Source organism: Urtica dioica, chromosome 5 (assembly GCF_054948205.1).
Source record: "Urtica dioica subsp. dioica isolate 48M chromosome 5, U.dioica_male_clone48M_v1_H2, whole genome shotgun sequence".
Classification (NCBI taxonomy): Eukaryota; Viridiplantae; Streptophyta; class Magnoliopsida; order Rosales; family Urticaceae; genus Urtica; species Urtica dioica.
In genome coordinates, this window is record NC_142760.1 from 34,172,602 (window position 1) to 34,392,150 (window position 219,549).

The 219,549-nt window shown below is 40.4% G+C and overlaps 7 protein-coding genes, 3 long non-coding RNA genes and 3 pseudogenes across 13 annotated transcripts; 4 read left to right on the top strand and 9 right to left on the bottom strand.

The window, feature by feature from the left end:
* Positions 1 to 9,509: 9,509 nt before the first annotated feature.
* LOC149398038 (disease resistance protein RPM1-like) lies at positions 9,510 to 12,241 on the bottom strand. The gene is made up of 4 exons (XM_089614434.1): positions 11,326 to 12,241; positions 10,625 to 11,202; positions 10,382 to 10,525; positions 9,510 to 10,280 (listed from the first exon to the last, which is right to left on the bottom strand). The coding sequence occupies exons 1-4, from the start codon at positions 12,239 to 12,241 to the stop codon at positions 9,510 to 9,512; spliced, it is 2,409 nt and encodes an 802-aa protein (XP_089470560.1).
* Positions 12,242 to 16,000: 3,759 nt separating this feature from the next.
* Positions 16,001 to 18,053, bottom strand: LOC149398039 (uncharacterized). The gene is made up of 3 exons (XR_016297177.1): positions 17,761 to 18,053; positions 16,681 to 16,780; positions 16,001 to 16,284 (listed from the first exon to the last, which is right to left on the bottom strand). It is a non-coding gene; the product is annotated as an uncharacterized LOC149398039 (long non-coding RNA).
* A 10,073-nt stretch (positions 18,054 to 28,126) lies between these two features.
* LOC149398040 (protein NRT1/ PTR FAMILY 6.2 pseudogene) lies at positions 28,127 to 30,641 on the bottom strand (annotated as a pseudogene). The gene is made up of 3 exons (XR_016296972.1): positions 30,595 to 30,641; positions 29,413 to 29,756; positions 28,127 to 28,923 (listed from the first exon to the last, which is right to left on the bottom strand). The product of XR_016296972.1 is annotated as a protein NRT1/ PTR FAMILY 6.2 pseudogene (transcript).
* LOC149398041 (putative sugar phosphate/phosphate translocator At4g32390) lies at positions 30,524 to 128,658 on the top strand. Its single transcript, XM_089615629.1, has 3 exons — positions 30,524 to 30,999; positions 127,989 to 128,002; positions 128,096 to 128,658. The coding sequence occupies exons 1-3, from the start codon at positions 30,715 to 30,717 to the stop codon at positions 128,349 to 128,351; spliced, it is 555 nt and encodes a 184-aa protein (XP_089471755.1). The 5' UTR covers positions 30,524 to 30,714; the 3' UTR covers positions 128,352 to 128,658.
* LOC149398042 (disease resistance protein RPM1-like) lies at positions 34,997 to 45,893 on the bottom strand. The gene is made up of 4 exons (XM_089615254.1): positions 44,300 to 45,893; positions 43,215 to 44,261; positions 37,088 to 37,329; positions 34,997 to 36,826 (listed from the first exon to the last, which is right to left on the bottom strand). Exons 1-4 carry the CDS (start codon positions 45,810 to 45,812, stop codon positions 34,997 to 34,999), a joined length of 4,632 nt encoding a protein of 1,543 aa, XP_089471380.1. The 5' UTR covers positions 45,813 to 45,893.
* LOC149398043 (uncharacterized) lies at positions 81,308 to 84,025 on the bottom strand. The gene is made up of 3 exons (XR_016297160.1): positions 83,693 to 84,025; positions 82,630 to 82,823; positions 81,308 to 81,631 (listed from the first exon to the last, which is right to left on the bottom strand). It is a non-coding gene; the product is annotated as an uncharacterized LOC149398043 (long non-coding RNA).
* Positions 106,735 to 132,259, bottom strand: LOC149398044 (disease resistance protein RPM1-like). Of its 3 annotated transcripts, XR_016297159.1 has the most exons (4): positions 129,404 to 132,259; positions 129,285 to 129,321; positions 128,955 to 128,994; positions 128,737 to 128,893 (listed from the first exon to the last, which is right to left on the bottom strand). XR_016297159.1 is itself a non-coding variant. In XM_089615627.1 (3 exons), exon 1 carries the CDS (start codon positions 132,189 to 132,191, stop codon positions 129,405 to 129,407), a length of 2,787 nt encoding a protein of 928 aa, XP_089471753.1. In that variant the 5' UTR covers positions 132,192 to 132,259; the 3' UTR covers positions 128,737 to 128,994; positions 129,285 to 129,321; position 129,404. The 3 variants fall into 3 exon arrangements, 2 of the variants coding, with proteins under 2 accessions (XP_089471754.1, XP_089471753.1); XM_089615627.1 differs by having other exon boundaries at positions 128,737 to 128,994; XM_089615628.1 differs by lacking the exons at positions 128,737 to 128,893; positions 128,955 to 128,994; positions 129,285 to 129,321 and adding an exon at positions 106,735 to 106,843.
* Positions 132,260 to 159,552: 27,293 nt separating this feature from the next.
* LOC149398045 (uncharacterized) lies at positions 159,553 to 160,692 on the bottom strand (annotated as a pseudogene).
* Positions 160,693 to 162,697: 2,005 nt separating this feature from the next.
* On the bottom strand, positions 162,698 to 164,284 carry LOC149398046 (disease resistance protein RPM1-like). The gene is made up of 2 exons (XM_089614435.1): positions 163,855 to 164,284; positions 162,698 to 163,518 (listed from the first exon to the last, which is right to left on the bottom strand). The coding sequence occupies exons 1-2, from the start codon at positions 164,282 to 164,284 to the stop codon at positions 162,698 to 162,700; spliced, it is 1,251 nt and encodes a 416-aa protein (XP_089470561.1).
* A 6,140-nt stretch (positions 164,285 to 170,424) lies between these two features.
* LOC149398047 (uncharacterized) lies at positions 170,425 to 171,914 on the top strand. The gene is made up of 2 exons (XM_089614436.1): positions 170,425 to 171,005; positions 171,077 to 171,914. The coding sequence occupies exons 1-2, from the start codon at positions 170,425 to 170,427 to the stop codon at positions 171,912 to 171,914; spliced, it is 1,419 nt and encodes a 472-aa protein (XP_089470562.1).
* Positions 171,915 to 171,920: 6 nt separating this feature from the next.
* LOC149398048 (uncharacterized) lies at positions 171,921 to 175,103 on the top strand. The gene is made up of 4 exons (XM_089614437.1): positions 171,921 to 172,072; positions 172,211 to 172,325; positions 173,342 to 173,992; positions 174,570 to 175,103. Exons 1-4 carry the CDS (start codon positions 171,921 to 171,923, stop codon positions 175,101 to 175,103), a joined length of 1,452 nt encoding a protein of 483 aa, XP_089470563.1.
* Positions 175,104 to 184,260: 9,157 nt separating this feature from the next.
* Positions 184,261 to 185,727, top strand: LOC149398049 (uncharacterized). Its single transcript, XR_016296916.1, has 2 exons — positions 184,261 to 184,664; positions 185,516 to 185,727. It is a non-coding gene; the product is annotated as an uncharacterized LOC149398049 (long non-coding RNA).
* A 25,562-nt stretch (positions 185,728 to 211,289) lies between these two features.
* Positions 211,290 to 216,394, bottom strand: LOC149398050 (uncharacterized; annotated as a pseudogene).
* Positions 216,395 to 219,549: the final 3,155 nt, after the last annotated feature.

Genomic DNA, 219,549 nt, shown 5'->3' on the forward strand with positions numbered 1-219,549 from the left:
AATCCCTAGATCTAATACCACCTCAGTTCAACCCTAAATCTTAATAGAGAACGACTAAACATATGTAATTAACATTTCAATCTAACAAAAGGTTGTGAAACACAATGTTTTTTTCATTTTCGTTCAAACGTCTCAGATCCATCGACATCAGTCGCGCTTCGTCGGAAGTTGTCGCTGCACCGCCATGACTCGTCACTTGCCGTCAACAACTGTCTCTAGCCATCGCCAACCATCTCCAACTGTCGCGCTCCGTCTCCAGGCGTCGCAAAGAATTTTCTATGAGAGAGAGAGATATATATGTGTGTGTGTGAGAGAGAGAGAGAGAGAGAGAGAGAGAGAGAGAGAGAGAGAAATATGAGAAAGATGAGAGAAATGAGTTTTAGTTATATTTAATGGTATTTTTGTTTGAAAATAGACCAGAAGTTCAATTTAAGATTATTATGAAGATATGTGATACAGTTAAAATATTTTGAAAATTTATAAGTTTAGAAATAAATTTCGCTATTAATGTATATAAACTTTGTTACGCCCCATCTTAGTTTCGGAAACTCCATTGCCATTCACCGAATTTCGGCACAAGTTTGACCAAACCGATCTCATGTTCTCAACGCGGGTCCCAGATTTTGAGCAAATGAGAGCGGAATTCGGGTTCGACGTATGAATATAATCAGAACTAGCTTTTCTTTGCTCTGATTAACAAAACATTAACAAAGAAATATGATTCCATTTAAATGGCGAAAAAGAAAGAGAGAAGCTTTGTAAAAGGTTATGGCTCGTCTGACCCGTTTGGCTTTGACGGTGTGTCGGAGTAATGACATGGCCGCAGTGGTGGGTTCGGTTTTCACAACTTTATCGTGTGTGAATTCAAAGGCTCGTCATTTTTTTTTATTATAACAGAAAGTACTTGGAGTTTGTTCCTAAATAAAAAAAGATATTAAACTTGACCGGCTGTGTTTATGACATTGTTCATATACCTACTTAGCCCGAAAATTTAACAAATTTATTATGGTTTTTAAGCAAATAAAAAGTATTCCATGCTTATATGTTGTATCCTTTATTTTTTAAGCAAAACTATAATCCTTTTCATAACATAATGGAGAATCCGCGGAAATTACATGGATAATGTATGAAGGACATTCAAGAATCCATCTAAATTGGTACGATGTATAAAGGCTTCGCGAGCTAAGAGGTGAGCACTTTATTCCCTCCGTGAGTGTGAATGTATATGAGCTGACATGTACACCATTACAGTCCTGTGGTGTGTCGATGACGTGGACAATGGTTAAGTTAGTTACACCACTTGCAAGTGGTTGTATTAATGTATATAAACTCTGTTACGCCCCCATCTAAGTTAGAATTAATGACATTTTTTCTTTTGAAGTACGGCCATATTAACAATCGTTTCTCGAAACTTTAAAAACTGCCGTTTCACTCTTTAACCTTAGATTTCAAAACAAAAAACTTTGTCATGTAGTTTTCAATTAAAAAAGTAAAAAAAAAATGACCATGTGCATGTCTCGTGATGACTAAATTAGAGGAAATTATAATAATATCATTTCCCATTAAAAAGTCGATATTAAATTAATACCCATTATAAAAAAAAAAAAAACAAAAAAAATTATCTTTCTCTCGCTCTCTCTCCTTTTTACAATTAGTCTTTGAATCTGTCAGACATTTAAGCACAATTTATGTTGAATTTTATGCAACACCATTACAATCCGTTACGAAGAGCCTTCGAGCCTTCAATGAATTCTGGGCCTTTCATGTTCTTCGTTTGGACGAAGCGATCGGGTTTCAATTCGTTACTATAGATGCTATTATCGAGATATAGGAGTTAGTTTACTGCTGCTGTGTTAGTTTACTTGTTTTTAACGCTATATGTTTTATTTTCTTTGTTTTAAGTAGTTGTCGTTTTTATCTTGAAACGACTTGTAGTTTTCCTCAGTCTGATTGCCTACATGGATGTTATATCAGCTGAGAAGGATATAAGTACTGTTTGTTCGTTTTTGTTTCAGATCAATCAAATCAATAATTTTTTTTTCAAATCTTCTTCCTATTGTTCTTTGCTTTCTCGATCAAGAACTCAGGAATGCGATATGGTATCAGAGCAAATTATCTCCGCTGATTGATCACTCTTTTTCTCTTACCTCTCCGATCCAGATCGTCTTCAACAACGACCATGGAATCGAATCAAGAACACTCAGGGATCGTCGCGAAAACAGAGCAAATCGCTGTTCTCGTTTCGCAATTACTCGCCGGCGACAACTATCCTGGTTGGAGTAGAGCGATGTTGATAGCTCTCAGCGTCTAGAACAAGTTGGGCTTCGTCGATGGAACACATCAGAAACCTCCACCAGAAGACGCAAGATTCAACGCGTGGAATAGGTGCAATAATATCGTTGTCTCGTGGATCCTCAACTCCGTGACTAAAGAAATATCTTCGAGCATCCAATTTGGGGATTCCGCGGCTGCCATCTGGAAAGATCTTCAAGAACGCTTCGAACCTCGCAACGGACCAAGGATCTTCAAGACGCTTCGCGAATTGGTCAATATCGTGCAAGATTCGAGATCAGTCACGGCTCACTTCACTCGCATCAATGCATTGTGGGAGGAATTTCAAAATTTCAAGCCAAGCTGCTCTTGTGGAAAATGTACATGCGGAGCAACCAAGAACCTTGCCATTTTCAATAAAAATGTCTATGTCATGATCTTCCTCATGGGGTTGAATGACACCTACGCCAACACCAGAACCCAAGTGCTCCTCATGGATCCCATTCCACCAATGAACAAGGTGTTTTCGCTCATCACACAAGAGGAGAATCATCGAGAGGTCGGAATGAATTCACAGCACACAGATCAGTTCAACATGATGGCCATGGCTGTGAAAGATGACTCCAACCCGAAGAAATTTAACAAGAAAGATATCCCCTACTGCACGCACTGTAAGATTCTTGGACACACCATGGACAAGTGCTTTAAGATTCATGGATATCCACCAGGGTACACACCGAAGTCCAAGAGCCAATCTAGCACGGGGGAGATCAAATCAGACAATCGAAGTGGCTCCATTAATGCCCTGACAGATGATCAATGTCACCAGCTTATTGAGCTGCTCTCAAACAAGCTCATCAATTCCACCAGCTCATCTCCACATGAAAGATCCAGTGCAGAGGCAAATCTCGCCTCATTCAATACAGGTTTTTGTTGTTCTGTTGAAACATTGAATTCCTCTAGCGTTTTCAGTAGAACATGGGTGTTAGACTCAGGTGCCACAAAGCACATCTGTAGTCAAAGATCCATGTTCAAATCACTAACCTATACAGCTAGATCGTCAGTCACTCTACGAACAACAGTATCATTCATGTCCATTTCTTTGGAGACGTTGAAGTAAACTCTAACCTTGTCTTGCGCCAAGTCTTATTTGTTCCAAAATTTAGATTTAATTTGTTGTCAGTAAGTGCTCTAACTGAAGACAGCAACCTATTTGTATCCATTAATGACAAAGGCTTTGTTATACAGGATTCTTTCAAGAGGAAGATGATTGGCAGGGGTGAGAAGGTGAAGGACCTGTATGTGCTGACTAATGAGCAAGAAGGTGTTGAAGCACAAGTCAATACAGTCTCGGCCAAAGTCTGGCACAACCGCCTGGGTCACCCATCACTCAAGAAGATCATCTTGCTTAAAGATGTCCTCCGGTTCAATTCTCTACCCTCTATATCTGATCCCTGTAATGTTTGTCCTTTGGCAAAACAACATAGATTGCCTTTCTCTATTTCTAAACACAAAAGCAACAATGTGCTTGATCTCATTCATGTTGATGTATGGGGACCTTTTCATACCATTTCTCATAATGGACATAGGTTCTTTCTCACCATTGTTGATGATCTCAGTCGCTTTACTTGGGTGTTTTTGTTGAAAGCTAAGTCTGATGTTACCAGGATTATTCCAAATTTTATTGCTATGGTTGAAAAACAATTTGGTAATCCTGTGAAATGTTTTAGGTCTGATAATGCAAAAGAATTGTTGTTTGTTGATCTTTTTGCATCAAAAGGTATTGTGCACCAGTTTTCTTGTGTTGAGACACCACAACAAAATGCGGTGGTGGAGAGAAAACACCAACATCTTCTCAATGTTGCTCGGGCTCTTTTATTCCAGTCCAAATTACCTGTTGATTATTGGTCTGAGTGTATTCTCACTGCAGCCTATCTAATCAATAGAACGCCTGCTTCGAACTTGGACAACAAGGCACCATATTCTATTTTGGCTTTTGCCTCTACCCTTAAAGGCCACAGATCAAAATTTGAGCCTAGAGCTCGGAAATGTGTTTTCATTGGATATCCCAATGGAATCAAAGGTTACAAACTTCTCGATCTCAACACACATGAAATTTTTCTCTCTAGAGATGTTATTTTTCATGAGTTGGTTTTTCCTTACCATGATGCAAGTACTGACCATGACAGCTCCAACCTTGATGCCTTCAACAATGTTGTCCCTTCTAATCTTAGTTCATCTACTGACAATCATCTTGATGATGTCATGCCTATTCAAACTAACCATAATAGGGAAGACTCCACTCATGATCCAAAGGATTTGGAGTTGCAAACACAAGAGTTAGACGATATTCAAGAGTCAGATGACACAGATACTCAGTCACAACACTTTGAGATAGACCACACAAATGTTGAACTCAGACGATCAACAAGGCTATCTAAAACGCCTTCATACCTCCGAGACTATCACTGTGCCCTTATTGATGCAGTGACCGACTGCCCTCACACTAACATCACTTCACCTCATCCTCTCAGTCACGTTTTAACCTATGACAATTTAAGTCCCTCTTTTAGAACCTTTGCTTTGACTATTTCTACATGTTTTGAACCAGAATATTACCATCAGGCAGTCAAACATAAAGAGTGGAGGGCTGCTATGGATGAGGAGCTGGATGCTATGCGAGCTAACAACACGTGGACCTTGGTGCCCCTACCTTCGGACAAGAAAGCCATTGGCTGCAGATGGCTGTACAAAAACAAGTTCCATTCTGATGGGACTCTTGCTCGGAGAAAAGCACGTTTAGTAGCTAAGGGATATACCCAACAAGAGAGCCTGGACTACACCGAGACCTTTTCTCCAGTGGCCAAGCTTATAACAGTCAAAACTCTATTGGCCGTAGCAGCTTCACAACAATGGCACCTAGCACAAATGGATGTCAACAATGCGTTCCTCAATGGTGATTTGGAGGAAGAAGTCTACATGGCTTTACCACCTGGCCTTTCTACTCAGGGGGAGTCTAGCAACCTTGTTTGCCGCCTCCATAAGTCTATCTACGGCCTCAAACAAGCTTCAAAACAGTGGAACCTGAAATTTACTGAAGTCTTGCTCGCCTTTGGATTCTCTCAATCAAAAGCTGATTATTCCCTTTTCACAAGAGGCAGTGGTAACGACTTTGTGGTCATTGTCCTATATGTTGACGATATAGTCATTGCTGTCCCAGTCACAGCATGATTGACTTGGTCATAGATCACCTCCGGGCCAACTTCAAGAATAATGACCTATGGGTACTCAGATACTTCCTAGGATTGGAAGTGGCTAGGTCAAAACAAGGGATACTGATCACTAAGAGACAATATGCACTCAACATCCTCAATGATGAGGGTCTCTTGCAGTGCAAGCCTGCTAAGACTCCCATGGATCCCAGAACTGTCCTCAACAGTTTTGATGGTGACTTACTGGATGATGTCACTGCTTACAGGCGCATGGTAGGTCGACTGCTCTATTTGACCATCACTAGGCCTGACATCACAACTGCTCTATAGGAGTTAGTTTACTGCTGCTGTGTTAGTTTACTTGTTTTTAACGCTATCTGTTTTATTTTCTTTGTTTTAAGTTGTTGTCATTTTTATCTTGAAACGACTTGTAGTTTTCCTCAGTCTGATTGCCTACGTGGATGTTATATCAGCTGAGAAGGATATAAGTACTGTTTGTTCGTTTTTGTTTCAGATCAATCAAATCAATTAGTTTTTTTTTCAAATCTTCTTCCTATTGTTCTTTGCTTCCTCGATCAAGAACTCGGGAATGCGATAGCTATCGAGGAGGAATCAGAATCGGACTCGTCTTCGCCAGAAAATATATCCTCCACCAGCGAATAGTTCCCACAAGTCATCAATCGCGATTGGTGAGGGTTCCGAAGAGGAGGTATGTCATGCCGATCGCGAACGCCGCTATAAAACAATCCGATGTGGTGTCTGTCACTTTGGCTCTTAGTAACCTCGTCACAACTTTTTTTAATTTTATTTTATTTTATTTAAAAGAGTCTACTAAAATACCTTTTTTTTAGATTTGTAACTAACTAGGCCACTTTAAACATGTGATTTTGGATCTAGCCTATGTTTGACAATTTTTAGGGATATAGCCAAATGGTTTATGTGGCAATAATTAAGGTCTGATTTGCCCTTATTTATTAACAAATTCGTCAATTTTTTTCTCCTATTTTTTTGCATCAAAACTTCAAAAATTCGTATATTTCTCATACGAACTCAAAATTGAGTGATTTCAGATCCTACAAATTCGTGGCATCGAGATCTTCAAAATTAGACCCATTGTGTTTGATGAAAAATTATATTTATGTCGATAATTTCAAAAAAAATTCAGTTATTTCCATATTTAAGGTAGTAACGTGATTTTTCTACATCTATGGTATTAAACATGATTTTTCATCAAATACAATGGATCTATTTTTGAAGATCTCGACGTCACGAAACCGTAGGATTTGGAATCACTCAATTTCGAGTTCATATGAGATATATATGGTTTTTTGAAGTTTTTATGTAAAAAAAGTGTAGGAAAAAAGTAGGAGAGAGAAAATTACGAATTTGTTAATAAATAAGGGTAAATCATACCTTAATTATTGTCACATAAACATGTTGGCTATTTCCCTAAAAGTTGTGAAACATAGGCTAAAAATAAATTTTATAGTTTTATTCTGGCTATTTTTCTATACTGCCCTTTTTTTTTATCAATAAACACTTGTCATTTTCCGGCTTTTTTTTTACGAATAATTTTACGGAAGGACCAAAAGAAATCTAAGATCGCCATAGTGGAGAAAAAATGTCATTTTTTTCATAGAATTATATACTGATTGAAGTCTGTTAACTTTTTTATATATATATTTTTCTTGTCGGTCATGATGTTGATTTATGTCTCTAATTATGGCCAGTTTTTAGATTTACAGTATTTACGAGCGAGTGAATTAGAGATCATTACTGTGAACTTTAGTACTATGATATATGAATGAATTAGAAGATTTATGTTTCCGTTGCTTTTCTTCAAGTCTTTTTTATGGTCTTTTGGTTCTGAAATGTTACTGAAGAACTTGTAGAACAATGGTAGCTCTATGTGTGGCGTTATTACTCGAGTATAAAAGTTACATCACATAGTTCTATCAATCTACGTTACATTTGTCTTTAAACTTGTAATTTACGTTCCTCTTTACTTGCAATCAATTTCTGGCTTTCGAATCCTTGTCCACAAAGTTAGTCCTCAGATGGAAACACATGGTAATGGCTTACTCTGCTCCATAAATTTCTCTTAGATCCATGAGTTACGGACTCTTACTCTTATTATTATTATTATTATTATTATTATTTTTGCATTGCTCTGATGATTTCTAAATTGATTTATTCATTAAATATTTATTGACTAGAGTTTGCAATATGGTGTGGTCGTGGTATTATTTTTGAAACATCATGTACACCTTGGGAATTTCCTTCATGTGACTCTGGCGACTTTGTTCTATAGTAAGTCTTTTCTTTTGTTTTTATGGTTGGGATCAATTTTTTTCCTTTTAACTTCACTCAACTTCATCTAATTATTTGGGGTGTGTGTGCTTATCACCGAACTAGTTTTACTTATTCTTTGCCTCAAGTTGTTAAAATTGATGTAGCAAGAAAAAAAAAAACGAAACCGAGTGGAAATAGAGGAAACCGGTCACCGGTGTCACGTTTGTATTAACCAGAATGTGTAAATGTACTTTTTTATAAGTATTCAAAAATCCTTTATCTTTCAGTATTTAAAAAAAAAAAAAAAAACCTTGATCCTTTGCCTTTAGTCTTTTTTCACTTCATCTTCTTAGCATGCAACATGATTAGACCATAAAACCTTCTGAAATTATAATTAATTATGCGCCACTTGATGAAATCTCACCAATGTAGTAGTCAAACACGAGCGTCTCGGTTAGGTTGCTTAACCGATAACCAAGGTACACGATTAATGGTCAACTATTAACCGTGTGTCTTATTTGCTATTAAATTGGTTAACATAGACGCATTTAGTAAGAACTTATTAAGAGAAATTTCATAAGGAATATGCAATGTTGCATGAAATTATTTTTTGAGTCGATTGTGTTGAATTTCGATTTCAATATGTATCTTTATTAACTAGGACAAATATCGAATACACATCGATTTCAATTCGGAAAACGACGGGGACAAATGCAGTGAGGCATCGGCGAACTGCAAAACCCCAATTATTACAACGAAAAGATCCAAAAAATATAAAACACAAAAACTTCATGCAATAAAATATAAATGACGTAAAACTAACTTACATGATGTCTATTTTTCGGGGTATGAAGACTGATCAATTTTTAAACTCTTTCAAACATATATGTTATGATCTATAATTTCTAGAAACATTTGAAGAGTTATCTGTCATTTCTTCACAAACATCATATCTATTTTTGTAACATCTCATCTCATCTCTCAGAATATATATACTCGAGTTCTGCTTATTGTTAATGATGAGAAACTTGAATGAAAAAGCACACAAGTACAAATTATAATTATGAACTTCGTATAACATTTTTTTTTTACCAAGTATATATATTATGGTGCACTATTGACATAGTTAAAAAAGAAAAAGAAAAAAAAAGAACAATTCTGTGAGCTTCAGAGGAACATATATAATATCTAATGCTTTCCTTCCAAGCGAAATGGTATACGACTGAAGCTTTAATCCAGACATATATCAATATGAGAGAAACCAATTTGCAAGTAATCTCCATTTTTTCATGTTGATTTATATCTGTATATTTGTGTATTTTTCAACTCTTAAAACCCAAGTAGAATGAGTAGAAAACAAAAACATTTAAAAATAAAAGTCTCATTAAAACCTCTCAAGATCAAACCCAATGGGAAAATCTCGATAGAGCTTTGAGTACCTTGAAATATCATTACTTAAAATTACTTAATCTTCGAGTTCATCTTGGCATCACAAAGAACAGTGATAAATACCATCTCAAGCTACAACAGCGATAAAATAAATAAAACACACATTGTTTCAAGCTGAGAATAAATAATCAAACACGCATTGAGAATAAATAAAACACACATTGTTTCAAGCTGAGAATAAATAATCAAACACGCATTGAGAATAAATAAAACACACATTGTTTCAAGCTGAGACTAAATAATCAAACACGCCCTAACGTACATCATTCCATCATTGTTGTTCCTCTAGAAGTTTGCATAATCAAACCCTTTGCCTTTGCAGTACCAAAAAATGACTGAAGATATGTGCTGAATCTTGCAGTACTCAGAGCCTCCGTCGGGTTGTAGAGCCTTCACAAATTCCTTTGGCATATCATTAACTTCAAGGGATTTAAGTTTTGTTAGGTGTTGAAGACTGCCTGGAATTTCCTTCATCAGTGGGAGAGGTCCGATGTTTAACTTCTCGAGAAGAGGAAGTGCTCCTCTTTCAAACTTAATCACCTTTAGCCCTTTTAAACTCCTTAAAATAAGTGTCTTCAGCTTTGGAAACCCGCCTTCCTCAAACAGCAATTCCTCTCCGTCGTATGCCTTATACATACCAAGGTATTCCAAATTGCGCAAACCTTTGAGGCATTTCAGCGGCTCGTCGACTAACCTCGAGAAACCTAACACAAGACCCTGCAAATTCTGAAGCTCAGAAATCCAAGTCGGCAGTTGCTGTAGTTGACATCTCAAACGGAGAGTTCGCAAACAAAGAGGAGTAGACGAAATGCAATTCAAATTTAACACCTCTTTATTGTTGATTGAGATTAGATATAACTCTTCAAGATCTTTCATTCTTTCAATAGACTCCCAAAGGACTTTACACATCTCTGCACCCACTTTTGTAATGCCAAAAACTTTCAGTTTACTCAGCCTTTGTAGCTCTTTCATGAAACCAACATCAGCTTCCACTCTAGATAGTGTTTGTAACTCTTCCAAATTTCCAATCCCTTCATGCGTCCTCACGTGGTGACACTATATTTTATTTCTTCATTAAAATTGCCACAATAAAGGTGACGCAATTTATGCAGTTTGTTGATCTCACGTGGCAGCTCCCGCACTAAAGTATCAAAGACATTCAGTGTTTGCAGATTATGTAGCTTTCCGATGGACTTCGGGAGAGTCTTGACTTTTGAGCCTTTCAGATTTAGGTATTTAAGGTGTAACAAATACCCTATATCTGACACATTATCAACTGGAGCATCTTCAAAATCAACAACCTTCAACAATTTACATTTTTTGAATAGACCAACTACAAAAGAATCTGATACGTCACTAGTGTTAACAAGAACAGCCGAGCGAATCTTCATATCACAAACATTTTCCAAAACATTCTCTGTAGTGTTGTGAATTATCAAGCGCCGACCCTTCTTTTCAAAACTCGTCTTATTTTTGTCGAATAATTGATAAAAACCCAAATCACTAGCTCTCTTTTGGATTACGTCTCGTATCAAATCATGCACTTTGCAGACTCTATCAGATCCAAATCGCAACTCAAATGAAACCAAGTTTCTACTGATAAGCTCTGTCATGTACTCACCAGCGATTTGTTCCAACGATTTGTCTTTTCTCGACTCAATGAAGCCTTCAGAAACCCAAATTCTACATAATCTTTCTTCCTCAATGAAAAAGTCTTCTGGGAAAACACCAAAGTACAAGAAGCACAATTTAAGATAGTATGGCAAATCATGATAGCTGAGCGAGAGAACTTTTGAAACACTTGAGAGCTCATGTTGTTCTTCAAATGCACAACTGAGATTGTCGAGTACTCTTTTCCATTCTACTTTGCAAAGCTTCTTTTTTGACAACAAACCAGCGATGGCAACAACAGCAAGTGGCAATCCTTGGCATTTACTTAATACTTCAAGAGACAAATTTTCCAACTCAGGTGGACAACCTGAAAGTGGAAATGCTTTTCTACAAAATAGTTCCTATGCTTGCTCTATAGACCAAGTCTTCATTGCTTTGACAAACATTTCCCATGACTCTGACTTAAAGGAATCTACGACTCTAGAATTACGAGTCGTGACGAGAATCCTACTACCATTGCTAGTACAAGGAAAAGCATGCTTTAGGACACTCCAGAAATCAGTTTGCCAAACATCGTAAAAAACGATCACGTACCTCTTCGCCGCTAGCGAGCTTCTCAAGAGAGTGAGCGCTTGTTCAACGCTGGCCATTTCTCTCCCAGATGAGCAGATCTCAGCCATTAGCATCTTGAGAGTCTTGTCGATGTCGTAGGATTGGGACACAGTGACCCAAACATGAATGTCAAAGCATCCTTTTTCTTTAACATCGTTGCATACTTTCTTGGCGAGAGTAGTTTTTCCGATCCCACCTTCTCCCACAAATGAAACCACCGTACGCTCAGACGAACCTTCCACCAAAGTACTCACCAGCTCTGCCGACACAGATCCAATGCCAACAAGCTCATTGTCTTCAAGAAAGAGCGAACCGATGCGAGGGTCGACGCGTGAATTCCCTTCCCCGCCACTTGATCCGCCTTGCTCGAAGGGTCTCAGCCCGTACTTCTGACCACTGTCTTTGATTTTTTGCAATGAATCATCAATTTCTTGAATCTCAGAGGCTAAGTGATGCCGTGTTTTCAAGGTCTTGACGATGTGAGCTGGCTTGCGCAGAGAGCCGATGAAACCGACTTCACTTTGACGGTGCTGCTCAGCGTAATAAGTGTATTCGTCGACGACGTCTTCGATGCGCTCGGCTTCGTCTCTGAGCTGTCTAAGCCACTCATTCGTGGCGTCGCTGAGCTCTCCTTTGGCAGACTTGGCTTCGGCGTCACGCAGAAAAGGCTGGAGGATCTTCAACTCCTTTTGAAGACTGTTGAATTTCTTGTGAACTTCTTTCAAAGACTTGGCTTCATCGATCAGAAGATCAAGCAGTTTCTTAATTACAGGACTCAGAAACGTCTCTGCCATTGTTAACCCTAAACTGATACAGATATTATCTGATCTACGTAAACCTTTCAAAGTTTAGAGAGTTTTTTTGTGTTTTTTTTTTTGTTATGGTCGTTTAGAGAGAGAGTGGGTATATGATCAATGCTACACATCTCTTTGATACTATCAGCAGATAGCAAACGAGTGATAGCAAACGAGTGGTAAAGAAAGATGGAATCTTTCGGAGAAAGTTGCTAAGTGATCAATACTTAGCAAATTCCAGTAATCGTTGATACATGCCTCTACATATATAAGTAACTCAATTTACTAGCTACTTTTGTATTTTTAGGCGAATTTCCACCACAATTGACAACATAGAGTTTTCTTTAGGAAAAACATTGATTAATAAAATAGTCAAGGTTTTAAGTTTTTAGCAAAATAGTCAAAATTACACAATTTTTATTTCTCTTTGTTTGTTAATATCTTCGCTTCATTTATTCATTTTCATGGGCTACGTGACATGGAATAACTTTTGAAGACAGAATAAGTAACATTATCACCAGATTGAGTCCCTGCCCTGCCCTCCATTGCTTTTAGTCGGCGTTGCATATTAATACATTCAATTTCAAACCATAAAACGATTTGAAGTTGATGAGATAAAAGGAAAGAACTATCTAAATCCAAGAATAGATTAGCAATTCATTCTTCGGTAATTATGATTTGAAGTGTTGGCAACCATAAAACGTCCATTGTTAACATAGAAAGCCAATGTAGAAATGCATATAGACAGTACGAACTACCAGATATGCTACAAAAAGGCATAAAAAGCTGAGACCATAACAAAAAATAGAGCTAAATCTCACTCGACCTATTCAGGGACGACGGAATTGAGGTAATACTGTCAATGACACAACCATAGACCAATCCCATAAACAACGAATAAACGTAAGAACATGGTTATTGGCAATGAGAAACTTTCAGAATAGTGACGAACTTCGGAAACTGTTTATCAGATACAATGTAAACATAAGAACATAGTTATTGTATTCAAACCTATTTTATTGACACGGCTAAAATACAATGTAATAAAAACAAATTACAATTTTTTGTTTATCAGATGCTGTAAGAAAATAAATAAACGGAATATAGCGCAACAAGAGAAGCCGATAAAAAAAATCATTGAAACTCCAAATGGAATTTGGACTTACCTACTATTCTGTGAAAAAAAAAAAAAAAAAAAAAATTTCTTAGACCTGAGATCTCTTATACTAAAAAGAGTTGATAGTGTTCTATTAAACGGCCAATTTCACCTTTTATGTTCAAGATTGCTCTTCTTGCAGAGGCCTAACATGACTCCCCATCAAAATTGAGGCTTGAGGGATTCCAGGCTGAGAGCATTATATGAATGTCATTCTCTTAAACCACTTCAGTTCTTCAACAACCCGACGCCAGAGAACTAATCATCTTTGACATTCCAGTCGGAGACGATAGCTTTATACTCCTCATGCCTCTCAAAGATCACCATAGACACGAAATTATAACTCTTCACTTCAAATGGCCAAGTCGAGCCATCTTCTCGTGTTCGAAAGCGGGACTAGCATTGAGAAATCCGATTAAGAGAGACTCTTTGAGACTCCTTCTCAAGCCTCGGAACATACCATAGAGCTATAACAAACGCTGTTTCTCCCGAGCATTTCGTCGAACATTTTGTGTGCTTTGCCGATGAGTCTATTTTTATCGACAGTAGGCGAAAATTTTCCACGTGGCCGAACGTGGAGTATCATTTGTAGAGGTCCTCTGAGAGTTAGTTTCGGAAACTCCATTGACATTCACCGAATTTCGGCCCAAATTTGACCAAACCGATCTCATGTTCTCAACGCCAGGCCAGATTTTGAGCGAATGAGAGCCGAATTCGTGTTTGAATTGCGAATATCAGCAAAACTAGCTCTTCTCTGCACTGATTAAAAAAAATTAACCAAGAAATCGGAATCCATTGAAATAGCGAAAAAGAAGAAAGAGAGAAGCTTTGAAAAGGTTAGGGTTTGTCTGACCCGTTTGGCTTTGACGGTGCGTCCGCAGTGGTGGGTGGGTTCGGTTTCACGGCTTCATCGTGTGTGAATTCAAAGGCTCGGTTTTTTTTTTTAATTTGTTTTTTACAAACAGTACTTTTGGAGTTAGTTCCTAAATAAATAAAAAAAGAGGTGGTTAAACTTTCACGGCCGCCCGTGTTTGTGACTTTGTTCATAAAGCTACCGGCGATATAACAAATTTATTATTTTTTAGGTTGAAGTAGCTAAATAATTAATTTAATGTTATGAATTTGTAAAATAGTCAAAGTTTGTTTTAATTTAGTGAAATAGTCGAAATGTATAATAATCTTATTTCAAAAAAAAATTTGACACCAAGATTAATTTTTTTAAAATTAATAAATTGCTTACAGTAATCATAAAAAATTTTAATCGTAACTGTCAAAAAAAATTTGAAAACGTAAATTTGGCTACTTTGTTGAAAAGTTGGAACTTTGGATATTTTGCTAATCAATAAATTACATATGACTATTTTGTACGATTTTTCCTATTTTTATGTATATAAAAAATGAGATAATGGAAGAATAAATATTTAATATTTTCGGAACACATACATTGTAGGAAAAATGATAATTTTGTCTATCAATTTTGTCACCAATAACAAGTTGGTCCCCGAACAAAAAACACTGCATTTTCACCCTTTTTTCATACTCACAATGTCTCATCTGGTCCTTCTGTTACTTATATCGTCAAAATAAACGAGATTTGGCTATGTGACTGTCATGTATTGACAATCCCCCACTGAAGAAATCCATTCGATGATGAGCCCAAAAAAAATGAAAATTAAAACGAGATATTTCATTTCAAAATTATCTCATAAATTCAAAAACTATTAGTTGTCGAGTCAAAACTTTTCAAGACCTCAAAACTTATGTCACTACCGACCTCAACCCCATAGCCCATAGGTCAAGGCAATACGTGCTCGGTCTCGGTCTTCGATCTCGTTTCCCACTTACAAACTTTTCCCTTATCTACATTATCAAAGGTCATAAAACTATGAGTCGATTGACTCAGTAAGTGGGAGTCTAACTTAGGAAAAGAAAAACTAATGCCATGTGACGTGCAAACAAACACATAAAAATGCAGAATGCAGATGCATATGATTCAAGAGCATGCCTAACGCGGGGCCTCGCTCTACGCTATCACTTGTCATTCCACAAGGTTATACAACATCCACTGCTATAACCCTTGGAATGACAAGAAGCCAACCTCAGACTTCGAGCAATAATCATCAGTGGCTTAGTGTTTTAAGACTGTCTGGGATCCACTAGTGGTACCATCTTCATCAGGCGCCGGCGCTACGTGCCGTCATGACACAGCAAATGGGTTCGCCGGGGCGACCTTTCCCATTGCTAGGACGGGGTGCTCTCAGCAGCGCCCGTGGAGTACTCAGCGCCATCAGGACCGTCTTAGTCCTCAACACGAGTCGGAACACGTGGGTACCACCGACAACATTATTTATTATTTGGATACTCTAGCTTATAGAGTACAACTAATTACAAACAAGAGAGCGTCTCGGGATAAATCCCGAAAGAATTATGGTTTCCCTTTCATGCTCGTTAAGTGTTTTAGATTGAAGACTCAGGACGTGACTCCCGGTACTTCTACCCTCGGTTCGAATTCGAGAGTCCAACATGCTCTCATGTCACCTCAGATCTAACCAAACTCTATGGTTAGCAAAAGGATTTACCTACAACAAACTAGCAACGTGGCTGGTTCAAGTTAGTATTTGAACCTATGGGTATAAACCCAACTAAATTTTCCATAAAGAGTGGCCGAAGCCTTAATCTTTGGTGTTTGTGTCTTTTAAGGCTTTTCCTACTCTTTATTATTATTAACACGTAAATGCACGTAAACATGATTATTCCCTTCGTAAGTAGTTGACTTACGTCTCCACACTTACCTGAAATAGTTCGACAGAAAGCTCGATGACTTCCGGCGATGTCTTGCTTTTCACGTTTTCCGAAATACTTGACACTTGTCGAAACGTCGAAAGAACTAGCATTCGAGGTTGGAAGTCCGTTAGTTATTGGATTCAAGATTACTTGAAAAAGATAGGGTTCGTTGTCGGGATTAGGTTCGAGTCGGTTCGAAATTCGAGAATTTAATTTATTATTCTTCGGTTTTTTGGAAGTTAAACTTATTTAAGACCCATGACTTTCGTATCGCAAATGATACGAAATAAAATTCAACGACATCAGTCTTAAATAAATTAATTAATCCGAATCAAAATAACCGAGAATTCCAAAACGAATAATTAAATTAAATTCTTAAATGGTTTTTAAATAAATAATCTTAAATTATTTATTTAAATAAAGGAAATAACTACATAATGGAATTCACGATTTAATTTCGAGAATATTTAAACGCTATAAGCGATTTAAAAAAACTCACGAGTTAATCGAGCTTTAACTTCGATAACTCTTTTCTTGAAAACTTCAAAATCCAGCTTCGTCACCTTTGACTCGTCCGGTTCCCGCTCGTCCGTCCAAATCTGTCATCAAACCGCGGAATCCGATAACGAGCTAATTCCTTAAATCCAAACTCTTATCAATTTCCAAAATTCCAAATCCGACATCTCGACTCAAAAACCCGAGCCCAACCAAGTCAACAACCAAACACGAATCCAAACTAACTTGTCACAAAATTCATAACCTTGTCATTAAATCCACATTTCAAATTCAATTCTCAAATTCATAACCAACCAAATCATATTCCTTCCCGAAATAATTCCAAATTCTCAAATCAAACAAATACACAAATCACCCACTCAAATCCATTTTCAAATTAATTCCAAATCCAAATCACAACCTCAACAAATCACAAATTTCAACTCGAGGCTCAAAATCACATCACGAAGCACAACGGCCCAAAAAAACTTCACACGGCCAAAACATCCAATTCCAAACCAAACAATTTCAACATCCAAGCTTCAGAATTTCCAGCTTTAATACCCTGTTTTCAAAAATTCATAACTCACTCAATTCTCAACGGATTTACAAGTTCTTAGTCATTTTAGAAACCTCATAACGTCTATTACCCAGGAAAAATATCAACATATCCAAATTAAATCGGTACCGAACAATCCACGTCAATTTACAGAGGCTGTTCACAGCGAGCTCAAAATCCTCAAATAATTCAAAATCAACTCAATTACACAAATCCAAGCTAGGAACATCATTAATCAAGTCCAACAACCAAATAAAACCCATCAATTCCACTGATTTTGACCCGAAATCAAAAAGCCCCAAATCAATCATACTCATGAACCCTAAAATGTGAAATTCGGCCAAAATCAATCCAAAACCAAGAAATTCGTTTTCAATCTTCAATTTCATCTCATAAACATCAATAATCAAGCTCAATGAACATCACAACCAAGCGAAAACCTCAGATTTCACTCGGAATTCAAAACCCCCAAATTGAGCTATGAACCCTAGATTTCAACCAAACCAAGGAGATGAAATTTCTCACCGAATCAGCGAAATACCATTCACCCACTGCTTCCTCGTCCTCTTCCCGGTGATCTCCCCTTGCTCCGACGTCCCGGTGGTCCACGGCGGCCTCGCTCTTCCTCTCGGTGGCGCGCGCGCGGTGGAGAGCTCGGCTGGACGAGCGCAAGCAAGGAAGAAGAGAGATGCAAGGGTGGTGCTGGGGTTGATCGGCCGAGAGAGCTAGCTTGGAGGAGATTAGATTTTTTTTTCTTTGTTACTCTTTGCAGGTACAGCGCGTGAGGATGGAGGAAGAAGAAGATAAGGACGTGAAGAAGAAAGAAAGAGAAGAGCGAGAAGGTGAGGTGGCCGAATGGGAGTGGAGAAAAAGAAGGGATAAGAACGCCACGTGGTATCATCTCATTGAGCCACACGTCTCCTGAAACCACCCTCAAAAATCTTTTTCTTTCACTCTCGTCCCTCAATTTGTTGCACGGAAGTCCTTTCCAAATAAATCCTCTCAAACTCGTCCTTAATTAATAAAAAAATTATCTTGAAAAATAACCGAGAATTTCTTATTAATTCCCGTTATCTTAAATATATTTAAGGGATTTCGGAATTTATTTTTACTCTTGAGATTCTAAGTCTCCGAGTACGTTCCGAGTAAATTTATTCGGAAAAATAATATCGAGTTTACTCGAATATCCTTATTCCGAAATTTCATCAACCTTAAATATATTTGTTATTATTATTATTTTTTTCCAAGATATTTAAAAAAAATAAAGACTTCTCATGTGCAACAAGAATTTGATTTAAAATAAAACTCGTTTATTTTATTCAAATTCACAAGTGGAGCGATACAAAAGTTTGTATATTACACGCTTCTCAACGTCATTCCAGTCCTTGCTGTCCTTGATGAGTGCTGCAATGTTGTCCCGTGTGGCAAGTGCCCCTTGCTTGAAGGTTTCAACAAATAGACCCCCGGTTGCAATCTCGTCGTACTCGTTGGTCGTCGCCTTGTTGGAATCATCTACTTGCAGGCCTGTGATAAGGCTGAAATCTTCCCTAGTGAACTCCCTAGGGATGCCGCCAATCTCTATACATAATTTGTCCTTTGCTTTGGGAAGTCCGTCATAGTAACCCGTCCTCAGCATAAGATTACTGAGGATCTTAGAGGAGCGGGTTATCGAGGGCATCTCGAAAAAATACCCAAAGCAGGACTCTCTAAACAGGGTCTGATTCCTATTTCGACATGGCAACTTCTTCAACGAATGAAATGATGTTCCCTTGGAAGTTGAAGTTGAACTGCCCCACAAAATCCTCTGCCACGTATCTGGTCTAACCTATACATAAAAAAAAACATTAACATAACTAAATTACTTACATTTAACATATTATAGTGGTTACATACTTTGTCAAAAACTTCTCACTATTAAAGGCATATAAGTTACATATTGGTAACTAAATGATGTATTCTAGTTACATGTTTGTAACTAATACACATAATTTAGTTACATATTGGTAACTAAATTCCGTGTAATAGCTTCAACCATGGGTAGAGTTTGTTAAGATATACCAAATCAATTTCAACACTATCATATATACCAAATCAATTTCAACCGTATACATTAAAACAAACAGTAGCATGACTAAATTAGTGACATTTAATATATGTGCTTGTAAAACCTCTGTCCCTAATTCAACCATGGGTCTTCGAAATCAAACTTCTAGTCACAAACAAATTGGTTAGTAATGAAAAATTAGGAGTAAATTAGCCTATACCAAACAAATTTCAACATCATTACAACCGATCCAACACATGCACCCAAACAAGTTTTGCAAAAATGACCTAAACTCACCGGAATTAGGTTTTCCTGTCTCTGATTCACGCCGCAATAGGAATCAGACTCCTCGCCGTCGTTCGCTCTCCGACGCTTTGAATTTGGGGTTCTATTTGCCGAACTTTTTTCTTGGACCTAGACGATTCAGCCTCAGTCTTTCGCTTGGACCTAGGCGATTCAGCCTCAGTTTTCTTCTCTGCCTTTTTCTTCATGGGTGACGAACCGACCCTAACACTCCGCCGCGGTGGAGTTTGATCGGAAAGTTTGGATTTTGAGTTTTTTTGGGAGTTTGCATGGCCTTTTACAAGCTTTCTTTTCGTCATTTTTTGGGTAATCTGTAAATGGTACGGGGTTCGGACAATGGTAATGGTGGTTGAACTTGAATGGAGGGAACTTGGGTTTGCGACTTGGGATTTGGGGTTCGCGATTTGGAGGTTTGCAATTTAGGGGTAAATTATTTAGGGTTAGGTATCAACGCATCCATAAAAGAAGAGATCGTGGGAGAAATAGGAAATCATATATGGAGGTGAATATGAAGGTGAAGGAAAGAGAGGATGACGGTGAAGGAATCGGCGGCGGTTTCAGTAGGCATTCGAGAGGTAGAATGACTCGGTGGAGAAGGAAATTAATAGTCGCGGGAGAAAGGGGTTTTATATAAGGAATGTTTATATGAAAAGAGGGAAATAATTATGACAAAGGCATATTTGTAAATGTACACCTCATACTCAAATTACTACTCCTAGATGTGTCATTTTTTCAAAAAATGATAGTAATGTGAAAAGTGGCCATAATTTACTCCTAGTTGTGGCAATTTCTAATCAATAAAACCATAGAGTTCCTTAAAAAAAATTAAAAAAAAAAAAACCCAAAGAGTCAACGGAAGGCAGGCCCGGCTGGAGGGGAGGACAAATGGGGCCCCAAAGCCCCCACTCCAAAAAGGCCCCTTTTTAATTTTAAATTATTTTTTTCCTTCTAAATAAATACATGTAAATTCTTATTAGTTTGTAGAAAATATGAATGGTTTTCTATTGTAAAACAATTTCGATAATGTGGTTGTCAATTTTTTTCATTTTAACCTATAAGATATTTCATAGGGTATTGAATATTGTATTACATAATAAATGTATAGACTGATGCTTGTTATACTAGTACAATTTGTCTGTTTTATGCATGCCTAAACTAAAATATAGTATTATAATTATGATTGTGCTTCTATTGACTATTATACAATATATACTCTGTGTTGTGTGGGATTTTTCCCCATCCAAAAAACATCAAGGCACAACTCAACCAAGGGTGCATGGCGACCCCGGCCCGAAGAGTAGAGCCCGGGATTAAGACAAGTCGAGCTCACCACAGGGGACCTCGACCTCCAGGCGAGCTCGACCTCGGCCTCGTGAGTTCGGCCTCGGCCTCAGCTCGACCTCGGCCCCATGAGTTCGGCCTCGGCCTCAGCCCGACCTCGGCCTCAGCTCGACCTCGGCCTCATCTCGACCTCGACCCCATGAGTTCGGCCTCGGCCTCATGAGTTCGGCCTCGGCCTCAGCTCGACCTCGACCTCGTCAGCTCGGCCTAAGCTCGACCTCGGCGTCAGCTTGACCTCGTCAGTTCGACCTCGGCCTCATGGGTTCGGCCTCAACCTCGGCCTCAGCTCGACCTATGAGCTCGACCTCGCGAGCTCGGTCTCAGCTCGGCCTAAGCTCGATCTCGTCAGTTCGACCTATGAGCTCGACCTCGTCAGCTCGACCTCGTCAGTTCGACCTCGGCAGCTCGGCCTTAGCTCGACCTCGTCAGCTCGGCCTCGTCAGTTCGACCTCGTCAGCTCGGCCTCGTCAGTTCGACCTCGGCAGTTCGGCCACGGTAGCTCGGCCTCGGCAGCTCGACCTCCAAGCGAGCTCGACCTCCGGGCGAGCTCGATATCCGGGGCGAGCTCGACCTCAAGGCGAGCTCGACCCCCAGGCGAGCTCGACCTCCGGGCGAGCTCGATATCCAGACGAGTTCGACCTCCAGACGAGCTCGACCTCGCCAGCTCGGCCTCAGCTCGACCTCGTCAGCTAGACCTCGTCAGCTCGACCTCGGCAGCTCGGCCTCAGTTCGACCTCGTCAGGTCTCGTCAGTTCGACCTCGGCAGCTCGGCCTCAGCTCGACCTCGTCAGTTCGACCTCGGCAGCTCGGCCTCAGTTCGACCTCGTCAGCTTGACCCCGTCAGCTCGACCTCGTCAGTTCGACCTCGGCAGCTCGGCCTCGGCAGCTCGGCCTCAGCTCGGCCTCGTCAGCTCGACCTCGTCAGTTCGACCTCGGCAGCTCGGCCTCAGTTCGACCTTGTCAACTTGACCTCGTCAGGTCGACCTCAGCAGCTCGACCTCGGCAGCTCGGCCTCAGCTCGACCTATGAGCTCGACCTCGGCTTCGTGAGCTCGACCTCGGCCTCAGCTCGACCTCGGCTTCGTGAGCTCGACCTCGGCCTCAGCTCGACCTCGGCGTCAGCTCGGCCTCAGCTCGGCCTCCAGGAGGAAGTCCAACCCAAAAGTTGTGAAGGCAATCCCAGCCCTGGTAAAACTCACAAAACCTGAGGTTCCTTCCGGTAAAGCTCACAAAACCTGAGGTTCCCTCCGGTAAAGCTCACAAAACCTGAGGATCCCTCAGGTAAAGCTCACAAAACCTGAGGATCCTTCCTGTAAAGCTCACAAAACCTGAGGATCCTTCCGGTAAAGCTCACAAAACCTGAGGATCCTTCCGGTAAAGCTCTCAAAACCTGAGGATCCTTCCGGTAAAGCTCACAAAACCTGAGTATCCCTCCGGTAATGCTTACAAAACCGGAGGATCCCTCCGACCAAGTTTCCATAACTCTTCACATTCAAAATCCTATAAATACCTCCATTTTTTCCATTTGGAGGTAAGTTGGCTCACACTCACAAAAACCTCTGCTTTTCTCTCTAGAACTCAAAACACGACACCTAGACTAATGTTGAGCGTCGGAGTGCCCGTCGGAGGAAACCCCTCCGCGGTCCTTTAGTTCACTTTTCTCTCTCTTCTCAGGTGACGAGCCGTCGGAAATCCTTTTCCGGCACGGCGGAGGTACGGGTATTGGGACAGCTTCCCCGTTCGACCACCGCGCGGTCATAGGGTCTGGCCCTAGACCGAACCGCGGACCGGTTCTCGTGTTGATCTATTTTCATGCATTAACAAAGCTCATAAAACCGGAGGATCCCTCCGACCAAGTCCCTCAACACACAACCTCCAACTACTATAAATACCCCCTCTCATTGAAGGGAAAAGACAGGCCCATTCCTTCTGAGAAAAAACTCGAGACTTCTCTCTGCTTCCCTTGATGCCATCCTTGGCCTGAAGTGAATTCTCCTCGATTTCTCACTCTCAGAGATTCCGAAGCCACGAACGCAGCCGACCCGGCGCTCGCGATCCAGCCTCGACCCCCGCCGGCGTCACAGGCCTGTTCGGCCCCGGCGCGCGTAGGCCGACTCGGGTGCTCGCCGAAGCTTTCATCCCGACCGACGTCGCAGATCCAGCCGACCCGACGCTCGCGACCCAGCCTCGACGCCCGACGAAGCCTCGACCCCCGCCGGCGTTACAGACCTGTTCGCCCCCGGCGCGCGTAGGCCGACTCGGGTGCTCGCCGGAACTTTCATCTCAACCGACGCTGCAGACCCGTTCGGCCCCGGCGCGCATGGGCCGACTCTGGTGCTCGCCGAAGCTTTCATCTCAACCGACGCTGCAGATCCAGCCGACCCGGCACTCGCCATCCAGCCACGATACTCGCCCCTGAACTACGTCATGACCTGATCCCGACTAAAGGGTACGTAGGCAGCCAACCTTTGGCGCGGTCACACCCCCCATTCACCCTACTCGCTCATTTTCCGGCACGGCGGAGGTACGGGTGTTGGGACAACTTCTCCGTTCGACCACCGCGCGGTCATAGGGTCCGGCCCTAGACCGAACCGCGGACCGGTTCTCGTGTTGATCCATTTTCAGGCATTAACACTCTGTATATTTATGTTTAATACTTCCTATATTTGTAATTATAGAAATATAATTCAAATGTTATATATCTGATATCTATTATTAGTTTATATATTTTTTTAAAATACTATTAATTTATATGACATATTACAAATATTATTAAAATATAGAAATTAAATATCTTCAAATTAATTCAATTATACCATTTAAAAATAAATAAAAATCAACCAACTATTTAAATAACTAAAGGCCTATTTTTTTTTATCGCCCAAGGCCCCCGAATCACTTGAGCCGGCTCTGATGGAAGGTACTTAAAAACCGAAAAATAAATGATTGAAAATGTCAAAAAGTGTATTCTCAAATTTGATTGCCCATAAAGAACGTTGGACAAAATTACCTCATAACAAATAACAAAACCAATTATTGAGAGAGAGATATAATCTCTGATTCCAACTATCCATGCAGCATTGTTCATCATGATGAATAATAGACTTTTTTTTTTCTTATTTAGTTTTAATTAAAATTGCATGATATGAAGTACAATTTTATGTAACCAAAAACAATGTCACTAAGGTGGGATGTTCAAACTTATAGTACCAAAAAAGGAAATAATCTTATATTCAAATGTATTCATTCACCCTTTCGAGAAAAAAAAAAAAAAGACACGTCATAAACACTAATTAATTTTGCGAATCAAAGCTTAGAGGTCGTGATAGTGGGTATGGTTCTCCATAGAATTGTTATGAATTTCTTTACATATAGAGCTTCAAATATTAATATGAAATATTATATCAAAATTTGAATACCTGGGTTTAGCTTGTTTTCTTCTCGCTTCTCATTTTCGAAATCTAATTTTTTAATGTTTAGAACATATATATGAGTATGGAGTTTTTTTCTTGGATACTCATGGTTTTGTATAGGTTCGAAGCCTCTAATAGAAAGACCACGTCACCTCACCCTAGTTATAGGTAGTAGCGCTAGCCTGTAAGTGTAACCAAGCGTGGCTTTAGGCTGTTGGCTAAGGTTGTGACGTTGACTAATTAAGTCAATGGATTTGGGTCTTGTGCTGGACTTACATGACAATCAATGCACTCACGTTAGCTTAAGAAGAGAAATACTAAGCCCTCCCCCTCAAACAATCTCTTTTTAATTCACGAACTCCTTTGTGAAAAAGCCTGAAACAGTGAGTCGAAGGGCAATGAGCGCTTCTCTAATCGCCGGAGGACTTCTCGCGCTAAACCTCGTCTCCTCCGATGCACCGCCGAAGACAAACGGGTCACTCAAAACCTTTACAAAGCTTCTTTCTTTCTATTTGGCCATTTTAATTGAATCCCGTTTCTTGGTTGTTTTTAATTAGAGTTTTGGCTCAATTAATGGTCCCTAACCTTTTACACTTAAAACCATTTTAATCCTCATACTTCTTTTAGAAGCAAAATCATCCCTAGCCTTTTGGTTTTTAGCACAAGTAGTCCTGTAAAGTTAATCAACAGAATTCGCACATGCCTTGCATGTGAGGGTATTTTTGAAAGAAAAAACATTTTAATGGTAATTTCTTGAATTAACCAAAATTTATTTTTTTAGATCAATATTCATAACTATGAATATTGATCTAAAATAAATAAATTTTTCAACTAGGCAGTTAGTTATTACAATTGGCTATTTTTTAAACTTTTTCAAAACGTTGGCTACATTAAAATTTCAATGTTTTATTTTAATTAGTTTTCTAGAGTGCTCAAATAAAAATAGGCACCACGCATCGTAGCTACGTCTATGCATTGTAGAATTCAAAGAAAATCACAGCACTGTGTCAAAACTGTTAATGAATTTAATGGAATTATGATCATAACTCATAATTTCCCTGTGACCGGAACAAATATACCATTACTTTATCTTTTCAGATGAAACAATATGGACCATCAAAAGGGAAAAAGAAAGGGAGAAATCTTAAACATGAAATATAATGGAAAGAAAAGGAAGAATGTGAAGACTTTATATAAGCAAATTCCGAAAGCAAAGGAAGATGATTGGTTTTAACTTTTAAGGCCATCTTGGTATATATATGCGTATTGTTAATCTAGAACAGTAATAATAATGATAGCGAGAGTTCATATTTTTTTGGAAAAAGTAGATTTAAAACGCTGGTGGGATGGGATTTCATGACCATATGCTATTTAAATTTATTCACTCATTTATTTATTTATTCAAGACTCTAAAACAATGGTCCTAATTCAGTGTTGAGAATTAGGCAGCCATACATAATATGTGATTGATTCTACAGGTTTTGATGTGTGAGTTTTGTTGTTGTCACAATTTGGCTCTTCAGTGACCCAAGGATCAAAAACTAACGTAACCAAATATGGTTAGGATAAGCAACTAAACAGTTCGGATATAGATTGATCATTGATAGGTCATATTATTTTGGGTTTAAAACTTTAAATGATATAGTTCGCGGTCTTGTATTCTATGTATTATACCAAATGTAGCTGATTTCTTTAAGTCGATCTTCATTCCACTTTTAGTAGCAACTCATAGACATCGAAATTTATCGAGGGATTTTATTAAAAAGAATGAAATCTGTTTATGGTGAGATGTGTTGATCAATAGACTTTGGGAACAATTAGTTGGACGTAAAATTATTATTATTTGCTAGATCACACACATATAATAATGAGTTGTACGTGGTAGTTAGTTTGGTCTAGCGGTAATCCCACACACACCTCGACGGAGAGGTCATGGGTTCAAGCTCCCATGGGATGCAGAAATGCATGCCCCCTATGATTTATTCTAATAAGTATGTAATCTTGGTCAATAGTGCCACCTACTATGTAATCTCTGGCCGATAGTGCCACCTGCACTTTGCACTGCTAATATATCATGTAATCCCTGACCGATAGTGCCTCTACTAAAAAAAATAATGAGTTGTACAAAGGTAGATATTCAGGATGAGAAGTCCTATATTCACTATAAGAAGCGGGTCTTTATTGGTATCAAAATAATCAGCTCGGCATATATTTTGTATAGAATCCGTTTATTAAAAGAGTAATCTAGCAACATAATCAATTTCAAACATGGTTTTAAGGATTTAGCCAACGTTTGATAAATTTTGTAATCTATCCATCGATCTATAGAAATATACGGTTAGAAAATATCGGAAATATCTTTATATAACATAAATCATAGAAACCAACTAAGTCAATGTTCTAGTCAACCAAAATTTATCGCGTGTAAAATAAACGAAAATTAACTGAAATTAACCCAAGAAAACTTGTAGCCAAAACTTATCGCGTATAAAATAAATGGAAATTAATTGAAATTAACTCAAGAAAACTTCCCTTACATTATGGAGTACGCAAATTAGAATGCTCTTTTCAAATCAACTAATTAAACTATAATATATATATATATATATATATATATATATATATATATATATATATATATATATTATGAACTATTAAAAGTTTGACATGTATTCTTTTTTTTAATGAAAAATTGACGTGTATTAAAATATTAGCTACATGTTGATGTTAGCCGATTTTAATAGAGAATAATCTAGTAATTTATTAAATTAATAATAAAGTCATGTCATCATATGTGGTTAGATTTGAAACTTAAGTGAAACGTTGACTAAATTATAATACCAGCGTTTCAAGTGTGACTTAATCCCACTAATTTTTCTTATTAAAAATAGTGGTCTACGTAATGAACATTTTGTTAGACTTGGATACAAGAGAGGAAATATATTTATTTAATCAATAAAAAAAAATTGGTCTATAACTTAAATCATGTATCCAAATCTACTGTTAATTTATTTGTGATTGCTTGAAGCATTTAAAAGCTCTATCATGCCATGTTATATTTATTCAGCAAGCAAAATAATAAATAAATAAATAAAAATCATAGAAACCTGCCGCGGACCTTGCGCCATGGACTCCGCCTTGCGGAGGAAATTCTTCTTGGTGCGGACTCAAAAAGCCAAAAACTCAATTTCCTCTTGGGCCCAAGTTGCTTTCAAGACTCATCATAGTCCTTCAAATTCTCTCACTAAAAATATTCTCACTCTCTCTAACTCTGGAAACGAGATGAGATCTCCTCCCCACCTCACAATTATCGAAAAGATTAATGTTGAACGTAAAAAAAGCGCGTCGGGCCCGGGGAAAATTCATTCGCTTCGGGAGAAGACTGGTTAGAAAATCAACCACCATTCGACACATGTACAATTATAGAGTCTAGATCGAACTAAATGGGTTCGAAGCATTGATCCATATTCAATTTTTACAATATTTATATATATATATATATATATATATATGTATATATACTTTACATGTAATATCTGTTTAATTTACTAGCTAGTGGAGCTCGGTTATTAGTCTTTGTAGAATATTAAATGATCTAGAATCTAGATCTTTTGGCCTTTATTTTTTCTCTATTTCTGTCCTGCTATAATGATGATGTTCTATACATAATTATTAATATTTTTTTGCCATATTAATTGATAAAATTTTCTTAATACTAGTGGTTAATTAGAATATGACGTTACGACCACAAACTAGTGGAGCGAAAACAGACAATTAAAGAAACGGAGGGCATATAGACAAAGATGAACATGATTTCATTGCAGAGATTACAGCTCATGAGATCATAGAGCTTCCAAAAAAAAAAAAAAACACACCAAAACGACTGATTGTTGTACATGCATTATAGGCTACAAAAAAGAAAAAAGAAAAAAAAAATTACACAATATTACAAAAACCCCAAAGACGTACTTAACCCAATCAGCAGTTTTACAAGATTCCACTTCTTAATTATACATGTCTAAAAAATAAACCCTTGACTAGCATTTTTCGTAATTATCATTTCCATTCTCATTCTCATTACTGATCATTTGCAAGGCAGGTTTGGGCTTAGGGTTATTGGCTCTGTACCACTTAGCACAAACCACATAGGCCACGAAGTTGACGAGGCCCAGTACGGTGAGAAGGGCGTAGAAGCAATCGAGCCGGCCGTGGTTGATGTCATCGGCGAGCCAGCCTTGGCCGTCGTGGCTTCCCGTGACCCTCTTCACCACCGAAACCAAGAAGCTGCTCACGAAGAAGCCGAGAGAGAGCGTCGTGAGGAACAAACCCGTGCTCATTGTCTTCATTCCCTTCGGGGACTGAGTTATGAAGAAGTCGAGCTGACCCGTGTATATGAACGCCTCGCCCGACCCAACCAAAAAGAATTGTGGGATCAAGAGGAACACGCTTATCGGGAGCGTCGCTCCGGCTGATGAGGAGGCCGTGGATTTTGCCACCGAGAGCCTCTTCATCTCTGTCACCGCCGCGGCTGCCATTCCTAGGGTTGATAAGACGAGGCCTATCTCGATTCTTTGTAGGTTTGTGAAGCCTATAGGAAATTAAAAAATAAGAAAGAAAATATAATTATAAAAGATTTAGTAGATTAGCTAGAACTACGTGACAAGTTTTCATTGCATTCTCATAGAGTAATTTGATATAAAAAAATCATTTTAATTTTTAAACTAGTCACATATTTCATATAAAAAATAGGACATCTTCCTAATTGAGCTAACTGGATGAGAATTTTAACTTTAGACTATAGTTGCTAATCATGTCAATCAATAAACCTAATATGCATATAATACAAATTAGTTATCCAGGTCAAGAACTAGCTAGAATTCGTTATTTTAGAATCTCAATTAATAAAGACTATGGTAGTTAACCACGTTCAATCATGACCTAATAATAAGTTGTGCAAATAGAATTGCTTTGTAAGTAAGGTGGAGTTTACTAGACCATGCATCCATGTTGTGATTGATTTATATAATATATGCACGAACATCTACACTAAATCATAAATGTTTATATATGAACATACCTTGTTTGCCAGTCCATTTCTTGGAGAGAGGCATGATGACACGGTCGTAGACAGCAATGGTGATCATAATGGCGGCGACAAAGAAGACAGTGAGAGAGCCGGCCGGGATTTGGAAGGACCCGACGGAGCGTTCCATGGTGGAAGCTTGTTCGACGGAGAAAGTGATCATCTGAGCGTAAGTGGTCCAGAACAGAATGGTGGTCGCCCATATCGGAAGCAACCTTATCATCATCTTCACTTCCTCCACTTTCGTCACCGAGCAAAGCTTCCATGGATTCCGAGTCGACACATTCCCGTTCACCTCAAAGTCTCCTTGTTCCACTATTGATGCCTTGTCCAAGAACCTACAAGGCCAAAAATCAATATTTATATATTCATTTCCATACACTACTAAAGAATTTGAATTTTTGTGATAATTTTTGTTGCAACAATTCTAAATTTCTAATACTAAAAATACTATGTTTATTCACGTCCAAATGACCAAACAAAATACTTTTTTCACAATTATTTTTTCCTTCACAAAAGTTGTAGATTTAGCTAATAAACTATACATTCCCCCACCATAAATTAATCCATCGTAACAGAAAATATTTGTAGCAAAAAAATAAATCATCACTAATTAATAATGATAGTTTATTAGTTTCATGAATAACTTTTTTTCTTATAGATGCCTTGTCCAAGAACCTACAATGCCTGAATAAATTTAGAAATTATGACGCAACTTTCGAGCGTCACGGGAAAGCTTTCGATCAGATTGGCGGTGAAGATCTCGTAATATTTTTCATATTTTTAGAGAATTATTTTAATCTATCAATGGAAGAGTTATTTATTATAATGTTTTTCATTTATTTATTTTATTTTATTTTTGTTAATAATATATATTTGGTAACTGTTTATTTTAATGAAAAGTATTTTTATTTAATTAAATTAATTAATGTAGTTTATTGACTAATTCGTAAAATAAACTAAATATTGACTAGTTTGTCAAAATTAATTTTTTTATTAGCTATTTTACTCAAGCGACCATCTAATACATGTATATAAACTCTGTTACGCCCAGAAGAAAACAAGAAGTTTTTTTTGGTTTTTTTATTTATTTATTTTTTTTATATCAAAAAGGAAACAAGAAGTTCAGGTTTGTTTTATGTGTTATAACTTATAACATCGATGATTGTGTGCAACCAAATCGGGAGAAGTGTAACGATGCAATTGAAAGCAGATGTACACATTTCAAATCACAAAAATAAATCCCCAAATCCTAGGGCTAGGGTTTAACTCTGCGAATCTCGCCGGAGAAAAGCGATGGGCCACGGCGGAGCAATGTCGGAATCGGTGGCGAAGAAGGTTCTCCACTCCTACGCCTACGTCGGAATCTGGATCTTCCTCTCCTTCACAGTCATCGTCTACAACAAGTACATCCTCGATCCCAAGCTCTTCAACTGGCCATTCCCAATCTCTCTCACCATGATCCACATGGCGTTCTGCTCAACCCTAGCTTACCTCATCATCAACGTCTTCAAGCTCGTCGAGCCTGTTTCCATGTCGCGCGAGCTTTTTCAATTCCTGGGGAGTGTTTCTCCAATTGATGGCTGTCGCTTTCGAAGCCACGAGTCTTGTTCTGATTCAGATCCTCTTGAACGCTAAAGGAATCAGAACAAGACTGGTTCGTTTGGTTGCCTCGCTTTCCTGACCGTCTTGTGGCTCTTTGTTGAGCTTCCACATCGACTGGTTCATCTTCGGCACGAATTCTCTGTGCGCCTTTGGTGCTCAACCTTGCTGTGTTCCTCCTCGTCGGAAAGACCTCGGCTTTGACGATGAACGTCGCCGGAGTCGTGAAATCCTTGATCCTTTGCCTTTAGTCTTTTTTCACTTCATCTTCTTAGCATGCAACATGATTAGACCATAAAACCTTCTGAAATTATAATTAATTATGCGCCGCTTGATGAAATCTCACCAATGTAGTAGTTAAACACGAGCGTCTCGGTTAGCTTGCTTAACCGATAACCAAGGTACATGATTAATGGTATGGTCGTGGTATTATTTTAGACACTTCATGTACACCTCGAAAATTTCCTTCATGTGACTCTAGCGACATTGTTCTAATTATTTGGGGTGTGTGTGCTTATCACCGAACTAGTTTTACTTATTCTTTGCCTCAAGATGTTAAAATTGATGTAAAAGAAAACGAAACTGAGTGGGAATAGAGGAAACCGGTGTCACATTTGTATTAACCAGAATGTCTCAATGTGCTTTTTTTTTTTATAAGTATTCAAAAATCATTGATCTTTCATTATTTAAAAAAAAAAAAAAACCTTGATCCTTTGCCTTTAGTCTTTTTTCACTTCATCTTCTTAGCATGCAACATGATTAGACCATAAAACCTTCTGAAATTATAATTAATTATGCGTCACTTGATGAAAACTCACCAATGTAGTAGTTAAACATGAGCGTCTCAGTTAGCTTGCTTAATCGATAACCAAGGTACACGATTAATGGTCAACTATTAACCGTGTGTCTTATTTGCTATTAAATTGGTTAACAGAGACGCATTTAGTAAGAACTTATTAAGAGAAATTTCATAAGGAATATGCAATATTGCATGAAATTATTTTTTGAGTCGATTGTGTTGAATTTCGATTTCAATATGTATCTTTATTGACTAGGACAAATATGCTCTCAATATACACATTGATTTCAATAGGGAAAACGACGGGGACAAATGCAGTGAGGCATCGGCGAACTGCAAAACCCCAATTATTACAACGAAAAGATCCAAAAAATATAAAACACAAAAACTTCATGCAATAAAATATAAATGACGTCAAACTAACTTACATGATGTCTATTTTTCGGGGTACGGAGACTCTATCAATTTTTTAACTCTTTCAAACATATATGTTATGATCTATAATTTCTAGAAACATTTGAAGAGTTATCTGTCATTTCTTCACAAACATCATATCTATTTTTTTAATTTCTCATCTCATCTCTCAGAATATATAGACTCAAGTTCTGCTTACTGTTAATGATGAGAAACTTGAATGAAAAAGCACACAAGTACAAATTATTATGAACTTCGTATAACATTTTTTTTTACCAAGTATATATATTATGGTGCACTATGGACATAGTTAAAAAAGAAAAAAGAAAAAAAAGAACAATTCTATGAGCTTCAGAGGAACATATAATATCTAATGCTTTACTTCCGAGCTAAATGGTATACGGCTGAAGCTTTAATCCAGACATATATCAATATGAGAGAAACCAATTTGCAAGTAATCTCCATTTTTTCATGTTGATTTATATCTGTATATTTGTATATTTTTCAACTCTTAAAACTCAAGTAGAATGAGTAGAAAAAAAAAACATTAAAAAAAAAAGTCTCATTAAAACCTCTCAAGATCAAACCCAATGGGAAAATCTCGATAGAGCTTTGAGTACCTTGAAATATCATTACTTAATCTTCGAGTTCATCTTGGCATCACAAAGAACAGTGATAAATACCATCTCAAGATACAACAGCGATAAAATAAATAAAACACACATTGTTTCAAGCTGAGAATAAATAATCAAACACGTATTGAGAATAAATAAAACACACATTGTTTCAAGCTGAGAATAAATAATCAAACACGCATTGAGAATAAATAAAACACACATTGTTTCAAGCTGAGAATAAATAATCAAACACGCCCTCCCGTACATCATTCCATGCTCCCTGGTGAAAAAAAATTTGAGGAAAATTAAAAACAAGTTCCAAAAAGAAGTAGTGTCAAGTGAAAGAATCTTTTGCAACGAAAAATTGAGTATGAAATTAACTTAATAACGTAGCTGAATAAATATTTACAAGAGAAGAAACAAATACAAATGAAAGCAGTGTTAAATGCTAATTCTTTTTGTTGGGGTGTTGAAACTGGCTTTTATTCGCTCTGTTATCATGCAAGTGCTCTAATCGTGAAATGTAAATAATTAAGACACACATGAGGTTGAGGAAAAATAATTTGGATACCTCATAACGCTATGATCTCAAATGACGTCCAATTTCCCTGAAAAAATTAAAATAAATTGAATATAACATCAAGTTCATTTCAAGCAAATTGAAATTTCAATATATTGAAACGTTGCTTACATCATTGTTGTTCTTGTAGAAGTTGCATAAGCTCTGTGCTACCAAGTTTGTAAGAATAATAATCTAACCATTTGCCTTTGTAGTAACAAAACTCGATCGAAGATATGTGCTGAATCTTGGAGTACTGAGAGCCTCCGTCGGGTTGTAGCAGATACCTTTGGCATATCATAAACTCTAAGGGATTTAAGTTTTTGAAATTCTGATTAGTTGCAATGGCAAGATGTCGCACACAATGTGTTGACAATGTGTCCGACAACTTGCTTGAACACAGATATGGATAAACAACAAAAAGTGCAGTAAACAAAGTACACAGGATATGGTTACCCAGTTCGGTGAAACACACCTACATCTGGGGGCACGCTGCCAGTGGAAAGGATTTTCACTATCTTGTAGTCAATAGTACACACAAGGTTATATCTGATTACAATCAACAAATCAATAAAACCTAGAGACTATTACTACCAGTGATCACCTAGACAGGGACTCCCCCTGAATTTGAGCTCCGTCTCAATTCCACCCTTCGAGCAACCTTCTGGCTCGGATGACTCTCAGTCTTCAGTTGTACGTGAACCTTCAATCACGAAAAGCACAAGAACCCAACTCTCACATACACTCAATCTGTAGAATAGTGTTTGAGAGAATACACCACTTAAAACCAAAACACACAGCCTCCCAGTCCGCCGGTGTTGCACGTCTAAGAGCTCTGAGTGTTTGATCAAAAGTGTCAAGGCTGCTAAGGGAGAGCACACGGCTTTTATAGCAGCTGGACAATCCTGGAAGATATCTCGGGTTTCCTTACCCGGCCTCATGCGAATATCACAAAGTAAAGACTCCATCAAAGTGAATATTCGTGCAATGAAGATAGCAGCGGAGGATATCTTGCAATGAAGGCTCCAGCGAGGCAGATATCTTGTAATGAAGACAGCAGCGAGGCAATAACTCAGCAATAAGTCGCCAGCGAAGCAAACAGACGAAACTGGAAACTTGCCTGAAATACTGTCTGCACACATGAGGAAAGATGTCAATCCAGAAGATGAAACATAACACCCGACATCTTTCCATACCACTTGCACTAAAATATAAAGCCAACAAAACAACGTAACAACAATCTCCCCCTTTGGCTATTTTTTAGGCAAGCATTTCCAGGACCAGTTCTCATACAAGCGTCAAAACCAGAAAGAGAGTCAAAATAAATGACCTCATGACGCCTCTCCCCCTGATTGCCTCAAAAAGATACCAAAGGCAAGGATCGACCAACACAGAGGGAGGAACAAAAGCCTGAAAAGGGAATGAGAACTAGGAAAACAGCATATCATTCAGCAGAAAGAGTACGATAGAGCTGTCTTACAAACCATCCAAAAACAAACCATATCAGTCTGAAGCACAGAAGCATGCCAAGAAACCAACATAAAGGTGTCTAAAAAGAGGTTAGATGTTACAGACCAAAAAAAAACATTAACCAGAGGGATTAGAGACATCGTTGGCAAGAGAACTTTGAGAGTCGCTGCTGACAGCATCTTCTGAGTCTTGTTCATCAGGACACGTAGAGGGACTCGGTTGAGAAGTGGAAGCACCATCCATGGCAGAAGGGAGAGTCATGACAGAGATAAGACGCTCACACGCAGTCTTTCTACGAGAAGAGATTGCAATGACTTCCTTAAGAGCAGCAACTTCTTCCAACAAACCCTTGAGGATATCGCTCTTGGCATTTTCTGACAAAGGAGCCACTTTGATGGTACCACCAACCGGGACAGATGTTGCGACAGAAGGCATGACAAGGTCCCTGGCATGTTTCCCTTCAAACAACTTAGGACTGAAAGAGAGTTCACTGGGAGGTTTACCTGCAACATCGTCAGCCCTGAGCAGATCCTTCTTCTGAGCAACCAGCAAGCCAGACAGGAGCGAAGGGAAGCCAATAGGAAGCTTTACTGCATAGGACTTAGCATGCTTCGCCAGGTGGCTGAAAACAAACTCCCCAAAGTCGAAGGACGCCCGAGTACCAATCTGGAAAATGAGGCATGCCAGGTCGGAGTTGATACTGGAGCCGTGAGAGGAAGGGGCCCAATTTGCAATCCCAATTCTGTACAGAACAGAATACTTCGCCGAGAGATCTGAGGAAGGCAGGGAACCCTTGGTGGGCCAAGTCTTCTTATCATCGTTAGTGAGCTCTTTGGCAACCTCATCCAAGGAAGGAAGCCGATCAGCAGTGACAATTTTTCCTCTACCCAGAAACTCGTTGATGGCAGTGGATGATATATCAAAGCAATGGCCACGAACATAGACTTTCCCAAACTCAGGGTGATGGGGCTGATCAATCTCAGAGGACAGATTCACAATGCACTCTTTCACCAGTCTGGGATAATAAGGACCGATCCCAGTGACAGTTTTCCCAAGTTGAGCGTCGGACAAGAGTTCCATGATCACATCAATCTTCAGAGCCTCTTTAGACAATTCTTTTTCCGGAAAAATGGATCTGTGATAGACATACCTCCATTTTCTGACACGATCTTCCTCATGGAAGGAGACATTGTCCAGAGGAGCGGCGGGGACATCCTTGGGAAGCTTTTGGCCTCCGACAGATTTCCTGGAGATGAGAGACACCCCTTCAGGACGGGCAACATCTTCTTCCTCTTCCAAGTCTTTCAGGACATCTGGAATTGTCTCTTCAACAGACTTTCCCTTCAGCCTTTTCTTGTTCAAACCCATCTTCACCGGTTTCTTCATCTTCTTTTTAGCCGGGATGGTAGTGGGAGCAGCTTCTTCCACCAGCTTTCTTTTCTTCTTTTTCTTCTCTGAGAGAAGAGTGGCTAGACACACATCATCATCTTTCTGAATTTTCTTTTTCAGAGAGGCAAGGATATCCTCTCCAACATCCTGGATAGGTTCAGACGTTCTTTCTTGCCTCTGAGAAGATGTAGGCACATCTTGCGAAACATCTTTACTTAAGCCTAACATGCCCCCAATGGCATCTTCAAGAGTAGGCTCTTGAGGCAGCGAAACCCTATCAATAGGAGAGGCAGAGACAGTAGGATTACCTATCACAACCTTGTGAGGGCTTTCGACGGGGGAAACACCGGATGGGGTTTCTTCTTCAGGATCATCAACACTTCTTCTTTCTTCCTCAGACGAGCTGCTGGAACTAGCTTCTCCTGTGATGTCAGTGATGGAGAGAGCAGCTTTCTTCAGAATTGTGCGTCTGGCGGCAGATAGAGATGGATTCTCAGGTGGGACTGATGACCCAGCGATCGCACCTCCGGCCTGACCATCGGCGCGTATGCTGGGTTTCTAACCACGAACCCTAACTCCATGCATGTTGCTCTCAGCACTGGGCTTTCTTGTCCCGACATTTTTCTTCCTCATTGTGGCTTTGACTTTTCCAGAGGGAGTAGAGGTACTGATCCCGCTTCTTGTACCCACCATTTTGGAAAAAGAAATAAGGAAACTGCCACAAGGAAAACTGTCAAAATGGGTAAGAAAGCATATTTGGGAAACAAATCTTAAGAGCGAAGAAGTATAAGAAATTTCGAAATTCAAACAGGAAATAACTTCCCCTTCTTTTTCGGAAGAGTAACCGTCTGCATGAGTGAGAGCATGGCAAGAAAAACGACGTCGCAACTTCAAGTGGGCCTTGAACGTTCCTAGGCCCTGAGAGACAACACTTGGCATTATAGCCCGGCAAATCAGTCGAATGGGCCAACCAGAAACATGGGCCCATGAGAGAAATAACACACCAGTAACACGAACAAGAGTCAGCGAAGGATTAGCGCAAAAGTTAAGACCAAACAATCCTTCGATAAACAATAATTGCTATTGATCAATAACACATAACCCAAGAGAAGATCTGAGATTTTCAAACCGGTTAGCATCCAAAGCCTTGGTGAAAATGTCTGCAAGCTGTTTCTCGGTGTGAATGTATTCGAGTTTGATCTTCTTTTCTTCCACAAGATCTCGAATAAAATGATGTCTGATCTCAATATGCTTGGTCTTACTGTGTTGAACAGGATTCTTTGAGATGTTGATGGCGCTAATGTTGTCGCAGAATAATGTCATGACATCTTGTCCAACATCATACTCAGCGAGCATCTGCTTCATCCAGAGAAGCTGAGTGCAACTACTTCCAGCAGCGATGTATTCAGCCTCAGCTGTGGACAAGGAAACACAGTTTTGCTTCTTGCTGAACCAAGAGATGAGATTGTTTCCAAGGTAGAAACATCCACCAGAAGTACTCTTTCTATCAACCGTGCTACCTGCCCAGTCAGCATCACAGTATCCCACAAGCGTAGAAGAAGTATCATAGGTATATAGTAAACCGAAATCAGCAGTACCTGAGATGTACCTTATGATTCGCTTAGCTTGAGCCAGATGGCTAGCTTTGGGATTGGCTTGATAGCGCGCACAAACACCTACTGAGTAGGCTATGTCTGGTCGGCTGGCAGTGAGATAAAGAAGACTGCCAATGATGCTCCTGTAGAGACTTTGATCAACAAATTCTCCATGCTCATCCTTAGTGAGTTTGATGTGAGTAGCGGCCGGGGTCCGCTTGTGAGAGGATTTCTCCAGGCCAAACTTTTTCACCAAGTTTTTGGCATACTTACTTTGGGAAAGGAAGATACCATCATTCATTTGTTTGATCTGAAAGCCCAGAAAGTAGTTTAATTCGCCGACCATACTCATCTCAAATTCTGACTGCATTTGTCGAACAAAAAGATCCACCATCTTGCTTGACATTCCTCCAAAGACGATGTCGTCAACATAAATCTGAGCTATCATGAGATTGCCATTCTCCTTTTTCACGAACAAAGTCTTGTCAACGCCACCTCGAGTATACCCATTCTGCACAAGAAATTGGGTCAGTCTTTCATACCAGGCACGAGGGGCCTGCTTAAGGCCGTAGAGAGCTTTTCTGAGTTTGTAGACATGTTGTGGAGAGCTGGGATCTGTAAACCCTTTTGGTTGAGCTACATAAACTTCATCATTCAGGTACCCATTGAGGAAAGCACTCTTAACATCCATCTGATAGAGCTTGAATTGCAGGTGACACGAGATGCCAAGCAAAAGTCTGATAGCTTCTAGTCTCGCAACAGGGGCAAAGGTTTCATCAAAATCAACGCCTTCCACCTGTGAATAGCCCTGCGCCACAAGTCTAGCTTTGTTCCGAGTTATATTACCATGTTCATCAGATTTATTCTTAAAAATCCATTTAGTCCCAATGACATTTACATTGTCAGGCTTGGGGACCAGCTCCCAGACTTGGTTTCTTTCAAACTGAACCAGTTCTTCTTGCATAGCATTAACCCAGTATTCATCATCAATAGCCTCGTTAACATTTTTTGGTTCAATCTTAGAGACGAAGCAGAGATTACCAATCATTTCTCGGTAGTTAACATGAGGTTTTGGACGAGTCTTTATTCCTTCACTGATTTCGCCAATCACCTCATGAGCAGGATGATTTTTCTGAATTCTTCGAGAGGGGACTCTCTGTTTAGTCTCAGGAGGGGAGCCTTCATCTGGAACAATGTCGCTAACTTTGTCATCAGCATCAGTCCTGACATTTGGATTTCCAGTGGAGATGTCGTCCAAGGGGTTATCAGCATCTGTCCTGACATCTGGGTTACTGGGAAAAACTTCATCTTCATCATTAGGACTGTTAGTAGCATCATGATCATCATCATTTATCACCACATTTATTGATTCCATTATAGTCTTAGTGCGTTTGTTAAAAATACGGTATGCACGACTATTTCTAGAGTATCCAAGGAATATACCTTCATCACTTTTCGGGTCAAATTTACGCCGTGGATCCCTGTCAGCAAGAATATAACACACCGAACCAAAGACATGGAAGTATTTCACATTTGGCTTTCTCCCCCTCCATATTTCATAATGAGTGCTGGAAGTACCTGGACGAATAGTAACTCGATTGTGAATATGGCAGGCAGTATTGAGAGCTTCAGCCCAGAAATGTGGTGGAATATTCTTGGCCAACATCATTACTCTAGCCATCTCCTGAAGTGTTCGATTTTTCCTTTCAACAATTCCATTTTGTTGAGGTGTGATAGGAGCTGAGAACTCATGTGCTATCCCTTCTTCAGTACAAAACTTAGCAAAGCTCATGTTCTCAAATTCCCTCCCATGATCACTCCGAATTCTGATCACTTTGCCTATGCTCTCTCCTTTTTCTCTCTGAACCTTCTTACAAAGAGCTTCAAAAACAGCAAAAGTGTCAGATTTTTCACGAATAAAATCAACCCAAGTGTACCTGGAGTAGTCATCCACACAGACAAACACATATCTCTTCCCTCCAAGGCTCTAGACCTGCATCGGTCCCATCAGGTCCATGTGGAGAAGTTCCAGAACCCGAGATGTGGTAAGATGTTGCACCATCTTGTGGGACTTCTTGACCTGTTTCCCAATCTGGCACTCACCACAAATTTTACCTTCGACAATCTTCAGGTTTGGGACACCGATGATAGCATTCTCAGAGACAATTTTCTGCATACTTCTGAGATTTAGATGACCAAGCTTTTGATGCCACAGCTTGGTTTCATCAGCTTTGGTCAAGAGACACTTGCTAGTTGGTACGGGGTTCCACATATAACAGTTGTCACGAGATCTGTTTCCTCGCATAAGTTCATCCTGATCTTCATTAATCACCACACACTTATCACGAGTAAAGTTGACATGCAAATTCAGATCACAAAGTTGACTAATACTAATGAGATTAGCAGTGAGTCCTTCTACCAACAAAGCCTCAGTCAAACAAGACATACCAAGATAATTTAATTGACCTTTACCCACAATTTTGGCTTTGACTCCATCTCCAAAGGTAACATGGCAGTTGGAGTAAGGTTTTACGTTGGTCAGGAAGATGTGATCCCCAGTCATGTGACGAGAACAGCCACTGTCGAAGTACCAGTCATTCCCGGTGGAAGCACTCAGAGAGGTGTAGGCAATATTGGCACGATAAGAGGTATTTTTCACTCTCCATTCCAGCCGAGTAGCAGGTTGTTGATGAGAAGAGACATTTCTGTGGATGGACCTGTGTTGACGGACATTTCTCCCATACAAACGATAGCAGAAAGGACGGATATGTCCCTTTCTTCCACAATAATGGCATACCCAGCGAGGTCTGTTGACAGGAGACCTGTTTGGTCTAGATTGATGATATCGAGAAATGTCATGAAATTTGTTGTTACCAGATGGTTGAGGCAAGTTTCGTGACATCTGGCTAGTCTGCTTTTGAGGAACGAACGTAGTCTGGGATGATGAAGCTCCATGGGTATATCCAAGTCCCTTCATGTTCTTCGCGGGTTTGCCGATGGTGAGGATTTTGTCAAGACTGTCAGTCCCAGAATTCAGCATTCTAACAGTTTTCGTCATGTGCTCGAGTTCGCCATTCAGACGACTGACTTCCTTCTTTAGATCCACAATAGTCTCCAGAAGTCTTGCCTTATCTTCAGTCAGGGTAAGGATGAGAGCACCCTGTTTGTCTAGAATCTGAGATTCCTCAACCCATTTGGTATGAAGGGTATTGTAGGCTTCATTCATAGCATCGTCAGATAGTTCATCATCAAGAACATATTTCTGAGAGCATTCACCAAATTCATTAGTAGACTCATGAGTATGAACAGAAGTAGTAAAGGCTACAAAGTTACTTATCTGATCTGAGTCGCTCTCTTCATCTTCTTCATCCGAAAGAGTAGCGTTGTATCCCTTTTTCTGTTTCTTGAGGAAGTTGGGACACTCCTTCTGAATATGTCCAAATCCTTCACACTCGTGGCACTGAATGCCTTTGCCTTTCCCAGATCGTTCACCACTTTTACTATTCCTGTGAGGATAAGTATTTTTCTGGAAACGTTGTTGGAAGTTGTCCTTGACATCTTGTGAGACATTTTTCCCATTCATCTGATTGAGTCTTTTCATGACCCTGCCATAGTTTTTTGCAAGCATAGCAATAGTATCATCAATATCATTGTCAGAGTCTGAATATACCTGATCCCTTGGTTCATGAACAGAACTTTTGAGGGCCATCCCTCTTTGTTTCTTTTCCACCTTAGGGAGAGAGAGTTCAAATGTCATGAGAGACCCCATTAGCTCGTCGAATTTCAACGTCTTTAGGTCATGAACTTCCTCAATGGCCGTGATTTTCATCTTGAATCTGGAGCTCAAAGCTCTCAGGGTTTTTCGAACAAGATCTTCATCTGTCATGGGTTTTCCGAGAGAATATGATTCATTGGCGAGATCACGAATGCGAACGTTGAACTCAGCGACAGTTTCGTCCTCGAGCATCGTGAGAGCTTCAAAATTGGTTGTGAGGTACTGAAGTTTTTGTTCCCGGACCTTTGTAGTTCCCTCATAGGCAACAGCGAGGATTTCCCAGGCCTCTTTGGCAGTAGTGCAAGTATTTATCAACCTGAAAACATCTTTATCAACACCATTAAATATAGCATTGAGAGCACGGGAGTTACCAAGGGCCGCCTCATCCTCAGTGGGGGTCCAGTCTTTTTCCGGCTTGGTTCCAGTACGGGCTCCTTTGTCATCAGTAGTCACAGGAGCTTCCCACCCATGTATCACAGCTTTCCATGTTCGACTATCCAGGGACCTCAAGAAGGCGGTCATGCGTGCCTTCCAATATCCATAGTTGGTTCCGTCGAGTACTGGAGGGCGATTGACAGAACCTCCTTCTCGGGAACTATCCATAGTAGGCAATCAGAAAGAAAATACAGGAAACCACCTAAGAGATCAAGGTGCCTGCTCTGATACCAATTGAAATTCTGATTAGTTGCAATGGCAAGATGTCGCACACAATGTGTTGACAATGTGTCCGACAACTTGCTTGAACACAGATATGGATAAACAACAAAAAGTGCAGTAAACAAAGTACACAGGATATGGTTACCCAGTTCGGTGAAACACACCTACATCTGGGGGCACGCTGCCAGTGGAAAGGATTTTCACTATCTTGTAGTCAATAGTACACACAAGGTTATATCTGATTATAATCAACAAATCAATAAAACCTAGAGACTATTACTACCAGTGATCACCTAGACAGGGACTCCCCCTGAATTTGAGCTCCGTCTCAATTCCACCCTTCGAGCAACCTCCTGGCTCGGATGACTCTCAGTCTTCAGTTGTACGTGAACCTTCAATCACGAAAAGCACAAGAACCCAACTCTCACATACACTCAATCTGTAGAATAGTGTTTGAGAGAATACACCACTTAAAACCAAAACACACAGCCTCCCAGTCCGCCGGTCTTGCACGTCTAAGAGCTCTGAGTGTTTGATCAAAAGTGTCAAGGCTGCTAAGGGAGAGCACACGGCTTTTATAGCAGCTGGACAATCCTGGAAGATATCTCGGGTTTCCTTACCCGGCCTCATGCGAATATCACAAAGTAAAGACTCCATCAAAGTGAATATTCGTGCAATGAAGATAGCAGCGGAGGATATCTTGCAATGAAGGCTCCAGCGAGGCAGATATCTTGTAATGAAGACAGCAGCGAGACAATAACTCAGCAATAAGTCGCCAGCGAAGCAAACAGACGAAACTGGAAACTTGCCTGAAATACTGTCTGCACACATGAGGAAAGATGTCAATCCAGAAGATGAAACATAACACCCGACATCTTTCCATACCACTTGCACTAAAAAATAAAGCCAACAAAACAACGTAACAACAGTTTTGTTAGGTGTTGAAGACTTCCTGGAATTTCCTTCATCAGTGGGTAAGGTCCGATGCTTAACTCCTCGAGAAGAGGAAGTGCTCCTCTTTCAAACTTAATCACCTTTATCCTTTTTAAACTCCTTAACTTAAGTGTCTTCAGCTTTGGAAAACCGCCTTCCTCAAACAGCAATTCCTGTCCATCGTATGTCTTATACATATGAAGGTATTCCAAATAGGGCAAACCTTTGAGGCATTTCAGCGGCTCGTCGACTAACCTCGAGAAATGTAACACAAGACCCTGCAAATTCTGAAGCTCAGAAATCCAAGTCGGCAGTTGCTGTAGTCGACAACTCAGGTGGAGAGATCGCAAACGAAGAGGAGGAGACGAAATGCAATTCAAATTTAACACCTCTTTATTGTTGATTGAGAATAGAAATAACTCTTCAAGGTCTTTCATTTTTTCAATAGACTCCCAAAGGACTTTACACATCTCTGCACCCACTTTTGTAATGCCAAAAACTTTCAGTTTACTCAGCCTTCGTAGCTCTTTCATGAAACCAACATCACCTTCCACTGTAGCTAGTGTTTGTAACTCTTCCAAATTTCCAATCCCTTCATGCATCCTCACACCAATAAATGATTTGACACTATATTTTATTTCTCCGTCAAATGAGCCACAATAAAGATGACGCAATTTATGCAGTTTGTTGATCTCACGTGGCAGCTCCGGCACTAAAGTACCAACAACACTCAGTGTTTCCAGATTATGTAGCTTTTCGATGGAATTCGGGAGAGTCTTGACTTTTGAGCGCATCAGATTTAGGTACTTGAGGTGTAACAAATACCCTATATCTGACACATTATCAACTGGAGTATCTTGAAAATCAACAACCTTCAACAATTTACATTTTTTGAATAGACCAACTACAAAAGAATCTGATACGTCACTAGTGTTAACAAGAACAACCGAGCGAATCTTCATATCACAAACACTTTCCAAAACATTCTCTGTAGTGTTGTGAATTATCAAGCGCCGACCCTTCTTTTCAAAACTCGTATTATTTTTGTCGAATGATAAAAACCCAAATCACTAGCTCTCTTTTGGATTACATCTCGTATCAAATCATGCACTTTGCAGTATCTAACAGATCCATATCGCAACTCAAATGAAACCAAGTTTCTACTGATAAGCTCTGTCATGTACTCACCAGCGATTTGTTCGAACGATTTGTCTTTTCTCGACTCAATGAAGCCTTCAGAAACCCAAATTCTACATAATCTTTCTTCCTCAATGAAAAAGTCTTCTGGGAAAACACCAAAGTACAAGAAGCACAATTTAAGGTGGTACGGCAAATCATGATAGCTAAGCGAGAGAACTTTTGAAACACTTGGGAGCTCACGTTGTTCTTCAAATTCACAACTGAGATTGTCGAGTACTCTTTTCCATTCTTCTTTGCAAAGCTTCTTTTTCGACAACAAACCAGCGACAGCAACAATAGCAAGTGGCAATCCTTGGCATTTACTTAATATTTCAAGAGACAAATTTACCAACTCGGGTGGACAATCTGAGAGTGGAAATGCTTTTTTACAAAACAATTCCCATGCTTGCTGTGTAGACCAAGTCTTTATCTCTTTGACAATTATTTCCCATGACTGCGACTTGAAGGAATCTACGACTTTTGAATTACGAGTCGTGATGAGAATCCTACTACTATTGCTAGTACAAGGAAAAGCATGCTTTATGACACTCCAGAAATCAGTTTGCCAAACATCGTCAAATACGATCACGTACCTCTTTGCCTCTAGAGAGCTTCTCAAGAGAGTGAGCGCTTGTGCAACGCTGGCCATTTCTCCCCCAATTGAGCAGATCTCAGCCATTAGCATCTTGAGAATCTTGTTGATGTCGTAGGATTGGGACACAGTGACCCAAACATGAATGACAAAGCATCCTTTTTCTTTAACATCGTTGTATACTTTCTTGGCGAGAGTAGTTTTTCCGATCCCACCTTGTCCCACAAATGAAACCACCGTACGCTCAGACGAACCTTCCACCAAAGTAGTGACCAGCTCCGTCGACACCGATCCAATGCCAACAAGCTCATTGTCTTCAAGAAAGAGCGAACCGATGCGAGGGTCGACGCGTGAATTCCCTTCCCCGCCACTTGATCCGCCTTGCTCGAAGGGTCTCAGCCCGTACTTGAGACCACTGTCTTTGATTTTTTGCAATGAATCTTCAATTTCTTGAATCTCAGAGGCTAAGTGATGCCGTGTTTTCAGGGTCTTAAAGATGTGAGCTGGCTTGCGCAGAGAGCCGATGAAACCGACTTCACTTTGACGGCGGTGCTCGGCGTAATAAGTGTATTCGTCGACGACGTCTTCGATGCGCTCGGCTTCGTCTCTGAGCTGTCTAAGCCACTCATTCGTGGCGTCGCTGAGCTCTCCTTTGGCAGACTTGGCTTCGGCGTCACGGAGAAGAGGCTGGAGGATCTTCAACTCCTTTTGAAGACTGTTGACTTGCTTGTGAACTTCTTTCAAAGACTTGGCTTCATCGATCAGAAGATCAAGCAGTTTCTTAATTACAGGACTCAGAAACGTCTCTGCCATTTTAACCCTAAACTGATACAGATTTTATCTGATCTACATAAAACCTTTCAACGTTTAGAGAGTTTTTTTTTTTTTTTTTTTTTTTTTAGACAGTATCATATCGGGTGCGACAACGTCGCACCGGATAGCACTAATCATCAGCGAAATTTTTAGTCGCTTGGAAGACTATCTGGTGCGACATGTCGCACCGAATATGTGCTTAGGTGCGACTTGTCGCACCTAATACCCTTACGCACCTAATATGTTAATTTGTAGTAGTGTATACCTCTTTATTCATTATTGCTGTGTGTGTTTATAATATGGAAAAATGGTATGAACTAGCCAATCCCAAACTATGGCTTTTGCAAAATAGTCATAGTTTCATTTGTTTGGTAAAATAGCCATTTCTCAAAAACACGTTAGGAATATGCGATTAAATTTAGTTCTATTCTGTCTTTAACATGCGAATGTCGAGGAAACCTCCTTCGACGGCGAGTAACAGCGGGGACTCTCCGGCGAGGTTTCGAAGGCAGAGCTGATCGTCCATGTGGCGCCCAAGAAGCAGCTCAGCCACGGCGGAGAAGCCGTGCCGGACCGCCACGTGCAGTGCCGTGTCGCGTGCGTCAGCATCGCAGGCCCGCAGCATCGCCCCGCTGTCCTCCACGTCATCGCTCGCCACCAGGATGAGCCCGACCATCTCGGCTTCGCCGGTCCTCGCAGCCGCGTGCAGAGGCGTTTCGCCGCCGGAGTTGGGCTTGGTTACAAGCTTCGGGCAGTGACCGATGACCTCAAATCCTCGTTTCGGTTCTGCTTCAGATTTGTTGGATTTCCAGATTGTCATTAAATTTAATCATGCCTCGATTAATTTTAATCCAGCCATCATAAACCTTACATTCTGTCTTTATAGTTCGTTGGGATTAAATTTAATCCAACCTAGATTAAGTTGGCTAGTTTGCTTATAGTTGACAAACTATGGCTATTTTGCAAAAGCTTAAGTTCTATTTGGCTATATAGCCGCTTCACCCTTATAATATATATAATGTGGGGTCAGAAATTATTGTCTCAAGTGGTTCGGTTTTTTCCTTAAGCCGTATTTCAACGACCATTTCCAACCCGGGTTTTCTATACATCATTAGTATGTATACTTGTAACAAAGTATTATATATTCGTCTCGGCAGTACTTTAATTGAATTGATATTCAACAACATTATTAATTCGCTTCATCAGCTTCTTTGATCATCATAAATAACATAATAAATAGAAGAGGGGATGAAGAAAGTTACAGTGGTGAGATGAGAGACAATAGAACATGATATATAATTAAATTAAATTAAATTCCAGGATCATGAGGTCAATAGAACATGGACAATAACAGAAGTTAGAAAAATAATTCCAATAATTAAATTCCAAATTAATTTAATTATGCTAACTTGATATATAAATAAACATCTGCTGCCACTAGTTGTTTCAATCCAATTTTTTTTTTCCTCTTTCTATTTCAAGTTGTTTCTCAACCCACACGCGCTATTACGGACTTTGAGACAACTCCCACAAGAAAGTGTATTAATTCAAGGGATTATTCCTATTCTATGACTTGTATAAAGATTTTGGACCAAAATTTACTAAACCCAAATAAATCCTAAACTATGACTGTTAACGCCGATTTTGGGTCAACACTTAGAACCGTCCGTGGTTCGGTCTAGGGCCGGACCCTATGACCGCACGTAGGTTGGGTGTGGTGAAATCTACTCTTCTCGTCGTCTTTGCCTCGCCGAAAAGAGATTCTCGGTTTCTCGTGACTTCGTAATTAGTTCGCTTTCGTGTTCGTTGAGTTCATCGGGTTCTACGCGATCTTCGGATTTGTCGAGTTCTTCGCGTTCTTCGTGTTAGACGAGTCCTTCGAATCCGTCGTGTCCTTCGGGTTCTTCACGATCTTCGCGTTCTTCGGGTTCAACGAGTCATTCTAGTCCGTCGTGTTCTTCAGGTTCTTCACGATCTTCGGGTTCTTCACGTTTTTCGTGTTCGTCGTGTTCTTCGCCTGAAAAGACAAGAAACGTGAACTAGAGGGACGCGGAGGGGTTTCCCCTGGCGCGTGCTCCGACGCTCAACATTAGTCGAGGTGGGGGCTTATCCCTCGTCTCGAGTGTCGAGAGAGAAAAATATAGTGAGTCGGGAGTGAAACAGAGATTTTCTCAGTCGAGAAAGACTTCCCTTGAGAGTGGATGAAGAGGGGGTATTTATAGTTTTTCATATTGGAGTTTGAGTTGGTTTTGGAGGCAATTGAGCCTTGGAGGTCGTTTTTGACCGTGGTGTTCCTTGGATGCCGATAGTTCCACGCCGATAGTTTCATGACGATAGTCTCGGCCATGAAGCTCGCCGATAGTTTCATGCCGATAGTCTCGGCCATGAAGCTCACCGATGGTCTAAGGCCGATGGTTTTGTGTCGATAGTCTCGGTCATAAGTTCGCCGATGGTATGGCCGCCGATAGTTCAACGATTCTTCTCTTTGCCGATAGTCTTGCTTTGTCAAAGGCTTTAGGACGCCGATGGTTTGCATGACGATGGTTTCAACATGTCGATAGTTAGTTCTTGAACTTTGTCAATTCTTGTCCTTTTTGCTCTCGGGGTATCATTTTTATCTTGTGAAAATGACGGCATAACAATGACTACCTATTTTCACTAAATACAAAAATACCCTTACTTTTAATAACATTTGATTTTCTTTCTTATTTAATTATTTGACTTTCTTTTTTTATTTTTGGATTAATGGGATGGGTTATTCACGTCCCTCTCTTTTCCTGCGTATTTCATGTTTATGTGTCTTCTCTCACGTCTCACGTTTCTGGGTTTTCGTTGAAGATTTATTGACATTGATGTCAATAAATATGCATTTTTATTGACATTAATGTCAATAAATCTTCAACGATTCTGGGAAATTCCTTTGAAGATTTATTGACATTGATGTCAATAAATATGCATTTTTATTGACATCAATGTCAATAAATATCAATGTCAATAAATCTTCAACGATTCTGGGAAATTCCTTTGAAGATTTATTGACATTAATGTCAATAAAAATGCATATTTATTGACATCAATGTCAATAAATCTTCAACGAAAACCTATAAATTTTCAGAGTTGATCTCAGGCCTCTCAAACGACGTCGCCGAGCTATGCCTCCTCCGACCACCGCTGTCGTGCCCTCGACCCCGGCCCACCTCAGCTCCTCCCACCTCGCCGTCGACGGCACTGAAACCCTCTTCGCCCATGCCCAACCAAAAGAGTCGAGAGCGACGGCGAGTTTCGAATCCCGCCAGGCGTGACGGAGCAACGAACGCGCTGGAGCTCGACGACCGTCTCCGTCGAGCTGGTTTTCGCTCGATTCGGAAGCCGAGCCGCACCGCTTCCTCGCTCCGTGTTGTCCGTTGACTCCACCTTGTTGTGGACGTCGTTGATAAGCTTCTTCAAGTAGTACCAGCTTTCTCCAGCGAAGATTTGGGTTTTGATTTTAGGGTTTGGCCACAGATTGAAGAACACACATAAAAAAGAAGAAGATAGAATCATTGTAGCAGAGAGAGAGAGAGAGAGAGAGAGAGAGAGAGAGAGAGAGAGAGAGAGAGAGTGTGTGTGACAAATGAGTGGAGAGTAAAAAAAGGGTAAAAGAGTAAGTTAAACAAAATGAAAGTATATATTTGGATTAATTTAGACATATTGGATTTTGGTAAAAAAATAGTGTAGAGGTAATAGTTTAGGAATAATCCCTTAATTCAAAGGCTGTTTTTGACGGAACTTGTACGTAGGCCTTCCCTAAACAATTAATACATCGCTGGACTCTGCAAACTTTCATGTACCGAAATTATGTAGCAAAATCCCAAACCTATTTTATTAACACGGCTAAACTACAATGTATTAAAAAATATAATTTTTTTTATCACATTTCGTAAGAAAATAGAAACACGGAATATAGCGGAGCAAGAGAAGCCGATAAAAAAAAATCGAAACTCCAAATGGAATTTGGACTTACTTACTATTCTGTAAAAAAAAAAAAAAAATAGACCCTGTGTTCTCTTATACTAAAAAGAGTTGATAGTGTCCTATTAAACGGCCAATTTCACCTTTATCTTCAAGATTGCTCTTCTTGCAGAGGCCTAACATGACTCCTCATCAAAATTGAGGCTTGATGGATTCCAGGCCGAGAACATTATATGAATGTCATTCTCTTAAACCACTTCAGTTCTTCAACAACCCGACGCCAGAGAACTAATCATCTTTGACATTCCAGTCGGAGACGATAGCTTTATACTCCTCGTGCCTCTCAAAGATCACCATACACACCAACTTATAACTCTTCACTTCAAATGGCCAAGTCGAGCCATTTTCTCGTGTTCGAAAGCGCGACTAGCATTGAGAAATCCAATTAAGAGAGACTCTTTGAGACTTCTAAAGCCTCGGAACATACCATACAGCTATAACAAACACCATTTCTCTCGGGCATTTCGTCGAACATTTTCTGTGCTTTACCGACGAGTCTATTTTTATCGACAGTGGGCAAAAAAATTTGACCGAATTTCGGAAAATCCATTGCCATTCACCGAATTTCGACCAAAATTTGACCAAACCGATCTCATGTTCTCAACTCGAGGCCCATTTTTAGCAAATGAGAGCGGAATTCGTGTTTGAATTACGAATATCAACAAAACTAGCTCTTCTCTGCACTGATTATAAAAACATCAACCAAGAAACAGGATTCCGTTGAAAGAGCGAAAAATGAAAGAGAGAAGCTTTGTAAAGGTTAGGGCTTCGTTTGACCCGTTTGGCTTTGATGGTGCGTCCGATTAATGCCACCGCCGCAGTGGTTCGGTTTCACGGCTTTATCGTGTGTGAATTCAAACGCTAGTTTCTTTTTTTCCCTTTAATTTTAAGCAAAACAATAATCCTTCTCATTAACATAACGGAGAATCCGCGGAAATTTACATGGATAATGTATGAAGGACATTCAAGAATCCAACTATAATTGGTACGATGCATAAAGGCTTTGTGAGGTAAGAGGTGAGCCGTTTTATTCCCTCCGCGAGTGTGAACTGTGAATGTTACCTTTGGTCATATAAACCTCACTCTCTCTTCAACCTCTTTCATTTTAACTATCCAATCTTCCCTATTTAAGTAAATTTCATGGAATCACTGATAAATTTACTTACTTAGTCATTTTAAATAAGTTTTTATTGAATAATATAGAATGTAGGGTATTATAGACGTTCACATCAGAATTACATAAGAAAAAATATGGGTTTTAATATTTTTTTGTACGATGGAATATGATAAAATAGGATGAGATTTAACTTGTTTGTACGATGAAATTTAAACAAAATTCTTGATGGTGTACGATGCCATACGATAGTGTACGATATGATACGTACGATAGGATATGATGTCTTTGGTGTACGATGATTTATTATGTCATACGATGGTGTACGATGTCGTACAATTGTATACGATACAGATAATAATTTTACTTAGTTTGGCTGTTTTTGCAGTTTTTATCTTGTTTAACGACACTTGGGAGAAGAAAGAACACTTATGGATGTTCACCAATGCCGTTACACATGCTTTAGATGTTTCGAAAGAGATAACTTAATCAGAGTTAGTGGAATGCAGACAGATTCACATTCGACTAAAAACTCAATTGACATTCATCGAATTTCGGCTCAAATTTGACCAAACCGATCTCATGTTCTCAACGCGAGGCCCAGATTTTGAGCAAACGAGAGCGGAATCCATGTTTGAATTACGAATATCAATAAAACTAGCTCTTCTCTGCACTAATTAAAAAAACATCAACCAAGAAACGGGATTCCATTGAAATAGTGAAAAAAGAAAGAGAGAAGCTTTGTAAAGGTTAGGGCTTCGTCCGACCCGTTTGGCTTTGACGGTGCGTCTGACTAATGCCACGGCCGCAGTGGTGGATGGGTTCGATTTCACAGCTTCATCGTGCGTGAATTCAAAGGCTCTTTTTTTTAACAAACAGAATTTTGGAGTTCATTCTTAAATAAAAGAGGTTGTTAAACTTTCACGGTCATGTTTGTGACTTTGTTCATATAGCTACTTATAGCCCGGCAATATAACAAATTTATTATTTTTTTATGTATATAAAAAAATGAGTAAATGGCGGAATAAATTCTTAATATTTTCGGAAACATACATTTAAGAAAAAATGATATTTTTGTCTCTCAATTTTTTCACCAATAACAAATTGGTCCCCGAACAAAAAACACTACATTTTTACCCTTTCGTCATAGTCACAATCTCTCATTTGGTCCCCTTGTTATTTATATCGTCAAAATAAACGAGATTTGGCTATGTGACTGTCACGTATTGACAGTTACTTGCCGAGTCAAAAAATTTCGAGGACCTCAAAACTTCTGTCACTACCGACGACAAAGCCATGGCCATCGGAGATTATCAATATACCCTTTTTTCCAACACATGACAGTCACATGGCCAAATCCCGTTTGTTTTGATAACATAAATAACAGAAGAATTAAATGGGAAACTGTGACTATGACGAATGGGTAATAACACAATTTTTTTTGTTCGAGGACCAACTTGTTACTGGTGATAAAGTTGAGGGGACAAAAAATACCATTTTCCTATATTTAAATACTCATTCTTTATTTTTGCGGCAAAGATACTTAATATTGAGTTTTAGTTAACCATTAAACAAAATACATTAAGTTCGACGGATATACACATGCCAGCTTTTTTCATATATATATATATATATATATATCATTTTTTAAATTTATTAAACATTAATAATATCATTTATATATATATATATATATATATATATATATATATAAAAGGAAAAACTACTTTTACATTATAATTAAACATCGTTGATATTATAAAAATGTTTTTGAAATTTATTTCTTAAAATTAATCAAACATTAATAATATCTTTTTTAGAAAATACTTAATTAATTTTTATTATAAAAATAATATTATTGAAAATCATTTAATATTTATTTATTTATTTCATTTAATATTTTAATATCAATTTTTTTTAATTAAGTCTTTTTTAATTATTTTTTGTTATAATAATGATATTATTAATATTTTAATAATTTAACGAGAAAAAATAATAAATCGTTTTTAATATGAGGTTACCACATGCATTTCCGTCAAACTTAGAGAATTTCATTTAACAATGCAATTGAAACTTAACATTAGGTATATATGTTAGAACTATTGCCCACTTAATATAATAAAATAAACATGTATGATTACTGAATATAATAGGAAGTTTATTTTTATTAATATTATTGATTAGTGGGTTGTTTACTAGTTAGAATCAATAACTATCGTCCATAGTCTCCGTATTAAACTGAATTACATGCTGGAGATCTAAGTTTGGTCGGTGAGCTATAACATGGTCGGTGATTGATCCATGCATGAATAGCTGTATCTAAAATCACATATGTGGAACACAAGTGAAAGGTTAATCACTTGGGGGAGCATTCTATACACTTGGTTTGTGTACTACCTGGACACACTTTGGTTGTTGATATATCGTTTAAACATCGTTACGGCACACTAATCGGGGTTGCTATGATGGACACAATGTGACTTGATCTAAATCCTGAAGCGGTCACTGACTTTTAGGCTATATTAGCGGGCACGACATTGGTAAACGTATCATGGATGTTGTTGAGAAGAACAAGGGGCAAGCCAGGTATTGTCACTCAACACAAGTTGGTAATGGTAAGTTCCAAGTGATTGTTCGTGAAACTGAATCATTTGTTGTGGACTTACGAGCTAGGACATGAACGTGTAGAGGTTTTGGGTTAAGTGGCATACCATGTGGATGGCCTTGACTTGTATTTTTGGTCCTCAGAATTAGATGTTGTGTGCTTCATCGATGATTGGTACAAGAGAGAGGCCTATATGGCAGCATATAGTGGGATAATTGAGCCCATAACTAGTCCAGACAAATGGCCTGAAGCAGGACTGCACCCTATCCTCCCACCACCCGATCAAACTCTCCCTGGACTGCACCCAATATCGAAAGCTATATGTCAAAATTCAGTACAAAATCCAGTACTACAGACTCTACTTACACAACAAAAAATACAACAGCTACAAATCATTAATCCTTTATTTGACAATCACATAAATTACAAACAGAATAGTCAACAATCTAAGCATAAAAGCAGCCACAAATAATCTCCATATTTATCTTTTGGCAGTTCGAACATCGTCGGTCTTCAACACCGCATCTGAGTTTTTCATTCTCGAATTCCAAAGTGTCCAATCTTCGCAAAACGACACTTGTCATTTTCCGGCTTTTTTGACGAACAATTTTAAAAAACGATAAAAAGAAATCTGAGGTCTAATATGAAGGGGTGAAACAATAGCTTTTAGAGTTTCGAGAGATGAATGTTAAAATCGCCATAGTTGAGGGTGACAATTCACTACTACAAATGTTGGATTATACAATCCACTTTCTACAACGCTTAAAATAAGTGTTGTAAAAACTAGGGATTCTACAACGCTTAACATAAGCGTTGTAGAAACTTGGTGTTTCTACAACGTTTATGGCTAAGCGTTGTAGAATCTAGGTGTTTCTACAACGCTTATGGCTAAGCGTTGTAGAAACTTGGTGTTTCTACAACGCTTGTGGTTAAGCATTGTAGAATTTAATATACTTGAGATTTCCCACAACGCTTAGAATATCCGTTGTAGAATCCTCACCGCGGCGCCACACGATTCATGCCGCGGCGAGAAATTTCTACAACGCTATGTCAAAGCGTTGTAGAAGGATGGACCTCGCCGCGGCGAGACCTTCTACAACGCTTAAAAGAAGCGTTGTAGAAGACCTTTGCCGCGGCTAAGTTCAATTGTCGCCGCGGCGAGATAATCTCGCCTTGGCTAGAAATATCCCCCGCCACGGCAAGATGGATACCGTGGCCAAGCAATTTTTCAAGAAAAGGCATTTCCGCGGCGATGAAGGATTCTCGCCGCGGCGAGGTTATCCTAAAACTGTTATAAAGTCCGTTGTAGGAGCGTCTCGCCGCAGAAAAGAATCATTCTCGCCGCGGCGACTCGTTTTTAGGGTTTCACTATAGAATGTCGTTTTCAGTTTTTTTCCTCATTTTTTTTATAACCCACACGCGAGACAACCATTTGCGGCATATTTTGTCCAGATTTTCCCTTCCAAAAACCGTCGCCACTTCCTCGCCGCCCTAAAACTCGTCGTCGCCTTGTTCTCGCCGCCATCTCTCTCTAGCCACGTGCTCGCTGCCCCTCTCTCTCGTCGTCTCTCTCACTCTCGCCGCCTCTCTCTCTTTTCTTCATTTTAAGGTATGATTTTCTAAGTTTTTTAAAGTGGTTATTGCTTTAATTTCATGTTGTTGATATGGATTTCATGTTGTTTACCCGAATTGCATGTTGTTTGATTTTCTTAATTCACAAATTTAGGGTTTTGTTTGATTTTCTTTGTTTAGAACACGAAATTAGGATTTTGTTTGACATATTATGAATGAATTTGTGTTAGAATGAATTTGAGTGAGAACTTGAGTTAGATTGAAATATCCGGATTGTGTTTGACATATTGTGACATAGTTTAGTGGTTAAAATGGTTATGTTGATTAATGTTGAGATTGAATTGTTTATGAATTTGTGATTGTTGGAATTGTTTATGAATTTGTGATTGTTGGAATAGTTTATGCATCTGTGATTTTTGGAATCGTTTATGAATTTGTGATTTTTGGAATTGTTTATGAATTTGAGATTGTCATGTTTAAATGTAGTTGGAATTGATATAGAATTTGTTATAGGTGTGACATGGTTAGTATTTAAAATGGTTATGTTAATTGTAGAATTGTCTATGATTATGTTTTGTAGGAGCTTGAAAATACGTCGAACCAAAGACACGGCAGGCTCCACGGCTCCGAGCTCTTCCAGATGTTAGAGTAAAGGAAAAAGTAAGCGATCTCGTCAACAGTCTCCTGAAGAGGGATACAACTCGAGTATCTTTACTAGCAAGGTCGAGGAGGAACGCTACGATAAAATCTTGTCGCGTAACGTGATCATTGAGAGAGGATTCAATGTGAGCAATACGTCGGATATAGGAAAGCTAATTTGCAATAGGATAGTTGGTCATGACTGGGGGAGGTACTGTGCCGTACCCAAGTTTGATGCGAACGTAAATTTCGTGAAGGAATTCTACGCAAACTTGCCGGACTCCAAACGTGATGTTGTGATGGTCTGTGGGACACTGGTCGATATGAGTGTCGAAGCTATCAACAATTTTCTTAGGACCCCAGACGTGGCTTTCGAGAACGAGGGCTATTGGGAGTGGATAAGAAGTGGCAGCCAAAAGGAGATGTCACGGGTGTTGTGCATTCCGGGAGAGGATTGGGTCACTGAAAAATGAAAAAAGGTACTCAAGCGTGACCAACTCACCAGGATCGCTAAAGCGTAGATTTACTTTGTTTGCACTCGTCTCTATCCGATCAAGTACTTCACCACTCTCGATGAGGATCGTATCCAGGTGTTGTTCTGTATTGTTAAAGGCTATTCTATTAACGTTGGTCGATTCATTTATACTTAAATGAAAAAACTCAACTATACTAATGAACGACACAGTTTTCCATATCCGTCGATCATTACCGGCCTTTGTACAAATGCGGGGGTACCACACTCGAAAAGGGATACGATCAAGAGTCCAATGAGGCCTATTACCGATTCCATTATCGATCGGTACAAGATTAGGGAGGAACCACAAGCGGAGGAAGCGGAGGAAAAAGGGGAAGAGGAACCACCACTCAACGAGCCCCGATTGCGCTTACCAGTACCTCCGGTAGTCGACCCCGCCACCATCGACTACATTTCTCATTGCTCTAACTATCTCGTCGGTGGGTTTCGCACCAACAACCGGAGTATGGCGCCTCTCACATCAATCAATTAAACGATCTCTACTCTCGGTGGGACGTCAACCAGGAGAATCAGGTGTTATTTCCTCTATATCCTCAGTACTTCAATTATCCGTATCCACCACCACAGTGGCCACCGCATAGGGCACCTCCTCACTATCCGGTGCACTCATCACCACCACCACCACCACCGAATGACAATAAAATCTTAAGATAAGTTTGTTTGATTTAAGTTGATTTGTTTTAAGTTTAAGACAAGTATGGTTTGTTTAAGTTAATGTTTAAGACTCGTTTGGTTTGTTTTATTTAATGTGTGTTTGAAAGTTGATTTTATGTTTGAGACTCGTTTGGTGTGTTTTATTTCATGTGTGTTTGAAACTTGATATTATGTTTAAGAGTCATTTGGTTTGTTTCATTGATTGTAGAAATTTTATTTGAATGGTCATTTTTAGTTGGAGAACAAGTTTAATATGACAGGAGAAACCAAGGAGCCAAAGGTAGAAGAGGCGGGCTACAAGCAATGGCGATCAGAGAACTCCCTCGTCAAGCCTCATATGTTTATGAAGACGGCCAAGGAGGTTTGGGACTCTGTTCGTGAGACTTACTCTGATCTTGACAATTGTTCACAGATTTTTGAGTTGAAGACCCGACTATGGCAATCGAAGCAAGGGGATCGAGATGTTACAAGCTACTACAACGAGATGGTGACGTGGTGGCAAGAACTAGATCAATGCCATGATGACGTATGTGAGAGCCAAGCTGATCTACTCCGACAAAAGAAACGTGAAGACAACGATCGTGTATTCATGTTACTTGCAGGAATCCAGCACAGCCTAGACGATGTGAAGGGCAGAATCCTCGGCCGTCGCCCACTCCCATCCATTCGTGAAGTATTCTCGGAGATTCGATTGGAGGAAAGTCGCCGGAAAATCATGTCTAGCAACGAATCATCCTCAGGTTCGGGCTCCGACACATCTGCACTCTTTATCAAGGGAGCTGAGACGAGCGGTGGCAAGACAAAGAAGCCGTGGTGTGACTTCTGTTGGAATCGATCTAGGGTTTAAGAAAAAGTTTAACGCTTCGGTAAGCGGCGGAATTTTAAAAAATTTCTTTTACAAGTAAAACAGTTTTTACTAACCTAGACAAAGTGCAAGAACATGTAAATAAAAACTATTATGAGCATAGAAGTTTACTAACCTTTTTAGAAGCATGAACGTTGAGAAGCTTTGGAAAAAGGTTGCAACGTTCGTCTCCCCTCGCAGCACGTCTCTCTTCCTTCTCTGGCAACTCGAGCCACGAAAGTTTCTATCACTAAATCACTCGAGAAAAAAGGAATTAGTGAGTGGGCACTTTTAAACACTACGACTTAAGAACGAGTCTTGAAGTCGCAGAGCTAAACACTAGGTCAAATGAGGGCCTAGGTGCCAAAACAATAAAACGAAATTGAATAGAGAGAGAGAGGAGTGGGGCGGCCAAGTCTAGAGAGAGAAGCTCTCAATCTATAAAACTTTGGATGAATGAAATGTGTGGAATGAGGCTCCTATTTATAGTAGAGGTTTTACCTTCAATAAGGTAGTTTCCTCTTCTATAGAATATCACATATTCATGAGCAAATATTGCCTCCTTCCCACTTAAGTCACACGGCCAAGGCAGCCTTCTAGAAGGCTTGGATTTGTTTCCTTTTTTGTTCCTTGCCTTGCCTTGACTCTACTTGGCCGAAATACTTGTTTCCTCATAGAGGAAATTTGTTTCCTCTTTTTCTTTTGGCAAGTATCTTCATACATTAATGCACAAAAGGAACTCTCTTTCTCTTGAGTATTTGGGCGCCTATTTCATTCTAGAATGAGCTTCTCGAAGCTTCTTCATTTGTTCATAACAACATGAGAAATGCCCATTAAGAATTTTCAATAAAATTCTTATGAAATGAAATTAATTCACAAGGCCCAATGATCAAGTCATGGCCGAGTATTATTGAGTCATCAAATGACCATGTCAAAAAATTTATTGACATTCATTTCATCCTATGTCTCAAAAGACAAAAATACCCTTTTGACAATTTTCGTTCTTGTTTTGACTTAGCTTCCAGTTTAACTATTCCTACTCGATGTGATTCGTGATAGTGACCTCATGGATCCAAATGAACAAAGCTTGAGCTAAATACTTGGACTCAAAAGTTCACAAACCTTTTTCAAGTTTAGCTTAATGTCAACTGACTCCACTAAAGAGTTGACACTGAAAATCTCTAGGTTCAAATGAATTTATTTTCTACTCAAGAATTCAACCTAATTGTAATGAGTGGATCCACAGAATATTATCAGTGTTTACCCTTCATGAATATCATCAGCTAGTCGGGATTTACAAAATTACCATTTTACCCTTCTAGCTGTTATTTCCTCAACTCCTTTGTCGCTTGTGAATAAGTTAGAAACAATGTATTGACGAGGAGCTAACAAGTCACATTGTTTCATCCAAAAGAGTCAGGACTCAATTTGGACACTGGCCAGTTCATTTATTCACATTCCAAGGAACAAAGCATGAGGTGATATACATTGCATTTCAGCAATCTTGTACATGAATTTCATATATATGAGAACTTCACAAAGTTACTCATGACATTCTCACAACTTAGTACTTCACCAATAGGCCCTGTTCGGAATCACATAGTGAGTCCGAACTCTGACTTTCTCAAATGAGAATACGTAAGGTGTGAAATGGCATGTCTCATTTCAGGATTAAGGTAAGCACGATGCAATTCATACGTAGTGACTTCGAGACATAAGAGGTTAAATGGTTTGTTCTTATCTTGTCTCTAGAAGTGCACTGATCAATTCAGTACCTTCGGAAGATACCTAGAAGAACTATAGAGTCTCCAACTCTCAATGTCTCATACCCAGACATCATAGATTCTTCTAACAATCATACTGAGCTCAATAGTCCTTTGACCCTTAGATTGCGAATGTAATGTTTTAAGCAAACTACGTAGAGTTTGTTCATGCAAATCTACATTTATCTGTTCGTAAGTTGTTAGGTTTGTTTATGGACTAAAGACTAATGTTTTATCATTAAGCTTCAAACATACAAGAAAGAATTAATGAACGTTTCAACTTTATTAATGAATAAGCAATTACAAGCAAGAGTCTTCGTGAGACTTTATTACATCAAATGTATAAAATAAAGACTACAAATCTTCTTGTGGGCACCATTGACAACAAACTCCCACTTGACTCAAAGAAGATGTGTGTAGTCCTTCATGCCTAATCCCTCTCGATATTGGTCGAAGACCTTGTTCGCTAGGGCCTTTGTGAATGGATCTGCTAGGTTGTCGACCGTTGAGATCTTCTTCACTTCCATGTCTCTGCGCTGCACGATCTCTCGAATCAAATGGTATTTCCTCTCAATATGTTTAGAGCGCTTATGGCTTCGAGGTTCCTTTGAGTTAGCGACAGCTCCACTATTATCACAATAAAGGGTCATGGGCTCGTCGACGTTTGGAACAACTTCCAAATACTTAAGGAATTTTCTAAGCCATACAGCCTCTTTGGATGCTTCACAAGCAGCCACATATTCTGCTTCCATTGTGGAGTCAGCAATGTAAGATTGCTTAATACTCCTCCACACAACAGCTCCACCATTAAGGATGAACACAGATCCCGAAGTGGATTTCCTGGAATCCTTATCCGCTTGAAAATCAGAGTCGGTATATCCCGTCATAGTCAGGTCAGTACCTGAGTATGTAAGCATCAAGTTCCTAGTTCTTCGAAGATACTTCAGAACATGCTTAACAGCAATCCAGTGCTCGGGTCCAGGGTTGGATTGGAAACGGCTAACTACGCCAACGACGAAACATATATCAGGTCTAGTGCAAAGCATAGCATACATGACGCTTCCTACGGCAGAGGCGTAAGGGATTTTCCTCATGTCTTCAATCTCTTGTGCAGTCTTGGGAGACTGGTCCTTAGAGAGTGAGACTCCATGCCTAAAGGGTGTTTGGCCCTTCTTGGAGTCTTGCATCGAGAAGCGATCCATCACCTTATCAATATAAGATGCTTGAGAGAGCGACAGAGTCCGGTTTTTCCTATCTCGAAAGATTTGGATCCCCAGAATGTACGCGGCTTCTCCTAGATCCTTCATATCGAATTGCTTTGCTAGCCAGACCTGAACCTCAGATAATTTACCCACATCGTTACCTATGAGTAATATATCATCGACATATAATACCAGAAACACAACTTTACCTTCGTGTATTAACTTGTATACACAAGGCTCATCTATTGACTGTTCAAAGCCGAAGCTTTTCACAGTTTCATCGAATCTAATATTCCATGACCTAGATGCTTGCTTAAGTCCATAAATGGACTTAAGTAAGTCACAAACCTTGGTCTCTTGACCTTCTTCCACGAAACCGTCTGGTTGAGCCATGTAAATGCGCTCGTCAAGATTGCCATTCAGGAAGGCTGTCTTGACATCCATTTGCCAGATCTCATAGTCGAGAGCTGCAGCTATGGATAGGAGTATGGGGATGGATTTAAGCATCGCGACTGTCGAGAAGGTTTCTTCATAGTCAATCCCTTCTTGTTGGGTATAACCCTTCGTCACAAGTTGTGCTTTGAACGTCTCGACGTTCCCATCAGGACCTACGGGTTTAATCCCTTCAGGAAGGTCTACAAGTTTCCAGACTTTGTTGACATACATCGAGTGCATCTCAACTTTCATGGCGTCAAGCCAAAGGTTTGATTCAGAACAAGCCATTGCTTGGCTATAGGAAACAAGATCATCCATGTCAGAGATGGCTACGAGAGAGTCTCCGTAGGACATGTACCTCTCAGGCTTTTGAGTAGCCCTCCCACTATGTCGAAGTACTACTTGACGAGATTCTGATGAGTTAGTTTGTGTTTCAGTTGGGGTAAGAACAGTTCTTACAGATGAGGTAGAAGCTTCCTCACCCAACTTTTCTTCAAGCACAATTTTGCTTCTAGGTTTGGCATCCTTCATAAAAAACTCCTCAAGGAAATGAGCATTCGTACTAACGAAAGTCTTATCGTCCTCGGGACTATAGAATGTGAAACATTTGGTTTCCTTTGGATATCCAACGAACAGACACAATTCTGACCCACTAGCCAACTTGCTAGTCTTTTGCCTTAGCACGTGTGCAGGGCAACCCCATATTTTGATGCGGCCAAGATTCACTTTGCGGCCAGTCCATCGTTCATAAGGAGTACCAGGAACCGTTTTGGACGGAACTTGGTTCAGAATATAAGCGGTTGTTTCGAGGGCATATCCCCAAAAGGAAAGAGGGAGTGATGAGTAACTCATCATTGATCTAACCATTTCCATAAGAGTTCGGTTCATTCTCTCTGACACTTCGTTTTGTTGAGGTGTGCCAGGTACGGTAAGCTGAGAAGCGATACCTTCTTCTTTAAGAAAGTCGTCGAACTCTCCAGACATATACTCACCACCTTGATCAGATCGAAGGGTTTTGATCACTTTGCCAGTTTGCTTTTCCACTAAAGCCCTAAAGACTTTAAATACGTTAAAGGTCTCGGATTTGTGTTTGAGCAAATAGACAAAACCATATCGTGAGTAATCATCGGTGAAGGTAACGAAGTATTCGTATCCTCCACGTGCATGTTTGGTTGAGCGGACCACATACATCAGAATGTACTAGTTCCAACAACTCAGTGGCTCTTCGACCCTTATCGGAGAAAGGTCGCTTAGTCATTTTTCCTTCTATGCAGGATTCACAAGTAGGTAGTGAACCTATTGCAGAGGCTTGGAGTGGACCATCCCTCACAAGTCTCTTAATCCTATCTAGACTGATATGACCAAGTCTTAAGTGCCAGAGGTATGTTGATTTTATTAGATCGGAGGATTCAGAAAGTTTGATCCTCTTTGGCTCCCTAATTAGATCGTCATCTATTTCGGTGTCTAAAAGAGAAGGTTGAGTGGGATAGATGTAGAAAAGAGCATTCTTCATACATGCATCAGTGACAAAAGAATTATCAGGAAACGAAATACGAATTCCATTCTTAATGAACTTTAAACAATAATCTTGCTCAAGAAGACGAGCAACGGATATTAAGTTCTACCCAAAGGTAGGAACAAAATAAACATTATTCAAGTTTAAAGTGTGGTCTTCAAAAGACAGCGTCACGGATCCCACAGCCTTCACAGACACCAGGCTCTCATCACCCCATTTGAAATAGAACTCGGCTTCCTCTAAGCTTTTGGTTTTCTTGAAACCATTCAAGGAAAAACAAATATGGTTAGTAGCAGCGGAGTCAAGAATCCACGTTGATACATTATCAGCTACTAAGCATGCTTCGGTAACTAGTACAATACTTTGTTCCTTTGCTTTGAGATAGGCAGGACAGTTCTTTTTATCGGCCTTGTTAGGTCTCTTCTTAGATCCAGAGGAGGAGGCAGTAGCATGTAGCTCTCCTTGATTCCTCTTTCTCTTAGTGAGACCTTCAGCAGTGTGAAGCTCCTTCATAAGCTTGGTAACAGTGTACTCTAGCTTGTTCATGGAGTGGTTCAACTTGAAGGTATCAAGAGATGCGGGGAGAGTTTCTAAGATCATATCTATGACATTCTTCCCATCAATCTCAGATCCTAGGATTTCCATTTTATTTAGAAAACTAATGATCAGTATCATAAAGTCTCCAACATGAGTCCTAGCCTTCATATGACAGTTCATAAACTGTCGGACTGCTTGTTGTCTTGCTTGATGCCTTTGCCCTCCAAACATCTCATGGAGATTGTTGAGCATGTCGGCGGCAGTCTCGATGTCACGATGTTGTTGTTGGAACACATTGTTCATTGATGCTAAGATATAGCACCTCACAATCTCATCGGAGCAGAGCCAGGCCGCCAAGGCGTCTTTGTCCTCTTGAGTCGAACCGTCATTCGTCAGAGGAGGACGCGGGGTGGTGAGTACCCATTTGTGCTTGTTAAAGGTAGGTATTATGTCGAGGTTATGTTTCCAATTAACGTAGTTCTTGGTTTCGAGTTTGTTCGAGGAAAGGATGATCGAGAGAGTGTTGAGAGACATGTTGCTTAATTAAGTTGAAACAAGTTTATGATTTAGTCTTTGGTTTATGATTTGAGTTTGTTTAAGACTTGATAAAATCCAAAGGTGTTATAAACCAAACGATAATTTACTCCCTCAAGAGAAGGCCGCAAAAAATCTCCATTTATAAGTAAATGACACATCATTAATGCTTAGCCAAGATGTCAATACACCAATTTTGACTAGCCACCTTTTAAATTGGTTTGATCACTCACATCCTTTCGCAGAGCCTCAAGGGAGGATTACTAGGGATTGAGCCTAAGTGTGCAACCAACCACTTAGTCCAAAAAGTCAACTTTGAAAAACAATCCCCCAAGGGGAGGCCTTGTCATCATTGTATCACTCTCGGACGTAGCTCATTGAGCAATGATCGAAGCAAAATCGCCTTGGAGTACTCCAATTTAAGAGAGGGTCGCAAGAGTGGCTCTTAGTCCCACGTTAATTGCTTCTTTCATTAGTTTTGGGGATCGTGGCTTACAAACAACGAATATAACCCTCCCACTTAGTTTTTGGAGTTGGTACATCGACTCTTATAAGTTCAGAAACGGATTTCCTAGTTAGAGAGCGGCAGAGCGGACAACTAGAAGAGAATCCTAGATTTTCATGTTCAGAGCAGTGTTAGTGCATAAAGGCACAAGGGACATACTCGGATCTTTTTCCTATTTTCCATTCGGGAAAGTGCATGACGGAAGTGTGAACTTCAACTCACTCGAACACTTGAAAGTTTGAGATTACACATCTTTTTATTTTTCGGCTTTGTCTACGAAGAGACCTCCCACTCAAATTTTCAAGAGCATATAGATTGTAGATATGTGATATAGATATAGTTTTGAAAACATTTTGAAAACTTATTTGATTTGGATGACAAAATATTTTCAAGTTTGAAGATGAAAACAGTTTTTCAAAATTCAAACTAGTTTTGTAAAAATTCAATTTCAAGTAATCTTTCAAAAATCAAAACATTTTAATCTTACACATAATGTTTATAATCTTATGAAAAACATTTTTGCTCAAGAAAAATTTCTTATTAGAGTTCTATAACTCATGGTAGTGGGGCTGAAAATCCGGATTTCTAAAAAACTGGACTTTCGGAACAGCCGCGCACCATGGAGTAAAATCGTCATAACTGGCGGCTCCGATCTCCTTTTGACCCGAAACCGGTGGCATTGGACAGAGGACAGAAGGGATTTAATTTTGATTCAAGAATCATTAAATTTCTATTTCTGAGAAGAGAGTTATGCCACTTTTACTGCGGGTTTTACTCCAGCTCGAAGAAAAAGAAATAATTAAAGCTTGGTCCTTTTTAGGTGCGAAAGAGAATCGAGTGTAACGGAACGTTTTAGGATGTTGTTTAAAGCTTTTATTTGTGTTTTATTAGAAAGGTAATAACATGATATAAAAGAAAAAACAACAAGCATAAAACGATTCAAGTAAAAATAAGAAACTAGTAAGAAAAGAAAACTAGTCACAAAATTTTACTCGAAATTTCTCAAACCTTTAAAATACGTTTTTCAATATAAAAAATTAAAAACTTTTAGAACTGATTTTAATGTGTTTTAATATCATCCCAAACTCATAGAAAATCAACATGATTTTTAATTTAAAGGCAAGAGCAATAAATTAAAAAAAAATCTAAGAAAACAATTCTAACTTGTCACAAAATTAGTAAACTTTCGAAAACGATTTTCAAGCTCATATTTTTAAATACATGTACATGCATATCTTTGACCATAGCTCTGATACCATTTGTTGGAATCGATCTAGGGTTTAAGAAAAAGTTTAACGCTTCGGTAAGCGGCGGAATTTTAAAAAATTTCTTTTACAAGTAAAACAGTTTTTACTAACCTAGACAAAGTGCAAGCACATGTAAATAAAAACTATTATGAGCATAGAAGTTTACTAACTTTTTTAGAAGCTTGAACATTGAGAAGCTTTTGGAAAAAGGTTGCAACGTTCGTCTCCCCTCGCAGCACGTCTCTCTTCCTTCCTCGGCAACTCGAGCAACCACGAAAGTTTCTATCACTAAATCACTTGAGAAAAAAGGAATTAGTGAGTGGGCACTTTTAAACACTACGACTTAAGAACGAGTCTTGAAGTCGCAGAGCTAAACACTAGGTCAAATGAGGGCCTAGGTGCCAAAACAATAAAACGAAATTGAATAGAGAGAGAGAGGAGTGGGGCGGCCAAGTCTAGAGAGAGAAGCTCTCAATCTATAAAACTTTGGATGAATGAAATGTGTGGAATGAGGCTCCTATTTATAGTAGAGGTTTTACCTTCAATAAGGTAGTTTCCTCTTCTATAGAATATCACATATTCATGAGCAAATATTGCCTCCTTCCCACTTAAGTCACACGGCCAAGGCAGCCTTCTAGAAGGCTTGGATTTGTTTCCTTTTTTGTTCCTTGCCTTGCCTTGACTCTACTTGGCCGAAATACTTGTTTCCTCATAGAGGAAATTTGTTTCCTCTTTTTCTTTTGGCAAGTATCTTCATACATTAATGCACGAAAGGAACTCTCTTTCTCTTGAGTATTTGGGCGCCTATTTCATTCTAGAATGAGCTTCTAGAAGCTTCTTCATTTGTTCATAACAACATGAGAAAGACCCATTAAGAATTTTCAATAAAATTCTTATGAAATGAAATTAATTCACAAGGCCCAATGATCAAGTCATGGCCGAGTATTATTGATTCATCAAATGACCATGTCAAAAAATTTATTGACATTTATTTCATCCTATGTCTCAAAAGACAAAAATACAATTTTGACAATTTTCGTTCTTGTTTTGACTTAGCTTCCAGTTTAACTATTCCTACTCGATGTGATTCGTGATAGTGACCTCATGGATCCAAATGAACAAAGCTTGAGCTAAATACTTGGACTCAAAAGTTCACAAACCTTTTCCAAGTTTAGCTTAATGTCAACTGACTCCACTAAATAGTTGACACTGAAAATCTCTCGGTTCAAATGAATTTATTTTCTACTCAAGAATTCAACATGTTGTCGCACGAAAATGAACAACTATTTAAAACCTCGGGCGGTTCGATCCAAGGCCGGACCAAGTGATCGCACCCGCGCCAAGAGTGTGAACTCGATAGTCTCGAGCTAGGGTTCTCTCCGATCAACCCGCCTCTCGGAAGAGGTAGGGGGTGAGGAGGGGGAGTGACCGTGCCTTGGTTGTCGGCTGCCTACGTACCCGTGTGTGGGATCAGGTCAAAACGTAGTTCAAGCGTGTAGGACGCTGTATGAGGCGTAGAACCTTGGTGGAGAAGCGTACTCGACGAAGGAGATGGTGCGCGGAGGAGTCCTCGGCGACGTCTCGGAACTTCGGAGATCGCGGGCGCGAGAGAGAATGTGTGTTTTCTCTCTTTTGGAGACGTGGAAGACTCTAAGTCAAGAGTTCCTTGTTGTGGCGGAGATTCCGGACGCGTAGGCGATTCCTAGTCGGAAATGCCGGACGCGTAGATCGCGCGCGCGTCTAGCGTGTTAGACACGCGAGGGGAACTCTAGTCGAGAACCCTGGGGGCGTGCTTGAGCGCCGGAGAACGTTCGGTCAGAGGGAGCGACGTCCGGGAAGTCCCCGAGAGTGCTTCGGAACCTCTGAGAACGAGGATGAGAGAAGAGAGACTGCTTCAGGCCAAATATGGCATCCAGAGAAGCAGAGAAGATCGAGCGTGTCGATAAAAGATAAAGGAATTTTTGGATGACTTCCCCCTCAGTGAGAGGGGGTTTATATAGGTGTTTGAGGGCCTTAGGAGGCTTCTTTCTCGTCCATGTGGGACTAGGAACGCGCGCGGCATCAATTGGATGCGCACGGAGCGCGCGGCGCAGGGGGCGCGGCGCGCGATGCGCGGCGCAGGACGCGCGGCGCAGGATGCGCGGCGCATGGACCGCGCGGCGCGCGCCTGCCTGGCGCGGCGCGCTGCTTGCTGCACGGTTGGCTGGCGCAGTGTGCTGTGCGCGCGGTGAATGGCTCGTCTTGCCGGCCTCTTGTGTGGCCCTTATGGGTCTTTGGACACCGTTCTTGACATGCAGAATATGAAGGTCTCTACTTGATGAGAGTGACTCGACTCGAGGAGCAAGGCTCAACTCTACGAGAGTGACTAGTGGCTTGACTCGAGGAGCGACTCGAGAACGGCCCGAGGCTCGACTCGAGGAACAACTCAAGGCTCGACTCGAAGAACGACCCGAGGCTCGATTCGAGGAATGACTCGAGGCTCGACTCGAGGAGAACGACTTGAGGCTCGACTCGAGGAGCGAAGCTCGACTCGAGGAGACTGACTCAAGGCTCGACTCGAGGAGCGAAGCTCGACTCGAGGAGACTGACTCAAGGCTCAATTCGAGGAGCGAAGCTCGACTCGAGGAGACTGTATGAAGTCTCAACTCGAGGAGCGAGGCTCAACTCGGGGAGCCGACTAAAGTCTCAACTCGAGGGGCTAGGCTCGACTCAAGGAGTCAAGAGTTTTGGCAAGGGCTTGAAGACTTGCCGCTCTTCAGGACCTCCGGCCTGACCATCGGCCCTTTGAGCGATGTGCCTTCTTGGCGTCTCGGGTTTTCCGAAAACGATCGACAACATTAGCCCCCCAAGTTCATTGCTCGGGAGGCCCCGGGCGGTGAACTTTTAGTTTTTTCCGCCGGGTGTTTGAGGAAAATAGACTTCCCAGAGCTTCACTGTTGCAAAGCCTTTGTGATTGTAAAGAATACTCTCACAATTGTAAGTGTTCTTTCTCGCTTTTCCGCCTTTCTCGACACGAGTGTGTGATTGACACGTGGAGGAGGATCCAAGCGGATAGGAGGCGTAGCTCAACGTGGGCGAGGCGAACGCGCTTGCGTCCGTCGCTCTAGCCCCGGAGCAAAGGGGATATGCACGCTCAAGTAGGGCGTGCATTTGTGCAGAGGCGTACCAGCGTGTCGCGGTCTGTTGGTCTTTCGGTGAAGTCACGTTTTGTTTAAGGATATTTTCAAGCGGAGTCCGTGGGACTCGATGGTGAATAACAGGGCGACGATCGTGTAAACGTGACCAATTAGGGGAAGATCATGGCGCCCATCTCGGCCAGCTTGGAAGGCGACTGTACTTTTGCATTTTGCAAAGGCGTGCTCATTCTGAGGTCTCGGAGACGAAGGCTGATGCTGTGGGCCGATGCTTCGAGAAGACGGAGTGGTACCTGGCGGAAGGCTCTGCCGCACCGGAGGGCTTCGACTTGCTCGGGGATTAATGCTAAAAGTTTGACCGCGCACCAAGCATAAGCCGGTCTCACGGGGCATCCGCCATTCCAGCCATGGCGGCGCTTCTCTGTCTGCGTTCGGAAAATCGGCCCTTATTCCCTAGGCTCGACTGCGGGTCTCTGCTTTGGCTAACCTGTTCTTCAGGTCGCTCCAGGTGCTTGCTCGAGGAGCGGGACTCGACTCGAGGAGACTGACTCAAGGCTCGACTCGAGGAGCGAAGCTCGACTCGAGGAGACTGAATCAAGTCTCAACTCGAGGAGCGAAGCTCAACTCGGGGAGCCGACTCAAGTCTCAACTCGAGGGGCTAGGCTCGACTCGGGGAGCCGACTCAAGTCCAAACTCGAGGGGCTAGGCTCGACTCAAGGAGATTGGCTGAACTTTAAGAAATATGACTCTACTCGAGGGGCGATGCTCGACTCGAGGAGTATGACTCAATTCGAGGAGCAAGACTCAACTCGGCGAGAATGACTTGATGAGTGATGCTCGACTCGAGGGGGACGACTCGAGGAGGGTGACTCGACTCGACGAGCATGGCTCGGCTCGAGGAGGGTAATTCGACTCGAGGAGTGTGACTCGACTTGAGGAGCAAGGCTCGACTCGAGGAGGATGACTCGACTCGAGGAGGATGACTCGCCTCGAGGAGAATGACTCGACTCGAGAGGTGTGACTCGATTCGAGGAGCAAGGCTCGACTCGAAGAGAATGATTTGACTCGAGGAGGATGACTCAACTCGAGGAGTATGAATTGACTCGAGGAGCAATGCTCGACTCAAGGAGAGTGACTCGACTCGAGGAGCGATGCTCGACTCAAGGAGAATGACTCGATTTGAGGAGCAAAGCTCGACCCGAGGAGGATGACTCGCTTCAAGGAGTGAGATTCGACTCGAGGAGAATGACTCGACTCGAGGAGGTTCTTCACGACCTCGTTCGTCGCCCGGGACTCTTCCAGGAGGAGCTTGCTCGAGCGAAGTCTCAGCTAGCTCAGGCCGAGCGAAGTTTTCGCTCAGAGGCGGAGTTCGCGAGTCTTTGCGAGAAGCTTCGATTAGCTCGCATGGAATGGAGAGTCTCCCGAGGCGGGTGTGATCGTGCTCAGTCGGCGGTGGCGAAGATGGCATGAGCTGCGCCTAGTGTGGCGGTTCAGGCGCGCCTTATGGGGGCTTCTATTGCTTTGCGATTAGTCATCGTACGCAGCGCCTTGTGGTGACTCGAAGCGCGTCGTTAGAGACGGCTCTGTGCGTTATTTTAGGCATCATAGGCACGTCGTGAGGGATGGCCTAGATGCGGCATGTAGGTTACTTAGGTGTGTTGCGAGGGACGACTTGGTTGCGCCATGTGGGCGTCTTAAGTGCGCCATGTAGGCGTCTTAGGTGCGCCTAAGTAGGCGTCTTATGTGCGCCATGTAGGCGTCTTAGGTGCGTCGCGAGGGACGACTTGGTTGCGCCATGTAGGCGTCTTACGTGCGCCATGTAGGCGTCTTAGGTTGCGCCATGTAGGCGTCTTACAGGTTGCGCCTTTACGCGTCTTACGTGCGCCATGTAGGCGTCTTAGGTTGCGCCATGTAGGCGTCTTACAGGTTGCGCCTTTATGCGTCTTACGTGCGCCATGTAGGCGTCTTAGGTTGCGCCATGTAGGCGTCTTACGGGCTGCGCCTTTACGCGTCTTACGTGCGCCATGTAGGCGTCTTAGGTTGCGCCATGTAGGTGTCTTACGGGCTGCGCCTTTACGCGTCTTACGTGCGCCATGTAGGCGTCTTTGGTGTGTCGCGAGGGACGGCTTTAGCCTGCATCTCTGGGATGTCTCTTGGGCGCGCCGCGGAGGCGTCTTTAGCCTGCATCTCGGGGATGTCTCTTGGGCGCGCCGCAGAGGCGTCTTTAGCCTACATCTCGGGGATGTCTCTTGGGCGCGCCGCGGAGGCGTCTTTAGCCTGCATCTCGGGGATGTCTCTTGGGCGCGCCGCGGAGGCGTCTTTAGCCTGCATCTCGGGGATGTCTCTTGGGCGCGCCGCGGGGGCGTCTTTAGCCTGCATCTCTGGGATGTCTCTGGGGCGCGCCGCGGAGGCGTCTTTAGCCTGCATCTCTGGGATGTCTCTTGGGCGCGCCGCGGAGGCGTCTTTAGCCTGCATCTCGGGGATGTCTCTTGGGCGCGCCGCGGAGGCGTCTTTCGTGCACGCTTGTTCCCGTTTTATGTTCGGGTGTTTTGTTTTGGTGGAGCGTGCTTTCTTTTTTGTGGAGCGTACTTTCTTGAGGATTTTGAGCGTACTTACCATTGCCTATGTCACTAGCCCCCCCGAGTTTTGGGTTTACAAGTGTAATCTTTGATGATTGAAAATCTTTGATAAAGTGGATTTTGAAAGAAAAACCTCGAACTTTATTAACATTGCAAAAATTTGAAATCGTAAAACATGGCTCGTAGGCCTTATTGAATGTTTAGAAAGCAAAGAAATAAAATGGGGGGAGTGCTGGCTAGTGGTAGTACTTTCTCAAGTGTTCTGCATTCCACAGGCGATAGATCGGTGTCTCGTCCATGTATGACCTAGTAGACTCTGTGGGGTCCCTCCCTGTTTGGGATGAAGACGCCGGCGCCTTGCACTTGAGTGTCATGCAGAGGTCTTTGTGGACTTCGTGGAGGACCTTGGTCGACTCGACGCTATCTCTGAATTTTGAGATCGTGTTAACCGTCTTTCTAGCGGTCTTTCCATCGATTCCTTGGATGTAGCATACTCTGGCTTGGGATTGGTCTCCAGCCATGATGCCGATTCCATCCTCGGTGGAGAACTTCACCAGTAGGTGGTATGTTGAAGTAATGGCCCTTAGTCGGTTCAGTGTGGGTCGCCCAATGATGACATTATATGGCGACTCCTGATCAACCACTAGGAATGGGATCATGTGAACGACTTCAATGCCTCCGGGAGTTCCGAAGGTGACCGGCAGATCGATGATGACTTCGGTCATGACTCTCTTCCCAGTGAACCCGAATAGAGGCGTTTGGGCCGGAGTTGGGCGTAGCCCCCCGAGCTTCATGCGCTCTAAGGTGGACTTGAAAATTATGTCGGCAGCACTGCCGTTGTCGATGAGAACTCTTTTCACCAAGTTATTAGCTACTTGGGCTTTTAGCACAATCGCGTCATTGTGCGGATGCACAACTCGCTTGGCCTCTTTGTTGGTGAAATGCATCGTCTCGTGAGGCACGGACGGAGGTTCTTCATAGGTAAGGTTTAAGGCTCGACTCGAGGAGCGAAGCCCGATTCGAGGAGAGTGACTCGTCTCGAGAAGCATGGCTCGACTCGAGGAGAACGACTCGACTCGAGGAGCGAGGCTCAACTTGAGGAGAATGACTCGACTCGAGGGGCGAAGCTCGACTCGAAGAGAATGACTCGTCTCGAGGAGCAAGGCTCGACTCGAGGAGAATGACTCGACTCGAGGAGCGAGGCTCGACTTCGAGGAGAATGACTCGACTCGTGGAGCAAGGCTCGACTCGAGGAGGATGACTCGACTCGAGGAGCGAAGCTCGATTCGAGGAGAATGACTCGTCTCAAGGAGCAAGGCTCGACTCGAGGAGTGTGACGCGTCTAGAAGAGCATGGCTCGGCTCGAGGAGTATGACTCGGTTCGAGGAGCGAAGCTCGATTCGAGGAGAATGACTCGACTCGAGGAGCAAGGCTCGACTCGAGGAGGGTGACTTGTCTCGAGGAGCGAAGCTCGACTCGAGGAGAATGACTCGTCTCAAGGAGCAAGGCTCGACTCGAGGAGTGTGACTCGACTCGGAGAGCAAGGCTCGACTCGAGGAGAATGACTCGACTCGAGGCGCGATGCTCGACTCGACTTCGCAGCCAGTCAGTTGCGGTACCTCGCGTTCTTTGCCTTTAGTTGGCGGATACTCTCCTCCAACTCCGTGATGTGGTCGTCCCTGCAATCAGGAGATGGAGATGGTGAGCGGGTCGAGCTCTCTTCGTGGAGCGACTCTTCGTCACCATGCGCTTGGGAGCGCAAGAAGTATTTCTTGGTCCCAGTGACGTTATCGGGGTTGTTAACGCCCTCAGAACGTACGGGTGGTTGGCTACTCATTGTTTCTCATGTTCGAGAAAGTTGAGTTCGCAGAAGAAAAGAAGAAGATGAACAGAAGGGATTTCGGCTGAACAGGTCGGGAAGTCCCCTCCTTCTAGCGCCAAAATGTTGTCGCACGAAAATGAACAACTATTTAAAACCTCGGGCGGTTCGATCCAAGGCCAGACCAAGTGATCGCACCCGGGCCAAGAGTGTGAACTCGATAGTCTCGAGCTAGGGTTCTCTCCGATCAACCCGCCTCTCGGAAGAGGTAGGGGTGAGGAGGGGGGGTGACCGTGCCTTGGTTGTCGGCTGCCTACGTACCCGTGTGTGGGATCAGGTCAGAACGTAGTTCAAGCGTGTAGGACGCTGTATGAGGCGTAGAACCTTGGTGGAGAAGCGTACTCGACGAAGGAGATGGTGCGCGGAGGAGTCCTCGGCGACGTCTCAGAACTTCGGAGATCGCGGGCGAGAGAGAGAATGTGTGTTTTCTCTCTTTTGGAGACGTGGAAGACTCTAAGTCAAGAGTTCCTTGTTGTGGCGGAGATTCCGGACGCGTAGGCGATTCCTAGTCGGAAATGCCGGACGCGTAGATAGCGCGCGCGTCTAGCGTGTTAGACGCGCGAGGGGAACTCTAGTCGAGAACCCTGGGGGCGTGCTTGAGCGTCGGAGAACATTCGGTCAGAGGGAGCGACGTCCGGGAAGTCCCCGAGAGTGCTTCGGAACATCTGAGAACGAGGGAGAGAGAAGAGAGACTGCTTCAGGCCAAATATGGCATCCAGAGAAGCAGAGAAGATCGAGCGTGTCGATAAAAGATGAAGGAATTTTTGGATGACTTCCCCCTCAGTGAGAGGGGGTTTATATAGGTGTTTGAGGGCCTTAGGAGGCTTCTTTCTCGTCCATGTGGGACTAGGAACACGCGCGGCATCAATTGGAGGCGCACGGAGCGCGCGGCGCAGGACGCGCGGCACACAAAGTGCGGCGCAGAACGCACGGCACGGGCGTGTCTTGGCGCGGCGCGCGCCTGCCTGGCGCGGCGCGCTGCTTGCTGCACGGCTGGCTGGCGCAGTGTGCTGTGCGCGCGGTGAATGGCTCGTCTTGCCGGCCTCTTGTGTGGGCCTTATGGGTCTTTGGACACCGTGCTTGACATGCAGAATATGAAGGTCTCTACTTGATGAGAGTGACTCGACTCGAGGAGCAAGGCTCAACTCGACGAGAGTGACTAGTGGCTTGACTCGAGGAGCGACTCGAGAACGGCCCGAGGCTCGACTCGAGGAACAACTCAAGGCTCGACTCGAGGAGCGACCCGAGGTTCGATTCGAGGAATGACTCGAGGCTCGACTCGAGGAGAACGACTCGAGGCTCGACTCGAGGAGAACGACTCGAGGCTCGACTCGAGGAGCGAAGCTCGACTCGAGGAGACTGACTCAAGGCTCGACTCGAGGAGACTGACTCAAGGCTCGACTCGAGGAGCGAAGCTCGACTCGAGGAGACTGACTCAAGGCTCAATTCGAGGAGCGAAGCTCGACTCGAGGAGACTGTATGAAGTCTCAACTCGAGGAGCGAGGCTCAACTCGGGGAGCCGACTAAAGTCTCAACTCGAGGGGCTAGGCTCGACTCAAGGAGTCAAGAGTTTGGGCGAGGGCTTGAAGACTTGCCGCTCTTCAGGACCTCCGGCCTGACCATCGGTCCTTTGAGCGACGTGCCTTCTTGGCGTCTCGGGTTTTCCGAAAACGACCGACAACACAACCTAATTGTAATGAGTGGATCCACAGAATATTATCAGTATTTACCCTTCATGAATATCATCAGCTAGTCGGGATTTACAAAATTACCATTTTACCCTTCTAGCTGTTATTTCCTCAACTCATTTGTCGCTTGTGAATAAGTTAGAAACAATGTATTGACGAGGAGCTAACAAGTCACATTGTTTCATCCAAAGAGTCATGACTCAATTTGGACACTGGCCAGTTCATTTATTCACATTCCAAGGAACAAAGCATGAGGTGATATACATTGCATTTCAGCAATCTTGTACATGAATTTCATATCTATGAGAACTTCACAAAGTTACTCATGACATTCTCACAACTTAGTACTTCACCAATAGGCCCTGTTCGGAATCACATAGTGAGTCCGAACTCTGACTTTCTCAAATGAGAATACGTAAGGTGTGAAATGGCATGTCTCATTTCAGGATTAAGGTAAGCACGATGCAATTCATACGTAGTGACTTCGAGACATAAGAGGTTAAATGGTTTGTTCTTATCTTGTCTCTAGAAGTGCACTGGTCAATTCAGTACCTTCGGAAGATACCTAGAAGAACTATAGAGTCTCCAACTCTCAATGTCTCATAACCAGACATCATAGATTCTTCTAACAATCATACTGAGGTCAATAGTCTTTTGACCCTTAGATTGCGAATGTATTGTTTTAAGCAAACTACGAAGAGTTTGTTCATGCAAATCTACATTTGTCTCTTCGTAAGTTGTTAGGTTTGTTTATGGACTAAAGACTAATGTTTTATCATAAAGCTTCAAACAGAAAAGAAAGAATGAATGAACGTTTCAACTTTATTAATGAATAAGCAATTACAAGCAAGAGTCTTCATGAGACTTTATTACATCAAATGTATAAAATAAAGACTACAACTCTTCTTGTGGGCACCATTGACAACAAGTTCTGCAAAAAATTCTGGCATACCGAGAGACCTGCTGGAAAATACATGGAAGACCACCTGATAGGAAGCCATCTCGTCTTGAAAATGCACTCCAAACTGTGGCTGAAGCGTCTAAAAAAGCACAAGTCAATTCTGGACAATCTCCCTTCACGAAGGAACAAATAGAGCAAATTCTGAATCTGTTACAGTCATCTCAAAATCAGCCCTCGTGTTTATTTGTCCAAAACGGTAACCAAAATTCCTCTCAATCATTTACATATTCCCAACCTAAGCCCACATGGATTATTGATTCAGGGGCATCCGACAATATGACTAGTCGTTCTAGTTTTTTCCTCTCTTATAAACCATGTGCTGGAAATCGTCGAGTCCGCACTGCAGATGGTTCTTTCTCTGCAATTGTGGGCATAGGCGATGTAAAACTCTCACCACAAATAACCTTGTCCAATGTTCTTCATGTGCCAAAATTATCTTGTAATCTTGTTTCTATCAGTAAGCTAACATCCACCCTTAATTGCTCGGCCAAATTTTTTCCCTCTTACTGTGAATTTCAGGATCTGGCCTCGGGGACGATGATTGGCAGTGCTAGGGAGTATGATGGTCTTTACCTGCTGAATGAGGGGATGTACTCGAATAAAGAGGCCTGCCAGAATACTTGCTTCCAGACCACTTCTAATTTTAGTGATGATGAGATTTATTTATGGCATTTTAGATTAGGACATGCCAACTTTCAGTACCTAAAACATTTATTTCCAATTTTGTTTCGAAATAAAAACCCATCTTCATTTCCGTGTGAAATTTTTGTTTTATCGAAACATCATCGCAATTCATATCCTCCACGTATTTACACTCCTTCCAAACCATTTGCACTTGTTCATAGTGATATTTGGGGTCCTTCACGTATATCCACGTGTCATGGGAAGCGATGGTTTATTACGTTCATAGATGATCATACTAGAGTAAGTTGGGTCTACTTGTTAAAAGAAAAGGCAGAAGTGGAAACAGTTTTTAAATTTTTTTATCACATGGTTCAAAATCAATTTAACGCTACTATACAGATTCTAAGAAGTGACAATGGTCGTGAATACTTTGCCCAAGTCCTAGGGAACTTTTTCAAAGAGAAGGGAATTATTCAACAAAGTTCGTGTAATGACACTCCTCAACAGAACGGCATCGCCGAGAGGAAGAACAAACATCTTCTTGAGATAAGTCGTGCCCTACTCTTTTCTACTAAGGTCCCTAAATATCTCTGGGGTGAGGCTGTTTTACATGGTATATATTTGATGAATAGATTACCATCTAGGATATTAAAATATCAAACACCTATCGATGTCCTTCAAAAGTCTTTCCCAAAATCTAAACTGTTTACTAACATGTCCCTAAAAATTTTTGGTTGCACTGTTTTCAAAAAGAATCCAAATAGGAATGCTAGTAAACTCGATCCTAAGGCTCAAAAGTGTGTGTTTATGGGAATTGCTCCAAATCAAAAGGGGTACAAGTGTTTTGAACCAAATCTGAAAAAAAATGTTTGTTTCCATGGATGTTAAATTCTTTGAAAATATCCCTTATTTCAATCCAAATCTTCAAGGGGAGAATGTGTCTAAAGATTTGACAAACTTAGGAATATCTATTAACCATTTTAATCCTCATCACAATCTCAAAAATATTGCAAATCATAAGTATGATACTTTTTTAGATCAAGAGTTAGATTTTTTAAATTCTGATCCTGATAAAGTAAGCAGCGAGATAGAGCAATTAGATGAGATTAATATGAGTGGAAATTTGGATGTAGTTCTTCCTGACCCTGATAATATAGGAAACACACATAGCGAAAGCCCCACAGATTGTGAAAACAATATTGAGCTAGAAAGCACTGATCCTAAAATACCTCATGACATAAATGGAACTCATCAAACACTAGAAAAAGAAATGGCCGACAGGTTTGGAAAACGGTTCAGGCAAATATATGAAAGGAAACTCCTTCATTCAGGAATTGAAGTCATTACAAACCTGCCCTGTCAAGAATCGCAACCAAGGCTGGAAAATGATTCAAGTAAGTCTTCTGAACCTATTCCATCTCTTTCAGACACCAACACCAACCTTGAGTATGATCTACCTAGAGCTCTAAGAAAAGAAAAGCGGTCTTGGGCAAAATACCCGATGTCTAACTATATGTCCTACTCAAAACTCTCATCCTCATTTGCTACCTTCACAACCAATGTTTCCACTGTTCAGATTCCAAATAACATACAGGAAGATCTAAATGTTCCGGAGTGGAGAAAGGCTGTTTTAGAAGAGATGAGTGCTCTTGAGCGCAATCAGACATGTAAACTTGAAGATGTTCCAAAGGACACACCCACGGTCGGTTGCAAATGGGTATCCACGCCTAAGTTCAACAGGGATGGGACGCTTGAGAGACACAAAGCTCGATTGGTGGCCAAGGGGTTTACACAAACCTATGGTATTGACTACACGGAAACCTTTGCTCCGGTAGCCAAACTTAACACCGTTCGAATTTTGTTGTCTATCGCAGTTAATCTAGATTGGCCCTTGCGACAATTCGATGTGAAGAACGCGTTCTTGAATGGAAGACTAGAGGAGGAAGTCTATATGTTGCCACCACCAGGTTTCGAACACCAATTCGGGTCGAAGATTTGCAAGTTGGAGAATGCGTTGTATGGTCTCAAACAATCACCACGGGCGTGGTTTGAAAGGTTTACTCAAGTGGTGAAGAAACAGGGTTATGCTCAAGCCCAATCTGATCATACGATGTTCACTCACCACTCGAGCAGCGGGAAGATTGCAGTCGTAATCGTCTACGTTGACGATATACTCCTCACTGGAGATGATCACAAAGAGCCGGACAGAATGAAGGATGAACTCTCCAAAGAGTTTGAAATAAAAGATTTAGGCAAAAAGAAGTATTTCTTGGCTATGGAGGTCGCTCGTTCGAAGAAGGGAATTGTGATCTCTCAACGGAAGTATATCTTGGATCTACTTAAAGATTCAGGAATGAGTGGATGTCGCCTGATTGATACCCCGATCGATCCGAACAAGAAACTTGGAGATATAGAGCAAGGAACCCCTGTAGATATCCAACAATATCAGCGACTTCTTGTTAGGCTTATTTATTTATCTCACACACGACCTGACATTGCATTCGCTGTGAGTATGGTAAGCCAGTTCATGCATCGACCTTATGAAGAGCATCTAGAGGCTGCCTATCGAATTTTGAGGTATCTAAAGAACAGTCCAGGTCGAGGTCTCTTATTTAGCAAGGGGGATGACAGGAGCGTAGCAGCCTTTACAGACGCAGATTGGGCTGGCTCTACTACGAACAGAATGTCGACTTCTGGATATTGCACTTATGTGTGGGGAAACTTGGTAACGTGGCGTAGTAAAAAACAAAGTGTGGTGTCTCGGAGCAGTGCAGAGGCAGAGTACAGAGCAATGGCGAATGAGGTATGCGAAATTCTGTGGATTCAACATGTCCTCAAAGAGTTGAGAGTGGAAATCAACCTACATATGAAGTTGTTTTGTGACAACAAGGTTGCGATAAGCATCGCACATAATCCTGTACAGCATGACAGGACTAAGCACATAGAAGTTGATCGACATTTCATAAAGGAGAAACTCGAGACAGGAATCATTTGTATCCCCTTCGTCAAATCCGAAGATCAAACTGCAGATATCTTGACTAAGGGCTTGTTCAAGCCTACTTTTGATTTTCTTGTAAACAAGTTGGGAATGTTCAACATTTATGCACCAACTTGAGGGGGGCTATAGATTATTAGATAATATCACGTGTAATACTAGTCAGAGTTGTTTCCTTTTATTTAGCTATTGGTTAGATCAGTAGTTAGTTCCTATTATTTAGCTAGTTGGTTAATATTTTGTAGCTAGTTATTGTGTACGTACTGTGTATCTATATATAGCCTATTTTGGCTAATAATGAATTTAAGCCATTCTATTCTCTAAAACTACAATAATGTATGAAGGACATTCAAGAATCCATCTAAATTGGTACGCTGTATAAAGGCTTTGCGAGCTAATAGGTGAGCCACTTTATTCCCTCCGTGAGTGTGAATGTATATGAGCTGACATGTACACCATTACAGTCCAGTGGTGTGTCGATGACGTGGACGAATGGTTAAGTTAGTTACACCACTTGCAAGTGGTTGTATTAATGTATATAAACTCTGTTACGCCCCCATCGATCTAAGAAGAAGAACAATTGCAAAAGATGAAAAGTATTTTATTTTGCCAAGTGCTGCACTGTTAAATAGAATTAGAATTAATGACAATTTGTCTTTTGAAGTATATGGCGATTTTAACAACCTTTCCCGAAACTTTAAAAATTGTGTTTTACTCTTTAAGCTTAGATTTCAAGACAAAAAAATTTGTCCTTATATAAAGTTTTCGGTTAAAAAAGTAAAACAAAAATGACCATGTGCATGTCACGTGATGACTAAATTAGAGGAAATTATAATTATATCATTTCTCATTAAAAAGTCGATATTAAATTAATACCCATTATAAAAAAAAATTAAAAATCTATCTTTCTCTCGCTCTCTCTCCTTTTTACAATTAGTCTCTGAATCTGTAAGACATTTAAGCACAATTTATGTTGAATTTTAAGCAACAACATTACAATCCAACAACAACGAAGAGCCTTCGAGACTTCAATGAATTCCGGGCTTTTTATGTTCTTTGTTTGGACCAAGCGATCTGGTTTCAATTTGTTACTATAGATGCTATCGAGGAGGAATCAAAATCGGACTCGTCTTCGCCAGAAAATAAATCCTCTACCAGCGAACAGTTCCCACAAGTCATCAATCGTGATTGGTGAGGGTTCTGAAGTCGGAGACAAAAAAATCCGACGATGTCGGTGCATCTAGAGCAGAGTAGCTGTTGTAGCTGTTGTCGATCGCAAACGCCGCTATAAAACAATCCGACGTGGCGTCCGTCACTTTGGCTCCTAGAAACCTTGTCACAACTTTTTTTTAATTTTTTTATTTTGTTTTATTTAAAAAAGAACTAAAATACCTTTGTATCAATAAACAACTGTCATTTTCCGGCTTTTTTGACGAATAATTTTACGGAAGGACCAAAAGAAATCTGAGGTCTTTAAGCTGAAAAGGGAGAATGACATTTTTTAGATTTTCGAGATACGGATGTTAAAATCGCTATAGTTAGAGGGAGTCTTTATAGAAATAACCTTATAGATTTTTTTTTTACATCATTAGCCTCATAGGTAAAGAATTTGCAAGGCTAACTCTCCCCTTTAATGAAATAAATCAAATGCCTATCATACATTTTTCTAAAAAAAATGTAAAATAAAAATAGCAATCAGATCTCTTTATTATATTATATTTATATTAAAAAACGAATTTGACTTAAAAAAATATTTTTTTCATAAGCATTTCATCCTCTCTAATGGAAACTACTCACCTTAGTCAAATCCAACTTTTTTTTCATTAGTCTTTCATCTTCTTTAATTGAAATCTCACCCTAATCATCATTTCCAACTTCAAAATTCGTGAGAAAGAACTCAAGATTTCCATTGTTGAGCTCAACAAGTTGAAATCAAACACTTGTAAGTGTCACGACCCGCGAGCGACAGCTCGCCCACGAGCCGCGACCGATCGACTCCAATATCATACATATTAAACAATAGATCATAATAATTTTATATATTAAAATAATTTGCGAAAATCCGGGGAAATTTTTCGCTTTTATAACTTAGAGTCTTATAGCAACTCCTATACAAATACATTCCGGAATGTTTTAACAAAAGATACTAACCCCCGGTTAAGAAACCCCATAGCCCATAGGTCAAGGCAATACGCGCTCGGTCTCGATCTTCGATCTCGTTTTCTGCTTACAAGCTTTTCCCTTATCTACATTACCAAGGGTCATAAAGCTATGAGTCGATTGACTCAGTAAGCAGGAGTCTAACCTATGAAAGAAAACATCTAATGCAGAGCCATGTGACGTGGAAACAATCACATAAGAATGCAGGATGTCATTGCCGCTAATTCTCTAGCATGCATAATGTGTGATCACATCCTAACTAACACTTGTCACTCCACAAGGTTATACATTTCTCTGTTCTAACCTCCGGAATGGCAAGAGACCAACTTCAGACTTCGAGCAGCCGTCTTCCGCTGGCCTAGAGTTTTCGTTTTGTCTGGGATCCACTAGTGGTACCATTTCCTTTTCATTATAAAGTCAACGCATATTGGGCTCTTGGCGGCAATGAGCTCGCGAATCGCGACCTTCACCCATTCCACCGTACGGTGCCTGCATCAGCTACCGTCAAGTCTCCAGTCCCGCAATGAGCTCGCGAATCGCGACCTTCACCCATTGCGTAAAGAGTACTCAGCGCACGGATTTTTAAATCCGCTTCATACAAGTCATTGACTTGTAGGTACCACCGACAACGTTTTTAATCTTTGGGTACTCTAGCGTATAGAGTACACGACTAAGCATATACAGGAGAGCGTCTCGAGTTAAATCCCGAAAGAATTATTGTTTCCCTTTCATGCTCGTTAAGTGTTTTAGATTGAAGACTCAGGACGTGACTCTTGGTACTTCTACCCTCGGCTCGAATCCGAGAGTCCAACCTGCTCTCCTGTCACACCTCAAATCTAGCCAAAGTCTATGGTTAGCAGAGGGATCTAACTACAACAAGGTAGCAACGTGGCTGGTTCAAGTTAGCGTTTGAACCTCTAGGTAAAAACCTAACTAAGATTTTCCATAAAGAGTGGCCGAAGCCTTAATCTTCGGTGTTTGTGTCTTTTAAGGCTTTTCCTACTCTTTATTATTATTAACACGTAAATGCACGTAAACATGATTATTCCCTTGGTAAGTAGTTGACTTATGTCTCCACGCTTACCTGGAACAGCTCGACAGAAAGTTCGACAACTTCCAGCGATGTCTTGCTTTTCACGTTCTCCGGAATACTTGACACCTGTCGAAACGTCAAAGGAAGAGTTAATCGAGTTTTAACATCGATAACACTTTCCTCGAAACTTCAAATTCCTGCTTCGTTGCCTTTGACTCTGTCGGTTCCCGCTCGTCCGTCTAAATCTGTAATCCCTTTCGCGGAATCCGATAACTAGTCAATTCCTCAAATTCCTAACTCTTATGAATTCCGAAATCAAAATCCGACATCCCGACCTAAAACCCGAACTCAAACAAATCAAGCAACCCAACACGAATCTCAAATCCAAACATAACTTGTCACAAAATTTTCAAACATGTCAATAAACCCTTAGACATGTCAATAAAAACGAGCCAACATGCCCATAAACCCATCTCGGCCAACAAAATCATTTCCGTATTCAAACCGAGCTAACAAAAACAAGTCGATTCTCAAATCAAACAAACCAATCACGACGTAACAATATTTCCAGAATCGACACTCGGCAAAGAACGTGTCATAACTTCCGCTACACAACTCGAAATCCAACGATTCCAATTTCATAACCAAACTAACATCCATACCTTTCTAACAAGATATTACAAGCCAATTTCGGACTTAGGCAACTAACTCAAAAGCATCCCACAAATTCGGTTTACAAATTCGGTATTCCAAGTTTTTCCAGTTTTGAAACACTAATTTCAAAAATTCATAACTCACTCAATACCCAATGGATTTACATGTTCTTGGTCATTTTAGAAAACCCATAACGTCTACTTTCCAGGAAAAATATCAACAAAAATAATCTCAGAACACATTGGACTGTCCACGTCCGTTTCTACAGGCTGTGCAAAGCAGTAAAAACCAACAATTCCAAACCAACTCCAAAATCAAACCAATTCACAACTTAAACAAGCACCAAAACGAGCTTAAAGCCACATCTAAACCATGAAATCAAGCTGGGAGAAGAACGCCCCAAATTCAAATCCACAAACCCTAACCTTTAAAATCAATTCCAGAGAGATGGATTCCTCACCTCAATCCACGAAATCAACCCTCCCCGGTGAGTTCTCACCTCTTCCCCGTCGTTCCTTCCCCGGTCGGCGTCCACGGCGGCTCGCGGCGAACGTGCGCGACAGCGTTCGGTCTCGGGAATAGGTGGCGCGCGAGGAAGAGAGGCGAGATAGAAGAAGGAATAAAGATGGAGGAGGTGAAGGAGATGAAGATGGCTGTGAGGTGGTTGGCCGGAGAGTTGCTTGTGGTGGTTTTTTTTTTTGTTCTTTTTTTTTTTTTTCTTCTTCTCTCCTTTCTTCTTTCTTTCTTCTTCCCTTTTCTTTTCCTGGTTACGCGCTAAGCTGCCGAGTGATATATATCACTCAGAAAATAAATTCAGCCTATGACGATGTGGCAAGGTTAAGCATATCCTCTTATTTACACTCTAACCTCTTTTTCTCATTTTCTTTCAAATGGGTCCTAAATTTTCCATTACAACTATACTCGTTGCGACTAAGTTTTTTAATTAAATCAGTGACCGATCGGATTTTAATTAAATAATTAGACCGAGAATTTTCACGTTCGTTCTCGATTGATTTAAATATATTCAAAATTTCTCGGAAATAATTCTCGTCCTTGAGAATTTATTTTCATAAATTATATTCCGGAATATTTCCTCGGAAAATAATTTATTATTCGAGACGAACTCGATAAACCCTTTATTTATTCCGAGATTTTCCATTACCTTAAAATAATTTAAATTAACTCGATAAACTTCAACGTCCATAATTCACTCAATCAAATAATTGTAACAAACGGAAGCTCGTTAATTTCTTTAGAAATTTACCATCAAGTTATACAAAATCCATACTTTACAATCCCTACCCCCTTAAAAGAGTTTCTTCCTCGAAACATAGAACAGAGCAGGGTACTTCTATTGTATTTCACAGCTTACGTATTATCATTTGAGAAAGTCAGAATTCGGACTCACTATGTGATTCTGAACAAGACCTATTGGTGAAGTACTAAGTTGTGAAGATGTCATGAGTAACTTTGTGAAGTTCTCATAGATATGGAATTCATGTACAAGATTGCTGAAATGCAATGTATATCACCTCATGCTTTGTTACTTGGAATGTGAATAAATGAACTGGCCAGTGTCCAAATTGAGTCTTGACTCTTTTGGATGAAACAATGTGACTTGTTAGCTCATCGTCAATACATTGTTTCTAACTTATTCACAAGCGATAAAGGAGTTGAGGAAATAACAGCTAGAATGGTAAAATGGTAATTTTGTAAATCCCGACTAGCTGATGATATTCATGAAGGGTAAACATAGATAATATTCAGTGGATCCACTCATCACAATTAAGTTGAATTCTTGAGTAGAAAATAAATTCATTTGAACCGAGAGATTCTCAGTGTCAACTCTTTAGTGAAGTCAGTTGACATTAAGCTAAACTTGGAAAAGGTTTGTGAACTTTTGAGTCCAAGTACGTTAGCTCAAGCTTTGTTCATTTGGATCCATGAGGTCACTGTCACAAATCATATCGAGTAGGAATAGTTAAACTAGAAGCTAAGTCAAAACAAGAACGAGACAAGTTTTACGAAAATTGTCAAAATGGTAATTTTGTCTTTTTGGACATAAGATGAAATGAATGTCAATAAATTTTTTGACAATGTCATATGATGACATATTAATACCAGGCCATGATAAGTTTATTGGGCCTTGTGGATTAATTTCATTTCATAGAATTTTCCTTGAAAATTCTTAATGGACTTTTCTTATGTTGTCATGAACAAGTGATGAAAAATCTAGAAACATCTTCTACAAGGCCTTCTTGGCCGCCCAACCCATAGTGTGAAAGAGAGTTTATTTTGTGCATTAATGTATGAAGATACTTACCAAAAGAAAAAGAGGAAACAAATTTCCTCTATGAGGAAGATATGGAATTCGGCCAAACAAGCAAGGAGAGAGCAAATAATAAAAGAGGAAAGAAATATTTGCTCATGATTATGTGATATTCTATAGAAGAGGAAACTACCTTATTGAAGGTAAAACCTCTCCTATAAATAGAGCCCTCATTCCTCTCATTTTATTCATTCCACATAAGTTAGAGATTGAGAGCTTCTCTCTCTAGACCTTGTGGTGGCCGCCCCTTCCCCCCCTCTCTCTCTCTAAGTTTTCTTTCGTTTTTGTTTTGGCACCTAGGTCCACATTTGACCTAGTGTTTTTAGCTCTTCGACTTTGAGACTTGTTCTCGAGTCGTCGTGTTTAAAAGTGCCCACACACTAATTCCTTTCTTTCTCAAGTGATTTTAGTGATAGAAACTTTCGTGGTTGCTCGAGTTCCCGAGGAAAGAAGAGAGACGTGCTGCGAGGGGAGACGAACGTTTCAACCTTCCGAAGGCTTCTCAACGTTCAAGCTTCTCAAAGGTTAGTAAATATATAATGCTCATTAATGTTTTAATTTATATGTACTTGCTCTTTGTCTAGGTTAGTAAAAACGTTTTACTTGTTTTAAAGAAAATTTTTAACTTCCGCCGCTTGCTCGAAGCGTTAAACTTTTTCTTAACCCTAGATCAATTCCAACAAATGGTATCAGAGCTATGGTCAAAGATATGCATGTACATGTAATTAAAATTATGAGCTTAAAAATCGTTTTCGAAAGTTTACTAATTTTGTGACAAGTTAGAATTGTTTTCTTAGATTTTTTTTTAATTTATTGCTCGTGCCTTTAAATTAAAAATCATGTTGATTTTCTATGAGTTTGGGATGTTATTAAAACACATTAGAATCAGTTCTAAATTTTTTCAATTTTTTATAATGAAAAACGTGTTTTTAAAGTTTGAGAAATTTCGGTAAATTTTTGTGACTAGTAATCTTGTCTGACTAGTTTCTTTTATTTACTTGATCCGTTTTATGCTTGTTGTTATTTCTTTTATACCATATTATTACCTTGTTAATAAAACGCATATAAAAGCCTTAACAACTTCCTAAAACGTTCCGTTACACTTGATTCTTTTTACGCACCCAAAAGTCCGAACTTTATTTATGTCCAGTTTTCTCCGAGCACGAGAAAACCCGCAGTAAAAGTGGCATAACTCTAAGCTTATAATTCAAAATTTAATGATTCTTGAATCAAATTAAAGGTATGTTGGTCCTCTTTCTAATGCAATCGGTTTTACATCGGAGCCGTCAGTTATGGTGATTTTACTCCGAGGTGCGCGGCTGTTCCGAAAGTCCAATTTTTTAGAATTCCGGATTTTCAGCCCCACTACCATGAGTTTAAAACTCTAATGAGAAACATTTCTTGAGAAAAATTGTTTTTCATAAGATTATAAACATGATGTGAAAGATTAAAATGTTTTGATTTTTGAAAGTTTAATTGAAATTGAATTTTTTACAAAACTAGTTTGAATTTTGAAAAACCGTTTTCGTTTTCAAACTTGAAAATATTTTGTCATCCAAATCAAATAAGTTTTTAAAATATTTTCAAAACTATATCTATATCACATATGTTCAAAATCTATATGCTCTTGAAAATTTGAGTGGGAGGTCTCCTTGTAGACAAGCCGAAAAATAAAGATGTGTAATCTCAAACTTTCAAAGTGTTTGAGTGAGGTGAAGTTCACACTTCCCTCATGCACTTTCCCGAATAGAAATAGGAAAAATCCGAGTATGTAGCTTGTGCCTTTATGCACTAACACTGCTCTGAACATGAAGATCTAGGATTCCTTTCTAGTTGTCCACTATATCGCTCTATAACTAGGAAATCCGTTTCCAAACTTATAAGAGTCGATGTACCAACTCCAAAAACTAAGTGGGATGGTTATACTTGTTGTTTGTAACCCACGATCCCTAACACTAATGAAAGAAGAAATTAACGTGAGACTAAAAGTCACTCTTGTGGCCCTCTCTTCAATGGGAGTACTCTATGATGTTTTTGCTTCGATCATTGCTCAATGAGCTACATCCGAGAGTGAGACGATGAAGACAAGGCCTCCTCTTGGGGGATTGTTTTTCAAAGTTGATCTTTTGGACTAAGTGGTTGGTTGCACACATAGCCTCAATCCCTAGTAATCCTCCCTTGAGGCTCTGCGAAAGGATATGAGTGATCAAGACAATTTAAAAGGTGGCTAGTCAAAATTGGTGTATTGACATCTTGGCTAAGCATTAATGATGTGTCATTTACTTATAAATGGAGATTTTTTGCGGCCTTCTCTTGAGGGAGTAAATTATCGTTTGGTTTATAACACCTTTGGATTTTATCAAATGTTAAAAACTTAAATCCTAAACCAAAGACTAATCATAAACTTGTTTCAACTCTTATAGACAAAATGTCTCTCAACCCTCTCTCAACCATTCTTTCCTCGAATAAACTCGAAGGTGACAATTACGTCGCCTGGAAACGTAACCTCGACATAGTCCTTACTGTCGACAAGCATAAATGGGTTCTCACCACCCTCTGTCCTCAAACGAATGAAGATTCGACGCAAGAGGAAATAGACGCCCTGGCGGCCTGGCTCCGATCCGATGAGATTGCGAGGTGCTATATTTTAGCATCAATGTACAATGTGTTGCAACAACAACATCGTGACATCGAGACTGCGGCTGATATGCTTTACAATCTCCATGAGATGTTTGGAGGGCAAGGACTTCAAGCTAGGAAACAAGCGGTCCGACAGTTTATGAATTGTCGCATGAAGGCTGGAACTCCCGTTAGAGATCATATGATGCTGATCATTGGCTATCTAAACGAAATGGAGATCCTTGGATCTGAGATTAATGGGGAGACTAAAATAGACATGATCTTGGAAACTCTCCCCGAGTCTTTTGATACCTTCAAGCTGAACTACTCCATGAACAAGCTAGAGTACACTGTTACCGAGCTTATGAAGGAGCTTCACACCGCTGAGGGACTCACTAAAAAAAAGAGGGCTCAAGGAGAGGTACATGCTACAGCCTCCACCTCTGGATCTAAGAAGAGACCTCGCAAGGCCGAGAAGAAGAACCAACCTAAGGTTCAAAAGAAGAAGAAGACGCCAAAGGCTGCTAAGGTGGACAAGTATAACGACAAGTGCCACCACTGCAATGAGCCTGGTCACTAGCGTATGAACTGTCCTGCCTACCTCAAAACCAAAGAAAAAGGTATTGTACTTGTTACTGAAGAAGAGAGGTACATGCTACAGCCTCCACCTCTGGATCTAAGAAGAGACCTCGCAAGGCCGAGAAGAAGAACCAACCTAAGGTTCAAAAGAAGAAGAAGACGCCAAAGGCTGCTAAGGTGGACAAGTATAACGACAAGTGCCACCACTGCAATGAGCCTGGTCACTAGCGTATGAACTGTCCTGCCTACCTCAAAACCAAAGAAAAAGGTATTGTACTTGTTACTGAAGCTTGCTTAATAGCTGATAATGTATCATCGTGGATTATTGACTCCGCTGCTACTAACCATATTTGCTGCTCCTTGACTGGTTTTAGGAAAAGCAAAAGCTTAGAGGATGGCGACTTCTGCTTCAAGTGGGGCGATGGGTGTTGGAATCGATCTAGGGTTTAAGAAAAAGTTTAACGCTTCGTTAAGCGGCGGAATTTTAAAAATTTTCTTTTATAAGTAAAACAGTTTTTACTAACCTAGACAAAGAAGCAAGTACATGTAATTAAAAACCAATATGAGCTAAGAGTTTACTAACCTTTCTTGAATCTTGAACTTTGAAGAAGCTTTTGGAAAGTTTGCAACGCTCGTCTCCCCTCGCATCACGTCTCTCTTCCTTTCCTCGGCACCTCGAGCAACCACGAAAGTTTCTATCACTAAATCACTCGAAATAAAGGAATTAGTGAGTGGGCACTTTTAAACACTACGACTTAAGAACAAGTCTTGAAGTCGCAGAGCTAAACACTAGGTCGAGTGAGGACCTAGGTGCCAAGACAAGAAAAAATCAAAAATAAACTAGAGAGAGAGAGAGGATTTTCGGCCAAAGTTCTAGAGAGAGAGTCTCTCAAATCTCTTAAACTTGGATGAATGAATTGTGAGGAAATGAGGCTCCTATTTATAGGAGAGGTCTCACCTTCAATAAGGTAGTTTCCTCTTCTATAGAATATCACATATTCATGAGCCAATTTCCTCTTTTTCCCTTTGAGACACTCGGCCAACACAAGGCTTCTAGAAGTCTTGATTTGTTTCCTATTTTGTTCAAGGCCTTGCCTTGTCTCTCACTTGGCCGCCTACCTCTTCTTTCCCTTAGAGGAAATTTGTATCCTCTTTTTCTTTTGGCAAGTATTTCATACATTTATGCACAAAATATTCTCTCTATCTCTTGGGTATGTTGGGCGCCTATCTCACTAGAAAAGGCTTCTAGAATTTTCTTCACTTGTTCATGACAACATAAGAAAAGGCCCATTAAGAATTTTCAATAAAATTCTTATGAAATGAAATTAATTCACAAGCCTCAATGATCAACTCATGGCCGAGTGACATTAAGTCATCAAATGAACTTGTCAAAAAATTTATTGACATTCATTTCATCCTTTGTCTCAAAAGACAAAAATACCCTTTTGACTATTTTCGTTCTTGTTTTGACTTAGCTTCCAGTTTAACTATTCCTATCGATGTGATTCGTGACAGTGACCTCATGGACCCAAATGAACAAAGCTTTAGCTAAACACTTGGACTCAAAAGTTCACAAACCTTTTCCAAGTTTAGCTTAATGCCAACTGACTCCACTAAAGAGCTGACACTGAAAATCTCTCGGTTCAAATGAATTTATTTTCTACTCAAGAATTCACCTAATTATAATGAGCGGATCCACTGAATATTATCTATGTTACCCTTCATGAATGTCATCAGCTAGTCGGGATTTACTAAATTACCATTTTACCCTTCTAGCTGTTATTTCCTCAACTCCTTTGTCGCTTGTGAATAAGTTAGAAACAATGTATTGACGAGGAGCTAACAAGTCACATTGTTTAATCCAAAAGAGTCAGGACTCAATTTGGACACTGGCCAGTTCATTTATTCACACTCCAAGGAACAAAGCATGAGGTGACATACATTGCATTTCAGCAATCTTGTACATGAATTCCATATCTATGAGAACTTTACAAAGTTACTAATAACATACTCACAACTTAGTACTTCACCAATAGGCCCTGTTCGAAATCACATAGTGAGTCCGAACTCTGACTTTCTCAAATGAGAATACTAAGCTGTGAAATGGCATGTCTTATTTCAGGATTAAGGAAAGCAGGATGCAATTCATACATAGTGACTTCGAGACATAAGAGGTTAATTAAATGGTTTGTTCTTATCTTGTCTCTAGAAGTGCACTGGTCAATTCAGTACCTTGGGAAGATACCTAGAAGAACTATAGAGTCCCCAACTCTCAATGCCTCGTAACCAAACATCATAGATTCTTCTAACAATCATACTGAGGTCAATAGTCCTTTGACCCTAAGATTGCGAATATATCGTTTTAAGCAAACTACGAAGAGTTTGTTCATGCAAATCTACATTTGTCTCTTCGTAAGTTGTTAAGTTTGTTTATGGACTAAAAGACTAAGGTTTTATCATAAAGCTTCAAACAAAGAAAGAATGAATGAACGTTTCAACTTTATTAATGAATAGGCAATTACAAGCAAGAGTCTTCATGAGACCATCAAATGTAAAAAATAAAGACTATAACTCTTCTTGTGGGCATCATTGACAACAAACTCCCACTTGACTCAAAGAAGATGTGTGTAGTCCTTCATGCCTAATCCCTCACGATGTTGGTCGAAGACCTTGTTCGCTAGGGCCTTGGTGAATGGATATTCGAGGTTGTCCACCGTTGAGATCTTCTTCACTTCCACGTCTCCGCGCTGCACGAACTCTCGAATCAAATGGTATTTCCTCTCAATATGCTTAGAGTGCTTATGGCTTCTAGGTTCCTTTGAGTTAGCGACAGCCCCACTATTATCACAATAAAGGGTCATGGGCTCGTCGACGTTTGGAACAACTTCCAAATACTTAAGGAATTTCTTAAGCCATACAGCCTCTTTGGATTATTCACAAGCAGCCACATATTCTGCTTCCATTGTGGAGTCAGCAATGCAAGATTGCTTAATACTCCTCCACACGACAGCTCCACCAGTGCTCGGGTCCAGGGTTGGATTGGAAACGGCTAACTACGCCAACGGCGAAACATATATCAGGTTGAGTGCAAAGCATAGCATACATGAGGCTTCCTACGGCAGAGGCGTAAGGAATTTTCCTCATGTCTTCAATCTCTTGTGCAATCTTGGGAGACTGGTCCTTAGAGAGTGAAACTCTATGCCTAAAGGGTGTTTGGCCCTTCTTGGCGTCTTGCATCGAGAAGCGATCCATCACCTTATCAATATAAGATGCTTGAAAGAGCGACAGAGTCCGGTTCTTCCTATCTCGAAAGATTTTGATCCCCAGAATGTACGCGGCTTCTCCTAGATCCTTCATGTCGAATTGCTTTGCTAACCAGACCTTAACCTAAGATAACTTACCCACGTCATTACCAATGAGTAATATATCATCGAATATAGTACCAGAAACACAACTTTGCCTTCGTGTATTAACTTGTAAACACAAGGCTCATCTATTGACTGTTCAAAGCCGAAGCTCTTTACAGTTTCATCGAATCTAATATTCCATGACCTAGATGCTTGCTTTAGTCCATAAATGGACTTCAGCAACTCAAAAACCTTGGTCTCTGGACCTTTATCCACGAAACCGTCTGGTTGAGCCATGTAAATGCGCTCGTCAAGATTGCCATTCAGAAAGGCTGTCTTGACATCCATTTGCCAGATCTCATAGTCGAGAGCTGCAGTTATGGATAGGAGTATGCGGATGGATTTAAGCATCGCGACTGGCGAGAAGGTTTCTTCATAGTCAATCCCTTCTTGTTGGGTATAACCCTTTGCCACAAGTCATGCTTTGAACGTCTCAACGTTCCCATCAGGACCAATTTTCTTCTTGTATATCCACTTACACCCTACGGGTTTAATCCCTTCAGGAAGGTCTACAAGTTTCCAGACTTTGTTGACATACATCGAGTACATTTCAACTTTCATGGCGTCAAGCCAAAGGTTTGATTCAGAACAAGCCATCGCTTGGCTATAGGAAACAGGGTCATCCATGTCGGAGACGGCTACGAGAGAGTCTCCATAAGACATGTACCTGTCAGGCTTTTGAACAGCCCTCCCACTACGTCGAAGTACTACTTGACGAGATTCTGATGAGTTAGGTTGTGTTTCAGTTGGGGTAAGAACAGTTCTTACAGATGAGGTAGAAGCTTCCTCACCCAACTTTTCTTCAAGCACAATTTTGCTTCTAGATTTTGCATCCTTCATAAAGTCCTCCTCAAGGAAACGAGCATTCGTGCTAACGAAAGTCTTATCGTCCTCGGGACTATAGAAAGTAAAACCTTTGGTTTCCTTTGGATATCCCACAAACAGGCACAATTCTGACTAGCCAACTTGCTAGTCTTTTGCCTCAGCACGTGTGCAGGGCAAGCCCAAATTCGGATGCGGCCCAAACTAACTTTACGGCCAGTCCATCTTTCATAAGGAGTACCAGGAACCGTTTTGGACGGAACTTGGTTCAGAATGTAGGCGGCTGTTTCGAGGGCATATCCCCAAAAGGAAGGAGGGAGTGATGAGTAACTCATCATTGATCTAACCATCTCCATTAGAGTTCGGTTCCTTCTCTTTGACACTCCGTTTTGTTGAGGTGTGCCAGGTGCGGTAAGCTGAGAAGCGATACCTTCTTCTTTAAGAAAGTCATCGAACTCTCCAGACATATACTCACCACCTCGATCGGATCGAAGGGTTTTGATCACTTTGCCAGTTTGCTTTTCCACTAAAGCCCTAAAGACCTTAAATACGTTAAAGGTCTCGGATTTGTGTTTGAGCAAATAGATAAACCCATATCTTGAGTAATCATCCGTGAAGGTAACGAAATATTCGTATCCTCCACGTGCCTGTTGGTTGAGTGGACCACATACATCAGAATGTACTAGTTCCAGCAACTCAGTGGCTCTTCGACCCTTATCAGGGAAAGGTCGCTTAGTCATTTTTCCTTCTATGCAGGATTCACAAGTAGGTAGTGAACCTATTGCAGAGGCTTGGAGTGGACCATCCCTCACAAGTCTCTTAATCCTATCTAGACTGATATGACCAAGTCTTAAGTGTCAGAGGTATGTTGATTTTGTTAGATCGGAGGATTCAGAAAGTTTGATCCTCTTTGGCTCCCTAATTAGATCATTATCTATTTCGGTGTCTAAAAGAGAAGGTTTAGTGGGATAGATGTAGAAAAGAGCATTCTTCATACATGCATCAGTGACAAAAGAATTATCAGGAAACGAAATACGAATTCCATTCTTAATGAACTTTAAACAATAATCTTGCTCAAGAAGACGAGCAACGGATATTAAGTTCTTCCCAAAGGTAGGAACAAAATAAACATTATTCAAGTTTAAAGTGCGGTCTTCAAAAGACAGCGTCACGGATCCCACAGCCTTCGCAGACACCGGGCTCCCATCATCCCATTTGAAACAGAACTCGCCTTCCTCTAAGCTTTTGGTTTTCTTGAAACCATTCAAGGAACAACAAATATGGTTAGTAGTAGCGGAGTCAAGAATCCACGTTGATACATTATCAGCTACTAAGCATGCTTCGGTAACTAGTACAATACTATGTTCCTTTGCTTTGAGATAGGCGGGACAGTTCTTTTTATCGGCTTTGTGAGGTCTCTTCTTAGTTCCAGAGGCGGAGGCTTTTTGCTCAGTAGCATGTGCCTCTCCTTGATTCCTCTTTCTCTTAATGAGACCTTCAGTAGTGTGAAGCTCCTTCATAAGCTCGGTAACAGTGTACTTTAGCTTTGTAATGGAGTAGTTCAGTATGAAGGTATCAAGAGACTTGGGGAGAGTTTCTAAGATCATATCTATGATATTCTTCCCATCAATCTCAGATCCTAGGATTTCCATTTCATTTAGGTAACTAATGATCAGCATCATATGGTCCCTAACATGAGTCCTAGCCTTCATGCGACAGTTCATAAACTGTCGGACTGCTTGTAGCCTTGTTTGACGCCTTTGCCCTCCAAAAATCTCAAGGAGATTGTAGAGCATGTCGGCGGCAATCTCGATGTCACGATGTTGCTCTTTCAGCATATTGTTCATAGATGCCAAGATATAGCACCTCACAATCTCATCGGATCGAAGCCAGGCCGCCAAGACGTCTATGTCCTCTTGAGTTGAATCATCATTCGTCAGAGGAGGACACGGGGTGGTGAGTACCCTATTTGTGCTTGTTAAAGGTAGGTATTATGTCGAGGTTACGTTTCCAGTCGACGTAATTGTCGCCTTCGAGTTTATTCGAGGAAATAAAGATTGAGAGATGTTTGCGAGACATATTGCCTATAGAAGTTGAAACAAGTTTATGATTTAGTCTTTGGTTTAGGATTTAAGTTTTATTAAGACTTTTATAAAATCCAAAGGTGTTATAAACCAAACGATAATTTACTCCCTCAAGAGAAGGCCGCAAAAAATCTCCATTTATAAGTAAATGACACATCATTAATGCTTAGCCAAGATGTCAATACATCAGCTTTGACTAGCCACCTTGTAAATTGGTTTGATCACTCACATCCTTTCGCAGAGCCTCAAGGGAGGATTACTAGGGATTGAGCCTAAGTGTGCAACCAACCACTTAGTCCAAAAGATCAGCTTTGAAAAACAATCCCCCAAGGGGAGGCCTTGTCATCATTGCATCACTCTCGGACGTAGCTCATTGAGCAATGATCGAAGCAATAACGTCTTGGAGTACTCACATTTAAGTGAGGGTCGCAAGAGCGGCTCTTAGTCCCACGTTAATTGCATCTTTCATTAGTGTTGGGGATCGTGGGTTACAAACAACGAATATAACCCTCCCACTTAGTTTTTGGAGTTGGTTCATCGACTCTTTTAAGTTCGGAAACAGATTTCCTAGTTAAAGAGTGACAGAGCGGACAACTAGAAGAGAATCCTAGATCGACATGTTCAGAGCAGTATTAGTGCATAAAGGCACAAGGTACATACTCCATCTTTTCCTATTTTCTATTTCGGGAAAGTGCGTGAGGGAAGTGTGAACTTCAACTCACTCGAACACTTGAAGGTTTGAGATTACACATCTTTTTATTTTTCGGCTTTGTCTACAAAAGAGACCTCCCACTCAAATTTTCAAGAGCATACAGATTTTGAACATATGTGATATAGATATAGTTTTGAAAACATTTTGAAAATTTATTTGATTTGGATGACAAAATATTTTCAAGTTTGAAAGTGAAAACGGTTTTTCAAAATTCAAACTAGTTTTGTAAAAATTCAATTTCAAATAAACTTTCAAAAATCAAAACATTTTAATCTTACACATCATGTTTATAATCATATGAAAAAAAAATTTGCTCAAGAAAATTTTCTCATTAGAGTTCTATAACTCATGGTAGTGAGTTTGAAAATCCGGAATTCTAAACAACTGGAGTTTCAGACAGCCGCGCACCTCGGAGTAAAATCGCCATAATTGGACAGAAGACAGACAGAGCTTTAATTTGATTCAAGAATCATTAAATTTCGATTTCTGAGCAGAGAGTTATGCCGCTTTTAATGCGGGTTTACATTCCAACTCGAAGAAAAAGAAATAATTAAAGCTTGGTCCTTTTTAGGTGTGAAAAAGAATCGTGTGTAACGGAATGTTTTATGAAGGTTGTTAAAGCTTTTATTTGTGTTTTATTAGCAAGGTAATAACAAGGCATAAAAGAAATAACAACAAGCATAAAACGATTCAAGAAAAAATAAGAAACTAGCAAGACAATATAACTAGTCACAAAATTTTACTCGAAATTTCTCAAACCTTTAAAACACGTTTTTCAATATAAAAAATTAAAAACTTTTAGAACTGATTCTAATGTGTTTTAACATCATCCCAAACTCATAGAAAATCAACATGCTTTTTAATTTAAAGGCAAGAGCAATAAATTAAAAAAAATCTAAAATAACAATTCTAACTTGTCACAAAATTAGTAAACTTTCGAAAACGATTTTCAAGCTCATAATTTTAAAAACATGCACATGCATTCCTTTGACCATAGCTCTGATACCATTTGTTGGAATCGATCAAGGGTTTAAGAAAAAGTTTAACGCTTCGTTAAGCGGCGGAATTTTAAAAAATTTCTTTTATAAGTAAAACAGTTTTTACTAACCTAGACAAAGAAGCAAGTACATATGTAATTAAAAAACCAATATGAGCTAAGAGTTTACTAACCTTTCTTGAAGCTTGAACTTTGAAGAAGCTTTTGGAAAGTTTGCAACGCTCGTCTCCCCTCGCATCACGTCTCTCTTCCTTTCCTCGGCACCTCGAGCAACCACGAAAGTTTCTATCACTAAATCACTCGAAATAAAGGAATTAGTGAGTGGGCACTTTTAAACACTACGACTTAAGAACAAGTCTTGAAGTCGCATAGCTAAACACTAGGTCGAGTGAGGACCTAGGTGCCAAGACAAGAAAAAATCGAAAATAAACTAGAGAGAGAGAGATGATTTTCGGCCAAAGTTCTAGAGAGAGAGTCTCTCAAATCTCTTAAACTTGGATGAATGAATTGTGAGGAAATGAGGCTCCTATTTATAGGAGAGGTCTCACCTTCAATAAAGTAGTTTGCTCTTCTATAGAATATCACATATTCATGAGCCAATTTCCTCTTTTTCCCTTTGAGACACTCGGCCAACACAAGGCTTCTAGAAGCCTTGATTTGTTTCCTATTTTGTTCAAGGCCTTGCCTTGTCTCTCACTTGGCCGCCTACCTCTTCTTTCCCTTAGAGGAAATTTGTTTCATCTTTTTCTTTTGGCAAGTATTTCATACATTTATGCACAAAATATTCTCTCTATCTCTTGGGTATGTTGGGCGCCTATCTCACTAGAAAAGGCTTCTAGAATTTTCTTCACTTGTTCATGACAACATAAGAAAAGGCCCATTAAGAATTTTTAATAAAATTCTTATGAAATGAAATTAATTCACAAGGCCCAATGATCAACTCATGGCCGAGTGACATTAAGTCATCAAATGAACTTGTCAAAAAATTTATTGACATTCATTTCATCCTTTGTCTCAAAAGACAAAAATACCCTTTTGACTATTTTCGTTCTTGTTTTGACTTAGCTTCCAGTTTAACTATTCCTATCGATGTGATTCGTGACAGTGACCTCATGGACCCAAATGAACAAAGCTTTAGCTAAACACTTGGACTCAAAAGTTCACAAACATTTTCCAAGTTTAGCTTAATGCCAACTAACTCCACTAAAGAGCTGACACTGAAAATCTCTCGGTTCAAATGAATTTATTTTCTACTCAAGAATTCACCTAATTATAATGAGCGGATCCACTGAATATTATATATGCTACCCTTCATGAATGTCATCAGCTAGTCGGGATTTACTAAATTACCATTTTACCCTTCTAGCTGTTATTTCCTCAACTCCTTTGTCGCTTGTGAATAAGTTAGAAACAATGTATTGACGAGGAGCTAACAAGTCACATTGTTTCATCCAAAAGAGTCAGGACTCAATTTGGACACTGGCCAGTTCATTTATTCACACTCCAAGGAACAAAGCATGAGGTGACATACATTGCATTTCAGCAATCTTGTACATGAATTCCATATCTATGAGAACTTCACAAAGTTACTCATGACATACTCACAACTTAGTACTTCACCAATAGGCCCTGTTCGGAATCACATAGTGAGTCCGAACTCTGACTTTCTCAAATGAGAATACTAAGGTGTGAAATGGCATGTCTCATTTCAGGATTAAGGTAAGCATGATGCAATTCATACATAGTGACTTCGAGACATAAGAGGTTAAATGGTTTGTTCTTATCTTGTCTCTAGAAGTGCACTGGTCAATTCAGTACCTTCGGAAGATACCTAGAAGAACTATAGAGTCCCCAACTCTCAATGCCTCATAACCAAACATCATAGATTCTTCTAACAATCATACTGAGGTCAATAGTCCTTTGACCCTAAGATTGCGAATATATCGTTTTAAGCAAACTACGAAGAGTTTGTTCATGCAAATCTACATTTGTCTCTTCGTAAGTTGTTAAGTTTGTTTATGGACTAAAAGACTAAGGTTTTATCATAAAGCTTCAAACAAAGAAAGAATGAATGAACGTTTCAACTTTATTAATGAATAGGCAATTACAAGCAAGAGTCTTCATGAGACTTTATTACATCAAATGTACAAAATAAAGACTACAACTCTTCTTGTGGGCATCATTGACAACAATGGGAGCGTGGTGTCTGCGAAGGCTGTAGGATCCGTGACGTTGTCTTTTGAAGACCGCATTTTAAATTTGAATAATGTTTATTATGTTCCTTCCTTTGGGAAAAAACTAATATCTGTTGCTCAACTTTTCGAGCAAGATTATTATTTAAAGTTTATAAAGAATGGAATTCGTATTTCTTTTTCAAATTCTTTTGTCACTGATGCATGTATGAAGAATGGTATTTTTTACATTTATCCCACTCAACCTTTTCTTTTAGACACCGAAATAGATAATGATCTAATTAGGGAGCCAAAGAGGATCAAACTTTCTGAATCCTCCGATCTAATAAAATCAACATATCTCTGGCACTTAAGACTTGGTCATATTAGTCTAGACAGGATTAAGAGACTTGTGAGGGACGGTCCACTCCAAGCCTCTGCAATAGGTTCACTACCTACTTGTGAATCTTGCATAGAAGAAAAAATGACTAAGCGACCTTTAGGGTCGAAGAGCCACTGAGTTGCTGGAACCAGTACATTCTGATGTATGTGGTCCGCTCAGTCAACAGGCACACGTGGTGGATACGAATACTTCGTTACCTTCACTGATGATTACTCAAGATACGATTTTGTCTATTTGCACAAACACAAATCCGAGACCTTTAACGTATTTAAGGTCTTTAAGGCCTTAGTGGAAAAGAAAACTAGAAAAGTGATCAAAACCCTTTGATCTGATCGAGGTGGCGAGTATATGTCTGGAGAGTTCGATGACTTTCTTAAAGAAGAAGGTATCGCTTCTCAGCTTACCGCACCTGGCACACCTCAACAAAACGGAGTGTCAGAGAGAAGAAACCGAACTCTTATGTAGATGGTTAGATCAATGATGAGTTACTCATCACTCCCTCTTTCCTTTTGGGGATATGCCCTCGAAACAGCCGCTTATATTCTGAACCAAGTTCCGTCCAAAACGGTTCCTGGTACTCCTTATGAACGATGGACTGGCCGTAAAGTGAATCTTGGCCGCATCAAAATTTGGGGTTGCCCCGCACACGTGCCGAGGCAAAAGACTAGCAAGTTGGCTAGTAGGTCAGAATTATGTATATTCGTTGGATATCCAAAGGAAACTAAGGGTTTTACTTTCTATAGTCCCGAGGACGATAAGACTTTCGTTAGCACGAATGCTCGTTTCCTTGAGGAGGACTTTATGAAGGATGCAAAACTTAGAAGCAAAATTGTGCTTGAAGAAAAGTTGGGTGAGGAAGCTTCTACCTCATCTGTAAGAACTGTTCCTACCCCAACTGAAACACAACCTAATTCTTCAGAATCTCGTCAAGTAGTACTTCGACGTAGTGGGATGGCTACTCAAAAGCCTCACAGGTACATGTCCTATGGAGACTCTCTCGTAGCCGTCTTTGACATGGATGATCCTGTTTCCTATAGCCAAGCAATGGCTTGTTCTGAATCAAACCTTTGGCTTGACGCCATGAAAGTTGAGAAGCACTCGATGTATGTCAACAAAGTCTGGAAACTTGTAGACCTTCCTGAAGGGATTAAACCTGTAGGGTGTAAGTGGATATACAAGAAGAAAATGGGTCCTGATGGGAACGTCGAGACGTTCAAAGCACGACTTGTGGCGAAGGGTTATACCCAACAAGAAGGGATTGACTATGAAGAAACCTTCTCGCCAGTCGCGATGCTTAAATCCATCCGCATACTCCTATCCATAGCTACAGCTCTCGACTATGAGATCTGGCAAATGGATGTCAAGACAGCCTTCCTGAATGGCAATCTTGACGAGCGCATTTACATGGCTCAACCAGACGGTTTCGAGGAAGAAGGTCAAGAGACCAAGGTTTGTGAGTTGCTCAAGTCCATTTATGGATTAAAGGAAGCATCTAGGTCATGGAATATTAGATTCGATGAAACTGTAAAGAGCTTCGGCTTTGAACAGTCAATAGATGAGCCTTGTGTTTACAAGTTAATACACGAAGGCAAAGTTGTGTTTCTGGTACTATATGTCGATGATATATTACTCATTGGTAATGACGTGGGTAAATTATCTGAGGGTAAGGTCTGGCTGGCAAAGCAATTCGATATGGAGAATCTAGGAGAAGCCGCGTACATTATGGGGATCCAAATCTTTCGAGATCGGAAAAATCGGACCCTGTCGCTCTCTCAAGCATCTTATATTGATAAGGTGATGGATCGCTTCTCGATGCAAGACTCCAAGAAGGGCCAACCACCCTTTAGGCATGGAATTTCACTCTCTAAGGACTTGTCTCCCAAGACTGCACAAGAGATTAAAGACATGAGGAAAATTCCTTACGCCTCTGCCGTAGGAAGCCTCATGTATGCTATGCTTTGCACTAGACCTGATATATGTTTCGCCGTTGGCGTAGTTAGCCGTTTCCAATCCAACCCTGGACCCGAGCACTGGATTGCTGTTAAGCATGTTCTTAAGTATCTTCGAAGAACTAGGAACTTGATGCTTACATACTCAGGTACTGACCTGACTATGACGGGATACACCGACTCCGATTTTCAAGCGGATAAGGATTCCAGGAAATCCACTTCGGGATCTGTGTTCATCCTTAGCGGTGGAGCTGTAGTGTGGAGTAGTATTAAGCAATCTTGTATTGCTGACTCCACAATGGAAGCAGAATATGTGGCTGCTTGTGAAGCATTCAAAGAGGTTGTATGGCTTAGAAAATTCCTTAAGTATTTTGAAGTTGTTCCAAACGTCGACGAGCCCATGACCCTTTATTGTGATAATAGTGAGGCTGTCGCTAACTCAAAGGAACCTCGAAGCCATAAGCGCTCTAAACATATTGAGAGGAAATACCATTTGATTCGAGAGATCGTGCAGCGCGGAGACGTGGAAGTGAAGAAGATCTCAACGGTGGACAAACTAGCAGATCCATTCACAAAGGCCCTAGCGAACAAGGTCTTCGACCAACATCGAGAGGGATTAGGCATAAAGGACTACACACATCTTCTTTGAGTCAAGCGGGAGTTTGTTGTCAATGGTGCCCACAAGAAGAGTTGTAATCTTTATATTGTACATTCGATGTAATAAAGTCTCATGACGACTCTTGCTTGTAATTGCTTATTCATTAATAAAAGTTGAAACGTTCATTCATTCTTCCGTGCTTGTCTGAAGCTTTATGAGAAAACATTAGTCTTTAGTCCATAAACAAACTAAACAACTTACGAAGAGACAAATGTAGATTTGCATGAACAAACTCTTCGTAGTTTGCTTAAAACGATATATTGGCAATCTAAGGGTCAAAGGACTATTGACCTCAGTATGATTGTTAGGAGAATCTATGATGTCTGGTTATGGGGCATTGAGAGTTGGAGACTCTATAGTTCTTCTAGGTATCTTCCGAAGGTACTGAATTGACCAGTGCACTTCTAGAGACAAAATAAGAACAAACCCTTTAACCTCTTATGTCTCGAAGTCACTACGTATGAATTGCATCGTGCTTACCTTAATCCTGAAATGAGACATACCATTTCACAGCTTACGTATTCGCATTTGAGAAAGTCAGAGTTCGGACTCACTATGTGATTCCGAACAGGGCCTATTGGTGAAGTACTAAGTTATGAGAATGTCATGAGTAACTTTGTGAAGTTCTCGTTGATATGGAATTCATGTACAAGATTGCTGAAATGCAATGTATATCACCTCATGCTTTGTTCCTTGGAGTGTGAATAAATGAACTGGCCAGTGTCCAAATTGAGTCTTGACACTTTTGGATGAAACAATGTGACTTGTTAGCTCCTCGTCAATACATTGTTTCTAACTTATTCACAAGCGACAAAGGAGTTGAGGAAATAACAGCTAGAAGGGTAAAATGGTAATTTTGTAAATCCCGACTAGCTGATGATATTCATGAAGGGTAAACACTGATAATATTATGTGGAGTTACAATTAGGTTGAATTCTTGAGTAGAAAATAAGTTCATTTGAACCGAGAGATTTTCAGTGTCAACTCTTTAGTGGAGTCAGTTGACATTAAGCTAAACTTGGAAAAGGTTTTGTGAACTTTTGAGTCCAAGTGTTTAGCTCAAGCTTTGTTCATTTGGATCCATGAGGTCACTGTCACGAATCGCATCGAGTAGGAATAGTTAAACTGGAAGCTAAGTCAAAACAAGAACGAAAATTGTCAAAATGGTATTTTTGTCTTTTGAGACATAGCATGAAATGAATGTCAATAAATTTTTTGACAAGGTCATTTGATGACTTAATGTCACTCGGCCAAATTAGATTAATTGGGCCTTGTTGATTAATTTCATTTCATAAGAATTTTATTGAAAATTCTTAATGGGCCTTTCTCATGTTGTCATGAACAAATGAAGAAGCTTCTAGAAGCTTCTTCTAGAGTGATGTTGGGCGCCTACTACCCAAGAGAAAAGAGAGAATATTTTGTGCATAAATGTATCAAGATACTTGCCAAAAGAAAAAGAGGAAACAAATTTCCCACACATGCATGAAGGGAATCGGCCAAGTAGACAAAAGGCAAGGCAAGGAACAAAAAAGGAAACAAATCCAAGCCTTCTAGAAGGCTGCCTTGGCTGAGTATGTCATAAAGGAAAAGAGGAAATAGGCTCATGAATATGTGATATTCTATAGAAGAGGAAACTACCTCATTGAAGGTGAGACCTCTCCTATAAATAGGAGCCTCATTCTTCACATTTCATTCATCTCAAGTTCTAGAGATTTGAGAGCTTCTCTCTATAGCTTGGCCGATCCTCTCTCTCTCTCTCTAGTTAATTTTCGTTTTATTGTTTTGGCACCTAGGTCCTCATTTGACCTAGAGTTTAGCTCTGCGACTTCAAGACTTGTTCTTAAGTCGTAGTGTTTAAAAGTGCCCACTCACTAATTCCTTTTCTCTCAAGTGATTTAGTGATAGAAACTTTCGTGGTTGCTCGAGGTGCCGAGGAAAAAAAGAGAGACGTGCTGTGAGGGAGACGAACGTTTTCAACCTTCCAAAGGCTCATCAACGTTCAAGCTTCTAAAGAGGTTAGTAAATTTATTATGCTCATATTAGTTTTTATTTACATGTGCTTGCTCTTTGTCTAGGTTAGTAAAAACTGTTTTACTTGGAAAAGAAAATTTTTAAAATTCCGCCGCTTAACGAAGCGTTAAACTTTTTCTTAAACCCTAGATCAATTCCAACATATTAAGCAATCTTGCATTGCTGACTCCACAATGGAAGCAGAATATGTGGCTGCTTGTGAAGCATCCAAAGAGACTATATGGCTTAGAAAATTCCTTAAGTATTTGGAAGTCGTTCCAAACGTCGACGAGCTCATGACCTTTTTATTGTGATAATAGTGGGGTTGTCGCTAACTCAAAGGAACCTCGAAGCCATTAACGCTCTAAACATATTGAGAGGAAATACCATTTGATTCGAGAGATCGTGCAGCACGGAGACGTGGAAGTGAAGAAGATCTCAATGGTGGACAACCTGGCAAATCCATTCACCAAGGCCCTAGCGAACAAGGTCTTCGACCAACATCGAGAGGGATTAGGCATGAAGGACTACTAACATCTTCTTTGAGTCAAGTGGGAGTTTGTTGTCAATGGTGCCCACAAGAAGAGTAGTAGTATCTATTTATGTACATTTGATGTAATAAAGTCTCACGAAGACTCTTGCTTGTAATTGCTTATTCATTAATAAAAAGTTGAAACGTTCATTCATTATTCCTTGTATGTTTGAAGCTTTATGATAAAACCTTAGTCTGTAGTCCATAAACAAACTTAACAACTTGCGAAGAGACAAATGTAGATTTGCATGAACAAACTCTTCGTAGTTTTCTTAAAACGATATATTCGCAATCTAATGGTCAAAGGACTATTGACCTCAGTACTATTGTTAGGAGAATCTATGATGTCTGGTTATGGGACATTGAGAGTTGGAGACTCTATAGTTCTTCTAGGTATCTTCTGAAAGTACTGAATTGACCAGTGCACTTCTAGAGACAAAATAAAACAAACCATTTAACCTCTTATGTCTCAAAGTCACTACGTATGAATTGCATCATGCTTACCTTAATCCTGAAATGAGACATGCCATTTCACAGCTTACGTATTCTCATTTGAGAAAGTCAGAGTTCGGACTCACTATGTGATTCTGAACAGGACCTATTGGTGAAGTACTACGTTGTGAAGATGTCATGAGTAACTTTGTGAAGTTCTCATAGATATGGAATTCATGTACAAGATTGCTGAAATGCAATGTATATCATCTCATGCTTTGTTCCTTGGAATGTGAATATATGAACTGGCCAGTGTCCAAATTGAGTCTTGACTCTTTTGGATGAAACAATGTGACTTGTTAGCTCATCGTCAATACATTGTTTCTAATTTATTCACAAGCGACAAATGAGTTGAGGAAATAACAGCTAGAAGGGTAAAATGGTAATTTTGTAAATCCCGACTAGCTGATGATATTCATGAAGGGTAAACATAGATAATATTCAGTGGATCCACTCATCACAATTAAGTTGAATTCTTGAGTAGAAAATAAATTCATTTGAACCGAGAGATTCCCAGTGTCAACTCTTTAGTGGAGTCAGTTGACATTAAGCTAAACTTGGAAAAGGTTTGTGAACTTTTGAGTCCAAGTACGTTAGCTCAAGCTTTGTTCATTTGGATCCATGAGGTCACTGTCACAAATCATATCGAGTAGGAATAGTTAAACTAGAAGCTAAGTCAAAACAAGAACGAGACAAGTTTTACGAAAATTGTCAAAATGGTAATTTTGTCTTTTTGGACATAAGATGAAATGAATGTCAATAAATTTTTTGACAATGTCATATGATGACATATTAATACTCGGCCATGATAAGTTTATTGGGCCATGATACTCGAACTGCAAAACCCCAATTTTTACAACGAAAAGATCCAAAAAATATAAAACACAAAAACTTCATGCAATAAAAAATAAATAACGTAAAACTAACTTACATGACGCCTATTTTTCGGGGTATGAAGACTCGATCAATATTTAAACTCATTCAAACATATATGTTATGATCTATAAACATTTGAAGAGGTATCTACTATTCTAATCTCATCTCTTATTTCTTCACAAACATCAAATCTATTTTTTAACGTCTCATCTCATCTCTCAGAATATATGTACTCAAGTTCTGTTTATTCTTAATGAGAAACTTGAATGAAAAAGCACACAAGAAGAACAAATTATTATGAACTTCATATAACATATTTTTTTTTACCAAGTATATATATTCTGGTACAAATATAGAATGAGAAGGAAAAAAAAACATTTTTTTTTAAAAGAGGTCTCGTTAAAACCTCTCAAGAGCAAACCTCAATGGGAAAATCTCGAGAGAGGAAAGAGTACCTTGAAATATCATTACTGAAAAATTACTTAATCTTCAAGTTCATCTTGGAATAACAAAAAACATAGACAAATACATCTCAAGCTACAAACACTGGTAGAATAAATAATCAAACACACATTGTTTGAATTTGAGAATAATTAATCAAACACGCATTGATCAGAAATGCCCTAACGTTCAGCATTCCATGCTCCCTGGTGAAAAAAGTTTGAGGAAAATTAAAAACAAGTTCCAAAAAGAAGTAGTGTCAAGTGAAAGAATATATTAAAACGAAAAAGTGAGTATGAAATTAACTTAATCACGCAGCTGTCTAAATATTTACAAGAAAAGAAACTAATACAAATGAGAGCAGTGTCAAATGTTAACTCTTTTCATTGGGTTGAAACTGGCTTTTATTCGATCTGTTATTATGCAAGTGCTTGAATCGTGAAATGTAAAGAATTAAGGCATACATGAAGTTGAGGAAAAATAATTTGGATACCTCATAACGCTGCGATCTGCGATGACGTCCAATTTCCCTGAAAAAATTAAATAAATTGAATATAACATCAAGTTCATTTCAAGCAAATTGAAATTGCAGTATATTGAAACATTGCTTACATCATTGTTCTTCCTCTAGAAGTTGTAAAAGCTCTGTGCTACCAAGTTTGTAAGAATCATAATCAAACCCTTTGCCTTTGTAGTAACAAAAAGTGACGGAAGATATGTGCTGAATCTTGCAGTACTCAGAGCCTCCATCGGGTTGTAGAGCCTTCACAAATTCCTTTGCCATATCAAAAACTCTAAGGGATTTAAGTTTTGTTAGGCGTTGGAGACTGCCTGGAATTTCCTTCATCTGTGGGTGAGGTCCGATGTCTAACTTCTCGAGGAGAGGAAGTGCTCCTCTTTCAAACTTAATCACCTTTATCCCTTTTAAACTCCTTAACTTAAGTGTCTTCAGCTTTTGAAAACCGCCTTCCTCAAACAGCAATTCCTCTCCATCGTATGTCAGAGAGACGGCGACGGAGAAGGTAATCTCGATTTTTAATTTCTCTTCCTCTATGGTTCGGATTTGAGGAAAAATGAAATTAGGGTTTTGAATTGGGATTTTCTGATTTCGTGGGTATGAGTTTGAGAGTTTGATTTCGCAGAAGACATAAATGAGTTTTTGATTTATGTTCGTGTTTGATGCCTTGTTTATTGGTTGGGCTCGGATTCTATTTGGTTCTGAAATTGTTTCTTCTGGCCGAGTGTAATTTTGGCATTTTGACGTTGTTGATGTTCTGGTTGTTTATCATGGTTAAGGAAATTCCTTTGGAAGATGTCTGAGAATCACGTGATAGGTTTGAGTCTGGAAATTTATTTGGACGAGTTTGGGTTTGATTTTTGGGTCTTGGCCGTGTGATGATAGATTTAATTGTGATGTTGAATTGTTGATGATTCGAGACTGTTGGTGCTGTGTATTGGCTGAAATTGTTAAGCGTTTATTGTGCTTTGGACTGAAATGATGTGAAGCTGTTTTGTGATGATGGTTAGAATCTGAGAATTTTGTTTACTAGGAGTTAATGGTTGTTTTCCAGGGTGTCACGAAGTGAATCCTGTTCGTGACACAGTGTCACGAACTGGATTCACTTCGTGACACTAGTGTCACGAACTGGATTCACTTCGTGACACTAGTGTCACGAACTGGATGTTTTTCCATGTTAATAACTGTCTTTTAATACTCATTTCTAATACTGAGTGAACGTATACAGGTATGGCGGAAATATGTTTATATGCTAAGCATAGCGGGAAGTGGGTAAAACCGGGCGTATATCAAGAGGGTGGTACTCTTACGCTTTTACTTCCTACCAAATTGAATTACCAAAGTTTGATGCAAACATTGTATGCTCGGTTGAACGTGACCCCTGCAACGCATTCAATCAACGTCAAACATGAAGCTGACGGGCTCGTACCGCCAACCATAGACGACGACGAAAGTTTGCGATGTTATTTGTACTTGAGGAAGAACGAACCGAACCGGACGAAGTTGAATCTTGTACTTGAGATTAGTCCGGAGGCATGTCAGGATAAAAAAGCGGATGACGCGTCTTCTCCACGGGTTGGATCCACTCCAACAGCAAACACAAGCGAGAGTGGATTTGGTTGCAATCGAAGCAGGATCATTCCAAACATGCCGAGTCCTATATCCGAGGCACGTGAATGGGACGTACCAAGTCCGGAGGCTTTCGACAATGATACTGTTGGGTTGGATGACGTGAATACTGTTAGCCAGGCAACACCCCAACTCAGAAGGTCTCCACCACTAGTTATTTTGTCGATAGAGGCTCCACCACAGACTCAACACCAGGAAGAGCCTCCTCTTCCACCACAGCCGCCAACTCGATCACAAAGAAAAGAGAATGTATCGAGCCAAGAGAATGGGGGGGGGTGTTCGGTTACGGCTCCCGAATCAAATACATGTGTCGAGAGTAACGATATTGAGGTGTTGGACATTTTATCTCCGGTAAGTGTAAAAAAAAGGATTATATGCAAACAAAGCGGCGTTGTTGAAGCATTTGCGGATGGATGCAATCAATAATCATTATCGGTTCAAAACGAAGAACTCATCTCCGCTCAAACTTCATGTCATTTGTGCGGGTAAAAATTGTGATTGGGCGGTCCGGGCAGTGAAGCTAAAGAACACGGATTGTTTTGAAATTAGAAGGTAAAATTTCACGACCTAAAAACTGATTTTATTTGAAATTTCATTTCTCTTCATAGATGAATCAGTCCATGACAGATCTATCACGAAGTGAATCCACTCCTGACACGAGTGGATGTACTTCGTGACAGATATGTCAGGAAATGTATGCCCTTTTATTTTTAAAATGTTGTTTATCGTGTGTCTGTGTTTATGGTTCAAGATATGATCCAAAGCACACTTGTTCTGTGGAGGAAAGACAAAAAGGGCAACCGCAAGCTACTGCAGAGTTGGTTGGAGAGAGGGTGAAACACAAATTTATTGATCCAACTGTACATAGTTGTACCGCAAAGGAGATTCAGAGTTACATGCGAACAGAGGTTGGAGTCAATATTTCATACAGAAAAGCATGGAGGGCAAAAGAATGTGCAATACAATCCTTGTATGGGACGGGTGATGAGTCATATGCCTCTCTTGCAAAATACAAGTACATGTTAGAGCAAAAGAATCCAGGTTCTCTCATCGACCTAAAAACTGACCGTCATAAATATTTCATGTACTTTTTCGTTTCTTTGGCTCCGTTCAGAGAGGGATGGAAGTATTGTCGGCCTGTTGTAATTGTTGATGCAACCTTCCTGACAAACTATCACAAGGGCAGCATGTTTACGGCTTCCGCGATGGACGTAAATGAGCAAATATTCCCGCTTGCCTATGGTATTGGTGAGTCCGAAACTTCCAAGTCCTGGTTTTATTTCTTCAAAAAACGTAATGAAGCATTGGGGGAGAGGGATAACATGGTCATCGTATCCGACCGAAACACCGGAATCATTAACGCCGCGAAGAAAGTTTTTCCAAGAGCAGAACATGGTTTTTGCGCATACCACGTGAAGAATAACGTCAAGGCGAAATTCAAAAAACTTGGCAAGGAATTCAATTGGAAGTTCTACGGTGCAGCAAAAGCGTATACTATATTTGACTATCAAAAGTTTATGCGCATGTTGGACAAGGAAGACCCGTTGATACGTCCGTACCTTGTCAACGAAGTAGGAAATGAGAAGTGGGCACGTTGTTTTTTCAAGACATCAAGGTAAACGATCGTAACTTCAAACAACGTAGAGTCTTTGAATGCGTTAACTATTAAAGCAAGATCATTTCCAATAGTGAAGTGCCTTGATTGGTTGACGGAGAGAATGCAAGTTTGGTTCTACGAACGACGAGAAAAGGCGGCATCAACTCAAAGTGTGTTGTCAATGAAATATCATACCGAAATGTTACAAAAACTTGCTGTCTCGGCAAATATGCAGGTTATAGTGTGTTTTTAATTTTTAAATTCTGTCACGAAGTGACCCGAGTCCGTGACACTTGTGTCACAGAGTGACTTCAGTCCGTGACACATGTGTCACGGAGTGAATCCATTTCGTGACACAAGTGTCACGGACTCGGGTCATTTCGTGACACATGTGTCACGGACTGAGTGGTTATGTTTAAACTTTTTTTTGCTTATGTTTTAGGTCCGGCCTTCTGCAGTATACGAATTCGAGGTTTTAGACACAGAAGGAACACCATGGGCAGTGAACTTGATTGATAAGACGTGCTCGTGTCGAGAATTTCAAACTGATCTATTTGTATGTGTCCATGCCATTGCGGCTTGTCGCTTACGCAACCTACCAGTTGAGAGCTATTGTGCAGAGTACTACACGACCGAGTATTGGAAATTGGCGTATGCAGGGGTTATTCATCCTCAAGGAAGTGAATCGTCATGGACTTTTCCCGACGAAATCAAGCAGATCAAAGTAAATCCGCCTAACTTCTTAGGTCGTCCGGCGGGTAGACCTAAGAAGAGAAGGATTCCCTCTCTTGGAGAATCTGATGCCCCGCTTCGTAAATGTTCCCGTTGTGGAGGTGTAGGTCACAATAGAGCTACGTGTCGCAACCCAATTCCACCGGAAATTAGGGCTCCGGGGATGGGACATTGGTTTGGTTTGTAATTCGACACGTTTTATCATTGAATATCTAGAACTTCCTTGGTGTTTTGCTATGTATTACATTTGGAATGTTTTGAACTTTATTGGTATTGAGTGTATTGTTAAGAATGGTTTATGAAACAATGTTATTGTTAAGACGTGAACACAGTCCGTGACACATGTGTCACGAAGTGATCTCATTCCGTGACACATCTGTCACGAAATGAGGTCAGTTTGTGATACATAAATTGATTTCGAAACAATACATACACTTTTAAACTAAGAAATTGAAGTTCTAAGAATACATATATAAAGTTATAAACAATACATACACTTTTAAACTAAGGAATTGAAGTTCTAAGAATACATATATAAAGTTATAAACACATGCGTACAATCATAAACACATAATTTCAAGTTGCCTCAACATTGACATTTCCACGCGTGTGTAGTTTTAGCGCTCCGTGTCGGTATAATTCGGTGGTCATTTTCTGTCGATACATGATCATGTCCTCCTGTTTCAAATCAGACAATGGAAGGTCGTGCGCCAAAAACTCGGCAGTCTTGATCATAAACATGCCACAATCATTTCTGAAGGAACAAAAAACGCATGCTTTAATTGATATGTGTCATTAAGAATGTAAAATTAAGAATTAAAATATTTACCCATTGTCTTGTTGTGGCATTTGATCGTAGTGGACGACCTTGAATATTTCTTCATTGGAGAGTAGAACGCCGGCGACATGCAGAACATATGGCAAGATGGTGGCCAAGTTTCTGACTTCAGTGTCCACGAGCGTTTGGTGTCCACCGGTGGAACTCATGGAGTCGTACACCGTTATACACCTTGAACGCACGTTGACAACAAGAAGATACCAGTGTCCGCCATGTATTACAGGGATGAAGACATCATCGACCCCGTCCCATGGGTCCACCAAATGCTCCGCTCCAGACTCTCCGGTAATGTGGTCGACGACACATTTTTTCAGTTTCTTCTTTAAGAATACACCCGGATCTTGACTAGCATTGAACTGAGTGTAACTATCTCGGAGATACTTAAAGAAGACCGTGGACATGATGGTGAAGGAGTGACGTAACAAACCCGCCTTTTTCTTCTTCCGGAGGTAGTACATCGCGACGTCCACATGATGCACGACAAAAGATAAACATAAGCACTAAATACCTAAGTCCGTGACACAAGTGTCACGGAGTGACTTTAGTCCGTGTCAAATGTGTCACGGAGTGGATTCACTCCGTGACAGATGTGTCACGGAGTGGATTCACTTCGTGACAGATGTGTCACGGAGTCAATTCACTTCGTGACACATCTGTCACGGAGTGGATTCACTCCGTGACACATCTGTCACGGAGTGAATCCACTCCGTGACACATCTATCACGAAGTGAATCCACTCCGTGACACATCTGTCACGAAGTGAATTGACTCCGTGACACATCTGTCACGAAGTGAATTGACTCCGTGACACACTCCGTGACGCATCTGTCAAGAAGTGAGCTGTAAAACAAGACATATTTTAAACATTACTGACACACATTAATACCTGATCAGACAACCAACCGTCCTCGTGCCACATGTTGTAGAAGAAGGTCTTCTGGTTGATAGCCATCTGTCCAAGTTCCATAGAAGGCGCTATGGTTTCTTCCTCCGGCTTATATTTTGGTTTGCCCTGAGATATGTTCTTGTGGCCCCTCTTCAAGCCGACTTGGAACCACAACTTCATGACGTCAACGTCATCCTGGTCCGGTCGTTTGGTTACCTCCGACAGCGGCAGTTCATCAGGAAGCACGTCCGGAGCATTCGTGAACCTCAAAAAAGGCAACGGCTTTTTGGAAGGAGTAAACCTATCGGGGCTGCGTCGTTGCCGGGTCAAATGTTTCTTGATAGGTGAGTCTTCAATAAGGATATGGGGATTCGGTGTGTTCATGTCATATATCTATCCAACAAGAGAAATAGAGTTCAAGTTTATTGTTGAGTTCAACCATAAAATAATATTTCATAATAATTATATGCTTATTTGAGTTCAAGTTTATTGTTGAGTTCAAGTTTATTGTTGAGTTCAACCATAACAATTATATGCTTCTAAACAAGTCAAGAATTAAGTTCAACCATCAAATTAATGGAGGTACCTCTTGAACCCCATGTGTCCCTAACAACTCATACTCTTCCATTGCCTCTGCATTCATTTGGGCTTCTAGACTGAGAGGCAAATCTTCATCACCCCAAGATTGTTGACCTTGTGTGTTTACGACATCACTTTCGTCCTCCTGACCATTCAAAATCATTTAGTTCAACATGAGTGTAATCAAAATAACGAAATTCAGCGACTCTGTGACACTGTGTCACGCACTAAGTACACTCCGTGACACATCTGTCACGGAGTGAATCCACTCATCTCCGCATTTAAGATTTTAAACAACAAAATAATATGTCTATTGCATATCTTGTACCTCTTGTTGACTGGTTTGCTTCTTTTTCCCTTTCTCGACTTCGTTTTTCTTCTTCTTTTGGTTGCCATCCTTCTCCTCCGGTTTCTTGCTCTTCTTGGCGCCATCGTCCTTCTTATTCTTGTTGTCTTTGTCCTGCTTATTTTTCTTGTCCCCGTCATCGTCCTTTTTCTTCTTGTCCTCGATGTCTTTCTTCTTCTTCTCGTCTTCGTCGTTTTTCTTCTTCTTCTTCTCTTCTTCGTCTTTCTTCTTCTTCTCCTCGTCTTTCTCTTTCTTCTTCTTCTCCTCTTCTTCTTTCTTCTTATTCTCTTCTTCTTCTCTCTGCTTCTTCTCTTCTTCTTCCTGCATTTTCTCCTCTTCTTCCTGCATTTTCTTCAGCTTCTCAACATATTCTTCTACCTCTTTTTTTTTCTTTTCTTTTTCCGCTCTCTTCTTCGCCATCTCTTCTTCCCATTTCTTCAATTTGGCCGCTTTCTCTTCGGCATTCTTCTCCCTGCGCTTCTTTTCTAACCGCAACTCGTTTCTCCAATCGTAGTACTGATCTAGTTCATCAAGAGCCACTCTGTAGCTCTTCACCGCATCCAAAATATCTGTTTTGAATTTCCTGTAGTCGTCTTGCATATAGCGGAAACGCTCGTGGAGATTTCCAACTGAGTTTTCGAGAGAGTCGAGCTGGGACTGTCCATGACCAAAATAACAAAGTAAGCTGGCTGACGAGTAAATCCACTACGTGACACATCTATCACGGAGTGAATCCACTCCGTGACACATCTGTCACGAAATATGGTAATTTAAATTAAAATAGAAACCCAAAATTGTGTTACCTCAACTGTTTGTGCTTGTGAATGGGACGGTTGTTGTAGTGGTTGTGGTGGTGGTGCTTCTGGTTGTGGGGCGTCTTTTTTGGGTTTCTTCTCCGGGCGTTTGTCCACCCCCGCTGCCGTCGTAGAAGGGGTTGCAACGCTTGAAGAAGTGTCGCCGATTCCATGAAATTCAACCTATACATGGGACAAGTTAACAAATGAGTGTGATCAATATTAAGTATGAATTAACCTACAAATTTATTACCTCATTGAAGTTGATTCCTCTCATGGCGGCATCCTGAACAAGTCCGATAGACTTCCACCGACGCATTATTGGCCGAGCTGTGGTGGAGACTTTCTCACAAACCCCCATGTTCGTCAGGAAAGGAAGACACTTGTACCCCCAAACCTGAAGCGGCTCGACGAATCCGGGGAGATGGAGCTTCCTTTTTTTTTACCTTGCTCCATTGGCTCGCCACCCTTCTCCACAAACTTCCGGACTTCGCCGAGAAGGTAGTTCCACACCACGTTGCCCCATGGATGGCGACCGAATGTGTCCGTGTCCTCCACCGCCTTAATGAGCTCTAAGCACGGTGTCCTGTTCTTCGCATCGTCCGCCAGGTGGCCATTCAAGACGAAGTAAATTTTCAGGTAATTTACCTGAACTTCTGTCGGCCAATCTACGCTCGCCTCCAAGAATTGGTTGACCAAGTTCCGACTCAAATACTTCCCCGGGAAGAATTTTTTGAAGAGGCTGTCATTAGAAACAACCCCCTCGAACTTGAATTCCTCGTAGTCATCGAATACTTTGAGGAATGTGATCTCCTGGAAGTCTCTCTTCGTGAACTCCCGGACTTGGCCTCCAATCTCAATTAGAAGCCCGTCAGTAGTTTCTCCGTCGAAGCTCCCGGCCCTCAACACCAAGTGGCTTATAATTGCCGATGACCACATTATTTTAGGTTGCCCCACGAACTGCCCAAAACAAGATTGGGCGAAACCAGCTTGCGTTTCGGCGCTGCGGCCGAGTAAGAGAGCCAGGAAATTTTCCAATCCCCCGTGGAAGTTAAAGGAAAATCCTTCAACGTTGGACTCCGGTATAAACCGTCTCCACTCCTACACATATGTGTCAATGACATTATTAGTGAAACCATTATGCTTGAGTTCGTGACAGATGTGTCACAGACTCACCCACTTCGTGACAGATGTGTCACGGACTCGATGACTTCGTGACACATTGGTCACGAAGTCATCGAGTCCGTGACACATCTATCACAAACCACGATCAAAATGAGTTTCTGACACTCACCTTTCGGGAAATTACAGTGGTAGGACTCTCCAAGGCGGTCGCAACGCCCGAGGACTCAGCCTTGTTTTTTGGCTATATCAAACACAAAACAAAATCAAATAGCTGCACATACATCTAATTAAGTCACTTCATTTTTATTGTATACCTTCTTTATCTTTGTTGGTGCGACGATGAACGCGTCGTCATCGTTGGAACGCTTGGACGGCGAAATTATTTTCCTTTTCGAAGCCGTCCTAGAACTTCTTCGAACGTTTGAGGCCTCCTCGACCTTGGTTCCTTTAGACTTCGTCATTGAATATAAAACCTGAAACAAATCAAGTCACCAATTTCCAACAACTTCAAGACCAAATACGCACACACACACTCGTCAAACCCTAACATTGTTCAATCAAATATATACACGAGCACGAAACACACACAAACACACACTCGCCCAAACACAAATACACACAAACACTCAAAGACAACACATTCTCGGCCAAACACAAATACACTCAAACACCCAAACACAAATACACTTAAACACCCAAACCCAAATACAATCAAACACCCAAATACAACACATTCTCGGCCAAACACAACAAACACTCGCCCAAACACCAAATACACTAAAACACCCCAAAAAAATTTGAGCCAAAAACCCTAAATCAACAAACACTCGGCCGATTTACCTTGATATGAAGATGAACACAATCTTTTCTTCTTCTTCACCGATTAACGTCAAAGCTAAAACACAAAGTTTGAATAGGGGTCAGTTAATACATGCATTTGTTATGAATAAGCCGGCGGCCATGGGTATCGGAGTTCTAGCTTTCAAAATTGCATAAGTAATACCCATACCTTTTTTTGTTATGCCTTGCGACCTGGAACGACGATGGAGGATCACTGTTTCGCTAGAGAACGTGTGAGGGAGAGAGAGAGAGAATGTGTGGCCGATTTCTTTGAGCGAGAAAAAAAATGGGGGGATCGTGCGAGAGAGAGAGAGAGAGAGAGAGAGAGAGAGAGAGAGAGAGAGAGAGAGAGAGAAGAATACCCGGGAATGGCCGATTTTTTTGAGCTTGAAAAAAATGGAGGGATCGTGCGAGAGAGAGAGAGAGAAGATGAGGGGGTTTTTTTTTTTGGGAAAAAGATGAAGAATACCCGGGAATGGCCGATGTTTTTGAGCTTGAAAAAAATGGAGGGATCGTGCGAGAGAGAGAGAGAGAGAAGATGAGGGGTTTTTTTTTTGGGAAAAAGATGAAGAATACCCGGGAATGGATTTGCATGCGTTTAAAAGATTTCTGAGGGTATAATAGTCTTTACACAATGGCTTAGGTATTACATGTGTCAATTTTTTCATTTTGGGCTATATTTGGTAAGGGACATTCAATTGGTATTATCTGTGTCAATTTCCCTACAAATTATTGTGACTCAACTACTTTATTTGGGCCCATATTTGGTACCCTTTCCTTAGTGGTGTCAGTAGGGAATTTTTACAATTTATAATGGAACATTTTTATTTAATAAAAACAATGGGGCATTTTTTTTTTAATAAATACAATGGGGAATTTTTCTAAGAATTACTGGGTAAGTAGTTAAGTAGGACGATCAATAATAGTACTGTTGACAGAATTAGTCTATTTAATGATACTTTTAGACAAATTGGATAAACAAAAAATTAATTTGAATCGCCACAAGTTTTAATTTTGCAATATTTATTTATTTTTCTTTCTTAATAAGTCGCCACAGCTGGCCGCATTTTTTTGGCAGTCAGCTGGGGCAATGCGGTGACAAACTGCAACAAATTTCAGTTTGTTGTTAATAACAACGCACTGAAATTCAGTTGTTATCCAATAGTTTTTTAAAAAGAAAATCTTAAATTGTGTCATACATAATAACTAAAAACATATTGAATGAAAAAAAAAAAAACAAAACTTGGTAACAGTTATCTCAAACATAGCATTAAATAATACATGAATTTGTTGCAACTAGCCATTTCTCTGACTCCTTTTAAGATTTTAGTTCAAATTTTATTTCAGAAAGTTAGAAAAACAATCAATTTAAACGTTTGACATTGTTAAATAGCCAATGTTTGGTAAATTTTAAGTAAACAGCCACTTTCAGACGTAAATGATAAGTAAATAGTCAACATTTGGTATATGAAAGTGGCTATTTACTTAAAATTTATGATTGAAAGTGACTATTTACCTAAAATTTATCAAACGTTGACTATTTAACAATGTCAAACGTTTAAGTTTGCTATTTTCCTAATGGACCTATTTTATTTTACAAAAAATTGGCTACGTAAGCCACCTAAACTATATGAGTTATAAATTAGCCAACCTTTGGTAAATAATTTGTAAATAGCCAACTTGCATACGTGGCAGCCTATTAACTACCTAAAATATATGTTTGGTTGCGTTAAATAAGGCTTTTATTAATTTGTTAATAAGTTTACTTGGTTATTTACAAGAAATAAACCAAATGTGGGCTATATCTCAATCAACTATATCCGTGTGGCTATATAACTAAATAACCCTTTATTTTATTAATTAAATTAACTAAAGATTTAATTAAATTAACTCTCTTTAATTAGTTAATTTAATTTAACTCGGACTACTTTTTAAAAGAATGATGGGCTATTATAAACGTCATATAACATTTTTTTTTTACCAAAAGTATACATATTCTGGTAATAATAACAATAAAAAAAAAAAAAAAAAGAAGAAGAATTTTGTGAGCTTCATAGAAACATAAAATATATAATGCTTTCCTTTCGAGCGAAATGGTATACATATACGACTAAAGTTTTAATCCAGACAAATATCAATACGATCCCCATTTTTTCATGTTGATTTATAACTGTATATGTGTATATTTTCAGGTCCTAATGAGAACGAAAAAAAAAGTATCGTTAAAACCTCTCAAGAGCAAACCCAATGGAAAATATCATCGAGAGAGGAAAGAGTACCTTGAAATATCATTTCTGAAAAATTACTTAATCTTCAAGTTCATCTTGGCATCAGAAAAAAAAACATAGACATATACCATGTCAAGCTACAACGGTGATAGAATAAATAATCAAACACACATTGTTTAAATTTGAGAATAAATAATCAAACACATTGATCAGAAACGCCCTAAGGTTCAGCATTCCATGCTTCCCTAGTGAAAAAGGTTGAGGAAAATTAAAAACAAGTTCCAAAAAGAGTAGTGTCAAGTGAAAGCATCTATTAAAAAAAACAAAACACAAATTTAATGAGGCGAACCCTAGTGTTGAGACCACAAATGATTTCCCTCGTGACCCCACAAATAATACCCAGTGCAATTATGATCACAACAAAAGCCAATTCCCGGATTCTCTCACTAATATACCATCACTAAAACCCATTTTGCCCCAATACCCGCCCACCCCAGACTCACCCAATCTTATCCAAAGCCCAAATTTGAATTCTCACCATCTTAACCATATCCATTCAGATTTTTCGACACCACCAATAAGCGGCCTTTATTCCTTCTCATCTGGTACCGACCCCACCTTCCTAAAAAGAAAATCTAAGCTGCCACCACAGTCACGTGACCACCTATCCAAAAGCTCAAAAATTGCAAAAAAGACATCCGATCACACCCCAAGGAAGACACTCTCCCTCAAACAAAAAGCCAGGAATAACCACAAGCCATTCATCTCGACCGGAGTAGTGTCTCCTGACGAGGACTCTTCAAAAGCTGGGGCTGGCCTTCTCCACTGTTTGGGGACGTCAGAGGAGGAGGCAAACAAGAGTGAGCATACCCAGAAGACACAACAAGAGGATGGAGAAGGAGGAGAAAATGCGAGAGGTGATAATCTCCCGGGATCGGCGGGGACTGGCGAGGGAAGCCAGACCCGCCGGTCACAATGAGTCTTTTGTGCTGGAATGCCCGGGGATTAGGCAACCCCGGTGCATTCCGTGACCTTCAAAGGCTTGTCCGGGACGAGTCGCCTGAAATTTTGTTCCTCTAAAAAACAAGGCTCTCTGCTAAGCAATGCGTCACATGGGGATCGCTGCTTGGTATGAGAGGGCAATTTGTGGTCAGTAGTGAAGGAAAAAGCGGAGGCTTGCTGCTTTTATGGTCGGACAAGGTTTCTATCACTGTGCACTCGTCATCCCAGGGGCACATTGATACGATTGTTCATCGAAAGGGGCTGGTGTGGAGGTTTACTGGTTTCTACAGGAACCCGAGAACAGAACAGCGGAAATTCTCTTGGGATCTCCTAAGGAAACTCGCCAACTCTCACGGGAGAAGGTGCATTCTGTGGCTCGTCGGTGGAGATTGGAATGAAATCTTGTTCGACGGAGAGAAAGATGGGGGGCCCCGTCGGAGTTGGAGTCGTATGGTGGAGTTCCAAGAAGCGCTGGAGGATGCAGACCTGGAAGATTTGGGATACAGGGGTGAGAAATTCACGTGGGCCAACGGCTGGGCTCCCCCGGGCTTCGTTCAAGAACGTCTCGACAGGTTTTGCGCTAACGGGGACTGGCTGAGGATGTTTCCCGACTTCGAAGCCTACAACCTGGAGTACAACCGGTCGGACCACCGTCCCATTAGCGTTCGTTTCGAGGCGGACTCGGACGTACCCACTAGGAGGCCGAAAAGGCGCTTCCACTTTGAGGAGAAATGGATCCACGAGGAAGATTTTATGGACAAAGTCAAGGAGGACTGGATCCAGCAAGGTAGCGGCAATTCCGAGGAAGTTTCTCGCGATCTTCGGAGAATTGAAAGAAAGCTCACTACATGGGGTCGTGACCGGTTTTGGAAACTTCCACAACAAATATCGGATTTAAGGAAGGAAATAGAGGGAATGAAGAGGGATTTTTCCCATGGATCGAGTGTCTCGCGTATTGCGTCTCTCAATGCGAGACTTGAGAAGCTTCTCTCAGCGGAGGAGATTCATTGGAAGCAGCGGGCCAAGGTGAACTGGCTGACACACGGTGATAGAAATACGAAACTCTTTCACGCCTCCGCCAATCAACGAAGGAAGACTAATTTCATATCGGCCATTGTTACTGACTCGGGAGCAAAAATCACCAAGATACACGACATCCTCGGCGTCTTTGTGGGCCACTACAACAACCTCTTCTCCTCGACCTCTCCGACCGCCACGGTGCTTGAGGCAAGCATTCCTGCCACGGTCCCGAACCTCCCGACTCGACTTCGCCTGCGACTTGAGGAGGACTTCAGTAGAAAGGAGGTGGAGACAGCCCTTTTTGGCATGCACCCGACAAAAGCCCCTGGTCCCGACGGGTGGTCGGCGTGTTTCTTCCAGAGGTGCTGGGATGTGGTGGGGGATAGAGTCGCTGCCAGCTGCCTGGAGGTTCTAAACGGCGGTAGCAGTGTTGCGAGCTGGAATAGTACTCTCATATCTCTCATACCAAAAGTGGACAAGGCCTCGACACTCTCCGAATTCCGGCCAATCTCTCTCTGCAACACCCTATATAAAATCGTGGCGAAGGCTATTGCAAATCGACTAAAAGAGGCCCTTGGAAGTGTCATTGACGATAACCAGAGCGCATTCATAGCCGGCAGGAATATTGGTGATAACGTTATGGTGGGCTTCGAATGTAATCATTGGCTACGGTGTCGTACACGGGGTCGGACGGGCTACGCAGCTTTGAAGTTGGATATGAGTAAAGCGTATGACAGGATTGAATGGTCTTATGTACGAAGAATCATGGAAGTTATGGGGTCCGGTCCGGTGTGTATCGCTCGTATCATGGATTGCATCTCCACAACCAACTTTTCCGTTCTCGCTAATGGCTTCGTCTCCAAGTCCTTCACCGCGTCTCGAGGACTTCGCCAAGGTGACCCCTTGTCTCCATACTTGTTTCTTTTATGTGCCCAAGGCTTCTCTTCCTTGATCCACCAGCAAGTTCAGCTTGAGCACATCCATGGGATACAAATCTCGAAGCGAAGCCCGGTGGTGTCTCACCTTTTCTTCGCAGATGACAGTCTCGTGTTCTTCAAGGCGGATGCTGCCGAATGTCATGCTCTTCGCTGTTGTATTGATGATTACTCACGAGCTTCGGGTCAACTAGTCAATTTCGAGAAGTCGGCGATCTCTTTTTCTCCTAATACACAACCGAGCAAAATCAGAGAAATCAAGGACATCCTGGGAGCTAGACTTACAGATGGGTTCGACGTGTACCTTGGTCTACCTACTTTCTCGATGCGTTCAAAAATTGTTCAGTTCGGTTATCTCCGGTCTCGGGCAGTTAGGAGGATCAGCGGATGGAGCCACAAAATGCTATCGATGGGTGGGAAAGAGACTCTCATTAAGTCAGTTATTCAGTCTATTCCTACCTACCCGATGAGTTCGTTCAAAATCCCGGCGGGGGTGTGTGAGGAAATAGAGAAGGCTTGTGCAGATTATTGGTGGGGCGAAGACGGTGGGAGGAAAAGATTTCACTGGCAGAGTTGGGACCGTCTTTGCAAGCCCAAAAGTGAAGGGGGTCTCGGCTTTAGAAGTCTACAAGATTTTAACCAAGCCCTCTTGGCTAAGCAGGTTTGGAGATTAGCGAGAGCACCTCATACCTTAGCAGCGAGAGTCATGGCCGGTAAGTACCATCCTCACTTGTCGATTATGGAGGGGAATGTGAAATCTGGTTGTTCATATGTATGGCGGAGCTTGCTTTGGGGCATCGAGTTAATTAAAAAAGGATGGCGGTGGCGAGTGGGTCACGGACAGAATATCAAGGTGTACGGTGACAGGTGGATTCCTTCTCCTTCGAGCTTCATGCTGCAATCCCCTGCCCGACTTCACCCGTCGGCGACCGTTGACGAATTAATCATGGACTCCGGAGGTTGGAACTCCAGGCTGATCCGGCAGGTCTTCCTACCTTTTGAAGCCGAGAAGATTCTTGCCATGGCTCGGCCGACTGGTAAGAAGCAAAACTCTATAGCATGGCACTTTGGAAAGAGGGGCGTCTACACGGTTCGGAGTGGTTATTATGTTGCTAGGGAAGCTAGGAAGGCTGGGGAGACCTCCGGCACCTCTTATAGAAGACGAGACAAATTGTGGAAGATTATTTGGGACATGGACACTCCTCCCAAAATAAGGACGTTCTTATGGAGAGCTTGCAAGGACTATATTCCGACACGAGGTAATTTAGCAAATCGATCTATCCCGGTGGCCCCGGTCTGCCTTCAATGTGGTTGTTCGTACGAGTCTTCCGCTCATGCCCTCATTTTTTTGCCCGTTGGTGGAGGAGGCATGGACCAACTCGCCTTTTGAGGCTATTAAAGAAGCAAGTCAGAGCTGGAAGCTTAGAGACATCCTCATGGGAGCTGCGACAACCATGTCTAAGCAGGAATTTTCTTCTCTTGGAATCTTCTTGTGGGATATTTGGAATCAGAGAAATAAGCACCTCCACGAGTCCCGCAGCGATTTCCGCCACGCTTTTTCTCGAGCTGAAATTTTGCAAATGGAGACGAGGCGATGTAGTATCCAAAAAAGGCAGGTCCCTCAGGCGGAGAGTTGGGTCTCGTGGGAACCTCCGGCGAAGCACAGGTGGAAGATAAATGTTGACGCGGCGTACCCCACCAGCGGGGCTCAGATGGGGCTGGGCGGATGTATTCGAGATGCCCAGGGCCGGTTTGTTGCAGGCTTCAGTAGGTCCAGACCCAAGGCGATATCGTCCCTGGAGGCGGAGATGGAAGCGCTACGGGAAGGGGTCTCCTTCGCGACGAGCTGGGGCTATATTCCATGTGAAATGGAATCTGACTCCAAGGAGGCTATCACCATGCTCAAGACAAGGACGCCAGCTGCAGATGAATCCGGATTCCTCATCGATGACCTCAGCGACTTGGCGAAGCAAACCAATTCCAGCTTTAGTTTTATTAAGAGAGAGGGCAATTCTGTGGCCCACACTCTCGAGCAATTTAGTTTGAAGGATTGCAACCCTGCTACTTGGATTCATTATCCTCCTGATTGTATTTCAAACACTATTTCGGCGGAATCCGCTGCCCTCTTCCAGAGGTCTTAATAAAGCTGGTGTTTTCCTAAAAAAAAAGTGAAAGCATCTGTTACAACGAAAAATTGAGTATGGAATTAACTTAATCACACAGCTCAATAAATATTTCTTGAACAAATACAAATGAAAACAGTGTCGAATATTTATTCTTTTTGTTGGGGTCTTGAATCTGACTTTTATTTGCTCTTTTATTATGCAAGTGTTGAAATCGTGAAATGTAAATAATTAAGACATACATGAAGTTGAGGACAAATAATTGGATACCTCTTAATGCTGTGATCTGTGATGACGGCCAATTTTTCCCTTAAAAATTTTAAATAAATTGAACAACATCAAGTTCATTTCAAGAAAATTGAAATTGTAGTATATTGAAACATTGCTTACATCATTGCAGCTCCTCTAGAAGTTGCAAAAGCTTTGTGCTACCAAATTTGTAAGAATCATAATCAGATGTCTAACTCCTCGAGAAGAGAAAGTGCTCCTATTTCAATCTTAATCACCTTTAGCCGTTTTAAACACCTTTAATTCCTGCATTTCTAATCTAATTTAAACACCTTTAAACAAAGTGTCTTCAAATTTGGAAAACTGCATTCCTCAAACTTTAATTCCTCTCCATCGTATGCCTTATACATGTTAAGATACTTCAAATTGGGCAAACCTTTGTGGCATTTCAGCGGCTAGTCGACTAACCTCGAGAAATAAAACTCAAGGCAGATGTTGTAGTCGACAACTCAGTTGGAAATATCGCAAGATATTTCATTTTTGCTTGATGCTAGACAAAGCTCTTCAAGATATTTCATTTTTTCAATAGACTCCCAAAGGACTTTACACGTCTCGGCACTCGCTTTTGAAATTCCAAAATTTTTCAATTTAGTCAGCCTTTGTAGCTCTTTCATGAAACGAACATCACCTGAATGTGCTTCCACTGTAGCTAGTGTTTGTAACTCTTCCAAATCTCCAATCCCTTCATCCTCACACCAATATATGATTCGACACTATGTTTTCTTTCTTTATCAAAATTGGTACATGAAATGTGACGCAGTTTCTTCAGTTTGTTGATCTCACGTGGCAACTCCCGTAATTATGTAGCTTTCCGATGGACTTCGGGAGAGTCTCGAGTTTTGAGCCATTCAGATTATATGTAACTTCAAAGAAGCCAAAATTTCACGGCTCTAGCCCCACAATACAAAAGGCCTTTAGATTTATTTTTATGTGTTATTTCAGGGTGGCTTCGCAAGGGTTTTATTTTTATTTTTTTGGGTGAACAAATATATGGCTTCTCAAATGTCATGAATTTCAATTTCAGACATTTGCATGCCGATGACCCAAAGTAGCAAGTAGATTTTTTTATTTTTATCATTAATCTTATTTCCTAGTAGATGAAAGAAGCTTGTAATTAAATTTAAGGATACCAATTTCAACATCAAACGTCTGACCTCTTTTAAATAAACTAAAATCCTAAAGTTAATACCTTCATGGCTTTCACCTAACTAAGAGCCGCAAAGTTTAGCCCTTATCAGCTATATCATAATAATAATAAAAAAAAATTAAAAAAAAAAACCATCAGTACCGAAAAATCAAATAGAAGAAGAAAAATCACAAAAAAGACAGGACACAAACCAGAGTTCCTTGACCTTGTTCTTTGCACATATAGCATAATGGAAATAAGCTAAAAAGACAAGACAGACTCTTCTACTTGAAATCCCAACCCAAGGAGTTTCACTGAGACACACAACTCTCTCGGTCTTTGTTTATCTCATTATCTCTCTCAACAAATTACGGAGATGAGTGAGGATAAAAAATTCTGGAACTTCAGAAATCAAACAAATAACCCAATAGAAATATATCTTATCTAGAACACAATATCAACACATATTCAACTTCAACCAATAAACAGTTCTAACTCACTAATTTGGTGAAGAAAGTCAGTTTGAGCAGAAAAATAAGTAGACAAAATGATTAGTGAAACTAATACGCTCAGACTTTGCAGTTCTATTGAGACAATTCGTCAAACATAACACAAGCTATGAACAATGTGGGGTTTCATTTTCATCATATAAAAAAAATGAAATTGAAAAAAACCGTAACAAATAGGAATACAAAGAGGAAGATAATCTCAAAGGTGATTTTCAAACATTCCCATTTCTCGAGTACCTGGGAAACAAACAAAGCCTGAAATCCGAAAGCCTCGAATTTAAAAATAATGCATCATAAATTAGCACATGAACATATCGAAATTAAAATCAAACAAACGAGAACGAAGCTTTTAAAATGAATTTAGAGAAGAAGGAAGGTTGTGATTTGTGAATATTAAGAATTTAAGACTGCCAACGACACGACTATTAAGACTAATATTGTAAAAATAGAGAAAAGGAGGGAATTGCAACTTTGAACAAATGACTTGAATTGTATTGATTTACTCGTTTACACAGTATGTATAGGTAAATTAATCACTAACTGTCCAACCAATACGATGTAACAATTTGGACTAGTTGACTGCACACGTTGACTTGCTGACTAGGCATTACATAATAATAGCAAACAACATGATTATTATCAAACTACACAGGCTTTTAAAAGGCTTTTTTTTTTTGTTAATTATAATGCTTCTACATTTTTGTTTTCCCCTCTTAAGTTTAGTAAATGGATAACATAGTTACAAAAATACTATAAATTAATTTGACTTGAATGTAAATAGTTTCGTGCTTTTATTAATTAACTCATCTTGATTCGTCATGATTTTCTTGCCCATTCAGTACCACCCTTAATATTTCAATATTATTAATAATAACAAGGGATTTTGACATCTATGATAGCAAGAGTAAGTCTCCTTCCTAAATTAAACCCAAAACCCAAACCCAAACCCAAACCCAAAATCAGACGTTTCTTTTAGCAAATAAGTGCGTGAAAATAATTTTGTTACAAAATTGTCCTTAACTATTTTCCCTCCTGTTTTTTCATTGTTTCCTTCTTAAAAAAAAAATTGTTTTCTTTTATTTATTTCTTCACGGTTTGTTCTCTCTCTCTCTCTCTCTCAGATTATTACGAAGAATTTCTCGGTTCATATCGTGGTCATTCGCTGCACGTCGCAAAACACAGAGTTCCTGCTTCTCATTGTTTGGCCGTCCTCTCTCTTATGTCGCCGTTAACCCAGCTTATGGCTCACGTATTTCAGGTGTAGGTCAAAATATGATGTGTAAAAATTAGGTAATAAAATATCTTTATTTGGGACTCCAAATTCCGATAGCGTTGGTGTATGTTACTCTGGTTCTACTTCAGCATGGGTCAATAACCATCAACATGGGTCAAAATATGTTCGTGTTTCAGCCCGAGGGTGGCTGCAATTTTATCGGTGGACTGAACCTGAAATTTGCGAGAAGTCGAAGCAAATATACCGATTCGAGTTCGAATTTGAAATGAATGTACTTATAACGATTCGAGTTCAGAAAACTCAAGGTGGTGGCGTTTGTGCTTGTTGTACTTGGTGTTGACTTATTTGTAATATTGCTTCTGTAATTACCTACCGTGCATTGAATTTTGTGTAATACTGCTTCAGTAGTGACTGTTTTTATTTTTATTTTTTTTTTATTTTTAAATACGTTCTTTATGTTGTGGATTTTTTTTGTTTGTGTTTTGAAATTCCGTGTTTCGTGATAGATTTTTCACAAAATCCTGTGTAATATTGCTTCAGTAGTGACTTTTTTTTTTTTTTTTTTAATTGCGTTCTTTATGTTGTGAATTTTTTTGTTTGTGTTTTGAAATTCTGTGTTTCGTGATAGATTTTTGACAAAATCCTGTGTTTTTCACAAGCTCGCCAATAACCAAATTTATCAAGGTTTTCACTACGTATGAGACCGATACCCAATCTCTGCTAGTCATCTTCGTGGTTCCCTAACCATTCGTGAAACGGAAGAGGCCATCACTATTATCGATCGTTTGACTGTTGTTAGTCTCTTGGAAGTGATTGCAAGATTCTCCACAAAATCTATAATCACAAATCTTGCTCCTTACGGTTCTGAACCTGAACCTATAATTTCAGGCGTGCAGATACATTCCAGAGCTAATTCAGGTTCTAAATATATTACGTCATCAATCTATCAAATTGTTGTTTCTTTTATGACAAACTCACAATTACTTTGAAGTTCCTGTATTTCGGCTCCTGTGTTCAAATATTATTGCTTCGGGTTTGGGTTTGTAATGCCTTTGAAGCCTACAAAGAGGCCAAATTTATTGGTTTCATAGAGGCTGAAAAAGTATATCTACTGTTTAGGCAAAAAGTATATCTCCATCGCAGCCTACCGAGAGGCAAAATTCAATTCCTGATTCAGATCCTCGCTTTCGAAGCCACGAGGCTCGTTATGATTCAGATCCTCTTGAACACCAAAGGAATCAGCTTGAATCCGATCACGTCTCTCTACTACGTGGCTCCGTGCTGCCTCGCGTTCCTGACCGTCCCGTGGCTCTTCATCGAAGCTCCGGTGCTGAGAGCGACCTCGAGCTTCAACATCGACTGGTTTGTCTTCGGCACGAATTCTCTGTGCACGTTCGCGCTCAATCTTGCTGTGTTCCTCCTCGTCGGAAAGACCTCGGCTTTGACGATGAACGTCGCCGGAGTCGTGAAAGACTGGCTTCTCATAGCCTTCTCGTGGTCGGTGATCATGGACACAGTCACGGCGATGAACTTGTTTGGCTACGGCTTGGCTTTCATCGGAGTCGGGTATTACAACCACTTGAAGCTCAAGAGCTTGAAGGCTCAGAAGAAGGAGCAGAACGATGAGGAAGAAGAAGCAGGAAAGTTGCTCGAGGAACGCGACGCTGAGAAGAGTGAGACCCAAGATTGATCAATTCTGTTATCCCCGTTGTTTTAATTATTATTATTAACTTTTGATTTTTTGATTTTTTGATTTTTTTTTTTATTTTTTATATTTCTTGTTGGTCATGATGTTGATTTGTGTCTGTTATTATGGCCAGTCTTTACATTTACAGTATTTACGAGCGAGTGAATTAGAGATCATTACTGTGAACTTTAGTACTATGATATATGAATGCATTAGAAGATTTATGTTTCCGTTGCTTTCTTCAAGTCTTTTTTATGGTCTTTTGGTTCTGAAATGTTACTGAAGAACTTGTAGAACAATGGTAGCTCTATGTGTGGCGTTATATCGGTATATTTTTCAGGTCTTAAAACCAATATAGAATGAGAAGGAAAAAAAACATTTATTTTTAAAAGAGGTCTCGTTAAAACCTCTCAAGAGCAAACCGCAATGGGAAAATCGAGAGAGGAAAGAGTACCTTGAAATATCATTACTGAAAAATTACTTAATCTTCAAGTTCATCTTGGCATCACAAAAAAAATAGACAAATACCATCTCAACCTACAACACTGATAGAATAAATAATCAAATACACATTGTTTGAATTTGAGAATAAATAATCAAACGCACATTGATCAGAAATGCCCTAACGTTCAGCATTCCATGCTCCCTGGTGAAAAAAGTTTGAGGAAAATTAAAAACAAGTTCCAAAAAGAAGTAGTGTCAAGTGAAAGAATCTATTAAAACGAAAAATTGAGTATGAAATTAACTTAATCAGGCAGCTGTCTAAATATTTACAAGAAAAGAAACAAATACAAATGAGAGCATTGTTAAATGTTAATTCTTTTCGTTGGGGTGCTGAAACTGGCTTTTATTCGATCTGTTATTATGCAAGTGCTTGAATCGTGAAATGTTAATGATTAAGACATACATGAAGCTGAGGAAAAATAATTTGGATACCTCATAACGCTGTGATATGCAATGACGTCCAATTTCCCTGAAAAAATTAAATAAATTGAATAAAACATCAAGTTCATTTCAAGCAAATTGAAATTTAAATTTATTGAAACGTTGCTTACATCATTGTTGTTCCTCTAGAAGTTGCAAAAGCTCTGTGCTACCAAGTTTGTAAGAACGATACTTGAACCCTTTGCCTTTGTCGTACGAAAAAGTGACGGAAGATATGTGCTGAATCTTGCAGTTCTCAGAGCCTCTGTCGGGTTGTAGAGCCTTCACAAATTCCTTTGGCATATCAACAACTCTAAGGGATTTAAGTTTTGTTATGTGTTGAAGACCGCCTGGAATTTCCTTCATCAGTGGGGAAGGTCCGATGTCTAACTCCTCGAGAAGAGGAAGTGCTCCTCTTTCAAACTTAATCACCTTTATCCCTTTTAAACTCATTAAACGAAGTGTCTTCAGCTTTTGAAAACCGCCTTCCTCAAACAGCAATTCCTCTCCATCGTATGTCTTATACATATAAAGGTATTCCAAATTGGGCAAACCTTTGAGGCATTTCAGCGGCTCGTCGACTAACCTCGAGAAACATAACTGAAGACCGTGCAAATTCTGAAGCTCAGGAATCCAAGTCGGCAGTTGCTGTAGTCGACAATTCAGTTCGAGAAATCGCAAACGAAGAGGAGGAGACGAAATGAAATTCAAATTTAACACCTCTTTATTGTTGATTGAGGTTAGCAATAACTCTTCAAGATCTTTCATTTTTTCAATAGACTCCCAAAGGACTTTACACATCTCTGCACCCACTTTTGAAATGCCAAAATGTTTCAGTTTACTCAGCCTTTGTAGCTCTTTCATGAAACCAACATCACCTTCCACTCTAGATAGTGTTTGTAACTCTTCCAAATTTCCAATCCCTTCATGCATCCTCACACCAATAGCTGATTTGACACTATATTTCATTTCTCTATCCAAAAAGCCACAATAAAGATGACGCAATTTATGCAGTTTGTTGATCTCACGTGGCAGCTCCTGCACTAAAGTTTCAGCGACATCCAGCATTTGCAGATTATGTAGCTTTCCGATGGACTTCGGGAGAGTCTTGACTTTTGAGCGACTCAGATTTAGGTACTTGAGGTGTAACAAATACCCTATATCTGACACATTATCAACTGGAGTATCTTCAAAATCAACAACCTTCAACAATTTACATTTTTTGAATAGACCAACTACAAAAGAATCTGATACGTCACTAGTGTTAACAAGAACAGCCGAGCGAATCTTCATATCACAAACACTTTCCCAAATATTCTTTGTAGTGTTGTGAATTATCAAGCGCCGAGCCTTCTTTTCAAAACTCGGCTTATCTTTGTCAAATAATTGATAAAAACCCAAATCAGTAGCTCTCTTTTGGATTACGTCTCGTATCAAATCATGCACTTTGCAGTATCTAACAGATCCATATCGCAACTCAAATGAAACCAAGTTTCTACCGATAAGCTCTGACATGTACTCGCTAGCGATTTGTTCCAACGATTTGTCTTTTCTCAGCTCAATGAAGCCTTCAGCAACCCAAATTCTACAAAATCTTTTTTCCTCAATGATAAAGTCTTCCGGGAAAACACCAAAGTACAAGAAGCACAATTTAAGATGGTACGGCAAATCATGATAGCTGAGCGAAAGAACTTTTGAAACACTTGAGAGCGCACGTTGTTCTTCAAATTCACAATTGAGATTGTCAAGTACTCGTTTCCATTCTACTTTGCAAAGATTCTTTGTCGACAACAAACCAGCGACGGCAACAACAGCAAGTGGCAATCCTTGGCATTTACTTAATATTTCAAGAGACAAATTTTCCAATTCGGGTGGACAACCTGAGAGTGGAAATGCTTTTCTACAAAATAGTTCCCATGCTTGTTCTGCAGACCAAGTCTTCATCGCTTTGACAAACATTTCCCATGATTCTGACTTAAAGGAATCTACGACTTTAGAATTACGAGTCGTGACGAGAATCCTACTACCATTGCTATTACAAGGGAAAGCATGCTTTATGACACTCCAGAAATCAGTTTGCCAAACATCGTCAAATACGATCACATACCTCTTCACCGCTAGCGAGCTTCTCAAGAGAGTGAGCGGTTGTTCAATGCGGACCATTTCTCCCACAGATGAGCAGATCTCAGCCATTAGCATCTTGAGAATCTTGTCGATGTCGTAGGATTGGGACACAGTGACCCAAACATGAATGTCAAAGCATCCTTTTTCTTTAACATCGTTGTATACTTTCTTGGCGAGAGTAGTTTTTCCGATCCCACCTTCTCCCACTAATGAAACCACCGTACGCTCAGACGAACCTTCCACCAAAGTACTCACCAGCTCTGCCGACACAGATCCAATGCCAACAAGCTCATTGTCTTCAAGAAAGAGCGAACCGATGCGAGGGTCGACGCGTGAATTCCATTCCCTGCCACTTGATCCGCCTTGCTCGAAGGGTCTCAGCCCGTACTTCAGACCATTGTCTTTGATTTCTTGCAACGACTCTTTGACTTCTTGAATCTCAGAGGCTAAGTGATGCCGTGTTTTCAGGGTCATAACGACGTGAGCTGGCTTGCGCAGAGAGCCGATGAAACCGACTTCACTTTGACGGCGGTGCTCGGCGTAATAAGTGTATTCGTCGACGACGTCTTCGATGCGCTCGGCTTCGTCTCTGAGCTGTCTAAGCCACTCATTCGTGGCGTCGCTGAGCTCTCCTTTGGCAGACTTGGCTTCGGCGTCACGGAGAAGAGGCTGGAGGATCTTCAACTCCTTTTGAAGACTGTTGACTTGCTTGTGAACTTCTTTCAAAGACTTGGCTTCATCGATCAGAAGATCAAGCAGTTTCTTAATTACAGGACTCAGAAACGTCTCTGCCATTGTTAACCCTAAACTGATACAGATTTTATCTGATCTACATAAAACCTTTTAACGTTTAGAGAGTTTTTTTTGTGCCGTGTGTGTGTGTGTGTTTTTTTTTTTTTTTTTTTTTTTTTTATGGTCTTCTAGACAGAAAGTGGGTATATACCTCTTTACTCATTATTGCTGTGTGTGTGTTTATAATATATATAATGTGGGGTCAGAATTATTGTCTCAAGTGGTTCGGTTTTTTCCTTAAGCCGTATTTCAACGACCATTTCCAACCCGAGTTTTCTATACATCATTAGTATGTATACTTGTAACAAAGTATTATATATTCGTCTCGGCAGTACTTTTATTGAATTGATATTCAACAACATTATTAATTCGCTTCATCAACTTCTTTGATCATCATAAATAACATAATAAATAGAAGAGGGGATGAAGAAAGTTACAGTGGTGAGATGAGAGACAATAGAACATGATATATAATTAAATTAAATTCCAGGATCATGAGGTCAATAGAACATGGGCAATAAAAGCAGTTAGAAAAATAATTCCAATAATTAAATTCCAAATTAATTTAACAAATAATTGACTGCTTAAGCCACGGAATGTGTAGCAATTTAAAATTGGCCAACCTTTCGTTAATATGCTATAAATAGTCATATTGCTTACGTGGCAACTTATTAATTAAATTAGATTTACACTTTTGCCCTTATTTAATTCGCAGAAACCGAATAGGGAAGTTTTCAAATTTGAAATTTGAAATTTCCTGCAGATTTTGAAAATTAATAGACCATTTATTGTTATGTTTTTGGAAGTTTTTTAGCGTTGACTTTAGGTAATTAGTATCTATTTTCGTGGTTAAACTCTGTAAATATATTATTCATTTATTGATATTATTTTGTCTTCCATATATTCATAATTTCCAGAATTTCCGTGCTCAAAATATTTCCAGAATTTTTTTTCAGTTCAATTATACTGTAAATATGCTTCTTATTTACAATGAATATACTGTAAATATGTTTTGTATTTACAATGAATATACTGTAAATATGCTTCTTATTTACACGAATATACTGTAAATATGTTTTCTATGAACAACAACCAAAAAAAAAAAAAAAACTGTTCTTCGCGGTGTCGCAGATCGGGACCTTGGACGCAGATCGCGGAGAGGAGGACGAAGTGACGCTTTAACGGCGGTGGTGACGTGGTGGTGGTCGTAATTATTAGTGGTGGTCGATATTATTAGTGGTGGCGGCGGCCTGAAGGCGGTGCTGCCTCTCGCACGCACGGGGAGAACCATTTCACACGCACGTACGCCCAGAACCATTTATGGCTGTGAAATCAACTCTCCGGTGCTCTCTGCGTCGTTTCCCGGTGTCTCCTCTCGGTCCGGCATCCTCGGCGGCTCGTGGCTGTCCTCGTTTTCTCGGCTGAAACACGCGCGAGTTGTGCTCGGTCTCGGCCATTGATGGCGCGCAAGGAATGAAAAAGAAGATAGGAGAAGGAGATGAAGGAGACGATGACGATGAGAGAGAGAGGATGGGGTGCTCGGGCTCGGCCATTGATGGCAGCCAAATCTCTCTCTTTTTTTTTTTTCTTTTTTTTTTTCTGAAGAGCAGTAAAAATAGCGACCAAATTTGTGGTGTGTGATGTTTAAATTCGTTTGTTAATGCATTTATGGAGTTTTAAATGCTCCCTTGATTTTTGCAAGGTAGTTATGGTCGAATTTTTTCTTTCCATTTTAATTATTTCGCTGAAAATAATGTGCGGGAATAACAAAGGGCAATCCCGTCCAAATTTGACTGTTAATAAATGACACTGGCTATTTACAGCTTATTAACGAAAGGTGGGCTAAAAATAAATTGTCTATTTTCAGGAGGCTATATATAGCTTAATTACCCTTAATTTAATTATGCTAACTTGATATATAAATAAACATCTGCTGCCACTAGTTGTTTCAATCCAATTTTTTTTTCCTCTTTCTATTTCAAGTTGTTTCTCAACCCACACGCGCTATTACGGACTTTGAGACAACTCCCACAAGAAAGTGTATTAATTCAAAGGCTGTATTTGACGGAACTTGTACGTAGGCCTTCCCTAAACAATTAATACATCGCTGGACTCTGCAAACTTTCATGTACCGAAATTATGTAGCAAAATCCCAAACCTATTTTATTAACACGGCTAAACTACAATGTATTAAAAAATACAATTTTTTTTTTATCACATGTCGTAAGAAAATAAAAACACGGAATATAGCGCAGCAAGAGAAGCCGATAAAAAAAATAAACGAAACTCCAAATGGAATTTGGACTTACTATTCTGTAAAAAAAAAAAAAAAAAAATTAGACCATGTGTTCTCTTATACTAAAAAGAGTTGATAGTGTCCTATTAAACGGCCAATTTCAGCTTTATCTTCAAGATTGCTCTTCTTGCAGAGGCCTAACATGACTCCCCATCAAAATTGAGGCTTGAGGGATTCCAGGCCGAGAACATTATATGAATGTCATTCTCTTAAACCACTTCAGTTCTTCAACAACCCGACGCCAGAGAACTAATCATCTTTGACATTCCAGTCGGAGACGATAGCTTTATACTCCTCGTGCCTCTCAAAGATCACCATACACACGAACTTGTAACTCTTCACTTCAAATGGCCAAGTCGAGCCATTTTCCCGTGTTCGAAAGCAGCATTAGCATTGAGAAATCTGATTAAGAGAGACTCTTTGAGACTCCTTCTCAAGCCTCGGAACATACCATACAGCTATAACAAACACCATTTCTCTCGGGCATTTCGTCGAACATTTTCCGTGCTTTATCGACGAGTCTATTTTTATCGACAGTAGGCAAAAAAAATTGACCGAATTTCGGAAACTCCATTGCCATTCACCGAATTTCGGCCAAAATTTGACCAAACCGATCTCGTGTTCTCAACGCGAGGCCCATTTTTAGCAAATGAGAGCGGAATTCGTGTTTGAATTACGAATATCAACAAAACTAGCTCTTCTCTGCACTGATTATAAAAACAGCAACCAAGAAACAGGATTCCGTTGAAAGAGCGAAAATGAAAGAGAGAAGCTTTGTAAAGGTTAGGGCTTCGTCTGACCCGTTTGGCTTTGACGGTGCGTCCGACTAATGCCACGGCCGCAGTGGTTCGGTTTCACGGCTTTATTGTGTGTGAATTCAAACGCTAGTTTCTTTTTTTTCCCTTTAATTTTAAGCAAAACAATAATCCTTCTCATTAACATAATGAAGAATCCGCGGAAATTTACATGGATAATGTATGAAGGACATTCAAGAATCCAACTATAATTGGTACGATGCATAAAGGCTTTGTGAGGTAAGAGGTGAGCCGCTTTATTCCCTCCGCGAGTGTGAACTGTGAATGTTACCTTTGGTCATATAAACCTCACTCTCTCTTCAACCTCTTTCATTTTAACTATCCAATCTTCCCTATTTAAGTAAATTTCACGGAATCACTGATAAATTTACTTACTTAGTCATTTTAAATAAGTTTTTATTGAATAATATAGTATGTAGGGTATTATAGACGTTCACATCAGAATTACATAAGAAAAAATATAGGTTTAAATATTTTTTGTACGATGGAATACGATAAAATAGGATGAGATTTAACTTGTTTGTACGATGAAATTTACACAAAATTCTTGATGGTGTACGATGCCATACGATAGTGTACGATATGATACGTACGATAGGATACGATGGCTTTGGTGTACGATGATTTATTGTGTCATACGATGATGTACGATGTCGTACAATGGTATACGATATAGATCATAATTTTACTTAGTTTGGCTGTTTTTGCAGTTTTTATCTTGTTTAACGGCACTTGGGAGAAGAAAGAACACATATGGATGTTCACCAATGCCGTTACACATGCTTTAGATGTTTCGAAAGAGATAACTTAATCAGAGTTAGTGGATTTGATATACGAGAAGATCGATGCAGACAGATCCACATTTGACTTAAAACTCAATTGACATTCATCGAATTTCGGCTCAAATTTGACCAAACCGATCTCATGTTCTCAACGCAAGGCCCAGATTTTGAGCAAACGAGAGCGGAATCCATGTCTGAATTACGAATATCAACAAAACTAGCTCTTCTCTGCACTAATTAAAAAAAAACATTAACCAAGAAACGGGATTCCATTGAAATAGCGAAAAAAGAAAGAGAGAAGCTTTGTAAAGGTTAGGGCTTCGTCCGACCCGTTTGGCTTTGACGGTGCGTCTGACTAATGCCACGGCCGCAGTGGTGGATGGGTTCGATTTCACGGCTTCATCGTGCGTGAATTCAAAGGCTCGGTTTTTTTTTTTTTAACAAACAGTACTTTTGGAGTTCATTCCTAAATAAAAGAGGCTGTTAAACTTTCACGGTCGTGTTTGTGACTTTGTTCATATAGCTACTTATAGCCCGACAATATAACAAATTTATTATTTTTTATGTATATAAAAAAATGAGTAAATGGCGGAATAAATTCTTAATATTTTCGGAAAACATACATTTAAGAAAAAAAATACATTTAAGAAAAAAATGATATTTTTGTCTCTCAATTTTTTCACCAATAACAAATTGGTCCCCGAACAAAAAACACTACATTTTTACCCTTTCGTCATAGTCACAATCTCTCATTTGGTCCCCTTGTTAATTATATCGTCAAAATAAACGAGATTTGTCTATGTGACTGTCATGTATTGATAGTTACTTGCCGAGTCAAAAAATTTCGAGGACCTCAAAACTTCTGTCACTACCGACGACAAAGCCATGGCCATCGGAGATTATCAATATACCCTTTTTTTCCAACACATGCAGTCACATGGCCAAATCCCGTTTGTTTTGATAGCATAAATAACAGAGGAATCAAATGGGAAACTGTGACTCTGACGAATGGGTAATAACGCAATTTTTTTTGTTCGAGGACCAACTTGTTATTGGTGATAAAGTTGAGGGGACAAAAAATACCATTTTTCCTATATTTAAATACTCATTCTTTATTTTTGCGGCAAAGATACTTAATATTGAGTTTTAGTTACACCATTAAACAAAATACATTAAGTTCGACGGATATACACATGACAGCTTTTATTAATATATATATATTTTAAATTTATTAAACATTAATAATATCATTTTTATAAATATATATATATATATATATATAAGGAAAAACTAATTTTACATTATAATTAAACATCGTTGATATTATAAAAATGTTTTTGAAATTTATTTCTTAAAATTAATCAAACATTAATAATATCTTTTTTAGAAAATACTTAATTAATTTTTATTATAAAAATAATATTATTGAAAATCATTTAATATTTATTTCTTTATTTCATTTAATATTTTAATATCAAATTTTTTTAATTAAGTCTTTTTAATTATTTTTTGTTATAATAATGATATTATTAATATTTTATTAATTTAACAAGAAAAAATAATAAATCGTTTTTAATATGAGGTTGCCACGTGCATTTCTGTCAAACTTAGAGAATTTCATTTAACAATGCAATTGAAACTTAACATTAGGTATATTTGTTAGAACTATTGCCCACTGAATATTATTGGGCATTGTAGCGAAATAGCTAAAATAAAACTATGAAATTTGTTTTTAGCATATGTTTCACAATTTTTAGGGAAATAGCCAACATGATTATGTATCAATAATTAAGGTCTTATTTACCCTTATTTATTAATAAATTCGTCATTTTCTCTCTCCTATTTTTTTCCTACACTTTTTTTACATAAAAACTTCAAAAAACTATATATATCTCATATGAACTCGAAATTGAGTGATTCCAAATCCTACGGATTCGTGACGCCGAGATCTTCAAAAATAGATCCATTGTGTTTGATGAAAAATAATGTTTAATACCATAGATGTAGAAAAATCTAACTTAAATATGGAAATAATGGAAATTTTTTGAAATTATAAAAAAAATGAAAATGTAAATATGATGCATTAAACATAATTTTTCATCAAACACATTGGGTCTATTTTTGAAGATCTCGACGCCACGAATTTTTAGGATTTGAAATCACTCAAGTTCGAGTTCGTATGAGAAAGATACGAATTTTTGAAGTTTTGATGCAAAAAAAATTATTTGAAAAAAAATAGAAGAGAAAAAGTGACGAATTTATTAATACATAAGGGCAAATCAGACCTTAATTATTGTCACATAAGCCATTTGGCTATATCCCTAAAAATTGTCAAACATAGGCTAGATCCAAAATCACATGTTTAAAGTGGCGTTGTTAGTTACAAATCTCTAAAATAAACATGTATGATTACTGAATATAATAGCAAGTTTATTTTTTTTAATATTATTGATTAGTGGGTTGTTTACTAGTTAGAATCAATAACTGTCGTCCATAGTCTCCGTATTAAACTGAATTACATGCTGGAGATCTAAGTTTGGGCGGTGAGCTATAACATGGTCGGTGATTGATCCATGCATGAATAGCTGTATCTAAAATCACATATGTGGAACACAAGTGAAAGGTTAATCACTTGGGGGAGCATTCTATACACTTGGTATGTGTACTACCTGGACACACTTTGGTTGTTGATGTATCGTTTAAACATCGTTACGGCACACTAATCGGGGTTGCTATGGTGGACACAATGTGACTTGATCTAAATCCTGAAGCGGTCACTGACTTTTAGGCTATATTAGCGGGCACGACATTGGTAAACGTATCATGGATGTTGTTGAGAAGAACAAGGGGCAAGCCAGGTATTGTCACTCAACACAAGTTGGTAATGGTAAGTTCCAAGTGATTGTTCGTGAAACTGAATCATTTGTTGTGCACTTACGAGCTAGGACATGTACGTGTAGAGGTTTTGAGTTACGTGGCATACCATGTGGATGGCCTTGACTTGTATTTTTGGTCCTCGTGATTAGATGGTGTGTGCTTCATCGATGATTGGTACAAGAGAGAGGCCTATATGGCAGCATATAGTGGGATAATTGAGCCCATAACTAGTCCAGACAAATGGCCTGAAGCAGGACTGCACCCTATCCTCCCACCACCCGATCAAACTCCCCCTGGACTGCACCCAATATCGAAAGCTATATGTCAAAATTCAGTACAAAATCCAGTACTACAGACTCTACTTACACAACAAAAAATACAACAACTACAAATCATTAATCCTTTATTAGACAATCACATAAATTACAAACAAAATAGTCAACAATCTAAGCATAAAAGCAGCCACAAATAATCTCCAATTTATCCTTTGGCAGTTCGAACATCGTCGTTCTTCAACACCGCATCTGAGTTTTTCATTTTTGAATTCCAAAGTGTCCAATCTTCGCAAAACGACACTTGTCATTTTTCGGCTTTTTTGACGAACAATTTTACAAAACGACCAAAAGAAATCTGAGGTCTAATATGAAGGGGTGAAACAATAGCTTTTAGAGTTTCGAGAGACGAATGTTAAAATCGCCATAGTTGAGGGTGACAATTCACTACTACAAATGTTGGATTATACAATCCACTTTCTACAACGCTTAAAATAAGTGTTGTAAAAACTAGGGATTCTACAACGCTTAACATAAGCGTTGTATAAACTTGGTGTTTCTACAACGTTTATGGCTAAGCGTTGTAGAATCTAGGTGTTTCTACAACGCTTATGGCTACGCGTTGTAGAAACTTGGTGTTTCTACAACGCTTGTGGTTAAACATTGTAGAATTTAATAGATTTGAGATTTCCCACAACGCTTAGAATATCCGTTGTAGAATCCTCACCGCGGCGCCACACGATTCATACCGCGGCGAGAAATTTCTACAACGCTTTGTCAAAGCGTTGTAGAAGGATGGACCTCGCCGCGGCGAGACCTTCTACAACGCTTAAAAGAAGCGTTGCAGAAGACCTTTGCCGCGGCTACGTTCAATTGTCGCCGCGGCGAGATAATCTCACCTTGGCTAGAAATATCCCCCGCCACGGCAAGATGGATACCATGGCCAAGCAGTTTTTCAAGAAAAGGCATTTCCGCGGCGATGAAGAATTCTCGCCGCAGTGAGGTTATCCTAAAACTGTTATAAAGTCCGTTGTTGGAGCGTCTCGCCGCATAAAAGAATCATTCTCGCCGCGGCGACTCGTTTTTAGGGTTTCACTATAAAAGGCCGTTTTCAGTTTTTTTTTCTCATTTTTTTCATAACCCACACGCGATACAACCATTTGCGACCTATTTTGTCCAGATTTTCCCTTCCAAAAACCGTCGCCACTTCCTCGCCGTCCTAAAACTCGTCGTCGCCTTGTTCTCGCCGCTATCTCTCTCTCGCCACGTGCTCGCTGCCCCTCTCGCTCGTCGTCTCTCTCACTCTCGCCGCCTCTCTCTCTTTTCTTCATTTTAAGGTATGATTTTCTAAGTTTTTTAAAGTGGTTATTGCTTTAATTTCATGTTGTTGATATGAATTTCATGTTGTTTACCCGAATTGCATGTTGTTTGATTTTCTTAATTCACAAATTTAGGGTTTTGTTTGATTTTCTTTGTTTAGAACACGAAATTAGGATTTTGTTTGACATATTATGAATGAATTTGTGTTAGAATGAATTTGAGTAAGAATTTGAGTTAGATTGAAATATCCGGATTGTGTTTGACATATTGTGACATAGGTTAGTGGTTTAAATGGTTATGTTGATTAATGTTGAGATTGAATTGTTTATGAATTTGTGATTGTTGGAATTGTTTATGAATTTGTGATTGTTGGAATTGTTTATGAATTTGTGATTTTTTGGAATTGTTTATGAATTTGAGATTGTCATGTTTAAATATAGTTGGAATTTATATAGAATTTGTTATAGGTGTGACATAGTTAGTATTTAAAATGGTTATGTTAATTGTAGAATTGTCTATGATTATGTTTTGTAGGAGCTTGAAAATACGTCGAACCAAAGACACGGCAGGCTCCACGGCCCCGAGCTCTTCCAGATGTTAGAGTAAAGGAAAAAGTAAGCGATCTCGTCAACAGTCTCCTGAAGAGGGATACAACTCGAGTATCTTTACTAGCAAGGTCGAGGAGGAACGCTGCGATAAAATCTTGTCACGTAACGTGATCATTGAGAGAGGATTCAATGTGAGCAATACGTCGGATATAGGAAAGCTAATTTGCAACAGCATAGTTGGTCATATGACTGGGGGATGTACTGTGCCGTACCCAAGTTTGATGCGAACGTAAACATCGTGTACGAATTCTACGCAAACTTGCCGGACTCCAAACGTGATGTTGTGATGGTCTGTGGGACACTGGTCGATATGAGTATCGATGCTATCAACAATTTTCTTGGGACCCCAGACGTGGCTTTCGAGAACGAGGGCTATCGGGAGTGGATAAGAAGTGGCAGCCAAGAGGAGATGTCGCGGGTGTTGTGCATTCCGGGAGAGGATTGGGTCACTGAAAAATGAAAAAGGGTACTCAAGCGTGACAAATCACCAGGATCGCTAAAGCGTAGATTTACTTTGTTTGCACTCGTCTCTATCCGATCAAGTACTTCACCACTCTCGACGAGGATCGTATCCAGGTGTTTTTTTGTATTGTTAAAGGCTATTCTATTAACGTTGCCACGTGTCATGGGAAGCGATGGTTTATTACGTTCATAGATGATCATACTAGAGTAAGTTGGGTCTACTTGTTAAAAGAAAAGGCAGAAGTGGAAACAGTTTTTAAATTTTTTTATCACATGGTTCAAAATCAATTAAACACTACTATACAGATTCTAAGAAGTGACAATGGTCGTGAATACTTTGACCAAGTCCTAGGGAACTTTTTCAAAGAGAAGGAAATTATTATTCAAAGTTCGTGTAATGACACTCCTCAACATAACGGCATCGCCGAGAGGAAGAACAGACATCTTCTTGAGATAAGTCGTGCCCTACTCTTTTCTACTAAGGTCCCTAAATATCTCTGGGGTGAGGCTGTTTTACATGGTACATATTTGATGAATAGATTACCATCTAGGATATTAAAATATCAAACACCTACACTACAAGAAATACGATATTTAGCTACGAAACTATTAGCGACGACTTAATCGTCGCTAATATATCGTCGCTAAACATGCTTTTAGCGATGATATTATCGTCGCTAATTATTTGGTGCGAAAACTTTTAAAGTTTGGCGGCAAAGATAATTAGCGACGATATTATCGTCGCTAATTATTTCTTGTCGTCGCTAAGTTCGCGCGATAATATTTAGCGACGATATTATCTTTGCTAAAGTGTTTTGAATACATTTAGCGACGATATTATCGTCGCTAATAATTTCAAATTAATTTAGAATTTTAAAGAGGGAAAAATCCCTCCAATTTAATTAAAACGAAATGATTTAGCGACGATAATATCGTCGCTAAATCATTTTAAATTTTGACGAATTTTGAAGAGGGAAAAATCCCTCCAATGTAATTAAAGCGAAATGATTTAGCAATGATTAAATCGTCGCTAAATATCTAAGAAAACTATTAGCGACGATTTAATCGTCGTTAAATGCCTGGTTATGAACTGAAAATGTAAGTTTATTTAGCTACGAAATTTAATCATTTAAATCGTCGATAAATGTCTTTAAATACCAGGTATCAGTTTCCCTCATTTTCATTTTCACGACCTAATCGGCCGAAATCTCCTCCATTTCAACCTCTCCCGCCGTCCACCGAATTCTCGCCCATTTCCTCCTCTCCCGCCGTCCGCTGTGTGCCGTCCTCCGCCGTGTGCCGTCCTCCGCCTTATACCGCCGACGCCGTCCTCGTCCTCCCCAGTTAGTCTCTCTCTCCTCACATCTCTCTCTCTCCTCACTTTTCTCTCTCTCTCCTCACTTTTCTCTCTCTCCTGCCTGCAGCGTCTCCGCCGTTCCTCCGTCGCTCCGCCGCCGACGCCGTCTCGTCCTCGTCCTCCCCGGTCCGGCTCTTCCTCCCTCACGGTAAGTTTATATATATATATATATATATATATATATATATATATATATATATATATATATATATATATATATTAGTTATAAATATAAATGAATTAGTTATATTTACATAATTTAGTATAAATATTTATATTTACATAATTAGTTATATATTAGTTATAAATATTTATATATTAGGTATAAATATTTAAATTAGTTTTGTTTACATAAATATTTAAATTAGTTATAAATTTTTCTATTAGGTATAAATATTTAAATTAGTTATAAATATTTATATTACGTAAATTTATGTAAAAACGATTAGGTAGTTTATGTGAAATTAATGGAATTGTATTTAATTTTTGTTACAAATGATTAAAAATGTGAAATTAATTAGTTGGTATGGATTATGTATTTTAATAATCGAACCATTGAGGTTGGATTTATTGTTAGTTTTAGGATGTTTCTATGCAGGTTTTAAAGTTAAAGGCTTGAGAGCTTGTTTGCGAACTACAAGCGCCAACATCAGTCCGACAAGTCCGAATGGCTGACTCCTGAAGCCTCCGCACGTTATGTAAGTTTACATTTATTTTGTCTTATTTTTCGATTAATATATACTAACTAGTTAATTATATCAGGATCGATTGGTCGATAGGTTCAACACGTTGCGAGCGGAGGCTGAGCAACAAGGAGCAGACGTTGATATTTTCGTCCTAGAGCAGCAGGCAATCCACGATATTATGGGTTCGCAGACTGATCACTTGACCGGCGTCGGACGTTTGGTGCCACAGGGAGCACGGATGGCGGCTGAAATCGCCGAAGTCTACGGTTCGGAGGCTGGGATGTCGCAACCAGGATATATCTCGCAAGAGGTGTTCATGTCGACCCTCGTCTCGTTCGCCGAGGCAATACAGAGTCAGGTGCCCGGCCTCAACCTCAGATCGTTTATGCCCCAATTTCCGCAGAGTTCGCAGCAGGCTCCGTCGACCCACAGCCAGCAGACTCCGACGGCCGACGTCCACACTCCGACGAGCGGCCAGCAGAGGACTCCCGACGCTAGCCAGCAGACGACGCCCGGCGGTCCAAGTCAGTCTACTGATGAGCACATTGTTCAGCCGCAGCTTGCAGAGTTTCAGCGCCAACAGAATAGCGTTTCACGTCGCAGAGGGGGAAAACGAGCGGCGGGACCACGAAGCAAAGGTCGCGACTAGTGTTTTATTAGATATTTTGTGTATAGTAGATTATTATTTACATATTTTTCGATAATCGAAATCGTAACCGGATTTTATATATAAGTTGATTTCGATAATATAATTTGGTTTTTATTTGATTTTTCATTTTAGAATTTCATAAACGAAAAAAATAAAAAATTAATAATTAACGACGAAAAAATTAATAATTTCAAAAACGAAAAAAAATAAAAAATTATTAATTAGCGACGACAACGTCGTCGCTAATTATTAAAAAAAAGTGAGGTTATTAGCGACGACTTTATCGTCGCTAATTCGCCCGCGAAATTTTCCCGCTCGAATTAGCGACGATAAAATCGTCCCTAAATATATTTCATAAAATTAAAAAAAACTCTTCGTTTAAACATTTATGGACGACATTATCGTCGCTAATCTCGTCCGTAAATATTTAGCGACGACTATTTCGTCGGTAAATATATTTAGACACGGACATTTAGCTACGATAATATTCGTCGCTAAATAGATTTAGTGATGATTATGGGGTTATTACCGACGACAAAAATCGTCGGTAATGGTTCTATTTGTTGTAGTGCTATCGATGTCCTTCAAAAGTCTTTCCCAAAATCTAAACTGTTTACTAACATGTCCGTAAAAATTTTTGGTTGCACTGTTTTCATCAAGAATCCAAGTAGAACTGCTAGTAAACTCGATCCTAAGGCTCAAAAGTGTGTGTTTATGGGAATTGCTCCAAATCAAAAGGGATACAAGTGTTTTAAACCAAATCTGAAAAAAAAAATGTTTGTTTCCATGGATGTTAAATTCTTTGAAAATATCCCTTATTTCAATCCAAATCTTCAAGGGTCTATGTGTCTAAAGATTTGACAAACTTAGGAATATCTATTAACCATTTTAATCCTCATCACAATCTAAAAAATATTGCAAATCATAAGTATGATACTTTTTTAGATCAAGCGTTAGATTTTTTTAACTTCTGATCCTGATAAAGTAAGCAGCGAGATAGAGCAATTAGATGAGATTAATATGAGTGGAAATTTGGATGTAGTTCTTCCTGACCCTGATAATCTAGGAAACACACATAGCGAAAGCCCCACAGATTGTGAAAACAATATTGAGCTAGAAAGCACTGATCCTAAAATACCTCATGACATAAATGGAACTCATCAAACACTAGAAAAAGAAATGGTCGACAGGTTTGGAAAACGGTTCAGGCAAATATATGAAAGGAAACTCCCTCATTCAGGAATTGAAGTCACTACAAACTTGCCCTGTCAAGAATCGCAACCAAGGCTGGAAAATTATTCAAGTAAGTCTTCTGAACCTATTCCATCTCTTTCAGACTCCAACACCAACCTTGAGTATGATCTACCTATAGCTCTAAGAAAAGAAAAGCGGTCTTGCACAAAATACCCGATGTCTAACTATATGTCCTACTCAAAACTCTCATCCTCATTTGCTACCTTCACAACCAATGTTTCCACTGTTCAGATTCCAAATAACATACAGGAAGCTCTAAATGTTCCGGAGTGGAGAAAGGTTGTTTTAGAAGATATGAGTGCTCTTGAGCGCAATCAGACATGGAAAATTGAAGATGTTCCAAAGAACACACCCACGGTCGGTTGCAAATGGGTATTCACGCCTAAGTTCAACAAGGATGGCACGCTTGAGAGACACAAAGCTCGATTGGTGGCCAAGGGGTTTACACAAACCTTTGGTATCGACTACACGGAAACCTTTGCTCCGGTAGCCAAACTTAACACCGTTCGAATTTTGTTGTCTATCGCAGTTAATCTAGATTGTCCATTGCGACAATTCGATGTGAAGAACGCGTTCTTGAATGGAAGACTAGAGGAGCAAGTCTATATGTTGCCACCACCAGGTTTCGAACACCAATTCGGGTCGAAGATTTGCAAGTTGGAGAAGGCGTTCTATGGTCTCAAACAATCACCACGGGCGTGGTTTGAAAGGTTTACTCAAGTGGTGAAGAAACAGGGTTATGCTCAAGCCCAATCTGACCATACGCTGTTCACTCACCACTCGAGCAGAGGGAAGATTGCTGTCCTAATCGTCTACGTTGACGATATACTCCTCACTGGAGATGGTCACAAAGAGCTGGAGAGAATGAAGGACGAACTCTCCAAAGAGTTTGAAATAAAAGATTTAGGCGAAATAAAGTATTTCTTGGCTATGGAGGTCGCTCGTTCGAAGAAGGGAATTGTGATCTCTCAACGGAAGTATATCTTGGATCTGCTTAATGATTCAGGAATGAGTGGATGTCGCCCGATTGATACCCCGATTGATCCGAACAAGAAACTTGGAGATATAGAGCAAGGAACCCCTGTAGATATCCAACAATATAAGCGACTTGTTGGAAGGCTTATTTATTTATCTCACACACGACCTGACATTGCATTCGCTGTGAGTATGGTAAGCCAGTTCATGCATCGACCTTATGAAGAGCATCTAGAGGCTGCCTATCGAATTTTGAGGTATCTAAAGAACATTTCGGGTCGAGGTCTCTTATCTAAAGAGCAAGGGGGATGACAGGAGCGTAGCAGCCTTTACAGACGCAGATTGGGCTGGCTCTACTACGAACAGAAGGTCGGCTTCTGGATATTGCACTTATGTGTGGGGAAACTATTGGAATCGATCTAGGGTTTAAGAAAAGTTTAAGGCTTCGGTAAGCGGCGGAATTTTAAAAATTTTCTTTTGACAAATAAAACGATTTTACTAACCTAGACAAAGAGCAAGCACATGTAAATAAAAACAATTATGAGCATAATAAATTTACTAACCTATTTAGAAGCTTGAACGTTGATGAGCCTTCGAAAGATTGAAAACGTTCGTCTCCTGTTGCAGCACGTCTCTCTTATTTCCTCGGAAACTCGAGCAACCACGAAAGTTTCTATCACATGAATCACTCGAGAAAGAAAGGGATTAGTGTGTTGGCACTTTTAAACACGACGACTCGAGAACAAGTCTCAAAGTCGAAGAGCTAAAACCACTAGGTCAAATGAGGACCTAGGTGCCAAAACAAAAACGAAAAATAACTAGAGAGAGAGAGAGGAGAAATCGGCCATAAGGTCTAGAGAGAGAGTCTCTCAATCTCTAACTTATGTGGAATGAATGAAATGTGAAGAATGAGGCTCCTATTTATAGGAGAGGTCTCACCTTCAATAAGGTAGTTTCCTCTTCTATATTGAATATCACATATTCATGAACAAATCCCTTGTTTCCCTTTTTCTTTTTGGGCGTGTAAGGCATTACTCATGCCACATGGATTTGTTTCCTCATTTATCCTCTCCCTCTTTGGCCGAAATTCTCTATGCCATGCATAGGAAATTTGTTTCCTCTTTTTCTTTTGGCAAGTATCTTGATACATTTATGAACAAAATATTCTCTCTTGGGTGGTGGGCACCTAATACATGCTAGAAAGGCCTTCTAGAAACTTTTCAATTTGTTCATGACAACATGAAAAAGGCCCATTAAGAATTTTCAATAAAATTTTTCACAAGGCCCGATAAGACTAATATTGGCTGAGTGATACATGTCATTAAATGACCTTGTCAAAAAATTTATTGACATTCATTTCATCCTATGTCTCAAAAGACAAAAATATCATTTTGACAATTTTCGTAAAACTTGTCTCGTTCTTGTTTTGACTTAGCTTCCAGTTTAACTATTCCTTCTCGACGTGATTCATGACAGTGACCTCATGGATCCAAATGAACAAAGCTTGAGCTAAATACTTGGACTCAAAAGTTCACAAACCTTTTCCAAGTTTAGCTTAATGTCAACTGACTCCACTAAAGAGTTGACACTGAAAATCTCTCGGTTCAAATGAATTTATTTTCTACTCAAGAATTAAACCTAATTGTAATGAGTGGATCCACAGAATATTATTAGTGTTTACCCTTCATGAATATCATCAGCTGGTCGGGATTTACAAAAATACCATTTTACCCTTCTAGCCGTTATTTCCTCAACTCCTTTGTATCTTGTGAATAAGTTAGAAACAATGTATTGACGAGGAGCCAACAAGTCACATTGTTTCATCCAAAAGAGTCAAGACTCAATTTGGACACTGTCCAGTTCATTTATTCACATTCCAAGGAACAAAGCATGAGGTGATATACATTGCATTTCAGCAATCTTGTACATGAATTCCATATCTATGAGAACTTCACAAAGTTTTCATGACATTCTCACAACTTAGTATTTCACCAATAGGCCTTGTTCGGAATCACATAGTGAGTCCGAACTCTGACTTTCTCAAATGAGAATACGTAAGGTGTGAAATGGCATGTCTCATTTCAGGATTAAGGTAAGCACGATGCAATTCATAGGTGGTGACTTCGAGACATAAGAGGTTAAATGGTTTGTTCTTATCTTGTCTCTAGAAGTGCACTGGTCAATTCAGTACCTTCGGAAGATACCTAGAAGAACTATAGAGTCTCCAACTCTCAATGCCCCATAACCAGACATCATAGATTCCCCTAACAATCATATTGAGGTCAATAGTCCTCTGACCCTTAGATTGTGAATATATCGTTTTAAGCAAACTACGAAGAGTTTGTTCATGCAAATCTACATTTGTCTCTTCGTAAGTTGTTAAGTTTGTTTATGGACTAAAGACTAATGTTTTATCATAAAGCTTCAAACAGACAAGTAAGAATGAATGAACGTTTCAACTTTTTATTAATGAATAAGCAATTACAAGCAAGAGTCTTCATGAGACTTTATTACATCAAATGTACAATATAAAGACTACAACTCTTCTTGTGGGCACCATTGACAACAAAATCCCACTTGACTCAAAGAAGATGTGTCTCCTTCATGCCTAATCTCTCTCGATGTTGGTCGAAGACCTTGTTCGCTAAGGCCTTGGTCAATGGATCTGCTAGGTTGTCCACTGTTGAGATCTTCTTCACTTCCACGTCTCCGTGCTGCACGATCTCTCTAATCAAATGGTATTTCCTCTCAATATTCTTAGAGCGTTTATGGCTTCGAGGTTCCTTTGAGTTAGCGACAGCCCCACTATTATCACAATAAAGGGTCATGGGCTCGTCGACGTTTGGAACAACTTCCAAATACTTAAGGAATTTTTTAAGCCATACAGCCTCTTTGGATGCTTCACAAGCAACCACATATTCTGCTTCCATTGTGGAGTCAGCAATGCAAGATTGCTTAATACTCCTCCACACAAGTACAGCTCCACCATTAAGGATGACCACAGATCCCGAAGTAGATTTCCTGGAATCCTTATCCGCTTGAAAATCGGAGTCGGTATATCCCGTCATAGTCAGGTCAGTACCTGAGTATGTAAGCATTAAGTTCCTAGTTCCTCGAAGATACTAAAGAACATGCTTAACATCAATCCAGTGCTCGGGTCCAGGGTTGGATTGGAAACGGCTAACTACGCCAACGGCGAAACAGATGTCAGGTCTAGTGCAAAGCATAGCATACATGAAGCTTCCTATGGCAGAGGCGTAAGGAATCTTCCTCATATCTTCAATCTCTTGTGCAGTCTTGGGAGACTGGTCCTTAGAGAGTGATACTTCATGCCTAAAGGGTGTTTGACCCTTCTTGGAGTCTTGCATCGAGAAACGAACCATCACCTTATCAATATAAGATGCTTGAGAGAGCGACAGAGTCCGGTTTTTCCTATCTCGAAAGATTTGGATCCCCAGAATGTATGCGGCTTCTCCTAGATCCTTCATATCGAATTGCTTTGCTAGCCAGACCTTAACCTCAGATAACTTACCCACGTCATTACCTATGAGTAATATATCATCGACATATAGTACCGGAAACACAACTTTGCCTTCGTGTATTAACTTGTAAACACAAGGCTCATCTATTGACTGTTCAAAGCCGAAGCTTTTCACAGTTTCATCGAATCTAATATTCCATGACCTAGATGCTTGCTTTAGTCCATAAATGGATTTAAGCAACTCACAAACCTTGGTCTCTTGACCTTCTTCCACGAAACCGTCTGGTTGAGCCATGTAAATGCGCTCGTCAAGATTGCCATTCAGGAAGGCTGTCTTGACATCCATTTGCCAGATCTCATAGTCGAGAGTTGCAGCTATGGATAAGAGTATGCGGATGGATCTAAGTATCGCAACCGGCGAGAAGGTTTCTTCATAGTCAATCCCTTCTTGTTGGGTATAACCCTTCGCCACGAGCCGTGCTTTGAACGTCTCGGCGTTCCCATCCGGACCCCTTTTCTTCTTGTATATCCACTTACACCCTACGGGTTTAATCCCTTCAGGAAGGTCTACAAGTTTCCAGACTTTGTTGACATACATCGAGTGCTTCTCAACTTTCATGGCATCATGCCAAAGGTTTGATTCAGAACAAGCCATCGCTTGGCTATAGGAAACAGGATCATCCATGCCAGAGACGGCTACGAGAGAGTCTCCATATGACATGTACCTGTTAGGCTTTTGAGTAGCCCTCTGACTACGTCGAAGTAATACTTGACGAGATTCTGAAGAGTTAAGTTATGTTTCAGTTGGGGTAAGAACAGTTCTTACAGATGAGGTAGAAGCTTCCTCACCCAACTTTTCTTCAAGCACAATTTTGCTTCTAGGTTTTGCATCATTCATAAAGTCCTCCTCAAGGAAACGAGCATTCGTGCTAACGAAAGTCTTATCATCCTCGGGACTATAGAAAGTAAAACCTTTGGTTTCCTTCGGATATCCAACGAACAGACACAATTCTGACCTACTAGCCAACTTGCTAGTCTTTTGCCTTAGCACATGTGCGGGGCAACCCCAAATTTTGATGTGGCCAAGATTCACTTTACGGCCGGTCCATCGTTCATAAGGAGTACCAGGAACCGTCTTGGACGGAACTTCATTCAGAATATAAGCGGCTGTTTCGAGGGCATATCCCCAAAAGGAAAGAGGGAGTGATGAGTAATTCATCATTGATCTAACCATCCCCATAAGAGTTCGATTTCTTCTCTCTGACACTCCGTTTTGTTGAGGTGTGCCAGGTGCGGTAAGCTGAGAAGCGATACCTTCTTCTTTAAGAAAGTCATCGAACTGTCCAGACATATACTCACCACCTCGATCACATCGAAAGGTTTTGATCACTTTGCCAGTTTGCTTTTCCACTAAAGCCCTAAAGACCTTAAATACATTAAAGGTCTCAGATTTGTGTTTAAGCAAATAGACAAAACCATATCGCGAGTAATCATCGGTGAAGGTAACGAAGTATTCGTATCCTCTACGTGCCTGTTGGCTGAGCGGACCACATACATCAGAATGTACTAGCTCCAGTAACTCAGTGGCTCTTCGACCCTTATCGGAGAAAGGTCGCTTAGTCATTTTACCTTCTATGCAGGATTCACAAGTAGGTAGTGAACCTATTGCAGAGGCTTGGAGTGGACCGTCCCTCACAAGTCTCTTAATCCTATCTAGACGGATATGACCAAGTCTTAAGTGCCATAGGTATGTTGATTTTGTTAGATCGGAGGATTCAGAAAGTTTAATCCTCTTTGGCTCCCTAATTAGATCATTATCTATTGCGGTGTCTAAAAGGGAAAGTTGAGTGGGATAGATGTAGAAAAGAGCATTCTTCATACATGCATCAGTGACAAAAGAATTATCAGGAAACAAAATACGAATTACATTCTTAATGAACTTTAAACAATAATCTTGCTCAAGAAGACGAGCAACGGATATTAAGTTCTTTCCAAAGGTAGGAACAAAATAAATTATTCAAGTTTAAAGTGCGGTCTTCAAAAGATAGCATCACGGATCCCACAGCCTTCGCAGACACCAGGCTCCCATCACCCCATTTGAAACAGAACTCGCCTTCCTCTAAGCTTTTGGTTTTCTTGAAACCAGTCAAGGAACAACAAATATGGTTAGTAGCAGCGGAGTCAAGAATCCACGTTGATACATTATCAGCTACTAAACATGCTTCGGTAACTAGTACAATACTATGTTCCTTTGCTTTGAGATAGGCAGGACAGTTCTTTTTATCGGCCTTATAAGGTCTCTTCTCAGTTCTAGAGGTGGAGGCTTTTTGCTCAGTAGCATGTGCATCTCCTTGATTCCTCTTTCTCTTAGTGAGACCTACAGCATTGTGAAGCTCCTTCATAAGCTTGGTAACAGTGTACTCTAGCTTATCTATGGAGTAGTTCATCTTGGAGGTATCAAAAGATGCGGGGAGAGTTTCTAAGATCATATCTATGACAATCTTCCCTTTAATCTCAGATCCTAGGATTTCCATTTTATTTAGATAACTAATGATCAGTATCATAAAGTCTCCAACATGAGTCCTAGCCTTCATGTGACAGTTCATAAACTGTCGGACTGTTTGTTGCCTTGCTTGACGCCTTTGCCCTCCAAACATCTCAAGGAGATTGTAGAGCATATCGGCGACAGTCTCGATGTCACGATGTTGCTCTTTCATCATATTGTTCATAGATGCTAAGATACAGCACCTCACAATCTCATCGGATCGAAGCCAGGCCGCTAAGGCGTCTTTTTCCTCTTGAGTCAAATCATCATTCGTCAGAGGAGGACACGGGGTGGTGAGTACCCATTTGTGCTTGTTAACGGTAAGGATGATATCGAGGTTATGTTTCGAATCTACGTAGTCTTGGTTTTCGAGTTTGTTCGAGGAAAGGATGAACGAGAGAAGGTTGAGAGACATATTGCCTAATAAAGTTGAAACAGGTTTATGATTAGTCTTTTGGTTTAGGATTTAAGTTTCTTTAAGACTTGATAAAATCCAAAGGTGTTATAAACCAAACGATAATTTACTCCCTCAAGAGAAGGCCGCAAAAATCTCCATTTATAAGTAAATGACACATCATTAATGCTTAGCCAAGATGTCAATACACCAATTTTGACTAGCCACCTTTTAAATTGGTTTGATCACTCACATCCTTTCGCAGATCCTCAAGGGAGGATTACTAGGGATTGAGCCTAAGTGTGCAACCAACCACTTAGTCCAAAAGGTCAACTTTGAAAAACAATCCCCCAAGGAGAGGCCTTGCCTTCATTGTATCACTCTCGCACGTAGCTCATTGAGCAATGATCGAAGCAAAAACGCCTTAGAGTACTCCCATTTAAGAGAGGGTCGCAAGAACGGCTCTTAGTCCCACGCTAATTGCTTCTTTCACTAGTGTTGGGGATCATGGGTTACAAACAACAAATATAACCCTCCCACTTAGTTTTTGGAGTTGGTACATCGACTCTTATAAGTCCGGAAACGGATTTCCTAGTTAGAGAGCGACAGAGCGGACAACTAGAAGAGAATCCTAGATTTTCATGTTCAGAGCAGTGTTAGTGCATAAAGGCACAAGGGACATACTCGGATCTTTTCCTATTTTCTATTTCGGGAAAGTGCATGAGGGAAGTGTGAACTTCAACTCACTCGAACACTTGAAAGTTTGAGATTACACATCCTTTTATTTTTCGGCTTGTCTACAAGGAGACCTCCCACTGAAATTTTCAAGAGCATATAGATTTTGAACATATGTGATATAGATATAGTTTTGAAAACATTTTGAAAATTTATTTGATTTGGATGACAAAATATTTTCAAGTTTGAAAATGAAAACGGCTTTTCAAGATTCAAACTAGTTTTTTAAAATTCAATTTCAATTAAACTCTCAAAAATCAAAAAATTTTAATCTTTCACATCATTATATAATCTTATAAAAAAACATTTTTGCTCAAGAAAATTTTCTCATAAGACTTCTATAACTCATGGTAGTGGGGCTGAAAATCCGGATTTCTAAAAAACTGGACTTTCGGAACAGCCACGCACCTCGGAGTAAAATCGCCATAACTGGTGGCTCCTATGTCCTTTTGACCTAAAACCGGTGGCATTGGAAAGAGGACAGACAGATCTTTAATTTAATTCAAGAATCATTAAATTTCGATTTCAGAGCAGAGAGTTATGCTACTTTTACTGCGGGCTTTACTCCAGCTCGAAGAAAGAGAAATAATTAAAGTTCGGTCTTTTTAGGTGCGAAAAAAGAATTGAGTGTAACGGAACGTTTTAGGGAGTTGTTAAAGCTTTTATTTGTTTTTTATTAGCAAGGTAATAACATGGTATAAAAGAAATAACAACAAGCATAAAACGATTCAAGTAAATATAAGAAACTAGTAAGACAAGAAAACTAGTCACAAAATTAATCGAAATTTTCTCAAACTTAAAAATACATTTTTTAATATAAAAATTAAAAACTTTTAGAACTGATTCTAATGTGTTTTAATAACATCCCAAACTCATAGAAAATCAACATGATTTTTAATTTAAAGGCAAGAGCAATAAATTAAAAAAAAACAATCTAAGAAAACAATTCTAACTTGTCACAAAATTAGTAAACTTTTGAAAACGATTTTCAAGCTCATAATTTTAAATACATGTACATGCATATCTTTGACCATAGCTCTGATACCATTTGTTGGAATCGATCTAGGGTTTAAGAAAAAGTTTAACGCTTCGGTAAGTGGCGGAATTTTAAAAATTTTCTTTTGACAAGTAAAACGATTTTACTAACCTAGACAAAGAGCAAGCACATGTAAATAAAAACAATTATGAGCATAATAAATTTGCTAACCACTTTAGAAGCTTGAACGTTGATGAGCCTTCGGAAGGTTGAAAACGTTCGTCTCCCCTTGCAGCACGTCTCTCTTATTTCCTGGGGAACTCAAGCAACCACGAAAGTTTCTATCACATGAATCATTCGAGAAAGAAAGGAATTAGTGTGTTGGCACTTTTAAACACGACGACTCGAGAACAAGTCTCAAATTCGAAGAGCTAAAACCACAAAACAAAAACGAAAAATAACTAGAGAGAGAGAGAGAGGAGAAATCGGCCACAAGGTCTAGAGAGAGAGTCTCTCAATCTCTAACTTATGTGGAATGAATGAAATGTGAAGAATGAGGCTCCTATTTATAGGAGAGGTCTCACCTTCAATAAGGTAGTTTCCTCTTCTATATTGAATATCACATATTCATGAACAAATCCCTTGTTTCCCTTTTTCTTTTTGGGCGTGTAAGGCATTACTCATGCCACATGGATTTGTTTCCTCATTTATCCTCTCCCTCTTTGGCCGAAATTCTGTATGCCATGCATAGGAAATTTGTTTCCTCTTTTTCTTTTGGCAAGTATCTTGATACATTTATGCACAAAATATTTCTCTTGGGTGGTGGGCGCCTAATACATGCTAGAAAGGCCTTCTAGAAGCTTTTCCATTTGTTCATGACAACATGAAAAATGCCCATTAAGAATTTTCAATAAAATTCTTATGAAATGAAATTAATCCACAAGGCCCAATAAGACTAATGTTGGCCGAGTGATACATGTCATTAAATGACCTTGTCAAAAAATTTATTGACATTCATTTCATCCTATGTCTCAAAAGACAAAAATATCATTTTGACAATTTTCGTAAAACTTGTCTCGTTCTTGTTTTGACTTAGCTTCCAGTTTAACTATTCCTTCTCGACGTGATTCATGACAGTGACCTCATGGATCCAAATGAACAAAGCTTGAGCTAAATACTTGGACTCAAAAGTTCACAAACATTTTCCAAGTTTAGCTTAATGTAAACTGACTCCACTAAAGAGTTGACACTGAAAATCTCTCGTTTCAAATGAATTTATTTTCTACTCAAGAATTAAACCTAATTGTAATGAGTGGATCCACAGAATATTATCAGTGTTTACCCTTCATGAATATCATCAGCTGGTCGGGATTTACAAAAATACCATTTTACCCTTCTAGCCGTTATTTCCTCAACTCCTTTGTATCTTGTGAATAAGTTAGAAACAATGTATTGACGAGGAGCTAACAAGTCACATTGTTTCATCCAAAAGAGTCAAGACTCAATTTGGACACTGTCCAGTTCATTTATTCACATTCCAAGGAACAAAGCATGAGGTGATATACATTGCATTTCAGCAATCTTGTACATGAATTCCATATCTATGAGAACTTCACAAAGTTACTCATGACATTCTCACAACTTAGTATTTCACCAATAGGCCTTGTTCGGAACACATAGTGAGTCCGAACTCTGACTTTCTAAAATGAGAATACGTAAGGTGTGAAATGGCATGTCTCATTTCAGGATTAAGGTAAGCACGATGCAATTCATACGTAGTGACTTCGAGACATAAGAGGTTAAATGGTTTGTTCTTATCTTGTCTCTAGAAGTGCACTAGTCAATTCAGTACCTTCGGAAGATACCTAGAAGAACTATAGAGTCTCCAACTCTCAATGCCCCATAACCAGACATCATAGATTCTCCTAACAATCATACTGAGGTCAATAGTCATTTGACCCTTAGATTGCGAATATATCGTTTTAAGCAAACTACGAAGAGTTTGTTCATGCAAATCTACATTTGTCTCTTCGTAAGTTGTTAAGTTTGTTTATGGACTAAAGACTAATGTTTTATCATAAAGCTTCAAATAAACAAGTAAGAATGAATGAACGTTTCAACTTTTTATTAATGAATAAGCAATTACAAGCAAGAGTCTTCATGTGACTTTATTACATCAAATGTACAATATAAAGACTACAACTCTTCTTGTGGGCACCATTGACAACAGAAACTTGGTAACGTGGCGTAGTAAAAAACAAAGTGTGGTGTCTCAAAGCAGTGCAGAGGCAGAGTACCGAGCAATGGCGATTGGGGTATGCGAAATTCTGTGGATTCAACGTGTCCTCAAAGAGTTGAGAGTGGAAATCAACCTACCTATGAAGCTGTTTTGTGACAACAAGGTTGTGATAAGCATCACACATAATCCTGTACAGCATGACAGGACTAAGCACATAGAAGTTGATCGACATTTCATAAAGGATAAACTCGAGGCAGGAATCATTTGTATCCCCTTCGTCAAATCCGAAGATCAAACTGTAGATATCTTGATTAAGGGCTTGTTCAAGCCTACTTTTGATTTTCTTGTAAACAAGTTGAGCATGTTCAATATTTATGCACCAACTTGAGGGGGGTTGTAGATTATTAGATAATATCACGTGCAATACTAGTCAGAGTTGTTTCCTTTTATTTAGCTATTAGTTAGATCAGTAGTTAGTTCCTATTGTTTAGCTAGTTGGTTAATATTTTGTAGCTAGTTGTTGTGTATAGCCTATTTTAGCTAATAATGAATTTAAACCATTCTATTCTCTAAAACTACAATAATGTATGAAGGACATTCAAGAATCCATCTAAATTGGTACGCTGTATAAAGGCTTTGCGACCTAATACGTGAGCCACTTTATTCCCTCCGTAAGTGTGAATGTATATGAGCTGACATGTACACCATTACAGTCCAGTGGTGTGTCGATGACGTGGACGAATGGTTAAGTTAGTTACACCACTTGCAAGTGGTTGTATTAATGTATATAAACTCTGTTACGCCCCCATCTAAGAAGAAGAACAATTGCAAAAGATGAAAAGTATTTAATTTTGCCAAGTGCTGTACTGTTAAATAGAATTAGAATTAATGACAATTTTTCCTTTGAAGTATATGGCGATTTTAACAACCTTTCCCGAAACTTTAAAAATTGTGGTTTCACTCTGTAAGCTTAGATTTCAAAACAAACAAATTTGTCCTTATATAAACTATAAAGTTTTCGGTTAAAAAAGTAAAAAAAAAAAAAAAAAAAAAAAAAAAAAAGACCATGTGCATGTCAAGAGGAAATTATATCATTTCTCATTAAAAAAGTCGATATTAAATTAATACCCATTATAAAAAAAAAAAAATTAAAAATCCAACAACAACGAAGAGCCTTCGAGCCTTCAATGAATTCAGGGCTTTTTATGTTCTTCGTTTAGAGTCCCAAGCGATCTGGTTTCAATTTGTTACTATAGATGCTATCGTGGAGGAATAAAAATCGGACTCGTCTTCGCCAGAAAATAAATCCTCCACCAGCGAACAGTTCCCACAAGTCATCAATCGTGATTGGTGAGGGTTCTGAAGTCGGAGACAAAAAAAAATCCGACGATGTCGGTGCATCTGGAGCAGAGTAGCTGTCGTAGGTGAAATCGAGCTGCATAGAGAAGGCCAGGTATGTCATGCCGATCGCAAACGCCGCTATAGTTAGAGAGAGTCTTTTAGAAATAACCGGATTTTTTTTTTACATCATTCGTCTCATAGGTAAACAATTTGCAAGGCTAACTCTCATTTTTAATGAAATAAATCAAATGCCTATCATACATTTTTCTAAAAAAAATGTAAAATAAAAATAGCAATCAGATCTCTTTATTATATTATATTTATATTTTAAAAAAAACGAATTTGACCTAAAAAAAATATTTTTTTCATAAGCATTTCATCTTCTCTGATGGAAACTACTCACCCTAGTCAAATCCAACTTTTTTTCATTAGTCTTTCGTCTTCTTTAATTGAAATCTCACCCTAATCATCCTTTACAACTTCAAAATTCGTGAGAAAGAACTCAAGGTTTCCATTGTTGAGCTGAACAAGTTGAAATCAAACACTTGTAAGTTAATCTCAAATTTCTTGCTTTAAATCTCTTATTTATGGAATATTTATATTACTAAGTAAGTATTCTGTAGTTGAAAGTTTAAGAGTACAAAAAAGAGATTTGTAACCAAGTAGCCAATTTGAATGGAGGCAATTAAAATAGTGGAATTTGCTGTTGAAATCACAATAACATCACATAATTTCATTTGTATCACAAATTAGTCTAAATTGCATTCGTGTCTTTTTTTTTTTGCATATTTGTCACCTATACAATGTCTTAATTACCATTTTATTTTATATTCAACAAGAATTCATATCCACACCCAAACCCTAATCTCTCATCAAATTCACTCACAAACCCTAATCTCTCTAGCTTAAGCTCCGACTACCGCGCCGATCGCCGCTCCGACGAGTCCACCGCCGCCGTAACCCTCGCCGGAGCTCTCGCCGGAATCACAGATTCAGCCTTCTAGTTTACTTTTGTTTTGTAAATATTTAACTGTGGTTCTACTTTCTTCTTCTAGTCTACTTTTGTTTTATAAATATTTAACTGTGGTTCTACTTTCTTCTTCTAATCTACTTTTGTTTTATAAATATTTAACTATGTTTCTACTTTAAGGGTATTTTGGTCTAATAATAAATAAGAGTGACTTACTTGCAACACGTTTTTTTGTGGTGACATAGATGCAATTTTGTTCATAAGAAGTGACTTTAGTGCAAATCTCTCATTAAAATAATAGCCAAACTATTAGTTTTATTAAGAGAATGGCCCACATTATTTTAGATTCCAAAATTACCCTTTCTAGCCCAACGCTTTCTATTCTCGCCTCGCCACAGATCATTTTGCCTCTGAGAGCCGATCTCAATGATCTCGACCAGGACTAGAATTTCGTCATCTTCAACCAGAGCCGCCTTGGCTTCCGGCACCGAAACCACCACGCTCAGGACGTACGCCGATTTATCTACCATGTTTGATCCCGAATCCCCCATTAGCTCGAGCAGAGGCTTCATGATCCCGGCTTAAACGGATCTGATCTTGTTCTCCTTCACAGAGCACAGAGAGAACAACGCTGTCGAGGCGTCTTTCTTTCCCCGGAATCCGTCGCCGACGAGGAGGTCCACCAGCGCCGGAATCGCTCCTGATCGTCCGATCACGACTTTGTTCTCTTCCTTCTGAGACATCCGGAGAAGCGCGCAGACCGCATTCTCCTTCGTCGTCGAAGTTCCCAATCGTAGCGCACGAATGAGCGGCTTGATTGCTCCGGCATCCGCGATTCCGTCTTTATTTTCGACGCAGAGCGAGAGGTTGAGAATCGCCGTCACGCCGTACTCTTGGAGCTGGAGATCAGGCGACGAGAGGAGCGCCACCATAGGCTTCACCGCGCCGGCGTTCATAATCTTCAGACGATTCTCCGGTTTGTTCTTCGCGAGAAGCCTGATCTCCATCGCCGCTTGCTTCTGATCCTTGACGGAGCCTGATTCCAGGTCCGCGACCAGTTGCATAATTAGTTCATCGTAGTTATCAGCGGCGCAGGCGAGAAGGAGCCTCCGATTCTGGTTCGTCGCCGGTGAAAACTCGCCAGATCTATTGTGTTGCAGTCGCTGGAGATGGAGGAAGATGAATCTCTGCCGCAGAGGCCGCTCAAATCGCTGAAGTTCCTCTCCATATGGGTGAACCTCGAGGGATTGATATTCTTCGTCGCCATATAGGTGAAATCCCTCGTTTGCTTTTCCTTTTCTTTTCTTTCAATCTATAGAAGTACCAAGAAACCTAGTGGAACTAGAGCATCGGAAATCAGATGAAATCAACGTTATTTTGAAGCTCTGACTCGAGTTTTTAGAAGGAAGAGAAAAATAGAATCAATTTATATAAAGCCTGAGAGTCTCTTTCGCTACACTAGTATAGAACAAACAAATCGGACCGATCAGAGGATAGCATAAGATCTGGCCACGATCTAGAAAATCCAAATAGCATTATAAAAAAAAAAAATAATAATAACATGCAAAATATAGGTAGCCAGAAAACAACATTTCTCGTAGACAGAGCGATTGACTGACAACAGTAGTAATAAGATTTTTTGTTGATCTTGTTACGATTAATAAGATTTATTATTGTTCTTGTTACGGTAAATAAGATTTACTATTGTTCTTGTTACGGTAAATAAGATTTACTATTGTTCTTGTTACGGTAAATAAGATTCATTATTTTTCTTGTTACGGTAAATAAGATTTACTTTTGTTCATGTTACGGTAAATAAGATTTACTGTTGTTCTTGTTACGGTAGATAAGATTTACTATTGTTCTTGTTACGGTAAATAAGATTTACTTTTGTTCTTATTACGGTAAATAAGATTTATTGTTGTTCTTTTTACGGTAAATAAGATTTAATGTTGTTCTTGTTACAGTAAATAAGATTTATTGTTTTCTTATTACGGTAAATAAAATTTACTATTGTTCTTGTTACGGTAAATAAGATTTACAATTATTATTGTTATGACAAATAAGATTTACTGTAGTTTTTGTTATTGTTAATTAGATTTATTAATTTTTTTGGTATGGATGATATTATTTACTATGATAGTTAATAATATTAACCTAAGTGTATAATTGGAATATTGGAATGTTGTCACGATAAATTGGCTATTCTCCTAAATATGTCAATAGTTGGGCTATAATTTTAAAGTAGGGGTGTTGTTTTAGCTAGTTGTTTAGTCGACCCTACAAAAAATGTATCAAGTGTGTGATTTATAATTTTTTTTGGACTGAAAATTTCGGAAATTTTTTTGGAAAAACGAAGATGTACGACCAAGTCAACTATTCTGGAAAATTTCGAACTCGGCTTGGTGGACTTGGTTGAACCAGTTGATTTGGTCGATCTAGTCGATCCAAGAACTCATATTGTGCATTTTTTTTTATTTGTAAAATCCATAAATTTTTTTATTGATCTTGTTGATATTTTTTGTAATCGGGTAGTGAAATTTTATATAGTTTCTAATAATTTTTGTTTTTTAAGGTTATGGCGGAGAGTGTAGTGTATTTTCAATATGATGGTGAATGGAGAAAGAAAGATGGAGAGTCATACGAATGGAGTTCAATGAATGAAGACTTAAAAAGTATGATACTAGACGACGTGAATAATGTTACATTCTCTTGTTTTGTTAAAAGAATATGTGAAAGACTTTTTGTGAATACATCAACAAGAGGTTGAAGTTGAGCTATATATCTTTGATTTCAAAACCTCCGAGACCTAAGTATATTTTGGATGATATTGACGTCAAGTGTTATCTTTTAGATTGTTGCCGTGTCTCATTGTCGAAGTGTGTTATATGTCGAGCTTATTGAAGAGAGCGAACGTAACGAGGATGAAACGAATGAAACGCACGAGAAGGAAATAGGAGAAGAAATTCGAGATGACATTTTTTCATAGAATTATATACTGATTGAAGTCTGTTAACTTTTTTTTTTTTTTTTTTTTTTTTTTACGAGTTACTTAAAATAAGAAAACAAGAAGTTCAGGTTTGTTTTACATGTAATAATAACATTCTCTATGTAGAGGAGCTCCGGTCGGCCGACGATAGCCATTTGGGTGAAGACTAACGATGTAACTGAAAGCAGATGTACACATTTCAAATCACAAAAATAAACCCCAAATCATAGATCTAAGGTTTAACTCTGCGAATATCGCCGAAAAAAGCAATGGGCCACGGCGGAGCAATGTCGGAATTGGTGGCGAAGAAGGTTCTCATCTCATACGCCTACGTCAGACTCTGGATCTTCCTTTTCTTCACAGTCATCGTCTACAACAAGTACATCCTCGATCCCTAGCTCTTCAACTGGCAATTCCCAATCTCTCTCCCCATGATCCACATGGCGTTCTCTCTCTCCCTCTGGTTCTCGAAAACTCTTAAGGGATTTAAGTTTTGTTAGGTGTTGAAGACCACCTGGAATTTCCTTCATCAGTGGGGAAGCTCCGATGTATAACTTCTCTTTCAAACTTCATCACCTTTAGCCCTTTTAAACTCCTTAAAATAAGTGTCTTCAGCTTTGGAAACCAGCCTTCCTCAAACAGCAATCCCTCTCCGTCGTATGCCTTATACATATTAAGGTATTCCAAATTGGGCAAACCTTTGAGGCATTTCAGCGGCTCGTCGACTAACCTCGAGAAATGTAACACAAGACCCTGCAAACTCTGAAGCTCAGAAATGTAACTCAGTTGAAGAGATCGCAAATGAAGAGGAGGAGACGAAATGCAGTTTAAATTTAACACCTCTTTATTGTTGATTGAGGTTAGAAATAACTCTTTAAGATCTTTCATTTTTTCAATAGACTCCCAAAGGTCTTTACACATCTCTGCACCCACTTTTGAAATGCTAAAAAATTTCAGTTTACTCAGCCTCAGTAGCTCTTTCATGAAACCAACATCAGCTTCCACTGTAGATAGTGTTTGTAACTCTTCCAAATTTCCAATCCCTTCATGCATCCTCACACCAACATATGATTTGACACTCTTTTTTATTTCACTGTCCAAAAAGCCACAATTAAGATGACGCAATTTATGCAGTTTGTTGATCTCACGTGGCAGCTCCCGCACTAAAGTATCATAGACATCCAGTGTTTGCAGATTATGTAGCTTTCCGATGGACTTCGGGAGAGTCTTGACTTTTGAGCCATGCAGATTTAGGTATTTAAGGTGTAACAAATACCCTATATCTGACACATTATCAACTGGAGCACCTTGAAAATCAACAACCTTCAACAATTTACATTTTTTGAATAGACCAACTACAAAAGAATCTGATACGTCACTAGTGTTAAAAAGAACAGCCGAGCGAATCTTCATATCACAAACACTTTCTAAAACATTCTCTGTAGTGTTGTGAATTATCAAATGCCGACCCTTCTTTTCAAAACTCGGCTTATTTTTGTCAAATAATTGATAAAAACCCAAATCAGTAGCTCTCTTTTGGATTACGTCTCGGATCAAATCATGCACTTTGCAATATCTAACAGATCCAAATCGCAACTCAAATGAAACCAAGTTTCTACTGATAAGCTCTAGCATGTACTCACCAGCGATTTGTTCCAACGATTTGTCTTTTCTCGACTCAATGAAGCCTTCGGCAATCCAAATTATGCATAATCTTTTTTCCTCAATGAAAAAGTCTTCCGGGAAAACACCAAAGTACAAGAAGCACAATTTAATATGGTATGGCAAATCATGATAGCTGAGCGAGAGAACTTTTGAAACACTTGAGAGCTCACGTTGTTCTTCAAATTCACAACTGAGATTGTCGAGTACTCTTTTCCATTCTACTTTGCAAAGATTCTTTGTCGACAACAAACCAGCGACGGCAACAACAGCAAGTGGCAATCCTTGGCATTTACTTAATATTTTAAGAGACAAATTTTCCAACTCGGGTGGACAACCTGAGAGTCGAAATGCTTTTCTACAAAATAGCTCCCACGATGGACAATCATCGTTTTGACAAACATTTCCCATGATTCTGACTTAAAGGAGTCTACGACTTTAGAATTACGAGTCGTGACGAGAATCCTACTACCATTGCTAGTACAAGGAAATGCATGCTTTATGACACTCCAGAAATCAGTTTGCCAAACATCGTCAAATACGATAACGTACCTCTTTTCTTCTAGAGCGCTTCTCAAGAGAATGAGCAGATCGGAGCCATTAGCATCTTGAGAATCGTGTCGATGTCGTAGGATTGGGACACAGTGACCCAAACATGAATGTCAAAGCATCCTTTTTCTTTAACATCGTTGTACACTTTCCTGGCGAGAGTAGTTTTTCCGATGAAACCGACTTCACTTTGACGGCGCTGCTCGGCGTAATAAGTGTATTCGTCGACGACGTCTTCGATGCGCTCGGCTTCGTCTCTGAGCTGTCTAAGCCACTCATTCGTGGCGTCGCTGAGCTCTCCTTTGGCAGACTTGGCTTCGGCGTCACGGAGAAGAGGCTGGAGGATCTTCAACTCCTTTTGAAGACTGTTGACTTTCTTGTGAACTTCTTTCAAAGACTTGGCTTCATCGATCAGAAGATCAAGCAGTTTCTCAATTACAGGACTCAGAAACGTCTCTGCCATTGTTAACCCTAAACTGATACAGATTTTATCTGATCTACATAAAACCTTTCAAAGTTTAGAGATTTGTGTGTGTGTGTGTTTTTTTTTTTTTTTTTTTTTTTTTTAAATGGTATTCTAGAGAGAAAGTGGGTATATGATCAATGGGACGCGTTGATATTATCAGCAGATAGCAAGCGAGTGGTTGTTTGTGACTTTGTATACACCTCTTTATTCATTATTGCAGTGTCGGCATGTTTGTTTATAATTATATATAACGACCATTTCAACGACCATTTCCAACCCGACTTTTCTAAACATCATTAGTATGTATACTTGTAACAAAGTATTATCTATTTGTCTCGGCAGTATTATAAAGTTTAATTGAATTGATATTCAACAACATTATTAATTCTCTTCATCAGCTTCTTTGATCATCATAAATAACATAATAAATAGTAGAGGGAATGAAGAAAGTTACAGTGGTGAGAGACACAACTCATTACTTCTGATTTTCTGTAATTTCCAGGATCATGAGGTCAATGGAACATGTGCAATAAAAGAAGTTAGAAAAATAATTCCAATAATTAAATTCCAAATTAATTTAAATATGCTAACTTGATATATAAATAAACATCTGCTGCCACTAGTTGTTTCAATCCATTTTTTTTTCCTCTTTCTATTTCAAGTTGTTTCTCAACCCACACGTTATAACGGACTTTGAGATAACTCCCACAAGAAAGTGTATTAATTCAAAGGCTGTTTTTGACGGAACTCAAAGGCTGTTTTTGACGGAACTTATACGTAGGCCTTCCCTAAACAATTAATACACCGCTGGACTCTGCGAACTTTCATGTACCGAAATTATGTAGCAAAATCCCAAACCTATTTTATTAACACGGCTAAACTACAATGTATTAAAAAATACATTTTTTTTTATCACATGTCGTAAGAAAATAAATAAACGGAATATAGCGCAACAAGAGAAGCCGATAAAAAAAAAACATCATGGAAACTCCAAATGGAATTTGGGCTTACCAACTATTCTGTAAAAAAAAATAATAATAAAAAATAAAAAAAAATCTTGAGACCCTGTGTTCTCTTATACTAAAAAGAGTTGATAGTGTTCTATTAAACGGCCATTTTCACCTTTATCTTCAAGATTGCTCTTCTTGCAAAGCCTAACATGACTCCCCATCAAAATTGAGGCTTGAGGGATTCCAGGCTGAGAACATTATATGAACGTCATTCTCTTAAACCACTTCAGTTCTTCAACAACCCCACGCCAGATAAAATCTTTGACATTCCAGTCGGAGACGATAGCTTTATACTCCTCGTGCCTCTCAAAGATCATCATAGACACGAAATTATAACTCTTCACTTCAAATGGCCAAGTCGAGCCCGCTTCCCGCGTTCGAAAGGGGGACTAGCATTGAGAAATCCGATTAAGAGAGACTCTTTGAGACTCCTTCTCAAGCCTCGGAACATACCATAGAGCTATAACAAACGCCGTTTCTCTCGGGCATTTCGTCGAACATTTTGCGTGCTTTGCCGATGAGTCTATTTTTATCGACAGTAGGCGAAAAATTTCCACGTGGCCGAACGTGGAGTATCAGTTGTAGAGGTCCTCTGAGAGTTAATTTCGGAAACTCCATTGACATTCACCGAATTTCGGCCCAAATTTGACCAAACCGATCTCATGTTCTCAACGCGAGGCCAGATTTTGAGCGAATGAGAGCCGAATTCGTGTTTGAATTGCGAATATCAACAAAACTAGCTCTTCTCTGCATTGATTAAAAAAATTAACCAAGAAATCGGAATCCATTGAAATAGCGAAAAAAAAGAAAGAGAGAAGCTTTGAAAAGGTTAGGGTTTGTCTGACCCGTTTGGCTTTGACGGTGCGTCGGAGTAATGCCATGGCCAAAGTGGTGGGTTCGGTTTCACGGCTTTATCGTGTGTGAATTCGAAGGCTCGGTTTATGTATGTATTTATTTACTTATTCACAAACAGTACTTTTGGAGTTCGTTCCTAAATTTAAAAAAAAAAAAAAAAAAAAAAAAAAAGGAGGTTGTTAAACTTTAACGGCCGTGTTTGTGACTTTGTTCATATAGCTACTTAGCCCTGCAATATAACAAATTTATTGTGTTTTTAAGTATATAAAAAAAATGAGAAAATGGCGAAATAAATACTAAATATTTTTGGACACATATGTTTAAATATATATTTTTTTTGTTTTGCAATAAAAATACTTAATGTTGAGTTTTAGTTCTATCGTTTCGTTAAATTTGACGAAATACACATGACAGTTTCAAATTAAACATAATTTAGATTTTAAATTTTATTAAGCATTAATTATATTATTTTAATAGAAAAATATAATAAAAAACAACTTTTTTATTATAATTAAGAATCAATGATAATATAAAAAACGTTTCAAAATTTATGTTTTTAAAATTAATCAAGCATTAATGATATCTTTTTTTAATACTTAATTAATTTTTATTATAAAAATAATATTATTGAAAATCATTTATTATTTATTTCTTTATTTCATTTAATATTAAAAAAAATATAAAATCATTTTTAATCTGAGACTGCCACGTGCATTTTCGTAAAACTTAATGGATTTATTTATCATTATTTATTGCAACTAGCCAATCCTCTTTTTAAGGATCAAGCCAAAATTTATTTTATTAGGAAAATAACTCATCAAACCGAAGTAAATTAAATTAACCTAACTAGTTAATTAATTTACTTAGGCCTGATGAGCTATTTTGCTAATAAAATAAAATTTTGGCTATTTTTTAAAAGGATGGATGGTTATTAGGCTACTGACTTAATTGCTCATTTTGATCTAATGCTGCTAGGGGTGAAATCGGTTCGGTTCGGTTCGGTTTTGGACCAATTTGAAAACCGAAACCGAATTTTCGGTTTTGAAAATTTTGGACCAATGACCGAACCGAATTGGTCCAAAACCGAAAATCGGTTAACCGAATTTTCGGTTAACCGGTTTTGTAAAACCGATAACCAGTTTTATAACCGTTTTAAAACTGGTTAACCAGTTTTGAAACCGGTTAACCGAAAAAATCGGTTAACCGATTTCAAAACTGGTTAACCAGTTTTAAAGATGTTACAATTATCCAAATCGGTTATCCGGTTCAAATCGGTTAACCGATTAAAATCGGTTATCCGGTTTTAAAACTGGTTATCCAGTTTCAAAACCGGATAAAAAAAATCAGTTAAATAACCGATAACCGATTTTTTGGATTTTCAAAACCGATAACCGAACCGATTCTTAAATTCGGTTTCGGTTAACCGAACCGAATTTTCGGTTTGATGACGTGGCACCGAATTTCGGTTTCGGATCGGTTCGGTTATCGGTTTAACCAATTTTCGGTTAATTTTTGTACACCCCTAAATGCTGCAACTGAAACTTAATATAAGGTATTTTTACCACGAAAAAAATGAATAGATATTTAAGTGTATGTTTCTGTAACATTACGTATTTATGCCGCAATTTCTTATAAAAAAATATTCCAAGCTCATATGTTGTATCGTTTATTTTTAAAGCAAAACAATAATCTTTCTCATTAACATAATGGAGCTTCCGCGGAAATTACATGGATAATGTATGAAGGACATTCAAGAGCCTAACTAAAATTTTGGTATGACGCATAAAGGTTTTGCCAGCTAAGAGGTGAGCCGCTATATTCCCTCCGCGAGTGTGAATGTACATGAGCTGACGTGTACATCATTACAATCCAGTGTACATCAACGAAACTTGGTGTGTCGATGACGTGGACAAGTGGTTAAATTAGTTACACCACTGCCAAGGGGTTGCATTAATGGATAAATTTCATTTTCTAGACTTAAAAACCTTTAAAATATCGTAATTGGATTTCTTATGTTTATAATATATGAAATTGGAATTTTGTCCATTTTTCGGACAAAAGTACTCTTAAATGAAGTTTAAAGATCATAAAAATGAGTAAGTTCCCTTGTTTTAATGTTAAATAGTCTGAAAATTTTCTGGACTTTTAGATGGTTTGTAATAGTAGAGATGAAAATTTTGATTTTTCGCTACAATATTGATAGACGGGTGTGGGGGTATAAAAATTCAAATATTTAATATTATTTCGAATGGGCTTTGACCCGACTAAAGCCCGTAATCAGTTTGAAGATCAGTCCATGAAATCAATTACGGGCCCAATTCACTCTCGGCAGATCGGCCCAAGCCCAGCAACATTTCCCGGCTCGGTGAAGGACGCCAGTTCGACCACGTCTTCTTGATCCGAAGGATCAGTCAAAGAGTAGACCGCGCCGCGAAGACCGGATCTCGGACGACTACAACCTCGGTGAGGAAAGTGGATCGAGGAACACGTGTCTTCGGCCAGAAGGTTCCGTCTCGCCTATAAATAGAATAGGAGAGGACGATTTTGGCACACGCAATCTCTCATTCTCAGTTTCCAACTAATTCTATATTGTATTCTTACATTTACGGCCTTGAGCTCGACATGTTGAGTTCGTCACCCCGTCCATTTGTAACTCTTCTAAATCAATAAAATTAATTAATATTCGTATATTGTTATTATTTACTGTCATAAAATTTTTTCTTATACGATGCCTTTCTGAACCCCTTCAAAACACTTCGTTATTTCAGTTTCTATTTTCTATGTGATTGTTGATCGATCTGAAAATCGACATCAACAATTTGGCGCCGTCTGTGGGAAAATTCAGAAAGACCAATCTCGGAAGAAGCAGTTCGTAGAAAGAAATTTTTTTATCATGTCTTCCACTCCGACTCATTACGAATCCGGAGAAGAGATCCCTCAGGGGATCAGGGCAATCCTGGATATGCTGACCAAAAAGATAGATGAGCAAGTCGAGACCAACCGTGCTCTCAATGACCGGTTGAATACTCTCTCGACTCCTCAAAACACCCCGGATCCTCAAGTGGGATCCGAAGATATGACCGCCTCTGAGTCAGCTCGCCAAGCAACCTCGGTTGCGCAAACAAGTCGAGCTATCCCTCCCGGAGTCCATCTGGATTTCTCTGGGATACAGGTCGCCCGAGGAACAGACCAGTCTCCCATCACAAGCTTTCAGCTTGGGGGTGCTGCTGGCGAGATCGCGACAGAAGTCACGATCGATCCTTCCGGACTCCCTCAGCCTCCGCTCGGGGGAGCACCGTCCGGACCTTTCCCGACCGATTCGGGACCTTGCCCTCCAGCGATCTACCAAACATTCACCCCCCAGCGTTTTGGCGGGATGAATCAGACCCGTCAGGGCCCGGCAAGTGCAACCGCGGTCAGTCCGGCACAATCGGGACCTCGCCTCTTTCGTAGTGGCGAACCCAGTATGACCGAACTAGACAGGTTCAAGGAATCTATAACGACCGAGCTGAGAGCTGTTCGAGATAGATCGTCTCGTTGAAGAAACGAGGCGAACTCCTTTCGCCAGAAACATCACTGAAGTGCAACTATGAGATACCGGAAAGGTTCGCCTTCCACGGTACAATGGCACCTCAAGTCCGAAAGCTTTCATATTGTCCTTCAGAGTCGCAATGGGACGGGTTATGCTCTCTGAGAGAGAATTGGAGGCGGGATACTGCCAACTATTCACTGAAAGCTTGTTCGGACCTGCCTTGGAATGGTTCTCCAAACTCGAACCAAACTCCATTGATGGTTTCAATAAGCTATCGGCTGCATTCCTGAAACATTATTCGATGTTCGTGGAGGACGATCTGACCATAGCAGACTTATGGGGAATCCAACAGAGAGAGAACGAATCTTTGAAGGATTTCATGATCCGTTACAAGGACGTACTCTCGAAAATCTCTAACGTATGCCACGAGTCTGCCATAACCTCTCTGAGGAACGGATTAAGGCACGACTCAAAGCTGAAACTGGAGATGACTGTTAACCGCCCCCTCACACTAGAGGATGCAATTCATAAGGCCGCGAATTACGCAAAGGCCGAAGAAGAATTTGCTTCCTACGAGAGGCAACCCGCGGCCGAAAAGAAACCATCCTCCAATACTTGGGTGAGGACCGTAAACACTGGGAATAACCCTCGCAGGACTAATCCCCACGCGCCGTACCTCACGCCAAAAAGCAACACGCCCCTCCTAATTATATGCTCAATGTCAGTGATGACGTTAAGGAGGGAGGCCCCCAGGCTAAGAAATGGACACGGGACCCCAATGCGTATTGCAGTTTCCACAAGGCTAACGGCCACGACAAGGTTAACTGCGAAACCATGCGTAAGGCTTTAGCCGAGAAATATGCGAATGGGGAACTAAAAGATGTTGATCTAGGACCCCCGCCAAAGAAGAAAGTCTTCAATAGCAACAACAGGGGAATGGGCAACCCCTCCCCCAAGAGAGCGAGACCTGAGGAGGAAGGGGAACCAAACTCCCCGCCGACTGTCGCAAAACACAGAGTTGACTTCATAATGGGCGGCTCAAAGTTTTGCAACGAAACGGTTAACTCCATCAAAACACATCAACGACGATTGAGTAACCAAACGACCAAAATCAGATTAGAACAAGATGTTCAAATTTCGTTCTCCGAAAAAGAAGCAATTGGGACAACCGAACCACACGACGACGCACTCGTGATCACGATCGACGTGTCTAACTGTGAGGTTGCGAGAGTTCTAATCGATGGTGGCAGCTCTGTAGATCTTATTTTCAAGGATACCCTGGCAAGGATGGGAATCGATGAAGACGAGATTGAAAGAGAACGAACACATTTAACAGGTTTCAATGGGTCCACTACTCCATCCTTGGGAACAATCAGGTTGCCCGTAAAAACACATGGAATCAACAAAATAGTAGAGTTTCAAGTACTAGACTGTCTCTCCCCCTACAGCATTATCTTGGGAAGACCATGGATACATATGATGAGGGTTGTGCCTTCAACATTTCATCAATGTATTCGTTTTCCTGCGCCTGAGGGAATAGGAGAGATCCGAGGTAATCAGACAACCTCCCGCAGTTGCTATCTCACTAGCCACAAACATTGTGCCAAGACAATTAAAGAAAAGCAATAGCAACTAATGAACGTGGAGTCGGCCGAGAGCGTTTCCGCACTAGAGGACCCCGACTCCCTTGATGCACCAAGCACTGAGTTAACGGTCCAAGTACAGCTCGATGGCTCCGATCCTTCCAAGTGTGTAGGAATCGGAACTAAGCTTAAAGGTGGCATCAGGCGAGAACTGATCTGTTTCTTAAAACGAAACAAATCCACCTTCGCCTAGTCAACCGAAGATATGCCAGGAATAAGCATCGACGTCACGTCTCACCAACTTAACGTCGATCCCAGTTTTAAACCGATAAAACAAAAAAGACAAAAGCTCGGTTCCGACAGGGCACGGATAGTCAACGACGAAGTTGAAAGACTGTTCAGTGCAGATTCAATCCGCGAAGTGAAATACCCGGATTGGCTGGCAAACACTGTTGTCGTAAAGAAAAAAAAATGGGAAATGGAGGGTATGCGTCGATTTCACCGATCTAAATAAAGCATGCCCCAAAGACAGCTTCCCGTTGCCTCACATCAACCAGCTAGTCGAAGTGACCGCGGGGCATAAAATACTCTCATTCATGGACGCATTCTCAGGATATAACCAAATCCTGATGCATCCGGATGACCAAGAAAAAATAGCTTTCATCACCGACCGAGGCACGTATTGCTATAAGGTCATGCTCTTTGGACTAAAGAACGCTGGCGCCACCTATCAAAGGTTAGTCAACGAAATGTTCAAGGAAAAGATAGGGAAGACGATGGAAGTATATATCGACGATATGCTAGTAAAATCCCTAAGGGAGAACGACCACATAGGGCATTTAAAGAAATGTTTCAAGGTACTGAATAAATATAAAATGAAACTCAATCACACCAAATGTTCGTTCGGAGTATCATCCGGTAAGTTCCTGGGGTATTTAGTTACCCAATGAGGAATTGAGGCTAACCCGGATCAATTACACGCCTTGCGAGAGATGCCTTCACCCCGTAACAGGCGTGAAGTTCAAAGGTTGACGGGACGCATCGCTGCCCTCAGCCGCTTTATCTCTCGATCTACAGATAAATGTCTTCCTTTCTATCGGCTCCTTAAAGGAAACAAGAAGCTCGAATGGGACGACAAATGCGAAGAGGCGTTCAAAAAATTGAAAGAGTATCTATCGACACCCCCAATCTTGGCAAAACCCGTTGCAGGGGAGCCACTCTATCTATACGTCGCAGTATCTCAAGCGGCAGTTAGTGGAGTACTCATCAGAGAAGAGCAAGGGGACCAACGACCAATCTTTTATACAAGCAAGTCGTTAGTCGATGCTGAAACTCGATATCCTATTATGGAGAAACTGACCTTGGCCGTCGTTTTCGCCGCGCGAAAACTTCGACCATACTTCCAATCTCACACCATAATAGTAATGACCTCACATCCACTCAGAAGTTTCCTACATAGCCCTAATCAATCAGGAAGATTACAAGTGGGCCGTGGAACTGAGTGAATACGATATTGAGTACCGAGTGAAGACATCCGCTAAATCGCAAGTTTTAGCGGATTTCATCATCGAACTCCCGAGGGAAAGTCCCACCGTGACCGAAGTCGAAGGTACCTGGACACTTAAAGTGGACGGGGCATCATCGAAGCAGGAGGCAGAAGTAGGAATACACCTGACCTCCCCTCACGGTGAGACTATAGAACAATCATTTAGGCTCGACTTCATCGCATCAAACAATGAAGCCGAGTACGAAGCACTAGTCGCCGGACTCAGGTTGGCCACTGCAGTTGGATCAAAGAAAGTGGCAGCTTTCTGCGACTCCCAACTCGTAGCAAACCAATACTCCGGGGAATACGAAACTGGGGATGAGCGAATGGAAGCTTACCTAAAAGTCGTAAAAGAACTAACAAAAAGCTTCGAAGAATTCTCCCTGACAAGGATCCCTCGAGGCGAGAATACTTCGGCCGACGCATTGACTGCCCTGGCATCTACCTCGGATCCGGACCTCAAAATGGTCATACCAGTCAAGACAATCAAACAACCTTCTATCGCCACGACCATCGCCGCGGTCATAACAATAGAAGGGGGGATTGGAGAGATGAAATACTACATTACATCACGACTGGTACGGTCCCTTCCGATAAGATGGCAAAACGTAAGCTCGTGCTGAGAAGCGCGAGATTTTGCATCATAGATGGAAGCCTGTTTAAAAGAAGCTTCGCAGGACCCTACCTCAAGTGCGTCGGGATGGAGGATTCTAAACGAATCCTGGAAGACGTGCATGAAGGAGAATGCGGAAATCACGCAGGTGGACGAGCGCTTGCCATCAAAATAAAGAGGCAATGCTACTTTTGGCCGACCATGCTGGCAGACTGTGAGGCGCACTCGCGCCGCTGCGATTAGTGTCAACGCCATGCCCCCAACATAAAAAGACCCGCGGAAGAATTGTCATCTATCTCGGCGCCATACCCATTCATGAAATGGTCTATGGACATTGTGGGACCAATGCCGGCCGCCCCTGGCGGGTTAAGATTTCTATTAATCTTAACAGATTATTTTTCAAAATGGGTGGAAGCTGGCGCCTTCGTCTTGATAAAGGACGTCGACATCACAGCATTCATCTGAAAAAAAATATAATTTGTCGACATGGAACTCCCCACGAGATCATAACAGACAACGGATCACAATTCATATCGAAAAAGTTTAGAAAGTTTTGCTTCCATACCAACATTGAAGTCAGAATATCAACACCACGATATCCTCAAGGAAATGGGCACGCGGAAGCAACAAATAAGACCATAGTTGACTCCATAAGGAAAATGCTCGATGCCGAGAAAGGGCGGTGGGCAGAAGAACTGCCAGGCGTGCTATGGGCATACCGAACCAGCCCGCGGAGGCCGACAGGGGAAACTCCATTTTCCCTCGTCCATGGAGTCGAATCTGTCATCCCAATTGAGCATCAGGAGCAAACCCTTAGGGTAAAATACGCACCTGAGGATGAGCCAAAAAATGACGAGGCTCTATATGATGCCTTAGACCTAGTGGAGGAAAAGCAAGATTCAGCCCTATCACGGTTAGCCCGTTATAGGCAATCCATCGCTAGATTCTACAACAAAGATGTTAATACAAGAAGATTCGATGTAGGAGACTTGGTCCTCCGAAAAATCTTCCAAAACACTGCTGAGCCGGAAAACTCGGGGCAAAATGGGAAGGCCCCTATAGGGTCACCAGAGTAACCTATCCCGGCGTTTATGAACTTGAAACACTCAACGAAATCCCGGTTTTAAGATCATGGAACTTCTCGAACCTCAAAAAATACTACTGTTGAAACCAGTAAGAATTGAACTACGTCCGACTTGATCCTTGCATAAGGGTACGTAGGCAGCCTCCTACCACAAAGGCACAGTCCCCCTACCCTCTTGAGCCACGAAGCTCGCACCTCGGCCAATGACCCCGACCTCGGACTAGGCTAGCAGTACAAACACCTCACGACGACTTTGGCGAGAGCCGACACCTCGCAGCGTCATCAGAGATCACACCCGCAAGGGTCGACCTCGTCCGAAAATATTAAGGGGAACTTTTTAGGTCTCCGACGATCTAAAAGACTTAAAATTCTAACCAAATTTATTTGTGGACTTCGGCTTCAGATCTAAAGGGAAACACTTCGGACAGGCGATAGTCCGAACGACTTAACAGATTTTGAACGACGAACCAATTCAAAACCTCAGCCTAAGGGAAATTTTTTAGTTCTTTGACGATCTAAATAACTTAGCAAAATCATCTGAAACTTTTAAGGGAAACATTTTAGGCCGAATACAAGCGACCTAAAAGACTTTACAGATTATACTAATCCGAGCTGTCTCAGGAACAAACAAAATAATGATATTCAGATCGGCCGGACGGACTGAATAAAAGAATAAACATCCATGCATTCATAATAGATTTTGGCGAGCTAAAAAAACTTGGCAAAATTAAAAATCGAAATTGCATAAAATAATAACATAAATTCAAATAAAAAAGGGGTACCGAAGCCCTTCATAATCGTATCAAAAGCAATAAAAACTTCGCCCAAAACACACGGGCCCCATAAACCACTTATTTAAAAAAAAACGAGAACGGGACGAGGAGATTCAAGCTTGGTCACGGGGTTCGGCCTCGACATCTCGATGCTCTGGAGTAGGAGTAAACGCCGCCGCCTCTTCGTTCCCCTCAGGGATGGAGTTGAGGACCTCGTCGGCACGGCCAAGCATTGAGCCGTGCTCGTTGATGGTAGAAGTCTCTCCATCGGCCGCTGACGCATCGACGGGAGATTGGTCCGAGTACGGAGTGAACGGGACGTCTTCGGCCTCAGGAATAACGACGGCCTCGTAATCGGCTTCGTACTGGGCGATGTCGTCCTCAGTATCCTTCATCTCGGCCGCCCAGTCTGAGATCTCGCCTTTCAAAGCCTCCGAAATCAACTCCTTATTCCCCCGACACTGCTCGAGCTTCTTGAGAATAAGGACGGCCTCGTCCATCTTCTCTTTCTGCGCGCGATGCTTGAGTATCTGCTCCTGATACTTCAACGAAATCGCATTCCTCACCGCGCGCACCGCCCGATCTCGCTCCGCCTTCTCCGTTCTTTTCATCCGGGCGATCTCCTTCAGAGCATCCTTCAGCTCTTTGTCCCGCGCCTCAAGATCAGCCGCCAGCTTGTTCCTTTCTTTCTCGAAGCCGCTGGAACGAGCTGCCCAACCTTTGACCTTCTCCTTCTTATCGTCGAGGTCGACGGACAAGTATTGAACTTGGCCATTGAGGCGTTCAATCTTGCTGTACGACTTCTCCAATAAGGCATCCTTGGCTTGGAGATCGTCATGAAGGGTGGCGATCTTGTCGTTCATCCCCTGGAGTTCGGCCTGCAGCAACTCCGTCCCCTTCTGAACCTCAGCAAGCTTCTCCTGCTCGACCTTGGCGTCACGAAGGTGCTTTTCATAGCAAAAAACACCTCGGTTCAGTTGGGTGGACAGCTGAAATCAACCCAACTCTCATCAGTTCGATCATAACATAAAATAATAACGAGTATAACATATCGGCTATGCCACAAAAAAAAAAAAAAACTCACCCCAGTTATGGTCGATGCCATCATCCTGTACCAGTCCTCTTCGGCGAGCTCGGGAACCTTCGGAAGATCCATCCTAGAACACGTCACCTGACGAAGAAGCCCCGCCGAGGAGTAAAGATCGTCACACAGCAGATGATCCCGCGCATAATGGAAGTTGATGACGTGTTTCTTCTTCCGGGACGCGGGTGGGGCGGAATCATCTCGACCCCCAGACCTCGACTTCGAGGAAGACTTGCTTCCTTCAGCTGCGGCTTTGCCTTTGTCCGCCCTGGTCACCGCGGTCACAAGAGTCTCAGGGACGAGCCATTCCCCGTCCCGGCCGGCGAGCTCGAAAGCCGGCTCTTTCCTCTTCTTCTTCTTCTTCTTCTCTCCGGGAGCACCCCCATCGGGGGCTCGGTTCGCCGGCGCCTTCCTTTTCTTGGTCGTGCCCGCGACTTCGGCCTTCTCGAGGACTCGAACTCGCTCGGCCCCCTCAGTGGAGTCTTCGATCCCGGGGGTCTGGTCTTCCTCGACCTCAGGAACCCCGTCCCCCTGGACGCCTAGGGGAGCATCCTCGGCCATCTCAGGTACCCCGTCAGAAGGCACCAAGACGACCGGGATCTTGGATACTAGGCGAACCCCGGTCACTTCGACCTCAGGAGTATCCACAGGAGGCCGAAGTCAAGGCGGCACCCCCTTTCCTCTGCTTCCTCGCATCCCGGGCACTGATATGAGTGTTCATATTGTCTCCGACTAAAAAGGAAAATAATGAATAATGATCAAAATTAATAAGAGAAGAGGATAATGTCGAAATCGTCGAACTAACCTTCCTTTAGGTGTTCTGATATACTTGGTGGAAAAGGTCAAACTTTGGCCGAAATGAATCTGAAAGGAGTAAAGCTCGACCACTCTACTTCGCCCAACTGCAGTAATGATAATTTCTCGGCGAACTCAACTCCTTGGGATGGCGCTTTGATTTTTTCTAAAAAAAAATGATGAGTAAATGTCATTGTAAAGAATATAAATACGGGCGAACTAAATTTTATGCATACTCGGCGAGCTCGCCCATTTTGACGAGAAAGAACGAGCTCGATCCCCGAGTGAATGCTAGTTCACAACAAAGTAAAAATATCGCATCCCCCAAAATTTGTCCTTCGAAGGAAGGCCCGAGATCACACCCTTGCCCGCGGCTTTCGAGAGGTAGAAACACTTCGGATCGTGTTTCGAGTTCGCCTTGACCACACAAAGACGGACTAAATCCATCAAAGAGAGTTTGATCTTTTTCCTCGTAGGCCACAACTATTAGACCCATTACCATCCTAACAAAATTCGGACACATTTGGGGAATGGTCAACCCTAGAGTCTGGGCGAAGTCGAATAGGAGAGGGTGAACGGGAAATCTTAAACCACATTTCTCCCGCCATATTTCATATATACAGCAATAACCCTCCAGTACGGTGTCGGCTGTAGCCCCAGGAGGAGGAAGAAGGATATTAATTTCTGGGGGAATCTGATACTTTTCACGGATTCTCCTAAGGCCGGTCGAGGTCACGGCAGAAGGTAACAGTATGTCTTCGTTCCCTAAAGGTTGAGACCCTGATGGACGAAGTCCTGAGCCCGACATTCTAAAACTATGGTTTTTAGGGGCGAAGTGTTTAAAGTTATGAACTTTCTTGAGTTGGCTCGTCGAACTAAGAATAAAAAGTGGTCGAAGTCTAACCAAAAATGAAGAACTTAGAGAGAGAGTTTAAGGGGTAGAGAGAGAAACTCAGAAGAGAAAGTTACCTTTTAACCACGGACGACGAGAATATAAGTGAGAAGAAGTGACTCTTCGGCACTCTTATTTATATGTTTCATTATTACCCGAAATTCCGAAAAAATATAATGATTTCGGAAATCAAATCAAATCAAATCTAAGATATTTCCCTCGATATCTGCAAAGATAATAGATTCTCCGACTCTTCGACTTCGACCTACGAAATACGGTTATATCAAGACACGTGTGAAGAGGTTGGGCTCTCATACGATGCCACGTGGTTCCAAATCTTCGATCTCCCCCTTTCTATTCGGAATAGTTTAAATTCTCTGCGTTAAATATTTTCAAAATATTCGAAATATTTTCAAAATATTTGGGGGCTAATTGTGGGGGTATAAAAATTCAAATATTTAATATTATTTCGGATGGGCTTTGACCCGACTAAAGCCCGTAATAAGCTTGAAGATCAGTCCACGAAATCAATTACGGGCCCAATTCACTCTTGGCAGATCGGCCTAAGCCCAGCAACATTTCCCGGCTCGGTGAAGGATGCCAGTTCGACCACGTCTTCCTTATCCGAAGGATCAGTCAAAGAGTAGACCGCGCCGCGAAGACCGGATCTCGGACGACTACGACCTCGGCGAGGAAAGTGGATCGAGGAACACGTGTCTTCGGCCAGAAGGTTCCGTCTCGCCTATAAATAGAATATGAGAGGACGATTTTGGCACACGCAATCTCTCATTCTCAGTTTCCAACTAATTCTATATTGTATTCTTACATTTACGGCCTTGAGCTCGACCTGTTGAGTTCGTCACCCCGTCCATTTGTAACTCTCTTCTAAATCAATAAAATTAATTAATATTCATATATTGTTATTATTTATTGTCATAAAATTGTTTCTTATACGACGCCTTTCTGAACCCCTTCAAAACACTTCGTTATTTCATTTTCTATTTTCTATGTGATTGTTGATCGATCTGAAAATCGACATCAACAACGGGTTACGACGGTTTGAGATAGTTTGAGACAATTTTAGAGATACCTTGCGACGGGTAGAGATGGCGTAGAGACAATTTGCGATTAGACTCTTAGATAATGATGGGTAGAGATTGGTTGGGACGAATTGCTACAGATTGAGATGATTTGTGACGGATTGAGATACTTTGCAATGAATGGAGATGCTTAAGAGGATTTTTTTTTAAATTTTTGTGATCAATAATATCATTTTCTTGTTTTTTTGTACTGTTTGTCTTATAAGATCAAAAGTGGTTGTTTACAGATGTTGTGACCTTCGCGTTTTATGTTTCCAAACATATTAGCTACGTGCACTTGGTGGATATGCTGTACGAGTTGATTGACTTCGAAAGATTTACGGTTGACATGAAGATTGAAGTTCCTTATGCCATGGGGGCTATTCCAATGGCTTCTACCATAGTCAAGAACGACGCTCATGTTGCCTACTATATGAAGCACAAACATCAAAACTTTTTCCATGTGTGTAAGCTTGGTGAAGAAAGATATTGCAGCCTTAAGAGTTTCATATCATAATGCACATAGATGATGTGACGATTATCGCCGCGTTGGGTTTTAACCCAAGTGCAACTAAAGAGAACAAAAGAATGATCGAAGAATTGACTCGTTTGGAGCACAACTACGATTAACATGATGATGTGCACAATTAATGGAAACAGAAATGATAGACAAGATGTTTAACATGAGATGTTCACATTGGGGACGGAAATGACAGACAAGATGATGAATCTGACAAAGTGAACAATAGTGACGAAGATGGCGGACACATTGGTGATCAGCAATACGACTTTGTTAGAACCGATGACTATGAAGAATGCGTGGAAAACTTTATAGATGTCAACCGTCATACTTGCCACGTCGGAGAGCACCATCAGTAGATTTCATGCCTTATTCATGGAAGGCTCCAGATTTCATTGTTATACTGAATGATATTATATTTTCAATCGTATTTAATTAACATTCAAAAATATAGGTGCTCTGAATATGTTTATCTTGGAAATATGTTTGCTGGAGAGAAAGTGATGAAGAATGAGCGCCACGATGCTCTGAAATTTCGAATTCAAGGGAGTGAAGCTTGAGCGGCAGATTCACTACTACAAACATGGCCTTTAGATGCAAAAAATGTCGCATCTAAAGGAAAAAAAAATGTTGCTTCTAATTGATCTTTAGAAGCGACTATGTCGCTTCAAAAGTTTAGTCGCTTCTAATAGTATAAACGAAATCTTTAGAAGAGACATGTCCCCTCCAGAGTCGCTTCTAAGTATACTTTCTGGTGCTGAAAATGGCTCGTGCAAAATGGCGGAAATAGTATAGAAGCAACATTAGAAGCGTATTGTCGTTCTATTTGTTTCCCTCAATTTCGCGAGAAATATTTAGAAGCGGATTATCGCTTCTAATGCCAATGTTTATTATTCTTTTTTTAATATAATATATTTTTCGGATTCTAATTAAAATTTTCATATTTCATTTAATTTAATTTTCAAAGACGTAAAATCAAAAAGTTTGTTTATAACAAAATACATAGTAATAAGTCTAATCAAAAGCGTAAACAAAATTAAAACGAAATAAAAATAATCTGAACGTAATAAAAAAAACTAAATAAAAAGACTAATCATAACTACGATCAACGTCATCTGCCTGATGTGCGTACTCCAGCTCGTCCATATTCGGGCTCATCAGAATTAGGGCCACGACGTCCTCTATTAGCATGAACCGATAAAGACAGAGGATCCTCAGGTGAATGTCGTCGTCCCTCAGGGGTGCGATTGGATGAACGCGGGGAGCTCGTTGATGGCTACTCGTTACAGCTCGCAATCTGGCTCAACCTCGACGCATGCTCCGGGTCAAACGTTCCCCTAGATAATTCGCTCGACAGTCCTGCATCTTGGTCGATAGCCCAGGGCCTCGCTCGTCATTTCCGCGAGCTCGCTCGACAACCCAGTGCCTCGCCTGAAAGCCCCATGCCTCTCTGCGCTTCAGTTTCGTGTTGCGTCAAGCTCCACGTAGTTCACTCTACGTTGTAGCTCCACGTCGCGCCGCAGCCTTGCCTGCTTCCTGGCGCCCTTCGAACACGTCTACGAGACCTAAGGTTATTGATGTTTTCTTAAGTTAGTTTGCAATTAATTTAGTAATTATTTAAGTTAATTAGTTAATATGTTAAATTAATTTTTTAATTTGTTACATTAGTTTCTGTTTTTGTGTTAGTTAGATTATTATGTTGAATAATATGTTGAATTTGATGTAGTTGTTTAGTTTTCCTATTAAATTGAATTTAATGAATTTGTGAAGTTTTTTAAAGTGTATTTATTTTATAGTAAGTTAGATATGAAATTTTATGTTAATTTAACGAGTTACTAATGAGTTAAATAATTTAATTGTTTACTTTTGTTATATATAAAACTGTTCTTGTTAAGTTAATTAATGTATTTGATTTAGTTTATTCTATTATTTTTTAATTGTTAAATTGTTGTGTCTAAGTCACTGAGGCTCGATTTAAGGTTTAGTTAATCAGTATGTTTTTACATGAAAGTGTAGGTTTTTGGTTTGTCGATAGTATATGAGACACTCTGCCTTAAGGATGAGAAAGAGAAAGAAGGCGGTCATGGTCTTTGATCCTGCTCTCAACAGTTTTATCCGCCCAAGAAGAGGGCACAGTGCGAGAAGGTCAAGAAGAGTGAAAGGTTGGCACATTTGCCAAGAGTTTGGGGGGCCTAGTTCGAGCGAACATTCCTCCTCACATTCCATCGTGGAATGAAGTTACGCCACAACAACAAGCGGTAATTCTGTGTAATATACAAACTTTTGTATCGCTCCACTTGTGAATTTGAATAAAATAAACGAGTTTTATTTTAAATCAAATTCTTGTTGCACATGATACGTCCTAATTTTTAAATATCTTGTAAAAAAATAATAATAACAAATATATTTAAGGTTGATGAAATTTTGGAATAAGGATATTCGAGTGAACTCGAGATTATTTTCCGAATAAATTTATTCGGAACGTACTCGGAGACTTAGAATCTCAAGAGTGAAAATAAATTCTGAAATCCCTTAAATATATTTAAGATAACGGGGATTCATAAGAAATTCTCGGTTATTTTTCAAGATTATTTTTTTATTAATTAAGGACGAGTTTGAGAGGATTTATTTGGAAAGGACTTAAGTGCAACAAATTGAGGGACGAGAGTGAAAGAAAAAGATGTGGTTTCAGGTGACGTGTGGCTCAATGAGAAGATGCCACGTGGCATTCTTATCCCCTTCTTTTTCTCCACTCCCATTCGGCCACCTCACCTTCTCTCTCTTCTCTTTCTTTCTTTTTCACGTCCTTATCTTCTTCTTCCTCCATCCTCACGCGCTGTACTTGCAATGAGTAACCTTCCGGTAGTTGAGCTCTCGTCCAACAACAGCTACCAAGCAACAATTGGTATGGCACCGTATGAGGCTTTGTATGGGCGGAAGTTTCGCTCTCCAGTTCATTGGGATGAAGCTGGTGAAAGCAAATTTATTGGATATGAGATGTTAGAGCAGACCACAGAAGCGATTAAGAGAACCAAGCTCGAATGAAGACGTCTCAGAGTCGTCAGAAGAGCTACGCAGACAAGCGTAGAAGGCCGTTAGAGTTTGAGGCAGGAGAGAAAGTCTTTTTGAAAGTCTCTCCGATGCGTGGTGTCATGAGATTCGGAAAGAAAGGAAAGCTCAGCCCGAGATTTGTTGGACCTTTTGAGATTCTGGATCGAGTAGGCAAGGCAGCGTATCGCCTAGCCCTACCGCCGTCTATGTCAAATCTCCATGATGTGTTTCACGTATCGATGTTGCGGAAATACTTGTCTGATCCTTCACATGTACTGCAAGATCAAGAGGTTGAGATTTCTCCTGACGTCAGATATGAAGAACCAGCTGCTGCAATCTTAGATCGCAAGGAGAAAGTCTTGAGGAATAAGACTATACCTCTAGTAAAATAACTATGGAAGAAACACTCCGCGGAAGAAGCTACTTGGGAGCTTGACAGCGAAATGCAAAAGAAATACCCTACCTTGTTCTAAGTTTCGAGGACGAAACTCTTCTAAGGGGGTAGAGATTGTAATATACAAACTTTTGTATCTCTCCACTTGTGAATTTGAATAAAATAAACGAGTTTTATTTTGAATCAAATTCTTGTTGCACATGATATGTCCTTAATTTTTAAATATCTTGGAAAAAAAATAATAATAACAAATATATTTAAGGTTGATGAAATTTCGGAATAAGGATATTCGAGTAAACTCGATATTATTTTCCGAATAAATTTATTCGGAACGTACTCGGATACTTAGAATCTCAAGAGTGAAAATAAATTCCGAAATCCCTTAAATATATTTAAGATAACGGGGATTCATAAGAAATTCTAGTTTATTTTTCAAGATTATTTTTTTTATTAATTAAGGAAGAGTTTGAGAGGATTTATTTGGAAAGGACTTATGTGCAACAAATTGAGGGACGATAGTGAAAGAAAAAGATTTTTGAGGGGTGGTTCAGGAGACGTGTGGCTCAATGAGAAGATGCCACGTGGCGTTCTTATCCCCTTCTTTTTCTCCACTCCCATTCGGCCACCTCACCTTCTCTCTCTTCTCTTTCTTTCTTCTTCACGTCCTTATCTTCTTCTTCCTCCATCCTCACGCGCTGTACCTGCAAAGAGTAACAAAGGAAAAAAACAAAAAAATCTAATCTCCTTCAAGCTATCTCTCTCGGCCGATCAACCCCAGCACCACCCTTGCATCTCTCTTCTTCCTTGCTTGCGCTCGTCCAGCCGCCTCCAGCCGAGCTCTCCACCACGCGCGCGCCACCGAGAGGAAGAGCGAGGCCGCCGTGGACCACCGGGACGTCGGAGCAAGGGGAGATCACCGGGAAGAGGACGAGGAAGCAGTGGGTGAATGGTATTTCGCTGATTCGGTGAGAAATTTCATCTCCTTGGTTTGATTGAAATCTAGGGTTCATAGCTCAATTTGGGGGTTTTGAATTCCGAGTGAAATCTGAGGTTTTGGCTTGGTTGTGATGTTCATTGAGCTTGATTATTGATGTTTATGAGATGAATTTGAGGATTGAGCACGAAATTCTTGGTTGGATTGGATTTTTGGCTTAAAATCTTTTTTTTAGGGTTCATGGAAGTAAAATTTTTGGGGCTTTTTGATTCTGAAGGGTTGTTGATGAATTTGAGACTTTTGTAAACATGTTTGATGGTTGGATATTGATTGAAAATGGCTGGTTGGATTTATGAGAAATTTTGGACGAATTTTGGTTGTTTGATTTATCTTGGCCGTGTGAAAATTGTTGAGGGTTTGATGTGAATTGAATTTCAGTTGATGATGAGGCCGTGATGATGTTGGTAATTCTGGATGTTTTGAATTTGAGACTTGGTTGTTGTTCTTGGCCGAGGAATTGTCTTGACCGGGTTGTGTTCTTGAATCTGAGCCTCGGGCCATTTTTGTGTTGTGCTAAGGATTCGCTTGGTTGAGTTGATGAAATGCGATATGTGTTTTTTGTTTGTTCGGGCTTGGGTTTTTTAAATTTGAATTTTATGACGAGTCTAAAATTTTTATGACAAGTCTAGAAAATTTTGTGACAAGTCTAAATTTTTTTTATGACGAGTCTCGAAATTTTATGACAAGTCTAAAGGTTTGGTGACAAGTTGGTTGGATTCGTGTTTGGTTGTGTGACTTGTTTGGGTTCGGGTTTTTGAGTCGAGATGTTGGAATTGGATTTAAGGAATTAACTCGTGATCGGATTTCGCGGTTTGATGACAGATTTGGTCGGACGAGCAGGAACCGGACGAGTCAAAGGCGACGAAGCCGTATTTTGGAGTTTTCAAGAAAAGAGTTATCGAAATTAAAGCTCGATTAACTCGTGAGTTTTTTAAATCGCTTATAGCGTTTAAATACTCTTAGTTGGTTATTTCCATGTATTTCATTTATTTAAATAAATAATTTATGATTATTTATTTAATAACGTTCGAGAATTTAATTTAATTATTCATTTTGGAATTCTCGGTTATTTTAATTTCGGATTAATTAACTTATTTAAGACTCATAATTATTATTTAATTTTATTTCGTATCATTCTCGATACGAAAGTATACGAGTCTTGAATAAGTTTAACTTTCGAAAAACCGGAGAATAATAAATTAAATTCTCGAATATCGAACCGACTCAAACCTAATCTCGACAACGAACCCTATCTTTTTCAAGTAATCTCGAATCCAATAACTAACGGACTTTCAACCTCGTATGCTAGTTCTTTTGACCTTCGACAAGTGTAAAGTATTCCTGAGAACGTGAAAAGCAAGACATCGCTGGAAGTTGTCGAACCTTCTGTCGAGCTATTCCAGGTAAGCATGGAGACATAAGTCAACTACTTACCAATGGAATAATCCTGTTTACGTGCATTTACGTGTTAATAATAACAAAGAGTAGGAAAAGCCTTAAAAGACACAAACACTGAAGATTAAGGCTTCGACCACTCTTTATGTAAAATTTTAGTTGGATTTTTATTCATAGGTTCAAACGCTAACTTGAACCAGTCACGTTGCTACTTTGTTGTAGTTAGATTCCTCTACTAACCATAGACTTTGGCTAGATTTGAGGTGACATGAGAGCAGGTTGGACTCTCGGATTCGAGCCGAGAGTAGAAGTACCAGGAGTCACGTCATGAGTCTTCAATCTAAAACACTTAACGAGCATGAAAGGGAAACAATAATTCTTTCGGGATTAAACCCAATGCGCTCTCCTGTATATGCTTAGTTGTGTACTCTATACGCTAGAGTACCCAAAGATTAAAAACGTTGTCGGTGGTACCTACAAGTCAATGACTTGTATGAAGCGGATTTAAATATCCGTGCGCTGAGTACTCTTTACGCAATGGGTGAAGGTCGCGATTCGCGAGCTCATTGCGGGACTGGAGGCTCGACGGTAGCTGATGCAGGCACCGTATGGCGGAATGGGTGAAGGTCGCGATTCGCGAGCTCATTGCCGTCAGAGCCCAGTATGCGCTGACGTCATAATGAAAAGGAAATGGTACCACTAGTGGATCCCAGACAAAACGAAAACTCTAGGCCAGCGGAAGACGGCTGCTCGAAGTCTGAAGTTGGTCTCTTGTCATTATGGAGGTTAGAACAGAGAAATGTATAACCTTGCGGAGTGACAAGTGTTAGCTAGGATGTGATCACACATTAACGACGACACTGATGAACAGATCGAAACTTCGGTCGACGGGATCCACCACCACCGAGAGCTGCCCCCCAGCGGCGGCCATAGGACACAAGATCCGCACTCCCTGGGACGTCGTCGTTCCCAGAGAACTCCTAAGAGGGAGGAGCATGATAACGAGGTCGCCGGTTCCCGCCAAAACGTCGCAGCCTCCTCCGACGAGGGTTGATCTCACAGTCGGAGTCCACACGAAGAGAATAAAATCCCAATCGAACTAATACCTGTTTGACGATGTAACCCTCGCCGACATTTGCCCCCTTCTCATGAAATAGCGCCTCTTCTCTCTCTGACCCCGAGAAATGTCTATTCCAATGAATTTCCAATGAGATAATAATTAAAGTACCCTCAGAACTCATTGAAAAAAAATACATTAATTATGAGGTTCTCCTAGCGATTGAAACATTTTTATGTTTGTTAGTTCTTATGATGTGTATGTTATTTGTCAATTTAGTCATTAGTTAAAGTAATCTCAGAGTGCTTTGTTAGAATTATTAGCCTAACACTGTTCCTAGGTTAATTTAGCGGTAATTTCACATCACCATTAGATTGAGATCGTTGGTTCAAATTTATTGGGTCCCCTAAAAAAATTATCAGTGTAACTACTACGTGGATTCTTTAAATTATTTATTAATTTATATCACGTAGGTCTAGTGCAAATTCTGTAGAATTGAAAGACATCAATGATAAATACATTCCCTATATGCATTAGGGAAGACTAGGAGGAAACCAATCCCCGTGTCATAAGGACTACGAGGCGTTAAATGCGACGTGTGATATGCTACTAATATGTCTACCAAGTCGTCTTTAGTGAAAAATAGACAGGAAAATCTTGTATCACTAATCCCAAACTGAGACTTGAGAGATCATCGTCGTCATATTGTATATTTTCATATGTATTCATTGGAAAAAACATTTCTTTTGGAATGATGCAAAATTAGGTGCTGTGGACTTTGTTGATCATTATTCTACTATTTTCCGTACGTTACTTTTATACAATTCCCATTATTAGGACAGCTAAAAATTGACCACAGAGCGGATGCGAGCGATTAACAGCATTTATTCCACCTAATAAATAAAAATAAATTAATGTACCATATAATTTTTTTCTTATCTTATTTTCACACACCTTTAATATATTGGTTATGCTTATTCTTCTATATTGGGATATATACTCTGTATTTAAGGAATATCTCGAGTTTAACTTTTAATTTTCACAAATGTCGAGTTTGTACTTTTTATTTAATTAAAATAACAAAATTTTACCATAAAATACATGTAAACCCCATTTTAACCTTATTCACTTACATAAAATATAATATATAATAACCAAAAATCATTAAACCTACACTTTTTGAACCGAAACAACAAAAAAAACTTACAAACCTCTTTGTGTTTCAATGAGAGACTTTGTATTCAAGCAAATTTTTTACGGCTTCCTCTCTGTTTTTTTTTTTTTTTTTTTTGAGGGGATGAAGAATAAGGGTAAAATGAAGTTTACATAAATATCATAATCAACATCAATGAAAAGTCAATAAAAATAATATTTGTGATACAATTATTTATTTTAGGGTATAATTTAAAATGCCCCGAGAGTGAAATTCGTCGGCTTGAGATAGACTTGGAGATGGGAGGCCGTCTGAAGAGTCTCGTCTTTTATTGGTTACTATTATTATTATGGAGATGACGACTTTTGGCGTGAGAAGGAAGAATGTTTTTGTGTCGCGGAAGATTTTAGGTCAAAGATCTAAAGCTCTGATACCATATAATAATTTAGAGAGAAAAATATGGAGACTTATTTTCTTCTCATTCATCTCTGAATTTAAATAGTTATAACCAAGTTTTTTATAACACAATAAAAACTATCCTAATATATATAAGATACCCTAATTTGTCAGGAATTAAATAAATATATCTTTGACTTACTCTATTTACAGTTTTGTTCGCACTCTATTCTCCTAATATATCCGACAATTATAATAAAGTATGAACACTTTCGTAGAAAAAATAATTACATTAATAAATGTGTAACCCAAAATTCTCTTAGAATTAATAAATAAAAAACACTTAAACATTTGGGTTTTAGGAAAAAAAAATATCAACCTCATTTTCTTCTCAAAAAAGGGAAGGAGAAGGATCTCGTATTCCGTGTGTTTAATCGAAATGCGTGATTTCTCTATTCGGTTTTCAGAAATATCAGACATCTCTTGTTAGTTTAATATAAATGACAAATACTTTCCATAAAAATACGTTATATCGCAAATACCACCATTTTTATATATTGTTTTAAAAAAATTGAACTCCCCATCTATTTACTATTTTATTAAGAAAAAAATCAAAACATCTCTTTATAAAAAAATCCTTAATTTATTATAAAAATGATTTAAATTTTTTTATATATAAAATAGAAAATAAAGAGATATTTCAATAAGAGTATTTTATGGAGTTCAATTTTTTTTTATTATAAAATAAATGAAAATGACGGCATTTGCAATATAACATATTTTTAGGTGAATTATGTGTCATTTATATTAAACTGAAAATAGGTGTTTGATTTTTTGAAACGAAAGGAATAAACTGCGCATTTCAATTAAACACATGATATATTGTTGATATTTTCTATTTTTTATTTGTTATTTATAGTACCTATTTTTTTTTTTTTTTTTTTGTAAGAAATCGTTTCTTATAGAGAATATATTATAAATCCCGATGGCATATATATATATATATATATTTGTATATATAATTATAACTATAGTAATAATTTTAAACAGATGTCAAGATATTTATAAACTATAACTTATTTATACTTGTATCATTTTTAACAAATAACATACATATTTTTATCCATTATTTATTTATTTGGGTAAAATCTTACCTGTAACGAGTGGAATCTTGCGAGTACATGTGTAAAATTACCATTTTAATATTAATATTGATATTATCGGTATATTAATTTCAATGATTGAAACTTTCGGTTGACCATAGAAGTCTTGTTACATTAATCACATGTTTGTATGCTAGTTATTTTGCTTTGTGTGTTTGGGGTCTTGTAGTGTAAATCTTATTTGTTAATTTAGTCGCGTGTTGATGTAATCTTAATACAATTATTACCGCGTTGGATTTCTTTGATTTATAAGATATATATATATATATATATATATATATATATATATATATATATATATATATATATATCTGAAGTGCAAATTCCATAGAATTGAAAAAAAATCAATGAGCTATATAAATATATGATACAGCCATACGGGCATTAAATTGCGACGCGTGAAATGTTAGTAATATATCTACGGAGTCTCTGCTTTAGTGAAAAATAGACGATGAAAATCTTGTACGTACCACTACTCCTAAACTGACTTATTGATGATATTATATCTTTTCATATTAATTTATCGAAAACCATTCTTTAGGAATGATGTTTAATATATGTCGTGTGGATTTTTTTAGCATCATTAATTCTACTATTTGCGTTGTTTTTTTTTCGCTCGAAATTAATTATACTATTTGCCCTACACTATCTTTATCCAATTCCTATTATTAGGGCAGCTAAAAATTGACCGCAAAGCTAATTCGATAGAGATTAACAACAGTTATTCCACCTAATAAATAAAAATAAATTAATGTGTCATAGACTTTGTTCCTCCTATTTCTACACACCGTTAACATCTTGGCTATATGGGTTTACCAATTCATTAAGATTGTAAAGTACTGTCTGAATTATTTAATAAGGAAGAGAGAAAGAAACGTAGAAACAAGAACGGGTTGGTCAAAGTTAAAACAAATAATGATCCCTCGGAAATAAAATGGCTCTCACAATATATACATGTTTTGTTTATATAAAAAGAAAAGAAAAAAAAAGGCAAAAAAACAAACTGAACAACTTGCTTATAAAGAGTCTCTTTTGTTGTCGAATGCCCAATGAACGCTCTAATTAATTGAAGTAATTCAGAAATCATCTTGCGTTGTCTTCTTTAAAGATAAAACTAAATTAAGAATATTTTAAAGAGACTAGATGTTAAATAACTTGTTTTTTGGGGGTTTACAAATTGGATACGTTCTTACTGTGCATATCTTACAACAGCCAAGTGCGGCTAAATGTCAAATGATCATATATAATGTTTATAATCAAGATGGCTAAAAAAAACCATGGGCAATATTTTTATTGTTGAAATAAAGTTAATAAATTTTATTTATTAACATGTGGTTGGCTGATTTGTGGCAACAATTCCACTCATCAGAATTGGATATTTGTTTGCCAAAATCGGACCCAAGGTGAATGAGAAAGTGACAAGCTGCGAGGTCGAGCTGGACGAAGTGACTAAGTCATTTCAGCTCGACTGGACGAACTCGACTGGCGAGCTCGACTGGGTAGCTCGACTGGCGAGCTCAACTGAGTAGCTCGACTGGGTAGGTCGACTGGACGAAGTGACTAAGTCATTCCAGTTCGACCAGGCTAGGTCAACTGGACGAAGTGACGAAGTCATTCCATCTCGACAGGGCGAGGCCAACGTACTCGAAGTGACGACGTTATTCTGGACGAGCTCGACTGGGGCGAGCTCGACCAGACAAACTGGACGAGCTCGACCAGGTGAACTGGACGAGCTCGACCAGACGAAGTGGTGACGAAGTCATTCCAGCTCGACTGGACGAGGTGACGAGCTCGTCTGGACGAGCTCGACCAGACGAGGTGAAGAACTGTACGTTTGAAAATTAAAGCCAACGGTTTGTGGGCTTTAACTCAATGGTTTTTGAGCTTTTAATGCGCATTATGGTTGAGTAATAATGTCATTAAGGCTGAAAAACGTTGGATGATTTCGCATGGTTTGAATTCAGAACGTTGAGTTAAATGCATAGTTGTTATAACCTGCGTTAAATGCCTTTAAGGCTGAGCGTTTGTGAACTTCAACCGAGATAGCCCAGCCATGGCCTATGTAAAGAGGCTTCATCTCTCATTTAGATACATATAGAGAACGCACGAATTCCATAAGTATTGCCCACTGTTCCCGTGTTCCCTTCTCTCCCAGAAATATCTTTTTCTGTTTGTCGTGGTGGTAGTTTCGCACAGGTTCTAGTTCGCCGAGAGAGTCAAGTGGATTGGTGCTAAGCTTGTCTCTGCAAGTCGTTGTATCCTGGGAGGCTTTCGCTCACGTGTTCCAGCATCCGTGGGAGGGCGATAAAAAGCTTCAAGGAGACCGTCAAACGGGCCTCGGCTTTTTCCGATTTGTTTTTTCTCCGGTTCAAAGTTCAAAGGTTTAACCGGGTTTTTTTTTGTTATCTTTTTACGTGTAACTTTTTCATGCAACTTGTCTTTTATTTTACGTCAATATTATTTGTAATATTGCTAACAATCTTGAAGCTTTTTACTCGTTTAAGACAGGTTGCAAGGAAGGGAAAATAAGTGTTTTTTTTCATTATTTTCCAGTTTTGTTTAAAGATAAATGACTTGTGATTTTCTTTTGTAGAAAATATGACTGCTAACGACACGACGTTTGTGACTGGTGATGGGAGCCTCACCGAGAACCCCTCCTTGGTGAACACCCCGCCAAACTTGATAAACATCGGCCAAATCCCTGTGGCTTTGGGACAAGGCTCGATGGCGGCTATGGCCGGAAACGGACCCGCGGGTCTCGTTCAACCGATGGCTGGTTTGGGCCTAGATGGTCCAAACATGGGTGTGGCTCGATGGCCTCCCACGGTGATGCCGGCCGAGAGGCCTGGGAAGTTTGACGGGCTAAACTTCAAACGTTGGCAACAAAAGATGGTTTTCTTTTTTACCACCATCGGAATTGCACGGTTTTTGACCGAAGATCCTCCGGCCACTCCTCGAGAGGGTGAAGCCGACCCACAAGTGCTTCGGGCCTATGTGGGGTGGAACGAATCCGACTACTTATGTCGAAACCACGTGTTAAATTGTCTCGCCGACTCTTTATACAACGTGTATAGCTCTAAAGTCTCTTCTAAAGAGTTATGGGATTTGTTGGATCGCAAGTACAAAACCGAGGATGCGGGCTCTAAGAAGTATATTGTGGGTCGCTTCCTTGAGTACAAAATGGTAGACACAAAGACCGTTGTGAGTCAAGTGCAAGAGCTTCAACTCATTTTCCATGAGGTTCAAGCCGAGGGAATGACTATTAGCGAGTCTTTCCAAGTTGCCTTCGTAATAGAGAAGTTGCCACCGGGGTGGAAGGAGTTCAAGAACTACCTCAAGCACGAGCGAAAGGAGATGAGTCTTGAGGACTTGGTTGTTCGCCTCCGAATCGAGGAAGACAACCGAGGATCCGATAGGAGACTAAGAACCGTCTCCGAGCGAGCTAATGTCGTCGAGCATGGCGAGAACTCGAAGGGGAAGAAGCACGCCCGCAAGCTTGGAGTCAAGAGTGGGACGTTCAAGAAGAAGGGCCAACAAAAGATTGTTGGTAAATGCTACAATTGTGACAAAGTTGGTCACCGAGCTGTCGATTGTAGAAAACCGAAGAAGAAGAAGGAGGCCAATGTTGTGGATGATGATAATGACCTCCTCGTCGCTGTGGTCTCCGAGGTCAACATGGTTGACTCGAACCCGAAGGAGTGGTGGCTGGACACTGGAGCAACCCGCCACATATGCGCTGACAAGAACTCCTTCTCCACCCTTGAGCTACCTGGAGATGGAGAGAAGTTGTTCATGGGCAACTCTGCTACCTCTGAAGTTAAGGGGGAAGGCGAAGTCTTCTTAAAGATGACTTCTGGGAAGGAGATGAAGCTCACCAAGGTGCTCTACGTGCCTGATATGCGGAAGAATCTGATTTCTGGGACTGTGCTGGATAACCATGACTTTAGGATGGTTTTAGAGTCTCAAAAACTTGTATTGTCTAAGAATGACATGTATGTGGGCAATGGCTATGTCAAGAATGACATGGTCAAAATGAATGTAATGGCCATCAAGACAAAAGATATGAATAAAGCTTCTTCTTCCGCGTATATGATTGAGTCGTCTAATCTATGGCATGGTAGACTAGGTCATGTAAATTATGACACACTGAGAAAGTTGATTAATTTGGAATGTATTCCAAAGTTTAATATTGACTCAAACCATAAATGTGAAATTTGTGTTGAAGCAAAACTCACGAGAACATCATTTCATAGTGTTGAAAGAAGTAATGAATCTCTCGACTTAATCCATACCGATATATGTGATTTAAAGTTCATGCCCATGAGAGGTGGTAATAAATATTTTGTGACTTTTATTGATGATTGTACAAAATATTGTTACGTATATTTGCTTAAAAGCAAAGATGAAGCAATTGAGAAATTTGTTATATACAAATTGGAAGTTGAGAATCAACTTAATAAGAAGATTAAGAAAGTGCGAAGTGATCGAGGAGGTGAATATGTTGAACCTTTTGGTGCCTTTTGTGCACAACATGGTATTATTCACGAAGTCACTCCACCTTATTCTCCTCAATCAAACGGCGTGGCCGAACGTAAGAATCGCATTCTCAAGGAGATGATGAATGCGATGTTGTTAAGTTCTGGGTTACCCCAAGAAATGTAGGGGGAAGCGATCTTGTCTGCAAATTATCTTCTGAACAAGATACCCCGAAAGAAGGAGGATAAGTCTCCGTCTGAGCTATTTATAGGAAAGAAACCTTCCTATAAATACTTGCGAATGTGGGGGTGCTTGGCCAAAGTAATGGCTCCCGCTCCTAAGAAAATGAAGATAGGACCAAAAACTGTAGATTGTATCTTCATTGGGTATGCACACCATAGTAATGCATATAGATTCCTTGTGTATGACTCGAAAAACCCCGATATACACAATGATTCGATTATGGAATCTAAAAATGATTCGTTCTTTGAACATGTATTTCCTTATAAGTCTAAGGAAGATGAACCGAGTTCATCAAACCATTCTCTTGAGGATATTGAGGAAATAACTCAAGATAATGATGAAGAGTCCGAAGAAGAGATAGAGTCTGAGGGACTTAGACGAAGCAAGCGACCGAGGGTAGAAAAATCATTTGGTTCTGATTATTTCACCTATATGTTGGAGGCTCCACCTCTAAATTATAAAGAGGCCGTGAACTCTGTTGAGGGTCACTTATGGAAAGAAGCCATAAGAAGTGAAATAGACTCTATCATGCAAAACCACACTTGGGAGTTGGTTGATCTTCCTCCTGGAAGTAAAACGCTTGGATCTAGGTGGATCTTTACGAGGAAGATGAAAGTCGATGGCTCAATTGATAAATATAAAGCTCGACTGGTAATCAAAGGGTATAAACAACAAGAGGGTGTTGATTACTTTGATACTTATTCTCTCGTGACGAGAATAACTTCTATTAGATTGATAATTGCCGTTGCTGCATTACGCAATCTTGAAATTCATCAAATGGATGTAAAAACAGCCTTTCTTAATGGAGATCTCGAAGAAGAGATCTATATGAATCAACCTGAGGGTTGTATTGCACCTGGACAAGAAAAGAAAGTCTGTAAACTAGTCAAGTCGCTTTATGGCCTTAAACAAGCCCCAAAGCAATGGCATGAGAAATTTGACAACGTCATGATGTCAAATGGATTTAAGATCAACGAGTGTGACAAATGTGTGTACATTAAAACCACTGAACATGGATATGTAATTCTGTGTTTATATGTAGATGACATGCTCATAGTGGGGAGTAATAATCGTATGGTCCAATCCACAAAAGATATATTGAACTCAAGGTTCGATATGAAAGATCTGGGAATTGCTGATGTAATTCTGGGGATCAAGATTACCCGAACACCCAATGGGATTGTACTGGATCAAACACACTACGTTGATAAAATTCTAGACAAGTTTGGAAAGGACGATTCTGGAGTCTCGAGAACTCCCATAGACATTAGTCAACACTTGTCTAAGAATAAAAGTGAAAGCATCTCTCAAATTAAATATGCTGGAGTGATAGGCAGTCTCATGTACTTGATGAGTTGCACGAGACCGGATTTAGCCTACACCGTGAGTAGACTAGCTCGATATACGAGTAATCCAAGTGCTGAACACTGGAAAGCAATCGTAAGAGTTTTGAGGTATCTACGATTCACTCGTGATTATGGTCTACACTATACGAGATATCCTGAAGTAATTTAAGGTTACACTGATGCAAGTTGGATATCTGATATTCAAGATTCAAAAGCCACGAGTGGTTATGTATTCACTCTGGGAGGTGCGACCATATCTTGGAAATCCTCCAAACAAACTGTGATAACGAGATCCACGATGGAATCTGAGTTTGTTGCATTGGATAAATGTGGAGAAGAAGCTGAATGGCTAAGAAACTTCGTGGAGGATATTCCTAATTGGACAAATCCTATGCCTGCAATATGTGTATATTGTGATAACCAATCTGCTATTGGTAGGGCACATAATGTGATGTATAATGGTAAGTCTAGATATATCTGTCGACGACATAATACCATTAGACAACTTCTCTCATCTGGAGTCATTAGTATTGACTATGTTAGGTCCAAAGAGAATATTGCGGATCCGCTAACCAAAGGGTTAAATAGGGACCAAGTAGAGAAGACAACCAAAGGAATAGGGCTAAAGCCCATGGCAAATAAAGCCAAGGCAAAGGAACCCCAACCATGATGACTGGAGATCCCAAGATCTTGGTTCAAAGGGACAACCTAATTGTCAAAGGCTATGTGAGGTCACTGTGGGGGAAAACCCCAAGTCCTATTCCTATATTAAACAGTGACTCTCGTACGAGGTTAAGCTTAGAGCTTTTAATGGTTCTAGTAATGCGGGATTACTCTTGACAAAAGAATCACCTATGTGAGAGAGAAGTGGGGCCACTTCAAAGGAGAATTAATTGGGCTTAATTCTTTAGAAACTCTTGCAGAACCAGGCTGATGTTCAGGGCAAAAAATGAACATAACCATGAGAACAGAACCTGTGTCCGGGAGATATCAGTGGGGGATATGTTTATCGTTTATACAAAACGGCTAACAGTTCAAGGACAACGTGTCTACTGAGTAGTCAGTAAAGATGGCATATGTTGTCGGTCCATTCCGGGTCGACGGAGCCCGCGGGCGTCCGCGAGGTCCCATGGCCAAGGGGCCAAAGATCGGCCTGACGAGCTCGACCTCGGCCTGGCGAGCTCGACCTCGGCCTCAGCTCGACCTCAGCTCGACCTCGGCCTGACGAGCTCGACCTCGGCCTCAGGTCGACCTCATCTCGACCTCGGCCTGGCGAGCTCGACCCCGGCCTCAGCTCGACCTCGGCCTCAGCTCGACATCAGCTCGACCTCGGCCTGGCGAGCTCGACCCCGGCCTGATGAGCTCGACCTCGACCTCAGCTCGACCTCGGCCTGGCGAGTTCGACCCCGGCCTGATGAGATCGACCTCGGCCTCAGCTCGACTTCGCATCCCTTGGCCTGACGAGCTCGACCTCGGCCTCAGCTCGACCTCGGCCTCAGCTCGACCTGGGCCTGGTGAGCTCGACCTGAGCCTGATGAGCTTGACCTCGGCCTCAGCTCGACCTCAGCTCGACCTCAACCTCAGCTCGACCTCGGCTTTAGCTCGACCTCAGCTTGACGAGCTCGACCTCGGCCTCAGCTCGACCTCGTCCTGACGAGCTCGACCTCGGCCATTGGCCGACTCTAGAGTCTTCCCTCGGCCAATGGCCGGCTCTAGAGTCTTCCCTCGGCCATGGCCGGCTCTAGAGTCTTCCCTCGGCCATTGGCCGACTCTAGAGTCTTCCCTCGGCCATGGCCGGCTCTAGAGTCATCCCTCGGCCATTGGCCGACTCTAGAGTCTTCCCTCGGCCATGGCCGGCTCTAAGGTCTTCCCTCGACCATCGGCCGACTCTAGAGTCTTCCCTCGGCCATGGCCGGCTCTAAGGTCTTCCATCGGCCATTGGCCGACTCTAGAGTCTTCCCTCGGCCAAGGGGTTCCTCAAACACCCCTTGGTCGCCTATAAATACAGGGGTCCCTCCCTTGACCCAGGTAATCCATTCTTGAGTACTGAAGCGCTGCCGAACTCATACCTCGCTCGTTTCTCTCAAGTCTCGGCCTCTAAACACCTAAACCCTCTATATTCCACCTCAATCCTACTAATGTTGAGCGTCGGAGAGGAAATCAGAGGCACCCCCTCTACTTTCCCTTGGTAGTTCACACATCTTTTCTTATACTTTCAGGTGCCTGGACGAGATTAACACCACCAACAGCTAAGGGACGACTTGGGATATCAAGTCCGACACGCTCGAGCCGAAGTGAGACCACTTGGTCTGGCCTTGGGTCTAACCACTTTGGGCTCCTAAATCATTGTCCGAAAAACTGCGACAACATTTTGGCGCTAGAAGGAAGGGATCTCGACCTTGGCGACACATCACCTCTACCACTCATCTTCTCACTTCTACGACTCTCGAGAGATGAGTCATGTCCCCGCCACCGCCGTGGGCGCCCGAGCAACTAGCTCGAGGTGCGGCCTCCGAAGCCCCGCGCGTCGTCTTGGAGGGCAACCTCGTGATAACGAGAGCCAGCCCCGAGACCCGGCGATTGACCCCGAGGCTGCAGTCCAAGAGGACACGGCTCGAAGGCTCGCCGAACTCCTAGACCTTCCCGGCGTCACCGGCGCGCTCATCGCCGACCTCCTCGACTCCAACAACGTCGACGACATCAACCACGAGACCAACCTCGACCACGCTATTCACGAAAGTGGACGCACGCGCACGCTTCCAAGGGGACACCCTCGGGCGACCACGTCGAAACGTCAACTTTCTGATGAGCACACGCACGCGCCCTCGAGGGGACACCCTCGGGCGACCACGTCAAGACGACAAGTGTCGAACGGTACACGGGGGCGCTCAACCTCTAGGCCCCGAGAGGGACGCTCCAAGCTCACCATCCGCGTCCAAAACCCTCGGGGAGATGACGACAACAATGGCCGTGTCGTCTATCGAGAACGTCACTCAAATGACGCACTCTCGCCTAAGGTGATAGGGACGGCCGCCGAAGACTTGAGAGATCACCTCAATTCCCGGAAGGAATCTCATGAGAGCGACTTGAGAGAAAAGCTCAACGCCCAACGCGAGATCACGAGCAAGATCGTCTTGGGACGTCAACCACCTGACGCTGCTAACTGCGCACCCAACAAGAGACGCGCCTCCACACTCGCCGCATCGGCCGTCGCTCCCGACTCGCGAAGGAAGAGGCGCAGAAAAGGTCGAGTCCCTAATGACCTTCCTTCTCCGACCCCGAAGCGATCCTTCATCCCTCTCAACACGACGCCCGACCGGATCTTGAGCTTACATAAGGAAAAGCTAGGATCCCCGACCCCGTTGAAAGCGGACCTCGCGACACGGGACAGAAGCAAGCAATGCGACTATCACCAAGATCACGGACACGCAACCACTCAATGCTACCAACTTAGGAAGCAAATTGATTCCCTGATTCGAGGTGGGGATCTCAGGGAATTCGTCGCATCCGTTAGCAAGGTGACAACCCCGACCGAGCGCCCGACTCGTCGGATGGAATGAGGCGTCTCAAGGGGCCGATGGTTAGGCCGGAGGTCCCAAAGAGAGACAAGCGCCCACCACTCGCCGTGACGACTACCACGGCTTCCGCCATTAGACTCACGCCCGAACTCGATCGGCTTCGTGATCACTTTTATTTCGAAAACGTAATTTCCTTTTTTCAAAGAAGGCCAAGTGCCATGACAAACTGTAACGACCCCCATATTGCAATAAAGAGTTATTTCACACATGAAAAATGTAACGCACACTATTGTATACCTCTAACACGAGAGTTTCTTGCCTTTGTCTCACAAACGCAAGAAACTCGGGGGGCTAACAGGGATCAATGCTCAATAAAAAACAACTCAACAACAAAAAAATAATAAAGTCTCAAGGGGCCGATGGTTAGGCCGGAGGTCCCAAAGAACGACTCTTCACATAACTCCTCGAGATGAGTCCATTCCTCGAGTCGAGTTCGAATCCATGAGTCGACCGATACTCCTCGTGCCGATTCTTCACGTGGCTCCTCGTGCAGGCTCTACATGAGTCCTCGAGTTGAGTCCGAGTCCACGAGTCGACTGATACTCCTCGTGCCGACTCTAACGAATTGTTGGGATTTCGAGCTCGTCACCTCGCCTGGTCGAGCTCGTCACCTCGCCTGGTCGAGCTCGCTACCTCGCCTGGTCGAGCTCGTCACCTCGCCTGGTCGAGTTCGTCACCTCGCCTGGACGAGCTTGGTCGATCTCGTCACCTCGCCTGGTCGAGCTCGTCACCTCGCCTGGTCAAGCTCGTCATTTCGTCCAGTCGAGCTCGCCACTTTGTCCAGTCGAGCTCGCCACTTCGTCCAGTCGAGCTCGCCACTTCGTCTAGTCGAGCTGGAGCGACTTCATCACTTCGTCCAAACGTCTTTGGATTCGGTTCGTCAGTTCACCCAAACGTGTTGGGCTAACTCTCTCGAAACAGAAAACAAATAATAATAATAGTAAAGTCTCAAGGGGTCGATGGTTAGGCCGGAGGTCCCAAAGAGAGACTCCTCACGTAACTCCTCGAGATGAGTACATTCCTCGAGTCAAGTTAGAGTCCACGAGTCGACCGATACTCCTCGTGCCGACTCTTCACATATATCCTCGAGACTAGCTCATTTCTCGAGTCGAGCTCCGAGTCCGCGAGTCGACCGATACTCCTCGCGTCGACTCTTCACGTAACTCCTCGTGCAGGCTCTACATAAGCCCTCGAGCCGAGTTCGAGTCCACGAGTCGACTGATACTCCTCGTGCCGACTCTTCACATATCTCCTCGAGACGGGCTCATTCCTCGAGTCGAGCTCCGAGTCCGCGAGTCGACCGATACTCCTCCGGCCGACTCTTCACGAAACTCCTCGTGCAGGCTCTACGTGAGTCCTCGAGTCGAGTTCGAGTCCACGAGTCGACCGATACTCCTCGTGCCGACTTCACATGCCTCCTCGAGACGAGTTCATTCCTCGAGTCGAGTTCGAGTCCACGAGTCGACAAGCTACTCCTCGTGCCGACTCCACATGTCTCCTCGAGATGAGTTCATTCCTCGAGTCGAGTTCAAATCCACGAGTCGACCGATATTCCTCGTGCCGATTCTTCACGTAGCTCCTCGTGCAGGCTCTACGTGAGTCCTCGAGTCGAGTTCGACTCCACGAGTCGACTAGCTATCCCTCGTGCCGACTCTACATGTCTCCTCGAGATGGTTTCATTCCTCGAGTTGAGTCCCGAGTCCACGAGTCGACTGATACTCCTCGTGCCGACTCTACATGTCTCCTCGAGATGATTTCATTCCTCGAGTCTAGTTCGAGTCCACGAGTCGACTAATATTCCTCGTGCCGACTCTTCACGTGACTCCTCGTGCAGGCTCTACATGAGTCCTCGAGTTGAGTACCGAGTCCACGAGTCGACTAGCTACTCCTCGTGCCGACTCTACATTTCTCCTCGAGTTGAGTTCACTCCTCGAGTCGAGTACCGAGACCACGAGTCGACTAGCTATCCCTCGTGCCGACTCTACATGTTTCCTCGAGATGGTTTCATTCCTCGAGTTGAGTCCCGAGTCCACGAGTCGACTGATACTCCTCGTGCCGACTCTACATGTCTCCTCGAGATGATTTCATTCCTCGAGTCGAGTTCGAGTCCACGAGTCGACTAATATTCCTCGTGCCGACTCTTCACGTGACTCCTCGTGCAGGCTCTACATGAGTCCTCGAGTTGAGTACCGAGTCAACGAGTCGACTAGCTACTCCTCGTGCCGACTCTACATTTCTCCTCGAGTTGAGTTCACTCCTCGAGTCGAGTACCGAGTCCACGAGTCGACTAGCTACTCCTCGTGCCGACTCTACATTTCTCCTCGAGTTGAGTTCACTCCTCGAGTCGAGTACCGAGTCCACGAGTCGACTAGCTATCCCTCGTGCCGACTCTACATGTTTCCTCGAGATGGTTTCATTCCTCGAGTTGAGTCCCGAGTCCACGAGTCGATTGATACTCCTCGTGCTGACTCTACATGTCTCCTCGAGATGATTTCATTCCTCGAGTCGAGTTCGAGTCCACGAGTCGACTAATATTCCTCGTGCCGACTCTTCACGTGACTCCTCGTGCAGGCTCTACATGAGTCCTCGCGTTGAGTCCCGAGTCCACGAGTCGACTAATACTCCTCGTGCCGACTCTACATGTCTCCTCGAGACGAGTTCATTCCTCGAGTCGAGTTCGAGTCCACGAGTCGACTAATACTCCTCGTGCCGACTCTTCACGTGACTCCTCGTGCAGGCTCTACATGAGTCCTCGAGTTGAGTCCCGAGTCCACAAGTCGACTGATACTCCTCGTGCAGGCTCTACGTGAGTCCTCGAGTTGAGTCCCGAGTCCGCGCTCGCCGCCCAGCTCGTGAGCCGAAAGGCCGCGAGTTTCAAATGGGTTTCAAAGGATTGCGTCCGCCGGGCGTATCTGGTCTAGCCAGCGTCCACGGGAAGCCTTGCCACGCAAATGTGGCACCGCGCTCGCTGCCCAGCTTGTGCGCCGAAAGACAGCGAGTTTCAAATGGGTTTCAAAGGCTTGCGTCCGCAGGGTGTACCTGGTCTAGCCAACGTCCGCAGGAAACTCGGTCACACAAACGTGACACCGAGGCCCCCCGAGGCCCAAGCCGTGCAAATCGATCACGCCTTCATTGATAGGTCGAGAAAATAAGCCACGCACGATCAACTCGAAACAAAAGTCGTCTCTCGCGACGCACAAAGGTCGTCCCTCGTGACACACAATAAGTCGTCCCTCGCGGCGCACAAAAGCCGTCCCTTGCGACGCACAAAGGCCGTCCCCTCGTGACGCAGAATAAGTCATCTCTCGCGGCGCACAAAAGCCGTCCCTTGCGACGCACAAAGGTCGTCGCCTCGTGACGCACAATAAGTCGTCCCTCGCGGCGCACAAAAGTCGTCCCTCGCGACACACAAATGCCGTCCCTCACGACGCAATAAAGCCGTCCCTCACGACGCAATAAAGCCATCCTTCGTGACGCACAAAGGTCGTCACTCGCGACGCGCAAAGGCCGTTCCCCATGACGCAAACCCGGGAGCGTTCATCCCGCATCCGCATAAAAGCGCAGATTTTGAGTTTCCACTCGACCTACGCTCGACCGCAAACTCGGGGGGCTAATGTTGTCGGTCCATTCCGGGTCGACGGAGCCCGCGGGCGTCCACGGGGTCCCATGGCCAAGGGGCCAAAGATCGGCCTGGCGAGCTCGACCTCGGCCTCAGCTCGACCTCAGCTCGACCTCGGCCTCAGGTCGACCTCAGCTCGACCTCGGCCTGGCGAGCTCGACCCCGGACTCAGCTCGACTTCAGCTCGACCTCGGCCTGGCGAGCTCGACCCCGGCCTGATGAGCTCGACCTCGACCTCGGCTTGGCGAGCTCGACCCCGGCCTGATGAGCTCGACCCCGGCCTAATGAGCACGACCTCGGCCTCAGCTCGACTTCGCATCCCTCGGCCTGACGAGCTCGACCTCGGCCTCAGCTCGACCTCGGCCTGGTGAGCTCGACCTGAGCCTGATGAGCTCGACCTCGGCCTCAGCTCGACCTCGGCCTGACGAGCTCGACCTCAACCTCAGCTCGACCTCAGCTTGACGAGCTCGACCTCGGCCTCAGCTCGACCTCGTCCTGACGAGCTCGACCTCGGCCATTGGCCGACTCTAGAGTCTTCCCTCGGCCATTGGCCGACTCTAGAGTCTTCCCTCGGCCATGGCCGGCTCTAGAGTCATCCCTCGGCCATTGGCCGACTCTAGAGTCTTCCCTCGGCAATTGGCCGACTCTAGAGTCTTCCCTCGGCCATGGCCGGCTCTAAGGTCTTCCCTCGGCCATCGGCCGACTCTAGAGTCTTCCCTCGGCCATGGCCGGCTCTAAGGTCTTCCCTCGGCCATTGGCCGACTCTAGAGTCTTCCCTCGGCCAAGGGGTTCCTCAAACACCCATTGGTCGCCTATAAATACAGGGGTCCCTCCCTTGACCCAGGTAATCCATTCTTGAGTACTGAAGCGCTGCCGAACTCATACCTCGCTCGTTTCTCTCAAGTCTCGGCCTCTAAACACCTAAACCCTCTATATTCCACCTCAATCCTACTAATGTTGAGCGTCGGAGAGGAAATCAGAGGAACTCCCTCTGCTTTCCCTTGGTAGTTCACACCTCTTTTCTTATACTTTCAGGTGCCTGGACGAGATTAACACCACCAACAGCTAAGGGACGACTTGGGATATCAAGTCCGACACGTTCGAGCCGAAGTGAGACCACTTGGTCTGGCCTTGGGTTTGACCACTTTGGGCTCCTAAATCGTTGTTCGAAAAACTGCGACAACAACATATCTTTCCGAGGGAAGGTTCAAAGGCTTTGCCTACCTATCCTATACTGGTATTGACCGTAGAATCTATCAACACATCGAGTCGTGTCTTTATAATTGTCGTCTCAATTTCATTCATGTGGAGGATTGTTGGAATAAAGTTAATAAATTTTATTTATTAACATGTGGTTGGCTGATTTGTGGCAACAATTCCACTCATCGGAATTGGATATTTGTTTGCCAAAATCGGACCCAAGGTGAATGAGAAAGTGACGAGCTGTGAGGTCGAGCTGGACAAAGTGACTAAGTCATTTCAGCTCGACTGGACGAACTCGACTGGCGAGCTCGACTAGGTAGCTCGACTGGCGAGCTCAACTGAGTAGCTCGACTGGGTAGGTCGACTGGACGAAGTGACTAAGTCATTCCAGTTCGACCAGGCTAGGTCAACTGGACGAAGTGACGAAGTCATTCCAGCTCGACAGGGCGAGGCCAACGTACTCGAAGTGACGACGTTATTCTGGACGAGCTCGACTGGGGCGAGCTCGACCAGACGAACTGGACGAGCTCGACCAGGTGAATTGGACGAGCTCGACCAGACGAAGTGGTGACGAAGTCATTCCAGCTCGACTGGACGAGCTCGACCAGACGAGGTGACGAGCTCGACTGGACGAGCTCGTCTGGACGAGCTCGACCAGACGAGGTGAAGAACTGTACGTTTGAAAATTAAAGCCAACGTTTTGTGGGCTTTAAATCAATGGTTTTTGAGCTTTTAATGCGCATTATGGTTGAGTAATAATGTCATTAAGGCTGAAAAACGTTGGATGATTTCGCATGGTTTGAATTCAGAACGTTGAGTTAAATGCATGGCTGTTATAACCTGCGTTAAATGCCTTTAAGGCTGAGCGTTTGTGAACTTCAACCGAGATAGCCCAGCCATGGCCTATATAAAGAGGCTTCATCTCTCATTCAGATACATATAGAGAACATACGAATTCCAGAAGTATTCCCCACTGTTCCCGTGTTCCCTTCTCTCCCAGAAATATCTTTTTCTGTTTGTCGTGGTGGTAGTTTCGCACAGGTTCTAGTTCGCCGAGAGAGTCAAGTGGATTGGTGCTAAGCTTGTCTCTGCAAGTCGTTGTATCCTGGGAGGCTTTCGCTCACGTGTTCCAGCATCCGTGGGAGGGCGATAAAAAGCTTCAAGGAGACCGTCAAACGGGCCTCGGCTTTTTCCGATTTGTTTTTTCTCCGGTTCAAAGTTCAAAGGTTTAACCGGGTTTTTTTTTTGTTATCTTTTTACGTGTAATTTTTTCATGCAACTTGTCTTTTATTTTACGTTAATATTATTTGTAATATTGCTAACATTTATAACCACAACAAACAGCCATTTTAAAACTACTCATGTGTTTCGTGGTATAATTAAATTAATTTGTAACGTCTCAGAAAAAACAACGTATGTTACATTGATGTAAACAAAATGTGATGCATGGCAACTTGTTGGTTCGGATGAACAATTCCACTTGTAATTATTCTCGTCTCTCACTGAATTATATCTCTAGCTGAAGGACTTTGGAAAATACCCAGTATATATATATATCTAAAAAAAGTATAAGCTTTCGTATTTCAGATGAAATACCTGTTTGTTGACGCATCATTTTTAATCTTCAGTAACTCTTATTTCATGAGGCAAAATAATAAATATATACCCTGAAGTTTGATCAAATTTTACGCTTTGTCTGAGCGTTAACTAATATCACTCTCTTAAATTTTTTCAGTAAAAGTATCATAGCTTAAGATATTTTGTGAAATTTCTTCAAGCTAGGGATAGTTGAGATAATATTTTCTAAAATATTTATGGTTTATTATAGTCTATTGTGAAATATATTAATTTGAACCAATGTATGAAAGCGTTTCGTATTATTGAAAAAAATATGAACAAAAACCAAAACTTTACATTACAGAATAAAAAAAAAAACATGTTTTTGTTTTCTTCTCACAACAAGTCTAATGGTATACTAAGATTTTTTTTTTCTTCTACTTTTGAACATGTTTTTTCGAAGTAAAACAAGAGTTTAAAGAAAGTGTTTATTCCATATCATAAATGTTTTAATATTTGAAATAATCGCATGTGCATTGTTTTCTATATATGACTCAAATGGTTTACTAAACTCAAACAATTTGTCATACATCAAAGTAGTATTAATGTCAAATAGTTCTCAATGAATTGATATTATATTCTATGCCCATTGCTTGAATTGTATTTAATATTATATATGTATACTGCAAGGAACATCGTTAAGAGCTCGTTTTCTCTCATGTGACAACAACACTTATAATTTACGTGATCATACGTAGTTACGTACCACATCCTCAACTTGCATTTCCATTTTTTCAACATTACTAGCCTAAATACCTAAAGACGTTGATCTTCTTGAGGACGAAGTCGATGAGTATTTTTAATGTATTTATTATTCGTGTAATTTTGTTATAACATCTGGCAGCGGCGGCTCAGGTAACGTTTTGAGATTTCGATTTTGTTATACCCACTTACATTTAAAATAGGGTTATTAAGTTATATAGTCACACGGTTATAGTGAATTGAATTGAGATATAGTCCACTTTTCGTGAATTTCTTGTAAATAGCCAAGTTAACTTATTAACAGATTAATAAAAAACTTATTTAATCCAGCCAAATATGTAAAAAGGGTAATTAATAGGTTGCCACGTATGCAAGTTGGCTATTATTTAATCCAGCCAAATATGTAAAAAAGGGTAATTAATAGGCTGCCACGTATGCAAGTTGGCTATTTACAAAGTATTTACAGAAGGTTGGCTAATTTACAATTCTTATAGTTTAGGTGGCTTACGTAGCCAATTTTTTGTTTAAAATATATAATATTTATATTATTATTGTCAGACGAAAATCGGACAACGTGGAAGACTTCGAGAGATTCGATCCAAAGTCGGACTAAGTGATCGTGCTCGAGCCGAGTTGTAGTAACTCGAAAGTTACGAGTTTTCTCTCAGAATTCAAGAAAGTTCGGTTAGACTTCTACTTATACAGCGTGAAGACATTTCTTCAACATGTTCAATGGACCACGATTGGTTGCATCTCTCCACCTTCTTTAGAGGTTTTCTGAAAAGGCTTGATTTGCTCTATCTTTATTGTGCATATTGTATACGAATTGGGCTATTATCTGCATTTACGTTAATTACGTTAACGATAGATCTTTTTCGTTCTAGGTCTTTTATGTTTGTTGTTTCAAGAAGGTCTATTGTTGTAACTGCGAGTGTTATACCTATTATCTATTCGATTGGTTCCGACTCCTTTCCAAAAAAAAAAAAAAAAAACCAAACAAAAGTTGCCGTATACTACATTTTGCTTACACCAATTTAACACACCTTGTTTTTCCTAAGACATTCACAATCTTAATTTTATTATAAAAAGAGGAGAGAGTGATTTTCAACTTCTAGTCTCTTTATATATTTTATTCTTACTTTGATAAAGTGGTACACTTTTTATCTTCTTCGTGTAAAAGTTTTTAAATTTTTTCTGAGAGGGTTTGGCTTGGAGGTTTAGTAGTTTTCTGTTTTTCTAGTTTCTTAAATCTCGTTGTATTTTGTTTATTTCTCCATGATATTTCTGCTTTTGTCTCTTTTGGAGTCGGAATAGTCGTCGTCCAACATCCCGCGCTGCGCCAGTGTCAACGCAAGGCACGCGCGCGCCTTACCTTCTCCCAGTCCGACTTAATGGGCTCTACTCCCAACCACTATAAACACCCGTCTCCTCAGAGGAAAAAAAAAAGGTACACAGTTCTCTCTAAATGCAATCACTCGATTCCATAGTCGTGAAACGCTGCCGAGGACCCTCCGCACATAATTTCACTGTAATCGAGCCTGGTGTTCTCAAATATTCTCAAAGAATAATGGCACCCCCATCTCACACACATTGCAATCAGACTAATGTTGAGCGTCGGAGCGTGCGCCAGATGCACTGTCTCCGCGCCCCTTTAAACTTATTTTCTTCTTCTTCTTCTTACTCTCAGGTCTGAAGCCGTGCAGTGGGACCTGGCGTTCCCTCGTCTCGGCAAGTTTGGTGTGAGATTTTACAACGATTCTTTATCGGAGACTGATTTCATTACGCGCATGCTCTCGGCTTCACCAATTTTGGACGAGATTTCCATTAAGATCTCTTCCTTCATCTCCACCAAAAATTTTGAGCTTCTGTTGTTTGGCTAGTGGCAATGGCATCCTACATTCTTATATGATTGTTTGCACGTCACATGGCTCTGCATTAGATGTTTTACTTTCATAGGTTAGACTCCCGCTTACTGAGTCAATCGACTCATAGTTTTATGACCCTTGGTAATGTAGATAAGTGAAAAGCTTGTAAGCGGAAAACGAGATTGAAGATCGAGACCGAGCGCGTATTGCCTTGAGCTATGGGCTATGGGGTTTCTTAACCGGGGGTTGGTATCTTTTGTTAAAATGTTCCGGAATGTATTTGTATAGGAGTCGCTATAAGACTCTAAGTTATAAAAGCGAAAAATTTCCCCGGATCTTCGCAAACTATTTTAATATATAAAAGTATTATGATCTCTTGTTTAATATGTATGATATGAGAGTTGATCGGTCGCGGCTCGATCGTGGGCGAGTTGTTGCTCGCGGGTCGTGACTTTCTGTCTGGTGTTCACGCACAATTTGACTTTGTGTACTAGGTAATGGAGACTGTGGAGCTTTAATCGGCTAATTGCCATCGCACTCTCATCGATACAGATGAAGCTCTGACCATCTGTCAGAGAAAAAAGAAGACAATTTTCCGCGATGTGAAGAAGCGTTTCCGTGACAAAAAGACAAGATACAACTCCCGATTTAGAAATCTGTGTGGCGGCAAACGAGATGTGACGCTGGCTAATAAGCCGAATGCGTTGACTGCCGATTGATGAGTGGACATCCGTGACTGATAGGATGGAATCCGATGACTTCAAGGTAACAATTATCATACATTTTTTTTGCAGATAATATTATTACAAGTTGGATCTTTGATGCTCAATCTGACACGTCTGTGATAAAAAGGCACAAGTTCTTAGGAACTTGCAAAGCCATATTATCAACGACATGTCAGATAGATCATAGAGGATCCGAGAAATGAAAGAGAAAACCTCCATGAGGTGAATTTTCTAACTTGTAATAATATTCTTTTGCAGAAAAAGTCCAAACTAAACAAAGTCAACCATGAAAAAAAGACCACACAAAGTTGGCAAGGACAGTGTCTTTTGCTCGATCAACGTAATTTTTAATTAAAAATATAATTTATTCAACTTATTTAATAAGTATATTAATGCTCGGACAGCTTGCCGCGTGGGAGAAATTCCATCAAACCACTCGGGGGGAATAGACTATGGTTGGTGCTGGAGAGTACTATGTAACGTTAATTTAATTTTCACTACTGCTTCATGTTTTTGTAACTATCGTATGCATACCCAGATTGTAGATCAGTTAGCTGATATACGACGGCAAGCTCAGGCGTGAGACGAATCCCGAAACCCACATTCTATGGAGGAGGCTGTGATGTCTATTGTTCTCGGCACGCGACGTGACTGGGCTACATGGATATGACCATTGATCCCAACATTGGATTAGCTCGAAGCCCGAGCTCACAACATCGAGATAGTATCCTTATCAGCTCGAGCCAAGGAGCCCGCGGACAACGAAGAGATGTCATCACTATGAGGAGCAGTGAAAGATCTAGTTGGTGCGTATGACATCCTGTCTAGGCATAATGCTAGCCGATCGACCCGGACCTTGCGTCGAGGTTGAGCCAAATTGTGAGCTGCTATGGGTCGTCGTCATTGAGGATAGGGATCGTAGCCGCGAGCCTGGCGCCAGACGACATGGACTAAATGGAAGATGCGTATTACTATGTTTCTGTTTATTTCGTTTAGATTTTTTAACGATGAAACTAAATTTGTAATTTGTGCTTAATTATATATCAATAAATTGGCTACCTAAGCCACTTAAATTATAGGAATTGTAAATTAGCCAAACTTTGGTAAATACTTTGTAAATAGCCAACTTGCATACGTGGCAGCCTATTAACTACCTATTTTTTACATGTTTGGCTGGATTAAATAAGTCTTTTACTAATCTGTTAATAAGTCAATTTGGCTATTTACAAGAAATTAACCAAATGTGGGCTATATCCTAATTCACTATAGCCGTGTGGCTATATAACTTAATAACCCATTATATATTTCGTTATGAATGAATTTTTTTATTTCATGTTTTTTTTTCAGATTAAATTAAATGAAATAGAAATAATAATATATATTTTTTTAAAAGCATAGGCATTAGAAGCGACAATCCGCGTCTAATGTCGCTTATAAAGATTTCCCGCGAAATGGCGGGAAAACATTAGAAGCGATATATCACTTCTAATGTCGCTCCTAAACTGTTCCCCCCAATTCGCAAGAGCCGTTTAGCGCGCTATATTTTTACACTTAGAAGCAACAGTGGAGGCGACAAGTCGCTTCTAAATTTGTCACTTCTAATATTAGAAGTGACTTTAGAACCGAATTTTTAGAAGCGACTTTGTCGCTTCTAATAGTAAAACAGAAGCAACTTTTGTTGCTTGTTAAGGCATTATTTTAGTAGTGATATTCTTGAGACTTGCATTTGGATGTTGAATTCAACGGAGTTGTTAACGGCCGAGACTTGTATGTATGTTTAATCTTTGACCCACCATGGGGCGGAGACGGAGGAAGGGTATATGTTGAGGCTGAGTATCATCATCTTCGACAGGTTGACCAGTGATTTGCTCATAAATCGCCTTGCTCATTTTGTTCATTTATCTCTATAAACAACTTACCACAATTCGTAGACACTACTAATTTTAGTAGAATAAATAGGAAAATAATATTTAGCTTGATCATACCTAACGTGCTTGGATCCTTTTAATCTTTCGGCCAATTGTTGCATCAGAGATTGCCTCATTATCGTCTTTGTCCTCAAAGGTATGAGCTTCTTTTGCGGTATTGGCTACAAAGCTTAATCTCGTCATCTATGTCCTTAGGCTCTTCAACGTCATCGCCTTCAACATCTTTTGGATAGACAACTTTTGTCGTCTGCATTTGAAGCAAGTCATAAAAATCACTCTCCGACTGCCTTGGTCTGAGCATGACCAACACACCCAACTACATTTTGAAAACACAACAAAAAATTCAAATTATAACCGAACTAATAGACTACCAAACAATGTAATGACATGAGAGCGAGTAATACATAAAATATTTTTAACGAGATACTTCTTGACATCGATTCTCGTAACTATTTTTTGTTTATCCAGAAATGCATCCTTGGAACTCAAGGCCCAAGACAAGTAGCGAATATTGGACCCATCTCGGGGATAGCCTCATAGGCAATAATGAATGGCATGCATATTTTCGGTCATGTTGTACTTGGCCTTCTTCTGGTTGATATATGGGTTTGCCAATTTCTTTATGCACTTCTCGTTATGGTGATTCATGTTCACCGAGAGCACCATAAACATGTCTACCCAGCTTATCTGACCCCAACCCGTGCTAAAGAAGAACGAAATGTCTTCAACAATGCTCAGTCACTTCTAAAGGATGTTATTTGAGCTCTCTCTGCCAAGATGATAGTCCTTGACGAAGACCACAAGACCGAGCTTGAACCTATCCTCATGATCAATACAAGTCAAGAACGTCGTAAGTAAATTTGGATACTTAAAGCTTGTCACCATTTAAGTATTCCTGTTGTAACTTCTTCCTGAATGAGCGCTCATGCTGATCATCCTCTGACGGTCCAACTTTCATGCTCATTCATATGATTAACGCATACTTGAGTCATCAAAATCTGGCTACATTACTCCCAATTCCAAAGTTGATTTCATCATAGTTAGTTGGATTCGTTTTCTGTATGAGAACGGTGTGAAGCAGTACGGTTGAGAAATCGAGATTGAGACCCGTTAAAAAGTGTTTGAAAGGAGTCCCGATGAGTCGCTCTATGAGTTTCATCACCTCGAATTTTGACTTCACCACACTCAAAGCCGTGCTCCCATTATACGTGATCCGACCAGTAAAATTGTCCCCATCCTCCACAAGAAACTGTAAACGTTGTCAAAGTATCAAAAAGGCACAGAGTTAGTCATTTTGCTCAAAATCTATAATAATCATTACAGAAATATCAAACTGTTGCACATGGGTCTTGGAATGATGACGTAGGAAGAATAATGCGAGGTCCCAAATTGAAATGCTTGTTATTATTTTTTTCTTTCAAACAATAAGAAAAAATAATTAAGAAATATTTACAGCTATATCTCGAGCACAGGTTTAGGTTCGGCCTCAATGGGAAAATAAAACGGAGCCAGAGACTTAGATTTTTGTTTATCTCTCACGATAATAATATCGCGGGGTTTGCATCGATCCTGATTCGACATTAAAACCAATTGAATTGTTCCTACGGATCTATGTTGTATCCTTTATTCTTTAAGCAAATAAAAAGTATTCCATGCTTATATGTTGTATCCTTTATTTTTTAAGCAAATAAAAAGTATTCCATGCTTATACCTTGTATCCTTTATTTTTTTTTTTAAGCAAAACTATAATCCTTTTCATAACATAATGGAGAATCCGCGGAAATTACATGGATAATGTATGAACATTCAAGAATCCATCTAAATTGGTACGCTGTATAAAGGCTTTGCGAGCTAATAGGTGAGCCACTTTATTCCCTCCGTGAGTGTGAATGTATATGAGCTGACATGTACACCATTACAGTCCAGTGTTATGTCGATGACGTGGACGAATGGTTAAGTTAGTTACACCACTTGCAAGTGGTTGTATTAATGTATATAAACTCTGTTACGCTCCCCATCTAAGAACAACAACTGCAAAAGATGAAAAGTATTTTATTTTGCCAAGTAAATAGAATTAGAATTAATGACGATTTTTCTTTTGAAGTATATGGCGATTTTAACAACCTTTCCCGAAACTTTAAAAATTGTGGTTTCACTTTAAAGCTTAGATTTAAAAACAAAAAAAAGTTGTCCTTATATAAAGTTTTCGGTTAAAAAAAGTAAAAAAAAAAAAAAATGAACATGTGCATGTCACGTGATGACTAAATTAGAGGAAATTATAATTATATCATTTCTCATTAAAAAGTCGATATTAAATTTTATTCAAAAAAAAAAAAGTCGATATTAAATTAATACCCATTATAAAAAAAAAAATTAAAAATCTATCTTTCTCTCGCTCTCTCTCATTTTTACAATTAGTCTCTGAATCTGTAAGACATTTAAGCACAATTTATGTTGAATTTTATGCAACAACATTACAATCCAACAACAACGAAGAGCCTTCGAGCCTTCAATGAATTCCGGGCTTTTTATGTTCTTCGTTTAGACCAAGCGATCTGGTTTCAATTTGTTACTATAGATTCTATCGAGGAGGAATCAAAATCGGACTCGTCTTCGCCAAAAAATAAATCCTCCACCAGCGAACAGTTCCCACAAGTCATCAATCGTGATTGGCTCCTAGAAACCTTGTCACAACTTTTTTTTTTAATTTTTTAATTTTGTTTTATTTAAAAGAGTACTAAAATACCTTTGTATCAAAATCAATAAACAACTGTAGGCTTTTTTGACGAATAATTTTACGGAATGACCAAAAGAAATCTGAGGTCTAAGCTGAAAAGGAAGAAACGGCAATTTTTAGATTTTCGAGACACGGATGTTAAAATCGCTATAGTTAGAGGGAGTCTTTGTAGAAATAACTTTATAATGGATTTTTTTTTTTACATCATTAGGCTCATAGGTAAACAATTTGCATGGCTAACTCTCCCCTTTAATGAAATAAATCAAATGCCTATCATACATTTTTCTAAAAATAATGTAAAATAAAAATAGCAATCAGATCTCTTTATTATATTATATTTATATTTAAAAAAAAAACGAATTTGACCTAAAAAAATATTTTTTTCATAAGCATTTCATCATCTCTAATGGAAACTACTCACCCTAGTCAAATCCAACTTTTTTCATTAGTCTTTCATCTTCTTTAATTGAAATCTTACCCTAATCATCCTTTCCAACTTCAAAATTCGTGAGAAAGAACTCAAGGTTTCCATTGTTGAGCTGAACAAGTTGAAATCAAACACTTGTAAGTTAATCTCAAATTTCTTGCTTCAAATCTCTTATTTATGGAATATTTATATTACTAAGTAAGTATTCTGTAGTTGAAAGTTTAAGAGTACAAAAAAAAATATTTGTAACCAAGTAGCCAATTTGAATAGAGGCAATTAAAATAAGGGTAATTTAGCAAAATAGCCAACTCAAACGTTGAGAATTGCTAAATAGCCAAGGTTTTGTAAATAATAGGTAAATAGCCACTTGGATGACGTGGACCAATCAGATTATTTTTTAATTCCGGAGATTGTCCTTTTAGATTTGAATCCGGAAATGATTTGAATTTTGAATTGTTCAGGATTCCCAAAAATTGAATTTTGAATTGTTTCAGAATTCCCTAAATTAAGTGTGAACATAATTTGGGGTTTAATTTTGTTTCCTTATATGTAACAATTGAAATTTACGTGGGTGTTTTATTGTTATTTTGTTTCCTTATATATTAAACGTTATTTATTTCTTATTTACTGAATCCGAGTATACATTCTTTCCTTATTAGATATAATAATTTTTGGACTTTACATATTCTGCAGTAAATACATGTAAATAATCTCCTAAATACATGTAAATACACGTAAATAATCTCGTTATTTGTTTCAGAATTCCCTAAATTAAGTGTGAACATAATTTGAGGTTTAATTTCGTTTCCTTATATGTAGCAACTGAAATTTACGTGGGTGTTTTATTGTTATTTTGTTTCATTATATATTAGACATTATTTATTTCTTATTTACTGAATCCGAGTATACATTCTTTCCTTATTAGATATAACAGTTTTTGGACTTTACATACTCTGCAGTAAATACATGTAAATAATCGATTGGGCAGGAAGAAATTTGGGCATTTTAGTAAACTTACATGTGTAATTAAAATCTGCTGGCTATTTACCTAATATTTACAAAACTTTGGCTATTTAGCAATTCTCAACGTTTGAGTTGGCTATTTTGCTAATTATTTGTTAAAATAATAGCCAAACTATTAGTTTTATTAAGAGAATGGCCCACATTATTTTAGATTCCAAAATTACCTTTTCTAGCCCAACGCTTTCTATTCTTGCCTCGCCACAGATCCTTTTGCCTCTGAGAGCCGATCTCAATGATCTCGACCAGGACTAGAATTCCGTCATCTTCAACCAGAGCCGCCTTGGCTTCCGGCACCGAAACCACCACGCTCAGGACGTACGCCGATTTATCTACCATGTTTGATCCCGAATCCCCCATTAGCTCGAGCAGAGGCTTCATGATCCCGGCTTAAACGGATCTGATCTATTCTCCTTAAGAGCACAGAGAGAACAACGCCGTCGAGACGTCTTTCTTTCCCCGGAATCCGCCACCGACGAGGAGGTCCACCAGCATCGGAATCGCTCCCGATCGTCCGATCACGACTTTGTTCTCTTCCTTATGAGACAGCCGGAGAAGCGCGCAGTCTGCATTCTCCTTCGCCGTCGAAGTTCCCAATCGTAGCGTGCGAATGAGCGGCTTGATCTCTCCGGCATCCGCGATTCGGTCTTTATTTTCGTCGCAGAGCGAGACGTTGAGAATCTCCATCAGGCCGTACTCTTGGAGCTGGAGATCAGGCGACGAGAGGAGTGCCACCAGAGGCTTCACCGCGCCGGCGTTCGTAATCTTCAGACGATTCTCCGGCTTGTTCTTCGTGAGAAGCCTGATCTCCATCGCCGCTTGCTTCTGATCCTTGACGGAGCCTGATTCCAGGTCCGCGACCAGTTGCATAATTAGTTCATCGGAGTTATCAGCGACGCAGGCGAGAAGGAGCCTCCGATTCTGGTTCGTCGCCGGTGAAAACTCGCCGATCTATTGTGTTGCAGTCGCTGGAGGCGGAGGAAGATGAATCTCTGCCGCAGAGGCTGCTCAAATCGCTGAAGTTCCTCTCCATATAGGTGAAGCTTGAGGGATTGATATTCTTCGTCGCATATAGGTGAAATCCCTCGCTTGCTTTTCCTTTTCTTTTCTTTCAATCTACAGAAGTACCAAGAAACCTAGTTGAACTATAGCATCGGAAATCAGATAAAATCAACTTTATTTTGAAGCTTTGACTTGAGTTTTTAGAAGGAAAGAGAAAAACTAATTAAGTGAAGAGAAGAATAGAATCAATTTATATCAAGCCTGAGAGTCTCTTTCGCTACACTTGCATAGAACAAACAAATCGGACCGATAAGAGGTAGCATAAGATCTGGTCACGATCTAGAAAATCCAGATAGCATTATAAATAAAAAAAAATAAAAAAGTGACATGCAAAATATAGGTAGCCAAAAAACAACATTTCTCGTAGACAGAGCGATTGACTGACAATAACAGTAATAAGATTTTATGTTGTTCATGTTACGATTAATAAGATTTATTATTGTTCTTGTTATGGTAAATAAGATTTACCATTGTTCTTGTTACGGTAAAAGAATACGTGAAAGGCTTTTTGTGACACTACTGCAAATTAACATATTGGGTGCGGAAGGATATTAGGTGCGACATGTCGCACCTAATAGTCGCACCTAAGCTAATATTAGGTGCGACATGTCGCACCAGATAGTCCTCCAAAAGACTAAAAACTTCGTTGATGTTAAGTGGTATTCGATGCGACTTTGTCGCACCCAATATGACACTGTCGCACCTGATACTATTGGGTGCGACATTTGTCGCACCTAATACCTTTAGATGCGACATTTGTCGCACCTAATGGGTTTAAAAATTTAAAACGGTCAGAAATTCCCCCCGAATATTTTTGGTTCTGGAATTTCACATTAGGTGCGACATTGTCGCACCTAATAGTTTAGGGTATTTTAAATACTGAGCGTCTTATTCCTCTCGCCCAAACCGTGCGCCTCTCTCTCTCTCTCTATCTAACACTCTCTCTCTCTCCGACGCTCGTTCTTCTTCCTCCGCCGTGACCTCCCCCGCCGCCGTGACCTCCCCGCCACCGTGACCCCTTCGTCGTCCTCCTCCAAGGTACGTCTCTATCTCTCTCTCTCTATCTATCTATCTCTCTCTCTCTTATTCTGTCTCTCCGACTTGCAGGTCGTCCCCCGCCGCCCGTGACCTCCCCGCTGCTCGTGCGCCTCTCTGCCGCCGTGACCTCCCCAGCACCGTGACGTACGTCTCAGACCGATCCACTGGTTGCCGAGATGCGAGCTCAGATGGATGTCCAACAAGCCGAGCTACAGGAGATGCGGCAACAGATTGCCTTCCTCAGCCAAGCACAACCAGCCTCCCAGGACTCCCCAACCTCCGCCTGCATCGCAACCAGGTGGGACTGATCAGCAGACGCCAGGTTCCACGCCGGGTTCTACGCCTGGTTCTATGGATTTCTTGCGAGACCGTCCTTACAGAAGCGGTGGAGCGAGCGGCAGCGCGTCAAGCAGCGGTGGACGAGGACGCGGAAGTGGTTCCCGAAGTTCTGGCAACTTATTCGATAGAGGGAATTCTACTATCGATAAGTTTTATAGGAAAAAAATTTAGGAATTTATTTTTTCGTTTTTTTAGAATGAATTTGTATTTTTAATTCAGAATTCTATTTTCAGAATATTATTTCTAATTAATTTAGAATTTTGTTAATTAATTTTTATTTAATTCTAAATTAATTTTTATTTAATTCTAAATGAATTTTGTCAATTAATTTTTATTTAATTCTGTAATTTTTTTTAATTAAAAAACATATTCGGTGCGACAATGTCGCACCGAATATAGTGGCGGGAACGGCATTAGGTGCGACAATGTCGCACCCGATATGAATATACCCGCCAATTTTATTAAATTTGGCAGGAAAACTGCTTCTGTATTTGGTGCGACATGTCGCACCTAAAGATGTACTTATTAGGTGCGACATGTCGCACCTAATGCCTTTTGCGACGGGTTATCCGGTGCGACTTTGTCGCACCGGATGTCGCACCTAATAAACTTTTAGGTGCGACAAATTAAGTATTCGGTGCGACAATCGACCGTCCCGTGGCTCTTCGTCGAAGCTCCGGTGCTGAAAGCGACCTCGAGCTTCGACATCGACTGGTTCGTCTTCGGCACGAATTCTCTGTGCGTGTTCGCGCTCAACCTTGCTGTGTTCCTCCTCGTCGGAAAGACCTCGGCTTTGACGATGAACGTCGCCGGAGTCGTGAAAGACTGGCTTCTCATAGCCTTCTCGTGGTCGGTGATCAAGGACACGGTCACGGCGATGAACTTGTTTGGCCGGCGTAGAAATCGGAGCTGCTAAGAAGAGCGAGACCCAAGATTGATCAATTCTGTTATCCCTGTTGTTTTAATTATTATTAACTTTTGAATTTTTTTTTTATATTTTTCTTGTTGGTCATGATGTTGATTTGTGTCTCTTATTATGGCCAGTCTTTACATTTACAGTATTTACGAGCGAGTGAATTAGAGATCATTACTGTGAACTTTAGTACTATGATATATGAATGAATTAGAAGATTTATGTTTCCGTTGCTTTCTTCAAGTCTTTTTACTCAGCCTTTGTAGCTCTTTCATGAAACCAACATCACCTTCCACTGTACATAGTGTTTGTAACTCTTCCAAATTTCCAATCCCTTCATGCATCCTCACACCAATCAATGATCTCACTTTATTTTATTTCTGTGTCGTAAAAGCCACAATAAAGGTGGCGCAATTTATGCAATTTGTTGATCTCACTTGGCAGCTCCCGCACTAAAGTACCTCTGACATCCAGCGTTTGCAGATTATGTAGCTTTCCGATGGACTTCGGGAGAGTCTTGACTTTTGATTCACTCAGATTTAGGTACTTGAGGTGTAACAAATACCCTATATCTGACACATTATCAACTGGAGTATCTTCAAAATCAACAGCCTTCAACAATTTACATTTTTTGAATAGACCAACTACAAAAGAATCTGATACGTCACTAGTGTTAACAAGAACAGCCGAGCGAATCTTCATATCACAAACACTTTCTAAAACATTCTCTGTAGTATTGTGAATTATCAAACGCCGACCCTTATTTTCAAAACTCGGCTTATTTTTGTCAAATAATTGATAAAAACCCAAATCACTAGCTCTCTTTTGGATTACGTCTCTTATCAAATCATGCA

Coding starts and splice junctions, on each gene's coding strand:
- LOC149398038 (XM_089614434.1), bottom strand. CDS start 12,241: ATGGCAGAGACGTTTCTGAGTCCTGTAATTAAGAAACTGCTTGATCTT. Junction 11,203..11,325: donor TAGGATTCTCGTCACGACTC/GTAATTCTAGAG, acceptor TTCCACTTTCAG/GTTGTCCACCTGAGTTGGAA. Junction 10,281..10,381: donor ATAATCTGCAAACACTGAAT/GTCTTTGATACT, acceptor AATAAAATATAG/TGTCACCACGTGAGGACGCA.
- LOC149398041 (XM_089615629.1), top strand. CDS start 30,715: ATGGGCCACGGCGGAGCAATGTCGGAATCGGTGGCGAAGAAGGTTCTC.
- LOC149398042 (XM_089615254.1), bottom strand. CDS start 45,812: ATGGCAGAGACGTTTCTGAGTCCTGTAATTAAGAAACTGCTTGATCTT. Junction 37,330..43,214: donor CCTAACAAAACTGTTGTTAC/GTTGTTTTGTTG, acceptor TGTTTATCGAAG/GATTGTTTGGTCTTAACTTT. Junction 36,827..37,087: donor CTTCCGAAAAAGAAGGGGAA/GTTATTTCCTGT, acceptor GTTCGTGGTTAG/AAACCCAGCATACGCGCCGA.
- LOC149398044 (XM_089615628.1), bottom strand. CDS start 132,191: ATGGCAGAGACGTTTCTGAGTCCTGTAATTAAGAAACTGCTTGATCTT.
- LOC149398046 (XM_089614435.1), bottom strand. CDS start 164,284: ATGGGAAATGTTTGTCAAAACGATGATTGTCCATCGTGGGAGCTATTT. Junction 163,519..163,854: donor ATCGTTGGAACAAATCGCTG/GTGAGTACATGC, acceptor TTGATTTTCAAG/GTGCTCCAGTTGATAATGTG.
- LOC149398047 (XM_089614436.1), top strand. CDS start 170,425: ATGGGACGGGTTATGCTCTCTGAGAGAGAATTGGAGGCGGGATACTGC. Junction 171,006..171,076: donor CTCCTAATTATATGCTCAAT/GTCAGTGATGAC, acceptor TGCGTATTGCAG/TTTCCACAAGGCTAACGGCC.
- LOC149398048 (XM_089614437.1), top strand. CDS start 171,921: ATGAACGTGGAGTCGGCCGAGAGCGTTTCCGCACTAGAGGACCCCGAC. Junction 172,073..172,210: donor AAGCTTAAAGGTGGCATCAG/GCGAGAACTGAT, acceptor AAAACAAAAAAG/ACAAAAGCTCGGTTCCGACA. Junction 173,993..174,569: donor ACTACATTACATCACGACTG/GTACGGTCCCTT, acceptor ATATCGAAAAAG/TTTAGAAAGTTTTGCTTCCA.